Source organism: Podarcis bocagei, assembly GCF_964188305.1.
Source record: "Podarcis bocagei genome assembly, chromosome: 17".
In the NCBI taxonomy this organism is placed as follows: Eukaryota; Metazoa; Chordata; class Lepidosauria; order Squamata; family Lacertidae; genus Podarcis; species Podarcis bocagei.
This window is the reverse complement of record NC_138143.1, coordinates 6,904,196-7,189,961: the sequence shown is the minus strand read 5'-3', so window position 1 is coordinate 7,189,961 and position 285,766 is coordinate 6,904,196. Positions and strand designations below refer to the sequence as shown.

The window sequence follows — 285,766 nt, the reverse complement described above, 5'->3', positions numbered from 1 at the left end:
TCAAGATGTAGTTTGCATCTTCCACTTTCAACCTATTTAATTTGGTTTTCAGCACACAGGACTTTAACTCAAGCACATCCATACTCTAAATCTGAGGAGGTAGTAGATGGCAAATTTTGCCTATGAAGGCTTCCGCCACAATAAGTCATATTGTCTCTAAATCACCATGGGATTCACTAGACTTACTTTCTATCATTAACATTTGTAGGAGCCTTGGTGTTTGAAACAGCTGAGAATAAAGTACATTTCCACTTTGCCAAGTAAGATGTAGTTTTAGCAATAAATGTAGATCAGTAAAGCTATCTCTTTGGAATAGACGAAGAAGCAAAAAGCAGTTCATCTCAGTTTTTAGTCTGTTCAGTCCCACAAACTCTGAATGAGTTACAAACAAGATGCACCCCAGAAACCAAAGTAGGAGAATACAGAGTATTAACCCGTTTGCCTCTTCTGCTTTGGGGGCAGTGACATAATTTGCATGAGCGGGAGAGTTGGCTGTCAAGCCAGTTTGCATGACCAGGAAAAGGCCACACCAGCCAGGAGCATCATCATTTAAGTTTAAGAAGGATATTGATAAGCTGGAATGTGTGCCTGAGGAGGGCAACCAAGATGATCAAAGGACTGGAAACCAAGCCTTATGGGAAACTATTGAAGGAGTTGGGTATGCTTAGCCTGGAAAAGAGATGAAATAGAGTGGTACTATTACTTCCCTTGATCTGGGCACCATATTTCCGTTGATGCAGTCTATAATAACATTAGCTTGTTTTGCTGCTGCATCACTGTTGGCTCATGTTAAGCTTATGGCCTCCTAAGATCCCTAAGAGAATCACTATTTGTATATACTATGGGGGTGGGGGCAGAGATGGCAATGGGGAGGGAAGAGGAAAGCAAATTAAATTTGGGTACTTAAAGCTAAATCATTTGAAGGCAGCCCTGTACTGGGATGTTTTTAATGTCTGACGTTTTACTATGTTTTTATATGCGCTCTAAGGTGCCCAGAGGGTTGGGGAAACCCAGCCAGATGGGTATGGTACAGTGGTACCTCGGTTTACGAACTTAATCCGTTCCAGAAGTCCGTTCTTAAACCAAAACCGTTCTTAAACCAAGGCATGCTTTCCCTAATGAGGCCTCCCACCGCCGGTGTCCTTCCACTGTTCGGCTTCCGGTCTTAGACCAAGGTAAAGTTCACAAACCGGGACACTACTTCCGGTTTTGCAGAGTTCATAAACCAAATAGTTTGTAAACAGGGCTGTTCTTAAACCGAGGTACCACTGTATACGTAATAAAATTACTATTATTATTATTATTATTATTATTATTATTATTATTATCCCTAAAAGTGTGCATTTCCAAATGCAGACCTGAGGCTTATGTCTCTCAAATAAATCCTGAATGCATATCACGTTGGTTTGTGGGGAGGATTAGGTCTATAGAAATGAGAATTCCTCAGTAACAAGATCAGAGTTTGAAGCACATACGCTTTGGTGAGTGCATCATGTCCCTGAGAGCAGTCACACAGGCACGTTCAGCTCAAATGGCATGTGACTTCTGGTCTGTCTCTGACTACATCTGCATCTCTGGCCTTTGTGACTGCTGTGTGGTGCATGCTGCTTAAAGGGCCGTACTGCTCCCTCTGGATCCTGACTATCAGCCTGCCTTGGTCCCCATCATCTGACTGCCTGTGACAGAACCAGGCTTTGCCTCAGTTTCACCCTGAAATATATTCAGAGTTGAGTGTGAATTTCATGCTCTTTATTCAGCTCGTAGTAGCAATGAATGAAACTTTCCCCAAAACATCTAGCTATACAGTGGTACCTCAGGTTAAGAACTTAATTCATTCTGGAGGTCCCCATTAGCTAATGGGGCCTCCCACTGCTGCTGCGGCGCTGCCACCCAATTTCTGTTCTCATCCTGAAGCAAAGTTCTTAACCCGAGGTACTATTTCTGGGTTAGTGGAGTCTGTAACCTGAAGCGTCTGTAACCTGAAGTGTCTGTAACCCGAGGTACCACTGTATATACATTATTTACACAATGAACCCTGCGTGGTTGGCTAATTCTGGGCTGCTCCTGTAGGCCAATCAGGTTGCAGATTTACTTCCTCCAGAAGCCTGATTGGCTGCTCTGGCAGGCCAATCAGGTTGCTGATTCACTTCATCCAGTAACCTGATTGGCTGCTTCTGCAGGCCAATCAGGTCACTGATTCACTTCCACCTGGAGCTGGATTGGGTGGCTCCTGCGGACGAATCAGACTGCTGCATTCTGGATCCTATTGTTCTAGGATTCAGCTCAGTACATAACACACCCTATCCCAGTACAAAACCAAACCTGCCGCCGAGGCTGCCTAGTGTGCAGCACTGATAGCATATATACATACCCTCCAAATCCAGTGTGTGGAGGAGTCTTAACAAGTACAGGCAAGAGCTGCCTAAAAGTATACGCCTAGGTTTTGATACCAGAAATCAAGAGACCCACGTGTGTCAGGGTTGGGGAACCTGTGGTCCTCCAGAGGCTCCAGTCAGGCCCAGCCAGCATGGAGAATGGTCAGGGATGGTGGGAGTTGTGATCCAGCAACCAGTCCTGGTCTATGTGCTGGGCGCCGACTTGTTTGCTAGGGCACTGATGATCAGGAAAGTCCTGGTGCAATAAGGTGATGGGACAAATAGAAAAAGCTCCCAGTTCAGCACTGGAGAAACCTTCTCCACGGGATCTCCTTCTGCAAATCTCTTTCTCTGCTCTCCCTTTAAAGCCAAATAATCTGATGCCCAGCAGGCAGAACTCACAGTAATTGCATTTCTACTAAATGATGAACAAACTCATAAACTGTTTCCTGAAGGCAGGAAGGCAAAACTAGAGCCATTTAACAGCCAGGGAAACAACCAATGAGTCAAGGGAAATTAAATGTAGGAGGATAACTTGCTCCTGTTGCGAACGCTGCAGAGATTAGGTGGTGCTGTTGATGAGCTGCCTGCAAGGAGAAACTGAAGAATCTCCCTTAAGGGTGGTGGTGGTTGTTAAAATTTCTATACTGCCCTTCATCCAAAGATCACAGGGTGGTTATATAAAAACACAAAAAATGCATAACTTAGCAATTAACAGAAACAATAACCCCACCCCACCAAAGGCCTTTATAAGGTTCCCGGACAGTATGGTGGAAAATAAATGTAAACGTGGAAAATAAACAAATATTATTTTGGATATTTGTTCCACACCGTAACAGGGTCTTTCGGATATTCTGATGCACACGCCACAGAGACTTCATGGCCTGCAGTTCAGAGGATGGAGAGGAGCTGGCGATCCTTGTTCCAGACATACCACTTCTAGGTTGCCAGTGACAACTCAGGCACAGTGCTGAGCTTTGTAAAGCAGAGTGGCCAGCACCCTGGTCTGAGCACTGGGAAATATCAGCCCATCCAGGTTGAGGTGGGAAGTACTTGGAACAAAAGGGGCAGCAAACAGGCTTTCAGGCTATGTAGGATTTGATGTAATGTTTGATGTTTTATTGTGCTTAAATATGTTGGAAGCAAATCAGCAGCAACTAGGCCCCTGACAACCTTTGAAAACCTCCTCCTAACAACAAAGGGACACGGTAAAGGGATGGTATCCGCAATATACAGAATACTACTCCAAAATCCCACAACCCCCCTAAACACAATAAAAAAACAATGGGAGAATGACATAGGCTATGAGATTAACCCCACTCAATGGACCAGAATGTGGTCTAAACACCCCTTTAAATCCATATCAACAAAAAGAAAAGAACTTACTCTGAAACTCACCTACAGGTGGTACCTAAAACCAAGAAAACTAGCGCTAATATGCCCAGGAACCTCACAAAAATGCTGAAGAGGGTGCACCTCCACAGGCACATATCTCCACATGTGGTGGGAGTGCCCCAAAATCCAACTATTCTGGACAACAGCCATACGAGAAATATGTAAAATAACTAAGCAAATATTAGACATCACCCCAGAATTGGCCCTACTAAACATCTTCCAAGACAACAATGCCCATTTACACCACAAATAACTCATAACCCACCTACTTTCAGCAGCCAGAAACACCATAACCAGACACTGGAGAGACCTGTCAAGAGTAATGTGCTGGTCCTGGGGGGGGGGGGTTACCGTGCGGTGTGGTCTGAGTCCGGTCCTAGGTCGAGGGTATGGGGGCTCTCCGTCAAGGGCGAAGCAGGGTCCAAGGCAAGAAGCCAGGCATGGTCAGGAACTCTGGAAGAGCAGGACAGGGTGCTTGCAGGAACAGGTTACCAACGATGTTGCTCCCGCAACCTGGGACTGGGCTAACTGGCCTTTATCTCCTCTGAGGCATAGGGCGGTCCCAGCCCACAGGTGACTTGCCTCTCCTGGCCTTAAGGCGAGCACTCCTCCTGTGAGAACTTAGCTCCCTCCGCCTCTCTGCCCTGAGCCTCTGCAGCTCTGGAGAGACTGGAGAGTTACTGGGCCCAGAGGCAACCTCACCTTCCCCTGACAGGGCTGGGAAAGGAGCACCTGCAGGCAATGGGTCCTCCATCACCTCCGGAGCCAGAGCGGATTCAGCAGGTGTCTGCTCCTGAGGATCCAGCACAGGTGAGTGTTGGCTTTTTGCAGTATGGTAACGCTGCAGAGAGCTTGCTGGGGAGATCATGCATTAAAAAGAAAGGACTCAAAAATAACTTAAAGAAGGTTTTAATAAGAAAAACAAAAACTCCATTTACACTAAATATATTAACAAAGAAACATGACCCAACCACCAACCCATCCCCCAGGGTAATGGGAGAGCTAGGTGCTGCTCCTTATATACTACACCCAGATGCTGACACACCTTAATCAAATACAACTCAGCAGCACCTGCTATGTTTCACAGCTGTAAAGCTGGGTCTCGTTAGTTTGCTCTGGCCCTTGCTCTGGCCCCTTAAAGACATACACATGGAGTGGAACAATGATGAACCTTTACATTTAAAGAAACCATTCAACAGTGAGGGCCCTTCAGGTTCAAGCCCCTGCCCCAGCTCAGTCAGCCCTGGAGGCGGGGACTCCTGTGCAGGCTGGGACTCCTCAGGTTCAGCCTCTGAATCAGATTCCCAGGCCATCACAAGTAAGCATGGACCAATGGTACCAAATAGTATGGGAAACAGTCCTACTAGAAAAATTAACCAATAAACTGAAACTGACACGGGGACAAACAGAAGAAGACGCCTTCACCCCGGTATGGCTCCCCTTTATCACATACACAGCCCAACAAGACAATGACAAAAATCCACCAACAGCATACAAATCAATATGGCTAACCGGATCCAAAACACCCACCCACCTCACTCACACACGAAAACAAAGATCACCACAGCCAGCCACAGATGAACAGCCACACCCTAGGCCAACCCCAACCTCTCTCACCATCAAAGGAACACAAGTGAACAACACAAGCACGCTGACACCAAACCCTACATACATTAAGCATAATAGAAACAGCGCCACCCACCCCCCCCATCTTCCCCCCCACCCCTTTTTTTTTCTCCCCCTAATGTCTCAGCAAATGAAACGGATTTGTAAAAATGTTACATGGAAAAAATACGAGAGACGTTACACACACTTCTGTAAAACAAGAAAACCTTTAATAATAATTATAAAAAATATGTTGGAAGCCACCCAGAGTGGCTGGGGCAACCCAATCAGATGGGGAGCATAAAAATATATTGTTCTTGTTCTTGTTCTTGTTCTTGTTCTTGTTCTTGTTCTTGTTCTTGTTCTTGTTCTTGTTCTTGTTCTTGTTCTTGTTCTTGTTATTAAGCTGCTGACCCTGGAGAGAAGCTCCTGACCATGGAGAACTGGATTCAGATATGGTGGACTTATGGCCCTGATGGGATCCAAGAACTCAGAACCGCACTGGGTATAATTAGCCCATACAATCCAGATTTCGGGCACGTCCACACTTCCCTTTGTCCTGTGATTGCTTCCGTGACTTCTAGGCATGGGTTTGAGAGGATTTCCTGTTGTCCCACTGCTTTCCCCAAGAAAACCTGCTGCTAACTGCTGAACTGGAGCAAATGTCATCAATCTGCAAAAAACCTGATTCGTGTTTGATCTGATTCGGAAGTAAACTGCTGGTTTTCCCTGGGAAAGCAGAGGAACAGAAGAAAAACCTGCTTGGATGAGCCCTATATTGCATGTTACAGTAGTGAGCAGGAAGAAACAAGGTATTTTACACATTCTGTGGATCTGTACAGCATTATGTGCACAAGATCAATCCAAATCTGGAGCGTATTCTGATTAGGGCACTGTGTGACTGCTTTTGCTCCGAAATAAAAGTATCTGGGTTTTTTTTTGCATATCAACTTAAACAACTGACTACCATCACATGGTATTGGTGTGGGAGAAGTTCCAGAGTACCATCTGGTCCAGTTACAGTACAGTGGTATCTCGGGTTACAGACGCTTCAGGTTATAGATTCCGCTAACCCAGAAATAGTACCTCGGGTTAAGAACTTTGCTTCAGGATGAGAACAGAAATCGGGTGACGGCGGCGTGGCAGCAGCAGGAGGCCCCATTAGCTAAAGTGGTGCTTCAGGTTAAGAACAGTTTCAGGTTAAGAACGGACATCCGGAACGAATTAAGTACTTAACCCAAGGTACCACTGTATTTGGGATCATTTTAATTATAGTGGCCTGAAGACATAGACAAGCAGCTTGAGGGAGTCGAGCCTGCTACCTTGTTCCCTTGACCCTTGCCCATCTCAACTATTAAAAGACAGCTGGAAGGGACTGATTGGGTGGTGAATGCTTCCTTTTGGTATGAGATGGTGCCAACCACCTAGAACATGGGTAGGCAAACTAAGGCCTGGGGGCCGGATCCAGCCCAATCGCCTTCTAAATCCGGCCCGCGGACGGTCTGGGAATCAGCGTGTTTTTACATTATAATGTGTCCTTTTATTTAAGGGGGCCTGCCTGGTGTTTTTATATGAGTAGAATGTGTGCTTTTATTTAAAATGCATCTCTGGGGTATTTGTGGGGCATAGATATTCGTTCATTTCCCCCCCTTCAAAATATGGTCTGGCCCCCCACACGGTCTGAGGGACAGTGCACCGGCCCCCTGCTGAAAAAAGTTTGCTGACCCCTGACCTAGAAGGAGGTAGTGGTGCATCCCTTCCTCAAGATGTCCCCCCCCCCAATTATTTTGACCCATTTCAATCTGGCCCTGTCACATCACCAAAACTGCTTTTGACATTTTGGTTAAAAACTTTTGTCAAGGAGGCAGGCAGGGATTGAAACTGGAATCTCTCTTCAACTGAACCACTGCCCTTTCTATGGCATCTTGCTCCTCAATTCTAAATGTGTTCTGCCACCTAGGACCATTTTTTGTACTTGGACCTAGGCATTCTAGTTGAAAGTAAAGTATTACAAGCAAGCAATATATTTGCCCACCCCATTCTAGAGCACTGATCTATTGCTGATGGGTTAAGTCCACCAGTTGATCTAAATACACAGGTTCCTTGTTAGGAACCACTCTCCCTAACAAGGAACTGGCATGTCCATTTATGGCTGGAGACAGATCTGTGCAACTGCTGGATTTATGTTTCCAAAAGTGGAGGTCAGACATTGCTTCTTTGTCCCCAAATTCTGAGACCAACAACATCCAGCCACTGAAACGTGAGCATGGACACTGCCTTAAAGCACTTCTCAAATCACTGTTTGAAGCAGCCCCCTTCATTTAAAGGAGAAGGGGGATAGTATCCTCAATAAATGCTTTTGAGAAGCTCTTTAAGGCAACCCTCACAGTCCAACTGAAGCAGGACAGTGGGAGTTGTCTTACATTGCAAGTCTCCCCACACCCCTCTTTTAAAATCCCAAGATGGAGGGGTAAGATTGCCATGTTACGATATAGAAGCAATGCGGCCGCGAGCTGGTAGCTTGAAAGCAAAACATAATGGGAATGTTGGGACTGTTCCGTGGGAAACAGAGGGACAGTGTATTCACAGTGCGAAGCACCGGAATTAGCTCAGAGTGTAATATGAGCTGTACAGGAAGTACAGGAGGAGTTTGTCTCTTGGCTGTTGGAGTTTGATGAGAGCAGTCGTGTTTTCTGTAACGCTGCAAAGACAGAAATAAAGGCATGTAAATACGTTTCTGTCTATCTCTTTCCCCTGCCTGGGGGGGGGCAGGAAAGAGGGGGTGTGTTCTTCTCACGCCGAGAAGGATCGCCTATCGCGACCTAGCCTGTATCCTGCCGGGGAATGCAGACAGGGAGGTCAACCGGAGAGCAAGCCGGGTGCCTGGAGAGTGGCCAGTTTCTCCTGATACAGGCTTGATTCCCAACATGCCATGCATTTGCCATGCATTTGCCCAGTGAGACCCCCATTCACCTGTCAATCATGTCCACCCACCCATGAAAGCTGGCCCATGAGGGCAATCCTGATAAGCATCTGACTCGTTGAGCCAAAAAAATTCCCCTCTCTGATATGTGACAAGGCATACAGATACAACATAGATACTGCTTTAAAATCTACTTTTTTTGTTCTTTACTCAAGTTTGCTATCATCATTTGAAAGGTACGGTAGTACCTTGGTTCTCAAACTTAATCCATTCTGGAGGCCTGTTCCAAAACCAAAGTGTTCCAAAACCAAGGTGTGCCTTCCCATAGAAAGTAATGCAAAATGGATTAATCCATTCCAGACTTTTAAAAACAACCCCTAAAACAGCAATTTAACATTAATTTTACTATCTTACGACCATCAATCCATAAAATGAAAGCAATAAACAATGTACTGTACTATAATATAAATAAAACAGTATTGTAGATGATTAAAATTTAAGAAAAATTCTTACCTGCACTGATTATAGTCATTGTTTGGATGAGGGCTTTTATCCATTTCCGCAGTCACTCACTCACTCACTCAATCAGTAGCTGAACTGGGATCCACACAGTTACAAAAACAAATTAACTGAAAAAGCCTCAAAACAAAAAACGCAAAATAAATAGCAAAAACGAAAGCACCAAATATATGCTCCAAATATCACCTCAGTAAACTGCAGTAGGAAACGGAAGGCTTGAATTACAATGGGGGGGGGGGAATTAGCAGTGCAACAGGAAACACAAGGGGACTCAAAATAGAGCATGTTCCGCTTCCGAAAAAAAGTTCAAAAACCGGAACACCTACTTCCGGTTTTGCAGCGTTCGGGTTCCAAGTTGTTCGTGAACTAAGCTGGTCAAAAACCGAGGTACCACTGTAAATAAAAATAATCCTTTTATCTGACTCCACTATTCTTTCTGACTGCCAGTCTGAAATTTTCTTGTCTGTCAGTTATGTGTACCCATATAATCTGTTGTGGTGAATTTCATTTATTCACCTGTATACCTACTTTTGGGGACGCGGGTGGCGCTGTGGGCTAAAGCCTCAGCGCCTAGGGCTTGCCGATCGAAAGGTCGGCGGTTCGAATCCCCGCGGCGGGGTGCGCTCCCGCTGCTCAGTCCCAGCGCCTGCCAACCTAGCAGTTCGAAAGCACCTTCGGGTGCAAGTAGATGAATAGGTACCGCTTACCAGCGGGAAGGTAAACGGCGTTCCGTGTGCTGCGCTGGCTCGCCAGATGCAGCTTGTCACGCTGGCCACGTGACCCGGAAGTGTCTCCGGACAGCGCTGGCCCACGGCCAATAGATGTGAGATGGGCGCACAAACCCCAGAGTCTGTCAAGACTGGCCCGTTCGGGCAGGGGTACCTTTACCTTTACCTTTACCTATACCTACTTTTGAGCCACCCCCTACCCCCCACTTTGCCTCATTCAGCCTGAAGAAGAGTTCTGGAGAACTCAAAAGCTTCCCAGCCACTTTGTAATATTTTTGTTTGGTATTGTCCAGTTCTGCATGTTGAAATATTGCCACTGCTGTTCACAGAACTACCACATGGAGCTGTCCAAAGTGCTGGAGAACTTTGCAGCAGATCCGCGTGTGCTATTTTCTCTGAATACCAGCAGAAAGATAGCCCTACAGGGCCAATACTAAGTGTAAGTCTCTGTCTCAAATATGAACATTGCTGGGGAGAGTGGGCTGTTAGCCAATACAAAAGTTGTTCCTTCCCCTGAGGATCAGTTAAGTATTTGACTAATGTCAATCATAACATTATAACTTAAAGAACCACAGTTGATTTATCCCAGTCTTAAATAACTAATTAAATATGCATATAGGTGAAAAGTAGACAACATTCTGCAAAGGATACGATATTTGAAATTCACCCCAAACAGACCCTTGGTTGCCTAAATGTTTCATTATCCTGGCCTAGCAGGAAACATTTCAGGCGTAATTTTTTTTTTGTGTGTGGAAACAATCCCTTTAAAAAAAGGCAATTGGTCTAACATTTAGAATAATAGAATCGGAAGGGACCATGAGCGTCATTTAGTCCAACCTCCTGCAATGCAAGAATCTCAACTAACAAATCCACCTGCATCCAGGGCAGTGGTTTGATTGCCTGACTCATGAAAAGCCAGCTCATGCTGTAATGCAGAAATGGGGATCCTGGCATCCAACGTCTGGAGGGCTGCAGATTTCCCCGCAATTCTTTTTGTGCAGGTGAGTTGCCAGTTGAAAACTGTAATCCTCAGGGGCTTATGCTACTGCTTTTTTAAGGTAAGCCACATGATTTAGCAGGGAATAAGTACAGTGGACGCTTGGGTTGCGAACATGATCTGTGCGGGAGGCATGTTCGCAACCCTCAGCGCCGTGTTTGCACACGTGCGGGTCACAATTTGGTGCTTCGGCGCATGTGCAAAGTGCAATTTAACACTTCTGTGCATGCACGAGCGCCAAAACCCGGAAGTAACCAGTTCCGGTACTTCCGGGTTCGGTGCAGTGCGCAACCCGAAATCGTGCAACCTGAAGCATCTGTAACCCAAGGTATGACTGTACTCTAGATAATGGAGGAGGAATATAAACCCACAACAGGACTGTAGGCACCTTCAACATCAAGGCTCCCACCAAAGCCATCAAATTAGGTTTCAGTTATTCAGCTCTAAGCCCAATAAAGCACTGGGAAATATAACCAAGAACACCTTGCTTGGACTCCAGTTTGGCTGAGTTCTATAAATCAGAGCCTCTTTCCTATGTGTTACAGAAGCTGTGAAGATAAAAAGAACTCTCTATCACTTATGGTGGGATTGTACCAAGGTGGACACACTTAGTGGGCATTCATTTTTACTTGTATTAGTCAATTGTACAGCAACTTCACTCCTGAACCTCTGCTTGCTCTCCTGTCTATTTTGAGAAAAGGGGTTAAGGCAGAGTTTTCCAAGCTGTGAATGTCTATTGCATGAACACTCCCTGCACTCCTCCTGTGACTGGAAAGGGGTTAGTTTAACCTCTGGTTTGCTAGTAAAACTGAATTACTGTGTCGCAACATGATGCATGTCTAAAAAGTGTGCCACCAACATGAAAAGTTTGGAAAGCTCTGGGTTAAGGGGTCAATAAGCCTCTGGTCCACAGATATCTGGTACTGAAGCAACTGGCAGCTGCTCAATTAGAAACTGCATGCCTCTGGAGGGAATTGGGAATTTAGAATCACATAATCACTGGACTATAGAATTGGAAGGGACCCATAGGTCATCTAGTCTAACCCCCTTGGCAAGGCAGGAATCTCAACTAAAGCATCCACAACAATAGTCACCCAACCTCTGCTTAAAAACCTCCAAGGAAGAAGAGACCACCAAATAATTACTATCTGAAACTTCTTCCTGATGTTTAGTCAAAAGCTCCTTTCTTGTAATTTGAAGCCATCGGTTTGTGTCCTACCCTCCAGAGCAGGAGAAAACAAGCCTGCTCCATCTTCCATGTGACAACCCTTCAGATATTTGAAGATGGCTATCGTATCTCCTCTCCGTCTCTTTTCCAGGCTAAACATACCCAGCTCCTTCAAGCGCTCCTCATAAGGCTTAGTTTCCAGACCCTTGATCTTCTTGGTTGCCATCCTCTGCACACTTTCCAGCTTGTCAACATCCTTCTTAAATTGTGGTGCCCAGAACTGGACGCAGTATTCCAAGTGTGGTCTGAGTAAGGCAGAACAGACTGGGACCATTACTTCCCTTGATCTCGACACTATACTTCTGCTGATGCAGCCGAGAATAGCATTACCTTTTTTTTGCTGCTGCATCACACATAATGCATCATGCATAAACAATAACCACCAAACACTTGTCCAGCAGTACGTCTAAGGGTGCCTGTTTATCCACTGTCTGTTGACATACATCTACACGTTCAACATTCAAACATATTACTTAGCGTAACCTCTCCATTGAGAATATTGAACAGTTGTTATAACAAGGTCTTGATTTTGGTCATTAACAGAGTTAAAGAAAGGGGGCCTATGTGTCTTGGAAGGTGTCTCTATTCAGTATACCTTTAACTGCCCTCCTGTGTCTGGTGAGACGCTCAGACATTGCTGTATCCATATATTATTTTCCCATGTAGTCCAGGATATTTCACTCTGGTTCTTCCATTGGTGAGCTATCGCTAATCGTGCTGCGGTCATTAAGAAGTCTACTAGTTCTCTATGCTGCAGGGTGAAGCCTAAGTCAATATCTGAGGAAAGTAGGACTAAGCCAAGATTTGGAGAAAGGGGTTGGCCTGTAATTGGGGAATACTCTATTCCAGGCATAGGCAAACTCAGCCCTCCAGATGCTTTGGGACTACAACTCCCATCATCCCTGGCCACTGGTCCTGTTTGCTAGGGATGATGGGAGCTGTAGTCCAAAAACGTATGGAGGGCCGAGTTTGCCTATGCTTGCTCCATTCTAAAGGTTTTTAACATTGGGGCATTCCCACCAAACATTAATTAATGAACCAAGCTTTCTGCTCCCCTTCCAACATAAAGGTGAAAGGGAGGGTTCACACTGTTGACTTATGTTCAGCTTGTGGTCTGCTAAGACCCCTGGATCCTTTTCACATGTAATACTGGCATGCCAGGTGTCCCCCATCTCATATTTGTGCAGCTGGTTCTTCCTGCCTAAGTGTAGGATCTTACATTCGTCCCTATTAAATTTCAGTTCGTTAGTTTGGGCCCAATACACTCTCTCTCTCTCTCTCTCTCTCTCTCTCTCTCTATATATATATATCTCCCCCACCTCTTTATCTATGGTCTTAAATCATTCCTTTGTTGTCTTGTCACTGCATCCAGCCATTTATTAAATAAATACAATATAACGCTATTGCCAAAAGGCCAGGTCTTCTGAGGAGACGTGCTCTGTGCTAGGCAGACCTGCTTATTACTCAGCATTTGAATTATGAGTAAAGCTAGAAAACGACACATGAAAATTTGAAATTGTAAAAAAAGAGCCATGAAGGCATCTCCCGTGCCCACCTGGTAATACAATAGCCAGGTGGCAAAATACCATAGGCAAGATCTAGTGAACAAACAAGCTTTGATAACCAGGTATGGCTGTCTGATCATTATGACAAGTGTGGCTACAAAACCTGCCACAGAAGACAGGTCTGTTTCTTCCGAGCAAAGTTCACTGATGCTGCTTTGACAGCTGAGAGACTGGCCTACTTATTCAAAGGTTTCTCTCATAAAAAAAATAGTGACAGATTTGACTTAAGTTGTTTCGGTCTGTGCCAAACATACGTGGGCAACTCACCTTTGTTGCTGCCACCGCTGCCATGGCACTTGACACTGACAAGTGGGGAAAATGAACAATAGATGACAAAGCTTCTGTTGCAATTCTGAATTCAAAGTCTTCTTCAAGTCTTCACACTCTTCCTGAGAGTTTGCCCCTGCTCCACAGACCATAGCCAACTGGAGCTTGCCTCTGCCCATACAGGGGCTGCTGCCCTCTCTTCATGCCCGTTGATTGGCACCTGGCATGAACCAATTAACAGACAGGGTTTCCTTGACAGCACCAGTCCCAGGTAGCAGCCGTAGTTTGGGTTTTTCTTTTAAAACAAGCCCCTCCACACACACCTTTGCGCAAACCAAGCTACCTTTCTGTGCACCCTATAGCCATTGAAGAGGCTTTTGGCCTTTGTGGGGAGGGACCCGTCCAATTTAGAGAACCGGTCTAGTGTAATGGTTAGAGTGTTGGACTAGGACCTGGGAAACTGGAGTTTACCGTATTTTTCGCCCTATAGGATGCACTTTCCCCCCTCCAAAAATGAAGGGGAAATGTGTGTGCGTCCTATGGGGCGAATGCAGGCTTTCCCGGGCTTCCTGCAGCTCTGCACCACCCTCCAGATCCCAGCGCGAAGCCGCGCGGGGCTCCGGAGGGTAGCGCAGAGCTGCTTGCGCTCCCGGGCTTCCTGCAGCTCTGTGGCACCCTCCAGATCCCGGCGCGAAGCCGCGCGGGGCTCCGGAGGGTGGCGCAGAGCTGCCTGCATTCCAAAGCCTGGTGCGCGCTGAAGAGCGCGCCCGGGCTTTGCGCACCTCTCCGCAAGCCTGGGGAGCCCGGCACGTCTCCCTTGGCTTGCAGATAGCAGGCTGTTCTGGGGGCTGGGGTCGGGGGAAGCTCGGGCTTCCCCCGCGCCTGCCCCATGCCTGGGGGGGGGGAATAATTTTTTTCTTTATTTCCCCCCCAAAAAATTAGGTGCGTCCTATGGGGCGGTGCGTCCTATGGGGCGAAAAATACGGTAAATAGCTGCTCAGTCATGAAGCCCATGGTGTAACCTTGGGCCAGTCACTGTCTCTCTCTGTCTGACCTACCTCACTGGGTCATTGTAAAGATAAAAAGGGGACATGGAGTAGGAGTGCATAAACCGCCTTGAACTCCTTGGAGAAAATGTTGATATATAAATGTAATAATAAAACAACAACAACAATAAAATAAATTTTAGCATGGAGTACCAGAGTCAAATTCGCACTGTCAGACTTACGCTTATATCATGAAGCTGCATGTCTATGTTAGTTGAAGAAGTGGATACGGTTGAAGAACACTCAGCTGTTAGATTTAGAGGGGTATGATATTAAAGTTGGTTGGCATGCATGTCTATTGTGTAAGGATAATGCTCCATAATGCAAAGGCAAACCTTGCACAAAACATGCCACAGCATGTCTGGGAGCATCACACTTGCTTTCTCTGACCTTTTGCCTTCTTGGCTGAAAAACAGGGTTTTCCCCTTGACCTTTTGCAAACTGTTTGCTTAATGTTTCACATGGCTGGAGCGTGATGGGTGGATCAGACATTGTCTAATGTCAGGGGAAGCACCTGTTTGACACATGTATCACTCACGCTAGAAATGTGCCCTTCCTGGAAATATGTTAAGTTCAGGGTGGTTTACACTACTGTTTCCAATTGTTGACTTCTGCTAATAAAAAGAGGCTCTGCAAAGCTAGCCGGCAGCTTGCTTCTGCATAGCTCACTTGCATCCCAACTCCTGTGTTGTCTCCTTATTTATACATATTGTATGGTAAAGCCAACATATATAACAGCTTCTTGAATCATGTAGTTAGAAAGAATCTATAGAATATGGGAGAAATAAAAAAACCTGCTTGAAACTCTCACCCAAAGAAGCAATTTATTTGAAAAGATTGAACATGGACCAGCATTGGGGAACATACAGAGATCCTCTGGATTGTTTAGAGCAAGACGTAAAACTGAATAAATTAGAAGATGTTAGTAATATGGTGAATGACTGGCTACAATAACACCAACGAAATGTAATGTTTAGACTACATAAGCAGTATGGTTTTATGGATAAAATTTTCCAATTCAAAAGCGAATAGAAAATAGAGACCAACTGATCTCTAGGATGTACAAGTTATTATGAGAGTGGGAAACAAAAGATGAATCGGTAAAATTTGATACGATACATTGGGCAAGGGATATGGAACATGATATTGAATTTACTTTGTGGGAAAAACTGTGGAAAATGGATTTAAAATTTACAGCTTGTTATGCATTGAAAGAGAATTATATGAAAATGACATATAAGAGGAACCTGACACCGAGTAAGTTAGCAAAGATGTATGGCTCAGTGTTAAGTTGTGGGCGAACATATCAGACGACACAGCGATTCTTCCAAAGCAGCTCTTTATTTGTAAGCTGGAACAGAACTAACTGAGGAGCTCAGTCAGCCTGCTTATATAGAGCTCCAGAACAATGTAACTGTTGCCATTTTCTAAAATTATCCAATCACTGAACGTCACTTTTTGATCCTTCATTTGCATAGCTATCTACAGTATCCTCCTGCTGGCCCAGGGTGAGAACTTCAGTACATAACACTCAGAATCAGGTAATGGCAGGAAATATAACAAAAACCACCAGAAGTTACGTTTTACCTATGTGGTGGGTATGTAAACTAGCTAAAGGCTTATGGGAGATGATATATAATGTAATGGGGGGATGTTTAAAAGGTCTTTTATAAAAAGACCAGAAGCTTTTCTTTTAGGAATAATTGAGTCAGATGTCCCCAGAAATAATAATAATAAAAAAATTAATCTATGTAACTACAGCAGCCCAAATTTTATATGCTCAGACATGGAAAGAGGGGGCATTTCCGATGAGGGAGGAGTGGCAGATGAAGATGATGGAATATGCAGAACTAGCGAGTCTAACCAGCAGAATAAGAGATCAGGAAGGGTATTCAAGGAAAACTGGAAAAAGTTTGTAGAATATATGAAGAATCACTGTAAACAAGTTAAATCATTAATGAGAATAATAATTATTATGCCCCGCCCAATGTATAAGTGTGGGGTGGGATAATATTGTTTTTGTTTGTTACTGTGGTATGCACTTTTGTGTTTTTGTGCATTTTTGTGTTTTCCTAAACAACTTTTGTGTCCGGATTTTCACTTTTTGAAGTATGTATTTTTTCATTTGTATTTGCATTTTCAAAAACAGGAATGGGGAGCATATTTTAACCCCCCTCCCCTCACAACTTCATACCAAATACCGGTACAGTGGTACCTCGGGTTAAGTACTTAATCCGTTCCGGAGGTCCGTACTTAAACTGAAACTGTTCTTAACCTGAAGCACCACTTTAGCTATTGGGGCCTCCTGCTGCTGCCGCGCTGCCGCAGCACAATTTCTGTTCTCATCCTGAAGCAAAGTTCTTAACCCGAGGTACCATTTCTGGGTTAGCAGAGTCTGTAACCTGAAGCGTATGTAACCCGAGGTACCACTGTACATGCATACATATACCATGCCCTGGCTTTTGAAGTTCGGGTCACTGATTTACGGGGCACTGGCCGATGGAAGGAGACGTCCGAGCTGGGCTTGCCAGCTGGCCTCCCGGCCCCTCTGCAAGTCGACACTCCCATCATCCCTGACCACTCATCCCACTAGCTAGGGATGATGGAAGTTGTAGTCCAACAACAACCAGGGACTCAGGTTTGAGAAATATTGGTGTACTCTGATGGTCAGTGGCTGCCCAGGGTTTCCCATCTTGGCCCTACCTGGAGATGCCAGGGATGGAACCCAAGGCCTTCTACATGCCAAGCAGATGCTCCAAATAACAGGGGAAGAGCCCACTGTTCCTTCGCATGGAGAAGGTCCCAGGTTCAGTCCTGGGCAAAAAATCCTCTGCTTGAGACCCTGGAGAGCTGCCAGCCAGTGTAGCCAACACTGAACTAGATGGACCAATGATCTGGCTCCATAGAGGGCAGCGCCTTATAATCTTACGGTCCACTCTGCAGGTCACTGGGGCTTGTGGGCCTGTCTCCCTGCGTGTCTTCAATCTGCAATTCCCAGTGCAATCCCAGGCAAGCGGGAAACAACCAAAGAGGCAGAAGTCACAGCAACGGGCGAAAAAGAAAACTCGGCCAACCCCAGCCAGCAACGTTAGGCACGTAAGCAGTTGATAGGTTGGGCAACACCGGAAAACGAATCCCTGGATCCTTGTGGCTTCGCTGCCTTGGGCTGCAACCGAGAAATGAATGGTTGGAGATCCTGAAGCTGTAAGGAATGCACTTCTGAGCATGTGCAGAGTGCTTTCTTTGGGTAACACTGGACAACCTCCAGCCACTTCCACCCCTCTGGATTTAGGAGGCCCATTGAGCTTGTGCTTCCTACCAGACTTTAGCCCTGGTGGCATCTCCTTGAAATAATAATAATAAATATTTTTATTTATACCCCGCCATCCCCAGCCAGAGCTTGGCTCAGGGCGGCTAACACCAGTAAAATTACAGTAAAAACATAATAGGAAAAGAAAAAAAAACAATTTAAAATACAGGTTAAAATGCAATTTAAAATGCAGCCTCATTTTAAAAGTAGCCAATAAATCAAGACCATATGGGGAGGGAAACATAAGGGGCAGACTGAGTCCAAATCGAAGGGCAGGCGGAACAGCCCTGTCTTGCAGGCCCTGCGGAAAGATGTCAAGTCCCGCAGGACCCTAGTCTCTTGTGACAGAGCGTTCCACCAAGTCGGGGCCAATACTGAAAAGGCCCTGGCCCTAGTTGAGACCAGTCTAACCTCCTTGCGACCTGGAACCTCCAAAATGTTGCCATTTGTGGACCCTAAGGTCCTCCGTGGGAACATAATACAGTGGTGCCTTGGTTCTGAAACGCCTTGGTACTCAAACAACTCGGAACCCAAACACTGCTAACCCAGAAATAAGTGTTCTGATTTGTGAACCTTTTTCGGAAGTCAAACGTGCTCTGTTTTGAGTGTTACGCTTCCAATTTGAGTGCCACACTTCCTTTTTGAATATTACGCTGAGGTCTGTCTGTTTTTTGCTATTTATTTTGCGTTTTTGCTTCTGCGGCTCCTTTTTTGTTGTTTTTGTGACTGTGTGGAACCCAGTTCAGCTGCTGATTGATTGACTGTGTGACTGCAGTACATTGTTTATTGCTTTCATTTTATGGATCAATGGTCTCGTTAGATAGTAAAATAGTTAAATTGCTGTTTTAGAGGTTTTTTTAAAAAAGCCTGGAATGGATTAATCAGTTTTGCATCCCTTTCTATGGGAAAGCACACCTTGGTTTTGGAACGGATTAAGTTTGAGAACCAAGGTACCACTGTAAATGAAGGCAAGCCAACCATGGCCCCCAATCTCTCTCGCCACCAACGAAAACTAATTTTCTATTCGTTTATTGCCCTCTTGGGAGCTTTGAACAGATAGCTTTTTCTTTTCACTCTCTGTGCCTGTTTTCATGGATCTGCAAGAAGGAGCAGCTTGACTCCCGGCCAGCAGAAATCGCAATCACCATTGAGCAGGGGTAAGCGAGCTTCCTTCCAATTGGACAAAGACTTGATCTCTCTGCTGTACGGCCTTGGAGCCAAATCTGCTATGATTCTGACGGCTCCAACCCTGAGAGGCCAAAGAGGGCTGTGGGAGGAGACCTCTGACACTGCTGTGGAAGTGACCTTTTGAGGTCCTGTAAGTCCATAAAGATGCGAGTGGCACTGTGGTCTAAACCACTGAGCCTCTTGGGCTTCCTGATCAGAAGGCTGGTGGTTCAAATCCCCGCGACAGGGTGAGCTCCCGTTGGTTGGTCCCAGCTCCTGCCAACCTAGCAGTTTGAAAGTATACCAGTGCAAGTAGATAAACAGGTACCGCTCTGGTGGGAAGGTTATCGGTATTTCCATGCGCTGCTCTGGTTCGCCAGAAGCAGCTTAGTCATGCTGGCCACATGACCCAGAAGCTGTACGCCGGCTCCCTCGGCCAGTAAAGCGAAATGAGTGCCACAACCCCAGAGTCGTCCATGACTAGACCTAATGGTCAGGGGTCCCTTTACCTTTACCTTTAATGTAATATACTGTACAATAACAATAATGTAATATAGGGACTTGGGTGGCACTGTGGTCAAACCACTGAGCCTAGGGCTTGCCGATCAGAAGGTTGGCGGTTCAAATCCCCACGACGGGGTGAGTTCCCGTTGTTTGGTCCCAGCTCTTGCCAACCTAGCAGTTCGAAAGCATGTCAAGTGCAATTAGATAAATAGGTACCACTGCGGCGGGAAGGTTAACGGCATTTCTGTCCACTGTTCTGGTTCGCCAGAAGCAGCTTAGTCATGCTGGCCACATGACCTGGAAGCTTTCTGCGGACAAACGCCAGCTCCCTCAGCCTATAGAGCAAGATGAGCGCCGCAACCCCAGAGTCACCCCAGAGTCAGGGGTCCCTTCACCTAAGTCCATAAAGAATGCTGTATTATTTTACTGTTGTTAGCCACTCTGAGCCCGGCTTTGGCTGGGAGGGCAGAATATAAATAAAATATTATTATTATTTATTATTATTATTCAAAGAAGTGTCCCAACAACCAGATTTACGAATCTGAACCATTTGCTTCCTCCTCCAGATCCAGCCTACAAGAGCCTTCAATCATCTCCTGCCTCCCAACCCAGAAGCCCCCCAGACTCCCCGCCATATGGAACAGGACGGTGATGATCCTCAGCGCCATCGTGCTGCTGCTGCTGCTGTTCCTGGCCAGCCCCTTTCCTCTGTACCCGTCGGAGCTCTCGTCGGAGCTCTCCTACCTCTAGAAAAACAACTACGCCAGATCCTTCCATCTCATGCTCACGTACAGTGGGCCACCACCCACTTAGAAGGCAGGGAGTGCTGGTGCGGCGTGGACTTTTCATAATGCATGGAGAGAATAAAGTTGTCTCTTGGAGTTCCACAGGCTCTTCCTCCAGCGGGTTCCAGAATCTGTTCCTGCAGTGCAATGCCCGGCTGCATCTGGCCAGAGTTGGGCTGTAGGACCTGGTGAAAGGAGAGAGAATACCCCCCCAAGTGTTCAATTATTAGTTGTTAACACAAATATTCACTGTTAGGCCTATCCTCCTCCATTCATTTAACTGTTCTTAAAAAAGATGGAACTTGTACCCAACTACGTCTAGGAGTTCCGTAGATCGCAGGTGGCTGCATATGGAAACGCAGGACCTTAGGTGGTAATTCTGGCAACCTCTGCTCTTTGGTTGCTGTGTTCCACCGAGCCACGTTCCCTCGCTAGACGTGGCAACATCTGGAATTCCGGATGGCCTTTTCTGCAAAACATTTTGCTGCCACAGACTCTGCTTGAACATGAACAAGCCAGTGCCCAGCAGAAGGCCAGAGAAGATACACCTCCTGCCTTCAGAGATGCAGAGCCACCAGAACTGAGCATGTATATGACCCCTTCATTCCACTACCCCTTCTTTAATATATTTGGCATCAAAGGTTTTCTAATAAAGAGGAGAAAAAGAGGTCTGGTGTTTGCTTGCTGGACTTCCATTCCATCCCACCTTAGAATCGTCTCCTCCTAGCAATCCCCCCCTCCATTCCCACGTTCCTCCAAGACGCATGAATCCCCTTCCACCAGCGGCCAGGTCGCTGTGGAAATCGGTGGGGTGCCTGCGTGCCACTTAGCCCCTTCGTACAGGCCGTGAAGGAGAGAGCAGGCGGCACGGGGGTTCCGCCTGTGTGTCACGCGGGAACGTGAATTGCAGTTCCTGGGATTATTCAGGGGAGTCTGTGTGTTTTAAGTGCACTCTGTGTCTTACGCAGCCCTGAAGCTGCAGTTACAGAGCCTTCCTTGCCAGGTACTCATTTGATAGCTTGGGATTTGCCAGCCCTTTTATCTTAAAGGAGCAGAGATAGGCCAAAAATAACAAATGAGCGAACAAATGAGGCCTTTAGGAAGGATGGCCCACCCTTTCGAGGGGAGCCAGTAGCATAGCTGTCAATTTACAGATTTGAAAATAAGGGACCAGCAGCCAAAATAAGGGACCTGCAGCCTCACCTGTTCCAGGCACTCCAGTCTTCCTGTCCTCCTTCAGTCTGGTCAAACTCATGCTGGTAGCTTCAAGAGCACTGTCCAACCAACTTTGTAACCAGAGGTTCAACTGGCTAGAATCTGAATCACATGCACCACAAGGCCTTTGCAGCCTCAACTTAAGATGGCTCCCGGGCCTGGCTTTGAACTGCAAAGTTTGCAGCAGCACGTGCAACAAAATGGCGCCCAGCATTCAAAAAACCCCTCAGCTTGCATTAACTAGCCACACACACACAGCCTCCCCCCTCGCCACGAGATTGCCAGTCACCCACCATTTTAGTCAACCAGCTCCTTTCTTTTCTCCCATAAGTCAATCGAAGGAACCTCCAAAACAAATTCAAAAGCCCCCCTCCCACGAGATCTCCTTTCCTTTTCCTCCACCATGTGCCCCCGCTGCAGACAGACCTTTTCGCCAGCAAGGGTGAGTGGGTCGTCGATGAAGTATCCATCCGATTCCGATCCGAGCACTCAGCACAGGTATGTTCAACTTCTGAGCCCCTCTGAGCCAAAGGCAGAAAGCCCAGCCAGCAGCCAAACAAAGCCTCAAGGAAAACCACTGTCTTGCTCTCCGCTGGGAAGCGCTGAGCAAAGGCAAGTCCCCAGGCAACACAGCCGATTTGATTGACACAAGGCATGCAAGATCCACACCCCCCCTGGCGTTCTTAGACTCCTTATTGGGTGAGCAACACAGCCAAGCAACACAGTTGGAGCCTCCCTCCTCCCTGGCCGACAGGGAGGGAGGGAGAGGAGCTGCTTCCTTTGAAATTTAAGGGACATCACTGACGGGACATCCATCAATAAGGCGTTGGAATAAGGGACTGTCCCTCCAAATAAGGGACGCTTGACAGCTATGGCCAGCAGGAGAGAGAATGCGCCTTTGTTCTCTTCCCCACCACCACCACTGACACGTTTGTGTGAATTAACAACTTTTGAAGCCGCAGCAATCCAGGTCACCTTGTGTGTGTGTTTGTGCACGACAGAGAGGAACGGAAAGATGAGAACGGCTCGCTTAGAAATTCATAGCGCTCAAAGGAAGGCATCTTGACTGCCAGCCAGCAGGTTGAATTGCTAAAATGGAGTCGGTTCTGGGACTCACTTAATTTTGCAGTAGTGCGTTAATTGACATTGTACCATCACTTATGACGAACACAATTTGCACGGAAATGTTGCAGGCGCTGTGACTTTTGCTGTGGGTTACACATCTCTCCCCCTCGTTCTGTTTGTTCAGTATAGGCAATTTATAAAGCACCTATTATTTACTTACAGTATTTATTTTATAGGGACATCCATCAATAAGGAACAGCAGCGGGACATGGCGCTAGAATAAGGGACTGTCCCTCCAAATAAGGGACGCTTGACAGCTACGAAATGGGCTATGTCCATGTGCAGCCGCCAGGCCGCCCGAGGAGCCCTTCGGCCACAGCCCAGGCTGCCGAAGAGGCACTTCCCGGGGAAAGAGGTGTCACCTGGGCATTTTCGAAAACAGGCCTGGGGACGCGCGAGTGCCGGCTTAGTGGGGCACCTCTCATCTTTGCTTCGTATCTCTCTAGCTTCCCGGCGGCGCCGCGGAGGCGAGAAAGCGGTCGGCGCACGCGCCCCCATTGGGTAGGAGAAAGTAACGGCGCGGCGCGAGGTTCCGGAAGTGGCGTCGAAGCGGAAGCGGAAGTTCCCGAAGGCGGAGGAGGCAGCAGCAGCAGCAGCGGAGGCAGCAACGCCGGCAGGAGGGCGGCCATGGTGGACTACAGCGTCTGGGACCACATCGAGGTGTCCGACGATGAGGACGAGACTCACCCCAACATCGACACGCCCAGCCTCTTCCGATGGCGGCACCAGGTGAGGGGGAGAGGGAGCCCGCCCCGCCCCGCCTGCAGAAGCTCCTCAGGTGCAGCAGCTTCCCTTCCCGTCAGGCTCCTGCGCCGGCGGAGTGTCTTCCCTCCGCTTTCGGAAAGGCCGGCCTGCTCCCCCTCCTCTGTCTCCTTCAGGCTCCCCCCGCCCTGCCCTCTCCGCCGCAGCCTTTGCGAGCTGTCGAAACACGCCCGCCGCCACCCCGACCCCTTTCTCCGGCGAGCCTTCCTTTCGTGACCCCTCTGAGGCCTGGACCTTCTTGAGCGCGCGCGGCTGAACGGGACGCGCCACTTTCCCGTTATGCTCCTCCCTTCGCTTCTACCCCGAGCAGTGCCGGATTTACGTATAAGCTAAACAAGCTATAGCTGACGGCCCCGCTCTCTTGGGGCCCCCCAAAAAAAATTAAAGGGAAAAAACCCTGGATGTACATTTCCAAAATATAAGATAAAAAACAAATAAAATAAAGCCTAGATACAGCAACAGTGTTTTGTGTTGTGAAGGCTCCTGTGATGTAAGTAATGGGCCCCGCCTGCTCCCTAAAATATCACTGGTTTGCTCCTTTATGTATATAGGATGCCTACATTCTGCATGTGCACATGGATTTAGATATCTATTACGTCCATCGATTACCATATAGCATATATTCACAAAAACCAGCCACAATTTGTTGGTGACAAAGGACAGGTGGACATACAGTGGTACCTCGGGTTATAGATGCTTCAGGTTACAGACGCTTCAGGTTACAGACTCCGCTAACCCAGAAATAGTACCTCGGGTTAAGAACTTTGCTTCAGGATGAGAACAGAAATCATGTGGCGGCGGCAGGAGTCCCCATTAGCTAAAGTGGTACCTCAGGAACAGTTTCAGGTTAAGAACGGACCTCCAGAACAAATTAAGTTCTTAACCCAAGGTACCACTGTATCATCATTCATCATTTTTAATTTGTATACCCCCTTTCTATCTTACAATACTCAAGGCGGTTTACAAGCTGAAGAAACAAAAAATGTACATCTTGTAACAATCTAACGCAATACAAAAATGTGATAGTAAAACATCTTTAAAATAGGCAACCTCCATCAAAAAAGTAACATTCAACAATCATTAGAACAGTATAAAATAATAATAGCAACATATAAAAGTTAAACAGAAATCCACTCAACGGTTACAGTAATATCTAAACCATAATCAATAAAACAACGGCAAGCCACAGTACATAAAACAATACAATACACATTGAGAAGCAGAGGGTGGAGCAAGGCAGGTGGAAGGAGGCCTTGCCGGATGGAGTCTCTCCCCTATAAGCTAAACAAGCTATAGCTGAGGGTCCCGCTTTCTTTGGGGCCACCCAAAAATTTAAAGGGGGAAAAACTGGATGTACATTTCCAAAATATAAGATAAAAAACAAATAATATAAAACAGATACAGCAAGAGCGTTTTGTGTTGTGTAGGCTCCTATGGTGTAAGTAATGGGCCCTGCCTGCTAGCCTGCTCCCTAAAATATCACTGCTTTGCTCATTTCTGTATATAGGGTGTATTTAACACAAAAACCAGCCACAATTTGTTTTGCAATTTTGCTTTATGAACAAGATTGGTTTGCAGCCAAATAATGAATTGAAAAACCTTAGTTTGCAACTGCCCAAATGTTTAATAAGATTAGTGTTTACCATGTGGGAATGAATGCGTATGATGCACAGGAATAAAACTGATAAATGCAAAAAATTATGCTTGGTTTTCTCAGCAGCTCAAACTTTTTCCAGTTTCTAGCCTCACCTTATGTAGGTTCAGAAGACACACAGCCCTGCGTGTAATAAGTTTAATGTGTGTCTTGTCAGTTTCCAAGGAACAGCAAGTTAAAATGGCATGAGTGTAAAGGCAGCATAATGCCAAAAATGTCTAGATCCCAGCTTACACTTCACAGTGTGTGAGATCAGAGGAGATGATCATCTCTTCTGACCTCCTTCCATATAGGCTGGGGGATTAATCCTACTAGGCATATATTTTGCTGCACACAGGAGCCTCTGTCTAAAGCTTGCAAGCATGAGCTTGATGGAATGACAAATCAAGGAGAGGTTGCCAAAAAGAGTAATGATCTTGAAATTGCATATACAGTATGTGATGGCTATCCCTTTTGAAGGAAGAATTGGCTTTGCTGCTCCTATGCTTACATTTTATTTGCCCATTTTAGTTGTAACGCTTCTTACATTTGTAACGGCTTTATCCTGCCTGAGCTCCCTGTTAGGACTACTGGTCCCCATTCCCTTGCAGAGGCTAGAGGAATTTGTCAAATAACACAACGTTGCCTTGAAAACTCTGCTTGATTCTTGCTATTTTAACTTGCTGTGTTTAGAAACTAGAAAGTGTGTATAAAATGTTGGCAGAGCTTTTTGCCTTTGAAGCTTAAAACTAGCAGATTTATTTGTGGCATATGTTTCCATTAAGCCCATTATATGTTGTGCGAAGTGTCCTCAGTTGACAGATATAGAGATAAACACACATGAGTACACTGCAAAAGGTAGCAGCAGTAAGTCTGTAATTCTATTATACGGAGTCCAAATTTATGCAAGATATGAATGAGTGATCCATTCTCAATATGTGGAGTAAAGACATTGTAATATTATTGTTCTGTTAGTCTGAACTCCTGAAGTGAGACTGCTATTTTCTATGGAGTGAAAGACAAGCCAGGAATCTGAATTGAGCTATTCGGCTTTGCTGATAAATTCTAGTTCAGCAATCTCATTTTGGATATACTCCCTTTTGAAGTCTTGTAGTTGCTTTTGAAGTATTCTCCTACTGGTTGCTGAATATTTTGACTTGCGATACCAGATTTCTGCCAGGAAAGCTTTGCCCAGAAAGCAATGCCAGCCTTGTTTCCTGGGTTCCAAAACTCTCAGCGACCACCGCAGCAGCTACTCCACCCACCCACGCTGCTGTGTATGCAGGAGCCGAAAGATGTTTCTAGGTAGGAGGTATTCATGTGCGGAGCAGCTTCTTCTTCTTTGCTTGGCTGCTGTCTTTGTGCGGTATACATGCACTCCCTTTCTGCACATGTAAAGGTTTGTGTGTGTGAGTTTTTTATTAGTACAATAAAATCCCAACAAATCGGCAAGCAAAAAATATAAATATATAAAATTGTAAAATTCCAACATAGGAGGGCCAAAAGAAAGCCTTGTCACAAGGATGAAAATATGCTCTCATCAAGCTTTTTATATCCCTCATTTTTTGAAGCTAGAAGCCTGAACTGACATTGATAAATATTAAGGGTGGGATCCACCTAACAAGACCCATCAGTGGAAGCCTTGCGCAAGGTCTTCTGCTTGTGCAACACAGCTTTCACACCCCCCCCTCTCCTAAGACCTTAAATTTGCTGGGTGTAGGTGTCAGGCAGACTCCTTGAACAAGGAGAGGGGGCTTGTTCTGTCTGGTAGGCTGAAGAGCTTGCTCTGATGGAACAATCAACTTAATGCAATGTTGAATTCTCCTCTTTAAAAAGCTTAACGCAGCCAGAAGAGTTAAGGCTACTCTCACCACCACTCTGTTCTAACCATCCAATCTGTGTAATAACTGCTAAATAACTTTTTTAAAAAACTAAAATAAATTAAAATAAAATTACAAATACTTACAATGTTAATAGTTGCCATAAAAAGAAACAGTCCAGTACCCTACACCAGGCTCTCTAGCCAAGTACAGACCCCTAAAAGCTTAGAATAAGAAAGATTATATCTTTGCTTTATGCTGACTTCAGGCTAACCCATGGGGGCCTTCAGTAGCAATCTTCCCTGATGCCTTCCATGTGCCCTTGCACATGCTTACTAGTTAGTCTCCATGTGGTGGAAGTGGAAAGTTGTTCCTTGGGCTGCAGGCTACAGGCTATGAGTCAAAGGTTAAGAGCCCTTTAGCTCTTGTTCTTCAACTTGAGCTTCTGCCAGGAGCTTAATATTGCCTGGTTGGGAGGAGAAAACAGCTAGGATTTTATTTATTTTTAAAAAGATGAATACATCAGATGTCCACCAGCTGGTGGCAGGGGACTTTGTCCCACATTTCTCTGTCAACTGGAGGTTGTGTGTGTGTGTAAGGTCCTGGTCTCAGCTGACAGCACTAGTCTAAACTAGAAATGAACTAACCTTTTTGCGATAGAAGGTGCCAGATGGCTATATTTCATACAGGCAACTTGGTGTACCTCATTCTGGGTTGGAAGTGTCCCAGTATTAGCTTGAAGTAATAAAGAGGCTGCAGTCACTTGGACTATATTGACTGAATACAACCCATTTTTCAGGCCCGAGTCGAGAGAATGGAACAGTTCCACAAGGAGAAAGAAGAGGTGGACAAAGGGTGTCGGGATTGCAAGCGGAAACTAGCTGAGTGTCAGAAGAAGATAAAAGAGCTTGAATTGGCCAACGTAGATAGCACCAAAAGTGAGCTGCAAAGGCTGCAGGCTGAGGCACAGCAACTCAAGAAAGAAGAGAAGAGTTGGGAAGAGAAGGCAGACGATCTCAGGAAGAAGGAAAAGAACATGCCATGGAATGTGGACACACTCAGCAGAGATGGCTTCAGTAAGGTGGGTCTAGTTGCTATGCAGCTTTGATTGATATGTACTCATTTGCTATTGGGAACACTCAGTGTATGGCCTTAAACTAAATTATGTGAATTTCACATATCTGGGCCTTGGATGACTTTTTACATATATCAGAAAAGCCTTATGAAAGAAAATTAAAAATCTTGTTCAGTACCCTGGCCTATATAAATTGGGATCCAGTTACTTGAAGGAGTGCTTTCTCCCATGTCCACCTGCCCTTGCATTGTTAAGACCTGTGGCAGAGGACCTTTTGGTAGTGCTACAGCCACCTAAAATATTCCAGGCAGCAACTCAGTGGAGGGTCTTCTCAGTGTTAGCATTCCAGTTATGAAACGCCTTCTGAGTTGTGCCTGGCACTGACTATTAAGAGATTTAAGCGCCCGCTCAATAATTGCTTTTTCACTTGGGTGTTTGCTGTGCATTAGTGTCTGTTTTCTAATTACTGAGAGTGATATGCTACATTTATTTATGGCTTGTTGTGTATGTTGTCTCCTTTTTACTTATACTCATTTACTCTTATCAGTGATAAATAAGTAAGTAAAACATTTTGCAGGCAAATAACTTTTGGGGGCTTGATAATAAGGCTTCTGGAGGGATCAGAATTTTTAGCAAAGATTGTTGTTTGTCTCTCTTGTCGATGGAAAGTGAACTCTACAAATTTTTAAAAATACTTGTATGCCACAATTTAATTTTAAAAAATCAAAGCAGTTTTTACAGTAATTATATCTGTAAAATAACAAATGCAGTTGCTAACAATTAGGTTTTAGGATAGCATACCAAACACTGGTTTTATTCCTGAGTACTGAACTGAGGGAAGCAAGAATGGGAATCAAGCCTTAGAAATATTGTGGGATGAAGAAATGAAAGCCTCAGAAAGACTCCCTTAAACCCATTTGTTAAGGCTCAGAGTATTATGAGTTGAGTGACTCATCTTCAAGGGCAATGGAATTAGTTTTAGTTAAGTTTGCCAAGACCAAAATACTCCGACATTCCATTCCAACTTCAGCACAGTTTTGTTTACTAGATCTGTGGGATGATCATTTGAATAGTTTCAGCTCTCAGGAACTCTTGACATAGAGTCAGACTTGCCTAGAACCTCAGTTGCCCAGAAATGGAAAACCTTGCTGGATTTGTGGTGTTTGTTTTGGTATAAAAATATGTGGAGTTTTGCATTAGCTGAAAAAAGAATTCATAAATTATGTGTTGCCAAAGACTTGGAGGACCCTGAAAAATTATCTTATATACAAAAAATAAACACATAGGACTCATCACAATAAAATGTGAAATTCATCTTTCCTAATGGTCTTAAGTACTTTACCAACTTAAAATTAAGTCTCACTTGAATATACTGTGCTGCTTTTTAATTTATTTGATTTTTATTGTATTGATGATTTCCTTCAATAAAATGTTTAAAAAAGAAAAAAAGATGACTAAATTAATTCCAAGGCTGCCAAATATTTTACAGCAGTGATGGGAAACCTGTCACCTTCCAGATCATGTTACACTCCAACTCCCCCTTCCCCACCGACCACATAGTCAGAGATGATCTGAGTTGTAGTGCAACAACCTCTGTAGAGCTGCAGGTTGTTCATCCTGGGTTTTCTGGATTGTTTTATCTGTTCAGTTGCACTTGATCCTTTTGAAGCTGCTTCATCTCTTCATTCTTTTGCTGGTATTTTCCTTTTCTTACTGTATTCAGCCTAGGACTATCCTGGCCACCCTTTGTTGGTTTGGCCAACCTTGACTGCATTGTGGTAGCAATAGTGATTCTAACCATGCTTCCTTTGCTGTTGCAGAGTGTCTTCAATGTCAAGGCGGAGCAGGACGAGGAGTCAGAAGAACAGAAAGAGAAAAAGCACAAAACATACGTGGAGAAGTATGAGAAGCAAATTAAACACTTTGGTAAGGGAAAATCTGCACTGATCTGAGAGTACTTTGGGTTAAACATCTTCTTTTTCTGTGGCTAAGAGCACTTGAGATCAGTGTGGCAAATTGCAGATACAACTTTTGTGGACTGATATTCATTTGCTGGCTGCCTTGGTTCTACCAAGTTCAAATATATAAAAGGATGTCATATAGAGGAGGGAGAAAGGTTGTTTTCTGCTGCTCCAGAGAAGCGGACACGGAGCAATGGATCCAAACTACAAGAAAGAAGATTCCACCTAAACATTAGGAAGAACTTCCTGACAGTAAGAGCTGTTTGACAGTGGAATTTGCTGCCAAGGAGTGTGGTGGAGTCTCCTACTTTGGAGGTCTTTAAGCAGGGGCTTGACAACCATATGTCAGGAGTGCTCTGATGGTGTTTCCTGCTTGGCAGGGGGTTGGACTCGATGGCCCTTGTGGTCTATTCCAACTCTATGATTCTATGATTCTACCATCTGTCTGTCTGGTCATTTTAACTGTATCTAGTTTTGAAATTATTTTATGGTTTATGTTTTATGGGTCTTTGGTCCACAATAAAGTATTGATTGATATTCATTTGCAGTTAGATAGACTTGGTGTGGCTGGCTTGTAATTCTAGCTTAAATTTCTTTCAAAGAAGATCAGAAGAGAGGGACTCTGCAGTCATGAGTACCAGAAACCAATGAGTAGTTGTACTTAGTATGGTCTCTCTGTTTTCCCTACGTGCAGGGAAGCAGGGTGCTCTTGACCCCCTTCAGCAAAGTCAGATAGCTCTCACTGTAGTTAGGAGACTGTGTAGAAATCTGTCTGGTCACCCAGAGCTGAATAACAGGATGATATGTTCTGTACCCAACCTTGACTCATGTTCTACTGCAATCCCTTTTGGTTTACTTATATCAGGAGAACATGGGTATCTGTTTTTCCTGTTTACAAAATTGGGTTAGGTCCTATTCTGGGAGAGGGAATGGTATGGTAATCAACATAACCATGTGTCTGATCCTGTCAGGCTGCAGCTAAAGGTAACTGGAGCTTGCCTGGTCCAGCTGGCAGCATTGGTTGGATTGGAGACTGCCAATTTCCAGCGCCTACTCTGTAAATAATACATTGGAGAAATGCATCTAGAAAAATGAGGATGTGCAGATGTAATACTCCATGAGTTGCTTCCTTAACCTAACCCTAACCCCGACTCCAACCGTAACCCTAATCTCCAGACCAGCGTTGGGATATTGGAAGATATGCTTTGTTTTTCAATGACCAAATTGCTTTTTCTGTGCAAAACAAGACAGAGTCTCTTAGGTCTTAACCATGCTTTAGGAAGACACCAAAGTGAGCAATTCCTGGTCCCCATACAGTATGAAACTGTAGTTGGGGACGGACGGACCCAGAAGCAAAAGCTTCCAGTCTCCTTGTGGCTATAGTTGATAAAGTGAGAGGAGAGGAGCGTTTGATCCCAATACTTGGCAGCCTTGCTACTGTAGTTCTAGACTGGTTTATTGCTGCTTCTGAACCCTGCCATTGCAACAAGGACCAGCAATCACATTTTGCATTGAGGACTGTGTTCACAAAAAGGCAAGCCTTTTTAGCACTAGTGTGGAATAAGTTTCTTCTACTGTGTTTAAGAAAATAAAAGCAGCTCTGCTTGATCATTTAAAAATAAATAGCATTAACTTACATGAACATCAATGCATCTTACATGAACATTGATTCAGGTTATATAAAGTAGCTTTTAGAAACCAGTATCCTTCGCCCTTGTACTAATTGACCAATTGCAATTTTTCCTTTGTTTTAATAATCTTGTTACCATAAGGACTTAACTTCTTTAATATTATGCATGTTCCCAAGTCAAACTTCATCACTATTCTGGCTTCCCCAGTTGCTGCTTATGTGTTTCTTGTTATAGGACTGTAAAGTGCTAGCAGTTTTTTACAGTGCTGTCATCTGTGTGTTAAAAGTCCAAAAGCCTGGTTAGGAAATTACCCCCCCCCCCATCTGATTTTTATGCTCCTATTTTCTTGTTCCAAAAGGAATGCTGCGGCGCTGGGATGACAGCCAGAAATATCTGTCTGATAACCCGTATCTTGTGTGTGAAGAGACAGCCAATTATTTAGTCATTTGGTGTATCGATCTGGAAGTAGAAGAGGTGAGTAAAGCTGATGTAGCTTTTCCAGAAGCTGCAGTGGAAAAGACCGAGGACTGTCAGTGTATGACTCAAAACAAATGAGGACAGTGTGTTTGAGAAACTTTGGTGACTTCAAGGCAAGCCCTTAAGGGCCTCCTGCCTGTATTTACATGCAATCCCCATTTACACGGGGGTTATGTTCAAAGGCACCACACATTTAAGTGAAATCACATGTATTTGAAACACCATTGAAAAAGCCTTCAAGCACCCTGTTATGCCCCTTTTTATGATGTTTTAGGGTCACTTCCAGGTTCGGCATGATGTGCGTTTGCGCAGTTGCACATATTGAACGTTCGTAAATGGGGGTTGCCTGTATTTCTTTTTTTTTTAAGAATATTTTTTTATTAACCGACCAATCACATCAAATCAAACCAAATTACATAAATTCCAAATTACACAGCCGAATTTTAAATTTTTGTTGGGGGTACCCATATTTCAAGTTCCGAAGGGATCCAATCAACTTCTTGCTTCTTACTGCTGTTTTAATGTCCACAAATCTAACCTTATGATGTTCACAGTACTATCCAGTCCTTTCTTATTGTTTTTCCACATCTCTTGTTGTTATTTTCATATATTTTTCATTTCTCTTTGTGACCTCTGATAGTCTCCGCAAGCTGGTTAGAACAGTTTGTAATCCTGCGTGGATATTAATTTTTTTTATCCAGTAGCCATATCCAGACGTTTTCCATATAACATCACTTCCATACATCAAAACAGTCTTAGCGTCATTAATCTTCACCAATCTGCCTCCTTTCTCAAAACCTCTGAGGAGATTCACTAGGAATGCAGTCTGAAAACTAATCCGTTCTTCCTCCCGGCTATAAATCCTTTGGCAAGATGGCGACTCCGAATTAATTGCTGCGCCATTCCCAAAAGCTCTTATTGCTTCTCGGTCTCCATAAAGCATACTTTTGGTTATAGTTTATCTCCACACAGACCTTAATCATCCTGCTTGGGTCAGTTCAACCGACGGTTCTAATGAGGAGGGGTTCTTGTAAATCACATAGAAGGAAAGTAAAAAAGGTCCCTCCCCCATTCAGCCCCGTTGTCAACATACCCCGCCTTTGGTGTATCTTCATCGTAAAATATTCCTGTTTCTCCAGCCCGTCGTCTTCTTTCGCAGGGGGTTGCCTGTATTTCAGGTCTTATTATTAAGGTTCCAAATAAGTATTTAGATCTAGCAGTTGCTTCGGTACTAGGAGTTAATAGCAGAGTTTTCCGTGAACCTGCTTCAGTCACTTTGTGCAGTTTGATGGCTGGCTACCTCATAAGCAGCCAGTGTGGTTCTTCTGTCACATTTAACAGATTGCTTGAACCTGCTCTGCAGGATTTATTTCCTCTGACAGTGGAATTATTTCAAGTGTTGTTTTGTGTCTGGTACTGTAGCGGCTGGGTCTTGCTGAGTCAGCCACTGCTGTCTCACTGCCAGCTATATGCCCAGAAGAAAATTCCAATTTTAGAGATGGCCTCATGAATTTGCAAAAAAACCACACAAAACCACAGCATTGATTCTAGATACAGTGGTGCCCCGCAAGACGAATGCCTCGCAAGATGGAAAACTCGCTAGATGAAATAGTTTTCCGTTTTGGAGGTGCTTCGCAAAACGAATCTCCTATGGGCTTGCTTCGCAAGACGACAATGTCTTGCGAGTTCCTGTGGGTTTTTTCCCCTTTCCCCCCTTTTTCTAAGCCGCTAAGCCGCTTATCAGCTGATCCGATAAGCCGCTAATAGCGCTAATCCGCTAATCCGTCAATGGGCTTGCTTCGCAAGATGAAAAAACCGCTCAGAACGGATTCTTTTCGTCTTGCGAGGCACCACTGTACTATCCTGGGAAAATGAAGGGACCAGAAGGCAGAATTCTGTATGCTTGATGGACATGGTTCTGGGTCATCTGGTATCCTATGGTTGTAACCTTGGGAGCCTGAAGCTGAGATGGAGAGAGGGAGGATTGGGAGTGAGTTTTGAATGACGTTCTTAATGTAATCATTTGCATGCTGGGCCAGGCTCAGGTGACATATTGACAAGGGGAGTGTGAGTGTGTCTTTAAAAGTGCAACTGTTCTTTTCTCGCCTGTCTCAGAAACATGCCCTGATGGAACAAGTGGCTCATCAGACCATAGTGATGCAGTTCATCCTAGAGCTGGCCAAGAGCCTGAAGGTTGACCCTAGAGCTTGTTTCAGGCAGTTCTTTGCTAAAATCAAGGTGAGACTATTGCCCAGGTAATAGAGGAAAACCTTATCTTGGCTCTCCCCCACCCCCGGACCAACTTTGACAGGTGAGTTGAACCATTCACCTGTCAGTCACATGATGTCATAATGACGTCAGATGATTAATATATGAAAATTGAAAGCTGATTGGTGTCAGTTAGCTGATCAGTACCTACACAGCTTGGAAGAGGTTCTCTGTGACTACCAGTCAACTGATCATTGATTATACTGGGCCCCTTTGAAGTCTCTGCAGAGGGGGTAATGCTTCTAAAAACTCATTTCTTCTGGTAGTTCAGCAGAGTTCTGGCTTGAGTGTATTTATCAAATAGCATGATGTTTTTAGGTTTTGGCTGGCATTTTATGGACAAGATCAGCGTAACATCTTGTAAAGTTTGATTTGCTCCCCTGTTAAAGGGCAAGATATCTGCTCAGTACTGTGTTCTCATGTGTGACCTCCTCCACTTTCTTACCTGCCCCTTTTTCCAATTTCGTACAGACTGCTGACCAGCAGTACATGGAGGGTTTTAATGATGAACTGGAAGCCTTCAAAGAGCGGGTGCGGGGCCGGGCTAAGGCACGCATTGAGAGAGCCATGAAAGAGTATGAAGAAGAAGAGCGCCAGAAACGACTGGGGCCTGGTGGCCTTGATCCTGTAGAGGTGTATGAATCACTCCCACCCGTGAGTCACTAATGCTTCTAACTGAACAAATTGATTGTATGAGGTTAACCCTTTTGCTTCCCTCTGTGTGTGTGTGTGTGTGTGTGTGTGTGTGTGTGTGTGTATACGCACGTGCGCATGGTGGCTAACTTGCTTTTGTCCATTCACCCTTGGCCTATCCTTCGGAGTGGGGGGTGAGTGTGAAAGCAGACAGCGTGGCCGCAGAACATTTCCCACACAAGCACACAGCCTCTCCTCAGCCGATCCGTGTAGATTAGCTGAGGCTTCCCTCATTACCTTTTTTTAGCCTGTGAGATGTGTGATGACTGGGGAGGGGGCAATTTATATGCCTATCAAGGTTCTTGGCTGAACAGAGGTGCTGTGACTACCTGTATATTTTTTTCTCTGCTGCTGCTGCCACCTAAATCAATAGCGTCTTGTGAGCTCAGAAGAAAACATTTGGGGCAATGGGTCTGGCTCTCAGGCTGGAGGGATAGCCCCCCCTAGCTTATATTCAATTTTAACGTTATTTTAGCCCCAGGGTTCTAGCCATTTCTGTTCTTATCTATCTGCACCTTGGGGTGTATGGGGTGTTAGGGGAAGAGGAGTACTCCTGGCAGGGGACACATCATGCTCCCTCTAAGGTAGTTTGTCCAACTTTGATCTCCATCCTTCACTTTGCTCTCACCTGTGGCTCCTAGAAGCTTGTTGGAGTTCCTGCACTGCAGTGGGTTGAACTAGATGACCCTCAGGTTTCCTTCCAATGCTACACTTTTGTGACTCTAGAGAGTTTACTTTATTAATAGCCAATTTATTTGTAATTGAATCCAGGCCTTTCTGCTTGCACAGCATGTGCTCTGCCTCTGAGCTTTAGATAGTCTGTACTGTATACACTGGGGTGCGGGTGGTGCTGTGGTCTAAACCGCTGAGCCTTGGGCTTGCCGATCAAAAGGTCGGGAGTTCGAATCCCCGCAACGGGGTGAGCTCCCGTTGCTCGGTCCCAGCTCCTGCCAACCTAGCAGTTTGAAAGCACATCAAAGTGCAAGTAGATAAATAGGTACTGCTCCAGCAGGAAGGTAAACAGCATTTCCGTGCACTGCTCTGGTGTTGGGTTTTGTTGTGCCAGAAGTGGCTTAGTCATGCTGGCCACATGACCTGGAAAAACTGTCTGCAGAGCAGACAAACACCGGCTCCCTCAGCCTGTAAAGCAAGATGAGCGCCGCAACCCCAGAGTCGTCCGCGACTGGACTTAACTGTCTGGGGTCCCTTTACCTTTACTGTTTCTACAACTCAAGATTTCTGCAGCCCTTTCATCCCTTCCCCTCTATATACATGCATATTTCTTCTTTCCAGGAGCTCCAGAAATGCTTTGATGTGAAAGATGTACAGATGCTTCAGGATGCTATCAGCAAAATGGAACCTGCTGTGAGTATTCTCAAAGTTAGGATTAGACTCCTTCCTTTCAAGTTATGGGACTATGTGTCCAGATAGATATAGGAGATGTTAATTTATACATTCAAACATGTATGAGCACTCTTTGCCACTACTCTCCCCTCTGACACAAGGCTTGAAGACGTGCTCATATCTGCCACAGTCGATAATTAAACTTCTTCTGTGCCCTCCAAATCCATAAATTGTGTGATTTTTCGTGGCAGCCCATTTTGGGAAATTTGGCGTGTACAATTGCATGCTGAAGCACCCTAATCTACACAGGTACCATAAGCATTATTGACCTTCCACTACACAGCTTATTGGACCCATTAGCTGTGTTTGGTACCCTGCTTAAATTTCAGCATTGCATGCTGGCTCCAAACCTGATAAGCTACTGAAATAAGCACCTGTATACAGTGGTACCTCGGGTTACATACGCTTCAGGTTACAAACTAACCCAGTTCTAACCCAGAATTATTACCTCGGGTTAAGAACTTTGCTTCAGGATGAGATCAGAAATCGTGCGGCGGCGGTGCAGCAGCAGCGGGAGGCCCATTAGCTAAAGTGGTGCTTCAGGTTAAGAACAGTTTCAGGTTAAGAACGGACCTCCGGAACGAATTAAGTACTTAACCCGAGGTACCACTGTATTTTACATTAGGAATCAGACTTGCAGGGAGAAATCTCCCCTTCTAATCAAATTTCTTTCTTCTAACCAAAATTTTCCTTAAGCATAGAGCCACTTGAGGGAATTTTGTCACCATTTCTATAAGAAATGGATACATCCCAACAGAAGCTTCCCTTTTGCCTGTAAATACCTATGGTTTAGTGCAGTGATGGCCAAACTTGGCCCTCCGTCTGTTTTGGGACTAAAATTCCCATCATCCTTGACCACTGGTGCTGTTATCTAGGGATGATGGGAGTTGTAGTCCCAAAACAGTTGGAGGGCCAAGTTTGGCCATCACTAGTTTAGGGTAAGAGACTTTATGCCTCTTGCATACTTTGCTATAGCAGCTGCTGCTGCAGATTTGTTTAAACTACTTACCTTAAAGACTATTCTTGAAGTTCACAGTCTTGCTTTATTTTCTAACCTTTCATTTTAGGATAAAAGACATTCAAACTTAGTAATAGATGAGCTCCCCTTAGCTCGATTTGGAATTGGTATTTACTCACTTTCATTGCAAAAGTTTTTAAAGAGCTTACCTATTTTCCAAGAGATCTCTCCTAGTTTGTAATGTTAGCACATCTGCTGATGGAGTTGTGCAGGCAGCCTGCAGACTGCAGTGTTATGTTGCCTTCCTGGGAATTGCAGTTTTGGTTATATGCCACATATTGGTCAAATACTCCTCTAGTTCAGAGATCGTGAACCTTTGACTCCTATTAAAAAAGAACAACAATGTTTTCCAAGCATTTTTCAAAGCTTTAGGTTTTGTCAGTAGTTTCCATTGCTTAGAAGCCTAATGAATAAGAATTCCTTAGAGTTGTTAGGTCATGTAAAGTGTAACATGCATATGGCCCTTAAGCAGGATGTGTTTTGTGTCCCATTGTAGGAAGCGAAATACCACATGCAGCGTTGCATCAGTTCTGGCCTGTGGGTGCCAAATGCCCGAACAGCAGAGGGTGCAGAGAAGGATGACAAGCCAGATGTTGTCTATGAGGAATTTAAGAAGGAGACTTGTGAAGAAGACAAAGGAAGCCCCTGAACCTTTGGCGCAGATTTCTTTAAAGCAGACTTCTCCTGTCACCCTCTCTCCTTTCTTTCTTTTACACCAAACTATTCAGCGATGATGTGCTTTTACACACTTCATGAATTATATGAGCTGCTTCCTGACTAGCTCTTGCTCTTTCACCACATCAGAAGCCCCTCCCTGTAAGCCCTGCAGAATTGTAAGGAAACTGTCGGAAGGCCCTGTGTTCCATTTTAGGGGAGGGTCTGCCACACCGTGCAGGCTCATAGGGGCCTGGCAGGTCCACCTTCTCTGTCTTGTGGTAACGCCAGTTGGTGTCATAGCTACAAATGTGCTGTTATATCTTTTTGTTTGGCAACCAGTTAAAGGCTATTGAGCAAATAAAAAGATGGAACTAGCTGAGAGTGGAACGGAGTCAGTGAGCACGGTGTGTCTTTTCTCTTGGGAATCGAACCATTGATTTTGTTGTTGTTTAGTTCCAGATCAGGATTGACTGCGGGAACAGCCGGGGGTGCATAGTCCAGTGACGGAATACATGAAGGTGCGCAAGGTGCAAGATTTGATCCCTGGCATCTCCAGCTAATGCATATTGGGTAGGAGGGCTGGAACATGGAGAGAACTGCTGGGCAGTCCGATTAAGCAATAGGGGGCTAGATAGATAGTGATGTGACTCACTAATGGACAGCTTGTGGTATACCACCTGAGTTCCAGTGTGGGTCAGTAAAAGCTTGGTAGCAAATTTAGGGCTCATCCACTGACACATGATTTTTGATGCTTGGGCAAGATACCGGAACTACTGTGTCTACTTTCAAGTCTGTTAGAATTACCTGCCGGACCCTCGGAGCCTGCTTCACTTTGCACTGTGTGATGCCTTGTTGACGTCCCCACCACGGCTTATATAGATAGCCTGTATTTTTAAAGGCCAAAGCTGTAGAAAGAATGCTTCAAGCTCTGCAGGAGTGTTCAGGGGGCAGTTCCCTTACTGCATATTCCTGCAGGGCAAGGGGGCTGGACTAGAGGACCATAAGCATCCCTCCCAACTCTGCAATTCTACGTGTAAGAGCAAGAAAGACTCTCTGAGTATTACACCATAGGGAAGGACTTTACAATACATAGAGATTGCAGTGCATTATAATTAACAGACATTTCTCTTCGGTCTCCCACAGTAAACTGTAGCGTTAGACCAAGAGCCTCTCTCCAAAAGAGATCTGACTGTACATTTCCAAAGGTGGCTGGTGATTGACCCGTAGCCTCTGCAACCTCCCAGAACAATTCAATTGTTTCCTCAGAATCAGGGCCCCAGCTGAGGTGGTCCGCTGCTGTGGGGGGGGGACATTGTTCCTATGGCTTCCCCATCTGAGGAATCAGCAGAATAAAGAGAATTGGGTACCCTCTAAGAAAGCCTTTACTTCTATGTAGCTGGATGTCGAACTTCCACTTCCAAGCCAAGTAATTAGCCTTATGCCAGCCTCTCCTCAGGTCTATAGGGTGACAGAAAACTGTTGTCACCTGACTTGCACTGGGAGCTAAGTGGGAAAGAACTGGAGCATTCACCCTCCCATGTGAGGGCAAAAAGGCTTTAATTTATGTATGTCCTGCCTAGTGGGAGGGACAACTCATGCAAGGATATCCTCCATTCTCTGCAGAAAATGAACCTTTATGGCATGCCCAATGCCACCTTCTCTCAGATGTTGGTTTTATGTACAGTGGTACCTCTGGATGTGAACAGAATCCGTTCCGGAGCCCTGTTCGCATCCTGAAGCGAATGCAACCCGCGTCTGCGCGAGTCGCAATTTGCCGCTTCTGTACATGCGTGTGACATCATTTTGAGCGTCTGCACATGCGTGAGCAGCGAAACCCAGAAGTAATGTGCTGCGTTACTTCCGGGTCGCTGCAGAGCGCAACCCAAAAATGCTTAACCCAAAGCTACTTCAACCCAGGTATGACTGTATTCTTGCACCATAATGATAGCCTAGAGGGGATCACATCAGTATTTTACCTTTATTCTGAACTGATATTAGTGTTTTTGCTTTGCTTTTAGTTCTCTTTCAGGTATTGGTTCCAAGAACTTGGGCTAAAAAATAAAATATTCTGTCTGGTTCTTGGTAAAGGTTGAGTTCTGCTTGCCTGCCTACACCTAAGTCCGCATCATTCATTGGAATAAATTATATTCTTGCTTTGAAAAGTTTCAAATAACTGTTTAGCATTTCGCAAAATTTGCGGGGCAAAATAATCGGTTTGCAGCATTCCTATCTCACTGTCATGGAGAGTAGGACAAGTGCTGTAGGCCACTATAGATGCTGCAGTTTTAGCTACAGGGCATTAAGTAGACGTTTTGAAACAGGAATATTTAAAGTTGTCTTGGACATTTTGTGGGGAGATGGAGTATAAATCAAACTTGGATCATACTCTTAATTTCTCCTCCCCTACCTTTGCAGGCATGTTCTTAAAGAACCAATTTGCTGTGAGTACAGTCCAAGCATGGGCAGGGAGCGAATACCCTCAACAGGAGGGCAGAAAACCAAGGCCAGTCATGATTCAGGATGTTTAGCAAACATGTTCTCCAGATCCTGGGAGATGACCTGGAGCCAACCAGAAGCAATGTTAGGAGAGAACAAGCAGCTTCCCTAGGCCTGGGAAAGAGAGAGGTGGTTTGTACAGGAAATTCCAGGACCTATGCATCATATGCGCTCAACATCTACAAGTAGCAGACTTCTTAAATTCCTGTTCATACATCCTGTGCACAGGCATGAAGCTGCTGACTGGAAGCAGGAGGAAGATAAAACTCATAACCAGGGAACATAGAGATCTTGTTGACGGTGGGAGCTGGTGCTGATGAGATTGACCTACAGATCCCAAAACATGGGAGCAAATGTGACGGGGAGACATTAAATAGAACTTGACACTCTTGATGAATGGGAGTGTAGTGTCTGTAAGGTAGTGCATTTGTATATAGTCAGAATACATGCCATGTTATCTTGTGAACTGTCCTGAGATCTTTGGATGAAGGGTGGTACACAAATTTTAATAATAATAATAATAATACTGCATGTCTAGCTATAAATGTTTGGCAGCCAGAAATTTAGATTGAACAAAGGGAACGGAAGTTGAAAGACACTGCAGGTGAAAGCTAATCCTTCCCATCTGCTTCTGCACGAAAGCCATTGTGCATGGGCTGGGCATAACTGGGACTGAATGTTCTACTCTGTGCAGTCCTATGCTCAGGAAGACTGAATTATGTGGCTTTGCATAATTTCATTTTGCAGGTGCTAGGAGCCCAGGAAGTGACATTTTTGTTTCTGACAAAAATGTGATATTGATAGTGATATTGATGCAGTATTATAAGCTGGGAGTAAAATGATCAAGTATTTCCCCCCAACCCTCCTAAACTACAAGGTCTATACATAGACTGCACTCAGGTATTTGTGCCTGGCCATATTTAAAAAAGACCAATAATGCACTGAATATGAATGATTCAATATCTCCATTTAATAAAGTAAATTTGTAATTTCTTATAGAGGGGACATGCAAAACACTGCCATTCTCCTTGCCCAACAAGCTACCGGAGAGATCCAGCTCTCTCGCAGACTCGTAGAATCAAAGAATTGTAGGGTTGGAATGTACCTTGCAGGTCATCTAGTTCCTGCATTGCAGGAATCTTGACTAAAACATCCAGGACAGAAGGCCATCCAGCCTCTGCTTAAAAGTCTCCAATGAAGGAGAGTTCACCACCTTCCGAGGGAGTCTGTTCTTGTTTCAGACTTCCTATCCTCACTAAGAGTTTTTCCTATGCTGTCCTAATGAAGGCAAAGTTAATGCTCCACTGAGAAACCCTGAATTCTTGTGTGAGAATGCAGGAAGTTTCATACCTCAGATCCTCATCTGTCCCTGTTCTTTCTTTAATCTAAGCCATTGCATTGTGTCTCTCCAAGTGTCATCACCAGTGAAGTTTCTGGTCCTTTTTTGCCAGGGGTGGCAGTGAAAGAAGGTATTTGTTTTTTGAGAGAAACTCACAATATTAGTTTGAGGATCCCTGTTTTAGCCCAATAGCATTTGACTTGTTCTCTGTGTTCTTTTCCAAGGCAGGATAGAATAGCAGTGAGAACCAGCCCACCTTTCTCTACAATGATTCTGGTTGTTTGCTTGATCTTCAGAACACCTTGCAATTTGTCTGTATGTTTGATGGCTTCTCTTGGAGTCATGTCCATCTTTCAGCGTGACTGCCTCACGGCTTAGCAAGATAATTTAGCTGTGTAGGCGGATAACCCTGTTTTGAGCTTTGCTATATTTTGCGGTCATCTCCACTAAGTGCTTGATTATGCTCCCAGTGTTTTAACAAAGATACCCATGCAAATGCTCTCCATTGTCATTTCTGTGCTCCTTCCCCACCCACATACATTGTGTAGCACAGAAGCTGCAAGGCCATCAGACAAATGGGAGAAGAATGCAGAGACTTAGGTAATTATTTCAAAAGCTCCCTGGAATTATTTGCAAGATGTTTGTGAGATGAGGGAAGAATAACAGGGCAGAGATCAGAACATTCCTCACAAGGCTTTAGCTAGGCTAGAAACTTCAGAGAAGTGGGAGCAGGAGCAGCTAACTAAACACACATTTGACAGTAAATGACCCCTGGACGGTTAAGTGTTTGCAGACAGCTTTCTGGGTCATGTGGCCAGCACACTTCTAAACCACTTCTGGCGCAATGGGACGCCATGATGAGTGCCAGAGCGCACGGAAATGCCGTTTATCTTCCTGCCACAGTGGTACTTATTTATCTACTTGCAATGGTGTGCTTTCAAACTGCTAGGTTTGCAGAAGCTGGGACAGAGCAACAAGAGCCAACCCTGGATTCAAACTGCCAACCTTCCGATCAGCAAGCCCAAGAGGCTCAGTGGTTTAGACCACAGCGCAGTATTTGAGCTCATGTAGCTGAAGAGTATGAGCTTTAAGCGAAGAAATTCCCAAGTCTGTTCTTGCCCCTGCCATATTTCACTGCTCTCAGATCTTAACTGCAATATAGGAAGAACAATACTCTCATTTACACGTTTCTTTCTTCATAAGGACTATGGAGAAAACATACAAAGTACTCTGAACACTTGACTGCTAATATAAATGGTGTTGCTGATCAGTATAATGATGTTTCAAGTTGTCCCTGCACAGTGTTTTGTATGTACTGGGGGGGGGGGACTGTTTTGCTATTTATTTTTATGCTGTGAACTGCCCTGACATCATCAGACGAAGGGCAGTACTGTATACAAATTTAATAACAACTTTTTAAAAAGCTCAATTTCGATGGTTTCCTTTAAAAAAAAAAAGCTCAACAAGTTCGAGGTCTTCCTCAAAAAAGCTGCTCAACAACTTTCGGGGTGTCCTGATTTTTACTTTCTGCGTCTAGGAGTCTTGGTTGACCACAAACTTGACATGAGCCAACAGTGTGATGCGGCAGCTAAAAAAGCCAATGCAATTCTGGGCTGCATCAATAGGAGTATAGCATCTAGATCAAGGGAAGTAATAGTGCCACTGTATTCTGCTCTGGTCAGACCTCACCTGGAGTACTGTGTCCAGTTCTGGGCACCACAGTTCAAGAAGGACACTGACAAACTGGAACGTGTCCAGAAGAGGGCAACCAAAATGGTCAAAGGCCTGGAAACGATGCCTTATGAGGAACGGCTAAGGGAGCTGGGCATGTTTAGCCTGGAGAAGAGGAGGTTAAGGGGTGATATGATAGCCATGTTCAAATATATAAAAGGATGTCACATAGAGGAGGGAGAAAGGTTGTTTTCTGCTGCTCCAGAGAAGCGGACACGGAGCAATGGATCCAAACTACAAGAAAGAAGATTCCACCTAAACACTAGGAAGAACTTCCTGACAGTAAGAGCTGTTCAACAGTGGAATTTGCTGCCAAGGAGTGTGGTGGAGTCTCCTACTTTGGAGGTCTTTAAGCAGAGGCTTGACAACCAGATGTCAGGAGTGCTCTGATGGTGCTTCCTGCTTGGCAGGGGGTTGGACTCGATGGCCCTTGTGGTCTCTTCCAACTCTGATTCTATGAAATACGGCCACCCTACGCCCTGGCTGCATGAAGGCAGCCCGCCTCCCTCCGCTTCCGCAGCAACGACGCTAAGCAGTGCGCTCCTCACCAGGGAAGCGCCTGGTCAGAGCACCTTAGGGTAACAAGAAGTGCGCATGCGCCCCCGAGACCGCCAGCCCAAGTAGGTAAATCCCTTCACTTCGAGTCGCCAATAGAGAGGCGCGCGGGCCGGTGGGTGGGGTCCCGGCGAAGGGGGGCGGGGCGCCGCAAAGGGCGTGCCTGGAGGCGGAAGGCGAGCCAATGGGAGGCGGCGTCTCAAGGAGCCTATTGGGAGCTGCGTCTCTGTCCGAGCGGCGGGCGGGCGGGCCTTTTTTGGCTCCTTGAGGCAGAGGCAGAGGCAGCGGCGGCGGCAGGAGGGGGGGGCGCCGGTGTCGAGGAGCTCCCCTCCCCCAGGTCGCGAGGTAGGCGTGAGGTGGAGGAAAGTGCTCCCGGGGTGGGGTTTGGGGGGGAGTAGAGGACTCGGTTAAGGAAGGCAAACTCGGAAGCTAGGCGACCCTTCAGGAACGCCTTCTGAGCCCAAGCCCGTCGGTGTTTGTGCGAAGCCCGGCGGCCGGTGGAACCTCCACGCCCAGGGGCAGTCTACCTTTGGGAGAGCTGGGGCAGGCGGAGGCCAACCGCGAGAGGCGCTGGCGCCGACAGCCGCTTTCCGCAGCTTGAAAAGAAAAGAAAAAGTAAGATACTACGCGGTGTTTGGAGGATCGGTAGACCAGTCCCCCCAAGTCGTGTGGCTGCTTCTGCGGCCCCTGACTTCCGCTGGCGCTTCTCTCTAGCGGCGTGATCTCTTCCCAGAGAGCTGACGAGTGCAATGTGCGAACTAGATGTTTTGACAAAATGCGGAGCCTTGGAAATGAACACGAGGATGGCACCTGCAGCGAGAGGAAGGATGGCTGTTGGGAAAAGAGTCGTGGGAATAATGTGGTGGAAGTTAGTTCCTCTAGCTTTTGTGTTGTTGAGTGGAGCTGATTTTAATATGCGTCGAAATTGTATTTCTTCTTCTATTCATTTACACAGTTTATTATGTTTTGTTTACTTAAGAGAGCTGTGATGTATGCGTTGGGGAAGATTGCGTGTGTGGAAGATTAATGCCAAATCAATGAGTACAGAGAGATCTTTCAATGTTCCTGTTGACCATGCTTATCTGCATGCTTACCAGAAGCTAGATGTAGACTCCTGATTTGAAACAAGACCTGCTGGTGATGGTGGCATTTTCATGCTTCTAGCTGGCTGCTTTGGGGAACCGAGTAATGAAGCAGGTTTGATCCAGCAAAGTTATTATGGGGCTGTTGAGGAGGTACTTGTGATGGAGGCAGCGAAAGGTTTAGATTCAGGGTGAGGGGCATCTGGAGGCCAGAGAGAGGCTAGAAGAAGAAAGTTTTGAAAAGGTGGCAGTGGATTCACTATTTATGAAGGCTTGTAAAAATCACTGGTGCATAATACATATTACATAGGGTGCACTGCACAGAATATTATGTGTGCCTCAGAGCACTTATACATAATCTTAGTAATACCAATAATACCAGTGCAAGATAGCCTTAGACAGTGCAGATTCCCCCCCCCCCCCGTTTCTGCATCCACATTTGCAGTATGAAGATAATACTGCACACTCTCTGGTGTGCTCATGGTAGAGACGAGATCTGTCCTGAGGACTTCCTGACTCACCTTCTTAGCCAGTCTTCAACACCAGATCACTAAGTGTCATGGACAGGCTGGAAGCAGAGGAGCCTTGGGAGGCACCAGCTGGGGATCCCCCCCCCCCCCGGGAAGAAGGCTCAGAGCCAGGGGACTGGGGGTGGGATGACAATGAGTGGTCAGAGGGAGAAGAGGGAGCAGACTGAGAAGAGGTGTCAGAAGCTGAAGAGGCAACAAGGTTTATTGAGTGTGGAGAGCCTGTGGCAGAGAGCAGTCCAGAATCAGATGCCGAAGCAGAGGCTGGAAGGGGGGGGGCAAGAAGCAGAGATCATGCAGGCTACTGAAGAAGATGGGGGGTGTTTCCTCTCTTGATGCAACCAGCTTCCCTCCCCGCTGGTCTCACATTGCTTTGGAAGGACCCAGGGAAGGAGGCTTAGGCAACTGTGGGAAGGCGGGGGCCTTCAGTCCTTGCAGCTGCCTCATAAGGGGCAAGATCTACCAGGACAGCTTGCTGTTCTCACTAGCCTGGCCTCCCGAGCTAATTGTGTTTCCTTGAATAACGAGTTGACTTCGCTGATGCCATGTGATTTATTGCTGACCTGCTCCTGACATCTGCCCCTAACAGTGCTGCAGGCAGAGGGCAATAGAAGAAATGAAGAAAGTTTTTTTAAAAAATAAATTGTTGGTGTTCTTTACCTAAACAAGTTCACAAAGAAACTTACAACATGGTCTTAGAAGTCTGAGAGAGAGTGGGGGCTGGGAGCTTCTGGATCCAGTGGACCGTCTAATGTAATCTGCAGTTATATTGTCTGCAAACAAGAGTCTCTGTAGATGGTTGGTTGAGAGGGAGATTTGAAACCAGAGGAAGCCTGCCTTTGACTATTTATTTAGAGTCATGTATATCCCGCTCTTTGCCTTGCAGTCCCTGGGGGGGTTACATGTATGTAACATCTTCCACCCCCAAAGCCTTTGCAGAAGTGAGGGACACCTTGGAGGGGAAGCGATTCCACAATCTGAGGACCACCACAGAAAAAGCCCTCCTGTCCATTGCCATTTCACATGGTGGTGGAAATTCCAGTGTATTTCAACACATATTTGGGGCCCAATATGAGAGCACTGATTACTTACATTAGTGTTGATAAACCAATGAATCAGGAAGCCCTTAATTCAAATCTATCTTCTAGCATGAACTTACTCAGTGATCTATAGCAAGCAAATCTCTCAGACAACCTCATTTTCCCATCTGCAGTACAGAGATAGTAGTGCTGACCTGCCTTACAAGGTTATTGGGATTGCAACAAGATAATGTGAAGACTTGAACATTATAAAAGCATTAACTCAATGCTAGTTAGCATTATGGAAAGAAGGCAATTACTGGGCTGCATAGAGATTTGTGCAGGGAGTTAGTGGACTGTTTCTGGGGGGTGGGGAGTTCCAGGAAGATCATAGGATTTATAAACGTGTTCAAACCAGTATAGGTTGAATTGTGCTGTGAAAGGGGTAATACAGGATGTTTCTACCAGCTGACATAATGTGGTTTTCATTGGAAGAAATGATGTGTGCAGATTGGAGGAACCCTTGTGGGTCTTTCTAGGATTGCTGTATGTATATGAGAAGAAACTAGAGGGATGTGAAATGAATTGAGAAACATTACTGTGGGACAGGTATTACCCAAGGAAAGGAAATGATATGGTGGGCTGGACTCACTTGTCTTCTATATCAGGTCTTTAAGATTGTAATTTTTATTGCTTATGAAGGGGCTTGGCCAGCATAGTGTGATCTGATCTATAACTTGTGGAGGTGTTTATAGTTTTTGGTATCCTGGCAAGTGTTTTTCCACCTGGCCTTCTCCCTTGCCAAATGCTTTGCTCATGGGATTATAATATTTGCTGTGGTGTAATTTTGTATTCTTTGGTTAGCATGGAAGAGCACATCAGGTAAAATCTTAGCTTTAATTCTTAACTTGAAGTTGTTTTCATTGCCAAAGTATGAGCTAGCCAACTGCTTGACTGCTTGGGTTTATGCAATGGGTTTATCATATAATATAATAATACAAGTATTGTAATAGGAAAACATAGAAGGTAGTTTCTTAGTGTATCGCAGGTTTGACAGTTTAATGGGAGCCTAATAAAAAGAAGGGTCTAGGATGTAAAGTCTCTTGCTTATTATTCAAATGCCCTTCATAGATGCACAGTTCAACTAATCAGGGTTCTGAAGAGAACACTGTTGCACATATTGTTTTTGTTTCTCTAAGACTAAGCAATAAGGTAACTGTGGATGGATTCCTGTTTGTTTTGTCGTGCTTGTTCTGTCCATTCTTGTTCAGACTGAAATCACTTCTTATTTTATACATCCTCCCTTCCCCCAAAAGTAAAGAGAACTTGATTTGCCCATGGGCCACAGATCTGAGTCAGCAAGGATGGCAGCCTGGACCTCAATCTCCTTTTTTGTTTAACTATTCTCCCAAGTGATTAGTCTTGTATTATTTAGTACAGCAGATGTGCAGATACTGAATGTGGTCTGTTAACTTTAGTGCTTTGTAGCAAACTCTTTCCCATTCCTTCTAATTGTGGTGAAGAAGTTCTGAAGTTCAGGCCTTACTTCAAATGCAGCTGTGATGCTTTGTTAAATGGAAGATGCATATAGTGTATTTCTCTTGGAGTAGAAATGAGCACATGGTGTATCTCTCAGCATTGTACTATTGTACTGGATAGAGTGTGTTGGCTTTAATATTGGAGGCTTAGCTACAAGTTGCTGCACAATTATAAGACTTGCAAATGGCAGACAACATATATTAATGATTATTATTCATTAGTTTTATATCCATCTCCAATGGACACTAGGCAATGTACACTAGCTCCCAAAAAATCTGAGGGGTGGGATAGACTGACCAGCCTATGGCACCCAGTGGACTTCATGGCAGATCTTTGCTCCAGTCCTAACACCTATAACCACATCCTTCCCACACATAAGGGTACATAAAATATGCTGAATAAGAAGTGCCGTCAAAATACATGCCGATTCCTTGCTTTTCATTCCTTTGAGGAAAGGGTGGAGGCAACACTTATCCTCAAGCTTTGCTCAGAAATTGACACTGGGATGCAAGATCAGTACCTGAGACAACCCAGAGAGTTGGTAGATTATGTCAGATTTGAACTGAGGTTTTTCAAAGTCCAGGTTCAGGCATTTTTATCTGCTAGACAATGCTGACTCTTACTGCCCATAATACTTGGTTTGGAGCATAGGATGCTGCATGGAAATAAACTTGTTAGCTTTAAAGGAAAACCATTTGCTTATTTTTGCCGTTAATAGAATGTTTGTGCATGTGTGCCTCTGAAACCTGGCTTCCAGTTCCCTTTAAAGTGAAACTCTTGGAATTGAAAGATAGGTTCCAAGAGATAGAAGTTAAAAAAATCAATTCTGCATTGTTCTGCACCCTTCCTCTGGCTTGGCATTCCTTTCCATTTACCTCAGAAAATCTGGCCACACATGCAGTGTTAGAAACTCAGATATATATAAGGTAATTGCCAAATGGCACCTTAAACCTAGGTTATGGTTACCACAACAGAATGTCTAGGTGCCATTTCCCCCTGGGTGAGATTTATTATTGTTGTTATTATTATACATTTTATTTCTATACTACTTTATATTTTAAATGAAAAAAATTCAAAGTGGTTTACAACACATTAAAACATCAAATAAAGCAATCCAGAATAAAACAAATTCAAGCTTCAAGGAAAATATTTCACATCCTTCTCTAAGTGGCATTTTGCCTCCCCCATATTTATTTACCTATTTAATTTAGCTCATGGCATAGTAGAGGTACTCTAGGAAGCCGGTGTGGTGTAGTGGTTAGAGTATTGATCTAGGACCTGGAAGATCAGGGTTCAAATCCCCACTCAGTCATGAAACTAACTGGGTGGCCTTGGGCCAGGCACAACCTCTTAACCTCCCTCACAGGGTTGTTGTAGGGATTAACTGAGTAGTGGGGTGAACCATGTACTCGTTGGAGAAAAAGGTGGGATATAAATGCAATAAATAAGCTCTTCTGTTTACCTACTTAAGAAACCTGGGGGGGGGGGCAGCCAGATTGAGATGTCAGTCATCAGCCTGGCATCCACAGATCTCCATGGGGTCACAATTGGACCTGCCCCAGTTGCAAAGTGCACCTGGCTAATTTCAAACACTGCACACATGTGCTTCTCAAGTTAACTTTGACTTGGGGTCGTCCTCCCCAGCCCGTGTGTGTGTGTTAAAAAATGTTAGGATAAAACATACCAAATTCAGATAAAGAAACCTAGACTGCAGAACCAGTATAATTTGTAGAGATATATTTATTTTTAATTACTATAATAGGAATGCTCAAGGGGAGGAAAAAGCAGCATGTCCTTTGATCAAGTATGTGTCCTACATGAACTTGAGATGAACTCCTTAAACAACATACACATAGATTTCAGTAACAGGGATATAAATATATATTCCGTATAATTTGTGATGCTGAAGTGAATCAACCTCCTCTTTTTCAGAAGCCAAATAGTAGGTCTGATTTTATTTTTTTAATTTTATTTTAAATACCAGGAGTAGAGAGGAACAGCTGGGTGGCGGGACAGAATTCTGCTCTTCCTACTTGTTCTGCATAAACAACCAGCAAGAAATTGCATTCCTAGACTGGAATTTTACTGCTGCGTAGTATAACTGCCAGGAAGACCTGGCTGGTATTATGATCCTTTGGTCTCTATTGAAAGAAATGAGACCTCTGGTTTGACCAGATGTTTGAGTTAATGCTTGCTGCACCTACTTTGGTATGAAAGAACACTTCATTGTACATGAAGCAGGAAAGTGTGTTTTCATTTGGGATCACTAGTGCTTTGGAATCAACACAGTCTTAGATTTAGAGATGGGGAAATATTTCCTAATGTTGACCATGCCAGTTGTTTGTGAAGAAAAGAATAGTTCTTTCAGGAATGGCTTCAACCCAGTGGGTTGAACTGAATGATGCATGAGGTCCATTGTAGTTCTTGGATGAGACTCCTATATAATGCATCCCTCCCTACCAGCTAGAGCAGTGAGAAGATGAACTGAATAACACTTGGCTCCTGTGCCCATTTCTGCCTTATGTGATGATTTGTAATGTGCCTGCTTTCTCATGTGCTGGTGGGTAACTTCACTATCACCCATGAAGTGTGCTGAGGCAGTTGCCTCAGGTTGGCAGCCTCTGGGCAGCTGGGACGGGTGGTACCACCACTTACACCACTTTATGAGACATGGGTGGCACTGTGGTTTAAACCACTGAGCTTCTGGGCTTGTGGATCTAAAAGTCGGAGGTTTGAATCCGTGTGGCAATGGTGAGCTCCCGTTGCTCTGTCCCAGCTTCTGCCACCCTAGGAGTTCGAAAGCACACTGGTGCAAGTAGATAAATAGGTACCGCTGTGGTGGGAAGGTAAACAGTGTTTCCATGCACTCTGGCTACTGTCATGGTGTCCCATTGTGCCAGAAGCGATTTAGTCATGCTGGCCACATGACCCAGGAAGCTGTCTGTGGACAAATGCCAGCTCCTTTGGCCTGAAGCAAGATGGGTGCCGCACCCCATAGTCACTTTTGACTGGACTAAACCATCCAGTGGTCCTTTACTGCTGCTACAGCAATGCTGCCCCTCCCAGCTGCAGGGGCATCATTTTCAGTTTTGCCTGGAGTGGCAAAAGACCCTGGGCCAGCCCTGCTGTCACCTGTGCTTTAGAGCTGCTAGGAAGGATTGTTGTTTGGGTACTAGCGTATGTGGATTCTGGAAAAATTAAACAATCTGTGGATACTCCACATTATCCTTTTGCTTGAGCTGCCTTTCCTCTACAGCAAACTGACTGTAACCCTGTTTCTCTGTTTTAGACTTCATGTATTTGGAAGCTCTTCCTGATATTATCAAAAGGGAAGTGGTGTAGGGGTGTGAATCATTCACTATATATATTGCATTGTATTACACACTCTATGTTTCTGAGAGTATTCGTTGCTGAAGACTACGCTTCCTGAAAGTGTTTTAGGTGTCCTTAATGAGGTCTCTATTTCCTCCCACCTAGGGACTTGGAAGAATTGGCAGAATGCCACTGTGCCATTGTGCAGTGAAGCACAGTGAATCAGACATGGAGGGGTGTCGTTTTTCACCTTCTGGAGGGCTGAGGGTATATCTTCACTGGAAGGGTGAGCAGGAGGAACAGTACCAGACTTATCTGCAAGGGACTCCTTGTGCTGAAGAGATCTGCATCGATATTGCACAGAAGATTGGTAAGTGGCCCATAGGGCTTGTCTAGAGAGATGTGGGAAACATGTAGCCCTTCTTGGAGAAGTGCCTTATCGCCCATATTGTTCAATATCTATAGAAAACCATTGGAATATGACATCCAGAGGCTTGGGCTGCAGTGGAGCCTTGCAATTGGATTTGTATGGAGTTGTACTCCCCCTGAAGGAGCAGGTTCACTGTCTGAGAGCCCTCCTGGACTCAACATTTTACATGGAGGTATATGTGGTGGCAGTGGTGGCTTCTGCTAGCTTAGGGTTGTAGCTGGTGTACCAGTCCTAACTAGAGAAGGCAGACCTTGCCTTGGTGACATCCAGACAAGACTACTGTAATGATATATAGGCACTGCACTCTATGTGGGCAGCCTTTAAAGATGGCTTGATACAAAATGCAGCCACTCGGATGCCAGTGGGGGCAAGGCTGTGGGAACATGTGACATCATTCTTGTACTGGATGCACTGGTTGCTGGTGTATTTCTGAGCCCATTTAAGTGCTGCTGTTGATCATTGAAGCCCTAAATGACCAAGTTGTTAGAGCAGCTTCCATCACCTGTATGAACTTGCCTATGCTTTAAGAAAACTCCAGGGACCTTGCTAATGTGTTCACCGGTGAGACTAATTAGGTGGGCAGGCATGAGATATGGCCTCCTTGGTGTTGGCCTCATGTCTGTGAAACTCCCCTCCTGACCAAGTCGAGATTTCCTATTGCAACTGAAATCTCCACAGCACCACCTGCTTGAGCGGGAGAGCGAGGGCATCCTTCTTGACTGACCACAAATGCTGGTAAGCTGTTACCAACTATTGAGCTTCTGGCATTCCCTTTCAGTCTTGCTCCCCAGGAAGCCTTTTGATGTTCTGAGACTTTCAATTGTGGAACAATTTGCATACATAACAAACAAGCTGCTCTTTTACCACAGGCTTAGTCCTTCTGTGGTAGCAACCCCCCCCCCCTTTTCTGAAGGCTGTAGCAGCTGATTTTTCAGCCCACCCATTGCCACCTCTCCTTCAAAGCTCCTTTTAATGAGGAGCATTTTCAGCTCTGCTTTTGGATCCTGGTGAATAGGAGAGGGGTGCACTGGTGTCACTCCCCTTCTTCCTTCTCTTCCAGGCAATCATCTCCCCTACCCCCTTTTGCCACCTGATAGAGCATCTAGTTCAATTTAAGGGAGCAAGAGAGAGAGGCTTGCAACATGGCTGAGGTGGGAAGGGAATCAGGGAAGAGTGGAGTGGGTGCTTTGTTGTTCTCCTGTTTTGGGGCATTCCTTTCTTGCTTCCGTAATGCTGGAAGGTTGCTTTGGTGAGGTTTGGGACCTCCTTTCTTCCCCCAACCCCCATTATTTAGGAGGAATGCTCCTAGAACTATATTTCTACTGCCCCTCCCTCCTCTTCTCACAGCCCTTCTCCCAAATAATCTACTTTCCCATCACTATTCCGCAGTAGTTTCACATCTCTCCCTCCCTCCCTCTCTCTCAAATTTCTTTCAAGTTCAGCATCATGGTAGAACAAGTCAAACTGCTGGAATCTCCCCATTTAATTCTGCCTTCACATCCAGCACTTCCTTTCTCAGTAATTCTGCCAGTAGGTTAATAACTTTGGTTCTGATGTCTCCTCCTTCCTCTGGAATGACTCTGAGTCATAAGCAGAACTCATTTTTTCTCAGCTCCATTAATGCTGAATTATCCAAACATTTTTCCATCTCTCTATTTATCACTTCATTTTTTGTTTCTAAGGTCTCAACTTTATCATTTAATTGGCCTACTTCCCCAGTCAATTGTGTATAGGATGCCTCTATTTTATTGACTGATCCTTCTAATCTTCTCAATTTTCTAATTCTTCTTCTAAAGTCTCTATTGATCTCTTAAGAGACTTTGTTTGCTCTGTCGTCATCTGCATAAGAATATCCACAGTGAGCAGGGACCCTGAAGATCTCATTCTCTCCCCCCACTTCTCTTTCTTCTTTTCCTTTTCTTGTAAGCAGCATTCTGAATGTTGAAGTTTTTCTTGCTTCACTTTATTAGAATTTCTGTCTCTAAACAGCTTCTATCCCTTCAGCAATTTAACCTTGTTTTGGCAACAACATGAGATAGGGCAAATTCCATCCTCAGGAATACAGTGTTAGCTGGCAAAGTAGCTTTCAATTACTTAAAACACTTTAGTCAAAGAGTAAGAAAAAATAAAAAGCTTCGCATATGTCCCTTGTCCATTTAAAACTTTCTCATTTCACACCATAAATCCAGCTTTTTGTCACTTTTATGATGGCATGAACAGTAGCTTGCTTGCCTTCTCCTTCTTTATTATGGAAAGCAGTTCACTCACCAGGTGTTGGTTTTTGCTTTTTGCTAACAGACTCAGAAACTCTTTTAGGTTGTAAATTATCTCATTCCGAAGGCAATTAAGAAAGGGAGGTAATCTTGGTGCCCATAATAGGACTGCAGTGTAGTTTGAGCAAGTTGACAATTCTCAGCTTCCAGTCACTCAACTCACAGGGCAGGAGATGAGCCCCTCAGCAGTCCCCCTGTCCCACGAGGAGCAATCCCTTCTTTTCAGCTCCTTTTCAGAATTGAATAGGTGCAAGTAGATAAATAGGTACCACTTTGGCGGGAAGGTAAACGGCATTTCCGTGCACTGCTCTGGTTCACCAGAAGCGGCTTAGTCATGCTGGCCACATGACCCGGAAGCTGTACGCTGGCTCCCTCGGCCAGTAAAGCGAGATGAGCGCCGCAACCCCAGAGTCGTCCGCGACAGAACTTAATGGTCAGGGGTCCCTTTACTTTCACCTTTAACACCATGGAAACAAATGCTAATATGCCCAGGAACATCACCAAAATGCTGGAGAGGATGTACCTCCACAGGCACATACCTCCACATGTGGTGGGAATGTCCTAAAATCCAACTCTTCTGGACGTCAGTCATATAAGAAATATGCAAAATAATTAAGCAAGTATTAGAAGTCACCCCAGAACTGGCCCTACTAAACATCTTCCAAGACAGTAATGCCCACTCACAAAGAGCTCATAACCCTCCTACTCTCGGCAGCCAGAAACATCATAGCCAGACACTGGAAAGACCTGTCAGGAGTAAGCATAGACCAATGGTATCAAACAGTATGGGAAACAACCTTATTAGAAAAATTAACCAACAAACTGAAACTGACACAGGGACAAATAGAAGAAGATGCCTTCACCCTGATATGGTTACCCTTTATCACATACACAGCTCAACAAGACAATAACAAGAACCCACCAACAGCATTTGAATCAATCTGGCTAACCTGATCCAAACACACACACACACACACACACACACACACACACACATCCCACTCACACATGAAAAATAGGTTCACCACAGCCAATCACAAACAAACAACCACACCCTAGGCCAACTCCAACCTCTCTCACCACCAAAGGAATACAAGTGAATAGTAAAGAGAACCCAGACAAGTGACGCTGATACAAAACCCCATCTATACAGTAAGTAGAATAGAAGCATTGCCTCCTGACCCCACCCCACTCACCATTCCCCTTCCCCCTCTCCCCCCTTTTCTTCCTAATGTAACACTAATGTCTCAACAAATGAAACTGATCTGTAGAAAATGTAACTTGAAAAAAGAGACATTGCACATAAACCAATAAATCTTTAATAAAAATATATTAAAACAAAAAGAAAAGAAGTGAAGCTGGCAGCCAGACTTGTGTCTGGCTATCAGCAAACATCACACTGTTATCACCATTGGTAAAGAACTGACAAAATACCTTCAGTCTGCCCTGGAAGTCCCCAGGATAAAAGGATCTCTAATAAAAGGACTAGAAAAGTATTTTGCAGGGGGATGAGTGGTTTGTTTGATTTCCGGCAGATGCTTATCACATACAATTGTATACATCTGCAGTTACGGTACATAAAAGAAGTGTGGTAGATGACTGTGGACTGCAAATTGCTTTACAGTCTGAAGTTGTTCAGCTAGGCTTAAAGCCTTGAGCATTCTGCCTGTTTTTTTTAGCTTGGCAGGGCCTTAACGCTTGGATCCAAACCTAGGAGTACCTTCACATTCAATACATTTTGGGGTAGACTTGTGGCATGCTTTGACTTTATAGAACAGTGGGATTTTATGAGCTTTGTTGCCCCTTTTATATTTGTGAATGTACGTATTTGAGCTGAAGCCTAGTCTACACATTCAGTGGAACTTCTCCTGGAAAGAAGATCCTGAGATCCTAAAACCTGGTCCATTGGTCACCAGCTGTCAGGGACTAGAAGAGACCCCCCCTGCGACCATGCCAGCATATACCTAATTACATTATACCATTGTGTAGATAGTAGACCACTTCGGGAGCCAACCTTAGCTGGAAAACAGGTTATAGATAAATGTTTTGAGGTAGAATAGACTGTACCACTTCAGACTGTAGGCAAAGGACCACATTTCTAATGCTCTCTGCAGATAGCCTGCTCCCCATAGTGCTAGTTTTCTAAACTGAAATCTTTCTTGCTGGTGTGCTAGTTCTTAATGCTGAGAGCTTTTTAAATCGTCCTCATGATTTTTTAAAAAAGGCACCTCTCACCTGCACATGTAGACCATGGGCCCCAGGAGCAGAGGAGTAAAATTTTATGTGCCGCTGACTTCTGTTCTGCCCAGCACAGTAGCTGATGCAGCTCCGTATATAGTACTTTAAGTCAGGTTGGAGTGATGTTTGTGTGTGCCTAAAACCTCTTCAGTGGAAGTTCAGAGCAGGGGGTCATTTCTCTAAAAAGAAAAAAAGCATTTGTGTAAGCACCCTAATCCTGGGTATAGGAACCTCAGTTCTGCCTTTAGATGACATTGGGATGCAGTAAAGATAATGTTACAACTGACAAGGGTGCTTTCTTGGTTTCATTTAATATGCTATCTTATTTGTATTGATTGTTTCCCCAACCCTGGGCTCAGGGTTATCTCAGGGAAAGGGTCAGTTAGAAATTACTGCCTTTTAAGGAGTGACTGTTGAGCTGTGCCCAATATGATAATGTCCTTCAACATTTCCTACTAGATCTTTCTGTCTTCCACAGGAATCACGCCAATCTGCTTGAGCTTCTTTGCACTGTATGATCCACTGGCCAAATTATGGTTCCCTCCTAACCATGTGTTTGACATCGATAGTGACATTAAGTTGATTCTGCATTTTCGGTTGAGGTAAGAACATCCTTTCCCCATGTAGTTCACCTTCACTTCTGTAGTTTTGGGATTAAATATTTATTGGCTTTACAACTGGGTGCTTGTAGAGCCCCTTGCCTAGCACCCATGAGCCCATGAAGATGTTTGAGCTTTCATTTAGATAGAAAGTTATGGAGCAAAATGTGCAGGTACCCTTCTAAGTGATTTCTGTGAAATGAGCCAACCTAGCATCTCCTGCCTGTCAGTGATTTTAGCTGGTGAAGAAAGTCAGAACTGTGATTGGTAAGTGCAATAGAAATCCCCAGGCTCAGTGCTATTTTCCCTTCTTGTTTAGTACTTCACTTCTTCATCTTAAACATTTATATTCCCCTTGTGCGTTTAACTGCTGTATCTCCACAATCGGAAATAGCGGGACATAGCTTCCTATGGTAAACCTGAGATTGTGCAGGGGACGGGATGAGAAGCAGGAATGACTGCACTCCCTCTAATTCTGTGTTATGCCATGACCTCATGACAGCCATTTGTGACTGGTACCCATGGCGTCTCTGAAAATACAAAATGTGCCCATCAGTCTGGTAAGGTTGGTGGCCCCTGTTGTAGCAGGTACCAGGGAAAATGCTGGCCCCTGAATTATTAGGTCAATTGATCATAATTGGGTAGTGCTCAAAACTAATCAAGAAGCAGATTGATCTCCTCCTCTGTGATTCATGTAGTGATTTCATGTAGTGTTTGGTATATTGAGATGCTGCTTTGGGCATGTTGAATGACAAGGCATGAATGCAATACATCCTGCATTCATAAGTTTGCCCTTGTTCTGGAATCATTAAGTATGTCCACATTTGACAGTAGTAGTGTCTTCCACTTTGAATTCATAGTAGAATAATGGCACAGGACATAATACATTGATTTAATAATGGGAAAACACATGTGCCATTGCTGTTGGTGTCAAAATTAATCCCCCCCCCCCCCGCCTCAGCATACTTCCTCACTCAAGTTAGGTGAATCTGTGTCATGGCCAGTGTGGTTTGGCTACATAATTTAAAAGAGCTGGTTGTTTCTGCCAGAGAGCATGTGCTAGTATAAAAAGAGCATCCTGTCTGCTGTACCACAATACTGGGGTGTTTGAAAGTAGAGGGCGAGGTCTCAGCCTGGCCTCATTTCAACACTTCCCCAAATCTAATTTTCATATGTATCTGGAATGTTGATGCTCCTTGGGGCATCATATACACTTTTAGAAAAGTAACCTTAGTAGGCAATGGTGACTGGTGCCCATTGGAACTGGTAGGGTGACACCAGAGCAAATGACAGAAGTGGCCAATTCTAGTTTTGTCCCCATCCTCCCTGCTGAGTTCTACAAGGGTAATAACTGAGACTAAAGAGGGAGCTGGCAGTAAGAAAGCAGGCAGGTGGGGGCTGACTGAAGGAAGACTGGGCTTGGTTTAGCAGGGCCCTGCTTGCCCCCCAGTGAACCAGCTTCCATCACTAGTCAGGTATTCTTTCTTTCTCAGACTCCTTAACTGTGCAGTCCTAAGCATATTTACTCAGAAGTAGGTCCCTCTAAGTTTAGTGCCTTGGTCCAGTATATCTGAAGGAGCGTCTCCACCCCCATCGTTCTACCCGGACACTGAGGTCCAGCACCGAGGGCCTTCTGGCGGTTCCCACACTGCGAGAAGCCAAGTTACAGGGAACCAGGCAGAGGGCCTTCTCGGTAGTGGCGCCTTCCCTGTGGAACACCCTCCCACCAGATGTCAAAGAGAACAACAACTACCAGGCTTTTAGAAGACACCTGAAGGCAGCCCTGTTTCAGGAAGCTTTTAATGTTTGATGTATTATAGTATTTTAATATTCTTTTGGAAGCCGCCCAGGGGGGCTGGGGAGGCCCAGCCAGATGGGCGGGGTATAAATAATAAATTATTATTATTATTATTATTATTATTATTATTATTATTATTATTATTATTATTATTATTATTATAGTGAGACTTGCTTTCTAGTAAGTGCATCTAGGATTGTGATCTAGGTCTATTTGCTGTGTGTATTTTGGTACAAACTGTTGTAGATCCTTCAGGCAGATTTGCCTGTGTGCAACTGTGATCTGAGAAGGAAGTGGGTGGGAAGGAAGTGGGCAGGGTGCCTAGTAGTACATCAAGGAAGAGAACATCCTTCAGCTTCTGCGAATGCTGAGCTGAGCTTGGGCTTTAGTTTAGCTTGTGTGCGGTGAATAGAATGAACCAGATGACTAGAACCAGAGCACACTGCTTTAACATTGGAGCAGTATTACCTTTTGACCGAACCTTTTCAGGAGATATAGCCATGCTTATCAGTATTATAAGCTTGTTTCAATCTAATTTACCCTAGCAAGTTCATTTATCTTGAAACTTAGCGGTTTTCCTGTCTGGTGAATAAATTCCACTTCTTTACTACCCTGGAATCAATTTCATGAAGTCACACACACACACACGCTCATACTCATTCATATATTCAGCCTTTATTGGCGTAATATATATACAGTGGTACCTCGCAAGACGAATGCCTCGCAAGACGGAAAACTCGCAAGACGAAAGGGTTTTTTGAGCTACTTCGCAAGACGATTTTCCCTATGGGCTTGCTTCGCAAGACGGAAACGTCTTGCAAGTTTGTTTCCTTTTTCTTAACACCGTTAATACAGTTGCGACTTGACTTCGAGGAGCAACTCATAGCACGCGGTGTGGTAGCCTTTTTTGAGGTTTTTGAAGACTTTGGTGATTTTTGAAGCTTTTCCGAAACTTTTCTGACACCGTGCTTCGCAAGACGAAAAAAATCGCAAGGCGACAAAACTCGCGGAACGAATTAATTTCGTCTTGCGAGGCACCACTGTACATATTAGTGTATGTACTGTCTTTCCTGAACACAATTTGCTTGTACATACATCTACAGGCGGCATCTTTGTTTTAATGCTTAAGTCAGCCTAGTTAGGTGGCCTTAGTTAATCACTAGGAAAAGTGTCTAAATAGCTTCATAGTTCATGTACAATTTTACTTGCATCTACTGCTAGGATTTTAACTGTTTTTAATTGGCTTTAACTGTATTTATTAATGATTTTAATTCTTACAAACCGCTTGAGGTTTTATTGCAATCACATGGTATATGAATTTTGTTAAAGTAAGGATAGTTTTTATCATACTTGTTTAGAAAACATCACTGCCAGCTGAAGTATCCCAGAAGAACCTTGATATTGTTTGTCTCTAAAACATAAACAATAAAGAATTGCTTTAGCAATTGTAGCTAGCATTTATCCAGCACTGTTATTAAGTGTTGAAAACACTTTGCAGGCATGCTATCAGCAATCGTTGCATCAGCTATGTCAGGTGGGCCAGTATTATCTGTATACTGCTAATTAAGTCACAGTGGTTTGCCAAAAGTTGCCCAGTGATTTCATGGCTAGGATGAGTCCTGTTTTTTTATCACTCTGGTAAACCAGCTGCCACAAGATTATAGTAAGTTCAGTAAGTTAGAATTTCTAGAGGGGCAGGGTTCGAAATTAGCAGGTGCCAGGAGCATTTTGTGCCTAAAGTTTCTCCATTTGCGAGCACCTCAAAAAGTCTGGGTGCTTTTTTTGTGCTGGGCTGACACTCAAGTTTTACTGAAATTTATGTGCTTTGAAGCCTTGAAGTATATGTTAAGGATAGACAATATGTTAAGGAGTTTAACAATAAATAGTAGAGTGTTTTGAAAACTGAAGTATGGTACCAATATTTTTATTGTAAACACCAAATTAAACATGTATTAATAATTTCTGCTAAAAATGTGATATTAACAATGTGTCACTTATGTGAATTGCGTATTAATTCATGCTTATCAAAATAATAAAAAGTGTTTCCAATTCCCCCAGTGGCCACTAGATGTTCTGTTTTGGCACCCGCAACCCAGGCCCCAGGAGCCATATGGCTCCTAGCTTTTTAGCCTAGTTTCTAACACTGTAGAGGGGGTAGCTGTGTTAGTCTTGTTGTTTCTTAAAGACTAGCAAATTAATTGTGGCATAAGTGTTCATTGGTTGCGGTCTACTTCCTCAGATTAATTCATGCATCTGAAGAAGTGGACTGGAACTCACAAAAGCTTATGCCATAATAAATGTGTACTTAATGTGCCACAAACATTTTTTTTGTTAAGTTTAAAATATTTACAGTTGAACTGTGTTATGTGCTGTGACCTGTACAGATGGTTTCCTGGTTTGCACTGACTACTATTTTCTCACTGAACTATGGGACTTCTGTCTAGAACCATTGTTATTTCTTGCCATGGAACGTGTAAGAAAAATTCAAAAGTGGGCTTACCACTGGTGAACAGGTTGAGTGACTCATTTCCTCCACGTAATCAGAGAGAGAAGCGTTTGGAAAGAGTTCGACTCCCTTCCACACATTTCAAGCCACTTAATCTCAAATAGCCTGGATGGAAAAGTGGCCTAACAAATTGTGAGCTAGTAAGCTTCTGTGAGGGGACGCGGGTGGCGCTGTGGGTTAAACCACAGAGCCTAGGACTTGCCAATCAGAAGGTCGGCAGTTCGAATCCCCGTGACGGGGTGAGCTCCCGTTGCTCGGTCCCTGCTCCTGCCAACCTAGCAGTTCGAAAGCACGTCAAAGTGCAAGTAAATAAATAGGTACCGCTCCAGCGGGAAGGTAAACGGCGTTTCCGTGCGCTGCTCTGGTTCGCCAGAAGCGGCTTAGTCATGCTGGCCACATGACCTGGAAGCTGTACGCCGGCTCCCTCGGCCAATAAAGTGAGATGAGTGCCGCAACCCCAGAGTCGGCCACGACTGGACCTAATGGTCAGGGGTCCCCTTTACCTTTACCTTTTTAAGCTTCTGTGAGGGTGAGAAGGTACAAGGCATAGGTGCCATAGATTAGAGTTGGAAGAAGTAGAAGAGCACCTGTCTGACCTAGGCCCTGCGTTCCTTGAGGAATATGCACCTTGCCTGGGCAAAGTTTAATCATTCATGCCTCTCATACACCAAGTAAGATGTGCATATTCTCTCTCTCTCTCCCTCTCTCTCTCAGGTATTATTTCCGAAACTGGCATGGGACAAATGAGAAGGAGCCAGCTGTCTGTCGCAGCCTCCATCGCACAAGTGACTCTGAGGACAAGTCACAGCAATCAAGGGGCGAGCAAGGCAGTGCCCTGCTGGATAAACCATCATTTGAGTATCTCTTTGAGCAAGTATGAAGCTTTGTTGACGTTGTTCTGTTCAGATTAAGCCTGTTACGTATCTGCCATCCCACCCTCTTTGGACTGTCCAAAGAGGTTTCCATCCTTCTTCCTTAAAATTAAGTATTGTTGGGATTCCATGGCTTCATCTGGCAAACTTCAATATCTCTTCAGTTGCACTTTCAAAGCCATAAAGGCCAACTCCATGCTATACAGCTGTTTCATCCATCTCCCCTGACCAGCCTGTGCAATCCAGACTGCAGCATGCCTTGGCCAGGGAAGAGGTACACCATAGTGAAGCGCACACAGAAGAAATAACTCTATATGTCAGGCACTTGGAGCCTAAGTATCTGTCAAATAGCTTAGGGGGTAAATATCAATCCAGGAGGATGAAAGTACGTACACAAAAATTTTTAGTAAGGAAGCAGGAGTGGATAAAAGCTGTTGAGGTTACTGGTGACATCAACAGACTCTAAGCCAGCACAAGGGAAGTGATGAAATGGGGCATGCGGGGGTGGGAAGATTAGTAGACTTCTCAGCTTTCCCCCTCCCTTTGAGGAAATGTGATGCAGATAGTCAATTCTTATATTCTAGATCTGTCTTCAGAGAGGTGCAAGCCAGCCAAATGAGCCACATTCCACCAAGGAAGGAGAAACCCCTTTCTCATAGTTATTAGGCAGCCTGATTCCACCTCATATATGGTGTGCAGTCAAGCCCTAAATTTTGGAAGAACTGGATGAGATAAGATGGAAAAGTTTATTTCCCTCCTTTTTACACAACTGCTAGTAGTGTTGCCTACATGAGACTGCAGGTTGGATCCCTGACATCATTTGAGTTCAGATCTCCAGTAGCTCAACTTGAAGAGCCAAAGGAGAGACTGATTTGGGACCTGTTAGCTTGGGAATGTACCTCCATAATTTTTGATCTTTTTCTTCCCAGGGGAAATATGACTTCATTAACGACATTGCCTCTCTAAAATACCTACACACTGAGCAGGAGATTCACCAGTTTAAAAATGACAGCCTGGGGATGGCTGTCCTCCACCTGTCTCACATTGCACTTAAGAGAGGCATCTCCCTTGAAGAAGTGACAGAGAGAACCAGGTGAATTATTGTGGGGATGGGACAAGTAGTTGTGTTTATGGTGTGCTTCCCAATCCAGTAATCCCAAACTGCTTTGCAGAGGGTTGTTGGTATGTTCTCTCCCCCCCCCCCCATATCTTCACTTGAAGTGTGGCATTGATACACATGGGGTGGTCGTCCCGCTTACTGTGTTTGTTTCTCTTGCAGCTTCAAGGAATGCATCCCCCGTTCTTTTTGTCGGCAGATTCAGCAAAACAATTATCTGACTAAATTCCGCATGAGGAATGTTTTTAAGAAGTTCTTGCAACGTTTCCAGCGACATACAATGAGCTCTGGCAAGCTGACAGAACAGGACATCATGTATAAGTACCTGGTGACCTTGGAGAACCTGGCCCCACGTTTTGGGAGTGAGTTCTTCATGGTCCTCTCACTGGAAACTGTTTCAGAGGGTGAGAAGCTGCCACTTTACATCAATGGTGGGCACACGCATCTGGAGAACTTCCATTCCCCTCCTCCCTGTGACAGGCTTGCCACACATGAGGTTCTGGTCACGGGCACAGATGGCATTCAGTGGCGTCCCATCTCTGCTGAGGTATGTTCACTTGTGAGTTCATCACCAACTATTGTCATCAGTAACAAGCTCTCCATCCCTGGGCACTGGGACTCCACTTCCTGGATTGGAAAGCCATGTTGAGTACTTAACTTTATTTGGCACAATACATTAATTTTGCTCTGGCTTTTAGCTCACTTCTCAGGGGATCAGGGCAAGTAATAATCAGTTAATGAAAAGCCCAAGTTACCAATAGTTAAGTCAGGAAGTCGGGTCAACCCAAGCTGAATTACAGTTATATCTTTCCTGTACTAGAACAAGATGCACAAAAAGATGGGGGTTGGGAATCAGGTTACTGGTTCAAAATATAAGTCTGAATAAACTGAACCTGACATGGTTAGTAAACCCTAACCATGATGATGTAGATGTGAAACTTAAGTTTAGAAGGGTTTTGCACATTTTGAGTTTGTCTTGACTAATTTGTCCCTTTCGAGAAGCAATTTGCAGGGTGCAAAGCTGCACATTGTGGCTGTTATTCCTGCCATCACTCTAGCCTTTGCTTTGACTTTGGAGGCAGGGATCATCTCATCCTGACATGTGTTTCACTTCAGAGGCACTTCAAAAGAAACCTGAGGACCTTGGGCTGAACTTTTGATCTCTGACCTAAAATACGTGCTCACCAGTGGTGAACAAGTGCACTGTGGTTGACCAAATAGTTGAAAATAAGTAGGCTAGTTGACTAGTTGCCTCTGATTGGATAGCAGCCAGAAGCTTCAGTCTTCAAGCTGACTCAGCCTTCGGAGACACACTTTGAAGAGCAAGTTTTTCAGAAAAGTGAAGAGTTTGTCTTAGTAGCAATAAAAAATTCCACTCAATGCCACTGCAGTGCATGCCATTCTGTGGGTCTTTACACTGTTGATACCAAAGTCATGCCAGGTACATCTTAGATGTGGTAATTGTAGAGGCAAGTTCCTTAAGTCTGCTGGACCTGAGTCGTTTAGGGCTCTGGCACCATTAATAGAGTTTTAAAGTCACTACAGAATTGATGGAGATTATGGAGCACTGGCAAATGTGCTCCCAATGACCCAAGGTAAGCCACACTAGTTTGTAGCCACAGAAACTGCTTCTTGGGAACTTGAACCTCCTGCCAGAAACATCTCTAAATCAGAAACTCAGGGTGGTATCCAACGAAGTATTTCCACCAGTGCAAGGATTTCAGCTTGCGCAATTGAGTTTCTCCTTGCACAGTTCTGTTGTGTAGCCAGAAGTCCTTGCGTTAGTGAAAGTACTCTGTTGGATACCACCTCAATTATATTACAGCAAAAACAGCACATAAAATGGGGGGGGGGGGATGAATTCCTTCATGGGTATTATGCCACTGTTGCTATTCTGGACATCCTCACTCTCCAAACTATCCACCTAGCTATGTGCATGCTGCTTCTCAGCATTAGAACTTTAACAGTGGCCAAAAAGATTCAGAGGCTGGGAAATATTCAGCTTCTGGAAAATGCTGGTCAACTGTCACGGGAGCCAGCAGCAAGCACATTTGGCAAATAGCAGAGAGAAACAAGGTACACAGCTCACTTCAGCTAGCAGCTCTTTTATTAGTGTCAACACAGAAACACACCAAGATTCATAAAGTATACTCCCGCATCATGAGCTGTTGCCCAAAGTGGCTAGTTCCTCCCATCCTGTCTATTTTCTATGCCTCAGACCTCAAGGGACCCTCTTTGTTTCTGCCTGGTTTTCTGTTCTGTTATGTGGAGTAATAGTCTTGTTTCAGAGGTGAACAGTGGGTCTGGGAGGCTGTCAAGGGACAAGCTATTCTGTCCTTGCTCAGGGCTGAACTTCTGTGTGTTTCCTCCTGTTCCTCACCCTCCTGACTCCCAGCTTCCAGTATTTCCCAGTCCTTCTCCTCTGGGGGGGGGTGTCCTGTTTCCCACCACCATAAACCTGAGTCCAAACTGTCCTCTCCTGTACTTTCCCTGGAAGCCTCTTGGGCAGGCAGTCTCCGCCCCTCCTCTTCTAGCCCAGTCCCTGACATCAGCCAAACCTTGCATGTTCACTATGTGTATAGCATGACCTAGTGCCCTAAAATCCTCAAAGCTCATTAGTGGGATAATTTGTTTTTCTCCCTCTTTCAACCCTGAAACTGCCTTTGGAGTGTAGACACAGCTAGCTGTACGTTGGTTGGTGGGGCAAAGGATCCAGGCTTGCTCTTGCCACAGCCAGGCTGCAGTGCTGGTGTGCATATTGATGAGACGGTCCTGGAGCTTGGGCTCTTAGCTCTGTCTTTCTTTTGTAGAGATTGGAAAGCCATCCCCATAGAGGTTATTTGGGAAAGAAAGCCAGGACTAAAGACCACAAGCAGCCTTACCAGCCAATGGAACGACGCGAATCCAAATGGGTACACTTCTGTGACTTCCAGGAGATCACACACATTGTTATCAAAGACTGCAGAGTCAGCATCCACCGTCAAGACAATAAGTGCCTGGTAGGTGGGAATGTGTCCCTCTGCTACTCACCTCGATTCATTTACAATTACTTCTGTGAACTGCTGGTGACTGACCAAGAACGAGGCCTTCAGGTCACAGCAGGTAGCTGAATTATGCCAATTCAGTGTGTAGCAGCCATGGAAAAGGCAAATTCCATTACAGTGGACCCTCCGGATACAAACTTAATTTGTTCCGGGGATCCGTATGTACCCCGAAAAGTCCGCAACATGAGGCGCTGCTTCTGCGCACGCATGAGGCACAATAGAGCACTTCTGCACATGCGCGCGAGGCTAAACCCGGAAGTATACAGTTCCGGGTTTGCCATGTTCGCAACCCGAAAGTTACGTTACCTGAAGGTAAGGTAAGCTGAGGGTCCACTCTACTAGGGTTGTTAGGAAAGGGATTGAAAAATAAAACTTGCAATATCATGATGCTTTTATACAAATCTGTGGTGCAACTTCACTTGTAATATTGTGTAAAGTTCTGGTTGCCTCACCTCGAAAGGGATAGGTCCGAGTTGAAAAAGGTTCAGAAAAGGGCAATGAAAATGATCAAGGTATGAAAAAAGCAGATAGGGAGAAATTTTTCTCCCTCCCTCATAGCACTAGAACTCAGGGACATCGAATGAAGCTAAATGTTGGAAGATTGAGGACAGATGAAAGTAGTTCTTCATACAGTGCATAAAGAGGATCAGACAGATTCTTGGCGGATAAGGCTGTCAGTGACTACAAGCCACAGTGGTTATGTTATACCCCCAGTATGTTTCTAAATATCAGTGGCTGGGAATCACGTGTAGAGAGTGTTTTGTGCTCATGTCCTGTTTGTGAGCTTCCCATAGACATCTGGTTGGCCACTATGGGATCAGAGTACAAATTCTGTGCATATGGAATCTCAAAGGTGCACACTCTGGGCTGCTAGGCTAGAACTAGACATTAGGGATATGCACAATTTGGTTCACTTTCCCCATGTCCTGGTGTCACAACAGTATATTTATTCATGAAAATTATACACTACCTGATTGTAAAAAAAAAATCAAAGTAATTTACAATGGTACCTTGGTTGTCAAACTTAATCTGTTCCAGGAGTCCATTCGACTCCCGGAACCGTTCAAAAACCAAGGTGCAGCTTCCAATTGGCTGCAGGAGCTTCCTGCACTCAGCGGATGCTGCGGAAGCTGCATCGGGTGTACGACTTCCGGAAAATGTTCACAAACGAGAACACTCACTTCCAGGTTTGTGGCTTTTGGTAGCCGATTTGTTCAGGAGCCAAGCCGTTCAAGAACCAAGGTACCACTGTAAGACAAAACAATAAAATTACCACAAATAAAAATTAGCAATAATTTAATACTTTTGAAAAGTTAAAACAATAATAGTCTAAAACCAGATTAAAACACGTGGCAACTTTCTAAACTTTCAAATGCCAAAAAAGTACAGTGAAGGCACCTGCCTTATAGCAATAGGCAGGGAGTTAGTTCCAAAGTATAGGTGCTGCCACACGAAAAGATCAAGTTCCTACAAATGTGAAGCAGGTATGATGTGGTACCTGAAACAGTGCCAAAACACAGATCAGAGTGGCTGAGTAGGCACATATGGCATAAGGCATAAGGCAATCTCATAGGATTGCCATCTTTCTCCAATGGAAAATTCCCCAGAGCATTCAGGAACATAATGGGTTGCATCAGTTTCTGAGGGCGGGTTATCAGAATGGGCCCACCACCCTTACATGTGATGGATGGGTCTGTTCAGTGATGCCTTGTATGGCTGATCTGCAGCTTTTAGAGACCCTTTTAGAAACAACAAGTTCAGCTGGGTAGGTTGATTAGCTCTGTTCAGTTGTAGAGCACCTTCTTTGCATGTAGAAGGTCCCAGGTTCAGTGTCCAGCAACTCCAGGAAGGATTGGTGGAGACACTTGTCTGACAACCTAGAGAGCTGCTTGCCAGTCAGTGCATTCTATGGAATGCAATTTATAAGAAGAAGAAGAAAATAGAAATAAAATTTAAAAACCATCCAGCATCCAGCACAGCACATTGCTATTGCTACAGCAGGCAGTAAAATCATTAAGTGGTCTTTCAAGACCATCAGCAATTTTCAGGTGGTACATGGAAAAAACAGCCTGGAAAACACTGGCTTAAAGCACTGTAGCTTCCCAAGGGCCTTCAGCCCAGCATTGTGGCCCAGGACTAATGCTTAACGACTGTGCTTTCAAAAAAATTTCTATCTAGGATCTGACTCTTTCATCCTACGAAGCTGCCCTCTCCTTGATTTCACTGGTGGATGGTTATTTCAGATTGACAGCTGACTCTAACCATTACCTGTGCCATGAAGTAGCCCCGCCACGGTTGGTAATGAGCATTCAGAATGGTATCCACGGACCCATGCAGTAAGTGATTAAGCCATTCAACATTTTCTTCCCAAAACTTGGTTTGGGACAGGGGTCTCCACAGGCCATGTCTAAAATGTTTTCTTTTCCTAGTGAAGAATTTATTATGGCTAAACTGAAGCGAGAAGAACAGGAGGATGGCCTGTACGTCCTTCGCTGGAGCGTCCTTGATTATAATAGATTGATCTTGTCGGTATTGAGGAAAGGCCAGGTGAGATTTGTGGGAGTGGTTGTGGCCTGTTCTAATTCTATAGGGTTGTGTCAAGCAACTCCCCCCCCCCGACCCCTGTGCACCCCTTAAATAGTTTCTGAGTTTTCTCTCAAGCCTCGAGAGCAGATCTGGATACAGAGCAGGCAAGGAAGTTGTTTCACTTGCACATTTATTTTGTTGAATACAGCCCTTGTCCTTGACGCTTTGTGAATGAGCCTTTTCCAAGTATGAGTACGTAGCTCTTGATTCTGAGCAGGGTGATCAATCTGTGCTAGGCTACTGGCAGTATATTGTCCAACCAATTTCATACAAAGAAATAAAGATAGTGGAAAGCCACTGGGGAAACAGGACCTGAGGTTCTTGTGTCTGCTGTATGTCCATAAAGTGGAATTGAGCAGATGAAAAATGAAAGCTGATAAGCAGCTGTAAGCCATGGTTGCTCAGATTGGTTTTGTGTGAAGTCTGCATTGATTCAGAGTTCGCTTTATGGTTGCATTAATAAGTCAACAAAGATTGCTGACTCTAGTTTCCCACAATATAAATATGTTAGTCACTTGTTTCCAAAAAGGTTTGGAGGTTGTTGTTGGGAAACTCTGTAACATACCCGTGGCTCACCACTTCGGGACCATTCTTATTTACTGCAGGCAAACACCAGAGTTGTTATTTGCAAACCTCAGTTAGCACTTTTAATGAACTCTTAAGATCATTAATGCTATTGAACAAGCGGTTCTTTTAACAAATTGTAGTACTTTGTTATAATACAATCTGTACATTATTATATTTGATATAAGGCAAACTGAAAACCATTAAAAATAGATTGGGTTTGATTCAGAGTTAAGCACATGTAACAGGTGTAGCTGACTTTTGTGACTGCCTCCTCCCCAGTGCAGCCTGTAGGAATGAATCCACGACAGACGAGAGAGGCAGTTGTAACATGAGGCGTCTGTCAGGGCGGACCCCGGGAGCCTCTTTTTATTGAATATTACAAACATTGCCACAGGTGGGCCTGTGGCTGATTGGTTGATACATACACAAAGAAACTTGTTGCTGATTGGTTAACATAAGTACAAGGCGGGGATTACATGTGAGAGGTGGGAATTACATATGATCATTTATCACTAATAGATTAAAGGCTGAGAAACGGAGCTGGAACTAGACAGGCATGAAGCCTCCTAATTAAATTATAACTAGAGATTGATATGGCATAAACAATTACTAATGATTGATCATAACATGAAAGAATACAATAATCAAGTTCTGTAGATGTGGTCAGCTAGGCATAAAGAGCAGGTCATGTTGTTTTCCATGAACTTAGGATGACTGAACAAAGAAGGAATGTCTTGGTGTTTGGAACAGCTTTGTACAGTGTACAGTGTGTGCAGAGGCAGGAAAGATTATAAGCAAGACTTCCCAGAATGCAAGAGAAAAGGAGCAAGGCTTCCCCATAATGCAACAGTTATGGGCAGAAGGAAAACTTCCCTTTAGCAGCCTACCAAAAATGCTCATCAGAAGGTCGAGGGACCCTGCTGAATGGGGTGGGTTCATAGCAAGGGGCTTGAGGTGGCGGGGAGAGATCCCCAGAAATCAGGTAGATGCAGCTTTTGCAGCTGGAAGCTGTGCTTGTAGAAAGTGATTTGGTCTGAAACAGCCGTGCTCATGCTTTTCATGAAGATTGAAGGAGTAAGAAGCATGTTCCTGTGGTCTACTGACTTCTGATCATTGGGACAAATAGGGTGTGTGTGTAAAGTTTGAAATGCCTGTGAGTGGGACAGGCATTTGGGGAGAGATGTGTTCCATGGTCTGCATATTTCAAGCAAGGCTGCTGGCTGGGCATGTAGGCTAGTTCCAGCTCATACTCTCTCTCATGCTTCTTGTTTGCCACAGTCCTTCCAGAGCCAGGATGCCACAAGCTACAGACAGTTCCGAATCCAGAAGAAGGGGAATTCCTTTGTGCTAGAAGGCTGGGAGCAAGAGTTTCCAAGCGTCCAAGAACTGATGAATGCTCTCAAAGGCTGTACTCTGAGATCTGGAAATGAGACCTTCATTTTCCGCAGGGGGTCTCTCCCAAAGCCAGGAGGTATAAGCCAAGAATTGTAAATACTGTTCCTTTTACAGTGACCTAGTGATATTCTCCCAAAGATAATCTGGCTACATGAATATAATATAGAAAGAGAAGAGGTGAATCTGCTACACAGCATAGGGCCTTTTTCTTACCACAAGACCTTGTAATTGTTTAGCATTTTGCTGAACATCCAGCAGTTCAGGGGATTCAGATATTGGTCCAAGGCATAATTACTACTGAAGTTGCAGCTTTTTAAAACCACAGTCATGGATAATGTAGACCAGACTTTAAACAGAAGTATGTGGCCACATTAACATGGTGGTTTCTGGGTACTTAACCAGAATTAAGCACTATCTACACTGAGAGTACTATTGGATCTCAAGGGAAGCAGCATCCCTAATCAGCATTTTTTACTGTAGGTTAAGAATAAACTTGGACCTCCAATATACTTCGCTTGCCTGATCTAGGCATAAAATCAACATTTGTAATTGAAAGAACCAGCAGCCACAAACCTTGGGCTTGTGTTCTTCTCCAGCTCTAACAGGAGAATAGCTATAGCTTCTAGTCAGGGTTTCATGTTGATATGTTTTAATTGCATTTTCTCATTTCACACAAATACAGGAAGCTCTGGTTTGTACAAACTATAGCTAGTGAAGAAACTGGGGTATCAAACTAGGATTAACCTGTAGTTTAATACCATGGTTTATTAACTATGGTTTTAATAAACCACAATTTTCTGTATAGAGAGGAAACCGAGGCTTGTTTTTATGTCTGAATCAGGCCACTGTGTGAGAACATATCCAGGATAGCCTCTATTCTTTCTTGCCATGTTGTTTTCCAGAAGTAAAACCTCTCTGTTAGTTGTGTGAGCTAACTATTATTTCATGAACAAGAATCACCTGAGCTTTTCAAGTTCTTCACTTTAGCACCATCCCTTCCAGGGCACCCTGTTTGGGCGAGCTTTAAGAAATCCCATCAGCAGGGTTACACAGGGCTTCTGCTTGTGCTCTTGGGCTTCCTCTCCCCCTTCCCACCTTCTGAAATTGGCTCTGGGTGGGGGCAGGAGAACCCCCAGAACAGCATGCAGTGAAAGAGGGGATCTGGCAGGCTGCAGTGCTTCTGCAGTGGAACATTAAATTCCACCCAGTGTCTTGAAAGAGATGCTAATTTAGCAACAAGATGTTGACAGAAAGAAGCTGTATTCAGAGAGGAATGCTGATTAAACTCACTTAGGGAATTCTGTAAATTAAAACCTCTTAACTCATTGGGTTGCAGCATGCAGTTACTGATTATTATACCCTCCCATATACAAGTTTCTGTTTGTGAACAAAGTTGTGAAATACTTTCTTAGAAATGGTCTGCTTTTCTGTTCTGTTCTTGTTTTTTTTAGTGTGCTTTTGTAGATCTGATCTTTGGGACTAATCTCTCTCCTACAGAGATCTCAGACCTGCTGATCACACGAAAAGTGAAGGACAGCACCCGACAAATTCTGAACTTGACGCAGCTGAGCTTCCATCAGATCCGAAAGAATGAGATCACCCAGGTCAGCACTATTGTCTTGTGACTTTTGTGGGGGATGAAGGATTAGGATTATAAAGGTGTATCAACCTGGAAAGGACCTAACATTCTCTTTTCGTGCAAGAAACTTTAATCCCAAATCTTCTGACCATGCAGTATGCTAATTTTGATGTAATGCCAAACTAAGGCTTAGGAACCTATTGGACAAGTTGCTTAGATGTTGCTTATGTGTCTAGTCTCATGGCTTCCAGTATGAGTTTTATGCCTTCCAGGGGGTGGAAATTGACTTCACTGTGTGCCTAACAAGCATTGCTGGAAGACAGAAGTTGGTTTTACTGTTATATAACAGAGCTATGAATCCTGTCTTTAGTTCTAGTTGGAGTGAAAGATTCACAGGAAACCATGGTGGGTTATAGGTCTGGGACGTGGGTTGGTGGGGGGTTTTGTTGTTACTGTTATTGATATTATTTTTGTAGCTTTGTTTTTAGATCTTATAATGCGGAAATTGTTCAATTTGGTTGTGTACATTTTGATGTGTTATATTTATTATTTATGACTACTTTTGTTATGTTTGTAAATCTTTCCATCTTGTAAGCTCCCTTGAGCATGATCTTAACTATGGAAAGGTGGCATACAAATAAAATGATGACGATAACACATCCATGTCTTAAATCTCCTTCAGAGAGCTCACCTGGGACAAGGGACGTGCACCAACATTTATGATGGAGTGCTGCATGTCTGCGGTGCAGCTAATGGTGATGATGAGACGGAATACTACTCTACTGAGCAGAACAACAACAATCGTGAGATGCATGTAGTACTCAAAGTGCTTGACCCAAGCCACAGGGACATTGTCCTGGTGAGTTGTTATTGGCAGCTGTCTATCTCAAGAGACAATGGAGTATGCCTCTGAGCAGGGGAGGAAATCAAACCGCTGCATTAGTAGCACCAGAGTTACCTGCCTAAGGTGCAAGCCTCGGCGGTGTGTGTGGGGGTCCTGGGCTGCCCAGACAACAAGACTCCCCTTTCAACCTCACTGATGTGGTCTAAAGGAAAGCAGAGCAGTGCGTTTGGCACCAGCTTGTTTGCAGGAGTCGCCAGAAGGAGCCGTACAAGGCGCCATCCAACTGTCTTAGGGACTCCACTCTGGATTTGAGTAGAGTTTAAAGTAAAGGTAAAGGGACTTCTGACCATTAGGTCCAGTTGTGACCGACTCTGGGGTTACAGTGCTCATCTTGCTATATTGGCCGAGGGAGCTGGTGTACAGCTTCCGGGTCATGTGGCCAGCATGACTAAGCCGCTTCTGGCAAACCAGAGCAGCACACGGAAATGCCGTTTACCTTCCCGCCAGAGCGGTACCTATTTATCTGCTTTGACGTGCTTTCGAACTGCTAGGTTGGCAGGAACAGGGATTGAGCAACAGCAGCTCACCCTGTGGCAGGGATTCGAACCGCTGACCTTCTGATTGGCAAGTCCTAGGCTCTGTGGTTTAACCCACAGCGCCACCCACGTCCCATTGAGTAGGGTTTATTCCTTAGCATTTTCTTCTTCCAAAGATGTCCTGCAAGTCAGTAGAGTTTTCCTGCTCCTAGATGTGCTACCTTCCCAGGTTGACAAGCCCCATCTGTCATCTTTTTGACCATTAGATCCACATTGCTCTTGTTTGCTCAATCCACCGGAGCCTGTCTTTGCATTCAGGAGAAGTTCCTAACTCACTGAGGGTTTGAAACCCATAAGCTACTCTCACCTGGTTTAGCTGGCCAGTCAAAGCTGTTCTGAGAGTGTGGCTGCAGTCACATGCTTACAGCTTCTAGGAGCCACAGGTGAGAACTAAGTGTAGGATGGGGACCAAAGGTGGACAAACTACTCCAGAAAGAACACAATGTGTCCCCCACCAGAGATACTACCCCTCCCTATACACCCCATGCATCCCTTTCTAATAAGCAAATTGGAAAGAGAAAGGGAGTAGGCATCTTAAAACTGTAGCAGGGGAGCCAATAGGCATCCTAGCTGTCTACTTGTATGGAGTGTGTCTACATGTATGGAGTGGGTATAGGGGGTTAATGGCAGGTTAATGGCAGGAGGGTTGGTGAGTGGAGCAAATGGGTTCATCTTCCAATTTGTCTATATAGTCATTTAGATAATGAACTCTTAGGAGAAAACATTTTCTTGTCAAATGTGATGATCAGTGCACTGGCAACTAGTTTTTATTTTACTTATTTTATTATTTAGTTACATTTTTCCCTTTTGTTTCCAGAATTGCTACCTCCTTTTGCTAAAACAAATATAATTACAGCAGTGTGATTATAAAAAAGTAAATGCAAGATACATTTTGAACCAGAACAGATCTCTAGCTAGCTTTATTTTTTAGAAAATGTTTGTTTATGAAGTTTATTTGTCTTGATGGCAAATGCAGATGGTAGATAAGAAATTAACTGCACAACACTGGAAAAGATAGCAAGAGCTGCAGAATTGTTATTGGGCTGGGAATCCAATCAGTAGTTGCTGGAATCCTGGTCCTGTGCTAGGATTGAAGTGCCCCAGTTGCGTTCCTTGGATAACAGCTCTCATGTGATGGCCTCCCTTCTGTCCTCTGCAGGCATTCTTTGAAACAGCAAGTCTGATGAGCCAGGTTTCCCACATCCACTTGGCTTTTGTGCACGGGGTTTGTGTGAGGGGCTTAGAGAGTGAGTATTAACTGCTTTCTGTTGTGTGGCTTCTCCCTGTATAGCTCACTGAGATGTAATTGTCTTGTGTTCTCAGCTGCCCTGCATGTTTCACTATTTTATTCTTACGGTCCTGCAGTTTTTTATTATTTGAGAAATACCGTGTGTTTCATTTTGTATTTGGGGAAACAGTGTCAGACTGTCACCCACTTATCCATGTTTAATCATGTCTTGACAGGTTACTTTGGAAGACAGTTGCCTGTGGTTCATCTTCCTTTTGTGGTTGTCTTAGATCTATGAGAGCAACCAAAATAGCCCTTTCCCATTTCCATTCATGTTCTTCAGCCAATATGTTACCCACTGCTGAGAAGCAGCAATACTAAACCTATATTGTTTTGGGATTATCACATTTCTTCCTTTTCCTGCTTTCAGATATAATGGTGGAAGAGTACATTGAGCATGGGCCCCTGGATGTCTTCTTGCGGAAAAACAAAGGGCGGATAACGGTGGGCTGGAAATTCACTGTTGCTGCACAGTTAGCAAGTGCCCTGAGTTACTTGGTAAGTCTCCTTAGAAGGGTTTGGTGCCAACCTTCTGGAAGTGTCAGATCTTCACTATAGGTGTATACCACCTTATGCCATGTTAACTGCCAGGGCTTACCCCTGACACTGGGACGCGGGTGGCGCTGTGGGTTAAACCACAGAGCCTAGGACTTGCTGATCAGAAGGTCGGCGGTTCGAATCCCCGCAATGGGGTGAGCTCCCGTTGCTCGGTCCCTGCTCCTGCCGACCTAGCAGTTCGAAAGCACGTCGAGGTACAAGTAGATAAATAGGTACCACTCCAGCAGAAAGGTAAACCGCGTTTCCGTGCGCTGCTCTGGTTTGCCAGAAGCAGCTTAGTCATGCTGGCCACATGACCTGGAAGCTGTACTCCCGCTCCCTCGGCCAATAAAGCGAGATGAGCACTGCAACCCCAGAGTTGGCCATGACTGGACCTAATGGTCAGGGGTCCCTTTACCTTTACCCCTGACAGGGATGTGGCATCTTGATGAGAGTGTTGCTTAGACTGTGTTCCTTCCCTTACCTCCCAGAACTTCAGTTCTCTTGGGGAGAATAATAACTATGAATCTAAACCTACCTTGTAAACTATGACATTGGAAACCACCTTGCTTGGGAAAAGCAAGAGGGGCAGAACTGTCCACTAGCGATTATCTTAGAATCCCACAACCTGATCGATAAGGATAACAGAACAGGAGATGGTTATCCATTGTCAAACCATTTGGGGCTTTTCAGTTTTTGGGATCCTGCTTTGAAGCGAGAATTCAGAGTTTCATGCTTTTTTGACCCCTTCTGAGTCTGTGATTCTCAGGCTTGAAGTGCCTGAATCAGCCGGAGGCAGCAGCACTTGCAGTTGAAGGTTGCTTTCCCTGATGTTTGGGCAGGGCAGGGGCGGCAGCATAGAGACATGGACAGTAGACCAGTTGCTTAAAAGAACTTTTAAGGTTTGGCAAGGAGGCCCAGCTGACTACTGAACCAGTTAGCTTTCTGCTTTTTGCTTAGCGATCCCCTTGGGGAAACGGAGGCACAATGGATCAACGGCCGAGTTGCAAGTAGGCATTCTAAAGAGACAGGGCTTCTCACAGACTACCTTTCTGCATCTATTTAAACAGGAAGGCAAAAACCTGGTGCATGGCAGCGTATGTGCCAAGAACATCCTGTTGGCCAGGAAAGGTTTGGAAGATGGCTCGACGCCCTTCATTAAGCTCAGCGACCCTGGAGTCAGCTTTGCTGTGCTCTCCCAAGAAGGTAGACCCTCCTCTTCAGAGGGCTGTTTCCCTTTTCACATTCGCTTTCACAGGAGGTGCATGGTTTTGGAGTTGAGCAGAGGGAATTAATTTGGACTCAGCGTCCCTGTTTGCATATCGCAGGAGGTAGGTCATGGTGTATAGTTTGCTGTGAGTGAGCATTGTGCCTGACACCATTCTCTGGCAGCAGCTCCGCGTCCCATCTCCAAAACCAGCTTCTTCAGAAGTAGGTGGGTGCAGGTGTGGGTGGGTGTCTGTTTAAAGAAAGGGAATGTCTGCCTGCCTGTGATCTGCTTCCAGTGTCGGGCAGCTGCACTTCCGAGTATTACACCACATCTCTTGCTAACCATTTACTCATTTCATTTATAGAACTTCAAAGTCACTGTATATCATTCAGTGACACACAATAAGCCCACAACTTGCACACATTTCACTTGTGCTGATTCAGATTTACTCGTGCCATTTTTTAAAAAGAGTAAAAAAATGAAAAGTGGGTTCCGAGAAAATTGAATTTGGGAATCCCACTTTCCATTGAACCCAGTGGAATTTGACTCTATACAATTTTGGCTTTAGGTGCAATCCCTGCAACACAACCCCTGTGCAGGTTGCAGGCTTACTGTGTTACTCAAACATGTCGAAAAACAATATAGACAGCATAAAAGCCAGTGGCAGCATGATTCACTTTTTGTTTGCAGCATTGTTTCTAATATGTGAGGAATCTGCCCTCCATTTATTGGTCTATTCAACTTCTTCAGCTTGATATTATCGGTGCTCCCTTTGAAGTGTCCAAAGTACCGTATTGGCCTGAATATAAGCCTCACTTTCCCCCCAAATTTCGACCGTGAAAAGTTAAAGTGCGGCTTATATTCACGACCTCACAGTATGCAGCCAGGAGCATGGGGCAAACAGTTCCAGGAGTGTGGCAAAGCTGCGCCCGGCTCATGCATAGTTTTCCCATCCTCCCCGCTAGGCCAGGAAGGGAGAGAACGAGGAAGGGGAAAGGCCGCCATGTAGTGCGGCTCCCCCTCCCAAGTATGCAGCCAGGAGCAGTGAGGAATGGAGCAGCTTATATTCGGGTATTTCCCCCCCTTTTTTCCTCCCCCCCTCCAATTTTAAAGGTGTGACTTATATTCAGGTGCGGCATATATTCGGGTCAATACGGTAATAGTCTGCTGAGCCCCCTTTAATAGGTGGAAAATGCATCCCAGAGAAATTCCAGGAAAGATGTTTGCTTGGCTTTGTCAGAACTGAGAGTACGTAACCGAGTTGTGTCTTGTAGCAACCAAAACAAGCATCCAGTTAAGACTCTTAAGTGGAGAAGAATAGCTCTGTACTGAAGGAGCAGATTCCTCTAAGGCAGAGGCTTCCTGCACTGGCCCAGACTTCCCCAACCTTTGGTCCACAAGGGTTGCTGCACTACAACTCCTCTCTTCCCAGACCAATGGCTACAGATCATTGGGGAAAACTGTGCTTATCCCATACTTGTGAAAGTGTAGATCACACTTTTCACCTCCATATCTGAGGAAAAATAATTCCATGAGTCAAGTGGCTATATGTACAGGCCTTCATGTGGATTGTTCACATTGCGCATTACATCCTATGGCAATCCACATGAACACTGCCTAGGTGAGTGTCTGAGTGACCTTTCTGTCATACCTTCAGCAAAACTAGGACTAGTATTAAATATGTCAAATATTGCCTGCTACAGTGGTACCTCAGTTTTCAAGCGTCTCGAAAGCTGAACGTTTCAGTTTTCGAACGCTGAAAACGTGGAAGTAATTGCTACCGTTTTTGAACGCGCCTCGGAAGTCGAATGGCTCCCGCTGTGTGCTTTTCAATTTTTCCAGTTGAATTTGCAGTCAGCCCTTTGCGCCTCAGTTTTCAAATGTTTTGGAAATCGAACGGTGTTCCGGAATGGATTACGTTTGAGAACCGAGGTACCACTATATTTGTATTTATATGTTATCCATTGGGGGATTTCTAACTCTTGACTTACGGCGACGGCTTAGCAAGCAGGCTTCGGAGCTCCGCAGATAACAGGACTGTAATTAGCATTGACTGCCACCCAGGGAAGTAATTTTTCCTTTTTTACTTCTCTACTTTTTAACTTACTGAGATTCTAACAGCACCTTCTTGTCTATGCTATGAGAAACATCCTGGGCAAGTTCTGTGAAGCATCCTGGGCAGGCCGCCAGCTGCTAGCTATTAACCGCCAACTCCCTTCTATACCTTGTTCCTGAAACTCCTGGCAGCCTCCACACAGAGAAGCTATTAAATTGAACAAACTGAGCACTTTCTAACTCTTGACTTTCCTCCTTGCAAGAGCGAGTTGACAGGATCCCATGGATTGCTCCGGAGTGTGTCAAAGACGTAAACAACCTCAGTACAGCAGCTGACAAGTGGAGCTTTGGTACCACACTGCTGGAGATATGCTTTGATGCAGATGTGCCACTGAAAGAACGTACGCCCTCTGAGGTAGCATCTGCCTCTGCTCTCTTTTTTGCTCCTTTAGAACCTCCTCTTTTTAAATATTCTTTATTGAACTTTTACATTGATTATTTGTATACATACTCCTTTCGTTCTTCAAAATACGTTATCTTATACACAAGTGTAAACCAAAATAAATCAATACTACTTCGCATGTGACTTCCCTCCACCTCATTGCAGCTCCTTCTTCCTTATCTTTTTAACTGGGTCCCCCCCCCCCTAATTTCACTTCTCTTACATAATATATGTTATCTATCTGTTATTTAATTGGCAAAAAAATTAGTCGAAACACATCAAATATTGTTTGAGAACAATGTTTTTCCAAGTACCCTTTGAAACAGTAGGACCTACTCTGTCTTGCCCGCAGGACTTGGAACAGGGTGCCTGCAGAGAGTAGCTAACCTATTCCAGAGCATCATCAAATTCTGGGATGTATCTACTGGGCAGGATCTGAGCAGTAACTCTTCCTTAGGAAGGTTGTGCCAGTTTTTTGTTGCATTTGGCTTGCCCAGCTTACAGGTGCATACCGTACTTTTCTGTCTATAAGACACCCCCATGTATAAGACATTTGGGGGGGGGCTCAAATTTAAGAAAATGGGGAGATGGGACAGAGTTGTTCAGTGTTTTTGTGGAGGATTGCCCAGAGTTGTTCAGATTTTGGGGGGGAGAATTGACCTGAGTCCTGCCGAACCGAATATCACTCACCCAACTGGCAGACGCTAACAATCGCAAGCAACGAAAGCCAAATTGCCGAAGCGGCAGCCAATCAAAAGCAGCCCTTGCCACATCCGCTAATAACCCACCCATTTGACAAAGCAGCAGCCAATACAAAGCAGCCCTTGCAGCAGACACCATTCACCCAGCCAATCGCTAGATCCTGCTCATGGATGCAACCAATGGCCCTCACCCCTCAGCACTACCCATGTATAAGATGACCGCCACCCCATTTTTTGCTTTATTTTGGAGTAAATAACCCTTGTCTAATACATGGAAAAGTACAGTAACTTGGGGGAAGATCTTGATTTCTACACCCAAAAGCAAAGCATTTTCTGTGAGCAAAGCGCACACACTGAATTATTTAGCTGTGAGCTAAGAAGTTCCCCAGCTGTGAACTTGCCAAGTGGCTTGAGGCAAGCTGCTATTCTTCTATCCTAATCAGCAGTAGGGCGATAGTAATACCGTACAAGATTGCTGTGAGGATTAAAGTGCTTTACATGCAAATAACACTCTTAATTGTGCAGTCCTCTGCATGTATGTTCAGAGATTAGTCCCATTTAATTTAATGGTACTCTCAAGTTAAGTGGTTATAGGATTGCATAAGTGCTAAGTAATATTGGGTAGAGAAGTCTAAAATTGCTGAATTTACATTTTGTTTTGTGGTTGTAAATTTAGTTGGGAGTTGTGTGGCTTTTTATTATTATTTTCCATAACATGCTCGGGGGAGCAGGGGGGTTGGTCAGGAACCAGAATAATGGAAACTTATGGAGGACTAGTGTGCTTATAGCAATTTTCATGGCCATAGAAAGCAAGTTAATGGTTTTTCTCTTTCGTAGGAGAATATAGCGCCTATATTCTTGTCTGTAGTTTTTGTTATCATGATTGTATTTATGTGAGGGTTTTTTGCTTTGTATTTTTTCTGGTTTGGTATTATATGTTTATTTTATTTATTGTTTGTTTGTATGACACGTAAGTGTAAATAAAGTATTGGAAAAAAGCAAACAAGTTAATGGAACGCAGCTATGCTCTTCTGAGCCTTAGGTTCACATGTCCCAATTTAGACATATCTGTATGGCCCAGAAATGCAAGCACTTCCAACTTGTAAGCCTGGTGTTGCTTTGCAACAGACTCCTTTAATTCATAAATGTGCTCCTTTTTGCAGAAAGAGCGTTTTTATGAGAAGAAACATCGCCTTCCAGAACCATCTTTCAAAGAACTTGCTACCTTAATCAGCCAGTGCCTGAACTATGCTCCAGGGGAACGGCCTTCCTTTCGGACCATCTTACGAGACCTTACACAACTGCAGCCACATAGTAAGGATTCCAGAGGGCTCTAGGGTGCTGAAAGAGCAGCATTCAGACATCTGATATAGTGTGTCCTTACCCCACCCCTCTCCCTGGGAGTCTCACAGTGCCATAGAAGGGGTTGTCTGCAAACTGGGCCAGTTAATGTGTGAGAAGAACAAACAATCCCTTTGTTTGTGGCCTCATCACAGTTGATTCAATTGGAGTACTAGTGAAGACTGAGACTGTGCTAATTAAAGTGTAAAACTTTATTAACACAAACTACAGCATAAAATACTGAATTCGGAGCAAGATGTAAAACTCAAGAAAAGAAAATGTAAAAGTTAAATGTAGTGCAAAATCAAGGTGACTGCACCATACAAGTATGGTGTAAGTCAGCATGAGGAAACCTACAATGGTCTCTTCTCATGCAAAGGCACACCATGGCTCTATGGGCATAGCTGTCAACTTTTCCCTTTTCTTGTGAGGAATCCTATTCGGAATAAGGGAATTTCCCTTAAAAAAGGGAGACGTTGACAGCTATGTCCTATGGGTTACAGGACAGCAGACTGCAGACATTTTGCTCCTCCCAAGTCATTTTGGTGCTGTTCTGAGCTAAGCTATTGCTTCGCATTGTGTGTTGTCCAAACCTGGGCTCGTAGTTTAGTTCTCTCCAGACTAACCATGCGCTGTAATGTTTGTCCTGCAGTTTATGGCTCATGGTCTGGATGACGCATTAAGCTAAACTATGGCTTGGCTCAGCACAGCAGCAGAGAGACAGGCGGAGCAAAGTGGCTATAATCTCTCTGGTTGCCCATAGGTACAAGCCATGGTTTGGTTTGGTTTGGTTTGGCTTGGCTTGGCTTGGCTTATTATAATGTGTGAACCAGGGCAAAGATAACATAGGAAGTTGATGGTTTGCTTAAATGGGGAACAAAAAAAATTAAGACAGAACCAAAATCTAGCTCTGCTCAAATATATCTAAGATGATCCAGTGCATTTGTTTCCTTCCACTGGTCAGTGTACATCTTGCCTGGTGTTTTTCAGCTCCTTCCTCTTATTTTTTCAGACCTCCTTGACATCAGCTCTGTGTATACTGAATTCCCTGTACCTGACCCTACTGTCTTTCAGAAGCGCTATCTGAAGAAGATTCGAGATCTGGGTGAGGTAATTCACCTTTGTTAGTGAAGCATCATCACTAATTTCTTTACTTCAGTTCTCACCAAGTAAGAGCTGAAACAGATGAACAATGTCCTTTGTGGTGGATCTTCTCCAGCCTTCAAGAAATAGATCTTTGCAAACAAAACTAGTCGTCAGGGAAAAGTTAACACAAAGCCTCCTCTCTGACATAGGGTTGTATGTGAGACCTCTGGTTATAGAGCAGTATATAAGTTCAATAAATAATAATAATCATACATACATACATACATACATACACGTACAATAATACATACATACATACAGTGGTGCCTCGCAAGACGAAAAGAATCCGTTCTGTGATTCTCTTCGTCTAGCGGTTTCTTCGTCTTGCGAAGCAAGCCCATTGACGGATTAGCGGATTAGCGCTATTAGCGGCTTATCGGATCAGCTGATAAGCGGCTTAGCGGCTTAGAAAAAGGGGGGAGGAAAAAAACCCCGCAGGAACTCGCAAGACATTTTCGTCTTGCAAAGCAAGCCCATAGGAGATTCGTTTTGCGAAGCACCTCCAAAACGGAAAACTCTTTCGTTTAGTGAGTTTTCCGTCTTGCGAGGCATTCATCTTGCGGGGCACCACTGTACATAGAATAATAATACAATGCACGTATTTTTGTAAACTAAGAAATCTCATATATATATATGCAGGTTTTGGTGTCTTCGGGTGTCTTCCCGTGTAAGAGTTGGGGTGTCTAGGCGACGTTTCGACGAGGTCTCACTCGTCATCTTCAGGCTGGTGCTTTCGGCTTCTTGTTACTGGAACAGAGCAGGATCTCAGTGTTTGAGTTCCTATAAATACTGTTGAGGGGGTGTGGTGTATAGCCTCCAACGTTCTGGGTCATTAGGTGTGGACCCTCCTAAGTGGTACTCAGAATATCACTCAAGAAATCACTCAAGATATCCCTCAAGTAATTAATGAACAAAAGAAGAAAAGGCACACTAACCTGGAAACTTCCTCTCTGCCCAGAACGTTGGAGGCTATACACCACACCCCCTCAACAGTATTTATAGGAACTCAAACACTGAGATCCTGCTCTGTTCCAGTAACAAGAAGCCGAAAGCACCAGCCTGAAGATGACGAGTGAGACCTCGTCGAAACGTCGCCTAGACACCCCAACTCTTACACGGGAAGACACCCGAAGACACCAAAACCTGCATTCCTGTACCCGTGAAAATCTACGAAAGCAAATATATATATATATATATATATATATATATATAATGAATGATCCATTTCAGTTGTAGAAAAAATCTAAAGACAAAAAATGTTGCAAAAAACGTTGATTTCCAACACACTTTGAGATAACCTTTTCGCAAGGAAAATGTAGAATTCAGTAGACTCACAAATTGTGTGGCTGTTACTTTCTGGGGGAATACACATTAAACCAAATTACATATAGTCAAAACAACCAGCTTCTGAAAGGTAGGACTGCTGGCACGGGGGTGACTCCAGAAGCCATTCTTGTTACATAGTGGGATCCTTAGGAAATATTGAAAGGTTCAGATTGGTTTCTGAAATTCAGTACCGTATTGGCCTGAATATAAGCTGCACTCAAATATAAGCCAAACCTTTAAAATTAAAGGGAAATTTAAGCCGCACTTGAACTTTTAATGGCTGGAATTTGGAAAAAAAGGTGTGGCTTATATTCGGGCCAATACGGTATTTGTGTTATGTCAGCATAAAGATGGGAAGGCCTGGGGGGGGAAACAGAAAAATTGGGGTGGGGGACAACCAGGTTTTTTTCTGTTTTTTTCCAAAGCCTTTTTTTGTTGTTTGGGGAAAAATGGGGGGGAACCTGGGTCCCCCCTCCCAATTTTTCCATCCCCCACCCCCCAGCCTTCCCATCTCTCTGTCAGCAGAGCTTGATAGGGATACTGGGCAAAGGTGGATCTTGTTGTCAGATTAATCCCTGCACTGGTTTGTGGCAAGATACTGTTCTACCTGAGAGTGTTATTAGTCAGCCTTCTGGAAAAAGTGATGTTTGCCAGCCAGGTGCAGTGAAGGCTCTAACAGGATAGCAGCTAGAATGATTTGCCTTTTGAAATATCTCATTCTTGGCTTGTTTGTTTTTCCCCTCTTTTTCTACTAGGGTCACTTTGGCAAAGTGAGCTTATACTGCTATGATCCCACCAATGATGGTACTGGTGAGATGGTAGCTGTGAAATCATTGAAATCAGGCTGCAGCCAGCAGCTGCTGACAAGCTGGAAGAAAGAAATTGACATCTTGAAGACCCTGTACCATGAGAACATTGTTAAATACAAGGGCTGCTGCAGTGAGCAGGGTATGGCATCTACTGAGTTGGCACCTCGAGGGCTGGATGGCAGTTGATAGGAGTGCCTTGTGGGCAGGGGAAGAGAGGCAGGAGATGACAAAAGGGATCATGCTTTCATCTACCACATTCCTTTCTCACAGTTACCCTGAGAACTTCCATAGGTACATAGGAAGCTGCCTTATACTCAATCAGGTCCATCTAGCTCATTGTTACCTACACTGACTGGCAGCAACTCTCCATGGTTTCAGGCAGGAATCTCTACAAGCAGTACCTGGAGATGCCAGGGAGTGAACCTGGGACCTTTTGCATGCAGAGCAGATGCTCTATGGCTGAAGTATGGCCCTTCAGGCATAGAGCATAGATCTAAATTGAAACGTAAATTAGCTTCACTTTGAACCCCCCTCCTGGTCATCAGTATTCTAACACTTGATATTGATCCATTGATAGCATAAGAGGAAAAATGACTATTACTCAAACTTCGCTGCAAGAAGCCAAGTTACAGGGAACCAGGCAGGAGGGCCTTTTCGGTAGTGGCGCCCGCCCTGTGGAATGCCCTCCCACCAGATGTCAAAGAGAAAAACAACTACCAGACTTTTAGAAGACATCTGAAGGCAGCCCTGTTTAGGGAAGCTTTTAATGTTTAATAGATTATTGTATTTTAATATTCTGTTGGAAGCCGCCCAGAGTGGCTGGGGAAACCCAGCCAGATGGGCAGAGTATAAATAATAAATTATTATTATTATTATTAATTGAAGCACAACCACAAGGGCTCCTGATTAGGCATTTGTCTGTGTGATGTCAAATGTTATTCATTAACTCTGTTCTTTCCTGTTTCCTCTTTGTTATTGTCTAAACTTTAAACCAACTCATGGACCAAGAATTTAGCATTGTCCACTAATAATGAACCGTATGTTACTGATATTACTGCAAATTTATTATGCTAGTTTTGAGATAAACAAATGACGTGAGAAGCCTTGGTCTATTTAGTTGTATCATTTATTATTCTTACGATCTCTGTTTATCCAACTTATTTGTTTATCCGACTTATCCAACTTGTTTATCCAACTTTGTTTATCCAACTTATAAACTTATTTTTTTAAAAAAAGATCCCAGTCCAACCATGGTTACACATTGCGGCCTTGAATTGGTCTCCACCTGCTGTTTTCCTTCCCTATATGTGATACCTTCCATGCCCGGACTTCTATAGATAATGAAATGTGGGAAGTTAAAAACACTTCCTTTTGGAGTAATATCATTGTTGGATTTTTTTTCTCCCCAACTCCAGGGGAAAAGGTTGTGCAGCTTATCATGGAGTATGTGCCTTTGGGGAGCCTGAGAGATTATCTCCCCAAGCACAAAGTCAGCCTGGCCCACATTCTCCTCTTCGCCCAGCAGATTTGTGAGGTAAAGTCTATCAGTTTGGGGTGTTAATGTAGCTGCTGGTGCAGTGAATATTCCTTTGTTTTGGGATTATTGGTCGAGTTCTAGAAGAGGCATGGACTCCTGTGGTTGAAATAGGCTACGGGGTTTGTTTAAATGGCTGCTCCTTGGCTCTGGGAAGAGAAATGTGTACAGTTTTGATTGCCTTGCCTCAAAAAGGATATGACAGAGCTGGGAAAAGTTTGGGGGGGAGGAATGGGAACCAAAATGATTAAGGGTGTGGAACAACTCCCTTATGAGGAAAGGTTACAATATTTGGGGCTTTTCAGTTTACAGAAAATGTGGGTAAGAGCTAACATGATATAAATGTATAAAATTATGAACGGTGCAGAGAGAGTGGATAGAGAGAAGGGACCTCTAATGAAAATGAACGCTGGGAGATTCAAGGCAGGCAAAAGAAAGTACAGTCGTCCTTGGTTCTCGAACGCCCTGAGACTCGAACATTTCCGGACGCTGCAAACCCGGAAGTGAGTGTTCCGGTTTGCAAACGTTCTTTGGAACCCAAACATCCGACGCGGCTTCCAATTGAGTGCAGGAAGCTCCTGCAGCCAATCAGAAGCTGCGCCTTGGTTTTCGAACGTTTTCGGAAGTCGAAGATATGACTGTACTACTTCACACACCACATAGTTAAACTGTGGAATTTGCTGCCATAATGATGGCTTCCAAGCTGGATGGCTTTGAAAGAAGATAGACGAATTCATGGGGGATAACTAACTACAGTGGTACCTCGGGTTAAGTACTTAATTCGTTCCGGAGGTGCGTTCTTAACCTGAAACTGTTCTTAACCTGAAGCAGCACTTTAGCTAATGGGGCCTCCTGCTGCTGCTGTGCCGCCGAAGCACGATTTCTGTTCTCATCCTGAAGCAAAGTTCTTAACCTGAAGCACAATTTCTGGGTTAGTGGAGTCTGTAACCTGAAGCGTATATAACCTGAGGTACCACTGTACTGACTCTGAAAGAGATGTTTTTCCTCCACTGACAGAGGCAGAGATGCTTCTGAACACCAAGCAAAAGTGTTTGTGCTGCTTGTGGGCTTCCCATAAGCATCTGGTTGGCTGCTGTGAGAACAGCATGCTGGACCAGATGGCCACTCACCTGGTCTAGCAGGCACATAGGCTAAAATTCAAAATCCGGGCCTCTGATTCAGAGTCTAGTCCTGGGTGTTTGTCCTCCTTGCTTGCAAAGCTGGTGGGGAATAAAACCATATTTGCTCTTTGCAGGGAATGGCTTATTTGCACTCGTTACGCTACATCCACAGAGATCTGGCAGCCAGAAATGTGCTCTTGGAGAATGAGAATGTAGTGAAGATTGGAGACTTTGGTCTTGCCAAAGCTATCCCTGAAGGACATGACTATTACCGTGTCTGTGAAGATGGAGACAGCCCTGTTTTTTGGTAAGAAAGCATTCATAAAATGTCATGGCTCTCAGACATTACAGGGGTTTTGACTGCATTGTAACTCAAGATCAAGTCCTGAGGTGAGGCAAGATGTTATTCTGAATACTCCCATGAACATCCCAAGCTCTTGAACGGCAGTCTCTAAGAGAATTTGCTGTCTTTTTTCTTTACCCTTTCTTCTGGTTAATGTTGCAATATGTTTAGCTTTCCGTGAAATGGTTGACACTGGAGGAAATGGCAGCACTTGTGTGCTTCTTCAACTTCTATGGGAACACCAAAAGCATATCTGCAAAATAAGGGAAGAATGGGGATAAGTGAATGTCAAAAGTACATGCCCTCTTTGTGAGCTTTTAGAGGTATATGTCTGGCTGCTGCTGGAGACTGAGAAATGGAATAGATGCTCTGATTCAGCAAAGTGGCTCATGATACCTGCCTAGCTAGCTAGCTGGAAGCCATATCTAAATAGAACTTGCATGTTCAAGAGGTAATACTATCCACTGGGGATAAAAAGATAATCTTCATTCCCTTGTTGTGAGTTTTTCTAAAAGTATTGAACATGTTCCTGTTGGAAGATGGGTCGCGGGACTAGATGAACCTTTATTTGATACAGCAATGCAGTTTTACATTTTTTAAGAATTGCTGTTCATTGGCTCTGATTTCTTGTTTTTCCTTGTGCTGTAGGTATGCTGTGGAGTGCCTGAAGGACTGTAAATTCTACTGTGCTTCTGATGTTTGGTCCTTTGGAGTTACTTTATATGAACTGTTAACACACTGTGATTCTAGTCAAAGCCCCCCAGCGGTGAGTCTGATTGCTGGGCATACAAGGGAGGTGAAAACATTTGCTTAGCAGTGCTGCAATGTGCAGGGCTCTTAAGTCTACAAATATCTAATGTGTGTTGGAACACATTTAGATCACTGCACTTCAGGAGACTGACTATGCAGACTATGCAGTGCAGTAATCCAGGGTGCTTTGACCCACCCTGGCCCCGTGGCTAACTGCAGTTGGCACAGAGCCTGCGTACAGCAATGTTCTGACAATACTTGCCTTACCTTAGTTTGCTTCCTGATTGGACTTTACTGTGGGTGTCTGTTATAGACCCCTGTAGGGATGGCAGATGCAGGGTGCGGGGCACCCTGCCACAGCGTGTCTAGCTGCCATGACCTATCTTTCACCTTTTGTCTCCTTTGCAATGTGCCGTGCACTGTCCTTGACCTTTGCCTCCTCTGCAAAAGGGTTGCTCATTTCCCCCTCTGTTGGGAACATGACGTGGTGGAACAGGTTGCGCAAATAACAGGGCGACACCCAGAGAGCACATGACTAGAGAAGTTAAAGGGCAAAGTCTTGAATGTGTCCGGTGGATTTTGCATATGCTTGCTAATAAACAGAGCTCTGCGAAGCTCGTCAGTGTGTGGTACACAGCCCACCTGCACCAGCAACTCCTGTCTCACCTCCATTCCTTCAGACCCGTTCCCTGCACCCAACTGGTGGCATTGGCGGTGAGGGCTGGGTTGGCACAGTGGGTTTTGTTCATCCTCCACACCCCAGCCCCAGGCACTGATGGAGGATGCTATGTTGCCTTCTTCCTTGGAGATTTTTAAGCAGAGGTTGGATGGCCATTTGTCATGGATGCTTTAGTTTAGATTCTTGCATTGCAGGGGGTTTGTTCTAGATGACCCTGTGGGTCCCTTCCAACTCTACAATTCTGTGATTCTAGATGACCACAGTGGTCATCAAAAATCATAGATCATGGGAGAGAGTCTCATGCTCTTATCAAGCAGCTGGCTGGTCCACCCATTGGTAGAGCTGACCATGTGTGGTATGTGTATGTATCTCAATGGCATCTCGCTGTCTCTTTCTCAAAGTGCTCAATAACATATTTCTCCCTATTGTCTTAGAAATTCATTGAGATGATTGGAGCAACTCAGGGACAAATGACAGTGCTGAGGCTTATAGAGCTACTGGATAGAGGGAAGAGGCTGCCCAGCCCAAAGGACTGTCCTTGTGAGGCGAGTCTGGTTCTCCCTTTCTTTCTTCTCTTACTGTTTTTTCTCTTTTTATTCTGTGTGCTGTTCTAAACCTTTGCCATTTTCTACAGATTTACCGTCTAATGAAAAACTGTTGGGAATCAGAAGCTTCATTCCGCCCGGCCTTCACAAACCTTGTGCCTATCCTCAAAGCCTTCCATGAAAAGTACAGGGCCCAAGCCCCCTCCGTTTTCAGCGTGTGTTGAGCAGGATGCAGAGATTCTCGGCCAAAGACCACACTCTTCTCTGCACTCAGTGTCTCAGTTCTGTCGTTTTTGTGCCTGGAAAGCCGCAGTGCCATGGAAGCTGCTTCAGACTACTGGCACACCTTGAAACTCCGACTTCTGCTGTTTTGGTATCCAGAACCAGCGCAGAACATTTCTCCCTTTTGATCTCGCCAAATGTGATGTAATGAATGTGAAGTTTCTCTGCCCTGAACAAAGGCAGAGGCTATTTATGAAGCAGTGTAAATTGCTGTACGCAGCCTGTGCCTGGAAAGCCACGATACCTGGTCTGAGTGTGTGAGGTCACAGGTGCAGGAAAGGGAGTGAATCAGTTGACTTCCTCACAGTCCTTTTAACAGACTGCTGGGCCTGTTGGTCTGATGCAGAGAGAGAATGGGAAGGAGGCCTAAGCGATTCAAGCGCAGCGCTCCAGCTTGCTATAGAAAATAACCGTCTTGGACCAATATGTTAAGTGCTGCAGTTGCTTATGGAACAGAGGCGAGGTATCTGGCCCTTTCATGTTCCTTGCAAAAACTTTTGAAGGAAATGTGCTTTTTCTGAGACTTGCCTTTGGCCTTTCTTTTCAAAGTAAATGCTTTGGACTCCCAAAGATATATAAACTACCCTCCCCCCCCCCCTTCACCTGATTTCTAGGTGTTTCAGAACTGCAGGAGCTTTTAAATACCACCTCCACCCCTCTTCCTATAATATATTTGTATTTTCAATTTGGAGAAGGCCCTCTACCCTTTATAAGTCCAATGTGGAGCCAGATATGGTCTCAGCTGATTGGATACTGGAGAGGTGAATGTCTTTATCATACACAAGTGATTGTATTTGCGTATATAAAGGATTGCTCCCAAAGAGCTATCCTTACTTGCTCCCAAATAAAGAAAAGGTTGTTGTCCAGAAATATGGCTCCCCGCCCCCAGTGAGAACTTAACTAATGCAGTAGGTTCCTCGCTTGTTCTTTGAACTTCCTCAGAGGCTACCACCCAGGATATAAACAAGCCTGACTTTTCTGTTGTACCAAGACACATTCTCCTTATTATTGTTGGTTTAGAACCAACTACAGCCCTCTTCACGCACACCTATCCACTGATGTTGTCAGTCAGAAAATGTGAATTTGAAGTGGGAGGGGGGCAGAAAGGAAGCTTCAGGCCTTAAATTGTATGGAAATTGAAGAAGAGAAATGTGTTTTGGCCACTAACTTGGTTGCTGCTGCCCAAAAAAACATGCTTATGTAGCAACGTCGCAGTGGTCTCTGCTAGCAAGCCCACATTCTTAGTCTATCATAGAATCGTAGAGTTGGAAGAGGCCATGAGAGTCATCTAGTCCAAGCCCCCATAATGCATGAATCCTTTGCCCAATGTGGGACTTGAACTCACAACCCTGAGATTACAAGTCTCATTCTTTATGGACTGAGCTATGATGAAAACTAGCTGCCACCTACACATGAGAGCATAGCTTTCTGACATTTCTCTAGCTTGAGGCCCAAATTTCTGTTGTTGGCATCCATCTGACTTGAGAGATAATGGAGTGCACCTCTGAAGGTGAAGTCAAGTGTGTCAAGCACCGAAGTGACCTCCCTGGGATGCAAGCCTGGACAGTGTGTATGGAGGTCCTGTGCTACCCAGATGACAAGGCCCTTTCTCAGCCTCACTGATGTGATCCAAAAGAAAGCAGAGCAATATGATTGGCGGCCCCAGCTTGGCTGCAGGAGTTGCTGGAAGGAGGCTTACAGGGTGCCATCCAACCATCTTAGGGACTCCACTCTGGATTTGTGTAGGGTTTACTCCTTAGCCTTCTTCCGAAGATATCCCACAAGGCAGCAGAGGTTTAGGATCAGTCCTCCTCCTAGATGGGCTACCTTCCTAGGTTGGTGAGCCCCACCTGCCCCCTCATTTCCCTCTACAGCACATACAGAAACTGCTTTCTTGACACGTGGGCCCATTATTGGTCTTGTCCACTCAATCCGCTGTAGCCTGTCTTCACATGCAGGGGAAGTCCCTAACTCATCAGGGGTTGAGACCCATCAGTTACCCTCACCTGGTTTAGCCAGCCAGTTAAAGCCATTTCCTGGGGTGTGGCAACTGTTGCATGCTGCAGGTCCTAGGACAGCAGTTCTCAGCCTGTGGGTCCCCAGATGTTGTTGGACTACAAGTCCCATCATCCCTGAGCTCTGGCCTTGCTAGCTAGGGGTGATGGGAGTTGTAGTTCAGCAGCATCTGGGGACCCACAGGTTGAGAAAGGCTATCCTAGGAGTTGAGTACATGCTGAACAAACTACCCCAGAAGGAGCATGAGGTGTCTCCCACCAGAGGTGGTACCCCCTACCCTAACACGCCACACATGCCAGAATACTTCAGATACTGCAACTGGGGCACAGTTGGGGGGGTAGGTATAGGTAGGACTGGTCAAATGTTCTTATCATTGTCTCCTAGAAGGAATGTAAGAAACATTTAATTTCTGTTGTCTCTCACTCCTGGCAGACCTGAGTCAATCTCTAAAGAATTGTGAAACTAATTCTTGATGGCCAAGGGAAGTAAGGCCTGCTGAACTCAAAAGAGTTATTTAAAAACAAATGTGTATAGGATCACAGCCTTATATTTGTTTTTTATTGAATGGTATCCCTCCATATCCTTTAAAGTGTTTGTAGCATGAAGAGGTGGCGGTTATCCATTTGACTGTGATGTTACAAAGTTTGTAAAATGTAGGTTGAATGAGGTAACAGGTGGATTTGTAGCTGGTTGACTGACCGAACCCAAAGAGTACTCATTCATGGTTCCTCAACATCCTCGGAAAAAGTGACCAGTGGGTGCCGCAGGGTGCTGTTCTGGGTCCATTGTTGTTCAACGTCTTTACAAATGACTTGGATTAAGGAATTGAGGGGATGCTCATCAAATTTGCAGATGACACCCAACTGAGAGGGATAGCTAATGCCGCAGAAGACAGAATCAGAATTCAAAACGACCTTAACAGATTGGAGAACTGGGCCCAAGCTAACAAAATGAATTTCAATTGGAACAAATGTCAGGTTCTGCACTTACGCAGGAAGAACCAGATGTGCACAAATATAAGATGGAGGAGACCTGGCTTATTAGCAGTACATGTGAAAAGTATCTAGGGATTTTAGCGGACTACAAGCTTAACATGAGTCAACAGTGTGATGTAGCAGCAAAAAAACCAAGCCTTATGAAGAGTGGTTGAAGGAACTGGATATGTTTAGCCTGGAAAAAAGGAGACAGAGAGGAGATTTGGTAGCCAGTCTCCCTCAAGAGGTTATGGACTCCCCTTCCTTGGGGGCTTTTAAGCAAAGGCTGGATGGCCATCTGTCATGGATGCTTTAGGTGAGATTTCTGCATTGCAGGGGGTTGGACTAGATGACCCTTGGGGCACCTTCCAACTCTGTTATTCTTTATTACTTCTCAAGTGTATGGGACTACTTGATAGAAAAGGCAGACATTTGGTTTTAAACTCTATTTTTTTATTTTATAATTGCATACAAAACTGTCTATAAACTTAAATGGTTGTTTTTCAAAACTTGTCTTCTGTCCCCCAGTACATGTTATTAGTGGCAGCCCACCCACCTGTTTTGGCTGGCAAATTGTCTTTGGGCTACAATGCTAAGCTGGAAAACTTTGCATCTGAAACTGCGCTTGATTTGAGGCAAGGACTTCTCCCTCCACAGAAGCCTGGGCAGGTTTTAATTCCCCTCTCCTCCCCACTTTTTATGCATCCAAAACGGGTGTGGGTGTTGGTGTGTGCGTAGAAGGAGAGAGATTGAGAGCTCTCTACTGGAAACCCTGCTCTAATGTGAATGTATTCTGTACTACTCTAGCAGCAGCTAGAATCACCAACCACATGTAACAAGATCCTGGTGATGTCCTTTAAATTTTATTCAAATAAACACCATGTAACTTTTAATAGCTCAGTGGAGTATTGATTACTGTAGGCTGCTTTTATGAAAATTACCATTACTAGAAAACGGCAGTCCTAGAGTATATTCAAAGTGTGGTGTCGAAACCACACATTTCAACAGGTTGTGCTTATTGTTTACAGCACAATCCATTAATAATAAACAGTCTTGTGCCACCTTAAAAACTAGCAGTTTTATTGTGCATAAATTCTCAAGGACTAGAGTCCACTTCACTAAATGAAGTAGATTCTAGTCTACAAAATCTTATGCCATGATAAATCCATTAGTTTTTACAGTGCCACAATACTCCTTTTGTTTATGTACCCTTGACAACTATCTTAGCCTCCCTAAGAAGCCTAGTACAGTGGTACCTCGGGTTACAGATGCTTCAGGTTACAGATTCTTCGGGTTACAAACTCAGCTAACCAGAAAGTGGTTGCTCCAGGTTAAGAACTTTGCCCCAGGATAAGAACGGAAATCGCGCAGCAGCGGCAGCAGGAGGCCCTATTAGTGAAAGCGCACCTCAGGTTAAGAACTGTTTCAGGTTAAGAAAGGACCTCTGGGACGAATTAAGTTCTTAACCTAAGGTACCACTGTATTTACTTTTGGAACTGCTGCCCTTGATCTTTGCATACTGAAAGATGCCATTAACATGGAATGCCGATTCCACAGCTTCCTTGTGTAACTTTTGAAAAATATATACATAAAGAGTTTTCAGACAGACTGGGTACATCTGCATTCTACAATGATGCTCAAGTTTATTATTCTTGCAAGATTTAGGAGCTAACTTTAATGTGAAGGGAGAGGAGGAAACATTGTCTCAGTTCTCTTCCTGTTTCCGGCTAAAAATGAGGGGGAAGGAAATACTGGGTGGCAGTGAAGAAAATAAAGAACAGTAAAGAGCGTGGAAGAAGAAGATAAAGAGGAGACATGTGAAAAAGAATGCTAGGATCAGAAAGGTACAGAAATGTCAACGAAAAACCTGGATGGGGGAGGAAAGCTAAAAAATTGTGATCAGTGTGTCAGAGGAAGAAAGGTGAAGCATTAAAGTAGTTCAGGAACAAAAGAAGGCAAATGAGCAAAGGCTGAATTTTTAAGCAGTTGCTTTCTTAGGTCTAGCCGTTTCTCTTGAGCAATTCCTCTTGGAAGACTTCAAACTTCTAATTATAAAAGTAAATGGTGATGGATAAAGAAAGGAATAACAGAAGGCTTCATCCCCAAAGAAATCAGGGTGGCAGCAGGAAGGATGACACTTTAAATTAGAAACATTGCATGACACTTTTAAAGACAAAACCCATCCTGCCAGTTACAGAGCCATCCTCCTGGTAGGAGTTTACTTTAACAGTGTGAAAAGTGTTGAGAATGGCATAAACCAAGCAACTCTCAAGTGTGAATGGGGTGAGGAAGAGTAAGCAGGTCGCCAGATCCTATGCATATTAGAAAACCTAAGAGGAGAAACCTGCCTCCCACCCTATTTTTCAGCAACCCAAGTGCCAGTCACCAGGCCCACTTGCTGCGTCTGCTGCTGGCTGCTGCTGGTCATGATGAAAAGGTTCAGGGGCAGTAAGCTGGTGAGAGCCAGCTAATAGCTAAAGAAAGCAAATAGGAGATGGAAGCTATTGCCTTCCTGTCCTCATGGGCTTCCTCCAGGCAGCTGCTCAGCCACGGGGAAATGAGACAGTGGCTGCTTTGGTCTGATCCAGCAGGCCTCATGTTCTTAATGTCCCAATAGCAACTTGATTTTGTCTCTTTGCTTTAGCACATAATAATAATAATAATAATAATAATAATAATAATAATAATAATAATAATATTTTTTTATTTGTATCCCACCCTCCCCTGGGCTCAGAGCGGCTAACATATTATTAACACAATATACATAAAAACAAGCAATAAATTGATTAAAATGCATCCCAAAATTAATTCAAATAAAGCCTTTCCAGGTATCCCCTTTGCTAACAGACAGGCAGGTCCTGTAAGGTACACCTGTATTTCCAATCTAACACTAGAACTCAAAAACACCCACAACATGTTAGAAGATTCAGGACAGCTTAAAGAAAGTACCTTTTCATGCAGTGCATAGTGAAAACCATGGAACTCACTCCCAGTGATGGCCACAAACCTGGATGGCTTTAAAGGAGGACTAGAGCAGAGGGCTACGGATGGCTACTAGCCATGATGACTATGCTCTACCTCCATAGCTGGAAGTAGCAATGCCACAGAATACCAGCTGCTGGAAACCACAGAAGAGAAGGGTTGCTCTTGAGTTTGCATTCTGCTCCCTGATTTCCCACAAGAGGCATCTGGCTAGTCGCCGTGAGACCAGGATGCCTGATCCACGAGGATATGATTATGTTCTTAAATGTTAGCAGCGGTATCTACATTTAGAAACCTTGCACCTTAACCATGGGTACTGGCAGTACCGGGTTTAGGTATAAGCTAAACAAGCTATAGCTTTGGCCCCACTCTCTTGGGGGGCCCAAAAAAAATTTAAAGGAAAAAAAATGGATGTACATTTCCAAAATATGATAAAAAACAAATAAACCCTACATACAGAAACAGTGTTTCACTGTTTAATTGTATTTCAGTTCAACAATTAATTTGATAAAATACATATTTTGTTATGTGCAAATGGCTTTAGATACCTATTAGGTCCATAAATTACCATATAACATACTGTATATTCAACAAAAAAACCAGCGACAATTTGTGACAAAGGACAGTTGGACATATAAAGGGCCTCATTACCTTCAGTAGATTAGAGCCTCATTAAAACCTAAATCCGGCCCTGGGTCTTGGTGCATTCTGCAACAATAACGCAGGAAATACATCATATATATATAGGGAAAAGCCAACAGCTGGCAGTAGCCTGGGGGCGACTCAGGCTGCAACCGAGGCTGCGCGCGCGGTTTCCCCTCTCCGGAGCCCGACCGGGGTACCAGCCCGCGCGCTCGCTTCACTTTATTCGGCTCCGGCCGGGCTTTCGCACCGCGGCCTCGGGTCAAACTCCTCCCTCGAGCGCGCGGAACGAGCTACCGGAAGAAGAAGAGCCAGTAGCCGCCTCCCGCGCGGACCGCGAAGGGTTAACCAGTCCTCCCCGCCCCCCCCCGGCCCGGCCCTATCTCCTTGGCGCGCCCGACCAACGACTGCCCGGGAGGCGGGCCGAGTCCTTACCCAGGCCAATGAGCTGCCGGCGTGCCGCCACCGCCACTCTTTCCCAACCCTCGCTCTCGCTGATCTTAGCCTGAGGGCGGGAGAAGAGGACGGCTGGCTCCCAAGATGGCGGCGGCGGCGACGGCGGTTGTGGCGGGGGTTCCCGCGGCGGCGGCCGACTCTGCCTCGCCGGCCCCGGCCAGCGCCCGCGAAGAGGAGCTCCCTCGCCTGGAGCCGGCCGAGGTGAGGAGCCGCCTGGAGAGGAGCGCCCGGCAGTTCCGCAACCGGCGCAAGGTGCTCGTCCGGGGGCTGCCCGCCGACGTCGCTAACCAGGTGAGCCTTCTCCCCGCCCCCCTGGCGCCTTTCTCAGCCACCTTCTCCTGCCTGCGGAGGAGCTCTGCTGAACCCTCAAGCCTGCGCGCGCGCGCGGCGGAGGCCGCTTCGCTCTCGAAAAGCGGCAAACTAATCTGCCTCTGGTTGAGGGTGGACCCTCAGTTCCCAGCACCTGACCCTACCGCCTTTTCAGAAGCGCTATCTGAAAAAGTTTCGAGATCCGGGTGAGGTAGTTCGCCTTTGCTAGCGAAGCATCATCACTGCTTTTCTCACTTCAGTTCTGGCCAAGTAAGAGCTGATAAACAGATGAACGAAAAGCCCTTGGCGATTTTATCTGTTCCATTTCCTACAGCAAAGCGGTGGATCTTCTCCAGCCTTCAAGAAATGGATCTTTGCAAACAAAGCTATTCTGCCAAGGAAAAGTTAGCAACAGAACCTTCTCTCTGACATAGGGTTGTATAGGGAGTATGGGGGAATATTCAAACACTTCGCAAACTCACGCCCCATCTGCAACCCAGTACAGATGCAAATGGGAGTCTGACATGTTGTTCAGCTATTTTAAGGGGTGTTCACACACACACAGTGAACATATGAGAGATGGTTGGATGACACCTTGTAGATGGGCCCCTGCCAACATGGCAACGTATTTTCTGTTCACAGGTATAGTTGTACGCAAACAAGGCTCTTGTACATCCCTTTCACACAGACACTGAATGTGCAGCCTCCGGGGGAGGAAGAGTTGGTGTCTAGCAGGTATAGCTACCTTGGCCCCTCACATATTTGCTGAAGGAAGGCATGTTCTGAACATGCTGCTAGCGGGAAGAGATGTGTGTTCTGCAATACAGACACACAGACACCATGGTTCACAAACAGACTTCAGACCGTGGATTTTGTATCTGACTTCCTGCCCACTCACACACCATGACTTTGTCAGCTTGGACACCATACCACAAACTATAGTTAAGCCATAACCATAATTCAGCATGATGTCTGAATTGAGCCAGACACGTCATCAATCTTTTCTGTTTCTATGGCTGTTGTAGAAGAATGCACATAATCCTATGGGGCTAGAGGCGACCTCTTAGTTGTGCATTGTTTTGTCCTCAGCGATGTATCATCGATATATTTCACTGCACCTTTAGTTTGTATGCCATCTTTCTGTATTGTTGTACTCAAGGTGGCTTACAAACTGAAGAAACAACAGAATATACAGCAGGATCACATATCTTATAATGATCTGATCCAATGAAAATAAGTCATAATAAGAACAACAACTTTAATATAAACAGGTTCTATCAAATAAAGTAATAGTCAATAACCTGTTAGACAAAATATCATTCTCAAATTATCAGCAAATAATAATTAACCAAATTCACTGTCAACAACCAGTGAATCATTACTAAACTATCATAAAGTCAAGTCACCATGCATAATAATAGCACAATACATTCCCATAACCTACGCATTGTGTTTTTAAATGCAGGAACCAGAAGTTAGGGTTGTAAACTGTGAATCTAAAAGGTGAAGAAGTGCCAGGGGCATTAGTAGGTGTGGTATTTCTATGCAGAGTCCGAATGCATTCAAGATAATCACAATAGAAGTCACTGGTGATAACCATTTATGTTGGTGAAAAAATGCTTATTATTATCTTGTTTACATTTGGACTTTCTAAAGAACACTGACACATCTACTGCTGGTTTCTTGTATTGGATAGAATTGGACCCTAATGTTCAATCTTTTTTCTTCTATAACCCTGTCACCTGTCAAGTGAGTAACGTGATGTACCTGCTGAAGTGGCTTTTACTCTGAAACTTAAGCAGTAAGAAATACGTTGGCTTTTAAAGTGCCTGCGGGCTTCTTATGTTTTGCTGCGTACATTACTAGAAAGAGATTTTTGTTTTCTTGAGTTAGTTGGCATCCACTTAGTGAGGTTGATGAGCAGCAGTTTTAACACAGAAGGAAGATGACAAGTTATTCAGACAACACACCATTATACATTGCTGAAAACCTTTCTCTATGAACTGTAAATTAAACTGGCCATAGTTGTCTGCTTTTGAGGAAACAAATGAGCATGTTTTATTACAGAATAGTAGCACTCCAACAGAGTTGTTAAGGGAAATACAGTGATAAGGAAGCAGTGTGCTAACATTTTGTCTCTGTGTGTTTACATATTTGCATCTCTTTCAAGATGTGTCACAGAACATGTGATGCAGTAACTTTGCTGAAACTAATCAAGTGTGGGTTGTCTGGTCATTGCCCACCTTGAGTTGGATGAACGGTGGACTAGAAATGTAATGAATCTATGGCGTCTATGCACATTCTCAGATTTAGTTCATAGAGACCTGAGGGGAGAGTGCTGAAGCCGGAAGAACTCTGATTTCAACCTTGAGCAGTTGAAAGACGGTTGGTTGAAATGCCGCCAATTAATTGCATGCAAGGTGGAGAGCTTAAAAGCTCCTTTTGTGCTAGATTTCCTGGCACAGAAAGAGCTTTTAAGCTCTCCACTTTGCTTATTGGTCTCTGTGAGGTCCTTGTGGGAACTCGCCAGGCTCGCTGGCGTCTCCCGGAGCTCTGTAAGCAAAGCAGAGAGTTTTGGCCCACTATAGGTGGGCTGAAACTCCTAAATGGATAGATACCATTTATTAGAGATAAAGTGGTACCTCGGGTTAAGTACTTAATTCATTTCGGAGGTCCGTTCTTAACCTGAAACTGTTCTTAACCTGAAGCACCACTTTAGCTAATGGGGCCTCCAGCTGCCGCCGCGCCGCCAGAGCACAATTTCTGTTCTCATCCTGAAGCAAAGTTCTTAACCCGAGGTACTATTTCTGGGTTAGCGGAGTCTGTAACCCGAGGTACCACTGTACGTGTTTTATAAACAGGTTCTAAGATGCACCTCTGTATAAATGTCTCATTTAAAAAAAAAATATCTTGTGAGGATTACATTAGCATCCACATCCTGTAGTGGAGTGAATTGCCTGATCAGGAAGGGCAATTGAACTTTAGAAAGGACAGTAGAACTTCATAGGAAATCCTCGTTGTGTACATTTTACATTATTACATAGAAACAGTTGAACAGCCCACCAGGTGAAGGTTTGACCCTGTGACCTGTCCTCATTGTTTGGGTGAGATCACTTGATTCCCAAGCACTATTGATTGCTGCCAAAGTATCAGAGGCAGGCTTCTAGAATTGCCTTTAATTGGAATGTCTGCCTTTTCAAGGGCGTCAGTAACACCCTCTCCCTAGAGTTTGGCTAGGTTTATGTCGGAAGAGTACATTGGAGTGTTTCAAGCTGCCTCTGAGAGGCACATTTCAAACCAGAGTCTTGCTTATCTATCTATGCACTCTTGGTCTCATGGTCAGAATGGTGGAGCTAGCTGGCTTGGCGGGGTTTGACCTTGAGCGAGGTTGACTCCTTTCTGTGAAAAGATCACACATGCCTCAAATGAGGTAACCTGTTAAGCTTGCCTGCTTGCCAGAAGTGAAAAGTATCTTGAGCAATAAGCGAAAGTGTTGCCTCGGGCAGCATAAAGCACATGCTAAATATTGGCTTGCTGCTGTTCAGGAAGACTGCAGTCTGGAAAGGAAGCTGCTCTCCTGTGGTGCCAGCTGTTCTGGTTGATGATTTATGCTGATTATGCAATTCCCTCAGTAAATACAGAGCATAATGTCATCTTTAAGTGGAGGTATAGTGCCTTCTGGTTCTCTTTTATTAAAACATCTTTTTACTTGAAAAACATTTAATGCCATCAACACAAAGTCATTTGGCAACTAATCCTTATAATGGTGAATGTAGGCCAGTTTTGTTTGTGACTTGTACCTTGAGACAATATTTATTACTAGATTTCTATGCCGCCCTTCATCAAAAGATCTCGGGGCCATTCACAAGATAAAAGCACAAATAAATAGTTAAAACGGAAACAACAAAACAATACCCCCACATGCACATTTAAAAGGCTGTAGAATGTTGTTCAGCCAAAGGTCTGGTTGAAGAGGAACATTTTTGCCTGGAGCCTAAATATATATAATGAAGGCGCCAGATTAACCTCCCTGTGAAGAGCATTCCACAAACGGGGAGCCACTGCAGAAAACTCCTCACTGGGAGAAGTGAAGTTACAGGGAACCAGGCACAGGGCCTTTTCAGTAGTAGCACCCACCCTGTGGAACACCCTCCCATCAGATGTCCAGGTGATAAACAACCCTTTAAGTTTTAGAAGACATTTGAAGGCAGCCCTGTGTAGGGAAGTTTTAAATGTTTGATGTTTTATTACGCTTTTATGTTTGTTGGAAGCTGCCCAGAGTGGCTAGGACAACCCAGTCAGATGGGCAGATAATAATAATAATAATAATATAGCATATCCAAAACATATCCATTGAGCAGGTAAGTTTGTTCCTCGTTTATCTCAGAATGGATGAGTTCAGAATAAATTACAACATTTAAACATATTTTACTATTTCAGATACATCATGTGAAAAGGAAAAGACCCTATGTCAACCAAACCTTATTATAAACTGGCAACAGGGATTGTCAGACCACACCACAGTAAAGTTATTCTTAATGTGACTTAACAGAATCCTCAGCTTATTCAATAATTTTCTAATAATGTGTCCCATATAAAACAGAGAGGGACTTCTGTTTTCCATCACATTCAGTTTTGAAGTTACAAGCACTTTAACAAAGAATTATTTGTTTAAGAAGACTTCCCCAAACCATATTTGATTATGATAGGGCTTTTATGGACTTAGGATCAAAATGTGTATCTGATTACTTTATTTGAGGGGTGGCCAGTAATATTACTGAGTTTGAACCCAGAAAGGGGACTTTTAAGAGCAGAGCATATTTGCTATTTGGCTTTGTCAGTTCATACACACACACACAGTGTTGCCAAACTTTTACTCTTCTGCTCAACAAGAGAGAGCTTTTCAAACCAGTTCTGTGAAAACCTGAATTGTGTGGCATGTTTAGTTGGACTTTGTCCAAGCCTGCAAGATAAATCTTCAGATAAAAAATCCAGAACCAGGAAATGCTCAAAGCATTGATTAGGCTTTGCTGGAGTTGCTGCCAGTACGTGGATGCAGCTTTTACTATAAAATGAAATACTCATTTCATGCTCTACAGTTTAGCAGTGGGGTGTGACTGGCTTCAGGAATGAGGACTGGGTGTATTTTGCTGAAACTATCATCTGGGCAGATTTTGGCCTCTGTGGACTGGAGTGGGGGAAGTGGCTGGGATTCCTTTTGATGAAAGAGGTAATGTTTCCCACTCTGGCTCAAACTGGATTTCTTCTGTTGACTTTACACAGGAAGTTCATGATCTGCTGAGTGACTACGAACTAAAGTACTGTTTTGTGGATAAATACAAGGGAACTGGTAAGTAAACTAGCATTACAGAATTCTCCTTTCTGTCATAGGGTGGGTTGGCTCTGTTCAACTCTTGACAAATAAAAAATAATCTGCTGAACCTAGCTGAATGGACAGCCCCTTTCAATTAATCTCCATTGAATGCAGATTCATGGGTAACTAAAAGATTGGGTTGATGCACATAGTTTATGTGGGTGGAGGTCTTTTCTAATATTCTTCTTGCTTGCTCTCACTGGTGTGAACATGTTGTTTGTCTTGGTCTTACTGTCCTCTGGGTGTGATCATCCTTCAGTTTTGCACATTCAGCCATATGTGAGGTGGCTAGTGACTTCATTTGGAAAATTAGAAGCCCAGGAGCCCCATGAGGTCTTGTATGTGCCATATGGGGGTATCTGGTTTTTGTGCTGGAAATAACACCATTGGCTTTTTCTGTTCATTTCTGAATAGCCATAACTCACTCTCCACAGGTTGGACAAAGCTACACATATATTCTTCCTTGTTTAAACAGTATAGTATTGTTGTGCATTAGAAATTGTTCATGAAAAGGAAAAGCTTCTGGCATGCATGCCTGAAGGTTGGTGGTTCTACTAGTGGGCCATTCATCCCATCAGTCCTAACATAAATCAAGGGGCGCGGGTGGTGCTGTGGTCTAAACCACTGAGCCTCTTGGGTTTGCTGATCAGAAGGTCGGCGGTTCGAATCCCCACCACGGGGTGAGCTCCCATTGCTCTGTCCCAGCTTCTGCCAACCTAGCAGTTTGAAAGCACACCATTGCAAGTAGATAAATAGGTACCACTGCGGTAGGAAGGTAAATGGGGTTTCCGTGCGCTCTGGCATTCGTAATGGTGTCCCGTTGTGCCAGAAGCCCGGAAAGCTGTCTGTGACAAACGCTGGCTCCCTCAGCCTGAAAAGCTAGATGAGTGCCGCACCCCATAGTCGTCTTTGACTGGACTTAACCATCTCTTAATAAAATATTAATTTACAATGGAGTAAAACTGGGATTTAGATGTATGTGTAAATACATTAACGAAAAAAGAGGAAAGAAAGCAAACTTAGCAAGGGATGAATATCAACAAATTTAAGTCACTTGTATATTATTTGAACAGAGTAGTCACCAAGTTTATAAAAGGCACAAAATATATTTAGGGTGGGGAAACACCAAGAGTAACCACAGATGTGCTCTTAAACTGGACATGTAACTCACACTGTAAGCACCTAAAAGTCTTGGGGTAAACAATATTAATTTATCATGCGCCTGGCAGTTAGTTTTATTACAGCATCTTCCAGCTCTGAATGTCAGATGTTGGCAATGAAAAGAAAATAGTGGTCTGCGTCATGCTGTGCTTGATATCTGTTGTTTGGCCACAACTAAAGATAGTTTGCCGGACTGGGTAGATTTTCTGTCTAGTCCAGCATGATAATTCTGTTGTGTACAGACAACAACCAATTAATGTGCATCCGAATGACGTATGGTTGTGCATGCATGCACAGCACCGAACCCAGAAGTGACCCAAAAACATCACTAAACACGTCAGAGGCACAACAGGGCAGGGCATACCAATATGCAGTGGGCTGGGAACAGAACCTCTGTGCAAAATGGTGATTGACTGTATACACCTTGAAATCTATGCAGAGGTTTGTGGGCATTGACTTGTGTGTTGCTATATAACGTCTTGTCAATAGCTTTTACATAACCTCGATCTCTTGCAGCTTTCGTCACGTTACTGAATGGGGAACAGGCAGAATCGGCCATTAAGCAATTCCATCTGAGCAAGCTGCGAGACAAAGAGATCACAGTGCAGTTACAACCTACAGATGCCTTGCTGTGCATTGCCAACCTGCCCCAGCTTTACACGCAGCAACAGTTTGAGGACCTGGTTCGGCCCTTTGGAAACCTGGAACGCTGCTTCTTGGTGTATAGTGAGAAGACGGGGCACTCCAAAGGCTATGGCTTTGTGGAGTACATGAAAAAGGATTCAGCAGCCCGAGCAAAATCTGACCTGCTGGGCAAACAGTTGGGAACACGGACTCTGTATGTTCACTGGACAGATGTTAACCAGTTGACCCTGGACCTCATTCATTCAAAGTGCTTATGCATAGATAAACTTCCACACAATTACAATGACATAGAAGAACTGAGGCAGACCTTCTCTGCCATCTGCCCTCCAACATTCTGTCAGGTAAGCACCTTGGGCCACAGGGAAGAGGGCTGCCCTTCCTGTCCTTAGTGCAGCAATCAAAGCAGTTTCACACAACAGGCTTCTTGCACTTATTTTAGAATCCATTTACCAGGATATTTCTGAAGCAACAAAAGATCAGGCTGCCACCCCTTTCAGTTTGCTTCTGTGAATAGCACAACAGTGTTGTGTCACAAATTTATTCAATAATGAAATTTAGAAACTTCCTGCTGGTCCTAAGTGCTTGGTCACTCACTGCCAGGGGATTAACATTTGGCACAATTTCCAGCTCAAAGAAATTGGTTTGCTTGAATCACATAACCTATTCCAAAAGCAAAAAGTTTGTTTTTCTGTGTGCTCAACATAGAATACAGTGGTACCTCGGGTTACAGAAGCTTCAGGTTACAGACTCCACTAACCCAGAAATAGTACCTCGGGTTAAGAACTTTGCTTCAGGATGAGAACAGAAGTCGTGCGGCAGCAGCGGGAGGCCCCATTAGCTCAGGTGGTGCTTCAGGTTAAGAACAGTTTCAGGTTAAGAACGGACCTCCGGAACGAATTAAGTATGTAACCAGAGGTACCACTGTAATAGAAATGTAGAGTTGGAAGGGATCACAAGACTCATGTAGTCCATGTTGACTAGATTGCACTTCTGGCCAGGGTCAAGGAAATGTATAGAACATAGAAGCCTAATTCTGTGGCCACAGATAGTCTCTATTCAAATTCTATATAGTTTTGAAATATTGGCACCTGTCGTCTCCATATTTTTTGTGGTTTTCTATAAACGTGAGATGGGCGATATCCTTTTTGCCACCTGATAGCTGTAGCAACAGATGCAGCCACACTAGTAGACTGTTTGCCACACCAATTTAAGTAGTAGTATTAATCTGTTGGGTAGAAAATGTAAAAAACTCTGGCTCAGGCAGTTGCATATTTTAAAAGCTGCACAAGCCCCATCAGTGCAAATGGGATATACCGTATTTTTCGCTCTATAACACGCACCAGACCATAACACGCACATAGTTTTTAGAGGAGGAAAACAAGGAAAAAAATATTCTAAACGAAATAGTGGATATATGATTTTTGTGGTTCATGCTGTGGCCACAGACATGTGATCTGACAGTGAGTTTGGAGTAGCCCAATGCAAAAATCCTGAGGATCCATGTGGATCCGTGCTTTGTAACCATGGAGGAGGGAAGGAAGGGGAACCATGGATCCTCTGCTCACGACTGCAGCAGATCCCACCCGCCACCCGCAGGCATTCGCTCCATAACACGCACAGACATTTCCCCTTACTTTCTAGGAGGAAAAAAGTGAGTGTTATGGTGCAAAAAATACAGTAATTAGCCAAATTACCTGTTGTAACAGTCTGGTAATGAGACTCTCGTGGGGGGTTGCTGTAAGATTGTTCTGTCATTCGCCCCTAGCCTAGCAATTCTCTTGAAGTAGCTTGGTTCTCTTGACAAAATGAGGTGATACATGTCCCAGTAAGCCAGAGATAACCATTGTGGTGCTTTCCATATGTTGGACTACAGTTCTCATCATCCCTGACTACTTGCCATACTGGCTAGGGCTGATGGATGTTTGAATTCAACATCTGAAGGGTACGCATTGACTACTCCTGTCCTAAGCGCAGGAGGATTTACTGATGCAGAATCTTGCTGGGATTCCCTGAGGCTGTAGGTTCTTCAGCTTTGGTTGGCTCAAAGCGTATAAAGCAGCCATGTCCTCTTTCTTTTGTGCCGAATCACCTTCTTACTGCCTTCTCTTTCTTTTGCATAGTTGGCATGTGGTCAGGATGGGCAGCTAAAGGGCTTTGCAGTCCTCGAGTACGAGTCAGCTGAGATAGCAGAGATGGTCCAAGAGGCCACCAATGGCCTGCCACTTGCTGGAAACCACATCAGAGTGTCCTTCTGTGCTCCAGGCCCTCCTGGGAGAAGCATGCTAGCTGCTCTGATAGCGGCACAGGCAACAGTAAGGTTCAATTCACAATAATTACTGTATGGTTTTATGTTGTGAGCTGCACTGAGATTTTCTTCATAGCAAGTGGTATAAATATGTTAAATGATGTCTCTTCCTGTGGGTAGTTTGAAATCATCTCCTTGCCAATACTGCACCACCTTTTGTTCCTTTATCCACCTTTCTCCTCATGCCTGTATCTTTTTAAGAGGTTTATACTTTGGCCCAGAGTTGGGTGTTGCATCTCCAGGGACTGACACAATGCCTCCATTGTTTTGGTCTTGGACAGACTTCTGCTCATCAACAAGACTTCCTCCTGTAGCCATTATCTGTTCTATATGGGCATCCACTGTACAGTGGTGCCCCGCAAGACGAATGCCTCGCAAGACGGAAAACTCACTAGACGAAAGGGTTTTCCGTTTTGGAGGTGCTTCGCAAAATGAATTTCCTATGGGCTTGCTTCGCAAGACGACAATGTCTTGCGAGTTCCTGCTGGTTTTTTTCCCCTCCCCCCCTTTTTTCTAAGCCGCTAAGCTGCTTATCAGCTGATCCGATCAGCAGATAAGCCGCTAATAGCGCTAATCCGCTAATCCTTCAATGGGCTTGCTTCGCAAGACGAAAAAACCGCTAGACAAAGAGAATCACAGAACGGATTCTTTTCGTCTTGTGAGGCACCACTGTATTGTGCGGATGGTTTGATACTGATAGACTCATTAAGTAAAAAGGAGAGCAACTTAATTACATTTCAGCTCGCCTCATTACAAGGGTACACGTTTGAATCAAAACAAAATACAGCTCACAGAAGCCCAAAGGTCCCCCTCCAATGGCCCAATGTGGCAGGCTGTCTGTCTTAAGTGTTCTGTGTTGTAAACTGTTAATTACTTTGTGAGCTGAAACCTTAACTGTGCACTCGGATGCTCCCTTCCAGCGTGGTTAGAGTCATGATCATGAAAAGGTTCTTCTATCAGTTAGTGAGTCCGGGTGCCTCTTGATTTTTTTTGTTTTGTTTTCTTTGCTGCTGTTGCTTTTACAGGCACTTAACCGTGGAAAAGGGCTTCTTCCCGAGCCCAATCTTCTTCAGATTCTGAACAGCTTAGGGAATCCTACGTCAGTCCAGCTCTTATTCAACCCTCTCCTTCATGGAGCCATTGGAGGAAAGCAAGGCAAGTATGCGTAAGTGGCCATCAAATAGGATGTCTCTGAAAGCACCTTTGGTATTGAGCTATGTGATCTTGGGGTTTCCTCCCACTGTGAGCCCATTGAGTATGTTAGATCTCCTCAGCCCTAGTGGCATCTGCTAATGGCCAGATGTGTTGTCACTGACTTGATTGGAGCTGCAATCAGACAGGGATCGTTTGTATTCACAATACAGATATGAAAGTTGTTGTTTTTATCTTGGGCTGTAGAAGAACAGGTGCAAAAAGATGGGAAGCTTTCCTCAGATCAGAAAGAGCTTGAATTCTTACCAAATATTTGTGTTGGATACAAAATGGATAAGATGGCACTTTTGCAGATGTAGTAGGTGCTTTAGAGTTCTTCATGAGGCAACCAAAATGGTGTTCATTCTTACTTGTAGTTTACCTAATATGAGGATTTGTGCCTAACAAACTAGTGCTGTCAAGTAAGGGGGGGGGGACCTAACTTGGACTCATTCATCAAAAGCAAAAGTGAATAAGGTATTCTGATAACTTTAAAAGATGAAGGGTTTCACGGTTTGGGCTGTTCTTTTTGGTTCAGTTTGCATTACTGCAGTATTTTGAGAGGTTGCTAAGGGATTCCCCACCCCATTACACTGGAGAGTTTTGAAAACTTTCCTTTTCTTTTTCAGGAATCCTAGGAGCCCCTCCATCAGTGCACCTGCTAAGCAACCCTGCCCTGTCCACAGCGCTGCTTCAGCTAGCGCTTCAAAATCAAACACAAGCACAACAGGTAACTGCCGTTCAGTGTTGCAGGTAAAATAACATTGGTGTTAATCTTTGCCCTATCCATGGATGGGCTGGTGTTCCAGATTGTGAGAAGATAAAGAACAATCTCCTTGTCTCTCTCTCCCCCTCACTCCTAAAAAACCCCCTCTATATACAGATACATATCTCTGCAGGGGCAGCGACTGCTTTGGAAACAAGTACCTTGGGGTTATACCTGGGGATCATTCTCTTCCACTACTCACCAGCAGCCTAACTCACTTTAGCCTCACACTCAAAAGAATCTAGTTGCATCTATTCTTTAATTCTTCACTGGAGCTTCTCTGTGTACTGTTGCAATGCTGTGCCGAATGGCAGGGAGAATTTTATCAGCTGTGGTTTCATCTGGTTCCTACAGGGCAAGATCTAGTCTGCTTGATCTCTTGGTAATAGAAATGTCCTTGGGGTGGCTTGCAAACAGCAGGAGTTTGATGCAGGCTCTGACTTTCCAACTTCCTTCTCTGTTTTTTCTTGTCTGTTTTAATTCTCTTGGCTTTTAGTAACCCTGTCTCTGGTCTCTATTTGCTTTCTGCTCCAGAAGGCATTTCTTGGAAACTTGCTCTTAGTCCAAAACCAGGTCTGGACACAACTCCTGCAGAACAAGGAAAACCAGGCCATATTCCATGTGAGTGGTAGGCCAGACCTGTGTGTGAAAATCACGCTGCTTGTGTGTGGGTGTTTATTGTGTGTACGCTGCATGAAGGTGCACTGCAGGGACCATCCTCCAGCTTTAATCATATTCTAGTCTCACTGGGGAGGATGTGTTGTGCAAGACATCCCCCTAGATCTAGGACTTCACTCTGTTTAAGCCTTAAACCCCATAGTTTCAGGGGGGCTGGCTTGCGGTAGCATTTAGCATGACTAGTAGATGGCTTTCTGATAAAAAGAGGGTTCTTGGTTGATGAGGAGCGCTCAAGTCCTCTTCACTGCCTCTTCACTTCCTTACCGCTGAACGGGAACATATTTATTCCAGTGAGTGCTATGTGCCTATGCACCATCAAGTGAGCTGTACCATTGTGGAGCAAAATTAATTGTGCATGATGGAGCAATTCTGGTGGTCTGAAGTTTTCCAAATATCTAGAATTATTTGACAAGGAGCAGTGGAGTAGAGGGCAAAGAAATAGAGCTGCAAAAAAAATGAACAGGTCTGTTTTCCACATCTCCATCTCCTTCTGGAAGTATACCCAAATGGATTGACATAGGCCCTCTGAATTTGGATGGGGTAAACCTCCTCCTGATGCCTCCTTGTTGAAAACCATTGCTTAACAGACTTCAGACTTTTGTTCTCAACAAGTTGGGTTTCAGAGCATAGCTTTCTAGGCTTCTATTCTGCTTTGCTGCCTCCAACCATTGATGGAAGAGTCTGCCACAAACAACTATTAGAACTTGCCATGGTTGGGGTGGAGTTGCATTGGAATTAAATAGCCTTGAATGTTGTGGTTTTGCCTGCTGTTAATGTTGTCCCTGTTGCAGCTGAACAGCAAAATCCATCCCAACTATCACTTCTTTCAAATAATAGTAAGTCATATACTCAGAACAGTGATGCAAGGAAGTTAGCAGCCAGGGCTTTCTGTACTGAATTCTCTGAGGGTTGCTTTGAAATGGAAATGGAAAGCTGTAGAAGAACAGTTGGAGAATGGGAAAAGGCCATGAGTGAGCTGGAATTTAAGCTAACAGTTTGTGCTGTAGAATCCTGTTTGTGTTCCATTTGGGCCACTTGCAGCAGCTAAACTCACTCAGTCTTTACCACAAAGTCCTGTGAAGTCCATCTGAAAGACATTGGTGCACCTCTCTCCTATCTATAAAGCTCCATCTTTCTCAGGCTGTTCTGTATCTGAGCATAGCTTGCCAGGAGTGTCCGGTGGTACTCAGTTACCTGGGCACTGGTTTAGCAAAATGATCTGTCTGTAAGCTGCATTCAGGTGGTCTGCAGCATGTATGCATTAAATAGTAATACTGGTTTTCAATTGTATTCTTACTGCTGCTGTAGATTCTTATATTGTACTTTATTGTGTTACAGTCTGAATTTAATAGAATTCAAAATGTTAGAAATAAAAGAAACACTAAAAAATTAATTTAAAAGCCATACATCACCTAGCACAGCACAATTGCTGCAACAGGCAGAAAAATCATTAAGTGGTCCATCAGCAATTTTCAAGTGGTCCGTTGGGGGGGGGGGAGCTTGGGAACCACTGCTGCTGCTCTAGAGACATGAGTGATGTGGCTGTATGTAGTTGATCCCTTTTTCCTTAACCATTTGGATCAGTATGTCTTTGCCATTGCCTTGCTTGAGATTAGTGGCTTGTAGTGGGTTATTGGCTTGAGTGTGTTGGATTTTTATCACACACAGTCTTGTTTCCTGTCTTAATAGTGGGAACATATTGATTTGTTTGTAGAAACCAGGAATCTTGGGAGAGTCTCCACTGGGTTCCTTGCAGCATGCTTTGGGAATGCAAAACACACCAACTTCTCAGACAGGAAATCAGTTACTGAGTGAGATGTCCTCAGGTAAGTGCTTTGTGGTATAGGGTCATAACAACATCCTCTCCAGAATTTAATTTTTGAGTGCTGGTTTCTACTATAAGCTAGGGAAATTATGTTCTATAAAGTCAATACCTAGGCAGTGATAATATGGAAAAACTTACGGATCAAGGAAACTCCTGTTTCTTTCAGAAACTGACTGACCACAAAATATAGCTTATCTGTTCTTATTTTTCTCATTTAACTTACTTTGTAGATTTTTACTTTTAGTAAAAGGTGAAGATTTATACAATCTGAAGAGAAACCACCTTAATAACTGTTAATATATACTATTGTTATACTTTGTATTTTGGGTCTATGGACTGCAATAAAGCTGTGTGTGATTTTTACCTTGCTGATCCAAGTCCAGAATTCTTTCATCATAACAGAAGGGAGAGTATTTACTTGGGTTGCTGTATAGCAGACTCTTCTTTGAATAGGAGAAGGCTTTGGGATGTAGTGAGAAGGCAAAATATTTTTTTTGTTTGAAATCTTAGCATAATTGGTGCTGAACCTCACAGCAATTTCATCTCATCAAGATCTACTCCTACAGCAACTGCAGTAACTCTGTTGTTATTTTTGCGAGCTGCAGCAGTTGCTTCTTCAGCTATGTTCTGGCCCATGAGAAATCTTTCTGTGCATTTTATTTTTACTTCTCTTCACTTCAGAGTAGCTCCTGCAGCCCTGTGTGGAAATTAGGTAGGTGGCGCCACTCCTCACAGAAGTTGTGTAGGAAGATTGGCGGAGCAAAGAACTCTGCTAACAGATCAAACAAATATATCCTCAGGCCTGCAGTTGTTGATGAAGGGAGAGGTTTCAGGCTAGTTGCATATCAAGTTGTTCAGCAAGTCCTCATTCGGAGCAGGATAGCATGGAAGGGAGCAGATTAACTCTCCTTCCATGCAGTGAGTCCCGTAGTGTTTAATGAAGGGGTGTTTTGAGTCTTAGCTCCACATGAAGCCACCAACCTGAGCAACATAGAAGGAGAGTAGGGTTTGCTACCTTTCTTGCGTTGTCTGAAGGAGTCTCCCCACCCATGTCTTTGTTGAAGGTGGTAGGAAACTTTCACCGCACCCATTGTGCTCTTGCCCCCATTGGAGCTTTTCATTGTTCCTGTGGAAAGGACTCAGACCAGCAGGTTATGTATAAATCCCTACCAGGTTGGGTAGCCCCATTTTACTCCCTTACTCACTGGCAAAAGCCCAGCAAATCTACTCTTTAAGGTATTTTAACCACCATGAATTAAAGAAGTGGTTAGTTGACAACATTTGAACAGTAAATTGACTGTCCCAACCTGATGACTTGGGTTCCAAAACTACTTTATTTTAGGAAGTGGCTCTCACCTGGGTGCATGTTCCCTCCTTAGGTGGCTCCCTACCTTCTGATATGGCTCCAGGACCTGTGAAGTCTCCAATCTTGCCTTCAGGAAACCTGCCTTTGCCATCCTTTCTGGGACCATTGGGAATGGAGAGGGAGAACTCTGTGATAGGACCCCACCTGACCCAACCTGGGCTACAAGGCCTCACCACTTCTATCCTGGGGTCTGTGATCAGTGGGCTTCAGAAGCCAAAGCAGACAGAAAATGGGCCTCCATCATCTGGGGTATGTGAGGAATCTGGTACCTTGTGAAGGTTTACATTTGTGGAAATCTGAGTATATGTTATGTGGTGCTTTCCTGTCCTTCATCATTGTAGTTCAGAAACATGTGAGGGTCTTGATTGAAGTGCTTTTATATTGCACGACAGCTTCAGTTGTGCTTTTCCTTCCTGTACCTTTTCCCTTGCAGCTCTCCTCCTGCTTTTGAATTCTTCAGTTCTCATGCCCGCATTGAAACCCTGGGTTGAAACTGTTGCAACTGGATAGAAACGTAACCAGTTCCTAGACTTCTTGATACTATTATCACTAAATTTATTACCTGCCCTTCAGCAGCACGTCCCAGGGCTGGTTACAACAATTTAAAATTCAGAATTAAAAACAGTTAAAGCAAATTACAGTCACAGGAATAGGGGTGTGCCCTGAAAACACCTATCTTGGATAGCATAGGCCAGGGTAAAGAACATTTCCAAAACCTGTATAGTGAAGAAGCCAGATGCACATCTGTGGTGAAGAGATTCCTCATCTTCAGAGCTGCCACAGAGAAGGCCCTCTCCCCCTGGGCCACACACACCAAACTTCTGAGGGAGGTATAACCCTCAGGAGGTGGAACTACCAAGAGGAGCGAGCCCCTTATAGCATAACTGACTCCAGGGGTTTTCAAAATGGGACTGCAAGTGATCAGCTGGAAAATGTTCTGCATAGTGTAGGCACTGTGTTTAGCCTGTCCACACTTCTGTAATCAGTATGTCAAAAGCATGTATATCCTCTTGCACGTTTTATTAGAAGAAAAACTGCCAAGTGTTTGTTGCTGAGAATCTCTTTAAAACCAATAGATCACTGCACCAAGCGCCAACATTGGACTTAACTTTTAACTTTTTTTTTAATAGAGGATGCATCCACCTTTTCTTCAAAAAATAAAACTGTTCAACTTTTTTATCACACAATGTGTGATTCGCCTTTGTTAGGGGCACCAGCTGGAAACCTCTAGGAAATGGTGCTCACTGTTGCCTCTCTTACAGGTCTCTCTGCTAGGAGAGCCACCCAAAGACTTCAAGATTCCACTCAATCCTTACTTAAATCTGCAAAGTCTTCTCCCTACGAACAAGCCTGGAGGTAAGGTGGCCACATCTTAAGTGGTATTCGGCTAAAGTGGATCTGTTGAAATTAATGGGCCAAATTTAGACATGTTAATTTCAGTGGGTCTACACTGAATAAAGGTTATCTGAATGCCACCCTTATTTGGCACAAGGGGAAATGAAAGTACAAAACTGTGTCCTCTAGTACGTGCTAGAAAATCTAATTTCTGGTTTGCTTTGAGCTGTCTTATGGAGGCAGGATGGGTAAGAGACATGGCAGTTTTTAGTGCTCTTTCTGCCTGCAGCTACAGGCCTTGCATGATTAGACAATGAGGGTGTTTCCTGCAGCCCTGAGGTGAGTCTAGAGTGGGACAAAGCCTATCCCATCCCTGGTTCTTCTACCGTGCTGCCTGCATGCTGACAGACAGCTCTTTTGTCTTTGTAGGTGGGGCCAACAAAGCCTTCAGCTTGAAGACTGGTGTACTGGGCAATGTTTCAAATCCCAGAATTCCACAGGCCTCCCTATCTGATGGTGTGTTGCCTTCTTCTGGGCTGACAGGAGACGGCTGTACTTTTGACTACCAGCCAGTAAGTACTTGAAGATCCATTATGGCCATGGCTTCTGAATATAAACAGCAAGGTTAAAGCGCTGGAGTTGCTTTCATTTATCTTAATGCCCTTTAGGCTCTGCTTCTTCATTCTGTATTGTTATTCTGTGTGGCAGCATCTGCTAAAAACATTCTTGTTTAGACAAGCCTGCCCTGATGCTTAGGGTGTAATTTTAATCTCTTTTAGTACTTGACCTTTTGTATGTTTTAGGGTTGTAATTTTTTATTGAGTTTATTGCCTTATCTTTTTGTAAAGTGCTTTGAGGTTATTTTGCAATCAAGTGATGTTGATTTTATGAAATAAATGTTATGTTCCTGTATGCACAGATTTCTAGTTCTCATTGGTGACCATATGAATTCAAATGACATAGAATCATAGAATCAGAGTTGGAAGGGACCCTGAGGATCCATGCTTTAACCAACTCAGCTATGAAAAGTTTGGGGCATCATTATATCCAGTTTACACAACTCAGGATTAAAGAGTTCCTGCCTTTTCTCTTTTCTATCAAAAGGACTTGGGAACACGGATGTATCCGCAGGCCAGAGAGACAGGGCCCCAGCTAGGTGGATTTGCACACAACAAGCAGAAGGTAAACATCCATTGTTTTAAATGCCTCTACCTAGCTTGGAGGGGGTAGATCCAACATGGTGCCCTTGCTGAACTGCAGTTCCCATAATTGCTGGCCGTTGGCCATGCTGGTGTGAATTGATGGGAGTTGGGAGTCCAGCAGCATCTAGAGGGCACCCTGTTGGCTACCCCTGGGCTAGTCCCAAGGGAGCTGTCATATTTATATTCCTAAATACCGTGTTGGATTTGATATGGTGGCACTAAAAAATGTCGGCTCCTGGCCTCATCCACTGAAAGGCAGTAGGTTTAGAATGCTGCAGTGCCATAACTATGAGATCTGTCGTTATGAAATGTTGTGATTTGCGCTAGTTTAATGTACATGGAAGATGGTCTGGTAAGGAACACCCACAAACTTGGCGGTTAAGAGCAAGCCGTACTTGAAACGGTCGCTAACTGTGTAGCAGAATGCACAAGGAGGGCACAGAACTGTGGAAGGTTGTGGGCGGGAAACGGACTCTTTCTTCCAGCCATCCTGCAGTGCTGAATTGGTGACAAGTGCCTGCTGCCATCCTCCTTTCTCTCCCTCTCCAAGGCAAGTTGTCACTTAGAAGTGCTGCATAGGCTGGTGGGAGGGGCTCAGTCATTTTTAGTTGTTGCTGTCCTACAGTGTGGAGAGGGGTGTGAGAAGCTCTGCGTACAAGGAGCCGGTGTGAATCTTGTTCCCCTTTTCCAGGTGTCATCACCTGGGTTTGAACGGAACAGCCTTGGAGCCCCTCTGCCTCCATTCTATTCCGGATCCCCAAGCTCCTATTTCACCAGCGGCCTTCAGGCTGGGCTCAGACAGAGCCACCTAAACAAAGTAAGATTTCCCATAATGCCAGTTGTGCTTTGTGTTAGGATGCAAATTTGGATAGTTTTGGATGCTACACTGGCACACAAACAACTCCAGTCACTTGCTGCTGTGGTCTCATTTTTGTTTTGTTATTTGTTAAATTTGTATACCTCTCTTCACCCCAAGATCACAGGGCAGTTCACAACATAAAAATACAAGATGAGAACACAAAATACATAAAAAGCAAAACAAAGACAAACTCATTCATTGGCTGTCTGAAAGCATCCCCCCATGCTTTTCATTTGAGTTTGTGGCCACTAGTTTTCCCTATGATAACAGCTTTTGCACACAGCTGAAGATAGAAATGGCCAAACCTCAGTAGAATATGATCAAGGGAGATTGCAAACACTTTCAGATATAACCCACAAAGTGCATGAGTTGCAGATCTTGTAAAAGAAAAGGTGAACATGGAACTGCTTTGATTATTATAGTGGGAATAGAGAATCTATTTTGTTGTTGGATTCTAGCTCCCATCAGCCCCAGCCATCACGGCTGCTGGTCAGGGATCGCAAGAATTGTAGTCCCAACAATACCTGGAGGGCAAGAGCCTGGAATAAGAAGGAAAATATTAGTATAATTATCCAAGACTGGAAACATTGGCTGGGATCCAAATAACAAGAGAACTCGTTTATGTGCCTATACTGTGCTCTGAGCTTGCTTTGCCAACAGCAGACCCCATGATACATTGTAAACCTTTTGGAAACTGATGATGCTTTTTAAAAAGCATTCTGATCTTGCATTGATCTGTTTAAAGTGCAAGATCCTGCTGGACATGCCTTGGCAAGCGTAGTGATCTGTTCTTGTATTACTAGCAGTCTCAAAACCTGCAACTGCAGACCCTTCTGTAGATTGACCCCAAGATATAAACTAAATTAGTCTAATTTTATGCTGTTATTTTGCACAGAGGGTTTCTGGCTTCATTTGTTAGCGTGAAATTACTGAATGCTTTTCTTCAGGAACTTCAAAGAAAAAGTATTTGGAGGGAAATCTCACAGGACAGCCAGAGAGGTTGGGGGGGGCAGGTTTACAGCCAAGCTAAGCAAGCAAGCCAACTCACTCAGGCCACTTGTGAGACCTACCTTTGCCTCCATATCCCTGAAGGACTGACATCTTCCCTTTATCAGTATAGTGTTTTTCATAGTATCACGCTGGGTAGTGGAGGGGGGTGTCAGCCTCGCAATCAGAAATGATGTTAGTTCTACTCTTGCCTTTTCTTCCAGGCAGTTGGGATGCCACCTGTGAGTGCAGCAGATGGCATCATGGGTCTAGGACCAACAAGTCACTCACACAGCACCTACTCAAAGGTGGGTTGGCACCGCTTTGACCTTTGAAACCTTTAGCTCCTCCATGTCTTGTCATTTCCCTAATTCTGCCTCTCTTCCCCCTCATTGCTTTTGCAGACTCCGGTTGGTGGCCAGAAACGGGCCTTTTCCCACCTGCTCCCATCCCCAGAACCCAGCCCAGAAGGGAGCTATGTGGGTCAGCATTCTCAAGGCCTGGGAGGGCACTACGCAGACTCCTATATGAAGCGAAAGAGGATATTTTAATCAGTTTCCTATAGAAGCACTCACTTTTCTCCTTCCCCAAATATGTAAATTTTTGTAAAAATGTTTTTAATGTTTTGCTTAGACTTGGTTTTAAGACTCTGTGCAGAGGACTTGGCTTCTGAGCATGGGATCCAGTGCAAGCACATCCTGGGCTTTGAAGATGAACCCTTGGTGCTTTTTGCAGCAAATTCCCCTTTTCCCTAAGTGAGGCTATTTCGACAATCAGGAGAAGCACCACCAAACTGCAGACAGCTCCCTGCCGCCTCTCAGTCAGCTGGACCAAAAGGAAACTGGATGCCTTTTCCCTACTTGGGCTCCTTCCTGTTCTGTGCTCTTATTGCAGTATATTCTACTTGCATGGTCCTGTTGAGCAAGGGCCTTGTCTTCTAGAGATACGAGTGTCTTGCCTTAACACTTTTTCCAGCGAAGGAATGTACTTGCATTCTGTAGGCGCCTCTGGGTTGCTGCCGTGCGATAGAGCAAACTGCTAAAGAGGAAGAAGATGGCAACGGAGAACTCTTGTGTCACGTTGGAAAACACGGTCCTGGTCAGTTGCAGCCTCTCACCTTCACTATGCTCCTGCAGCCCCCAGGTAGAGACATGACTCTGCCTCCCCTGCAATCTGACTTTGCTTTTATTTTTTTAAACATTAAGTCTGTGTACTTATTTTGGTTATGATTAATTTGTAAATTACCTTTTTTAAAAAAAAAATCCATGCTTTTAGTTACTTCCTTTAAAAATACATAGTTTAGAAGTGTGTGATCTTGGTAAACTCTATGAACTTGATTTATTTGTTTTAAATTCTCTCCCTCCTTGGGTTGTTGCTGTTTTTTCATTGGTTTAGACCAATTCCCTCTTGGGTGCAAAGGTTTTTTGAGTGAGTGTGGTTTTGTCTTAATGCTGATCCTGCAGTCTGATAACACTTAAGCCAGGCTCCTGTGGCTGGGTCTGCCTTTGGGTGTTGTTCCCTGGGGTGACTTAGAATTTTGCTTAGTGTTTTTCCATCTTGGTGGCAACAGGAGTCCTCCATTTGGCTTTTTGAGAGGACCCAGCTTTGAAGCTACACCTGCACTTTTTGCAGAGCTACGATTTTTGAGTGGGTTCCACTGAACTGGCATTTTCAAGCTCCAGTCTGAACTTAATGGGCTGTGAATGATCCTCTTCCCCTTACACTGGGCTGAGGGTGAAAAGATGGAAAGCACAACCCTATTCTACCAGGACATTTTCTGAACAAGGTCCAGGTTTAGCTTGGTACAGAGATAAATAAATGGCCCTATAAGTTGCTTAAACATCTTAGGTTCACAGTAGTTCCATATTACCCATTCTCAGTGTGTGGAGTTTGCTTTGAGACAGAGAAGGGGTCTGTGGCCTTTTTCCTGGGGGATTTGTAGTTTAGCCTATATACACTTTCTGTTTTATAAACATGCTATGATGATTCTACTGTAGATACTGCTTGGTTAGCTGTATATGTCGTGGGATTTGAAATCCATTGGCAGCTGGATACCAACTTTCCAAAGTAAAGTTATATTTATATCAAACCTTGTCTCACTTTTCCATTCTTTGTGCATGGGGCTTTAAGAATAGTGAGCAGTGGAAGCAGATGTTTTTGAGCAAGTAATACTACTTGCTGGCTTAAATAGAAGATGGAGAGGTGAGTGTGTGGTTGGAACTGGCACTAAACTGCAGGCTGTGTTCAAAGACGAGTCACATCCATTGTTCTGCTTCCTTTTGCCTCTGGCATTGCCTGCCACAAGAATGCAGCACCTGGAAAGTTGTCCAGAAGAAAATATGACCCTCTGGCTGAGAACGGTTTACTCCCCCCCACCCCAACTTGTAACTACGAAACAGGTTGAATTATTATTCAAATAGTACCACATTAAAGTGCAAAGGTGCCAGACTACAGGTAAAGCATCTGTTTCAACAAAGGCTCCTCTAAATGAATACTACAACTTCTAATTTCTTTGGGAAAAGTTGGATTAAGTTTGAATGATATCCTTCCAGCATAGATTTGTGCCGTCTTTTATAAGAATTTTTTTCCAGTAAGGTATACTTAATTCCCTCCTCTGTGACATATTGTATAAAAACGAAACAATCTTGTATCGAAACAAAATTACACATACACTTGCTTTGCTTCAGTGTACAATGCAAGTTGTGCAAAGTGCTCTCACTCCACTGGGCCGAGGAAATAATTTCTTCGTTTATGAAAGGCTTGTTGGCCCTCAACCACTCTTGAAGGGATAGTATCTCCATTTGTGCCATAGATTTTAAACATAATACCTGTCAAAATATTCAAGATTAGATAAATGGACCTTGTTACAACAATGTTGATGAAGGGCTTATTTACACCTTTGGTGCTAACTAGTGTATAAATCCAATATGCACCAGAAGAGAATGAGAAGGCTACATAGTGATGTCCCAAAAGGAAAAACAGGCAAGATTTAATGGTGGACCATCCATAAGCTTATGTGAGACAAGATGGAATAGGGCTACCATTGGCTTCTGATTAAAATATTAAGATCTGCCATTTCCCAGAGAAACGGTTGCTACCGTTGCTAAGCAGTAGGCCTTCTTGCCTCATAGATCACTTTCTGTTTGCTTCCTCCATGGCTGCCATGCTCATCTGCTTTATTTTGGTATTGAATTTAAGTGAATTCAAGCACAGGGCCTTTTGGACTTAATCCTCCTATGTTTAAATATGCCTGACTGCTCTAGGTGTATCCCAGCCAAGACTGTCATTCACTGAAATACCTTGTACTTCCCTTGTCCATGAGGAACTAACAAAATGGTTATTTTAGTCCTTTCAGCATCTGCAAAGTTAGGGGATATCCTGCATTTCTAAGATGCTAAAACAGAAGCACTGAAAGTTCTCAAGTAGCGTTGTGCCCAAATGACTTCCAATAAAACAGATTTGATTGGGTCTTCTGACTTGTTACTTAAAAGCAGCTTAGGAAGGTGGAAAGGGTGGACTCTAAACATTATTAAAAGCAGCAATATTTGGAGGATTCTTATGGACAAACTGCTTTGATCAAAGTCCAGTTCCGCTTCACCCAAGCTACTTCTAAGAATGAAGAAGTCCTGTGGAACCACTCACAATTCTTTAATAAAAAGTATTAAAAATACAAACAAACAAACAATTTGTGTTTGATTTGCAGCTTTTTAAATTAAAAAAATGCATCTGATCTCTTCAGTCTCTTGCGTCTTATGTGATTCTGCTCTTGGCAAGTAACTTATCTCAGCCTTTTAGTATGATACGGCCAGGCGGACAGGTTTGGCAGGAAGTTTTTCTCTCTCCAGGCATAATATATCACGAAAAGATAGATGTCATAATGAGACAGGAGGGCACTGAAAGACACTTTTCTTTGGAGTACATCATCATCAGCGTCTTCATCATTTTATTTGTATGCCGCCTTTCCACAGTTAAAACAATGTTCAAGGCGGCTTGCAATATGAAAAGAAACATAATTACAATAGCAAAGTAGTTATTAAAAAAAGAAAACACATTAAAAATTACATAATGTGATAAGAATTTTAAGGTCTTAGATATATATTAAATGTTCATAAATGTACCAACCAAGCACATACATAGATCAGCACAGGAAGACCGACCTGAAACCATTTTTGATTCCCAAACTGACCAAATGTTTCCTCTGCAAGGAGGGAGGGGGTCAGGGAGCCTTCCCATTGTCTCAGGAATTGAGTAATCAGCATTTTAATGGGTGACAGCCTATCAGATAACCTGGCAGATGGGAAAAACAACATTCACATTTCTGTTGTAGACCACCTTTTCTGTGATGTAGGTATGTGGGGGGAGGTCTTGAGCTACACCCCTCCTGTGATGTATGTATGATGTTTCTGGGGGTGGTCTTGGGCTCCAGGGCTGGGAATTTAAAATGTCTATATAAGGGCAGGCACACCTTTGCTCTGGGTTCCTCCTCCTTTCCTGCCTGTGAAGGGAGGCCCCTGTTGCAACAGATAAATAAAGATCAGGCTTACTAGCTGCTTTGCTTCTCAATATTCTCTGGTTGGCTCCTGTTATTTTCTCCTACCAATAGGGAACCTATGTAAGGACTCTATATGGGCTCTTGGATACCCCATAAGGGAAAAAGGGCAGATTTTGTTTACAACAATAACCACATAAAAACTACAGTACTAATGCTTCTGCAGATAGGTAGCCGTGTTGGTCTGCCATAGTCAAAATAAAAAAAATCCTTCTAGTAGCACCTTAAAGACCAACTAAGTTAGTCAACTAACTTAGTTGGTCTTTAAGGTGCTACTAGAAGGAATTTTTTTATTTTGACTATGGCAGACCAACACGGCTACCTATCTGTAACTGGAACCATGGAAGGCACCACATTGAGCCGCATGAAATGGAAGTCCATCAACCTCACCAAGAAACTTGCACAGGTACAGACTGATATCTTCTTTCTTACTAAATGCAGGAACCTGGACATTATACCCAAGGGTCTTAGAATTAAGAACCCTCTACAATCCACGTATCCCACTGAATATGCAAGAAAACTATGCAACACTTTCTCTAAGAAGCTGCTCAAACATCTGATCAGCGTTCTCTACTCTAAACAGAAGCTAATAAAGGAGGAACTCCTTGTATTAGACAACTCTATCAGGAACCACCAAGCTTGGCAAGAGTTCCAAAAGGAAAAACAAAACATTTACCACTCTCAACTGGAGCTACTGAAAAAACAGAAAAACAAGAAACTCTCCAACCTTTCCAACCTACAGGCTACTAATCAAAACAAGATCAACAATATTGTCAATCTCTCACAACAAGCACTCAGCCCAGCCGAGGAATCAGTCCTTTCACGTGGACTGTCATTCTGCCCTGCCAAATCCCCACACATGATTCAGTTCTACGGGGACTTGAATGCTTCTGCAGTTTCTCCCCAAGGCCAGATAAGCGACCAGGCGACATTCCATCAACTGAGCAAGTTGATTTGTTGACATTATTTATCTTGCATTTGGTAATTCGAAACGCTTCTCAGCCCACACTTTCTAGCCTCCGCCCACAAATATTTCCAGCCGGAATACGCAAGGGAGACTCCCTTTGAAAGGGGCGGAGGAAGAATAAGACAACGCCGCTTTCCCGGAGTGGGGGAGATCCCCGCGCAACGAGCCAGGCTCCCCTTCCCCTCCGTTTCCACGGAAACAGCTGCCGCCCTCTGACCCCGGCGGTCACGTGGCGCCTGTCATGGCGGCCTCCTGGGCCGCGAAGGGCGGCGCTGGCGTCTCCCGGTGCCCGGGGCGCCGTCGGGTCCTGGCGGCGGCGGCCGGCCGGCTCCTGCCCCGGGGCTTCCGCACTGCAGGTGGGCGAGGAGAGAGCGGGGCTCCTTTCTCCCCAGGGGGTCAGGGGGGAGGCTGGTTGCTCTTTCTTCCCTCCCCTCCCCCTTCCCTGTAAACTGCCGTGAGTCCCTGTCAGGTGTGTCAATAAATGTGCAGCAACAACAACAGCAGCACAACTTGGTCACGAAGCGAGGGGCGCCTCGGATTCATCGGCGGTGTTTTTGTTCCAGCAGGATCCCTCTCCCCCTGTTGTGTAACCCGCAGCTCAGATTGTTCTTCGTCAGGAGTTCGATTTGGCGACCCAAACAAACTTGCTCCGAATTGGAGGAATTCAGAGGAGGATCACTCCCTCCCTTCCCCCAACCTGGTGCCCTCCAGAAGTTTGGGGGCTCTGGTCCATGCTTTAGTGTTACGCATGACGTGCCTTGTTGCTTTAAGCTATATAATAAATCATAATAAATTTTTATTTATACCCCCCTCCCGCCAGGGCTGGGCTCAGGGCGGCTAACACCAACATATGTACCCTGCCTTGAGATTGAATAGTAAAAGGCAAGGCTCTAAATGCACATAAATAAATAAAATGCTGTGTGTTTTTCCCCTCAGTGACTGTTCAAGCAGAAGATGAGAACTCTGCCACAGAAGTGTGAGTACCACAAAATGTAGCCGGGTTTAATTTTGGGGAGTGGGTTGAGTTAAACTAACCTTGGATCTTCTTTGGGCGGTTGATATATTTTGTGCTTTTGATAGCATCATCTCAATGAGAATTCGTGGTTTGAAATATTGCTTGTTAATTGTAAGTAGCGTACATAGTTAGGCTAGGTGGTTGCAAGAGTCCTAGCCGCCTAATTTCTGCAGAGGTGTGTCCAGGTGGCAGCTTCACAAATACCTGTGTGTGTTAACCAGAAATACAGGAAGCAAAACACACTAGGTACAATCGTTTGCTTAGTTAACAGTGCAACTCTTACTGGGGTGGTGGCTCATCCTATGCTGGGCTTGCAGTTACCACTTGTTACTTGTATCATGCGTTGGCAGGACCATGGGGGGGCTGCTTTAAGTGCAACTGGACTGCATACCAGATGTACATCTGTCTCCCTTCACAGCTGCTATGTTGATACACACCAGTGCTAAACTTTGAACACTTAAAACTCAATTGGCTAGAGGAGCTTTTTGCTCTGTTGAGTCTTCAGCACTTCCTGTTTGTTTCTTTTTAACTTTACTGGGGACTGGCTTACCAATTCTGCCTACCTGCTGCACCCCACACCCCCTTTGCCAACCTCCTTCTGCACTTTGCCCAACCCTGCCCCCATCCACCCCCTCAAAGTCCCCAGTCGCCATGCTCCCCATATTGTTTTTTCTCCTTCGCCCACTGCTGCTGCTGCTGGTGGTGAAGAGGGGAATGTCATTGTCCCACCACCACTGACAGAATGCAGGCTTCCTTCTACTGGCAATGTATCACAGCAGCAGGGGAAGAACAAAAGGGAGAAAGACTTTCCCCTCCTATTTCTGCCAGCTGTGGGGCCACCCACTCCTTCCTCCAGTCTACTCAGGTCCTAGGCTTTCCTTGTCCTGTTGGGCATGCACGCACCCTTGTATTTTTATTTTTATTTTATTTATACCCCACCCATCTGGCTGGGTTGCCCCAACCACTCTGGGCAGCTTCCAACACAAATCATCATCATCATCATCATCATCGAACATTGGCAACAATCAGATCCTATATAAAAAGTCACAATAACAATGTCAGCATGACAACAGATGAGTGCAAATATAGTATAGAGGGATGAAAATATTTGGAATTCCAAACCTAAGTCAGCTGTTATATGTTGCTTGGTAATCTGTGCCTTTATGCAGAAACACAGGAGACTTTCAACCATGCTTGTAGCTTTTCAGCACCTGACAATTATGGGAGGGTCATTGATTGAAGATGTGCCTATGCTTTTTATCCTGCCTCAGAGTGAATGTGGTGTTTATAGATCGGTCTGGGCAAAGGATCCCAGTGCAAGGCAGAATTGGGGATGATGTGCTGCGCTTGGCTCAGAAACATGGCATTGAGCTAGAAGGTAGGTCTTAAGTGCCCTGCTCTATCCGGCTATGTAGCAGTCCAGTCTAGCATCCTCTTTTCAATAGTGGCTAGCTGGATGCCATTGGGGAGTCCAAATATAGCCTCTCCTGCATACTTTGTTATCTGATATGTACTGTCTATGCACATGGAGGTAGTATTTAGCCATTTTGGCTAATGGTATGCACAATAATGTGCAAGTATGCTTTTTTGGTAGTGCCCCAGCACTGTAAAATCCCTTCCTATTGACTTGCAACTCATCCCATCTGTTTAGGCAAGTTCAATTGAGATTGTAAATAACTTGGGTGTTACAGAGCAGCTTCTTAATTATTCTGTGTGCTTGCCAATGTGGCTATTGTATAATGACTTGCTCCTGTCTGTTGCTTTATGAGGCAACATAGCTCTAAAAATACTTAGCCAATGTTACTTGTTTCACTTTGTGTGGCAATGGGTGCTTTTTCAAGTAACCTGGTCACAGTATCAAGTTCTAGTATTATAATGGAAGGAGTAAAACTCAACCCTTCCTCCAGACTGTTCATCAATGTATAAATATTACACTCTCCCTCCCCCCTATCTCTCTCCCCTTGTTGTATGGGGGAGGAGACGAAGTCCCAACAGCTCTGGTATTTCCTCATATCAAAGGTGCCACAACTCCTTGATCATTTTGGTTGCCCTTTTCTAGTTTTATGATACACTTTTTGAGAGGCCAGGTGATTGCAGTAGTGCACAGCCTGCAGAGTGCCTTCTCTTGACTTGGCAGCAAAATCTCTCTCATTGTCTTTGCCTCTTATCTGTACAGGTGCCTGTGAAGCTTCCTTAGCCTGTTCCACTTGTCATGTCTATGTGAGCCATGATGTTGTAGACAAGCTCCCCCAGCCTGATGAACGGTAAGGACCACCGTACGACCATAGAGTTGTAGAGTTGGAAGAGACCCTGAGGGTCATCTAGTCCAACCTCCTGCAATGTGGGAATCTTTTGCCCAATGTGGAGCTCAAACCCATGACCTCGAGATTAAGAGCCCCATGCTTTACCAACTGAGCCGTCCCTTGACACTCTCCTTGTAGCAGAAATGGCCTTTCTTAGCTCCCTGCTGATGGCATTCCACAACTTCCTCAGCATGGCTGGTAGGGCCCTGCTGTCCAAGCCTGAAGAAACTGGCAGGTTTCTGGTGCAAAAAAAAAAAAAAAAGGAGGCAGTGCCCCAGAGACAGAGAGAGATCTCTAGTGGGGTAGGAGAGCTGAACGTAATGCCAAAAATTTTCACATTGGGCAAACAATGCACCCCTTGGGTTTCAGATAGTACCTGGATAGAAGAGTCTAAAAAGCCTGGGACACACATTTTCATGGCCCTCTAGTGACTATGGTGGCTCATTTACAAGAAGTAATGAAAGGAAGACCTTTCATTGCCTACAGACAGCCACCAAATCTTAAACAACTCCTCACCCACAATAATACAGCAAGCAGACTTAACATGGACACTGGTACCAGAGCCTGCAATAAACCCAGATGCCAACTTTGCACATACACCCGGACAACACCGTTACTGGCCCCAACAACATCAAACATCAAACACACCATCTCAGGACTATTTAATTGCTCATCTTCTAACATTGTGTATGCCATCAAATGTCAACAGTGCCCTTCAGCTCTCTATATTGGACAAACAGACCAAACCCTACGCCAAAGAATAAATGGACATAAATCTGATATCAGGAATCACAAAACAGAGAAACCAGTAGGAGAACACTTCAATCTCCCAGGACATTCTAAACAAGATCTCAAAGAGCCTGTCTTATTACAAAAGAATTTCAGAAATAGACTGGAAAGAGAAGTTGCTGAATTGCAACTTATTACCAAACTTAAATCCATGGAGAGACTTGGTCTGAATAGAGACATTGGATTCTTATCTCATTATACATAATATAGCTAATTTTAGCCATCTCATCCCTTGCTTTTTCCTGTAAGACCAATTGCACTCGTTAACAGTCGTCAACAGGTTCACCACACCTATCAGCCAATCACCCATTCCCACCACCCTTCTGAGTAATACCCCTCCCCACCCTCTCACTATATATAAGGATCTGGGGACTTCTGTTTTAGTGTATCTGAAGAAGTGTGCATGCACATGAAAGCTCATACCAATAACAAACTTAGCTGGTCTCTAAGGTGCTACTCTAAGGTGCTAAGGGACGCAGGTGGCGTTGTGGGTTAAACCACAGAGCCTAGGACTTGCCGATCAGAAGGTCAGTGGTTTGAATCCCTGCGACGGGGTGAGCTCCCGTTGCTCAGTCCCTGCTCCTGCCAACCTAGCAGTTCGAAAGCACGTCAAAGTGCAAGTAGATAAATAGGTATCGCTCTGGTGGGAAGGTAAACGGCGTTTCCGTGCACTGCTCTGGTTCGCCAGAAGCAGCTTAGTCATGCTGGCCACATGACCCGGAAGCTGTACGCCGGCTCCCTCGGCCAATAAAGCCCAGAGTCGGTCACGACTGGACCTAATGGTCAGGGGTCCCTTTACTTTACTTTTTAAGGTGCTACTGGAAGGGATTTTTTAATTTTGTTTCGACTATGGCAGACCAACCCGGCTACCTACCTACAACAAGAAGTAATGTAGTTAGTGTTACCTCTGGAAGTGTATACTTGATTCTGACCAAACTAAGCCCCCTAGAGCACAATATATACATCAGGATGTATATTGATCAGAAGGGGAGAATGGGGATCGTTTCTTCTGGCATGTTGCACTGACGTGAACGTTCACCATAGTGCAGTGTTGAATTTCATCTGGTGACTTGATTCTTGTTTTTTGTTTAAAATGTGTTCAGATGAGCTATAATGTGGACTTGCTTGGTATTTTAGCACTGGTCATACCAACTCGTCTTCATCTTCTCATCCACCTTGGGGGTTATGGGCTGGAAGTCACTCTTCTTGTCTTCTCGTAGGGAGGAAGATATGTTAGACATGGCACCACTGCTTCAGGAGAATTCTCGCCTTGGCTGCCAGATTATCCTCGACAAAGAATTGGAAGGAGCAGAGTTCACCCTCCCCAAGATCACGAGGAACTTTTATGTGGACGGCCATGTCCCCAAACCCCACTGAGTGCCATGGAGCCAAAGGCTGGACCAAAGTGAGCCTGATCTCTTAAGCAACCACCAGAGAGCAAGACAGCGATGTGGTCAAAGCACGCATGATGCTTTAAAAAATAAAACTGTGTTCTATGAACAAAAGACTGATGCAAAGAAAAGAAACGTGTCTCTTCCAGAGAGCATTCTGAGTAAGGCCAAAGCTTTCTGCCTCTCTGAGCCTCCCTTAAGCTATTGCTTAACTGCATTCATGGCTTGAGAAGGATGTTGGGAGATGTACCTCGCCCAGCCTAGAAGCACTTTCCCAAGTCCTGTGGGAAATGTTTCAAGGGGAGAAGAGGCTCCTGCACACTAGCACCACTATTTTAAGGTGGGCACAGCAAGTACTGGCTTCATGGAGGGAAAGCGAGGGATGAGGGGAGTGGGTTACCCTCCACAAACACTTTGGTTGTGTCTCTCTGTTTCTGTGTTTTCTCTTGCTGCACAAGCAAGTGCATTAATTTTCATCGGGGACTTTTTGTCTCTCACCTGCGATTTGACTGCTGAGAAGATTGGTCGACAACATCATTCGTAGCACCAAATAAGCTGAGAGGAGGGAGGCACTCGCCCCACACCTTCTCTGGTTTTTATCAGTAAAAAAAATAAAAGCAGCCTCTTACTGTTGTTCTTGCATTTGTGTACAAATTGCAGTGGGACATTCAGTTTACATAATACTTTTATTATATACAGTTGTGTTTGATTGGTATACCATACAGCCAAGAACAATCCATCTACTCTTCAATAATATCTTCACATTAAAATTCATCGAAATAACCCCTCCCTCTTCTATTCTGACTTAACCCTAATGGCTAGGTATCCCAATGCTTTCAAAAATGTACAAGTTTGCATATTGGCAAGTCATTTGGGGAGGAAGGAAAATAATTCCATTATAGTGCAAGTGGTGATATACCATCGGAAACAGTTCCTTCTATATACTTAACCTGACTGAAGTTGATAATACCATTAGTAGTGGACACTGAATGGGAAAGGAGACAGCATTAAAGGTATGCTGAGCTTAAGCTACTGTTGAAATGATGAGAAGATCAAATCCAGAGATGAACATCTGTACATGAGTGGTGGATTTCACTCAAAATGTTTTCTGCGGTGCACTTATTTAAAAGTGCAGTTTATATAAAATTATTGCTACTGTCAGATAAAAAGGGCTCCAGTCCTGTGCACACTTACTTGGGAGTAAGCCAAACTGAATAGAGTGGGACATATAGCCGAGTTAAGCAGTGCAGCCCTCTTGGCTAGGGTCAATAGTTTTAAAAACTTGCTGCACTGTTCAGACACCATTTGTTGCCTTCCTGGTACTTCCTGAAGCTGGCTATTTCATCCTACTGCATAGCAATCCTGATTGCAAATATGTCTTTAAACTTTTGACAAAACTAGAAACTGACCAGCAGAAACACACAACTGTAGCTGCAGAATTAAGTACAGTGGTACCTCGGGTTACCTACGCTTCAGGTTACAGACTCCAGAAATAGAATCTCGGGTTAAGAACATTGCATCAGGATGAGAACAGAAATCGTGCTCCAGCGGTGCGGCAGCAGCAGGAGGCCCCCATTAGCTAAAGAGGTGCTTCAGGTTAAGAACAGTTTCAGGTTAAGAACGGACCTCCGGAACAAATTAAGTACTTCACCCGAGGTACCACTGTATTTGGAAGCAGATACTTTCAATATGGTACACAATATAGTTGGACCAGTGCAACTATCCATATGCCCAGATGCTTATCTCTTTACACAGGGAGCCCCCCAAGTAATCAATAGATTGAATGTGGCAGTTCCCACTTCTCTTTGCCTAAACTGCAGAGATAGGGAGGCGCTGAGCATAAGTTGTTGAACTGCAGCTGCCATCATGGGACTTGGTAGTCCAACCATATCTGGAGGATCACAGGTAGTAGTTATATTATTAACATTTGTTAATTGCTTTGCTCAAGGAAGTGACTCAAAGCGACTTATAGACACAGCCCTGGCCTTTTGTTGTCCAGGAGAAACATCTGATAAGGCAGGCATAGGCAAAGTCGGCCCTCCAGATGTTTTGGGACTACAATTCCCATCATCCCTGACCACTGGTCCTGTTAGCTAGGGATCATGGAAGTTGTAGGCCAAAAACATCTGGAGAGCCAAGTTTGCCTATTCCTGTGATAAGGGAAGAGAAGTGCACAAAAAGAAGTTTTAAAAGATTGAGAACATCTCCAGGGAGTGCTGCACGTATAATCTGCCTCCACCAGTGCTGGATGTCTTAAGCAAGAGTCCAGGTTGGTGAATAAATTCTCCATGCAGGGAGCCAAGTTGATAAGAACTGGGGTCAGTGTTTCCCAAAGCAAAACATCTGAGCAGAGTCCAAAGTGCCCTGCTTTTTGTGGTGGGTGGGAGAGGATTTCTGACGGGGAAAGAGCTTTGCTATGATGTGTTTATGAGGAGGGTTCTGGCCATTTCTAATGAAAGCATTTCTCCATCCATTCACCTGTTCCCAGGCTTGCAGTGCAGAGGACCTGTGGTTCTCCAGATGTTGGGACTCCAACTCTCAGGCATTATGGGAGTTGCAGTCCATCAGCAAGATCTGAAGGGCTACATGTTTCACCTCCTCCCCAATGTATGGATTTTCATAATTCAAGCCCAAGCATTATTTAACTCTGGAGACATGAATACAGAGCGTGGCTCTTTTGGGGTTCATTCATCCTTACAGCAGGAGCTGCAACGAGGCTGCTAGGAGCACAGTGCAAATGGGGCATTTGCCCATAATGGGGCAACTTGACATCAAACCTGACAAGCAGATGGTTCAGCTAATACAATACAGACGAAACATAAGAAGACTAATTGCTTGACACAAGCTTAGAGCACCAGAACTGGTTTTTACTGGTTGGTACACTGGTAGATTGGAATGAAGGGTAGATTGCTGGGTGATTTGTAGCATAGCATTCAACTTTGAATATGGTATTTAACAACAACAGCAACAACAACAAAAATATTGCCCTAAGTTAGGCTGTTGGAATATTTGATCTGTAGTAATTCAGATGTAGATTTGTAACAGGGTGGTGTAGTGAAAACCTGCTCAGATCTCAGCCAGTAAATTCAACTGGGAAATCTTGGAGTAGTTGCTCTCTCTCATCCGAACCTACCTTACAGGGATGTTGGTAGGATAAACTTGGGACCGTGGAACACATTGAGCTCCTTGGCAGGGAATGCATGCATGCATGAAATGAAATGAAACTTATACACGCAGGCAAGTCCTGTGTATGACTCATGTGAGGCAGTAGATAATTGCCTCTTCCCTCAATCCAGCATTCATAGAAGCCAGCTCCTAGGGGCTTTGCCCCACCCCTGAAATATTTGAAGTTGAGGGGCGTTGCCATTCAAATGGTGTGCATGCATGCACCATGTCATGTGATCGATTAAGTGGGGCAGGGTTCACCTGAGCCCCCCCCCAGTATTTTATTCAAGTTGGCACCCCTGCCAGAATTTTGCATCTAGCTCTGGTTGGTGGACCTCAAGTTTCAAGAACATAGATCCCACTAGTCTAAGATCTACCCATGTCTGCAAACTAGACCACACCTACCAACCAGGAAGTTCCTACAACAGTTGGTCTGCAAGTACTTAGAAAAGGATGCTGTGATCACTAAGACCCAGCATAGGTTTCTCAAAAACAAGTCATGCCAGACAAATCTCATTTCTTTTTTGACAATTACAAGCTTGGTGGATCAGAAGAATGCTTGGACATAGTGTATCTCGATTTCAGGTTTTGTCCTGGGCCCGCTGTTATTTAGAAATATGATAAACAACTTGCATGAAGGAATTGAGAGGTTGTTCATTCAATTTGCAGATGACACCAAACAGGGATGGGTAGCTAATACCACTGAAGACAGAATCGGGATTCAAGAAGACCTTAACAGATTGGAGAACTAACAAAAAGAATTTCAGCTAGGACAAACATTAAGTTTTTCATTTAGGCAGGAAAAAACAGCTGTACAGATATAAGGTGGGGGCCACCTGGCTTGCTAATAGTACATGTGAAAAGGATATGGGGGTCTTAGAAGACCACAAGATGAACGTCAACAGTGTGATGCAGAGGCAAAAAGAAGAGCAAGTGCTATTCTTGGCTGCATCAACAGACGTCTAGCATCCTGATCAAGGCAGGTAATAGCACTGCTCTGTTGTGCCTTGGTTGGACCCCACCTGGAATACTGTGTCCAATTCTGGGCACCACAATTTAAGAAGGACATTGACAAGCTGGAACATTTGTAGAAGAGGGCAATCAAGATGATCAAGGGTCTGAAAACCAAGTCTTATGAAGAAAAGAGGAGACAGAGGAGATATGATAGATCTTTAGCTGTTTGAAGAAGATAAAGCAAGCTTCTTTTATCTTGCTCTGGACCAACAGCTTCAAGTTACAAGAAGGGAGATTCCAACTAAACATACGGAAAAACTTTCTGACCGTAAGAGCTGTTTGACAGTGGAACAGTCTCCCTCAGAGGCTTGTGGACCCTCCTTCCTGGGAGACTTTTAAGCAGAGGCTGGTTAGCCATCCATCACAGATGCTTTAGGTGAGATTCCTGCATTGCAGGAGGTTGGCCCAGATAATCCTTGGGGGTGTGCAGAGAAAGAAAGTTGCTGGCTAGAAAACAGCACCAGAAAGGCCTTGGTTCAATTTTCTAGCTTTTGAGAGAGTTTTGCTGAACCAGATCCAACATCGGTTTCCAATACTGTCTCTGGAAAGCCATATGCAGGTGATGCCCCCAGTAGGTATACTGCAGTTGAACATGGAGGCTCTGTTTAGGTATGGCTACTAATAGCCCCATATGGAGTCACCCTTCCACTACATTACCTCATTCTTCTAAAAGGATTTCTTGCTCAATCACAAACACTGAGGACCCTCAGTTAATGCCTCTGCTGCCTCAGTTTCCCTCTCTGTAAAAGAAGGCATTAAGGTAATTTTAACTTTTGGGGTTTGCTATTCAGGTGCAATGTATGGAAGTGAGAGCTGGACCATAAAGAAGGCTGATCGCCAAAGAATTGATGCTTTTGAATTATGGTGCTGGAGGAGACTCTTGAGAGTCCCATGGACTGCAAGAAGATCAAACCTCTCCATTCTGAAGTAAATCAGCCCTGAGTGCTCACTGGAAGGACAGATCCTGAAGCTGAGGCTCCAATACTCTGGCCACCTCATGAGAAAGACCCTGGAAAAGACCCTGATGTTGGGAAAGATGAAGGGCACAAGGAGAAGGGGATGACAGAGGATGAGATGGTTGGACAGTGTTCTCGAAGCTACGAACATGAGTTTGACCAAACTGCGGGAGGCAGTGGAAGACAGGAGTGCCTGGCGTGCTCTGGTCCAGGGGGTCATGAAGAGTCGGACACGACTAAATGACTGAACATCAACAACAATTCAGGTGCAATGTGCTTTACACCAAAATGTGGTAAGCTAGCCCTGTGGCATTGCTGGCGGACAGAGACCCTGCTGCTCCTTCTGCTAAGTGGGGCACTGAGCATCTCTGCCTCTAAGTCCTACCTTGACGGCATCCCTCCTACCATGCCATGGGAGGGACACATCATTTGGCACTCTAAACGGGACTCCTCCTTTTTCAGGGATGCTAATCCTGCCTCCAACCTCTCTCCACACACCTCATCCCGCGACCCGGGCCCTTTTGTAGTCTTCCTAATGGTCCGCCCCCTTCCTCTTATGGCTGCCGGCGACTTAGGCTTTCAGCTGTATCCAATTAAACGCCCTCCCCGGCCCACTGCAAGCAATATCTGATGGGCTCGGGAGAGCCGCGCTTCCCCGCTCCGTCTGGACCCGCTAAGTATGGAGGGCGAGCTTTTCATGGAAGGGCAGCTCCCGGAATTCTCCGTCCTGCAGGATCTGCTCAGCCCGCCCTGGCTGGAATCCGAGGCAAGCAGCAGCCCCGGAGGGCCCAATCCGGCGGGCGCTGAGCCAGAAGCCGCCGCTCCCAGAGGATCCAGGTTAGCTCCTCTTGACACCTGCTCGTGAGAACGGGGCGAATCCAGATCAGTTGCCCCTAAAGGAGGGAGGATCCGAAGCGTTCCCTTCTTCTAGATCGGCCCCAGGGCACCGGTCCCTGACGGCAGGCAGGAGAATCCAATTTAACTTTAGGAGCCCATGGAGAACAAGCGAGGGCTGCAGCCTGCGGACGCTAAACTCCGCAGGGTTTACTTTCGAGTCAATGTCCATAAGATCGGACTGTGCGGGCTGATCTATGCGTATCGTCTTGCATGGGCGAAGTCATAGGGGTGCAGGGGAACAGTTGCACCCCCAAAGTCAAGTGAATAAATAAAATTTATTAATTAACTGACCGGTTGTCGCAGATAACTCGGTTCTACCAACCAACATAAAGTTGCCTCCCTAAAATAAATCCTGGCAACGCCCATGCTGCTAGGGAATAAATCCCCTTTATGGGAAGACTAAAAACTGGTTAGGATCGGCCTGCGAGACCGATTCTTCTCGCGCTTCCTCGAAAGCAAGCCCCCACCTGGGCGTGCCGATGCTTACTCCCAAGTAGCCGCGCGCTCAGGGGACCGGCTTCCAAGTCAGCAAGCATTGGATCCGGCCTTCGGCGCAGCTCCACGCGCCGGCGTCTGCTCCTTGATTCCGCTGCGGGTCAAACCGGCTAGCGGATCTGACCCGAACGCTGCTCCATTGCGCGCGCGCTGCCCCGGATCGCCAGCCCGCCAAGCGGCGCGAGCCTCCGCCCGGGCCGCCGCCATTGGCCGAGGACTCGGGCGTGGGAGGGGCGCCTGAGGAGGGGAGGGGCAGCAGGAGGGCGGCTCCGAGGAGGTCAGTCGGGGGGGAGAGGCGCCGCCTCGGCAGGGCTGGTGAGACAGGCGCCGGTCCTTGGCGCAGCCCCGCGAGGAGCGGCGGAGGGTCGCCCCAGCTGGGCGGGGCAGGGCGCCGTGGAGGGCCTCCGCCTGGGTCTTTCCCAGGGGCCAGCCCCCCAGGGCGCGGCCTCGCCTCGCCTCAAAACCCGTGGGAAAGGAGCGAACAGCTTGCACTGAAAGGACGAATCCCTTCCGCCTGAAGGGAAAACCGGCGCTGTGGGTTCGCCGCCTTCCCCAGGTGGTTGTGCTCCCAACTCAGCCGCCCAAATGACTCGAGGGATCCTCCTCAGGGTCGAGTTCCCCTTCCCTCTCACGCCCGCCTTCTGCTGAAGTGATCCTGGGCCGTCAAGGGTCGTCTAGTCCTGCCACTAGTGCAGGGCCGGATTGAGGTTTGACGAGGCCCTCAGCTAATGAAGGCAATGGGACCCTTGATATGTCCAGCTCTCCTTTGTCAACAACAAATTGTCGCTGTTTTTTGGGTTGAATACATGGTAATTTATGGACCTCATCGGTGTCTAAAGGCATTTGCACATAACACAGAATCGCTCCTCGTCCCGCCCCTTCAGCCGGTCTTGGAAGCGGGCATCTCGGGGCCCGGCTTTTTTAAGACCTTCACTTCTGTACCTCAGGAGTAACGAAAATCAATCCGTGGCTTCTCTCTCCTTATGCCACACCCGCCCGCCCGCCTCAGGGTCGGGATAACTTGGGGGAGCGCCTTGGTTTCAGGAAAGTGCTCATTACAAGGAATTCCTGAACTCAAAAGCAACTGCTCGGAGTTAGTGTTAAGTCCCTGCTTCCACAAGCCCAGGGCGCGCAAAGGCAGGTGGTGTGGGGGGATCTGGCCAACGGGATCTAGAAGTATCTGACAGGTCGCAGGGAAGGATCCGCTCTCGCTCTGAAAGTGTGTCCGCGCCCCTAACGGGGCTGGCCGACCCGGTCCCGAAGGATGCCGCGCTGACCTGGGGCGCCCCCGGGCTGCTTTTGGCTTTTCTGCTCGCCGCAACAGCCCTCGGGTTCCATCTGCTGGCTATCATTGGGAACCGTTAAAGAGCCCCGGGTGTTAACTGTGCGAACTTCGAGAAGGACACTGCTGCGAGTTAATCGGAGGCTTTGCTGTTGCTGCAGCTCTCGGAAAAAGCCGCGCTTGGTTTTGGCCACTAGCCCTTCCGTCCTGTCCTGGGGGGCTGAGGACAGAGCGGAGGGGGGCTTTTCTCTGGGTTCGTTCCCTCGTGGCCGCAACCCACCCAGACCCGCGTGGATGTCGACATGTGCTCACGATCTTGCCTTTCAAAGAGTTCGGGGAGGGGGGGACGCGATCGCCAAGCGCGAAAGTGGCTCGCTCGGACGCCGGGCGGCTCTCCCCCCCCCCCCAATTTTTAAAATTAGTTTTCACAATATTATAAACAAACAAACAGACACACAAGACAAACATAAATCATAGCCTTATTAAAAATTACACTTATTAACTTTGTTAAGTGACTTCCTCGCTTCCCCTTGGTTGAATTTCATTGCATGTCCTTTTAACGGTTTTCCAAATCCCAGTTCTTATGAAATTTAACTTAAACATTAACATCCTTAGATCTTCACCTTATGGAATTAAACATCTTCCCGGCTGACGCGCTGCCCTCTCCTTCTCCCTCCTCCGCAGGTGCCAGCCCCGCGGCGCCATGGCCTGCTGCCTCCAGCTCTCGGACCCCAGCGCGCTCAGCTTCCTGCAGGAGACCGCCCAGCTGCTCTCCCCGCCGGAGCCCATTGGCAGAAAGCCGGACAGGCCGGCGTCTCCAGGCGCCGCTCTCGAGCCCTTGGATGCCCTGAGCCTCATCAGCCTGCACTGCGCCAGCCTCGGCGCGAAGCCCGTGGATCGGGGCGAGCGCGCAGAGCCCGGCGCGGCTGCCCGGGAAAGAATCCCCGGCGCCCCCGCCAAAGGGCTCCCCGCCCGGCGCCGGCGCGCAGTGGGCGCGGAGGCGCAGCGCGGGACGGACGCCTTCCCTGCGGCCGAGTCGCCGCGGGCCGGGAGGCGAGTCTCCCGCAAGCAGCCCAGACCCCAGCGGAGCTGCGAGGCCAGGGACGCCGCCTTCCAGGGGGTCACGTTTCGGATGCAGCTGAGCTTCTGCCGAAAGAGCTCCGGGGGTTGTCGACTCCTCATTCGCCCGCGATACAGCAGGTACAGCCGCCACCCTGGGAAAGAGCAGGTTGCGTTTCTCTTCTGTTTGGATGCAAAAGCAAAGCCGGCATGAGATGTTTCATGGGATGCTTTGCTTTTCCCGCCTCGTCTTTAACTGCCCCTTAGATCCCCAAGAGGGCATAGATGTACCTCCTGTAGTCTGCTTCTATGGCAGTTCCCAGGCCATTCAATGGGAAGACAGGCAGACGTCTTGTGGTAAGGAGGAGGCCTAACGCTTCGCCTGATGGGGGAGTACTTGCAGGATAGCCAGACCTAAACACAGGCAGCCTAATATGTTTGAGGGACGTGGGTGGTGCTGTGGGTTAAACCACAGAGCCTAGGACTTGCCGATCAGAAGGTTGGCAGTTCAAATCCCCACGACGGGGTGAGCTCCCGTTGTTTGGTCCCTGCTCCTGCCAACCTAGCAGTTCGAAAGCACCTCAAAGTGCAAGTAGATAAATAGGTACCGCTCCAGCGGGAAGGTAAACGGTGTTTCTGTGCGCTGCTCTGGATTGCCAGAAGCGGCTTAGTCATGCTGGCCACATGACCAGGAAGCTGTACGCTGGCTCCCTTGGCCAATAAAGCGAGATGAGCGCCACAACCCAAGAGTCGGTCACGACTGGACCTAATGGTCAGGGGTCCTTTTACCTTTTTTAATATGTTTGAAGTTAATGAGTGACCTCCAACCGCATTCATACTCAAGAAGAGATCTAATGAAATCAATGAACTCCAGTCTTCTCTCAGTATGAATAACACTGGAGTCGAAAATGGATTTTTGTTAAATTAAAAAGCACCTAGTATAACAGCACTTTTGTATTTGTTGGTTGGATTTCTGAAAGGCAAGGGCAGATTTCCCGCTCAGTTAACAACCAAGGTGAATCTTCTTGGCACAGGATATGTTGACTTATCTTGTTATTAGTGCTTGCATGATGTAGTTTTGCAAAGGACTTAAATGTATTTAGAAGTCTTTTTTTAACAAAAAACAGCATGGCAGGGATTGGCCAAATTGGATTGAAAGCATAGCATGGAAGGAGGAGGTGTTTTGCCCCTTAACATCCTGAGAATAAAAGTTCAGAGGAGACAATTTCAACTAACAACTTATGTCTTCCTGAGTGAAAATATATTGCCTCTTTCTTAGAACACTGGATAAAACAAATTCTATTCAACATGCTGGAAGGGTGATTAATGCTGCTGTATTTTCAACCACACCTGTGATGTAATTTTGACATGTTCATTTAACACACTATTATACCACTTTAAGCAGCCATTGCTTCCCCACAACGAATCTTGGGAACTGTAATTTGTTAAGGGTGCTGAGAGTTGTTCTCCTCCCTTCTCCTCACAGAACTACAATTTCCAGAGTGGTTTAATAATCAATCCCTCTGCCCAGGGAACTGTAGCTCTGTGAGTGGAGTATCCCAATCTGGTGATAACAGAATGATGCAAGGAGTGAGCTGCAGCCCAATATAGGAAAAGAGGTGGTAAGAGAACCCCTAGCTACTTTAAATGAATTCAGATCTCCAGGGACTGATGAGATGCACCCAAGGGTACTAAAGGAGCTTGCAGATGTTATCTCAGAGCATCTGTCTATAATCTTTGAGAATTCTTGGAGAACAGGTGAGATCCCTGCAGACTGGAGGCAGGCAAATGTTGTCCCCACCTTCAAAAAGGAGAGAAAAGAAGATCCAGGTAACAACCGACTGGTGAGCTTGACCTCAATACCAGGAAAGGTCCTAGAAAAATATTTCAGCAGTTAGTCTGTGAGCACTTAGAAAATGATGCTGTGATTACTAAGACCCAGCATGGGTTTCTCAAAAACAAATCATGCCAGACAAGTCTGGTGTGTATGTGTGTGTGTGTGTGTGTGTGTATAGCTGGATGGATCAGGGGAATGTTGTGGATGTAGTGTATCTTGATTTCAATAAGGCTTTTCACAAATTCCCCACGATACGCTTGCAGAGAAGCTGGCAGAATGTGGGCTGAATGAGGTTACTGTTAGGAGGATATGTAGCTGGTTGACTGACTGAGCCCAAAGAGTACTCATTAATGGTTCCTCATCATCCTAGAAAAAGGGACAAGTAGGGTGCCACAGGGTTCTGTCCTGGGCACAATATCTTTATAAACAACTTGGATGAAGGAACTGAGGGGATGCTCATCCAATTTGCGGATGACACCTAACTGGGAGGGGTAGCTAATACCACAGAAGACAGAGTGGGGATTCATAATGACATTAACAGATTGGAGAACTGGGCCAAAACTAACAAAATTAATTTCAGTTAGAACAAATGTAAGTTTCTACGCTTAGGAAGGAAGAACCAGCTGCACAAATATAACATGGGGGACAGCTGGTTTACCAAGTGTGAAAGGGGTCTAGGGGACTCAGTATGAGTCAACAGTGTGATGCAGCAGCAAAAAAAGATAATGCCATTCTAGGCTGTATCAACAGAAGTATAGTGTTTAGATCAAGAGAAGTAATAGTCCCACTCTATTCTGCCGCTGTGGGGACGCGGGTGGCGCTGTGGGTAAAACCACAGTGCCTAGGACTTGCCGATCGTATGGTCGGTGGTTCGAATCCCCGTGGCGGGGTGAGCTCCCGTCTTTCGGTCCCAGCTCCTGCCCACCTATCAGTTCCAAAGCACCCTTAAGTGCAAGTAGATAAATAGGTACCGCTTTATAGCGGGAAGGTAAACAGCGTTTCGTGTGCTGCGCTGGTGCAGGCTCGCCAGAGCAGCGATGTCACGCTGGCCACGTGACCCAGAAGTGTCTGTGGACGGCGCCGGCTCCCAGCCTCTAGAGTGAGATGCGCACACAATCCTAGAGTCTGACAAGACTGGCCCGTACAGGCAGGGGTACCTTTACCTTTTTTATTCTGCCTTGGTCAGACCCCACCTGGAATACTGTGTCCAATTCTGGGCACCACAATTTAAGAAGGATATTGACAAGCTGAAACGTGTGTAGAGGAGGGCAGTCGAGATGATCAAGGGACTGAGATCTGATAGTCATCTTCAAGTATCTTAAGGACTGTCACATGGAAGATGGAGCAAGCTTGTTTTCTCCTGCTCTGTAGGGTAGGACCTTTACCAATGGATACAAGTTACAAGAAGGTAAAGGTAAAGGGACCCCTGACCAGTCGTGACCGACTCTGGGGTTGCGGCGCTCATCTCGCTTTATTGGCCGAGGGAGCCAGCATGACTAAGCCGCTTCTGGCAAACCAGAGTACCGCACGGAAACACCATTTACCTTCCCACCAGTGTGGTACCTATTTATCTACTTGCACTTTGATGTGCTTTCGAGCTGCTAGGTTGGCAGGAGCAGGGACCGAGCAACAGGAGCTCACCCTGTCATGGGGATTACAAACCAACGACCTTCTGATCAGCAAGTCCTAGGCTCTGTGGTTTAACCCACAGCGCCACCTGTGTCCAAGTTACAAGAAAGGAGATTCCAAATCAACATCAGGAAGAACTTTCTGACAGTAAGAGCTGTTTGACAGTGGACTAGACTCCTTCATTGGATGTTTTAAGCAACTGTAATGGATGCTTTAGTTGAGATTTGTCCATTACAGAGGGTAGGACTAAATTACCCTTGGGGTCCCTTCTAAGACTAAGATTCTGTGATTCTATGGGAAGGGTAGCTAATGCCACAGAATACAGAATCAGGATTCAATATGATTGTAACAGATTGGAGAACTGGGCCCAAACTAAAAAAATGAAATTCAACAGGGACAAATGTCAGGTTCTGCACTTAGGCAGGAAGAACCAGCTGCACAAATATAAGCTGAGGGACACCTGGCTTGCTAGTAGTACATGTGAAAAGGATCTAGGGGTCTTTGTAGACCACAAACTGAACGTGAGTCAACAGTGTGATGCAGCAGCAAAAAAAGCTCATGCTATTTTGCATCAACAGAAGTCTAGTTTCCCAATCAAAGGAACTAATAGTACCACTCTATTCTGCCTTGGTCAGACCACACCTGGAATATTGTGTCAAGTTCTGGGCACCTCGGTTTAAGGAGGATATTGACAGGCTGGAACATGTGCAGATGAGGGCAACCAAGATGATCAAGGGTCTGGAAACCAAGCCTTATGAGGAACAGTTGAGGGAGCCATCTTCAAACAGCTGAAGGGGTGTCTGTCACATGAAAGATGGAGTAAGTTTGTTTTTTTGCTTTGGGACCTGAACTATTGGATTCAATGGAAGGACTAAACATCAGGAAGAACTTTCTGATGGCAAGAGCTGTTTGACAGTGGAATGGGTGGACTCTCCTTTCTTGGAGGTTTTTGAGCACTGGTTGGATGGCCATCTGTCATGGATGCTTTAGTTAATATTACTTCATTGCAGGGCATTGGTCTAGATGACCCTTGGGGTTCTTTCCAAATCCACAATATATGATTCTATGAATAGGGGTACTCCAATAACTCTCAGCATCCTTTACAATTTTCTGGATTCTTTTGGGAGAAAAGACGCAGTGTGGTGTAATGGTTTGAGTCTTGGTCTAGGTCTTGTTGTGAAGATAAAATGGGGGGGGGTGCACGTACGTACATCACCTTGAGCTCCTTGGGGGAAAGTTGAAGTGCAAATGTAATATACAGTATACATATGCCATGATTACGGTATTTAAAGTGGTGTAATAGTGCTTTAAATGTATGGGGCAGAGGGGCCTTAACTCTGAAATATTTTCAGTCAGGGAAAGTAATTATAATTGTCGCTCCATTTCAGGGATGAGTTACATATAACTCTGGAAGCTGCCTATATGTACAACAGGCTTTAAATACCTGGGTTTGATTTTACTACTCCACAGGCTTTCACGTTCATTGATGTTTTCTTTTTAAGCATGTGTTGTATGGTATAAGTCTAGTAACCCTCGCTTATTTTGCTTCTGTCTGTAATGGAAGTGGATTAAGTGGCAAATGATGATTCTAGGAGATGTCACAGGTTTCAAATCCCTCACTCAGCAATAGATTATTTAGAATGATGTTTAGGTATCCTTGAATGCGTGACTCACCTCTCAGCCTCAGTTCCCCAATCATCAAAATGGGAATAAGGTGGCCTGTTCTGGAATGACTGAAGACACGTGAGATGAGGAAAAAAGTTGTTGGTTCTCTTGAGTCTCAGGAATCACTGCAGAGTGCAAAACTAAGTCAATTAGTTTAGAAATTAGATTTCCGAAGCAGATCTAAAATGCTATACATCTAATCTGTGTTCAGTGGAAAACTTGGGAAAAGAAGCCGAACCCCTTTAGCAAGAGAAGAATGCAGAGCTGGCAGTTCCAAGGAGGAAGAAGGATGTCCCTCTACCCACAGTATGTCAATAATTTAGGCAATAAATACTTGTAGTATCAGCTGGCAATATTTGGGATACTAAGGACAAAAGAAAAGCTTGTTGTGATAATTTTTTCTCCAGGAGAAGTACAGAGTGGGGAGGGTCTTGTTCCACTTGCCAAGCATGTGGTTTTTCTGTAGCAAACCAATGAACGTTGTTGTTTCACCTATTGGTAAGGCTAGTTTTTTAAAAAAACAGAAACAAGGGAGGGGGAGAGAAAGAGAGGAAGTAAATGGATGCCTCCCCTATTTCAATGTATGAAATTATTTTTTTAGAAAACCATCCATCCCAGAGTCGTTTCACGCCATTAGTGGTTTCTGCACCCACAAGCGTGAAAGGGGGGTTACCTCCCTAAATACTCAGTATGCCTTAACGGTGGGTTGTGCTGAACTAAGTGTAGCCATGTGCAACTTTCCGAAACACTGTGGGAAAAGCAAGTGAAGCTTGGCTGCTGTAACATCTGAGTCAGTTCTGACCTCTCAGTCTGATCACTACTCAGCTGAACAGAGTAACTTTTATTCACACTTTGAAATGCTGTTCTGGAATCTTTTGATGAAGTAATATTCCAAATAAGGTATGCCAGGCTGTTTGAAATTAATACTCATGAGGGAGGTGCTTTGAACATGCAATAAACATTAAGTATTGTTTATAATAAGATTTGTATTAATCCATTAAATACCACCCAGGGTTGTGGCTTATAAACTGCTATTTGACCCAGTTGCCCTTTGTCTTTAAGGGGATAAGTGCTGTGCTTCTTGCAAGACCAGGAAAACACCACTATGGAGAGATGCTGAAGATGGGACCCCCCTCTGTAATGCTTGTGGCATTAGGTACCTTATGACTGCTGAAATAGCATGGCGTATTTCTTGTTTGTTTCCTTAAAAGGTATGCCCAGCATATCTTCTGGCAGTGCAAAAAGTTTAAAAGATAATACACAACAGCACTGAGTACAACTTGCCATGTAGCCTGAAAAGGCTTTTCTCTGTTATCTGAAGCCTGTGGTGAGATCAACAGATTTAGAAGCAATTGCAGCTCTCCTAGCAACAGCTAGAATTTGCATCGCTAAATACTGGAAGTCTGAAGCAATTCATTAGTTGAAAGATGGGCTGGAGAAGACACAGCAAGTGTTAACATGCATTCAAATGACATGCTAAATCACATAAGCCAGAAACCAACATGAGCATAAGTTCTTAGAGTGCTGGGTGCTGTTCATACGTTTTTGGAATGAAGGAGTTGTGGACAATATCTACCCTTACAGCTTATCCTCAGTGATCTGACTCCTAGATACTCTTTCTTATTCTTCCCCTTTAAACACCTCTCATTTGTGGCATCTGCTAGCATTATTTTAATATTTCAATAGGCTAAGATACTTACCTGTGTATGATGTCTAATGAACTCTGCCATTCTTCTCTCCATTTATTTTTGATTTTTAACTATATAGGCACTCCCCTCAAAAAAAGCGATGATGAGACAAAAGCGATGATCTGAACTGCATGGCAATATTAAAATATTAATATCTGAGCTTTTTTTTTTTTAAAAAAAGAATAAAGTTATACCCAACTTTTCACCACAAATTTTTAAAAGCTACAATGGTCAAAATTTTATGCATTGAAGAGTAACACATTAGAACAGTATGTATTGTGCAAGGGCACCCTGAAATAAAACAATTTAACCTGTTTGTTCCAGGCTTATTCATCTAAAAGGGTCTAACAGTTACCACTGTACAGAAACAAGCTGTAACAAATTAAGGTCGTCAAACCTTAACAAACAAACAAAGGTCGGCAGTTCGAATCCCCGCGACGGGGTGAGCTCCCGTTGTTCGGTCCCAGCTCCTGCCCACCTAGCAGTTTGAAAGCACGTCAAGTGCAAGTAGATAAATAGGTACCATTCCAGGCGGGAAGGTAAATGGCATTTCCGTGCGCTGCTCTGGTTCGCCAGAAGCGGCTTAGTCATGCTGGCCACATGACCCGGAAGCTGTACGCCGGCTCCCTCAGCCAGTAAAGCGAGATGAGCGCCACAACCCCAGAGTCATCCGTGACTGGATCTGGGGTCCCTTTACCTTTACAGTATATAACAGGCCACAGCACCATTGCAGTTTGTGTGCCATGCTCAGTGAAGCCCCAACACTATGCTGATTGACCCTTATCATATGCCACCATCACCTTTCATTCCTATATCCTGGCATCTGGGATCCTAAGCCTGATGTTTCACCTGACACCCCTCTGAAAGATGATGGATCTCCGCTTTCATGCCATTTGGAATTAACTGGGAGATTAAGTTGCGCCGGGGGGGGGGGAGAGAAGGTTACTACAGTCAGACCTAAATGAATGGAATGACCTGCCACATTACTTAAATCAACTCTGTTTTTGACCTTCAGGTACAAAAAGTACAGAATCCGGTGTTTTCAGTGCTGGAATATTCCAAAGCATGGTGGGAATCCCTTTTCTCATTGTTCCAGTTGTGGACGCAGGCTGCATTTAGTTGCTGCCCAGGAGAAATCTCGGAAAAGGTAAAGGGGGTGGTGGTTAAGGGGCAGGCGGTGGGAGAAACAGCTTCTAAAACACACCAGCCCTTCACCGGCAGGAAGAAAACACAGCTGCTGCCAACCTAAGGGCTCTCTTTTCTTTCCATTTCTAGATGTGGAAGCTTTCTAAGGGTTTGCAGTTAGCTGGATATCAAAACAGCTCTTGGGAAATCTGGCTGACTTGTTGGAAGGGTCTGGCTGAACAGCCTGGTAGATTGGTCATTAGGAGGTTCAGTGGATGAAGGGCTCTTCTTTGTTTGTCTTGGTCTTTTGTTTGTTTGTTTGAATGCTTCTTTTGTTTTTGAAGTCAGTGCTATGTAGTATGTTGGGTGTTTGTTTGCAGTGTGTGGGAGGAGGCGGGAAAGAAGGGGATGTTTTTTGCAAGGAAAAAAGTGTTTGTTTCCATTAACTTCCATAAGCAATTGGGGCTACATGCTGGAACAGAATGCAACGTTCCCATTGAGGATGGACACATTGAAATTGCTTTCAGGCAGTGATTCCCACCCAACCTTTTAGCACTTTGGGTTGCTGCCTTCTTGTTAATAGTTCTTTGTAGTGATGGACTGGAAAGTACAAAGAAACATTTCCACAAACTACAAACTTTGGGAACAGCAGTCATTGAGCAGTTGTGGTGGGGGAGGGAGTTTGTTTAAAAGACATGAAGCTCTTTCGTGAATTCCTGATGATTTTCTATTGCACTAAATATGGCAAGTGTAAATATATAATATTTATGATACAAAATATTTATATACTTGATTCAAATAATTTTTTTGGGATGCTGAAGAATATCCTTTGTTAGTACAACATACAGCATTGCTGAATGTGTCTCAGAAAGTGTGTCCAACCAGGATTGTGCCATGGGGCACTTTTCTTTTCAAAGTGGTATTTATTTTTGTAGATAGTGTTTATATTTGAAGTATTTGTTTTCTGTATTCTCCCTTACATAGCACAGCCAAAAGAAAATGAAAATAAAAAATGTTGTGAAATTGAAAGCAATTACTCTGATTTTCCTGTAATTTTCTGCTTACTATCCCAAGTCAAGGTTTTGTTCAAGAGTACTGAGCTTCTTGATGGTTATTTTGCTGGTTATAAGCTTCTGCAATAAATATTATTTATTGTAACTAAGTGTAGGAAATTCTTTTAATTCCTAATTTTTCAAGTCAAACTTGGAATAAAGCTTTGAGGGGCAGGGAAGCAGGAAAAGTAGTCTGAGAAATACACAATTGAATTTAGGTGTGGTTAGGCAATTACTGTACTACTTTGTAGTCCTTATTATAACAGTAGAGGAAACCTACAAAATAGGAGCTCATGATGTGCTTAGGATTTTGATGGTGGCTAGCTGTTTTCTAAGCCGAGACCTTGGCCTCTAGTAAAACGGTAGAAAATTCCACAAGAGACCTTGGGAAACGATCTGGACCCAACAAGCCTTACAGGGGCAAACCCCTGAAAGTGATCCATGCTACTCCTCCCCACACCCGCAAGTGCCCTAAAGGTCCAACTGAATTGGATAACAAGCTGCTTCTGACAACAGAGGCATCATTAATTCCCTTCTCTTTCCACCTCCCTACCCCAGTACAGAAAGCCAGATCCAGTACACTGGTACCTCAGGTTAAATACTTAATTCGTTCTGGAGGTCTGTACTTAACCTGAAACTGTTCTTAACCTGAAGCACCACTTTAGCTAATTGGGCCTCCTCCTGCTGCTGCGCTGCGGGAGCACGATTTCTGTTCTCAACCTGAAGCAAAGTTCTTAACCTGAAGCACCCTTTCTGGGTTAGCGGAGTCTGTAACCTGAAGCGTATGTAACCCGAGGTACCACTGTATGTGTCCTGCCAGATGCATTTTGGCCTGATGTAGTTTGACAGAGAACCATGGTTGTCATAGCAGAGATAAGAAGCCAAGCTGCCACAGACAAGACTAACTTGGCAGAAAACTCACTCCAAATCTGACCGGACACAGGTTAGAGCTCAACGTCGAGCCTACCAAGTGGCGATAGCGACGGCGAAGAAGACTTTCTTCACCGCCTCTATTGCATCTGCAGAAAATAGTAGCAGGAGACTCTTTCAGGTGGTCCGCAATTTAACAGAACCACCTTTACCACTGGGGCCTTGTAAAGACCCCAAGATCTCCTGCAACGATTTTGCAAAAAAAAATTTGCAGATAAAATCACTCATATTTGGAAGGAGTTAGACACCACCGTGGGAGCAGGGCTGGGGCGGGAGAGTGGTAGAGCCCTCTATGGTCAAGTTGCATGGAATCAATTTCAATCCGTTACCCCCAAGGATGTGGACAGGCTGCTTGGATGCGTGAAACCAACCACCTGTCTCCTTGATCCTTGCCCATCCTGGCTAATAAAAGCAAGCCAGGAAGGGCTGGGCGATGGGCTCTGCGGGGTGGTGAATGCTTCCCTCTGTGAGGGAACATTCCCAGATCCGCTGAAAGAGGTGGTCATTAAACCGCTTCTTAAAAAACCATCTTTAGACCCGGCCAGTATGGCCAACTATCGCCCAGTCTCAAATCTTCCATTCTTGGGCAAGGTGATTGAGCGTGTGGTTGCTGAACAACTCCAGGCACGCCTGGAGGATGCGGACCATTTGGATCCCTTCCAATCAGGATTCAGGCCTCATCATGGGACTGAAGCTGCCTTGGCCACGCTGGTTGATGATCTCCGGCAAGCTAGGGACAAAGGTGAGAGTTGTTTCCTAGTTCTGCTGGATCTCTCAGTGGCCTTTGATACAATCGACCATAACATCCTTCTGGATCGTCTAGAGGGGCTGGGAGCTGGGGGCACTGTTATACAGTGGTTTCGCTGCTTCCTCCTGGGCCGTGTTCAGAAAGTGGTGGTGGGGGATGAGTGTTCAGACCCCTGGGCTCTCACTTGTGGGGTGCCTCAGGGTTCCGTCCTCTCCCCCATGCTTTTTAACATCTATATGAAGCCGCTGGGAGAGATCATCAGGGGGTTTGGACTGGGTGTCCATCAATATACAGATGATACCCAGCTCTACCTCAATCCCTTCCCCAGCAATCCCTAAAATGGAATTTGCCTTTTTCGTGGCTGCCACACACTTGGTCATTGTCTTTGAGCTACATCAAGATAAACATGTTGAATACCGTATCTTCCAGTTGTTCCAATTGTTCATCAGCATGCGGATGATACCCAGCTCTACCTCTCTTTCAAATTAGAACCAGTGAAGGTGGTAAAGGTCCTGCGTGAGTGTATGGAGGCAGTTGGAGGATGGATGGCAGCTAACAGATTGAGATTGAATCCTGACAAGACAGAAGTACTGTTTTTGGGGGACAGGGGGCGGGCTGGTGTGGAGGACTCCCTGGTCCTGAATAGGGTAACTGTGCCCCTGAAGGACCAGGTGCGCAGCCTGGGAGTCATTTTGGACTCACAGCTGTCCATGGAGGCACAGGTCAATTCTGTATCCAGGGCAGTTGTCTACCAACTCCACCTGGTACGCAGGCTGAGACCCTACCTGCCCGCGGACTGTCTCGCCAGAGTGGTGCATGTTCTAGTTATCTCCCGCTTGGACTACTGCAATGCGCTCTACGTGGGGCTACCTTTGAAGGTGACTCGGAAACTACAACTAATCCAGAATGCGGCAGCTAGACTGGTGACTGGGGGCGGCCGCCGAGACCACATAACACCGGTCTTGAAAGACCTACATTGGCTCTCAGTACGGTTCCGAGCACAATTCAAAGTGCTGGTGTTGACCTTTAAAGCCCTAAACGGCCTCGGCCCAGTATACCTGAAGGAGCGTCTCCACCCCCATCGTTCTGGCGGGACGCTGAGGTCCAGCACCGAGGGCCTTCTGGTGATTCCCTCATTGCGAGAAGCAAAGCTACAGGGAACCAGGCAGAGGGCCATCTCGGTAGTGGCGCCCGCCCTGTGGAACGCCCTCCCATCAGATGTCAAAGCGATAAACAACTACCTGACATTCAGAAGACATCTTAAGGCAGCCCTGTTCAGGGAAGTTTTTAATGTGTGATATTTTAGTGTATTTTTGGTTTCTATGGAAGCCGCCCAGAGTGGCTGGGGAAACCCAGCCAGATGGGTGTGGTACAAATAATAAATTATTATTATTATTATTATTATTATTATTATTATTATTATTATTATTATTATTAGTGAGGATGTACAAGTTACCCAATACAGTGGTATCTCGGGTTAAGAACTTAATTCGTTCCGGAGGTCCGTTCTTAACCTGAAACTGTTCTTAACCTGAGGTACCACTTTAGCCAATGGGGCCTCCCACTGCTGCCGCCGCACGGTTTCTGTTCTCATCCTGAAGCAAAGTTCTTAACCCGAAGTACTATTTCTGGGTTAGTAGAGTCTGTAACCTGAAGTGTCTGTAACCCGAGGTACCACTGTACCAAAGGCCTTTTAAGGTCTTCTGTGCCACATCTGAGGCATGGATTAATATTTCCCCCCATTGATTCATATATATAGCTTCCAACCCTTTGATAAATGCTATCCCAAAGTGCATAATTTCCATAGTTCTCTTCATAAATGCCCAAGAAGCATTGTCAAATGCTTTTTCAGTATCCAGAAATATTAAGATAGCCTCTTTTTCATTCTTCTTTTCTAAGAGTTTGATAATATTCAATACATTTTGAGTGTTATTTCTTAATTGTTTTGTCGGTAAGCAGCCTATCTGCTCTTCTTGTATATAAATTTTAAAAATCATTCTCTGTTCAATCCAGTTTGTCCTTATCTCCTGCCTCTTTCATTCAAAGTTTCCTGGGAATTTCCTCTGTGGCCCCCTTCTTTGCTGCCATCACTATCTGTTTTAATTGGTTTTCTTCTACACCTTTATTGTTACTGTTTTTTTGGGTTTTATTCAGAGATCCTTTCTTCCACCTCGCTTTGACCTGCAGCTGTTTTCTTCACTCTGCTGTACACCTACTATAATCAGGCTCAAGGGTATTTGGATATTCCTTAGATCTGCTGGCATTATAATACCTTCTCCCCCCCCCCCCTTTCCCACTTGCCATGTTCGCACTTTACAGTCTGTTCTTCCTTCGCTTGTTTTTTCAAGTTTCACCACTCACATTATCGTTGTCGTTCTTGTTCTTGTTATTTATTAATTTGTGTACTGTAGCTGGTTCTTCTGTAGATCTAAGGGTTGTTTGCAACATAAAAATACAAGATAAAAACCACACACAATACATAATAAAAACAAGGACAAAAACAAACCAATAATTGCTCCCCCAAACACATTTGAAAGGGTGCATCACACTGTTGACTCTTGTTAAGCTTGTGGTCTACTAAGACCCCAAAATCATTTTCACAGGTACTGCCAATAAGCCAGGTGTTCCCCATCTTATATTTGTGCAGCTGGTTCTTCTTTCCTAAGTGTAGAACCTTTTAGCCTTGTTGGAGTTCAGCATGGGCTCTTAAACTTATCTCCTTGAAATCTATGGAAGTAAGAAATGCTTAACTTTGGCTGATGTCAGTTTTTTTGTTGTACAGTGGATGTGAAAGAGTGAGTTAGTGTCTGTGAGGTACAGTGGAACCTCGGTTTTCGAGTGTCTCGGAAGCAGAACATTTCAGTTTTCGAATGCCGAAAACCCGGAAGTAAATGCTTCCATTTTTGAACACACCTCAGAAGTTGAACAGCTTCTGCTGCGTGTTTTTCAATTTTCTTAATTGAACCTGCAGCCAGCCCTTTGCACCTCAGTTTTTGAACATTTCAGAAGTCGAACAGTCTTCCAAAATGGATTACGTTCGAAAACCGAGGTACCACTATATTTAGTTTAGGCTGGGATAGTCAACACGGTGCCTTCAAAACTCCCACTAGACCCAGCCAGCACAGCCAATGCTCAGGGATGATGGGAGCTGGATTTCAACAACATCTGGAGGGCACCATCTTGGCTGTTCCTAGTTCAGGGGAATTTAGATTATTGTTGTCTGCTGCCTTCTAGGAAACTGCTTTATATTAAGTCGGACTATTAGCCCACAATGCTCACTAATTATATTCACTGCCTGACAGCTGCTCTCTAGCATTTCAGAGTGGAATCTTTCCTCTTATATTTGCAGCTGTCAGGAATGGAATCTGGAACATTTTGCATGCAAAATATATGCTTTATCGCTGCATGACAGCTGTTCCTTCAGTATTGTCCCAGAGAGGTAGAATATAATCTTCCACAAGTGGTGGACATGTAAAAAGGTAAAAGTGTATTGGGAAATGATTTATGATGAATTGGAAAAAATGTTCAAAACTACTATCCCACAAAAACCAGAGTCCTTTTTGTTGGGGATAATACAGGCTGAAATTCCCAGGTGTTGGAAAAAGGTTATTTATGTGTGCAACAACTACGGTCTGTGTTTTATTAGCCCCCAAATGGAAAGTGAACAAGGTCCCAACTAATGAGGATTGGCAACTTAAATCTGCAAGTTGTGCATATTCTGTCAACTTAACATATAGAATAAGAGAGCAAGAAGAACATATGTTTCAAGAAGACTGGAAAACATTTATTGAATATATGGAAAATAACTGTATACAGCTGAAAACGCTGGCAGCATGAAGATAAATTCAACAGAGTAAATAATTTTTGATGGATGTAAAAGTGGAAAACTGATCTGAATGGTTACAGTAAAATATGCCAGGATGTAGGATACATAGAATGAACCATGGAAAGAGAAGAAGGGAAATCACTGGATATTTTAAAGTTTGTAAGATGTTTATTTGAAATTGAAAAATTGAAAATTTAATAAAAATTATTATAAAAGAAGAAGAGAGGTGGAAAACAAATATTTGAATGAATGTGCGTACGTTGAACAAGGTCCCATTATTCCCTTTAGCCATCCACGTCTGAATCGGATTCAGTACATCATAGCTGATACAGTGGCAACATGAGATGCCTGTTAACCAACCTCTCACGATTACTGTTGAAAAAAGACCCTCTTCCCCAGGAGACCCCACAGAGCTTCCTTGACATCTTTGTTCCTGAGGCTGTAGATGTAAGGGTTGGACATTGGGGTGATGACAGTGTACACCACAGCAAAGACAGCCCCTCGATGCGATGAATAGCTGGATGTTGGCAGAAAGTAGGCAGCAATGATAGCTCCATAGAAGAGGGTCACCATGGTGAGGTGGGAGCCACAGGTGGAGATAGCTTTGCGCCTCCCCGAAGATAACTTCATCACAGCTACCACAATGCGGACGTAGGTGAGGAAGATTAATACACAAGGTCCAAGAAGGACGACGGAACCTTCAAAGAAGATGAGGGCTTCATTGACGCTGGTGTCTGAGCAGGACAGCTGCAGGAGGGGCTGATGGTCACAAAAGTAATGGAACAAGTGGTTGTCCCCATGATAACTGAGACGCAGGAGGAGGCTGGCATGGAGCATGGAGTGGAGGGTAGAAACAATCCAGCAGCCAGCTACCAGGTGTCCACAGACCTTCTGGTTCATTACCGTAGTGTAGTGTAGTGGATTGCAAATTGCAACATAGCGATCCAGAGCCATGACGCTCACTATCAGAAGGTCAGTCACGCCAAACACGCAGAAGAAGAAGAACTGAGCCATGCAGCAGTAGAAAGGGATAGTCTTGGAAGTGGAGATGATGTGAGCCAACATCTGAGGCACGGTGACTGATAGGAAGCCCACATCCACCACAGAGAGGCTCCGAAGCAAGAAATACATGGGAGTCTGGAGTCGGGCATCCAGAGAAATGAGAATGATCATCATGAAGTTGCCCAGAAGTCCTGCTCCATACATCAGCAGAAAGATTAGGAACAAGAGTGGCTGCTCTTTAGGCTGGGCGGAAAAACCCAGAAGGACAAACTCGACGATGTCTGTGCCATTCTCACAGTCCATGGGACCTGCAGAGAGAAACACACCACACAGCTGGTATGAGCCAAAGGGCTTCATAGCATAACTACCTGTGTAGTAATTGCACGGGCTATCCACCCCCCCAACCAGTCCTCCAAACACTCTCAGGACCTGGTAGGGAGAGGGAGAGGGAGAGGTTGTGAGGTGTTGCAAACCACAAGCCAAACGGTAAGCTGCCACCACCTCCTTTCCTGGGCACCCTCGAATGGGGTCCAAGGAGGAGAACCCCCCTTTGATATTTACCAGGTTGCCCAGTCCTGTGTCACTGTACTGTGACGCAGACAGAAATCCAACAGATAGATGTACCAAGGGGTCAGGCACCAGTTTAGCTTCTCTGGGCAAAAGACACAAAAGGTAAAAGTCCTTTCCCAAGTTTATTGAAAAAGCCACTCAGAAAGTAAAAGCTTGCACATTTCTTGGAAGGTTACAAACAGAAAATAAAAAACATTATAAAATATAGCTAACTAAAACATACTCACAAAATCCAATAGTTCAAAGCACAGCGAGTAGTCAAAATCTCTTTGCTGGTCAAACGCCTTCAGGCAACAAACGCCAGGGCAAGATGTTCTGCAGTTTTCATCTGAATTCCCCAAAGCTTTATCCTTGAGAATCCCACGTGGAGAAGGGGTTTAGGGACCAATCATTTCTTTAGGTTAATTACCAATTACCAATGGCTGATATGATTATCAGGAGACCAACACAGCTGAACTTTGTTTATGCTCAAAGGACCTTGAGATGAAAACACTGCTTCTTTGTTCCCAGACTTTTCTGACATGTATCAGGCTCTTAAGCTGTAAAGGGCTGAACTCCTCAATGCCTTCTTTGCCTCAGTCTTCTCCGATAAAGAAAACAATGCCCGACCTGAAGAATTTGGAGCAAATGATTCAGCAGAGGAAAGACAGCCCAGAATAACTAAGGAGATAGTAAAAGAATACTTGGCTAGTTTAGATGTATTCAAGTCTCCAGGGCCAGATGAACTGCATCCAAGAGTATTAAAAGAACTGGCAGATGTAATCTCAGAACCACTGGCAGTCATCTTTGAGAATTCCTAGAGAACAGGCGAAGTCCCGGCAGACTGGAGGAGGGCAAATGTTGTCCCTATTTTCAAAAAGGGGGAAAGAGAGGACCCAAATAATTATCGCCCAGTCAGTCTGACATCAATACCAGGGAAGATTCTGGAGCAGATCATTAAGCAAACAATCTGTGAGCACCTAGAAAGGAATGCTGTGATCACCAATAGTCAGCATGGATTTCTGAAAAATAAGTCATGTCAGACTAATCTGATCTTGTTTTTTGACAGAATTACAAGCCTGGTAGATGAAGGGAACGCAGTGGATGTAGCCTACCTTGATTTCAGCAAGGCATTTGACAAGGTGCCCCATGATATTCTTGTAAAGAAGCTGGTAAAATGCGGTCTTGACTATGCTACCACTCAGTGGATTTGTAACTGGCTGACTGACCGAACCCAAAGGGTGCTCATCAATGGTTCCTCTTCATCCTGGAGAAGAGTGACTAGTGGGGTGCCACAGGGTTCTGTCTTGGGCCCGGTCTTATTCAACATCTTTATCAACGATTTGGATGATGGACTCAAGGGCATCCTGATCAAATTTGCAGATGACACCAAACTGGGAGGGGTGGCTAACACCCCAGAGGACAGGATCACACTTCAAAACGACCTTGACAGATTAGAGAACTGGGCCAAAACAAACAAGATGAACTTTAACAGGGAGAAATGTAAAGTATTGCACTTGGGCAAACAAAATGAGAGGCACAAATACAAGATGGGTGACACCTGTCTTGAGAGCAGTACATGTGAAAAGGATCTAGGAGTCTTGGTTGACCACAAACTTGACATGAGCCAACAGTGTGATGCGGCAGCTAAAAAAGCCAATGCACTTCTGGGCTGCATCAATAGGAGTATATCATCTAGATCAAGGGAAGTAATAGTGCCACTGTATTCTGCTCTGGTCAGACCTCACCTGGAGTACTGTGTCCAGTTCTGGGCACCACAGTTCAAGAAGGACACTGACAAACTGGAACGTGTCCAGAGGAGGGCAACCAAAATGGTCAAAGGCCTGGAAACGATGCCTTATGAGGAACGGCTAAGGGAGCTGGGCATGTTTAGCCTGGAGAAGAGGAGGTTAAGGGGTGATATGATAGCCATGTTCAAATATATAAAAGGATCTCATATAGAGGAGGGAGAAAGGTTGTTTTCTGCTGCTCCAGTGAAGCGGACACGGAGCAATGGATCCAAACTACAAGAAAGAAGATTCCACCTAAACATTAGGAAGAACTTCCTGACAGTAAGAGCTGTTCAACAGTGGAATTTGCTGCCAAGGAGTGTGGTGGAGTCTCCTACTTTGGAGGTCTTTAAGCAGAGGCTTGACAACCATATGTCAGGAGTGCTCTGATGGTGTTTCCTGCTTGGCAGGGGGTTGGACTCGATTCCAACTCTATGATTCTATGATTCTATGAATTGCCTGATAGCCTTTTCACACCCAGTCCACATCCGAGCCCCTAGCTGCCAGGATTTACAAATCAGATAGCATCTCTTTCCTGCTGTGACGGTAACATATGAGAGTGCTGGAGGTGAAATAGTTAAACAGGTTACCCAATCAGAACCCAGGTGGGTGGAGTCAGAGGGACCATAAAACCAGCTCTGGGAGGGGCGAAGGGAGAGTCTGTCGGGAGGTTGGTTGGAGTGGGAGTGAATTGGGATTAGAGTCTGTGGGTAGGTTGAGTTAGTGTAGCAAAATAAGCTGAGTCAGGAACAGATAGGAGCTAGGAAGACAAGTAAATATCTGAGAGGTGGTTTAGTGAGGTGGTTTAGTGGTTTAGTGGTTTAGTGAGTGACAGCAGGTAGCGAATAGGCACCCCATGGTTGTAATTGACTGAGACCGTTTAAGAAACCACACGCTTGTTAAACTGCAATAAATAAACAGAAGTTATGTTCCAATTTAATCCTGACTGGACTCCGTATTGTACCAGGTAGGGCCTGGGTGGTGGCAGCGAGAAATAAAGTGATGGCACAGGGATCAATAAATGGTGAAATGTCCAGGGACCCTGTGTGATCGCCACAGAAAAGTGGCGGCAGCGGCGGGATTCAATAAGTCTAAGAGTCTGTGAGGGGAAGCAATACACCTGGAGAGGGGAAGGGTAAATCGGTGAAGTGATTACCTGGCCTGAGGGTGTGATTGAGGTAAACCCCAGATTGCCACGAAGCCGAGATCACAATAAGAGCAAGAGATCTCAGAAGACTGTTCTGGCAGAGGCTTAGGCTCAGGGTCAGTGGAAGTAAGCTTGAAAGGTTAGAGGCAAAAACCTAAAGCTATACTTTGGGGACCAGGGTCTTGAAAAGCCAAGCCGGGAGGAACAGTGTTGAGAGTAAAATTCTCTTATTTAATTAATTAGTGCAAAATACTAACTCACACATAATGCCCCCCCCCCCAAGAAGACCCAGCACCCTGTGAGAGAAAACCCATACGAAAGCTCTGGGGAAGAGAATGGGAATCCCTAGGGGGAGGAAACAAGAAAAGAAGAGATGACTAAAAACCCACCTGAAGTAGAAGTTCCACAGTTCTCAGAGGATTTTGAAAAGTGGAAATTTGTACAAGAATATAACTTGAAATTAGAGCTTGAGAAAACTAGAACTGAACAAGAATTGGAAAAAGAAAAATTGAGGGCTGAGCAGGAAAGGGAACAGCAGCGGTTTCAGTTAGAGATGAGATGGTTGGAATTAACGGTATGACTGGAAAATCAAAATAATAGTAATAACACCGATGGGCAGAATCAAATGAAGATAGATTTAAAACGCTTTCCTGAGTTTAGGCATAAGGATAGCCCAGAAGCATTTTTAGTATCCTTTGAGAGAGCCTGTCACAATTTTCAAGTGAGAGAGGAAGATAAAATGATGATCTTGAGAGCTAGAATAAGTGGTCCTCTAGCTGAAATATATGCACAAATGACTGAGGAACAATCCCGAAATTTTGAGGTGTACAAGCAGTTAATATACACCCACTTTGGGATGACCTCAGAGCAGTTGAGAAAATTTTTTAGAAGTGTGACAAAGGTGAGGGAGGAAACCTATGCGCAGCTGGGTGCAAAGAAAAAAACTTACCTCACAAGATGGTAAGAGCAAGAGAATGCAGACACAGTACCTAAGATTAGGGAAGTGATAGCGTTGGAGCAATTTTACTGTTGTGTATTGAGTCAAAGGTTTTTATATCTGTATTATTATTGTCTGTATTTGCATTAGGGTAAAGTAACTGCCTTTTGGTTCCAGAGGGTACAGCTACTATTGGTTCATTTAAGCTGCTGTATTTGGATCCTCTGTCTTATTGGTTCCCTCCAAAAGGCAGGACTGTGATTGCCTGATATTGTTCCCTCCAAAATGTATCCTTTCTTGCTAGTCCCCTGTCCCTATAAATGTAGCTTTCCTCTCCCCAGACCTTAGTCTTGTTGCTTTAATAAAGAAGTGTTACTAGAGAACTGTCTCCAGCATGTTGTATCAAGAGAGCTGAAATCACAAACCCCACGTCACAACAACTGGCGACGAGGATGGGATCCGGAATGCTGAGGAGCGGTTAAACGCAGCCCTGCCTCAGAGTCCGGATTGCAGCTAAGAACAAGACTCACTGGCCAGCTGAGAAGACGACCCTGCCCACAGGACAATGGAGAGTCCAAGGGTATTGGAGCCCTTCCAGCCATCAGAGCCCCACACGTGGGAAGACTACGTCGAACGCTTTGAGTTCTTCGCAGAGGCTCAAGGGATCACCGATGCCAGCAAAAGAAGGGCCACATTCCTGAGATACTGTGGGCCTGAGACCTTCAAGCTGGCCAAGGCATTGCTTGCTCCAGCGAAGCTAAGTGAGACATCTCTCAAAGATATTCTTGCCTGCCTAACAAGCCACTTGGCGCCTACTGAGACCAAGATGGCCCGGCGGATGGAGTTTCATAAGAGGCAGCAGCGTACTGGGGAGTCTGTATCTGCATTTCTAGCTGAACTGCGGAAGCTCGCTCAGCACTGCGACTTCCAAAATCTGGAAGAGACTCTCCTGGATCGGTTTGTCGGTGGTCTGAGCAGCAAGAAAGCCAGAAGACGCATTGTGGCTAAAGAAGAGGTTACCCTTGCTTCAGCCTTGAAGGAGGCCACCGCCACGGAGAATTATGAAAGAGAGGAGCTTGATGCCAGTCGCAAGGCCCCTAAGCCACAGATAGAAGTTGCGCATGCCATGGATGAGCTAGAGGCTACTCCGAGCCAGAGCCCAGTCCGTGGGGTCGAGTCAGTGCGTCAGGCCTGCACAGTGCACAAAGATCACCGAGGCAGGTGCCCAGGTTGTGGCGGAAACCATGAGCGGAAGAGTTGTCGTTTCCGGGATGCTATGTGCCGGACGTGCGGGAAGACAGGTTACATCACCAGGGTCTGTAGATCGGCGGCGTTGGGAGCGACAGGAGCACCTAGACTGGAGCATCGCAGACCGCCCACAGCAACCCATTTTCTAAAGGACTGCCACTATGTAACGGAGATCAACGGGAGGGTCATGCAGTTCCCAGCGCAAGGCAAGGCACACGTCAAGGTGAAGATTGAGGGTCAGCAGTGCGACATGGAGGTGGACTCCGGATCTGGATTCACTATCGTGTCGGACCAGACCGCGAGGACATTCTTCCCCAGGGGTAAGTTGCCCCCTCTGGAGCCCTTCCCGGCAACCTTGCAGTCATACTCAGCGGGCCGCATCCATGTTATGGGAATGTGTGCCGTGAGAGTACAGTTCCGGGACAAACAGGCTGTACTCAAACTGGTGATTGCGAAGGGCAGTCGCCCCAGTCTCCTGGGCACTGACTGGTTCCCCGCCCTGGGACTGAGTATATCAGGGCTTAATTCAATCCAAACCTGCCCTGAGATGAGCGAGGCATTATGCAAAGAATTTGCTGGTCTCTTTAATGGAAAACTGGGTTGTTATAAAGGGCCCCCAGTTGACTTCGAGTTGGACCCTGGGGTGGCCCCAATCCGACTCAAACCAAGGTGAGTGTCATTTGCACTGCAACCCAAGATCGAAGCAGAGCTGGATAAATTGGTCAATCAGGGAGTTCTCTCACCCGTGGACTCTGCTAAGTGGGAGACTCCAATCGTCACGCCCCTTAAAGCAAATGGGGAAGTCAGGATCTGTGCAGATCCTGACTCAATAAGGCACTCAGGGGAAACTCATACCCCATTCCAGTCGTATCACATCTTTTGGCTAAACTGGCTGGGGGCAAGGTGTTCGCCAAAATTGACCTGGCACAAGCTTACCAACAGCTGCCAGTAACCCCACAATCAGCGGAAGCACAGACTATTGTCACACATAAAGGGGCGTTCAGAGTTAACAGATTACAATTTGGAGTTTGTGTGGCCCCAGGGATTTTTCAAGGGCTCATGGAACGCCTGTTAAGAGGTCTGCCGGGGTTCTTGCCATTTTTTGATGACGTTTTGATTGCTGGAAAAGACCCACAGGAACTGGTTGCGCGTGTTCGTGCAGTGTTGCTCAAGTTCAAGGAGGTGGGGTTGCAACTGAAAAAGGAAAAATGCAGTTTTGGGGTGCCAACTGTGGATTTCTTGGGGTTTAAAATTGATGCATCAGGCATCCACCCCACAGATGCTAAGATTAAGGCCATCATCGAGGCACCACGACCACAGAACAAGACGGAGTTGCAGTCATTCCTGGGACTTATTAACTTTTATCATTCGTTCTTACCCCAGAAAGCTTCGGTAACTGAACCATTACATAGACTGTTGCAGAAAAAGAATGTGTGGCGATGGGGGCAGGGGCAGCAGAAGGCTTTTGACTCCTTGCGAGGAATGCTGAGTAGCAGGAGCGTCCTTGCTCATTATGATGAGTCAAAGCCTCTGGTCCTGGCATGTGATGCCTCTCAATACGGCCTGGGGGCTGTGCTGAGTCATAGGGAACCGGATGGGTTGGAAAAGCCCATCTCTTTCTATTCTCGTACGTTGTCGCCCACGGAGCGCAACTATGCTCAAATTGACAAAGAGGCGCTTGCAATTGTGGCAGGAATCAAAAAGTTCCATGATTATGTGTACGGTCGCCATTTCTACATTGAAACGGACCATAAGCCACTGTTAGGGTTGTTCAACCCGAACAAACAAACGCCAAAATTCTCTCCCCCAGAATGTTACGTTAGTCTATATTCCTGAACGGGTTCCAGTACACCTTGACCCATGTGCCGGGGAAACGGTTGTGCCACACTGATGCGCTGAGTCGATTGCCCCTTCCTGGCGGGAGCACTGAGGATCCTGCTCCAGCGGAGCACATAATGATGCTGGAAACACTTCCGGGGGCTCCTGTAACGGCTAATGATATAGCTGAGAAAACGAGGAAAGATGCTGTTCTCTCCCGTGTGCTCACTTGGGTGGGGAGGGGGTGGCCAGGTGGTCCGCATGAAGACAAATTCAGGCCTTATGCGACTAGGCAGCACGAGTTGTCCATGCATAAGGGTTGTCTCCTGTGGGGAGATAGGGTGATCATCCCAGCACCACTGAGAAACAGGGTTCTTGAGACGCTTCACATGGGACACCCGGGAATGGTCAGGATGAAGTCGCTAGCCCGATGTTATGTGTGGTGGCCTGGAATGGACCAGAACATAGAACAATGGGTACGAACATGCAAGGCATGCCAAGAGGTGCGGCCAGAAGTGGCCAGAGCACCAGTCCACTGGTGGGAGCAGTCCAGATCTCCCTGGAGCCGGCTGCACTTAGATTTTGCTGGGCTATTCCAGGGGAAGGTCTTTTTGGTTATCGTCGATGCATATTCCAAATGGTTAGAAGTGGCGATGGTCCCTAGCATGGCATCAGCTGCCGTAATCAAGGTGTTGAGGCAGCTGTTTGCAACCCACGGGTTACCTGAGACCATTGTATCAGATAATGGGGCAGCTTTTGTATCCCAAGAATTCAGGGCATTCTTGGCTGATAACTTCATAAGAGGGGTCACAGCCGCGCCCTTTCACCCATCCTCCAATGGGCAGGCTGAGCGCATGGTAAGAACAGCCAAAGAATCCATTGTGCGCTTAATGGAGGGTAACTGGTCAGCTCGCATCGCGCGAATGTTATTTTTGCAGCATGTGACGCCGTGTACCGCGACGGGCAAGTCGCCAGCTGAGCTGCTCTTGGGTAGGAGACTGGTAACGGTGCTGGATTATGTCCACCCGGATAAAATGCCAAACCGTAATTCAAGAGCAACCCCCCAGGCTGAGACTGACACAACAAGGTATCTCGCCCCTGAAGATCTGGTCTGGGTGAGGAACTATTCACGAGGTTTGCGGTGGGTGGCTGGTGTGGTCACCCGGGCTAGTGGACCTGTGTCCTATTATGTGACGTTGGAAAATGGGCAAGTGTGGAAGAGACATATAGATCAGCTGAGGCGCCGGGCGCTCAGCAGGGAGGAGCCAGATAATTCATCCCTGGCTAACGACGCAGAGCTGCAAGACCAGAGTGAAAATGGCCCAGAGGTGCAGTCACCAGGGGCTTTAACAAATGAACCAGGGTCTGCTACTCCTCACGATGACGAGGTACAGATAGGGGGCCCTGAGATGTCTGGGACTCCATCTGTTCCTGACGAAACCCCTAGAGCAGCCCCTCTACCACAGGTAACACCCAATCCAGAACCTGCAACACCTGTTGTCAGGAGATCAAGTAGAAGTTGTAGGCCCCCACAGTACCTGAGAGATTACGTCTGCTGTGCTCACTGGGGGGGAGGGGTGTTGTGTATTGAGTCAAAGGATTTTATATCTGTATTATTATTGTCTGTATTTGCATTAGGGTAAAGTAACTGCCTTTTGGTTCCAGAGGGTACAGCTACTATTGGTTCATTTAAGCTGCTGTATTTGGATCCTCTGTCTTATTGGTTCCCTCCAAAAGGCAGGACTGTGATTGCCTGATATTGTTCCCTCCAAAATGTATCCTTTCTTGCTAGTCCCCTGTCCCTATAAATGTAGCTTTCCTCTCCCCAGACCTTAGTCTTGTTGCTTTAATAAAGAAGTGTTACTAGAGAACTGTCTCCAGCATGTTATATCAAGAGAGCTGAAATCACAAACCCCACGTCACAACATTTACGGCACAAAAAAATGGCCAATTGAAGTACCTGATAAAAGAAAGGAACCGCAAGACAATAGTGGAAGCAGCTGGTTTAGCTGATAAAATTAATGAAATGGCCCACGGATTTGATGGGCCAAAATTTGGTGGGAGATATTGGAGGGAGAGGAAGAAGAGGAAGAATTATAAGGAATTTAACCAAAGAAATAGGTATTCTCATTAATTGAAAAAATAAAAAATAAAAAATATGGCATTAAAATTATGGAGCTGGAATAGAAATGGACTGAATGATAAAAAAAAGGAATAAGGTGGAACAATTCTTAAGGAAAAAAAATTTAGATATCATTTGTCTGCAAGAAACACACGTGGCAAAAAGGCATAGGAGGATTTTGATAAATAAAAGACTTGGAAATGAATTTATATCTTCAGACAAAGGAAAGAAAAGAGGAGTAATCTTATATATAAAAAACAAAATAGAAGCCCACCAAATCTTTAAGGACGAAGAAGGAAGAATTATTGCTGTCCAAATTAATTGGCAAGGTGAAAAAATAATAATTGTTGGAATCTATGCACCTAATGGGAATAAAGCTGATTTTTATAAAAACCTGGAGGAAAAATTGATGGAATATGTGGATCAAAAAATAATTATGATGGGAGATATGAATGGGGTGGTCTCAATTGAAATGGATAGACTGAGGGAGAGCGGATCAAAAGAAGGTAAATTACCCAAATCATTTTTCGAAATGATCCAAAACTGCAATTTGGTAGATATACGGAGATTAAGACACCCACAGGAGAAACAATTCACATATCATTCAGAGCCAAACCAATCTATGTCGAGAATCGATCAAATTTGGATCTCGAACGAGTTAACCCTAAGAATCCTCCAGGTAGAAATAGAACCAAGAGTAATTTCAGATCACAGTCCGATTAAATTGGAGATTAAAGGCTTTGAAGAAAGAATGTTTAGATGGAGGATGAATGATAGCCTTTTTGATGATCAAAAATTTGTACAGCAGGCACAGAAGAAAATGAAGGAATACTTTATGGATAACTGTAACAAGGGTACAAAAATGAGCATAGTTTGGGATGCAAGCAAGGCAGTGATGCGAGGACTTTATATACAACAAAATTCAATTAAAAGGAAGAATAGAGAGAAAGAAAAGAAAGAAATCCTAAAACAAATTATGGAATATGAGCAAAAATTAATTGAAAACCCGAAGAACATGAAAGTTAGACAAAGTATCAAGGCCTTGCAAACTCAGTTTGCTATGATAATAAACAAGGAGGTGGAATGGAATATTAAAAGACTAAGACAAAGGGACTTTGAATTTGCGAATAAATCAGGAAAATGGTTGGCCTGGCAGACTAAGAAAAGAAAAGAACAGAGTACAATAAATAAAATTAGAGTGAAGGATGAGGAGATAACTAGCCCCAAAGGAATTAGGAAAGGATTTTTGGACTTTTATAGTCAATTGTATAGAAAAAAGGAAAAGAATAATATAAGGAAAATAGAGAGATATCTAAAAGAGAAAAAGGTGCAAAAGATCCCAACAGAAGCAAGAGATAGGCTGAATGCCCCGATAGAGGAAGAGGAAATCAAGGCGGTTATATCAGAGTTGAAAAATGGGAAGGCCCCAGGACCAGATGGCTTTACAGCAAGGTACTACAAAGAATTGAAATTAATTTTGATAACACCGTTGAAAGAAACAATGAATAATATCTTAAAAGAGAGGGAGATTCCAGAGACCTGGAAGGAAGCATATATAACTTTTATTCCAAAAGAAGGTATGGATTTAACACAAGTAAAGAACTACAGACCAATTTCTTTGCTAAACACCGATTACAAAATTTTCGCAGGAATAATAGCAAAGAGATTGAAAAAGGTTTTGCAAGGAATCATTCATGAAGATCAAACGGGTTTCCTTCCATGAAGACAGATGAGAGATAATGTGAGAAATATAATAAATATCTTGGAGTACCTGACAGCTAGCAATGAGAGAAGAGCAATGCTAATGTTTGTTGATGCCGAAAAGGCGTTCGACAATATATCATGGGACTTTATGTTAAAAAGTATGGAATACATGGAGATGGGGAATGAGTTCTTTAATGGAATAAGGGCAATATATACGGAACAAAGGGCAAAACTGTTAGTAAACAATGTGACAACAGAAGAAATTAAAATTTCAAAAGGTACCAGACAGGGCTGCCCACTTTCGCCACTGCTGTTCATTATGGTTCTGGAGACTCTCCTGAATTCAATTAGAGAAAATAAAAAGATAAGGGGGGTGATGGTAGGCCGCAATGAATATAAAGTTAGAGCATTCGCGGACGATTTGGTTATAATGGTGGAGGACCCGATGGATAATGCAACCGAGGTGATAGAGGAAATTGAAAAATTTGGTGAGGTGGCCGGTTTTATGTTAAATAGGGGGAAGACAAAGATCTTAACAGAAAATATGGATCAAATAATGCGGGAGAGGTTACAACAACAAATAGGTATCGAAATTGTCAAAAAGGTTAAATACTTGGGCATATGGATAACAACTAAAAATATCGACCTATTTCAAAATAATTATGTACCGGTATGGCATGGAATTAAGAAAGCCCTGGAGAGTTGGGGAAGGCTAAAACTATCCTTTTGGGGCAGAATAGCAATGATCAAAATGAACGTGTTGCCAAAAATGATATTCTTATTTCAGATGATCCCAGTATTAAGAGGAGTGAAGATCTTTAAGGAATGGCAAAGACTGATATCAAGATATATCTGGCAGGGCAAAAAACCAAGAATCAAATATAAATTGCTGACGGATGTAAAGGAAAGAGGAGGTTTTGCCCTGCCAGATTTGAGGTTGTACTATGAGGCATCATGTCTTTGCTGGGTGAAAGAATGGATAAAACTGAAAGACACGAAACTATTGGACTTAGAGGGATTTGATAATAGATTCGGGTGGCACGTGTACTTATGGAAAGAGAAGAAAAAGGGTCACAAATCGTTTGAAAATCATATCTTCCGGAAATCGCTAATTGAAGTATGGGACAGATATAAAAACATATTAGAAAGGGGAGTCCCACATTGGTTTTCTCCAGTAGAGGCCATAGCAATTAAGAAAATTAACATGGGGAGCAATTGGGTAACGTACGGTGATTTGGTCATGAAAGAAGGGGACAAATGGAAAATAAAACCATATGAGCAAGTAAAAGAATACGTTTATGATTGGTTGCAATATCTTCAGATAAGTGATATTTTTTTTAGATAAATTTATTGTCATTGTCCGTATATACACAGTATACACAACAACGAAAATCAAACACCCACCCAAAGACCGGGTTCACATATACATTTGCACGTATCTCCGACACTCTCATCCTATTCAAACATAATCTATAAAAACATAAAATCCAGAATATAACATGACCTATTAAGGCATAACATAACCTAAAACCTGAAACATAACCTAAAACCTATCTCATTCCTTCCTACTCTTCTTGCTAAACCTTGCAACTGGCCCTGAGATCATTATTTAGTGCAGTCAGAGCTCTTGGATAGAAACTATTCAGAAGGCGTGTGGTTCGTGTTTTCATTGTCCTATATCTTCTGCCCGAAGGCAATAGTTCAAAGAAGTTGTGAGCAGGGTGGGTGGGATCTCTCAGGATATTATGTGACTTCTTCAAAATGCGAGACGTGAAGATCTCATCCAGGGTTGGTAGTCGGAGCCCAATAACATTCTGGGCAATTTTAATTGTTCTCTGTAAAGCTTTTTTATCCGTTTCAGAGCTGCTCCCATACCACGATAATATACTATAGGTTAAGACACTCTCAATGGTACTATGATAATAGGACAGAAGTAGGTGCTGGGATAGATTCAGTCCCCTGAGCATTCTCAGGAAATACAACCTCCCCTGCACCTTCCTCACAACCATATTAATATTTGCAGTCCATGAGAGGTCCTCCGAGATATAAATGCCCAGGTATTTAAAACTACCAACCCTCTCCACTTCCTCGCCATTTATGTGCAATGGTAAAAATACACTTTTCTTTCTTCTAAAGTCAATTATGAGTTCTTTGGGTTTTTTGGTGTTAAGCATGAGATTATTTTCTTTACACCATTGAATTAACCCCTGTACTTCTTTCCTATAAGCAGTCTCATCGTTCTCACTGATGAGCCCCACCACTGTTGTATCATCCGCAAATTTGATGATTGTGTTGGACTTATACAGTGGGGTGCAATCAAATGTGTACAGGGAATAGAGAAAGGGACTTAGCACACATCCCTGGGGGACTCCTGTGCTTAATACTAGAGTAGAAGAATAGTAAGGTCCCATTCTCACTGTCTGCGGCCTATCAGTCAGGAAATTCCTTACCCACAGACAGATCTTCTGAGGTATACCCAAATTGGTCATTTTAAGAAATAACCTGTCTGGCAGAATTGTATTGAAGGCAGAACTGTAGTCCACAAACAACAGCCTTGCGTAGGTTCCCTGTCGTTCTAGATGACTCAGTACAGTATGGACAGCGATGGAAATAGCATCATCAGTAGATCTGTTTCTTCTGTATGCAAACTGGAACGGGTCTAAAGTGGATGGAAGACCAGCCTTAATATGATCTAGCAATTAATCTCTCAAAACATTTCATAACGACAGATGTTAGGGCTATTGGTCTATAGTCATTGAGAGATACCACCACTGACTGCTTGGGGACTGGCACTATAATCGATGTCTTCAGGCAGGTAGGGACATAACCCTGCAACAGGGATAGGTTAAAAATGTCCGTAAATACGCCAGCTAATTCTGCAGCGCAGTCCCTAATAACCCGTCCCATGATTCCATCTGGTCCAGCTGCCTTCCTAATGTTAACGCTCCGGAAGGCACGTTGTACGTCACAGGTCTGTAATAAAAATGGTTGTCTATCAGTAGTAGTTTCTGATGATGTGCTGGTGGCCAATGCTGTAGTGACGGTAGTTCCAGTTCCCTCCTCAAAGCGGCTAAAAAATTGATTCAGTTGATCAGCCAGGTGCGCACTGCTGCTAGCCAATTCGTTTTTAATATTTTGCCCTGTAATTTGTCGCAAGCCTTGCCATACTCGACGAGGGTCGGAGCTCTCAAAATGTTTTTCGATCCTCCGGCAGTACATATGTTCAAAAAGGAGATAAAAGAGAGAAGATATAAGGAAAAAGACTCGAAATTTCAAATAGAAATTATTAATAATGATTACAAGATAATATCTAAAATGTACAAAATTTTATTGGAATGGCAAACGATGGATGAAGAGGTGAAAGAGGTGATGATTCACTGGGCCAGGGATTTGGGGTATAGTATAGAGTTAGAGGAATGGCAAAAAATATGGATTGAAAATTTGAATTTCACGGCATGTATCGCGTTGAAAGAAAACACTATGAAGATGGTATACAGATGGTATAAGACACCGGCGAGGCTTGCAAAAATGTACAAAACTTGTAATAAATGTTGGAAGTGTGAAGAGAAGGAGGGCACATTTATGCACATGTGGTGGGAATGTAAAAAGGTAAAGGGGTTTTGGGAAACAATATATAGTGAGTTAAAGAAAATGCTGAAGTATAATTTTGTAAAGAGACCAGAGTCTTTTTTGCTGGGAGTAACCAGGAATGCAATAAATAAGAGGGACAAAAAACTTTTTCAGTATGCAATAACGGCAGCGAGAACCCTACTGGCCCAGAGATGGAAACAAGAAGAGGCACCGACTTTGGAAGAATGGAGAGCAAAACTAACGGACTATGAGGAACTGGACAAATTAACGGGAAAGATCAGATTTCAAAGAGATCAAAAGTTTTTGGAGGACTGGGGAAAATTCAGGGAGTATTTGGAAATTCTATGTGAAGATCATACAACGCTAGTGTGTTTCAAAGAAGCTTTGTGAAAAAATTAGAAATATTGCAAGAAAGAAAATGTAGATAGGAAATTTATTTAAAGGTGATATAATAATTAAGAAATGCGTAGGTAGAGAAATAACCACGGAAGATTACCAGGGGAATTGTGGGAGGTCCATTAAGTGAACTATGTGATGTGTAACCTGAATGTTTGGAGATTATAAGGAAAACCCTTAATAAAAAATATTTGGAAAAAAAAAGAGATATTGGGAAACAAACAATAATAAATTTCAGCAAACCAAAGGAAAGATTACCTCAGGAACTGATAAGAGAAGTAGCTCCTCTTCAAAAAGCCAACATGAGAAGGCACACACCCATACGAAGTTTACTGAGGGAAAAGTCAATAAAACAAGTTATGTAGGACCCAAAGACATGCTGGAGATGTGGAAAATAGGTCATAAAAGTTTTGATTGTAAAACAGGAAAAGAAACGTCTATTGGTAGCACCACACAAAAACAGACATATTGTATCCGGCCTGTGGATCAGGGCCAGACTAGTCAGGTTGTCAAGGGAACCGACATGCCAGCTAGGCCCGAGTCTGCTGAGGTAGTAGATGCCAAAGTCCTGGACTGTTATGCAATTCAACAAGATAATCTCTTGTTAAAGAAAGCTGGAGAGTATATCTGGATCGATGGAAAAAGATAGCTCAGGGTAAAGGACATGGGTTCACAAGTCACTATAGTCCACCTGGAGATAATTAGGGATGAAGCCATAATTCCAGGAAAATTAATAAAATTAAAAGGCATTTCGAAACAAGCAGAGATCCTAAAGGTGGCGGAAATAGATGTCAGGTTCAAAAACTGTGCAGGGAAGTGGCAGGTAGCCCTTTTGGAAGAAATTCCCACCCCTGTGCTCATTGGTTGGGACATTTTAGAACATGTGCAGAGTACTTTCACAGTTACCAGAGCAAAAGGGAGCCTACAGCCACCTAATCCTGAGGGGGTGGATACAGTAGCAGAGGCAGACAACGCTGAAGGACAGTGAGGGGATAATCTGTGTGAGGAAAGAAAAGACACCTTTTTTTTTTTGCAAGTAAATTTTTATTCAGAATTTGTAAAAGAAAAAGAAAGAAAAAAAGGGCAAACAGATACAAAAATAAACATTTTAACATACATTATTCATCCTATTTTCATGCTATACAAAAAGTATAGTATACTTTTTGTATAAGAAAAGACACCTTTTTGTTTCCTTTGACTAAAAGTCAAACCCCAAGTTTTGCCAAAAAGCAAAAAGAAGATACTGAGTTACAAATGTACTTTGAGGCAGCCGAGTCGGAGAGGCCGTTAACTCCTGAGTGCCCAGAACGTTTTTGTTTGAGCAAGGACTTTTTATATCGAGAAGTCCTTGCCCCACCATCTGGGGGTGTGTGTGTGTGTGTGAAGAAGTGAGAAGACAGTTAGTAATTCCACATGAATACTGGGGCATAATACTGCAGCACGTTCACAATAGAGTATTTGGAGTGCATGTGGGTATTACACGTACAAAACAGAGAGTGGCTCAAAATTTTTATTGGCCAGGCATGGGGAAACCAATAAAACAATACTGTCAAGCCTGTGACATATGTCAGAGAAGAGGCACCGGTCAAGACAAAACAAAAGCCAAATTGTGCCCCTTGCCTATCATATCAACCCCTTTTCAACGGTTAGGGCTGGACCTGATAGGGCCATTTCCTAGAGCCAGGCGGGAAACCAGATACATCCTCACCATAGTGGATTATGCAAACAAATATCCAGAAACCATTCCGTTGCGAAACATTGAAACAGAAACGGTGGCAACCGCTTTAATTAACTATATGAGTAGATTGGGCTTTGCCAGTGAAATAGTCACTGACTTGGGTTCTTCTTTCACATCAAGACTAACGAAAAGACTATGGGAAGTGTGTGGTATTAAGCATTTAACATCAACACCTTACCACCCTGAAACTAATGGATTAGTTGAAAGATTTAATGGAACCCTAATGAGAATGATTAAAGCCTATACCGCAGAAAATCCCAATGATTGGGATGATAAGATACAACCACTACTGTATGCATCTAGGGATGTACCCCAAGAAAGTACCAGGTTTAGCCCATTTGAATTATTGTGCTGGAGGCCCCATTAGCTAAAGTGGTACCTCAGGTTAAGAACAGTTTCAGGTTAAGAATGGACCTTCAGAACGAATTAAGTTCTTAACCCGAGGTACCACTGTATTTAGTTAGGCTGGGATAGTCAACACGGTGCCTTCAAAACTCCCACTAGACCCAGCCAGCACAGCCAATGCTCAGGGATGATGGGAGCTGGATTCCAACAACATCTGGAGGGCACCATCATAGCTATTCCTAGTTCAGGGGAATTTAGATTATTGTTGTCTGCTGCCTTCTATGAAACTGCTTTATATTAAGTCGGACTATTAGCCCACAATGCTCACTAATTATATTCACTGCCTGACAGCTGCTCTCTAGCATTTCAGAGTGGAGTCTTTCCTCGTTATATTTGGAGTTGTCAGGAATGGAATCTGGAACATTTTGCATGCAAAATATATGCTTTATCACTGCATGACAGCTGTTCCTTCAGTATTGTCCCAGGCTAGAAGAGAGGCGGAATAAATTTTTCCACATGAGGTGGGCATGTAAAAAGGTAAAAGTGTATTCGGAAATGATTTATAATGAATTGGAAAAAAATGTTCAAAAGTATTTTACCCCACAAAATCAGAGTCCTTTTTGTTGGGGATAATCCAGACTGAAATTCCCAGGTGTCGAAAAAAGGTTATTTATGTGTGCAACAACTACAACCCGTGTTTTATTAGCCCCCAAATGGAAAGTGAGCGAGGTCCCAACTAAAGAGGATTGGCAACTTAAATTTGACAGAATATGCACAACTTGCAGATTTAACGTATAGAATAAGAGAGCAAGAAGAACATATGTTTCAAGAAGACTGGAAAACATTTATTGAATATATGGAAAATAACTGTATACAGCTGAAAACGCTGGCAGCATGAAGATAAATTCAACAGAGTAAATAATTTTTGATGGATGTAAAAGTGGAAAACTGATCTGAATGGTTACAGTAAAATATGCCAGGATGTAGGATACGTAGAATGAACCATGGAAAGAGAAGAAGGGAAATCACTGGATATTTTAAAGTTTGTAAGATGTTTATTTGAAATCGAAAAACTGAAACTTTAATAAAAATTATTATAAAAGAAGAAGAGAGGTGAAATACAAATATTTGAATGAACAAATGAACGTACATTGAACAAGGTTCCATTATTCCCTTTAGCCATCCACATCTGAATCGGATTCAGTACATCATAGCCTGTTAACCAACCTCTCACTATGACTGTTGAAGAAAGACCCTCTTCCCCAGGAGACCCCACAGAGCTTCCTTGACATCTTTGTTCCTGAGGCTGTAGATGTAAGGGTTGGACATTGGGGTGATGACAGTGTACACCACAGCAAAGACGGCCCCTCGCTGGGATGAGTAGCTGGATGTTGGCAAAAAGTAGACAGCAATGATAGCTCCATAGAAGAGGGTCACCATGGTGAGGTGGGAGCCACAGGTGGAGAAAGCTTTGCGCCTCCCCGATGAAGATAACTTCATCACAGTTACCACAATGCGGACGTAGGTGAGGATGACTAACAGAAAAGGTCCAAGAACGACGATGACACCTTCAAAGAAGATGACGGCTTCATTGACACTGGTGTCTGAGCAGGACAGCTGCAGGAGGGGCTGATGGTCACAAAAGTAATGGAACAAGTGGTTGTCCCCACGATAACTGAGACGCAGGAGGAGGCTGGCATGGAGCATGGAGTGGAGAGTAGAAACAATCCAGCAGCCAGCTACCAGGTGTCCACAGACCTTCTGATTCATTACCGTAGTGTAGTGTAGTGGATTGCAAATTGCAACATAGCGATCCAGAGCCATGACGCTCACTATCAGAAGGTCAGTCACGCCAAACACGTAGAAGAAGAAGAACTGAGCCATGCAGCAGTAGAAAGGGATAGTCTTGGAAGTGGAGATGATGTGAGCCAACATCTGAGGCACAGTGACTGATAGGAAGCCCACATCCACCACTGAGAGGCTCCGAAGCAAGAAATACATGGGAGTCTGGAGTCGGGCATCCAGAGAGATAAGAATGATCATCATGATGTTGCCCAGAAGTCCTGCTCCATACATCAGCAGAAAGATTAGGAACAAGAGTGGCTGCTCTTTAGGTTGGGCAGAAAAACCCAGAAGGACAAACTCGACGATGTCTGTGCCATTCTCACAGTCCATGGGACCTGCAGAGAGAAACACACCACACAGCTGGCATGAGCCAAAGGGCTTCATAGCATAGTTTCCTGCCTAGAGGAAGACCCATCTAACACAACACTGAAAGGGATGGTTCAGTGGTTAAGATTGCAAATTTTGGAACGCAGATTCTGAAGTTGAACTCTCAGTATGTGAATTTTGGCCTTTTTACACTTGTTGAGCAGTCTTTTTGTTTTGTGTTTTTATCAGGTGGAAAATGAGGAATGCCATTAACAAACTGTCAGCTACCAAATACTATCAAATCCTTTGGATACTGTCCATCATTACATATCAAGAATAAAGTACTGTCAACATTTCTAAATACGATACCATATAGAGAATCAAATATTTTTGCTTGATAAATATTCTGGCATAGCTACCGTTAAATACTAGGTGGTCATTTCCCCCCTCATTCAGTTGTTTGGATATTGATAAAGGTCATCTCCTCCTAAACCAGAGATGGGGGACTTGTCATCTTCCAACTGTTGTTGGACCTCAACTCTCACCTGCTCCAGGTAGCACAGCCAACAGTCAGGGATGATGGAGGTTGAAGTTCAACATCTGAAGGACACAGGTTATCCACTCCTACTCTGAACTATCCTTTCCTGCTTACAATGATTCTCCAGTTTTGTTGCATTATATCTGGCTAATGACCACCAGTCACATTCATTGTTTCAACACACTTATTCGTTCGTGGCTCCACCTTGACAGTTTTCATAGGATGGAACAAGAAACAACACGCGACAAGCATGTGATGACCTGGTGCATTTCCCAATTCTTAAAATTATTTTATAATTATTAAAAAATGAAAAAATTCTTCAGGGCTGCCTTTAATGTGCTTTCAACACATAATGATGCATTATATTGTGTAAAGCCATTGGTTTACCTTGCCCAGTCATCTCTACTGTGACTGGCAGCAGTGTCCCAAGATCTCGGGCCGAGATTGCCCCCAATGAGTCAATTTAAGAGTATTTGTCGTGATCGTGAATCTGCGGAACAAAGTAACATATTCACATGGCATGCATTAACTTTTGCAACCTGATGATGCCATGGAAAACCAAGGCAATAACTGATCAAAGAAGAATCTGACAGATTCAGGGACCACAGGGCACATGTGAATGAAGTATAGAGAGGGAATGACTGAGTGGGGGAAAGTGGATAGTCATTTAGCCCTCTGCATCTTACTAGACAGTCAAGTGCAGCAGCAGATATATAGACAGAAGATGGGGAGGGAGAGAGAGAGGGAGACACAGAACATATTTTTTGGGGGTGGTGAGCCATGTTTTAAAATATGGGTTTGCTGTTATCACGTCTAGTAAGATCACATCATAGTCTGATCACAAAGTTTCATGGATATTGAACTGGGTGTAGGGATGTGTGAACATGTCCATTTTGGTTCCTTTGGTTCCTATAATCTTAAATTCAATTCTCTACATTCCTACATCAGTGTGCTTTTTATTTTATGTCTGTGTGATAATTCACCAGGATTTTAGTGCAATTTCCCCCCAGTTTGCATATTTTACATGCATGCTTTTACAAAGCAAATTGTAATGCAATTTTGTATGCTCTTTTTGGTAATATATGCATTTTTTATGAGCACTTGCCTAGTAAATTCATTTTTGTACACATTACTTGACTGAAGAGCCACAATGCAAAGTTCAGAGAAGCATGAAATTTGAAGGATGGCTGTGTTTCAGTTTTCAGGTGGCTTCTGAAAGTGTGGATTAAGTAGCCCACCCTCTTCCCGCAATAACTCTCGCTCTCACTCCCTAATCTCCCATGGACCCACTCTCTGCCTGCACAAGCTCCCATTAAAATTCTTGCTCTCCTGCTCCCACCAGACCAACCCTTTGCCCATGCAATTTTGAGGAGGAGCCTGAATATGTGAAGCCCAAACAGGACAGGGGACACTTTTCTCAAAAAAGAAAAGAAAAAGACACTCACATTTTTTTAGGGATGGGTGGCAACCCTAGCTAACACTTGCTTTGAAGTATCATTTGAAGTATCATGCAGTATCTCTGCACACAAATCAGAATGAATGCTAATTAAATGCCCATTATCATCTAATCTCCCTGCAAATTAATAAACAGGTTTTCTGGAAGCAGTCTATTAGTCTGCTCCAGTGCAAACAATGACGGGGGCTTCCTGATGACTGTTTATTGTAGGATCAGCGTTCCTCATGCATGCAAAAGTTTGGGGGTTTTTTTGTAGAGGACACACCACATTGTTGTGATATTTCAATGTCCCATTTGCAAGTTAAGCCCTCATTTGAAAGCACCCAAAGAGGTGGAAGACTGTGGTAAGCACTTGCAGCCCCCCAAATGGGGCAGTATAATTCACAATAACAAGCTTAGGATGTGAAGGTGAGCAATCAAGCTGAAACTACAGCACATATTAGAGGTCTTCTACTGTCCCACAATCACTTTACCTATTTTGTGCTCCCATATATCAAATGTCCACATTTTACATCCTTGTGCACAACATATCCACAGGCTTTCCATTCACAGATCTCTGTTGCTCATGCCTATAGGAATATACACAAGAGCATTTTCTCTCCAAACTATTGCTGGGCTGATCTTGCATCAGAAGGGCTGCCTTGCCTTGCCTTGGTCTGGGCCAGACAAATTCAGTCCCACCACAGACTCGCATTCTGTCTCATCTAGCTGATGAAGGTCTAAATAAAGGGTGCCTAGCACACTGTTACAGACATTGTGTTAAAAGTTAATGGGGCATCAGAGACTGTGGCATGCCTCAAGATAGTAACTAAATCCATCCTTACCTGCCTCTGTTTGGATGCTCTTAACTCCTCGCCCACTTGATCTTCAGGCTTGAACAAAAGCACTGGGTAAAATGGAACAAAACCCAACAGAACTGCTTTGCTTAAGTATCTCTAAGTTCTGATAAGAAACAGGAAGGGTCTTGTTAAAGGATTTGCATTGGGAGCCTGTAGAGATCTCTCACAAGCCACTTGAGAATAGCTGCTCTTCAACTCTAAAAAGAAAACTTAGCAATCGTGTTCTATATATCAAGTATAAAAATTCCACCCTTTCCCCAGCTTATGTTTCCCCCCATAAACTGGATTGTATCATATCTGTTTACATGAAATCAGGCCACCAAAGATTGCAACAGACTACAACCGACCTTGCTTTTTAACCTCTATGGATTCAGCTAGACTGGTAACGAAAAGCAATTTATATGTGTTGTATGTGCGATATGAAAGGAACATTTCGTACAAAGATTACCATAATAAAGGAAAAAAGTGGTAAGGACCTAACAGAAGCAGAAGGCATCAAGAAGAGGTGGCAAGAATACACAGAGGAATTATACCAGAAAGATATGGATGGCTCGTACACCCCAGGTAGTGTGGTTGCTGACCTTGAGCCAGACATCCTGGAGAGTGAAGTCAAATGGGCCTTAGAAAGCACTGCAAATAACAAGGCCAGTGGAAGTGATGGTATTCCAGCTGAACTATTTAAAATTTTAAAAGATGATGCTGTTAAGGTGCTACACTCAATATGCCAGCAAGTTTGGAAAACTCAGCAGTGGCCAGAGGATTGGAGAAGATCAGTCTACACCCCAATCCCAAAGAAGGGCAGTGCCAAAGAATGCTCCAACTACCGCACAATTGCACTCATTTCACACGCTAGCAAGGTTATGCTTAAAATTCTACAAGGAAGGCTCAAGCAGTATGTGGGCCGAGAACTCCCAGAAGTGCAAGCTGGATTTCGAAGGGGCAGAGGAACCAGAGACCAAATTGCAAACATGCGCTGGATTATGGAGAAAGCTAGAGAGTTCCAGAAAGACATCTACTTCTGCTTCATTGACTATGCAAAAGCCTTTGACTGTGTCAACCACAGCAAACTATGGCAAGTTCTTAAAGAAATGGGAGTGCCTGATCACCTCATCTGTCTCTTGAGAAATCTCTATGTGGGACAAGAAGCTACAGTTAGAACTGGATATGGAACAACTGATTGGTTCAAAATTGGGAAAGGTGTACGACAAGGCTGTATATTGTCTCCCTGCTTATTTAATTTATATGCAGAATTCATCATGCGAAAGGCTGGGCTAGATGAATCCCTAGCCAGAATTAAGATTGCCAGAAGAAATATTAACAACCTCAGATATGCAGATGACACAACCTTGATGGCAGAAAGTGAGGAGGAATTAAAGAACCTTTTATTGAGGGTGAAAGAGGAGAGCGCAAAATATGGTCTGAAGCTCAACATCAAAAAAACAAAGATCATGGCCACTGGTCCCATCACCTCCTGGCAAATAGAAGGGGAAGAAATGGAGGCAGTGAGAGATTTTCCTTTCTTAGGCTCCATGATCACTGCAGATGGTGACAGCAGCCACGAAATTAAAAGACGCCTGCTTCTTGGGAGAAAAGCAATGACAAACCTAGACAGCATCTTAAAAAGTAGAGACATCACCTTGCCAACAAAGGTCTGTATAGTAAAAGCTATGGTTTTCCCAGTAGTGATGTATGGAAGTGAGAGCTGGACCATAAAGAAGGCTGATCGCTGAAGAATTGATGCTTTTGAATTATGGTGCTGGAGGAGACTCTTGAGAGTCCCATGGACTGCAAGAAGATCAAACCACTCCATTCTTAAGGAAATCAGCCCCGAGTGCTCACTGGAAGGACAAATTGTGAAGCTGAGGCTCTAATACTTTGGCCACCTCATGAGAAGAGAAGACTCCCTGGAAAAGACCCTGATGCTGGGAAAGATGGAGGGCACAAGGAGAAGGGGACGACAGAGGACGAGATGGTTGGATAGTGTTCTCGAAGCTACCAGCATGAGTTTGACCAAACTGCGGGAGGCAGTGGAAGACAGAAGTGCCTGGCGTGCTTTGGTCCATGGGGTCATGGAGAGTCGGATATGACTAAACGACTAAACAACAACAACAACATGTGTGAAATAACATTGTGCCACCAGATGGTGATGTGGAGTCCCGTTTTTCTCTGCCTTTTTTCCTGTTTAAATTTACAACACTTTATACTGAAACACTTCTGCCTATGTCAGGCAGGGCAGGGCTAAGACATTTTGGCACCTGAGCTGAACCATGAAATGCCCCCACTGCAGGGAGGGGTATGAAGATCTACATCAGGAACAAGGTGGGGGGGATATATATGGGGGGCAAGGGAGAAGTGAAGAGCTACATTTGGAATAAGGGTGGGAATCAAATCAGCCTTACCCAGTGGATGAACTGGGCATCAAAGGCCGCTGCAGTGGGAGTGGGGCCTTCTCTGAATCACACCAGAGGGGTGCAGATCCCAGGAGACTCCAGAGGGCAGCTCCCACCATTTCCTCCCTGGGGGTGGGAAGAGGCCAGCAGCACCTCCTATTAAAACAGTAAAAGTGTGTTATATTAGGGAATGGGAATGTTGCTTTGCAAATGTGTTTATTAGTAAATTTTCCATATTAAAATGTATATATGGGATACCATTGCACTAAAATACTGCAGACATTCATTTTTCAATACAATGCAACCAGGTGCAGAAATATCACGTGACATCATGATGTCAGGATGAAGCATTTGCCTTTGCATACTAGCTTGCATCAAATGATTCACTTCCTGCTTCTTGCTTTCAGCAAGTATTGGCTGCCCTTGGATGCTCTGAGCAAAAGGCACCAAATGCAATTCCCACTTGCTAAGGAACCCCCAGGAGTGTTCTTAAAGTGCACTTGAGAGCCAGCGTGGTGTAGTGGTTAAGAGCGGTAGTCACGTAATCTGGGAAACCGGGTTCGCGTCTCTGCTCCTCCACATGCAGCTGCTGGGTGACCTTGGGCTAGTCACACTTCTTTGAAGTCTCTCAGCCCCACTCACCTCACAGAGTGTTTATTGTGGCGGAGGAAGGGAAAGGAGAATGTTAGCCGCTTTGAGACTCCTTAAAGGGAGTGAAAGGCAGGATATCAAATCCAAGCTGCTCCTCCTCCTCCTCCTCCTCCTCCTCCTCCTCCTCCTCCTCCTCTTCTTCTTCTTCTTCTTCTTCTTCTTCTTCTTCTTCTTCTTCCTTTGCAACCAGGCCTTTGTGGGTGTGATTGGGGCGAGGTGGCCTCACGGGCTGAATTGGAACCTCTGGTGAGCCCAGTCTGAGGTTCCTCATCTCTGGTCTACATGAAGCCACTAGGAGACATCATCCTGAGGTTTAGGCTGAGACTCCATCAGTCCATGACACCCAGCTCTCCAAAAAAGAGGATTTGCATAACAGTTGTACGTGTTAATTTATATGTATAGGTGTAAACTTGGATATAGTTACTATCGTTTAAACAGAAGACAACAAATCTCCCCAGCCATTGCAGGTGACCTGATCTGCTGTCTAGGTGCTAGTCGTGGGTAGGCAGCTTCAAGGGCCATCTACTTGCTCTCCCCTTTGGGGTTAAAAGCTAAAGGTAAAGGGACCCCTGACAATTAAGTCCAGTCATGAATGACTCTGGGGTTGCGGTGCTCATCTTGCTTTACAGGCTGAGTGAGCCAGTGTTTGTCTACTTATGCAGACAGTTTTTCCAGGTCATGTGGCCAGCATGACTAAGCCACTTCTGGCAAAACCAGAGCAGTGCACGGAAATGCCATGTACCTTCCTGCCGGAAGGGTACCTATTTATCTTTTTTTTTTATGATATTTATTGGAGGTTTAAAAATTACAGAAAAAAGAAGGGAACGAAAACAATAAAAAGTTAAACAAAACAGAACAATACCTTACAACACATCAAAAAGAAAAAGAAAAAACAAAAAGCAATACAGGAAAACAACAAGAAAAACAAAAACATTTAAAAAAACACATCCAATATTTCCGTATCTTTACCTTTCATTTACTAGTTTCATCGACCTCCTCACACCTCCCTTTTTGTATTCTAGTTCAATTATCTATTTCAGCAAATCCTTTCCATCTTTCTCAATTTTTGTTCTATAATTTATCTTAACACAATCTAACCTTAAATTTTCCACTTTAGTCCATTAACAATCTATTTTTACTTAATTCTTTATAACATTTCTGCTAAAGCCATATAGCTTCATTCCAGCATCCTTCTAACATTCATTAATTTTGCAATATTTCTGTAAATATTTTATACTTAACTCCTTATAACATTTCTACTAAAGCCGTATAATTTCATTCCAACAATTTTTCTAACATTCATTAATTTTACAATATTTCTCTAAATAAATTTTTTAAAAAACTTTTTCCCAATCTTCTTCCACCGTCTCTTCTCCCTGGTCTCGGATTCTGTCAGTCCTTTCTATCAATGCCATATGGTCCTATTTATCTACTTTAAGGTTACCTGACTTTTTTCAAAGATTCTGGGGATACTTCTTTTTTTTGAAAAGAGAAAAAAAAGTTATTAAAAAAGGTGTTTTGTAAAAAAATACGAAGTAATATCTTCTCTTCTGTGGTCTCTTCTGGCCTTCCTCTGCGGCCTTCCTCTGGGCCCTGGCCTGCTCTTTTGGAGTGCTAGCCGCCATGGAGTGGGCTCGGGTCAGGCCTGGGCTCAGCCATGTGTCCTTGCCCTCCCGGTGCTCTTCTACCTCTTCTCCTCAGTGGCGGCAGTGGCGCAGCAAGGTCGGGGCTCCCCTCTTTTTTCTCCTTCCTCTTCCTCTCTCTTCCTTCTCCCTGCGTTGGCTCCGGGGTTTTCCTGGCCCCGGAGCACTGCTGGGCAATAGGCTGGGTGCTCTCACTCCCAGCTCGATTTAGGTCAAGGGGGGGGATCAGCGGGTTTCCCAGTTGACGCACCGGGCATCCCTGGTTCCCCCTTGGCAGTGGCACTGGCAGCAGCAGTCTCAGCAGCCCGGAGCCAGCCTGGTAGCGCAGTTGGCTCTGGCTGGCTTCAGGAGCTGTTCGCTGCCATGGCACCTGCCATTTTGCCTTGCCAGAAGTCCCCATATGATGTGTCTTGTGCCGCTGAACCAATCACGAAACATTAATTCCCTACCAATAAGTCTATAACACTTAAAATATAAATCCGGGGACATTCCGGGGATGGATTTTGTCCAGGGACAGATTTGTAAATCGGGGGACTGTCTCTGGGAAACGGGGATATCTGGTAACCACAATCTACTTGCACTGCGTGCTTTTGAACTGCTAGGTTGGCAGGAGCTGGGACCGAATAATGGGGGCTCACCCTGTCATGGGGATTTGAACTGCTGACCTTTCGATCAGCAAGCCCAAGTGGCACAGTGGTTACTTATCTTTAAAATGGACTTGGAGCCAGACAGCCTTTCACACAGAGAATGCCTTTCAACAGAGGACTTTAAAGGAGGACACAGTAAAGGAGGACCACTTATGTACATCCTAGGCAGATGGTAGAGATTATGATGTTTCTGAACTAGTATCAAGGAGTAGCCTGAACAAGTGGAAAATTACAGTGGTGCCTCGCAAGACGAAAATAATCCGTTCTGCGAGTCTCTTCGTCTAGCGGTTTTTTCGTCTTGCGAAGCAACCCTATTAGCGGCTTAGCGGATTAGCGCTATTAGCGGTTTAGCGGCTATTAAAGGCTTAGCGGCTTAGCGGCTAAAAGGCTATTAGCGGCTTAGAAAAAGGGGGGGGAGCGAAAAAAAGCGCAAGACTTGCAAGACGTTTTTGTCTTGCGAAGCAAGCCCATAGGGAAATTCGTCTTGCGAAGCGCATCGAAAAACGGAAAACCCTTTCGTCTAGCGGGTTTTTCGTCTTGCGAGGCATTCGTCTTGCGGGGCACCACTGTTATCCAGCAGGACAGACATACTATTTACTGGAGAGTCACGAGTCCTGGAGAATGTGTATGATGGGGTTGCACTTTGCTTTATTGCTTATGGGTACTCCAGCACTGCCTGAGATTGCCCAGGTGTTTGGGATGGCTTCTTAAACACTTTTGGTTGGTGTAGCTGTTCTGTCCTTTTCCTGGAGAAGTCAGACTTGGCCACAGTCATTCATGTGTTGCACACCAACCCAATCTCCCACTGGTGCAAGATTCCAGGAGTTCTAGGCACTTACTCAGGGTTCACATTCCTCGGAATGAGGGACAGATGAGACTGTGGTGTCTTTGTGATATATGGTTTTTTTACACATGCTTCTCCCATAGTCACAGCCTTGGATTCCAGCAGAAATCAAGCATGTCTCTCCCTCACAAGCTTCAGCCTGCAGCCTGCTTCTAGCTTCCAGTTCACACACACACACAACAAACTCTGGCTTTTGTCTTTATAACCAACAGCAAGTTGAGGGAGAGGGCCCACCCATTTGTCTTCTGACACAGAGCCACTTCCTTTGTTACCTTAATGACCCATACTTGGGGAACCATTACCTCATCAGGAAGCTGGCCTGGCTATTCCAGCAACTGAAACCTTGCTGGATCCATGAATTAAGAGAGTCTCAGGCATGCACCCTGCCCCCAACTCACAGCACATGTATTTATGATATGCAAATTAGACTAATTAGACTACAATAATACAACGAAAGTCAAGTGCATTTAAAGAGTGTTTAGAGATTTCAATTGGTTCAAAATGTGGCTGCCAGAATATTAACTGGAGTTAGTCGCACATAATATATAACTGTTATGTTGCTTTTTAGAATTGTAGAGTTGGAAGGGACCCTGAGTGCAGGGGCGTCTAACAGGTTGATTATGATCTACCTATCAATTGTGGGATGTACCTGGTCGATCCTGGTCGATTGCGGGACCCTGATGCCCCCCAACCCCCCCAAAAGGCTCAACAACTTTGGCTGACCCTTCTCCCAAAAAAACTCAACAATTTCGGTCAATTCAATGGGTAGATCACTGCTAGTTTATTTATACTGGGAATAGATCACAGTCTCTTGGAAATTGGACACCCCTAGTGCAACCCCTGCCATGCAGGAATATGCAGCTGTCCCATACTGAGCTCCATCATAGAGAGGAGAGGTGGACTTACAGAGAAGGAAATTGCCATATCATCCATAACTGGCAAACACCACTCTGCTGTGTGATGATGAGTCATCTTCCCTTGGAGTAATTTCAAAGCTACTCCATTGTCCTACAAAAAGTTGGATTTTCTGAGTGGGGAAGAAGGCTAAACAGGGAAGGCATACCTGATATCAAGGAGGTTCCTTGTCAAAAGTAGTTGAGCAAAATGTGTCTTTCCCAAGTGTGGAAAAGTCAATACAGTGGTACCTCGGGTTACATACGCTTCAGGTTACATATGCTTCAGGTTACATACGCTTCAGGTTACATACGCTTCAGGTTACAGACTCCGTTAACCCAGAAATAGTACCTCGGGTTAAGAACTTTGCTTCAGGTTGAGAACAGAAATCTTGCTCTGGCAGCACAGCAGCAGGAGGAGGCCCCATTAGCTGAAGTGCTTCAGGTTAAGAACAGTTTCAGGTTAAGAATGGACCTACGGAACGAATTAAGTTCTTAACCCGAGGTACCACTGTACCAAGTGTGGTTGCAACTCTAACTATTTCTAAGATTGCTGCTGGTTTGTTTAGCAGCCGTAGTTGGTGTGCAACATTAATCTTTAAATTGTTTGGCGTTTTTTATTGATTTTTCTAGCCGCCTTGATTATTCTTTTTATGGACAGAATTTTTTAATATATCAACATCACCACCATCAGCAACACACTCAATAGATTCATGAAAAAGACACTGTGCCTTTTCCAGGTGCCTGCTTCCTCAGAAAATCTCTGATCCTGCCAAGAAGCCTCCGTGCAGCTGCCTTTATGTCCTGATTCCTCAGGCTGTAGATGAAGGGGTTTAGCATGGGTGTGATCACTGCATACAAGAGAGAAATGACTGTTCCTTTCTGGGCTGCGTAAGCAGAGGCAGGCTGGAAGTAGAGGGAGCTGATGGTGCCGTAGAACAAGACCACTGCAACCAAGTGGGAGCCACAGGTGGAGAAGGCTTTGCGCTTCCTAGCGGTAGGTGGGACTCTCATGATAGCACAGAAGATGTGGATGTAGGAGATGAAGATGAGAACAAAAGGCCCTAGGATATCCACAACTCCCTCTGTCTGCACCAGAATTTTTATGAGCCCTGTGTCAGAGCAGGAGAGTTCCAAAAGAGGATAGACGTCACAGAAGAGGTAGGGGATCTCCCTAGAGGCACAGAAAGACAGGCGGGATACCAGAAGCGTGTAGAGCAAGGAGTGGAGAGCGGAAATGATCCAGGACCCAGAAGCCAAAATGAGGCAGCACTTGTGGCTCATCAGGGTGGTGTAATGTAAAGGGTGGCAGATGGCCACATAGCGGTCATAAGCCATGCAGGCCAAGAGGAAATTATCAGTGTTGCCAAATGTCAAGAAGAAATACATCTGGATCAAGCAGCCATTGAAGGAGATGGTCTTGGTTTCGGACATCAAACTCATCAATATCTTAGGAACAGTGGTGGAAGCAAACATGGCATCTGCCAGCGAGAGGTAGCTGAGGAAGAAGTACATTGGGGTGCGACGGAGGTGGTCATCAAAGCGGATCAGCAGGATTATCAAAAGGTTCCCTAGTAGGGTTAACAGGTAGATGAAGAGAAAAAGAAAGAAGAGGAGACTCTGGTGTTCTGCTAGGGCAGAGATACCCAAAAGGACCATTTCAGAGATGCTTGTCTGGTTCTTTCTGGCCATTTTACATCTGTAAAAGGGAATGAGAGACCAAGATACCGTTTAACTGCTGCTGTGCAACCTTGCAACTTATCCACACAACGAGAAGGGTTCGGTTGGGTCTTGCTTACCTGCAGCAGTTCACAGATTTCCTTTTGGAGAATGTGGCAGCTGAGCTCACAAAAGAAACACACACAAAAAATTTGAATCAAGACTACAAGCTACTTCACATGTCTGTGTGGCAAAATGTGTGAGCCACTTTACTGAGATAGGGTTGTATTTATTGAGTACATTTATGTCCCATGGTGTGTGTGTGTGTGTGCCAGGAAGGCCGTTGCCCTGGGCGCACATTGGGTGCCCCCCTGGCACATGAGCACCCGCCCATCAGCAACAGGCGCTGGGGAGCACAGAAGATGCTCTTCGATCTCTGTGCCCAGCCCCAGCCTGGTGTACAAATGCCCACCTGGCAGCAGTGAAGGCTGGGGGCACAGAGGATGAAAATCACCCTCTGTGCCCTGTGCCTGCCCATCAGCATCGGCAGGGTGCACCCACTCCAGGCGCTGGCAGATGGTGCTATGCCCTTCCTTATATGCCCCTATTTATTTTCTTCCATCCTGGTTCTTAAGGAGATGTAGGCTACATTCATGCCATACATGTAAAGCATGACTTCCCCTGAAGAATCCTGGGAATTGCATTTTACCTTTCACAGAACTACAGTTCCCAGCATCCTTTGCAGTTCTCAGGTTTCTTTGGGGGAAGTCACTTTATTTTACATGGCCCAAAATGCCCCCATTCTCCTATAACATCAGGGCTGCTTCCTTCCTGTTCCTTTCCTCCCTATATTCTGGGCTTTCCCACACCTCTTTTTATGTAGTTTCAGAATACAACAACAACAACAACAACAACAACAACAACAACAACAACAACAACAACAGCAGCAACTTACTATTTATACCCCGCCCATCTGGCTGGGTTTTCCCAGCCACTCTGGGCGGCTTCCAACAAAATATTAAAATACAATAGTCTGTCAAACATTAAAAACTTCCCTAAACAGGGCTGCCTTCAGATGTCTTCAAAAAGTCTGGTAGTTGTTCTCTTTGACATCTGGGCATTCCACAGGGCGGGTGCCACTACTGAGAAGGCCCTCTGCCTGGTTCCCTGCAACTTGGCTTCTCGCAGCGAGGGAACCGCCAGAAGGCCCTCGGCACTTGACCTCAGTGTCCAGGTAGAATGATGCTCCTTCAGGTATACTGGACCGAGGCTGTTTAGGGCTTTAAAGGTCAGCACAAACACTTTGAATTGCGCCCAGAAACATACTGGGAGCCAATGTAGGTCTTTCAAGACTGGTGTTATGTGGTCTCGGCAGCCACTCCCAGTCACCAGTCTAGCTGCCGCATTCTGGATTAGTTGTAGTTTCTGGGTCACCTTCAAAGGTAGCCCCACATAGAACACATTGCAGTAGTCCAAGTGAGAACATGCACCACTCTGGCATGACGGTCCTCAGGCAGGTAGGGTCTCAGCCTGCATACCAGATGGAGCTGGTTAACAGCTGCCCTGGATACAGAATTGACCTGCACCTCCATGGACAGCTGTGATTCCAAAATGACTCCCAGGCTGCACACCTGGTCCTTCAGGGGCACAGTTGCCCCATTCAGGACCAGAGAGTCCTCCACAACTGCCTGCCTCCTGTCCCCCCAAAACAGCACTTCTGTCTTGTCAGGATTCAACCTCAATCTGTTAGCTGCCATCCATCCTCCAACTGCCTCCAGACACTCACACAGGACCTTCACCGCCTTCACTGGTTCTGATTTGAAAGAGAGGTAGAGCTGGATATCATCTGCATAGTGATGAACAATTGGAACAATTGGAAGATACGGTATTCAACATATTTGTCTTGATGTAGCTCAAAGACAATGACCAAGTGTGTGGCAGCCACGAAAAAGGCATATCCATTTTAGGGATTGTTGGGGAAGGGATTGAAAAATCAAACTGCCCTATCATAATGCCAACATACAACATACAAATATGTGACTTGGAACGCTGTGTGTTCTCACCTCCCTCATAATACTAGGAATCAGTACCATCCAAAAAAGCTGGACACTGCAAGATTCAGCATGGACCAATGAAAGTGATTCATTGATTCATCAAAGAGTGCTTACTTAAACTATGGAATGTTCTCCACAGGATGACCGCCAGTTTGGATGACTTTAAAAGAGGATTATTATTATTATTTTATTATCTATTCCATTTCTATACCGCCCATCATCTGAGAATCTCATGGTGGACCAATGGTCTGATTGGGCAATATGAGGCCATTTCCTAGGTACCTCCCTGGAATTTGTAATTTAATTTACTTTAAACTGCATAAAAAGAACCATGTGATGAAGACTTGCTAGAAGTAAATAAATGTCCAATGTTCAAAATGTCTGGATTTGGCTTCCATGTTTCTCATACCTTCAGTCCTCCTCACTCAATTCCAGCTCCCATCAGCCCCAGCCACCAAGACGGAGAGAATTGAAGTTCAACATCTGGACCATCAATTCTCTGTTCCTGACTTATGGGAGCAGGAGATGGTGATGCACACCGGTTATATGACTCTTAAATAAAGTGACTGGGACTCACCTGATAAGGAGGTGCTAGTTCCACAAAGTTGGAGCACCCGCCTGTTGACAAAACAGGAATCTGTGTGTGGTAGAAAATATATCCATTCAGGAAATAAAGCATGATAGCCAGCTTGGAAACTGGCTGAGAGAGATTCTTTTTTCCTTCCTGCAGGCTCAATAAGATCTCTTTTATTTGGATGATAGATAAAAACATTACAAAGTGTAAGGCAGCAGTTGTTTAAAATCAACAGGATGCCTTCTCTATCTTGGATGTACAAGTTCCACTGCACCTTGTAATCCTGAATGGAGCATATATTTCATTTCATGGAAGTTGTGCAATCTCCAAGGAGGAAAGAGGCCTCTTGACGGTTGAAATTTTGCTGGGCTGCAGCAATGAACACCTCCTTGACCATTAGGATCTGTCAGAAATCACGACTGGGAGAAATGTGTGATATGAATAAAATAGATACATAAATAAACTGTTTAGTTCAGCTGAGAAATAGTCCCCAGGAGTATTGATAGCAGTGGAGAACTGTGCCAGAGAGAGCTTATTAATTGGCACAGTTCTCCACTGTTCCATCCACATCAACATGTAAGGTCAAGACCATCTGTTCCTTAGGGAGCAAAGTAGTGGAATAATGTAAAGCCTCCAGGAATGGGGCAATGTTTGCAGAGATTTCTTTCACGGTGTTTTCGTGATCATAGGGAATGTAAGAAATGAAATGGATGGGATGGAATGAAAGTAGCAGCTGGCAATCTACCTCTTACAAACTAAACAACTCTGTACAGTGGTACCTTGGGTTACAAACTTAATTCGTTCTGGAAGTCCGTTCTTAACCCGAAGCGTTCTTAACCCGAGGCACGCATTCCCTACATAGGCCTCTTGTGGCCCTGGAAGCGGATTGTGTTCGTATCCCAGGGCAAAGTTCGCAACCCGGAACACCTACTTGTGGGTTTGTGGAGTTCGTAACCCAAAGCGTTCGTAAGCAGGACTGTTTGTAACTCGAGGTACCACTGTATGTAGTTTACAAAAACTCATTAACAATAATGTACAGCATTTCAACAGCTTCTGTTACACGAAACCTTAAATAATATATATACAATGCCAAATACTTGGTATCTCAAAGCCAAGCTGTCCAAACACCTGGACTTTGCTCTTTTTTGAAAGATGAGCAAAGTGCCGTTCCAAGGATGAAGCTGATCTATTTGGTGGAGCATTGAACTGCCATTGTATAGTTCCTTTTTGGGCCATCCAGAAGAAGATTCGCGAAACAGAGAATGAAATCTGGGTATCTTGCTGTAGGAGTTCCACTGGGACTGCACCAGCACAAGTATACGCATAGAGAGTTTCTCTTATGGACTTATTTCAGAAATATTTGGACTGCTTGGCTTTGTAATTAATGAGTTTTTGTAAACTACATACAGAGTTGTTTAGTTTGCAATTTATCGCTCTGTATTCCTTGGGTGTAGTCTGGCACTCTACCTGTTAGCTTCCAAATTAAGAGACAAGTATCTATGAAATCTCCAGAAACTCTCTGCTATTTATGGGGAGTGATCTCTTCTTGACTGCCGGTTTTATACTTGAGGCATTCAAGCATATTCTGGAAAATGTAAGTTTGTGCAATTAAAGTGGATTGCTCTATCACCCTTGCACAACAAATCCACTTTATGGGGGGAAAACTACTTCTTGTGGTCATTAAAGTGATAGGAAAATGCACTGAAAAGTGTGGATTAAGAAGAGAGAAGATACATAAACACCAAGCAAGGAAATCAGATCTGCTCACTGTCCTATAACAGTGAGAAGACAAACCAACCCAGATTAATTCACAATAAAGACCAGGTGTAGTCTAACCTGTGTGGAAGCTTTGTGCAAGTAAGTCAGGATGAGCTCATTATATAATCATATATTTTTCAAACTTATTTTTATTAGTTTTCATATTGTTATGGAACCACAGAGACAAGTAAACAACGACAGAAATTCCTTAATATAGCCAACTAAAGGCAGGGCATACAAAATGTAAACATATAATAACAGAATCTAAAATCATGAGAACCATTTTTCTCATGAGTAGAAATGCTAGTAAATCTGAAATTGTATGAAATAAAATATCACATACTGAATATAAATGATCAGGATCTTCCTTTCCCTTAGATTCCAATTAACTCGCATTATTTTTTTGTAATAATTAAATTCCAGAGATTTTTATACCATTAGAATACTGTAAAAAAATAACAACAATAGTTTCTACTGTTGTGTTATAGGACGGTTGTGGGACGCAGGTGGCGCTGTGGTCTAAACCACAGAGCCTAGGGCTTGCCGATCAGAAGGTTGGTGGTTCGAATCCCCGCGATGGGGTAAGCTCCCGTTGCTCAGTCCCTGCTCCTGCCCACCAAGCAGTTTGAAGGCATGTCGAAGCGCAAGTAGATAAATAGGTACCGCTCCGGTGGGAAGCTAAACGGCGTTTCCGTGCGCTGCTCTGGTTCACCAGAAGCGACTTAGTCCTGCTGGCTACATGACCCAGAAGCTGTCTGCAGACAAACGCCGGCTCCCTCGGCCAGTAAAGCGAGATGAGCGCTGCAACCCCAGAGTCATTTGCGACTGGACATAACAGTCAGGGGTCCTTTCCCCCCAATTTTTTTTATTGATTTTCCAAATAATGTTTTAAACAAACAAACAAACAAACAAACAAACAAACAAACAAACATCATTACCTTATTTGAACCTATCTTAGTATCATTGTTCAGTGACTTCCTTGTACAGTGGTGCCTCGCAAGATGAAATTAATTCGTTCCGCGAGTTTTTTCTTCTAGCGAATTTTTCGTCTTGTGAAGCACGGTGTCGGAAAAGTTTTGGAAAAGCTTCAAAAATCACCAAAAACCTCAAAAAAGGCTACCACACCGCGTTCTATGAGTTGCTCCTCGAAGTCAAGTCGCAACTGTATTAACGGTTTCAAGAAAAAGGAAACAAACTTGCAAGACGTTTTCGTCTTGCGAAGCAAGCCCATAGGGAAATTCGTCTTGCGAAGCAGCTCAAAAACCGCAAAACCCTTTCGTCTAGCGCGTTTTTCGTCTTGCGAGGCATTTGTCTTGTGGGGCACCACTGTATCCCCCTGGTTGAATTTCAATATATATATTTTTTAACGATTTTCCAAAACAAATCTTCTCTTAAAATTAACTTAATCACTTAACCTCTTTCTTTCTACCCAATTCTGTATTTAAACATATTAATTCATCACATTACATATTTAAATCATAAGCCTATCTGGTATTTGCAGGCTTTCCAATTTAAATTATCTTAACATATTTAGCTAAGTAGTCTTTAAATTTCCTCCATTCCTCCTGATAGTCCTCCTCCTTCTGGTCACGGACTCTTCCCGTTAGGTCGGCTAGCTCCAAAAAAACAGTCAGGGGTCCTTTAACCCTTTACCTTTACTGTTGTGTTATAGAGATTCTGGGAGCTGCTAGAATTCATCTCAAAAGTTCATTTTGACAAACTTTTGGATGGAATCTTGGGGAGGTTTCAAGTGAATGAGGGAGGCAAAATTGTCTCTGCATTTTGGGATCAGGGTTGGTGAATTTCAACTTGGACCACTTCTCCCAGCCTAATCTTCCACACAGGAGTGTCGCAAGGAGGCAAGGAGGAGTAATGTAAACTACCCTGAGCTCCATTGAAAAAGATTGGGATAAATGTGTATTAATCATAATAAATCACACCCCATCACTCAGTATTTTATTAAGCAGAAAAATCTGGTGAAAATCAGCTGTAATTAATAAACAGCTATACTAAATTGATTTTACATACCAGTTCTAATTTCTCCCTAAGAATTCTGGAATTTAAGTTTGGTGATGATGCTGAGGACTTACAGAGATCTCTCACCCCCACACTTAAATATGGTTTTTGACAGAGAAGGAATGACCATGAAGCCTGTTTAAATCTTCCCTGGTGTCCTTTGTCTTCTAACATCCTTGAACCATTTTCATCTTGATGATCAGTCTTCTCAAAGCAGCTTTCATCTCCTTATTCCTGAGGGTGTAAATGAAGGGGTTCAGCATGGGGGTCACCACAGTGTACATGAGAGAAGCGACAATGCTATTCTGGTCAGACTTCCTGGAGGAGGTCGGCTGCAAGTAGACCCAACAGAGGGTGCCATAGAAGAGGACTACCACAGCCAGATGAGAACCACACGTGGAGAAGGCCTTGCGCTTCCCATTGGTGGATGGGACGTTTAGAATGGTGTAAAAAATGTAGACGTAGGAAATCACAATGAGGAAGAATGGGCCCAAAACATCCAAAAAGCCCTCAATTTGAGCTGTGGTCTTCACAGTGCTTGTGTCTGAGCATGCAAGTCCCAGCAATGGGTAGATCTCACAGAAGAATTGGGGGATCTCCTGAGAGGAGCAGAAGGTCAGATGGGACATTAACAGCGTATACAGAAGGGAATGGAGAGATGCCAGGAGCCAACAACCAACCACCAGTAGGAGGCAACGTTTGTGGTTCATGCGTGTGGCATAGTGTAATGGGTGGCAGATGGCCACGTAGCGATCATAAGCCATGGAAGCCAAGATGAAGCTGTCTGTGTTGCCAAACGCCATGTAGAAATACATCTGCAAAAAGCAACCACCATAGGAGATGGTCTTGACCTGAAAGAGGAGGTTCTGCAGCATCTTGGGGACAATCACAGAAGCAAAGCCCACGTCTGCCAAAGAAAGGTGGCTAAGGAAAAAATACATTGGTGTGTGGAGGAGGTGAGCATCAGAGTAGACCAGCAGGACAATCAGCAGGTTCCCCAGAAGGATCAACAGGTACATGGTGAGAAAGAGTAAGGCAAAGAGATGCTGATGCTCTGGCTGGGCAGAGACATCCAGGAGAATGAACTGCAATGGGCCCGTGTGGTTCTCTTCTCCCATGGCTCAGCTGTGAAAAGTAAGGGCAGAGAGACAGGCATGTATAACTTCTTGACACACCCACTAAAAGGACCAAGGTGAATGTCTTAGGCTGGTGGGGGAAGGGAAGAGAGGCTTGCTCATCCATATGAGTGTCTGGAGGTGGCTGGGGGATGGGTGGCGGCTAATGTATTGAAGTTGAATTCCAACAAGGCAAAAGTATTGTTTCTGGGGGACGGGGTGGGCAGGTGTGGAGAACTCCCTGGTCCTCAATGGGGTAACTGTGCCCTGAAGGACCAGGTGCACAGCCTGGGAGTCTTTTGGACTAACAGCTATCCAGGTTAATTCTGTGTCCAGGGCGGCTGTCTACCAGCTCCATCTGCTATGCAGGCTGAGACCCTATCTGCCTGTCCATGTCTTACCAGAGTGGTCTATGCTCTGGTTATCTCCCACTTGGACTATTGCAATGTGCTCTATATAAATGTGTGTGTGTGTGTGTGTGTGTGTGTGTGAGAGAGAGAGAGAGAGAGAGAGAGAGAGAGAGAGAGAGAGATATCATGTTAATTTTTTGAAGCATTTGCTATTATTATTTTATGCCTCTTAATAACCAGAGATACAGATGCCTTTGAGGAGGAGTTACATGTGACTGGAAACAGAGTGTGCTTATGGGAGGTGGGGAGTAAATGCATCCCTTTGCCATCACTAAATGACAACTGCAATCTGCATGAGATGCTCTCAGTTGTCACACCATGGATTTTCTAAACTACATGGTACCTGCTCTTGGAGAAATTATTCCTTCCCTTCAGGGTTTGTGCTAAAGCATGGAAGTGGACACATGAGGAGCTCTCAAATTAAGAGAGTGAGAGAATAAATCAGACTAAAAAAGGAAGGAGAGAAGAGTAGATGGTCTACCTCATTCATCCCTTCATCTCAGGAAATGTTTCTTTTAAACCTCCTGCCATTAAGAATCACATCCATAACAGCAGAGTCCTCAAGATATCACTCTGTCTGTCTGTAAACCTAGAAGGATCCTCTTGAGTACCTCTGAAATTTGTTGCAAGTCACCTTGTGGAAAATCTTTTAGAAATGAGACACGTGAATATGATGATAAATAAATAATCTTGGATGCTGACTGCTGCCTACCTAACAGATTCCTTCCCCTTCTTTACTTACTGTAGTTGCTATTAGAACACATTCTCTAAGGAAACACTGGGGAATATTTGGCATTTACATTCACAGAAGGTATTTGTGTTTGTGTGTGAAAGTAAATTCATTTCTGCTCTACACCATAAGCCTTCTTGTTTGATCCATGTTGAGTTGATCTGCCGTTGCTCTTGTTAATATCTCAAAACGGCTGAATTACATCCTCTCTCTGCAATGGAAGACTAGTTGGGAGAGAGCAGATAGGATAAGCAAATCAATATTGTGTGGAAAGAGTTTGCAATGGAACCAAACGAAATGGATGCCTTTATAGAAAGCAGGAGAGCTCTGAGCCCCCAGCTAGAGAGGTCCAGGGCAACTACAGGGCCCAATCCCAGGTTAGCAAAGATTCCTGGCTCCAGGCAACCCAGATTTTATACAGTGCAGGTGCTCACCAGGTAAGGAATGTCCAACTTGCTCAGCAGGTTGTCATCTCAATGTGGAAGAAGTCATCAGATTCCAGCAGGAAGTGAGCAAATGAAATGAGGTCCAGTGGTTGAAAGGGAATTGGGGCAAGCAGGGGAAAGTCGTGGCATGACAATCCATTAGCACTGTGACTCAGCCAGAAATGTCGAGTTAGCGAAGCTCTCTGCTGCAGAAAAATGTCCGTCTATCGCGCAGTGTCACTGCTGGTCTTGCAGTCCCTACGTTACAAAAGAGATTTATCTTCCTTTCTTGAGTCCTAGCTGGGTTGTTGCAGCATGGAAGAGCACACATCTGCATGGCATTGGGGTATTTTTCAGTTGAGAAGATGTTTTATGTCTCTGAGGGACATGTTTTATTTCCCTGTGTCAGTGGTGTTTGGCACTGTGTATCCCACAAGGAACTTGTTAACTTCGAAACAGCTCCCTTCACTTGGGAATCCTCCAGTGCCACCACTCCTTCCACTTGAAGAATGGCCATAGGGTGTTTCAAGTGGTGTTTGCAAGCACAGATGTGGCAGACTTAAGGCTTGTTGGATCTACTTTGTTTGTTGCTAGGATGCCCCCTGTCCGCCCCTGAGTATCTACCACCCAGAGACAAGAACAGAAGATAATACTAAATAAAAAAATTCCTTCCAGTAGCACCTTAAAGACCAACTAAGTTAGTTCTTGGTATGAGCTTTCGTGTGCATGCACACTTCTTCTGATAAGTGTGCTACTGGAAGGTGCTACTGGAAGGAATTTTTTTATTTTGACTATGGCAGACCAACACGGCTAGCTATCTGTAAGAAGATAATACTGTTAGACTTAAAGAGCAAGGGGCTTCTGGGCACATTCTGAGCCCTAAGAGTTGGCTTTCAGAACCAGAATTAAACTGAGCTTATGGTCTTTGACTCAAAAGTCCACCCCTGATTAGCTATCTTCATTTCAACTGTCTAATTTAGGTGGGGAAAGTGGTTGTAGCCAGGGCTTTTTTTTCAACCAGAACTTACCGGAACTCAGTTCTGGCACCTCTCAGGTGGGCACCATTGCCATTTTAGGAGAACAAGGGAGGGGAGTTCTGGCACCTCTTTTTCTAGAAAAATAGCATTGATTGTAGCACTGCTGTCATTGATAAACAACTGGAAATAAGAAACACTTATTGATCTGCTACAAGTCACCCAGATAGATTTACCAGTAGATCCCAGTATACCTTCTGTCCACCTCTGCACCAAAGAAGCAGGCAGCAGTTATATAAAAGAAAATCCTTTATTTTTATTGTTGCACTGTTTACGGCATCTGCCGAAAACACTTTTGCTTAGGCAGATTGACTCACATATGTAGCTGACATGTATCTTAATGTGTAGTTTTATCTTATGATGTATATTTCCCTCTGAATTTCTCTAATCTTTTATTACTATTTTTATTATTTCCATCCAACAGAAAAGATACCATATCAACAGAAGAGAAATATTACACTAATAATCTCCAGTTATCTTCCGCATCAGAACTTTAAGAATCCATCATTAACACTCAGAAATACTCCATGTAACCTACAGCAATCCAAACATTTATTCCATCTTTACATGAAAATATTTTGTCAATAATGATGATGATGATATGATTTATACCTCAGCCATCTGGCTTATATAATATTTTTTAAACATTATATAAAGTTTATGGGACTATATAAAAGGTAAAGGTACCCCTGAACGTTAGGTCCAATCGCAAACGACTCTGGGGTTGTGGCGCTCATCTCGCTTTACTGGTCAAAGGAGCCAACATTTGTCTGCAAACAGTTTTTCCGGGTCATGTGGCCAGCATGACTAAGCCGCTTCTGGCGAAACCAGAGCAGCGCACAGAAATGACATTTACCTTCCCGCTGGAGTGGTACCTATTTATCTACTTGCACTTTGACGTGCTTTTGAACTGCTAGGTGGGCAGGAGCTGGGACCGAACAATGGGAGCTCACCCCGTTGCGGGGATTCAAACCGCTGACCTTCCGATCGGCAAGCCCTAGGCTCAGTGGTTTAGATCACAGCACCACCCGCATCCTATGGGACTATATAGTAATAGCAAATTTAACATATCATATGGTATTGGGGTTATACATTGTCCCCCTTTCAATACTGTTAGTTTCTGCAAAAGTTTTGGGGCAGGCATACTGCTTCATTTCCATTTCCATGCCACAAATTTTCCAGGAATATTTTTGTTCTGCTTTTGTATTGCTGTATTGCAAGAGTGACCCTCTGGATGGCAATAATGCAGTAACACTGGGGGAGCGTGTTGTGTGGAGGGTTCAGTATCTATCCACTACTTATGCACTATTCCTGCCTCAGGGATATTTTGCAGAATGCATATGCAGCCTCCCTCCCCACCTAAAGCTTCTTGGTACCAGGCTATAGAGTTGGGAGTATCCTATACCTGGGGCTAGGAGGATGTGCATCATGGATTAGGTCCCTTTGAGAGACTGTGGAAGTTCAGTTGTGAGTTCATTTTCTTTCTGGCCTGTATCTGTGTAGTTCAGAGTGAAGAGGAAAATGTGGATTCTGTTCCCATATCAGGGCCTTCTGCTTGCTAGAGGCTACACTCACTGAGCTATCCGCAAACACATTGAGTTCCTCTGTGGTGGATGTCCTTTCTCAGTGGAGAAGCACCTCCACTTCTCTCTAGTCTAGGCCTCTCCCCACTGCCAGTAGACCTGAGGGTTAGGATTGCTCTGCCATGTGTTTTAATATTACTGTAAGTCACCCTGTGAATGTAAATAAAGAACTAATTATATTATGAATTCATTTATTATAACAGTTTTTATATATCAGCCTTTAATACAATTCACAACAAAATAAGAGGTTCCCCGGAAGCCCAAGGAGAGGAAAATGGGGAAGAGGAGTCCCTGGAAGTCCGGTGCAGATGAGAGACCCAGCAGGATGAATCGAGTAAGGTCAGTTTGTTCCATGGCTCTAATGAGAATGTGAATGCATTCTTATTCATATCTCAGTCCTGCATTTCATCTAGATGCATAGATCCATTTGGGGGTGGATAAGAAGAAATACATTTCTTTACTTTAAACATCTGATATGCCAGCCTTCTGTTGAAAGGAATCTTGCAACCTAACTATTAAAAATAGTTAAATATTATATTATTAATTAAATAATTAAAAATAATCAGCACACAGCACTGGAATGCCTGTATCTTTAAGAAGATTTTAAAGGTATATTAAAAGACCTGGGGGAATTTTAAAAGTTCTTCATCTGGCAGTGAAGAACAGAGGCACACTGAAAGCTGCCTGATACCATCTCGGCTCAATCGTCCAGAGAACTCAGTCCTGCTGACATGGACTGACAGCAGCCCTACCTGGAGGTGCCTGGGATTGAATTTGGGACTGTTTGCAAGCAAAGCAGTTGCTCTACCTCCAAGCTAAGGCGCCTCCCCTGAATATTTGTCAACAGGCAAGTCTCTCTTTGAAGAGAAGTGTGTGGCCACCACAGAAAAGGCTCATTCCTGAGTTGTTACATGTCTAACGTCTGAAAGTGAGGGCACAGAAAATGACCTCAGTATTCAGGAAAGTTCCCATGGAGCAAGCAGCCTTTCTTTTAGACACCTCTAAATAGGGCTTTGAAGGTTACACTTTGAATTGTACTCAGAAGCAGTTCAGCAACTACAGCAAAAATTTAGCTGGAGCAAATATTGTGGTTTTATATATGTAGCAAATGGTTGAAAAGCTAGATAAAAGTTGGCATCTTCCCACTGATTGCCCTCTTTGTTGGTTTTCCAAACTGGTGCATGGCTGAGTCTTTAATCATCTCATATCCTCTATGCCTCTTGTCCTCTGAAACCAAAGCCTTAGTAGCCTTCTCATTGCCTCGTGCATCTCAGTGTTCCTCAGGCTATATATGAAAGGATTGAGCATCGGCGTCACCACCGTATAGAATATAGATGCCACTTTCAATCTGGAGCCAGAGTAGGTGGACGAGGGGCGGATGTAGGTGCCCATCAGGCTGCCATAGAATATGGCCACAGTGGTGAGGTGGGCGCCGCAAGTGGAGAAGGCCTTATACTTCCCAGAAGCTGATGGAACCTTCAAAACCATCGATAAAATGAAGAGGTAGGAGAGGAGAATGAGTATGAGAGGTCCAAGCATTGTTGCTGTGCCTTCAATCATGAGCAGTGTTTCAGCTGATGAGGTGTCTGAGCAGGAGAGCTTGAGCAAAGGGTGCATGTCGCAGAAGAAATGGGGGATTTCTCGGGAGCCACAGAAGGAAAGTTTAGAGATCGTAGATATATACAGTATTCCCTGGGAAAAAGACAGGAGCCAAGACCCAGAAGCCAACAGCAGGCAGCGCTTGTAGCTCATGATGGTCGTGTAATGTAGCGGGTGGCAGATGGCCACGTAGCGGTCATATGCCATGGAGGCCAAGAGGAAGTTATCTGTGGTGCAGAAGACCACAAAGAAATACAGTTGGGCCAGGCAGCCGTTGTAGGAGATGGTGTTTGATTGAGAAACCAAGATGTGCAACATCTTGGGCACAGTGTTGGAGCTGAATCCTAGGTCAGCCAAGGACAGGTGGCTGAGGAAGAAGTACATGGGGGCATAGAAGAGAGAGCTGTTGGAGAAGATCAGGATGATGATCAAGAGGTTCCCCAGAAGGCTAATTAGGTACATAAAGAGGAAGATGGGAAAGAGGAGCCCCCCAAACTCTGGCGCAGAGGAGAGGCCCAGGAGGATGAATCCAGCAAAGCTGGTTTGGTTGTCTTGTCCCTTTTCCATGGCTCTGCTGAGAATGGAAATAAAAGAAATGGAATCATGTTCTTATTTACACCCAGGTTCTATACTTCATCCTATGCAATAATAAAATAAATACATCTAGTTTCAAAGATGATAGATGCAGGGAAGGGGAAACAGTGACCATCTTATTATAATCAAGCAGACAAATTGGGCTTCCTCTCTACCTTGGTGCCCTTTGGATAATTATGGCCTTTTAAACAGGGAGGGTATTGCTTTTGTTTATTACTGTGTTGTGCGTTTTTGTGTTTCTATACTGTAAACTGCCCTGTGATCCTTGGCTGAAGGGAGGCACAGAAATTTAATAAATGAATAAAAGAATAGGCTGGCTTTATTCAAGATCTGCTGGTTTTGCACTGACTCCCTAACTACGAACATTCTGCTCCTTCCTCACAAGAATTCCAATGCTGCAATCCTGTACCTACTTACCTGGGAGTAAACTCCATTAAATACAAAGAGCCTTACTTCTGAATAGGCATGCAGACCATTGTAATGTAGGGACTCAGCTGTACAGCTGCAAATAAACATTTTAAGTGTGTTTTAAGTGCAACATACAATGTGACACTAGATGCCGATGGTGAGCCTTATGGGAAATTCAATGTATTTTAAAAAAATGCTTAAAGAAACATTTCCAAACCAGTTTTTATATTTGTCTAGATTCCACCTAGGTTAACTATAGACTGAATTCTTAATGACTGCTTGGATTTCAGCTTCTTACTGTGTGGTAGCATTTGAAGAAAACAGTATGTAGGGAGTACCTTCTCTCAGATTAAACTACCAGAGGAAAGATAAGTCTTGTTGTTAGGATGAAAGGGAGGGGGGAAGTGGGGAAGTTAGTAGGTTTTCAGAATTACAGAGACTCCAAGTACAAGAAAGAAAGAAAGAAAGAAAGAAAGAAAGAAAGAAAGAAAGAAAGAAAGAAAGAAAGAAAGAAAAGTTCACTAAAGGGGAGGGGGAAACAGCAGCTCTTTAGGATACCAGAGATTTCTCTAGCCTGGTGTCCAAATAACTGAATCATCAATCACAGTTCTGATTTCACTCACGGCTAAAAAATTCTGAAAGTTGGCCTCTTCCCCCGCTTTTTATATGCATCCCTTTACATTTATATGGCTGTTGCCTTTGTCCATGGAGTTTTCTTGGCAGGGATACTGGAGTGGCTTGCCGGTTCCTGCTCCAGGTGGATCACGTTTGGTCAAAACTCTCCACTATGACCTGTCCATCTTGGGTGGCCCTGCACCGCATAGCTCATAGCTTCTCTGAGTTATTCAAGCCCCTTCGCCATGGCAAGGCAGTGATCCATGAAGGGGTACATTTACTTTTACTTTACATTTACTTACGTTGAACTGCATTTGCCACTTTGTTGCTCATCTGCCAGTCAGCCTCCCTGAGTTTGAAAATGGAATTCATTATTTACCTCTGCACTCACCCAAAATAATGGTTGTTTCCTGCAAACAGTGCTGCTGGGGTCAAATACAGTACCAGGGAGATTAATGTTGGGGAAATAGTGTCCAGATCAGAAAAACTTTCTGGATTAGGCTCTGTGCAGCTGTTCTCTCTTTTTTTTTTTTTTATAAAATTTTTATTGGGTTTTCACATTTTAATAGACATACAAACATAGAAAGACACAATAAAACACGTATAATTTCATAAATTTAGTTTCATTCCCTTCTTTCCTTGACTTCCCCACACCCCCCTTTCCACCTTCCAATTTCCTTAATTGTCTCAGCAAATTATTTTCTCCCGTCTCTTAAATGTTATTCTTATCTTTTCTTAAAGTTTATTACTTTTTCTTGGCCCAATTTTGCTTATCCAGCTTTATACATTAAGTACTTTCTCTAGAGTCGGCCTAAATTCTCTCCCACAAATTCCCTCCTTAAAATGTTAAACCAAAAGTCATATATTCCCATTCTAAATCTCAGATTTTCACTACTCTACTCTCCCCTCCCCCCTTCCCCGGTTTCCGTCCCTTCCCAAACCAATGTCCTTAAAGAAAAGAAACCATTTTAGCCCGGATTTCTCACGTCCGAGGCCCTTAAGCCCCAGTTGGTCTCTCTCCACCAGTTTTGTTGGCAGTCCATTTTGTTGACCTTCTCTTCTTCTACCATCCACCCCTCATATTTCCCTCTTTCCAGGTCAACCAAGAGCAATTTCTGGCCAGGATCAATCAATCTCCCAAACTCCAACCTAAAGAAGAAGTCCCGATCATAAATGTCTGTTTTTTTATAATCCAATATTCGAATTATTCCAGGGGCTTCTTCCTTTATCTTTCTCTCCTTCTGCAGATTTGTAATCCACTGGTCATCTTCTTTACTTCCCTTGTTTCCAAAGGTTGCAGGCTCTTGGTTGGTTTTTTCCACTTGCTTTTCCTCTCCTCTCTCTTCTTCTTTTTCCCCCAGCTCCAAGGTTATCTTTTCTTCTGCAGCTGCTGGGTTTTTTCCCATCCCCTTTGTGTCATCGACAGAGTTGTTTAGTTCAAGATTGAAGGTCATCAATTGTTCACTCATAAGAGTACTGTGCTCTTGTAGAATTCCCACAAGGTAAAGCATTCTTTCTATCTCCGCCCATACTTTTCCTTCTGCAGCCATTGCAATGTCTTTAGTTCCCTCCAGGGGGATTTCCATCAATTCCTTTCCAACAGTCCGTTACTTTGTTGTTCACAGTCACCTTGTTTCCAATCAGTTCACTTTTAATGTAGCACTTTTAATCCAAAAAGATATTGTTAACACAGTTCCAATCTTTAGTCTCCCGTTTGATAGCTCTTTTGACAGCTATCAAACTCCTTGTTCTTTTTCTCGGGCTCACACACAGGGCACTTCCCGGGTCTAGGGGGGGGGGTCGACCCAAAAAGAAGACCTCTGAAATTCCTCTCTCTTCCTCTCCAGCGCAAATACTTCTTAGTCCAATTTATGAAAGTTATCTATTTAAACACCAGCGTCTTTTCCGACCTAGTGATCTCTCTTTGCTTTAGATCTTTTAGTGGGGGGGGGGAGTGTGGACTTCCTTTTTAACACGTCCCCCCGATCGTACTTAAATTCAAAAATAAAGTCTTTTAGTGCCGAAATTTCCTTCTACTCACGGGTTTCATTTTCCAGTCCAATTTCAGGAAGAAAGATAGCGCTCTTCGGTCCTGGCTCGCGGCTTCGCTCCGCCGAGGTAGCGATGGACTCTCAGCACCACGCCACCCCCCAGTCCACTCCGCAGCCTTTAAAAAGGCTCTTCGCGGGTCGGGGAGGGCGCTTAAGGTGCCCACCGAGTCACGAAGTCCGCAGGCTTCCGCGCCTGCGGTTTTTAAGGGTCCCCGTGTCGCCGGCACGGCAAGACCCGTCCTCGACGGAGCCGATTCCCTCCGGAGCTCGGAGGAAATCCGCCATTACCCGTTCGCGCTATCCCGCAGCTGTTCTCTCCCCGCCCCCGGCCACTTTTTCCCAAAATGAAAATGGCCAGATTATGAACACATATTTAAAAGAATACACAATATCTAATTTTCTCCAGAGACAACGGCAAAATGACATTCAGAGGGATACCTGGGCATCTTGAAAAAGGCATTTATGAAAATGCTCAGCAGTTTCTAAAATAAGATGCAGTTTCCTGCATCTATCCTGTTCCTTTTGGAGCTGTATAGCAGGGATGAGGGGCCTGTGACTCTCCAGACGCTGTTGGACGTCATCTCCCGTTAGCCCCAGACAGTATGCCCAAGCATGAGAGATGATGGCAGTCCAGAAACACCTGGAGGACCACAGTGTCACCATCTCTGCTGTATCGTGTCACCTGTGCAGCATCAATCACCACCCTGGAAACATAGCAGAATATTACCTACAAGGTTCAGACTCACCTTGTTGAATCTTGGTAGTTTGACAAAGGGATAGTAATGACGACGACGATAAAATGTTTTCTGCTTTCCTATATGGAAGGAAAGCAATTGGAGATTGTGCAACTAGCTTAAGGCGGCAATCAGCATAAAACAGGACCTTTAGATTTCAATGTGAAATTAATGAACCGATGGGAAGCAGGAATTCCGGTGAGAAAATAAGTCAGAGAGCAGAGGATAAATGTAATCAACTGTCGATCATGCTAAATGGTAATGAAAATCCCAGCTATGGTTGCAAAGTTGAAAGGGCAAGAACGGCCTGCATACCTGGACATTGGTTTCACTGAAGTAAATAAACTGAAGCAGCAGCAAAGAAGAGCATATAAACGTTGTATCAAACTGGAGAGCATTTCAGTGGCGTGGGCTTTGGTTGCCAAGGACAAAAGCAGCAGGAGAGCATAACTCCACAGGGAAGTTGTTAATCAAAATTAGAGCACCGCACTGCAGGTTCTGTGGTATGAAATTTCCAAGTCCCTCCATACAGCCAACGGGATTTTCCAACCAAACGTTTACTCACTTTTGCACTTTAGTGAAAGATAACTTATGACACAGGTCCTCAACCTGAGAGCATAGCTGGAAATCTAAGAAACTGTTATGGGCACCAGAAAATACCCTTTTCACAGAAGAGAAACTGGCAAGTCTCAGAACAGCCCCCTCCAAATAGGCAAAACAACCCCCCAAACAAACAAAAAGTAGAAAACATCCTCCCACGAAAAAAACCAGACTCGTAATCTGGGGAACCGGGTTCGCGTCTCTGCTCCTCCACATGTAGTTGCTGGGTGACCTTGGGCCAGTCACACTTCTTTGAAGTCTCTCAGCCCCACTCACCTCACAGAGTGTTTGTTGTGGGGGAGGAAGGGAAAGGAGAATGTTAGCCGCTTTGAGACTCCTTCGGGTAGTGATAAAGCGGGATATCAAATCCAAATCCAAACTTCTCCGTATCAACTAACTCCCATCCAAAAAACCCTCCTCAATTTATTTTTAAAAAACATGGGAGGGGCATGGGGCCTTGTTTGTGAGGGTACTATGATGCCCACAGCCACATTGGGGACCCCAGACATACGCCATATCTAAGGATGAGCTTTCGGAGGAAATGTCAGAAAATAATACAATGCATGATCTTCAAAGTCATCTTTACAACAAACCTATAAGTAGGTCAGTTTTATTATTACTCCCCTGTTTGCAGATCAGGGACTGAGACAAAGGCCAGTCATGCACATTCCAATCTTTGCCTGTCAGGTAGATTTGTTTGTGCAATGTTTTCTTCAGTTTGGGGTTGGTGTGTTTTACCAACATGGAGGATATAGGGTGGTGAGCTGTGTGAAACCTCTGCTTAATCAATGGGAGTTGCTATAAAATTATGGACATTGGGATGCAGAAAGGGGGGGTATGGGGAAGTCCCAGAAAAGAGGTTTATGAAAATATGATATGAAATTATACGTGTATGTTTGTCTTTTTAAGTGTTTGTTTGTTCTATAAAATTTTGTAAAACCAATAAAAATTTTATTAAAAAAAAAAGAAACCTCTGCTTAATCTGTAAGGCTTGACAGGGTAGAACTGATTGACAAGGTGGAAGTACTGGGAACCTCGGGAGGAAGTCAGCTTGCTGTTGATGCCTGGAAAGGTCCCAGAACAAATAATTAAACAGTCGGTCTGTGAGCACTTAGAAAAAGAGGCAGTGATTACTAAGATCTAACATGGGTTTCTCAAAAACAAATCATGCTACATGAATCTCATTTCTTCTTCTTTTTGATAGTGCTGCAGGGTTGATGGAATGCTGTTGACACAGTGTACCTTGATTTCAGTAAGGCTGAAATTTCTGTGTAAAATAGCAATAAAAAATAAGGAAAAGCTGTAAAAAAAAGATAATATAAAAAGAATAAAGTAATAATTATAAGTACATTCGATAACAGAAATGGTAAATACATTGGGAGCTGACGGGAAGTCTTTTTTTTTAAAAAATGAACATTTTATTAGTTTTTCACAATAGACAAGCATACATAAACAAAGAAAATACAAAATCACAAAAAACAATACAATACAAAGAAGAAGAAAAAAATACAAACATTAAACACATCAAGAAAAAAGAAAAAAGATAAAAACACATATAGTAACAAAAAACAAAAATTCCCTCTTTCTTAATTTCTCATTTTCAATTAGCTTATTTTCCCGACTTCCTCACGTCTCCCGTTCTTGTATCCCTTTTTAAAAAATTAATTCAGCAAATTCATATCCTATTAATTTATCTGTTGTTGGTCCAATCTTACATTTTACTTTGTTGCTAAAGCCCCTGCGATTCATTTCAATGTCCTTAACATTCATAAATTTTACAGTATTTTTGCAAATAAATTTTAAATTTCTTCCAATCTTCCTCCACCGTCTCCTCTCCCTGGTCTTGGATTCTGCCAGTCATTTCCGCCATCTCCATGTAGTCCATTAGTTGCATCTGCCAATCTTCCAAGGTGGGTAGATCTTGTGTCTTCCAATGCTTTGCGATGAGAATTCTTGCTGCTGCTGTAGCATACATAAAAAAAGTTCTATCCTTCTTTAACACCGATTGGTCTACTATGCCCAGGAGGAAGGCCTCTGGTTTCTTCGGGAAAGTATATTTAAATACCTTTTTCAGTTCATTATATATCATTTCCCAGAAGGCCTTGATCCTTGGGCACGTCCATCAAAGGTGAAAGAATGTACCTTCAATCTCTTTGCATTTCCAACATTTGTTATCGGGCAAATGATATATCTTTGCAAGCTTGACTGGGGTCATGTACCACCTATACATCATTTTCATTATATTTTCTCTTAAGGCATTACATGCCGTAAACTTAATCCCGGTGGTCCACAACTTCTCCCAGTCAGCAAACATGATATTATGACCTATGTCTTGTGCCCATTTTATCATTGCCGATTTTACTGTTTCTTCCTCAGTATTCCATTTCAACAGCAGGTTATACATTCTCGAAAGTATCTTTACATTGGGTTCTAACAGTTCTGTTTCCAACTTTGATTTTTCCACCTGGAAACCATTTTTTTTATCCAAGTTATAAACCTCTCTTATCTGAAAATAATGTAGCCAGTCCCGCACCTTCTCCTTAAGCTTGTCATAACTCTGCAATTTCAATTTGTCACCCTCCTGTTCTAAAATTTCCCAATATTTTGGCCATTTGTCTTCCATGTTGAGTTTTTTCAAAGCTTTCGCCTCCATAGGTGATAGCCACCTTGGAGTTTTGGTCTCCAAAAAGTCTTTGTACCTTATCCAGACATTAAACAGTGATTTCCTGACAATATGGTTTCTAAATGCCTTATGAGCTTTAACCTTGCCATACCAAAGATATGCATGCCACCCAAATACATTATCACTTCCTTCAAGATCCAAAACATCTGTATTTTCCAGAAGTAGCCATTCTTTCAGCCAGCAGAAAGCTGCGGCCTCATAATAGAGTTTTAAGTCTGGCAGGGCAAACCCCCCTCTGTCTTTAGCATCAGTAAGTATTTTAAATTTTATTCTGGGCTTTTTGCCCTCCCAGACAAATCTAGATATATCTCTTTGCCACTTCTTGAAACAGTCCATCTTATCAATAATTTGCAATGATTGGAATAAAAATAACATTCTAGGCAATACATTCGTCTTAATAACAGCAATTCGACCCAGCAAGGAAAGCTTTAAGTTCGTCCACATTTCCAAATCTTTTTTCACCTCTGACCAACATTTTTCATAATTATCTTTAAAAAGATTTACATTCTTAGATGTCATGTTCACCCCCAAGTATTTTACCTTCTTTACTATTGTTAGATCTGTCTCATTCTGAAACCCTTCTCTTTCTGTGTTAAGTTTTTCTCCAAAACCTTGGTTTTCAATTTGTTCAATTTAAAACCTGCCACTTGACCAAATTCCTGGATTACTTCTAGGGCCCTCTTAGTACTAGGTATCGGCTCCTGTAGTGTCATAACAAGGTCATCTGCAAAGGCTTTAAGTTTGTATTGTTTAACTCCGACCTGAATACCCTTGATCAGCTGGTCCCTTCTGATCATATTTAAGAGAACCTCCAGGACTGAAATAAAGAGCAATGGGGAAATTGGGCAACCTTGTCGTGTCCCTTTCTCTATTTTAAACTCTTCAGTAACCATGTTGTTAACTATCAATTTAGCTTTTTGTTCAGAATATATTGCACCTATACCATTTCCAAATTTCTGTCCAACCCCCATCCCCTGAAGATTTTTCTTCATAAAACTCCAAGAAATGTTGTCAAAGGCTTTCTCCGCATCTACAAAGATCAAAACTGCTTTAGTATTGATGTTCAGCTGTAACTTTTCTAGAATATTAATAATATTCCTCGTGTTGCCCGATAAGTGCCTTCCAGAGAGAAAGCCAGCCTGGTCTTTATGTATTATCTCTGCCAAAACTTTTTTCAATCTTCTGGCCAAAATATCAGCAAAAATTTTATAATCCACATTAAGCAGGGATATGGGGCGGTAGTTCTTAAGTTGTGTCTTCTCAGACTCAATTTTCGGTATAAGTGTGATATAAGCTTCTTTCCACGTCTCAGGTGCCTTTTTCCCTTCCATAATTTCGTTACAAACCTCCTTCAAAGGTTGAATTAACCAGTCTTTCAGAGTTCTATAGTATTTGGAGGTAAGTCCATCAGGTCCTGGAGATTTACCCAGTTGCATATTTTGGATTGCGCCTTCCACCTCTTGTTCAGATATTTTATGATTCAGAAAGTCTTTATTTTCTTGAGAAATTTTTTGTAATCCATTGGTGTTCAAAAATTGGTCAATTTTCGATTCCATCTGTGGCCCTTGTGTGTAGAGCTCTTTAAAATATCTCTGAAAGCAGCTTCTAATCTCCTGTGGCTTCTGAATGTTTTTTCCATCTACTTCAAGGTTAGTTACAGTATTTAATTTTTGTCTCTTCTTCAATTGCCAAGCTAACAATTTTCCACATTTGTTAGCTGATTCGAAGGTTTTTTGTCTCATCTGCTTAACTTTCCATTCAATGTCCTGGTTTATCAATTTCATATATTGTACTTGATGTAGCTTAATTTCTCTCAAGATCTCTTGGGATTTTGGTTTAGTCCTAAGTTTTTTCTCTCCTTCTTTTATTTTCTCCAAAATCTTCTCTTTTTTCTCATTTTGAATTTTCCTTTTTATTGAATTTTGTTGTATCAAAAACCCTCTCATTACAGCTTTACTTGCGTCCCAGATTGTTCTTTTTTCCACTGTAGTCTGCAAATTTATCTCGAAGTAGTCCTTTATTGTTTTTTTGGCCTTCTTAATAATTTCTGAATCTCTAAACAAGGCGTCATTCATCCTCCATCTGAAGGATCCAGTCGATATTTGTTTCATTTCCATCTTCACAGGGTTGTGGTCGGAGCAGGTTTTTGGGCAGATTTCTACTTTTTGAATTTTGGGAGCCATTCCTCTAGTTATCCAGATTTGGTCAATCCTTGTCCATGTCTTTTGGGCTTCAGAGAAGAATGTCCCTTCTTTATCTAGGGGGTTCTTTGTTCTCCAAATGTCAATTAGGTCCATATTGTCCGTCAGTTCAAAAAAAGTTTTCGGTAGTGTTCCATCTTTTGTCACCACTTGTCTTTCTGACTTGTCCATATTTGTCGACACCACACCATTCATGTCTCCAAGCATAATAATGTTTAAGTCCATAAAGTCCAACAATGTCTCATGCAATTTCTTGTAAAATTCTGATTTCCCCTCGTTTGGTGCATATATCCCTACTATCAAAAATTTCTCACCTTGATATTGTATTTCAATAGCCACAAATCTTCCTTGTTCATCCTTGAAGATAAATTTAGGTAGTAGGCTTTCTTTTGCATAGATCACAACTCCTCTCTTTTTAACTTTATCTGATGAGATAAATTCTTGTCCTAATCTTTTGTTAATTAAAACTTTCCTGTGTGTTCTAGTTACGTGGGTTTCTTGCAAACATATCAAGCCCAGTTTTTCCTTTTTCAGCAAATGAAAAATTTGTTTCCTCTTGTTCGGGGAATTCAAACCTCGAATATTCCAACTTAATACTTGCAGAGACATTGTGAAGTTATTCTGCTTCTCCTCCAGTTGCTCCCAATGTTTGTTCTTGGTCTGTGGGCGGCGTCGCTTTTGGTTTGTCCTCCAGTATTGACTTTGTTAGGTCTAGAATTCCTGGTCTTGGCCTTTGTTCTCTACTGTCCACTTCCTTATACAAATCTTCCTCATGCACCTTCAAGAACTTCTCTTTATCCTCTTCCGATTTTATTTTCACTTTTTTCCCTTTGTAGGTGAAGGACAGTCCCTGTGTGAAACTCCCACCGTAAGACAATGCTGTTTCTTCTTAGTAGGGTCACCAAGTCGCTATATTTCGCTCTAAGATCCAGCAGGTGTTTTGGGATATCTTTGTAAATCTCAGTCCTTGAACCCTCTATTTCAAGTGGTTTCTGATAGTGTAGGCCTAGTATTTTATCTCTCTCTTCTTTGGATCCAAGTGTTATTAAACAGTCTCTTACCTTGTTCTTTCTTCCCTCTTTGTTCCCTCTGCCAAGTCTGAAGGCTGTCACTATCTTAAAGTCTTTATCTGGATCAAGGTCCCAGAAATTTCCAAATTCCTGTGTAAGAAATTCAGAAAGATTACCTTCTTCTGATTCCGGTACCGCCCTGATCCGCAGGTTAGCCTGTTTATCTCTCAGTTCCAGTAGGGACAGTTGTGCCTTGTTCTCTTGTATTTGCTTGTTGATTGGTTGCAATTTTCCTTCAACCACGAGCACCTTCTCTCTAGCTTCTTCAGCGATTTTCTTTGTTAATTTAGATTCCTGTACCAATCTGTCGATAGCTTGCGTATTGGAGTTAATAGTTGTAGTGTTTAAGTCGATTTTAGTTGACAGTTTTTCTAAAGCTCCAAATATTCTATCCAATGATGCACTTAGATTTTCTTCAGCACCTAAACTTTTTGCAGAAGTTTGTCCAGTATCCTCCTTTTCCACAGCAGGCGGTGCTGCTACTGATTGTCTTCTTTGTTGTTGTAATTTAGTTTTACTTCTTGTTGACTGCAGCTGGGGCTTATCCTGATCCATTGCTTTGTTGTTCGACATCAAGGTCACTTGCGCAGTTGAAATTCCTTTCCGATGGGAAGAATTTCAGACCTTGGAGTGGAAAGTCCCCAGCTATATTCCAAACCTCCTCTAGGGGAGTACTTTTGCAACAATGTTACTTTCAAAAACAGTTTTCCAAAGGCAGTCCTGTCCTACATTCACTTTCCAAATAAAGGCAACAATTACAGAGAGTTTTTCCAATTCCAACTCCCACTGTTACAAAGAGTCCCCTCCAGTTCAATAGCAGTTACTTCAGACAGTTACAAATGTTTATAAACGGTGCAACACTTTCTTAATGTCTCTGGCAGTCCAAAATCAGGGGTTAGGCAGTGGTTTCTTTTCCCCCCTTTTTATCAATCTCAAGCTCAAGTCCACCAAGATCCCCTTTCCCCTCACTCCGAGGGGGGGGGGTTCTTACTTCAGACGTTGAAATCCGAGCCTTTTCAATTTGATTTCTATGGCTCTAGCTTTAAAAGGTCTTTGCTTTGTTTCTATCTACATGAGCGGAAGACGGACTTCCTTTTTACGTCTTTCCCGCTTCAGTGCCAAGTTCAAAATCTTTTTTTCCGATCAAAGGTAATCCAATCCTTTGATCTCTTGATTTAAAAGTCTTACTCACGGGTTGAAGTTTGTAATCCAAATTTCAAAGGAAAGAGTACAGCGCTCTCCGGCAACAGCTGCGCGGCTCACTCCAAGGAAGTAGCGATCGTCCCTCAGCGCCGCGCTACCCCCGCTCGGCTCCGGAGCCCCTCGCGGGGTTCCCTCGCTAAAAGGGGGAGCGCTTCTGGTGCCCGCTGGGTCCCACGGCTGCAGGCTTCTCCCGCCTGCAGTTTTTTCGGGTCTCCGCTGCGCCGTAGCGGCGAGACCCCTTTAATTCCTCGGAGCTTCTCCTCCTACTCAGAAGGAGACCGCCATTGCCGTTGGCGCCGCCTCCGGAAGTCCTGACGGGAAGTCTTTTGTACCATAAGAATGTATGGTGAAAGGGATTGTATAGGATTAAATTAGTTTTTATTTGTATATTCAATACACAAGATTGTTTTTGTTATTAATCAGTTTCAATAAAGCATTAAAAAAAATGATATGCTTGTGGATTTTGTAGCTGATTGACTGACCCAACCCAAAGGATACTCATTAATGGTTTCTTGTTTTCCTGGGGAAAAAGTGGCAAGTGGGATGCTCCAGGATTCTGTCCTGGTCCTGCTGTTGTTCAACATCTTTATCAATGACTTGGATGAAGGAATTGAGGGGATGCTCATCACATTCGCAGATGATACAAACTGGGAAGGGTAGCTAATGTTGCAGAAGACAGAATCAGGATTCAAGATGGCCTTAACAGTTTTGGAAAATGTGAGATTCTACACTTAGGTGGGAATAACCAGCTGCACAATTATAAAATTTGGACATATAAGGACACCTGGCATGTGTCTAACTCTGGCTAATGTGCCAACATTCCTTTTACGTATTTGCTCATGTGCAAATTGAATAAGCTCCACCCCACCCCCGGTACAGACACAAGAGCTATCCAGAATCACATCTGATCAGCCTGGACACCAGAGCCGTCTTTCCTATTGGGCTTACTGGCGTGTTGTGCCAGGGCGCTGGCCTCTCAGGGGTGCCCCAGCGAGTGGGGGAGCTGTGTGGCTTTGCCAACGGCCTCCCCTTTCCCTGCATACCTACCAGCTGTGCCCCGTCAACCATATGGCTGGCGGGCATGCAGCTTCCTTCCCAAGCCTCCGCAGGAGGAGAGCAACTCTGGAAAACGGGGGGGGGGGGGAGAGGCACCAGAGGGATCTTTGAACCACGGTGCCAGGTATGCTTAAGACAGCCCTGCCAGACACTGAGGTCCAGCTCCGAGGGCCTTCTGGCGGTTCCCTCATTGTGAGAAGTGAAGTTACAGGGAACCTAGCAGAGGGCCTTCTGAGTAGTGGTGCCGACCTTGTGGAACTCCTGTCAGATGTCAAAAAGATAAATAATTCTACAACAGAAGGCAGCCTTGTATCGGGAAGCATTTAATGTGTGATGTTCTGATATTCAAAACTTGCTACACACACTCCAGGTGGCAAGACGTTCACACTAGGGCTGGCCCACCCATGAAGCAAGGTGAGGCAATTGCCTCAGGCAGCAGGATCCAAGGGGAGGCAGATCTGGCCTCCAATGAATGAATTGACCACTGCTGCTCCTTCCTGATCTAGATCTTCACTCATTCCTTCTTCCCCAAGGGGGACACCATTTTGTGGTTCACGTCACAAGCCCAAAGGTCTTGCACTGGCCCTGGCTCACGCATTACAAATATTTTAATTGTACAACTCTGAGAGGATTGGAAACTTTCCTGTGAAGTCACTGCATGCATCCATTTAAAATGGGTGTGTACTTTTACCCTTATGCCCAACAAAGAATTTGCACACAAGGAAATAGAAGAAGATTGGTTTATTACAGAGAAATGAAAGCAGTGCCCATCAGTGCAAGGAGGGAGTTGAAGAACAAAATAGGAATATGGTAAGGGAACACCCAGCTACTTGAAATGAATTCAAATCTCCAGGGAATGATGAGCTGCACCAAGGGTCCTAGAAGGAGCTTGAGGATGTAATCTCAGAACCTCTGTCTATAATCTTTGAGAATTCTTGGAGAACAAGTGAGGTCCCTGCTGTGTGGAGGCGAGCAATTTTTGCCCCCATCTTCAAAGTGGGATGGGAGCAAGACCAGTCAGGTTGACACTGATACCAGAAAAGGTCCTAGAACAAAGAATTATCGTACTTGATCAGTCTGTGAGCAATTAGAAAACGATACTGTGATTACTAAGACCCAGCATGGCTTTCTCAAAAACAAGTCATGCCAGACAAATCTCATTTTTTATTTTATTTTATTTTATAGCGTTACAAGTGGATTAGGGGAATGCTGTGGATGCAGAGAGTCTTGATTTCAGTAAGGCTTTTGACAAAGTCCCCCTTTAGAGGAGACATGACAGTCATCTTCAAATACCTAAAGGGCTATCACATGGAAGATGGATCAAGCTTGTTTTATCCTACTCCAGGGCGTACCATCTGAACCAATGGCTTCAAGTTACAAGAGATTCCAGCTAAACATCTGGAAAAACTTTCTGAAGACAGTGGGACAAACTTCCTTGGACGTGGGTGGCCTCTCCTTCTTTGGAGGTTCTTAAGCATTTTTTAGATAGCCATCTGCCATGAATGCTTTAGTTGAGATTCCTGCATTGCAAGGGGTTGAACTAGATGACCCTCAGGGTCCCTTCCAACTCTACATTTCAGCAATTGTATGATTCTATGATTCTAAATGGGTGCTGTCTTGAGCAGCAAGATTACACATATATGGGCAGCAATGCAATCATTAAGTCAGTGTTTCTCAAACTTAGGTCCCCAGCTGTTGTTGAACTAGAATTCCCATCACCACTGACCACTGGTCCTGCAAGCTAAGGATTGTGGGAGTTGTAGTTCAACAATAGCTGGAAACCCAAATTTGAGAAACACACTGTGTGAGTGAATAATGCAAAGACCATTTGGTTGCCTTTACTATTCCTGAATCATAAATCTACTCTTGGAAGATTTAATTATCTATTTGAAGTCTGGTTACTACTTACAGGGGAGTGATTTTTAATATAAGGCAAATGTAAGATTATGATGCTGATCTTTACTTTTTTTGTCAATCAATCCTTTATTAGGCATATCAAACCCCACATTATAAAACAAACATCGTATACAGATTGTGGAAAATACGAATTCAGCATAACAATTTGCATAAATAATACAGTATAACACTACCACATCACTGACCAATCAAGAACTACTAAATCTCTCTATAATGGCCCAGTCTTTCCACATGGACAGCACACACAAATTTAGCCACTATTAAAGTAATTTGATCATTCCTGTCCGAGAGCAGGTCCTGAACCGTTGGTGGCATAGAACCGAGCCTGTTAAGTTGTAAGGCCTCTAATAATTGTCTTCTGGCATAAATGCCAAAATCACAAGAAAAGAAAATATGCTCCAATGTATCAGGTTCCTGCCTACCACATTTGCAGAGATGCTCTGCTTCTGGGAGAGCTAAATGTCTTCCTCTTACTATCATCAAAGGAAACATATTAAATCTGGCTAGCATAAACAGCCTGCACAGTTCACGATTCTTCAGATTTGTCATGTAACCCTTTTGAAAATCTCTACACAAAGGGAGATTTAAATAGAGAGGAGAGCAAGTGCTGTGCTTTGCAACCTCAAGAGTGGAGAGAACACTTTTTCCTGTAAAATTCTTCCTGATAATTTCCCAGGTATCTTTGGCGTCAGAATTTTCAAAGTCAATTAGATGAAGCCCTATTGAGTTCAATTTTCTCCTACAAATCAATGATAAATTGTAAATTACATTATCGCTTAAGAGGTCGTAAAGGAGAGAGTTAGGAGATAGGGCTCTATAATGCAGGAAGAGCCAATATTCCAAGGTTCTCAGCCATACTCTTACTGATAAAGGAAGTATTCCCAACTCACAACATATTGATTCATATTTAATAGAATTTGCAAGTCCTAATAATGACCTCAGAAGGAATGCATGAAATTTATCCAACCTCTTAAGGTCACCTGAAATCCACACTGGGGTGCCATATAAAAGTTGGGCACAAAGTTTTGGACTGGACTGCCCAGAGAAGGTGATACCACCGACAGAGCAGGAACAGGCACTTGGCGCAGTTGGAGGAAAAGTAAAGTAACGACATCATGGCTCTGCAACTATTAAGCTGGAATACCAATGGTCTCAACTCCCCCCAGAAAAGGAAAAGAGTTTTTCATTTATTAAAAAAGGAACAATTGGACTTGATTTGTCTACAGGAAACACATGTGATAAGGCTACATAGAAAAGTATTGATCAACAAAAAACTGGGTCAGGAGTTTATCCCAACTCACAACATATTGATTCATATCTAATAGAATTTGCAAGTCCTAATAATGACCTCAGAAGGAATGCATGAAATTTATCCAACCTCTTAAGGTCACCTGAAATCCACACTGGGGTGCCATATAAAAGTTGGGCACAAAGTTTCATATCAGTCACTTGCAATACAGCTGGAATATATCTATTTCCTATAGGAGGGGGGGGGAAAGGATTTAATATGGATATGGTGAGCTGTCACTTTAGCCTTAGCTATTGCAGCACAGATATGTGTGGAGAAAAAAAATAGGATTTAATATGGTGAGCTGTCACTTTAGCCTTAGCCATTGCAGCACAGATATGTGTGTTCCAATTCATGTTGTTTTTAAATACAATTCCCAGATAATTGAAATGCTTAATTTCTTGTATTAGATGTCCATTGATTATCCAATTTTTTGGGTTCCCTCTCTTTGTAAATTGCATAATTTTTGTCTTATCATAGTTAATTTTGAGGTTATTAAGAGAGCAAAAGTTTGAAAAGCTCTTAAATATTTTTTTTTAAGCCTAAAGAGGAAAGTGAGATAATTACCGCATCATCTGCATAAAGTAATTAAAAAACTGGGATATTATTTAAATAAGGAATATGAGTGGTTACATTTTGAAGAAATAATGAAAGGTCAGATAAATAGAGATTAAATAGGGTAGGGGCCAGGATACAGCCTTGCCTAACTCCTCGGTTATTCAGAATTGGTCCTACAAATCTACCAACTTTTGAAACTTTAACATATATTTGGTTATTGGAGTGTAAACTTTGAATCAATGTAAGCAGGTATGGGACAATACCAAGGTGTTCTAATTTGGTACACAGTTTATTACGATCGACCGAATCAAAGGCACTTTTTAAATCTACAAATGCCACAAAAAGTCTTCGTTTGTTTCTCAAGACATATTTGTCTACAAGATGACTTAACACTAGACACTGGTCAAGAGTTGAAGAACCTGTCTTGAAACCAGCTTGTTCCTTACCTTTTGTAAGCATCGATTCTTCCAGTTTAATAAGCAGGAATTTGGCATAGATTTTACTTATGCATGGTAACAAACTAATAGGCCTGTAATTCTCTTGGCAATTCCTATCACCTTTTTAAAAATCGGCACCACTATTGAGTTATTCCACGATTTAGGTACAAGGCCTAAATGATTAATAGAGTTAAAGAGCCGGACAAGATTAGTGGCCCACTATTCCACATTTAATCTCAGCAGATCTATTGAGATGCCGTCCATACCAGGGGATTTTCCTTGCTTCAACGAAAGAAATATCTCTTTCATCTCCTCAACATTAATTTGAAATTGTGTGGTTATTGCTGAAGAAGATTTAAAATTTTCCATCTTAAAAACTTGGGAATAATAAAAAACAGCGGTAAAATGCGTAATCCAAGCTTCATCACTTATATTAGGAAAGTCAGTGGTAGCTTTTATTGAAAGGAGTGACCAAAAGGTTTTGGTATCTTTAATTTCTAATGCAGTGACAATTTTAGACCATTTGGCTTGTGAAAACACAGATTTTTTTCCCAGGAGCATGTTCTTAAAAGCGTTTTTCATTTCAAAATAGGTCTTCCAGAGACCTTGGGAGTTAGTGATAAAGGCTTCTTTTAGACAAGCTCTGAGTTCTTTATTATGGTTGATACATTCTTTATCAAACCAATTATACTTATTTGAAGGTGTTTTTTTTTGCTGAACTGGAGATTTCAAAAGGAAGAAAATAATTCCTGAATTAGTATTAGGGTGAATATATTTGTTCTGCTATCCAAGTGATGTTGGCTCCCACTCCTGCTACTATAAGGTGTGACAGCAAAAGCCACTAATGAAAATGGCGCCTAATGATCCTCTTCAAGGCTGCTTTCATTTCACTGTTCCTGAGACTGTAGATGAAGGGATTCAGCATAGGGGTCACCATGGTATACATGACAGCGGCTACAGTGTCCTTGCGATCCGAGTTGTTGGAACGTGGCTTGAAATAAATCCAGCTCACAGTGCCATAAAACAAGACAACCACAGCAATGTGGGACCCACACGTGGAGAAAGCCTTTTTCTTTCCAGAGTTGGATGGAATCTTGAGGATGGTGTAGAAAATGCCCATATAGGAGATGACGATCAGCAAAAACGGCCCCAGAACCTCCACCGACCCTTCAGTCAGAATCAGCATTTCTATGACACTGCGGTCTGAGCAAGAGATCTCCAACACAGGGTAAAGATCGCAGAAGAAATGTGGGATCTCTCTAGAGTTACAGAAAGACATGTGGGACATCAAAATGGTATAAAGCAGAGAGTGGGCAATAGGGATAACCCAGGACACTGTTGCAAGGAGAAGGCAACGCTTACGGCTCATCAGGGCAGAATAACGCAGAGGGAAGCAGATGGCCACATAACGGTCGTAGGCCATGGAAGCCAACAGGAAGCTGTCTGAGTTGCCAAAACACACATAAAAGTACATCTGGACCAGGCAGCCATGATAGGAGATGGTCTTTTTCTGAGACAACAAGTTTTCTAGCACTTTGGGGATGGTGGTGGAGGTGAAGCCCAAGTCAGCTAAGGCAAGGTGGCTGAGGAAGAAATACATAGGAGCCTGGAGGAGCCGTAAATCAGAATGGATCAAGAAGATGATTGTTGCATTCCCCAGAAAGGCCAGCAGGTACATGGAGAGGAATAGCAGGAAGAGGAGCCCTTGGAACTCTGGCTGGATTGGGAAGCCATGGAGGAATAACTCAGAGAAGTCTGTTGCATTCCCAGGACTCATTAGGCTAAATCTGCCGTAGGGGCAAGAAGAAGAAATGTTTAGGCTAGCAAATTCTCCACCCTCTGCTTGCTAGCTGCCCAAACTGAACTATGCGGAAATCCCTCTTTCCTCTCCTCATATCATATTCTCCATGTCTGTTTTTGAGATACTGCCAGACATTGACATAGCAAGGGACTTTAAGACTCTGGATTAGAAGCTGAAGTGCCTTAGGGTACAGGTGGTTTTTTCATCACTGTGGGCTAAAGGTCACATCCACACCAAGCATTTAAAGCACACCTGAAAACATAGTAAGTCTCTCCCCCCCCCCCAAGAATTCTGTGAACCATACTTTGTTAAGGGTGTTGCGAATTGCTTCTCTGTGAGTGGTAAAATACAGTTCCCAGAAGTCTTTGGGGATAGGCATGTGCTTTAATTGTACTGAGTGAATTCAGCAGATACTGATTAGTAACCATTAAAAAAATCCTCAATAGGTTTCTTGGATGTTAGAAGCTTTTAAGTGGGTAACGCATTGTTTCACCAATCTATGAGCAGTGAGAGATTCCAGAGGTACCAGTGTGATAGGAATTTTGAGGTCTTAGATATATGGTAATGTTTATAAGTGTACCAACCAAGCATGTACATAGATCAGCACAGGAAGACCAACCTGAAACCATTTTGATTCCCAAACTGACCAAATGTTTTCTCTGCAAGGTCAAAGGAAAATGGAAAAGCCTCCCCATTGTCTTTTCCTTCACAAATCCTGTCTTAAGGGTATGTCTGTGTTTGAATAGGATGTGAGCCTGTGACATGGCCCAGGAACTAAGTATTTATCATTACAAAAGACTGGCCAGGCTCCCCAGGCAATCCAATCTAGTAAGCAGGTATCCAATCAAGTAATCTGCCAGACAGGAGAAAAACAACATTCACATTTCTGTTTTAGACCGCCTTTTCTGTGATGTAGGTATGATGTATCTGAGGGGTGGTCTTAGGTTACACCCCTTCTGTGATGTATGTATGATGTTTCTGGGGGTGGTCTTGATCTACAGGGTGGCAATTTCAAAAGTCCATATAAGGCCTTGCGTGCCATTGTTCTGGGTTCCTCCTCCCTCCTTTGTGTGGTGAGTAAGGACCCTGTTGCAACAGATCAATAAAGATCAGGCTTACTAGCTGCTTTGCTTCTCAATATTCTCTGGTTGGCCTCTGTTATTTTCTCCTACCAATAGGGAACCTACGTAAGGACACCAGGCATGTTTAACAGGGTCTGTGTTTACTTTTGGAACAATGAGGCCAAGTGGAGTCCGTGATCTCTTTAAGATACAGGGTTTATTTACATATCTATGCAACCTGTGTCTAGATGGAGAGAGATCAGAGCATTCACATCCCAAGAGGGTCCTGTTTCTTCCATTGCTGCAGCCTCAGATTCCAAGAGACTCCAAATATCATGTCTGACCTCTGCTGCAGCTTGAAACAGACTGCCTGCTTCATGCTTTGCCCCCCACGCCCCAGCTTCAAAAAGGGACAATTCTTTCCTGTTTGCTTCCTAATTGCCCACTGCAGTTCTGCTCCACCCTCCTGAAACTCTGTCCTTTTGTCTCTGCTAATCATCTCTTACCTCAGCGAGGGCTTTCCCCATTTTCTGTCCAGCCCAGAAAGAAAATGGCCTTTTTAATGGGTGTTTCCTGGACATGGAAAAACCACTTTAAACTCAAGCCCCCATTAGGCCCGGGAATTTAGGAGCTTCCTTACATTCTACCCCTTCACTGAATCCAGACATTTTAGAGGAGTCTTGCTCCCACCCCAAAAACATAAGAATATTCACACTTACTTAAGTAAAGGCACTTCCTGTTTGCTCTCTTGCTCCTGTCAATGTGAAGAACAAAGGAAGTGGACTTGTTCTGCATAGGACGAAACTGGCCTCCTTCATCTGCTGAGGAGATTAGCTCTGTGTTTTCTGATGCAAGGGAAGCTTTTGTTCATCTCTGCTTAAGGGTGGTGATCTCCAGGGTCCAAGGAAGACTCAACCAGGTTCCCCCTCCAGAATTAATAGAATGCAATAGCATAAACTCTGGAGAATCATTATTCAGAGACCCAACCCATCATTCAGCTTAACAAATTAGCTCGTCCTCATTAATAAGTGTTAGAAAAGTTTTTCCCCTTGAGTGTGGATGTTGGAGGATTCTGGTTTGCTCCACAATTGGGAACAAGTATGAAATATACTCAGAGTTGAGTGTGAATTTCCTGCGCTTTATTCAACTCATAGTAGCGATGAATGAAACTTTCCCCAAAACGTCTAGCTATATATACAGTGTTAGAAAAGTTTTTCTTTTTCTTTTTATAAATATTTTATTAAGTTTTCACAATAAAAAAGCGTACAAAGACAAAGAAAATACAAAATCACAAAAAACAATACAATACAAAAATGTTAACATTAAACACATCAAAAGAGAAAGAAAAAAAGATAAAAACATATATAGTAACAAAAATTTCCCTCTTTCTTAATTTCTCATCTTCAATTAACTTATTTTCCCGACCTCCTCACGTCTCCCATTCTTGTATCCCTTTTTAAAAATTAATTCAGCAAATTCATATCCTATTAATTTATCTGTTGTTAATCCAATCTTACATTTTACTTTGTTGCTAAAGCCCCTGCAATTCATTTCAATGTCCTTAACATTCATAAATTTTACAATATTTCTGCAAATACGTTTTAAATTTCTTCCAATCTTCCTCCACCGTCTCCTCTCCCTGGTCTCGGATTCTGCCAGTCATTTCCGCCATCTCCATATAATCCATTAGTTGCATCTGCCAGTCTTCCAAGGTGGGTAGATCTTGTGTCTTCCAGTGCTTTGCGATGAGAATTCTTGCTGCTGCTGTAGCATACATAAAAAAAGTTCTATCCTTCTTTAACACCGATTGGTCCACTATGCCCAGGAGGAAGGCCTCTGGTTTCTTCGGGAAAGTATATTTAAATACCTTTTTCAGTTCATTATATATCATTTCCCAGAAAGCCTTGATCCTTGGGCACGTCCACCAAAGGTGAAAGAATGTACCTTCAATCTCTTTGCATTTCCAACATTTGTTATCGGGCAAATGATATATTTTTGCAAGCTTGACTGGGGTCATGTACCACCTATACATCATTTTCATAATATTTTCTCTTAAGGCATTACATGCCATAAATTTAATCCTGGTGGTCCACAACTTCTCCCAGTCAGCAAACATAATGTTATGGCCTATGTCTTGTGCCCATTTTATCATTGCCGATTTTACTGTTTCTTCCTCAGTGTTCCATTTCAACAGCAGATTATACATTCTCGAAAGTGTCTTTACATTGGGTTCTAACAGTTCTGTTTCTAACTTTGATTTTTCCACTTGGAAACCAATTTTTTTTATCCAAATTGTAGACCTCTCTTATTTGAAAATAGTGTAACCAGTCTCGCACCTTCTCTTTAAGTTTGTCATAACTGTGCAGTTTCAATTTGTCACCTTCCTGTTCTAAAATTTCCCAGTATTTTGGCCATTTAGCTTCCATGTTGAGTTTTTTCAAGGCTTTCGCCTCCATAGGTGATAGTCACCTTGGAGTTTTACTCTCCAAAAAGTCTTTATACCTTATCCAGACATTAAACAATGCTTTTCTGACAATATGGTTTTTAAATGCCTTATGTGCTTTTATCTTGCCGTACCATAGATATGCATGCCACCCAAATACATTGTCATACCCTTCAAGATCCAAAACATCTGTGTTCTCAAGAAGCAGCCATTCCTTCAGCCAGCAAAAAGCTGCTGACTCATAATAAAGTTTTAAGTCTGGCAGGACAAACCCCCCTCTATCTTTAGCATCAGTAAGAATTTTAAGTTTTATTCTGGGCTTTTTGCCCTGCCAGACAAATCTAGATATATCTCTTTGCCACTTCTTGAAACAGTCCATCTTATCAATAATTTGCAATGATTGGAATAAAAATAACATCCTCGGCAATACATTCATCTTAATGACAACAATTCAACCCAGCAAGGAAAGCTTCAGGTTCGTCCAAATTTCTAAATCTTTTTTCACCTCTGACCAGCATTTCTCATAGTTATCTTTAAATAGATTTACATTCTTAGATGTCATGTTCACCCCCAGGTATTTTACCTTCTTTGCTAATGTTAGATCTGTTTCACTCTGAAACCTCTCTCTTTCTATCGGTGTCAAGTTTTTCTCCAAAACCTTAGTTTTCATTTTGTTCAACTTAAAACCTGTAATCCATTGGTATTCAAAAATTGATCAATTTTCGACTCCATCTGCGGCCCTTGTGTATAGAGTTCTTTAAAGTATCTCTGGAAGCAGCTTATGATCTCCTGTGGCTTCTGAATGTTTTTTCCATCCACTTCAAGATTAGGGACTGTATTTAGTTTTTGTCTTTTCTTCAACTGCCATGCTAACAGTTTTCCACATTTATTAGCTGATTCGAAGGTTGTCTCATCTGTTTAACTTTCCATTCAATGTCCTGATTTATCAATTTCATGTATTGTATTTGATATAACTTAATTTCTCTCAAGATCTCTTGGGATTTTGGTTTAACTCTAAGTTTTTTCTCTCCTTCTCTTATTTTCTCCAAAATCTTCTCCTTTTTTCATTTTGGATTTTCCTCTTTATTGCATTTTGTTGTATCAAAAACCCTCTCATCACAGCTTTGCTTGCGTCCCAGATTGTTCTTTTTTCCACTGTAGTCTTTAAATTTATCTCAAAATAGTCTTTTATGGTTTTTTTGGGCCTTCTTAATAGTTTCTGGATCTCTAAACAAGGCGTCATTCATCCTCCATCTGAAGGGTCCAGTCACTGTTGGTTTCATTTCCATCTTTACAGGGTTATGGTCGGAGCATGTTTTTGGGCAGATTTCCATTTTGCGAATCTTGGGAGCCATTCCTCTAGTTATCCAGATTTGGTCAATCCTTGTCCAGGTCTTTTGGGCTTCAGAAAATAGTCCCTTCTTTTCCTAGGGGGTTCTTAGTTCTCCAAATGTCAATTAAGTCCATATTGTCTGTCATTTCAAAAAAAGTTTTCGGTAGTCTTCCGTCTTTTGTCACCACTTGTCTTTCTGACTTATCCATATTTGTCGATACCACTCCATTCATATCTCCAAGCATAATGATGTTTAAGTCCATATAGTCCAGCAATGTCCCGTGCAATTTCTTGTAAAATTCCGATTTCCCCTCATTTGGTGCATATATCCCTATTATCAAAAATTTCTCACCTTGGAATTGTACTTCAATAGCTACATATCTTCCTAGATCATCTTTAAAAACAAATTTGGGTGTTAGATTTTCCTTTGCATAAATCACCACTCCTCTCTTTTTGACTTTGTCAGATGAAATAAATTCTTGTCCTAGTCTTTTGTTAATTAACACTTTCCTGTGTGTTCTGGTCACGTGGGTTTCTTGTAGACATCAAATCCAATTTTTCCTTTTTCAACAAATGAAATTTTTTTCCCCTCTTGTCTGGGGAATTCAAACCTCGAATGTTCCAACTTAATACTTGCAGAGACATTGTGAAGTTATTCTGCTTCTCCTCCAACTGCTCCCAATGTTTGTTCTTGGTCTGTGGGTGGTGTCGCTTTTGGTTTATCCTCCAGTGTTGGCTTTGTTGGGTCTAAAATTCCTGGTCTCGGCCTTTGTTCTCTACTGTCCGCTTCCTTATATAAGTCTTCCTCGTGCACCTTCAAAAACTTCTCTTTATCCTCTTCCGATTTTATTTTGACTTTTTTCCCTTTGTATGTAAAGGACAGCCCCTGGGGGAATTCCCACCGGAAGACAATACTGTTTCTTCTTAACAGGGTCATCAAGTCTCCCTATTTCGCTCTAAGATCCAGTAGATGTTTTGGGATATCTTTGTAGATTTCTATCCTTGAACCCTCTATTTCGAGTGATTTCTGATAGTGTAGGCCCAGTATTTTATCTCTCTCTTCTTTAGATCCAAGTGTAATTAAACAGTCTCTTACCTTGTTCTTTCTTCCCTCTTTATTCCCTCTGCCAAGTCTGAAGGCTGTCACTATCTTAAAGTCTTTCTCCGGATCGAGGCCCCAGAAATCTTCAAATTCCTGCGTAAGAAATTCAGACAAATTACCTTCTTCTGATTCCGGTACTGCCCTAATCCTCAGATTGGCCTGTTTATCTTTCAATTCCAATAAGGACAATTGTGCCTTGTGCTCTTCTATTTGCTTGTTGATTGGTTGCAGTTTTCCTTCTACCACCAGCACCTTTTCTCTAGCTTCCTCAGCAATTTTCTTTGTCAGTTTAGATTCCTGTACCAATCTGTCAATAGCCTGCGTATTGGAGCTAATGGTTGTGGTGTTTAAATCAATTTTAGCTGACAGTTTTTCCAAAGCTCCAAATATTTTGTCTAATGATGCACTTAAATTTTCCTCAGCACCTGTACTTTTTGCAACAGTCTGTCCAATGTCCTCTTTTTCTACAACAGGAGGTGCTGCTACTGATTGTCTTCTTTGTTGTTGTCTGGTTTTAATTCTTGTTGGCTGTGGCTGGGGCTTATCCTGATCCATTGCTTTGTTATTCAACAGTTCAAGGTTGCTTACGCGGTTCAAATTCCTTTCCGATGGGAAAATTTCTAGACCTTGTAATGGAAAGTCCCCAGCTATATTCCAGGCCTCCTCTAGGGGAGTACTTTTGCAACAGTATTACTTTCAAGGCAATTTTCCAAAGGCAGTCCTGTCCTACTTTCACTTTTCAATAAAAGGCAACAATTACAGAAAGTTCTTCCAATTCCAACTGCTACAAAGAGTCCCTTCCAGTTCAAAAGCAGAGTAATCTCAAACAGTTACAAATCTTTATAAACGGTGCAACACTTTCTTATTGTCTCTGGCAGACCAATATCAGGGATTAGGCAGTGGTCTCTCTTTTTCTTCTTCTCCAGCTCCTTAAATCTCCTTAAATCTCAAGAATTACAAGCCTGGTAGATGAAGGGAACTCAGTGGATATAGCCTACCTTGATTTCAGTAAGGCATTTGACAAGGTGCCCCATGATATTCTTGTAAAGAAGCTGGTAAAATGCGGTCTTGACTCTGCTACCACTCAGTGGATTTGTAACTGGCTGACTGACCGAACCCAAAGGGTGCTCATCAATGGTTCCTCTTCATCCTGGAGAAGAGTGACTAGTGGGGTGCCACAGGGTTCTGTCTTGGGCCCGGTCTTATTTAACATCTTTATCAACGACTTGGATGATGGACTCAAGGGCATCCTGATCAAATTTGCAGATGACACCAAACTGGGAGGGGTGGCTAACACCCCAGAGGACAGGATCACACTTCAAAACGACCTTGACAGATTAGAGAACTGGGCAAAAACAAACAAAATGAATTTTAACAGGGAGAAATGTAAAGTGTTGCACTTGGGCAAAAAAAATGAGAGGCACAAATACAAGATGGGTGACACCTGGCTTGAGAGCAGTACATGTGAAAAGGATCTAGGAGTCTTGGTTGACCACAAACTTGACATGAGCCAACAGTGTGACGCGGCAGCTAAAAAAGCCAATGCAATTCTGGGCTGCATCAATAGGAGTATAGCATCTAGATCAAGGGAAGTAATAGTGCCACTGTATTCTGCTCTGGTCAGACCACACCTGGAGTACTGTGTCCAGTTCTGGGCACCACAATTCAAGAAGGACACTGACAAACTGGAACGTGTCCAGAGGAGGGCAACCAAAATGGTCAAAGGCCTGGAAACGATGCCTTATGAGGAACGGCTAAGGGAGCTGGGCATGTTTAGCCTGGAGAAGAGGAGGTTAAGGGGTGATATGATAGCCATGTTCAAATATATAAAAGGATGTCACATAGAGGAGGGAGAAAGGTTGTTTTCTGCTGCTCCAGAGAAGCGAACACGGAGCAATGGATCCAAACTACAAGAAAGAAGATTCCACCTAAACATTAGGAAGAACTTCCTGACAGTAAGAGCTGTTCGACAGTGGAATTTGCTGCCAAGGAGTGTGGTGGAGTCTCCTACTTTGGAGGTCTTTAAGCAGAGGCTTGACAACCATATGTCAGGAGTGCTCTGATGGTGTTTCCTGCTTGGCAGGGGGTTGGACTCGATGGCCCTTGTGGTCTCTTCCAACTCTATGATTCTATGATTCTATGATTCTAAGTTCAAAGGCTTTCCTCTCCCCCTCACTTCAGGGTTTTTTTTTCTTACATCAGGCATTAAAGTCTGAGTCTTTTTGATTTAATTTCTGTAGCTCTAGCTTTAAAGGTCTTTGCTTTGCTTCTTTCTACAAGAGCGGAAGACGGACTTCCTTTTTGCGTCTTTCCCGCTTCAGAGCCAAGTTCAATGTCTTTTTTTCGATCAGAGGTAATCCAATCCTCTGATCTCCCGATTTAGAGATCTTACTCACGGGTTGTAGTTTGTAATCCGAATTTCAAAGGAAAGAGTACAGCGCTCTCCGGCAACAGCTTTGCGGCTTCACTCCACGGAAGTAGCGATCGACCCTCAGCGCCGCGCCGCCCCCACTCCACTCCGGAGCCCCTCGCGGGGTTCCCTTGCTAAATAGGGGGCGCTTCTGGCACCCGCCGGGTCCCACGGCCGCAGGCTTCTCCCGCCTGCGTTTTTTTCCGGGTCTCCGCTGCGCCGTAGCGGTAAGACCCCCAGGTTCCGCGGAGCTTCTCCTCCCGTTCAGAAGGAGACCACCATTGCCGTTGGCGCCGCCTCCGGAAGTCTAGAAAAGTTTTTCCCTTTGAGTATGGATGTTGGAGGATTCTGGTTTGCTCCACAACTGGGAACAAGCTTGAAATATACTCGGAGTTGAGTGTGAACTTCCTGCGCTTTATTCAGCTCATAGTAGCAATGAATGAAACTTTCCCCAAAATGGCTAGGTACCTCAGTGGTACCTTGGGATGCGAACAGGATCCGTTCCGGAGCCCCGTTTGCATCTTGATTAGAACGTAAGACGTGACGGCGCATCTGTGCGTGCATGGGTCATGTTTTGCCGCTTCCGCGCATGCGCGTGACGTCATTTTGAGCGTTTGCACATACGCGAGCGGTGAAACCCGAAAGTAATGAGCTGTTACTTCCGGGTTGCCGCGGAACGCAACCTGGAGGCGTTCAACCTGAAGCAATTTCAACCCGAGGTATGACTACATTATTTACACAATGGGCCCCGTGTGATTGGCTAATTCCAGGCTGCTCCTGTAGGCCAATCAGGTTGCGGAGTCACCTCCTCCAGAAGCCTGATTGGCTGCTCCTGCAGGCCAATAAGGTTGCTGATTCACTTCATCCAGGAGCCTGATTGCGGTGCTCTGAAGGGTCTTAGAGCCCTCCCACCACCTTCCCAAAGCCCACCTAGCTGTAGTAAGGAGGCAGCAGAGCTCCAGCATCCTGTTAGAAGCCTGGTGCCTCATTCCCAAAGCCCGGGAAGCTTCTGCCCAGCTTAGGGAAGTAGGCGCAATGCTCACGGGCACAACATCAACACCCCCCCATCGCCCTGGCAAGCTGGTGCCCCTACGTAAAAATTAACCGCACGCCACTGCTCTTACCCCAAGTGTAATTGGATGCTTGGGCTTCTGCCCGCTCCATATTTTTGAGGGTTTTTTGAGCACTAAGTATTTTCCCAGTCACCTTGGTTTCATTTCACAGGGGCAATAATGTCCTTGCAATTTTTCGGACATCGAAAACCACAGATTCTGGATCTACCCTGAGATGTCTTTCTAACAATGCAGTCTGACTTGGAAATGTGAGAACCATCCCCATATGGGAGCTCCCCATAGTCTTGACTTCTGAAGCATATCTCCACATCTCAGTCCTGCCTCTCATTGTTTCCATATTTTCCACATCCCGATTTTAACGCTTTAAAATTCTCCGTCCCTGGTTCCACAATTCTCAATCATGTCAAACATCATATAGCCTTTCATCCATCGAATACAGCTTTATTTGTATGTATATATTTTCCCAACTGCCTTTTTACCAGCACAGCTTCCTCTGACTCCATTCCAATCCGGGATGTTATCCAAGTCTGTTATCTGAAGTTTAATGCCGCAGCAACTCCCAGTCATTAATCCTTCCGATCCAGGCTGTTGTCCAAACCTTCCTTTTGAGCTTTAATGAATCAGTACCTTCCACATTAAATTGTTGGGCAAAACTGTTTGCAATATTGCATTGTAAATAAACTGTATTCCACAAATATCAGTCATTTGGTGATCGATCAGCCTCTGGAGACCGCACACTCCCCCCTCCAGGCCCTAGAGGGGGGCCTGCTAGACATCCATTTAGCCTCCTCTCTCATTCATAATGAAAAACCTTTGCAAACAGCTGCACTGTATATTGTCCCAAGTTGTTATCTCAAATCATTGCAAAGTCAGCCAGCAAATAGCTCCTGCTTCCCACGAAGAAAGGGAGAGAATCATATTTTTCCATGCTGCGTCATATTAACAAGCACCATCTTGCCTCCTCTTCCATCTTTGTCAAGTAAAGCTGCGGAATTAAATACCTAATTATAAATAGAAATCCATCTGTACTCTTAAAAAAAAAAGTTCTTAATGAGGCTTGGCATAGAAAACCAATTGTAGATGTTAAGGGGGGGGAACCATACCAAACACCTCCATAATTCAAACGCCATGATGAGAATCTCTTTGAAGTCTGAGCTTAAACCCCCAGGGACTGTACAATTCTGCAGGTTTTTCTTAGGCTTCTTCGGTCCAGACCATGTCTGTTTGTTGTCCAAATCTATTCATTTTTGCAAACAGATATTCCCGGCTATGAGAATGACATCGGAGAGTGCCAGCCATATTGTGCTCTGCGACCCAGTGTCTTGCCGCTTGCACCTTGATGCAAGTCGGCAGTCTCGGACAATCTACGAGACAGTCCTCCCCCACCTTGGGGAGTCTGCCAGGGCTAATTACCCCCATATCAGCCCTGAATTACCAGCACGGCTTGTTGGGATCCACAGAATGCTGTGTGAGATAGTAAGTCTGCAGGCTTGAGGTTGAGAGCTGATGCAACGGGCTGATGCAATTATCCTGCAATACTTTCTGTGGAGGTGCTGGTTCAGAATGACAGTTGATTGGCTATCATCGGTTTAAAAGGGAAACCTGTCCAGCAGTAAGGTGGTGGGGTAGAGGAGTGTGGTCAGAGAGAAAGAGTCTTCGATATTTGCCTTAAGGTGCAGCCAGGTGTATGTGTAATCATGTCCTGCACAGGCGTCTGGCTCATGCTAGCTTTAAGGTGCAGCCAGGTACTCTGTCTGACTGTATGAACTGCTTCTGTAGATATTTGTATATAAAGCTCACAATAAATAACACTGTACTGAAGAACCTGGAACTCTGAGCATTTCTGCTAAAGTGCCGCGAAGAATTCGCGACAGGGTTACGGACCCAGCACACTTTCACTGCGCAAGAGTACAGGTGACAGTTATCTAGCCGTGGGTGCTGGAGGTGAGCTGCAGGTATGGAGCAGTCCAGAGCTGGCATGTTGCTGGAGAAGCTGACGGTCACAAACTACAGTATCTGGTTGGTCTGCATGCAACACTTCCTGAAGCGTGAGGGCCTGTGGAAAGTGGTGGAAGATTCACCGCAGCCCCCTGAGGAGGATGAGAAGGATGAGAAAGCCTTGGCTACGATCATCCTTGGAGTGGACGACAGCCAGCTGGTCTACGTAGCAGATAAGGTGACGGCAAGTGAGGCATGGAATGCGCTCAAGGCTGTCCATGTGCAAGAGACAGCTGGCTCACTGATAACACTGACCAGGAGAATGTACCGGTGTCGGAAGAAACCGGGGGACTCCCTGGTAAACCACCTAAAGTTCCTAACAGGCTGTTTCCAGAAGCTAGCCTTAAGAGGGAGTCCTGTGGGGGAAGTGGACAAGTCTTTATAGTCCTGAGTTCCCTTGACGACAGCTATGATATGCTAGTCAATTCCCTCGAGTCGGTATAGACTGATAAACTGACTCTGGAATATGTTACCGGACGGTTGTATGCAGAGGAGGACAGGCGTGCAGAGAGAAAGACGACCTCAGCCCAGCTGTCGGAGCATCCCAGAGGGAACAACAGCCGGGAAGAGCAGAGGTGTTGGGAGCTGGAGAAACAGCCAGGAGGAGTTGCTGCAGACCAGCCGGTGGTCAACAAAGTAAAAAGGTGGTTTTGCTGCAAGTCCAGTGGTCATCTGCTTCGGAGCTGTCCGAGAAAACAACAAAACCAGCAGAAGCACAGGAGGCAGCAGAGAGAGTCTACCACTTGGCTGTCTGCAGATGGCCAAGAAAATGAAGAGCTGTGGGTTCTGGACAGCGGAGCTTCTCAAACTTTTTGTAAAAGAAAAGCATTGCTGACTGATGCTAGGGCTTCAGACAAAAAGCATGTAAGTCTTGCTACAGGCCAGAAAGCTAATGTGGTCTGTGAGTGGGAGATTGTGTTCCCACAGCTGGGACACACATTCAGGAATGTGTTGTGTGTGCCTGGTATGCAAAACAATCTCCTGCATATTCCTGACTTGGCAAAAGCAGGCTTTGAAGTAAACTTCATGGGAGATCAGTGCCAGATAAAGCAAAATTGGGCAGTGTTGGCAACTGCTAACCTTAGAACTAATATGTATGTACTATGGTGTAAGTCTAAGGTTGCGAATGTGCAAAATGTCCCAACCCACGATATGTGTAATCATGTCCTGCACAGGCGTCTGGCTCATGCTAGCTTTAAGGTGCAGCCAGGTACTCTGTCTGACTGTATGAACTGCTTCTGTAGATATTTGTATATAAAGCTCACAATAAATAACACTGTAGTGAAGAACCTGGAACTCTGAGCATTTCTGCTAAAGTGCCGCGAAGAATTTGCGAAAGGCTGGGATCCAATCGTACAGGAGTCAGTCATTTCCCACTGCCGGAAACAGGAAGCTCAGTTTGAGTGTCTTCAAAGCCCATGACACCTTTGGTAAAGGCTGTTCTCCAACTGGAGCACTCACAGGCCAGTGTTTCCCAGTTTTCAGTGTATATACTACATTTTTAAAGATTTGCCTTGAGACAGTCTTTAAACCTCTTCTGTTGACCACCAGCATTACACTTTCCATTTTTAAGTTTGGAATAGAGTAGTTGCTTCCATAGACCTCTGAAGGCAGACTTGTATCGGGAAGCATTTAAAGTGTGGTGTTCTGATATTCAAAATTTGCTACACACTCTCTAGCTGGCAAGATGTTCACACTAGGGCTGGCCCACCCATGAAGCAAGGTGAGGCATGGAAGATGGAGCAAGCTTGTTTTATCCTACTCCAGGGGGTACAATCTGAATCAATGGCTTCAAGTTACAAGAGATTCCAGTTACAGATAGGTAGCCGTGTTGGTCTGCCATAGTCAAAATAAAAAAATTCCTTCCAGTAGCACCTTAAAGACCAACTAAGTTAGTTCTTGGTATGAGCTTTCGTGTGCATGCACACTTCTTCAGATACACAGAAACAGAAGAGATTCCAGCTAAACATCTGGAAAAACTTTCTGAAGACAGTGGAACGAACTTCCTTGGACGTGGGTGGCCTCTCCTTCTTTGGAGGTTCTTAAGCAGAGGTTAGATAGCCATCAACCATGAATGCTTTAGTTGAGATTCCTTCATTGCAAGGGGTTGAACTAGATGACCCTCAGGGTCCCTTCCAACTCTACATTTCAGCAATTGTATGATTCTATGATTCTAAATGGGTGCTGTCTTGGGCAGGAAGATTACACATATATGGGCAGCTATGCAATCATTAAGTCAGTGTTTCTCAAACTTAGGTCTTCAGTTGTTGTTGAACTAGAATTCCCATCACCACTGACCACTGGTCCTGCAAGCTAAGGATTGTGGGAGTTGTAGTTCAACAATAGCTGGAAACCCAAGTTTGAGAAACACTGCATACAGCACATATACACAACTTATATCTAAAGGGTAAAATAAGTCCCCAGTGAACCAACCCCCCCCCCTAAAGCGTTGGTGTAACAATATACCACAGTCACATGCTAAAAAAAGAGAGAACAAGGGAGACGGTTATTTTGAATCCAGCTATACCCTATAGAGAAGGGGGAAACTTCCTGTGTGAGTGAATAATGCAAAGACCATTTGGTTGCCTATACTATTCCTGAATCATATATCTACTCTTGGAAGATTTAATTATCTATTTGAAGTCTGATTACTACTTACAGGGGAGTGATAGTTAATATAAGGCAAATATAAGATTATGATGCTGATCTTTACTGTAAGTATTAGGATTAAGATATCTGCTTATGGTAGTTCAGCTAATCCTAGCAGATGCTGGCCCCAAATACCTGAAAGACAGATTGCAGTCCGTTTCTCCATTACAGATACCCAACATTTGGGCCCAAGTTTAAAACAGACCCGAAAGCACACACACCATCTGTGTGCTCTGCTATCCAAGTGATGTTGGCTCCCACTCCTGCTACTATAAGGTGTGACAGAAAAGACACTAATGAAAATGGTGCCCAATGATCCTCTTCATGGCTGCTTTCATTTCACTATTCCTGAGACTGTAGATGAAGGGATTCAGCATAGGGGTCACCATGGTAAACATGACAGCGGCCACAGTTTTCTTGGGATCTGTGCTGTTGGAACGTGGCTTGTAATAAACCCAGGTCACAGAGCCATAAAACAAGACAACCACAGCAATGTGGGACCCACACGTGGAGAAAGCCTTTTTCTTTCCAGAATTGGATGGAATCTTCAGGATGGTGTAGAAAATGCCCATATAGGAGATAATGACCAGCACAAACGGCCCCAGGATCTCCACCACCCCTTCAGTTGGAATCAGCATTTCTATGACACTGCGGTCAGAGCACGTGATCTCCAACACAGAAGGAAGATCGCAGAAGAAATGTGGGATCTCTCTAGAGTCACAGAAAGACATGTGGGACATCAAAATGGTGTAAAGCAGAGAGTGGGCAATAGGGATAACCCAGGACACTGCTGCGAGGAAGTGGCAACGCTTACGGTTCATCAGGGCAGAATAACGCAGGGGGAAGCAGATGGCCACGTAACGGTCGTAGGCCATGGAAGCCAACAGGAAGCTGTCTGAGTTGCCAAAACACATAAAAAAGAACATCTGGACCAGGCAGCCATGATAGGAGATGGTCCTTTTCTGAGACAACAAGTTTTCTAGCACTTTAGGGATGGTGGTGGAGATGAAGACCAAGTCAGCAAAGGCAAGGTGGCTGAGGAAGAAATACATAGGAGCCTGGAGGAGCCGTAAATCAGAACGGATCAAGAAGATGATTGTTGCGTTCCCCAGAAAGGCCAGCAGGTACATGGAGAGGAATAGCAGGAAGAGGAGCCTTGGAACTCTGGCTGGATTGGGAAGCCACGGAGGAATAATTCAGAGACGTCTGTTGCATTCCCAGGACTCATTAGGCTAAAGAAGAAGAAGAAGAAATGTTTAGGCTAGTAAATTCTCCACCCTCTGCTTGCTAGCTGCCCAAACTGAACTATGCGGAAATCCCTCTTTCCTCTCCTCATATCATATTCTCCATGTCTGTTTTTGAGATACTGCCAGACATTGACATAGCAAGGGACTTTAAGACTCTGGATTAGAAGCTGAAGGGCCTTAGGGTACAGGTGGTTTTTTTCATCCCTGCTTCCTGTTGAAGGTTGTGGCCCAGGAAGAGAGGGGAAGATACTGGGGGTAAATCAGTGGCTGCTCTGGTGTTGTTGTCAGGAATGATTTGGCTTCTTGCACCATGGTTTCTGCTTCCTTGAGGATGGACGTCTGGCAAGAGATAGGTTATACCTCACAGTGGTCAGCAAGAATGTGTTTACTCATCAGGAGAGCTTTAAACTAAATCCTGAGGAGGAGGGAGACAATATTACAGACAAAAGGGAAACAGCTGTTAGTGGGCTTAATAGCTTTGTTGATGCACAGGAAACCGAGGTGGTGATACAGAAAGCTGCCAAAGGGCTAAATGTCACATCCACACCAAGCATTTAAAGCACATCTGGACTTCCGGTTGGCTCGCCCGATTATGGCGGACAGGAGCTCTTTCGTGGAAAGGGCACCGGCATTTTGAAGATAGGGGAGAACCGCCAGAGTGCATCAGTACCCCAAAAAACCCTCAGATCAAGTGTTCTGAGGACCCGGAGTTCCTGTGGGTGCTGGAAATGACTCCCCCACTCCCCGGTAAGCTCTAAAAAGAGCACTGAGTGCGAGCGGGATTGGAGACAGTGGCACTTGGGAATCAATTCGCTTCCTTCAAAGTGCAAAGCTCTGATTCCAGCGATCGTGAGCGGCCAATTCCTCCAAAGAAAATTGGATCTAAATCTTCTGAAATTCATGAGTAAAGCGACTTAAATTGGAATTACAAATTGGGAAGGAAAGGGATTTTAAAATGGAGGTCGATCCCTTCTGCTGAAGCAAAAGTGAAAGCAGCTAACGTTACCAAAATCCGCTACTTTAATTTAATTTTTCTTAGAAAATCTTCAAGTGTATTATATTACCCCTTTCTAGCAGAGGGAAGGGGGCAAAAAAAGACTAAAAGTAATTTCCCTGCAGAAGAATTTGTGAATTGTTTGAACTGTTATATCTTCTTTGTGGAAGCAGACCTCCCAGGTGAGGGAAGGCTAGACTCCATTGTGACGTAACAAAGGAATCGGATACTTTCAACTTTCGTTTTCCGCTTTGGAAAATACAAAGTCATTACAGCTGCCAGAACTCTAAAATATTTGGAACTGTATCTGTACCCTCTGGTTACTAAGTTAAAGGCTGGAAATAAATTTTTGGGGACTCAGTTAGAGGGGTAAAAAAAAGATTGGCACAGATTAAAAGACTGTGGGGGGGGGAGACTCTTATTTTGGAGTGGGGATTTTTGAAATGTGGGAACCTAGCTTGTTTCTTCGCTATCTCCCCCTCGTGACTGTAGTTGACCTGGGGGGGGAGTATGGATGGGGGAGCCAAAGGAGACAAGACAGAGAAGCCAGAGAGACCAGAGAAAGCAAAAATTAAGCCAAGAAGAGACTCTAGAACACCAACATTTGAAGACTCTGTAATGCAACTTCTTCAGGAAATTAAAACAGAAGTAAGAGGGAATCAAAAGACTATTCAATATTTGAGGAATGATTTTGTGGAACTCAAGCAGGAACTGAAAGCAGTGAAATCAGATGTAACTACATGAGGCAAGATTTGCACAATTGGAAACTGTAAGGGTCCGGGATTTAGAAACAATTCAGCAGGAAACGCAAAATTCAATTGCGTTTCTTCAAATGAAGGAGAGGGAGACCCATTTGAGATTGAGAGGGGTAGCCCAGAAGGAGCAGGACAATCTAAGGGGCTGGCTCATTGAAGAATTTTCAACTTACTGGTAGATTTCAAAAGAAGAATTAAATTTGTGGATTGACAAAGCATATAGATTTGGCCCTAAAAAAGACTCTAAAATCACACATGACTGTATGGTGATTTTTAAAACAAAAGAACAAAGAGATATTATATTAGGACACCATTAGAAAAAAGTTTAAAGATAGACAGAAAGGCCGTGATTCTGTTCAAAGAAGTCCCAAGACATTTCTTAACCCTGAGAAATAACTACACAGACAAGGCAACTGCTCTAAGGAAGAAAAACATTTTCTTCAGGTGGGAATTCCCAGAGGGTCTCTCCTTTAAATTTCAAGGGAGGAAACAAAAAAATCAGAACTGTGGGAGAGAAAGAGAGATTTCTGGAGAAAAACGCAAAGGAACTTGGCTTGGAAAGTTCTCCTCCTTTGGATGCCGGGGCAGAAGGCCCCTAAAAAATCAAGATGTCCTTAAAAATTTACTCCTGGAATGTTAATGGTTTAAATTCTCAAAAAAAAAAAAAAGACACCAAGTTTTTCATGTTTTGGCGAAACACAATTTGGATATAATTTGCCTACAAGAAACACATGTTACCAGACTGCATAGAAAAATCTTACAGAATAAAAAACTTGGACAGGATTTCATCTCATCTAAAAAAAAGAGGAGTGGTTTTTTATATTAAAGAAAAATGGAACCCCAAGTTGTTGTTTAAGGATGAGGAAGGGAGATACATTGTTGTAGAAATTACAGCACAAGGCGATAAACATTGGGAATTTATGCACCAAATGATGGAAAAGTGGAATTTTTTAGAAACTTGGATTTAAAGCTCAATGAATATCTGGATTATAAAATAATACTAATGGGGGATTTGAATGGAGTAGTCTCTACACTTATGGATAAATCACAAGAGCAAAAAGTACAAAATGCAGGCAGACTTCCAAAATTGTTTTTTGATATGGGGACAAATATGATCTGTCAGATATATGGAGACTACGAAATCCTACAGAGAAAGATTACACTTTCCCCCCAAATTCGTCCCAAACATTTTCGAGAACCGATTACTTATGGATTACCAGAGATTTAGCTTCAAGGGTATCAGAAATTCAAATATGCCCTAGGACATGCTCTGACCATAATGCAGTGTTATTGAAAATGAAAGTGTATCTGCAGGGTTCCTTCAGATGGAGGATGAATGATGGGTTGTTGAGGAATGAACAGGTGGTGGGAAAGGCCCAAAAGACTCTAAAAGATTATTTTGAACTAAACATAAATACAGAGGTAGAAACAAGAGTCATGGGGGATGCTAGTAAAGCCGTTATGAGAGGTTTCCTCATACAACAGAATGCCAGAAAGAAAAAGATACAAAAGGGGGAAAAGGGAAAAAATCTATCTCAAATAAAAGAGAAAGAAAAGAATTTAAGATCAAAGCCTAAAAGCCAACAGATACAAAAAGACATCAAAGCTTTGCAGACTCAATTTTCTCAAATTATAAATCAAGAAATAGAATGGAAAATAAAATTAATGAAACAGAGAAATTTTGAATCTGCAAATAAATGTGGGAAATTGTTAGCTTGGCAATTAAAAAAGAGACAGAAACAAAATACGATTACAAATATTGTATCGGAGGGAAAATCTGTGGAAAACCCTGGGTATATTAGAAAATGTTTTCCGAAATATTTCAAACAGCTGTATAAAGAAGATAAAGATAAAATTGAGCAATTTCTTAGGATAAATGAATTGCAAAAAATTCCCGGAGACAAAAGATCACTACTCAATGATATGATTACAAGGCAAGAGGTTGAAATAGCAATAAACCAGATGCAATTGGGCAAAGCCCCAGGACCGGATGGATTATATGCTAAATATTATAAAACTTTTAAAAACTAGGTAATTCAACCATTAGCAGAGGTTTGTAATAAGATATTGAGAGGGGAGAAGGCACCTGAAACCTGGAGACAAGCATATATAACTCTGATACCTAAACCTGACCAAGATAGATCAGATGTAAAGAATTACAGACCAATCTCACTACTAAATGTAGATTATAAAACATTTGCAAATATTCTGGCAAATAGACTGAAAAAGGTTTTAACAGAATATATACATAAAGACTAGGCAGGCTTCCTGCCTGGAAGACATATGAAAGATAACATCAGAAATATGGTTGACATTTTGGAAAGATTAGAGGCTAAAAGAGATCGCAAAGCATTATTAATGTTTATTGATGCAGAGAAAGCCTTTGACAATATTTCTTGGTTATTCATTAAAAAAAATCTGGAAAGTATAGAGGTTGGCCAAATTTTTTTAAAATAGTATTAAGGCGATCTATTCTGAACAAAATGCTAAAACTATTGTTAATAATGTGGTATTGGAGGAAATTAAAATTGCAAAAGGAACCAGGCAAGGATGCCCACTTCCCCCTCTATTCTTTATTTTGGTCCTGGAGGTATTGCTGAATATGTTGAGGAAAGAAGAGAAAGTAAAGGGCATTTTAGTAGGATCCAAGAAATATAAATTAAAAGCCTTTGCTGATGATTTGGTTATAACCTTACAGGATCCAGAGACCAGTGCATTGAAAGCACTGGAGATGATTCAGGATAATTTACCCATTATTGATAATGTCAAATGTTTCAAAGACTGGCAGAAGGCCTTGTCCAAATTTATTTGGCAAGGGGAAAAACCGAGAATTAAGTATAAATTACTTACGGCTATAAAAGAAAGAAGGGAGTTTTCCCTGCCTGATTTAAAGATATATTTTGAAGCTGCGGCCTTCTGCTGGATTAAAGATTGGATTAATTTAGAAAATGAAGATATTTTGGATTTAGAGGGATTGGACAATAGGTTTGGTTGGCATGCATATCTTTGGTATGACAAAATAAAGGCCCATAGTGGTTTTAAGAACCATATAATTAGGAAGGCGCTTTATAATGTGTGGAGTAGATATCAGGATCTTTTGGTAAGAAAAACACCCAAATGGATTTCACCAATGGAAGCGCAGGCACAAAAAAAGCTAAATACGGAAAATAAGTGGTTGAGATATTCTGATTTACTGATAGAAGATGGTGAGGGATTTAAATTAAAACCATTTGAACAAATCAAAGATAAAGTGAATTGGCTTCAATATTACCAAATTAATGAACTATTTAAGATTGACAAGAAAATAGGTTTTGCAACTGAAAAAACCAAATTGGAGTTGTTAGATACTAATGTTAAGAACATGTCTAAGATGTATAGTTTGTTACTGGAGTGGCATACAAAAGATGAGCAGGTAAAGTCAGTTATGATTGATTGGGCACAAGATGTGGGACATAATATAATGATGGAGGACTGGGAGAGACTTTGGAAGAAAGGGGTTAGGTTTACTGCATGCACAATGTTAAAGGAAAATATTATGAAAATGATGTATAGATGGTACTTAAACTCTGTTAAACTGGCGAAGATCTACCATAACTGTGATAATTTATGCTGGAAATGTAAAGAAAAGGAAGGTACTTTTTATCATATGTGGTGGACTTGCTCCAAGGCAAAAGACTTCTAGGAAAAAATTATAATGAATTTTAAAAAATGATGAAATATACATTTATGAAAAAACCAGAAGCCTTTCTTCTTGGAATAACAGGTTCTGAATTGCCCAAAAAAGATGTACAAGTATTTTTGTATGCCACAACTGCTGCACGGATTTTACTAGCCAAAAAATGGAAAACACAAGAACTACCAATGGTAGAAGAATGGCAGATGAAGATGATGGAGTTTATGGAGCTGGCTGATCTCACCGGGAGAATCCACGACCAGAAAGAAGAGGAACACCAAGAAGATTGGAAGAAATTTAAAGACTATTTGAATAAATATTGTAATATTAAAGATATGTAACCACTTGAAAGAACTAATTAGGCCTAAGATTAAATTAGGATTAAATAAATAAATAAGAAAATGTACGATAGAAAAGTAAGGAAATTTGACTGACTGTAATACGGTTTTATGAAATAATGATATTGGAAACTGCTACATTGAATTACAAGGAAATTCAGATGGAAGAGATTAGAGGAAGTCAATTAATATGTTTAGGAAGATGGATTTTAATGTAAATCTTAGTTTATGTGGTGATATATGGGGACTTTGAAGTATTTTATGTTTCATGTTCTTTCTTTTTTATTCTTTTTCTCTTATTATTGTTTCTTCTCTTTTTTGTTATGCTTTTGTATGAAAAATAATAAATTTTATTGTGGGGGGGGAAAGCATTTAAAGCACACCTGAAAAACATAGTAAGTCTCCCCCCCCCCCCAAGAATTCTGCGAACCATACTTTGCTAAGGGTGTTGCGAATTGCTTCTCTATGACTGGTAAAATACAGTTCCCAGAAGTCTTTGGGGATAGGCATGTGCTTTAATTGTACTGAGTGAATTCAGCAGATACTGATTAGTAACCATTAAAAAAATCCTCAATAGGTTTCTTGGATGTTAGAAGCTTTTAAGTGGGTAACGCATTGTTTCACCAATCTATGAGCAGTGAGAGATTCCAGAGGTACCAGTGTGATAGGAATTTTGAGGTCTTAGATATATGGTAATGTTCATAAGTGTACCAACCAAGCATGTACATAGATCAGCACAGGAAGACCGACCTGGAACCATTTTGATTCCCAAACTGACCAAATGTTTTCTCTGCAAGGTCAAAGGAAAATGGAAAAGCCTCCCCATTGTCTTTTCCTTCACAAATCCTGTCTTAAGGGTATGTCTGTGTTTGAATAGGATGTGAGCCTGTGACATGGCCCAGGAACTAAGTATTTATCATTACAAAAGACTGGCCAGGCTCCCCAGGCAATCCAATCTAGTAAGCAGGTATCCAATCAAGTAATCTGCCAGACAGGAGAAAAACAACATTCACATTTCTGTTTTAGACCGCCTTTTCTGTGATGTAGGTATGATGTATCTGAGGGGTGGTCTTAGGTTACACCCCTTCTGTGATGTATGTATGATGTTTCTGGGGGTGGTCTTGATCTACAGGGTGGCAATTTCAAAAGTCCATATAAGGCCTTGCGTGCCATTGTTCTGGGTTCCTCCTCCCTCCTTTGTGTGGTGAGTAAGGACCCTGTTGCAACAGATCAATAAAGATCAGGCTTACTAGCTGCTTTGCTTATCAATATTCTCTGGTTGGTCTCTGTTACTTTCTCCTACCAATAGGGAACCTATGTAAGGACTCTATATGGGCTCTTGGATACCCCATAAGGGAAAAGGGCAATTTTTGTTTACAACACCAGGCATGTTTAACAGGGTCTGTGTTTACTTTTGGAACAATGAGGCCAAGTGTAGTCCGTGATCTCTTAATGATACAGGGTTTATTTACATATCTATGCAACCTGTGTCTAGATGGAGAGAGATCAGAGCATTCACATCCCAAGAGGGTCCTGTTTCTTCCATTGCTGCAGCCTCAGATTCCAAGAGACTCCAAATATCATGTCTGACCTCTGCTGCAGCTTGAAACAGACTGGCTGCTTCATGCTTTGCCCCCCCACGCCCCAGCTTCAAAAAGGGACAATTCTTTCCTGTTTGCTTCCTAATTGCCCACTGCAGTTCTGCTCCACCCTCCTGAAACTCTGTCCTTTTGTCTCTGCTAATCATCTCTTACCTCAGCGAGGGCTTTCCCCATTTTCTGTCCAGCCCAGACAGAAAATGGCCTTCTTAATGGGTGTTTCCTGGACATGGAAAAACCACTTTAAACTCAAGCCCCCATTAGGCCCAGGAATTTAGGAGCTTCCTTACATTCTACCCCTTCACTGAATCCAGACATTTTAGAGGAGTCTTGCTTCCACCCCAAAAACATAAGAATATTCACACTTACTTAAGTAAAGGCACTTCCTGTTTGCTCTCTTGCTCCTGTGAAGAACAAAGGAAGTGGACTTGTTCTGCATAGGACAAAACTGGCCTCCTTCATCTGCTGAGGAGATTAGCTCTGTGTTTTCTGACGCAAGGGAAGCTTTTGTTCATCTCTGCTTAAGGGTGGTGATCTCCAGGGTCCAAGGAAGACTCAACCAGGTTCCCCCTCCAGAATTAATAGAATGCAATAGCATAAACTCTGGAGAATCATCATTCAGAGACCCAACCCATCATTCAGCTTCACAAATTAGCTCGTCCTCATTAATAAGTGTTAGAAAAGTTTTTCCCTTTGAGTGTGGATGTTGGAGGATTCTGGTTTGCTCCACAACTGGGAACAAGCTTGAAATATACTCAGAGTCGAGTGTGAATTTCATGCTCTTTATTCAACTCATAGTAGCGATGAACGAAACTTTCCCCATAATATCTAGCTATATATACAGTGGTACCTCGGGATGCAAACAGGATCCGTTCCGGGGCCCCGTTTGCATCCTGAATCGAACATAAGACGCGATGGTGCATCTGTGCGTGCGCGGGTCGCGTTTTGCTGCTTCCGCGCATGCGCGTGACGTCACTTTGAGCGTCTGAGCATGCGTGAGCGGCCAAACCCAGAAGTAACATGCTCCGTTACTTACGGGTTGCCGCAGAGTGCAACCCGAAGGCGCTCAACCTGAAGCAAATTCAACCCGAAGGTAAAGGTTGTTCTCCAACTGGAGCGCTCACCTCTTTTGCTGACCACCAGCATTATGCTTTCCATTTTTAAGTTTGGAATAGAGTAGTTGCTTCCATAGACATCTGAAGGCAGCCTTGTATCAGGAAGCATTTAATGTGTGATGCTCTGATATTCAAAACTTGCCACACACACTCCAGGTGCAAGATGTTCACACTAGGGCTCGTGAGGCGATTGCCTCAGGCAGTAGGATCCACGGGGCAGCAGATCTGGCCTCCAATGAATGAATTGGCCACTGCCGCCGCCGCTGCCACAATTGTTGGCAGTTGTGGCACACACCTTAAGAGACCAGATCTGCTGCCTCCCCCCCCCCCCCGCTTCTACATTGGCCAATACATATATTTATTCCCTCTCCTTCCTGGTCTAAATCTTCACTCATTCCTTCTTCCCCAGAGGGGGACACCATTGTGTGGTTCATTTCACATGCCCAAAGGTCTTGCACTGGCCTTGGCTCACGCATTACAAATATTTTAATTGTACAACTCTGAGAGGATTGGAATCTTTTCTGTGAAGTCACTGCATGCATCCATTTAAAATGGGTGTATACCTTTACCCTTATGCCCAGCAAAGAATTTGCACACCAGGAAATAGAGGAAGATTGTTTTATTACAGAGAAATGAAAGCAGTGCCCAGCAAAGCAAGGAGGGAGCTGAAGAACAAAATAGGAAAAGGTAAGGGAACACCCAGCTACTTGAAATGAATTCAAATCTCCAGGGAATGATGAGCTGCACCAAGGGTCCTAGAAGCAGCTCGAGGATGTAATCTCAGAACCTCTGTCTATAATCTTTGAGGATTCTTGGAGAACAAGTGAGGTCCCTGCTGTGTGGAGGCGAGCAATTTTTGCCCCCATCTTCAAAGGCGGGTGGGAGGAAGACCAGTCAGCTTGACACTGATACCAGAAAAGGTCCTAGAACAAAGAATTATCGTACTTGATCAGTCTGTGAGCAATTAGAAAAGGATGCTGTGATTACTAAGATCAGCAACTAGTGAAGATCCCAAAGCGCTGCATCATAATCTGCTGAAAGAGACAAGGTTTCATAACTTTTATAGACCTTATAACCCATTACTGGAATAGCATTCCTGCTGCCTCTGGAAGAGTAACATCTAGAGAGAACTTAATAGTACATAATATTATTGCATTGTACATTATTAATTGAAAATACTCCCCAGCTCTTCTCCTATTATTTATATATACTTTTCGTATTTTCTTTCTCCTTTATTCCTTTACAAATTATAAATAGCATTATTATTATTACTTTCTCTTGCTTTATTTTTCTTTTACCCTCCCATCTTTTCTTTGTTTCTTTCTTTTGTAATTTTCTTTTTGGGTTGTTTTTTTTTTTGCTTTGTTTGTTTTGTTTCTCTGTTTCATTTTTGTTGTTTTTCTGGTCATGTTTTTGTGTGGTCTTTGACTTGTGTGGTTTTGTCTTGTCCCCCCCCCGTTTTTTGTTTTTGTCTTTTGTTGCTGTTTTTCTGTTTTTGTTTGTTTTTCCTTTCACTATCTATTGGTAGCTATTGCAGCTGATATTAGCATCAGATGTCATTAGTTTTGTTGCAAGGTGCTGATTAATTGAGCCGCTAACCTGTTTAAAGATTTATATATATGATCTATCACCCTGAATGAGCAAGTGAACACAAGGATTGCAATCATTTATTATATTTATTTGATCTGTGATATTGCTGTATCGATGCTAGGCTGTAACTAATTAGACAATTGTTCATAATCAATTTTAAATATACTTAGTGAAACTGGTGAATATAAAGAATTAGTGAATACATAGGCCGGAGATTATTATCAGATTGGTAAAATTGTCGTGATTGTATTAAGAAAGATTGAATTTAATTGATATCCAGTCTGTAAGACAGAAAGAAAGAAAACAAATTACCTTGTGAGATAATTGAATTTCATAGTGATGTTTGGTAAAAAAACAACTGTGTCAGGTTCTGCGGCAGTTTCAGCCTCACAAATCAGGAGAACGTCAGTAATTGACATGGATCAACTGCTAGATACGAGAGAATTAATTTTAAGTTTGAAGAAAGATATCAAAGATTTAACAAAACAATGTAAATGAAAAGGCAAAAGCAACAGAAGAAAAACTTATTTCAATGGGAGTTAAAATAGATGAAAATGTGAAAATAACAGCTGAGTTATCAACTTAGGTCAACAATTTAGTACAAAAAAATTCAGAACTGACGAAAATAGTGCTAGACCTTAAAGGTAAAACACAGACTACAGGAAGCTCAGAAAAAATTACAAAATGAAAATAGAGAGCTGAAAAGGGAATGCGATAAGTTAAGGAAAGAAACAGCAGTTCTGAAAGCGCAGCAGGATTCAACTCTGGATGCTGTTGCAATGTTGCAAATGCAGAGAAGGGAGAATACCCTAAGATTCAGAGGATTAACAGTGGACGCAGAGGAAATAACTGGGGAGGAAATCTCAAAAGAGCTAGCAGCTTGGTTAGACCTAGAAGAAGCAGAAGTAGCACAAAAATAGAAAAAGCATTCAAAGTCAAATCTAATGTAGCAAAAGCAAATAACTGGCCGGCTGATTGTTTAGTCTCTTTTAACTCTATGGATTTCAGAAACAGAATTTTACAAGCTAGTAACAAGAAGAAATTCCAGTCGGAAGGAAATGATATTATTGTCCACAAGATTATCCCAAATCGATTGATAAAAAAGAGAGAAGCTTACAAACCTCTGGCTGATGCACTAAAGGCAAAGGCAGTGGACTATAGGTGGGAGTACCCTGAAGGCATCTCCTTTTTCTTTAAAGGGAAACGTAGAAAGTGCTTGTCGGCATTAGATGCGGACAAGTTCTGGAGAAAGTACCAGAAAGAGCTCGGAGGAAAAAGACAATTGTTGGGAGAATCAGAGGAAATTGAACAAACAGTTGAGAGTTAGGAGTCAGATCTAAGACGGGAATTTATTAAAAGTATATTGAGACCTTTAATGTGTAATTTTTTTATTTTATTTTTTTAACCTGTTGACTTATCATAAGAAATAAAGTATGAATTAAAAATCTATTACTTGGAACGTAAATGGTTTAAATGAAAAATCAAAAAGGAATAAGGTGGAACATATTCTGGTTAAAAATGCTTGCTAAAAATGTAGCCACAAAAGAAAAGGACAACTTAGAAAAATCTCCTGAAAATCTCCTCAAAAGCGAAATACCTGGGTATTTGAGCAACCCCCAAGAATATAAACTTATTTCTGGATAATTACACCAAAACTTGGTTAGAGATTAGAAAAAACTTTGAAACCTGGAGTAAATTAAAATTAACATTTCTGGGTAGGATTTCCATTATAAAGATGAACGTGCTTCCAAAATTAATCTTTTTATTTCAAATGATTTCAATACTGGGTGAAGCGGGTTGTCTCAAGATATGGCAAAGAGAAATTTCCAAATTCCTGTGGGAAGGGAAGAAACCTCGGATTAAACACCTGATCTTAATAGACATAAAAGAGAGAGGAGGCTTTTCTCTACCCGACCTAAAACTTTACTACGAGGCAGCCTGTTTCACCTGGCTAAAAGATTGGTGCACGTTGCAGGATCTGGACCTCCTGGACCTGGAAGGTTTTGACAACCGTTGGGGATGGCAGGCCTACCTGATATATGGAAAAGCGAAAATTCACAAAAAAATTACCAACCATATAATAAGAAAGTCACTCTTTGCTGTATGGGAAAAATATAAAGACCTGATGGAGCCTAAAGTCCCGTGGTGGACTTCTCCAATAGAAGCCATAGCAGTAAAACAGAAAAATACCCAAGAAAGCTGGTCAACATATAAAACACTTCTAAAAAATGAAGATAACAGACACAAATTCCAGTTTCTGGCCGATTGCCTCAACCCATAGATCGATTTAGGCAATCGCCAAACGATGACTTGCCCATTGGCCTCGAACCCTGGAGGAGGAAGCATGTACAAATCCTCCTGGAGGTCTGAGTTCAAGTAGGCTACATCCACATCAAAGTGATGCACCTTCCAACCTCTTTGTGCAGCTATGGCTAAGAGCATGCACAGTTTCACTTCTGGAAGTAGAAGCATACACCTCAGTGTAATGCAGCCCCTTCCGCTGCTTGAACCCTCTGGCTACTAACCTAGCCTTGTACTGCTGTTCTCCAGATTCTGTGGGTTTAAGGCGATAAACCCACCTGCTGCTCACAGCCTGTTTGCCAGCCGGCAATGTTGTGAGGGAAAACACACCTAGAGACTCCATTGAGCTCATCTCCTTCTGCATTGCCTCTTGCCATTTACTGGCTTCTTCTTGAGGCAACTTCTGAACATCCTCAAAACTTTCAGGTTCACACTGAACCACCCCAATCCACAAACTTGTGGCCTCAAACCTGTCAGGCGGTTTACCCTTCGTGGTTCGGGTTGATCTCCTCAGCATGAGCTCCGGTACCCGCTCTGTCCCACTAGGGCCAGCTAGACCATCCCCAGCATTAGAGAGCTCCCCCTCTGACCTGCTGTGTCTTTTTAACCTTACAGCTGGACCTGTGGGCGAGGACGGTTCACTCTTTGGCTCTGTCTTGACAGCCTTTGGAGAGGTTCTAGGATGCACCTGCTCTGGACTCTTTTCCTCAGCAACAGGATCAGGCTCCACCTCATCATCATCTGTGTCAAGAAAACTCTCCGAAACAACATCTGGGTTACCATGTATGCGTGTCCACTCACTTTGCTCACAAAACTCAGCACTGCTGCTCACTAGCAGCCCGGATTGATTACCTTCTGGATAGGCAAATCTCCACCCCTTGGTACCTGGTTCATACCCAAGGAAGATCGTCTTCCTGGACCTTGGTCCACCCTTTCTGCGTTTGGCCTTTGGTATAAGTACCCAAGCCTCGCAGCCAAAAACACAGAAGAAATGCACCTTGGGCTTCTTGCCATGCAGCAGAAAATAGGGCGTGTCCCCTACAACAGAAGAAAATGAGCGATTCTGAGAAAGCGACGCACAGCACCAGGCTTCAGCCCAAAAGCACTGTGGGAGCCCAGAATCAAACAGCATAGCAGCCATGGCCTCTTGCAATGTTCTATTCTTGCGTTTAGCAACACCATACTGTTGAGGACTGTGTGGTGCTGTCAACCTGTGACCAATACCCTTCTGGCGGAAGAAATTCTGCAGCGCAGACCCAGTAAACTCCGCCCCTCTATCACTCTGAATGTTGCGGACCTTTGTAGAGAATTGCAATTCTACAGCAGAGATCCAGTCTTTCACCAATGCAGCAGCTTCCCCTTGGTGTTTAATCGAGAAGACCCAAGAGTTCCTAGAAAAATCATCCAAAAGAAGCAAAATACATTTTGCCCCACCCAGACTGGCTACTGGCATAGGGCCACACAAGTCTGCATGCAACAGCTCAAAAGGCTTGGCTGTTTCTCTGCTAGACTTGGGATATGTGCACATTTTTACCTTGGACTGATTACAAGCTCTGCAATCTAAAAACTTATCACATGCCTTCATTTTACACCCCTCTGTACACCCCGGGGCCCTCGTGACATAATTCCAATTCGTATGTGCCATCCTGCGATGCCATAGGTGGGAACAGCCATCATATGTTGGGACATTTGCACACTGCACCTGTGCTACCTCAGTGGGACTGTTATTTGCAATAGGCATTTCCACCACGAACAGCCTGTTCTTGCATTCAACACTGAACAGTTGTCTCCCACCCCTGGAAAAAGAACACATGTTATTCTCAAAACAAACGCTGAAGCCATCAGTGACTAATGCAGAGACAGACAAAAGACAGCTGGACATTTCTGGAACCACATAGGCTTGAATCTTGTGCTCCAAGAACGGACAATAAAGAGTCCCAGCATTGACAGTTTGACCATTCTTAACAGCCTTGCAATCCCAAAGAAGCCCAGCAGATGGAACCAAAGAATGCGTTGCTCCACTGCCAATGACGAAGGTCAGCCCAGCTTCCTGTTTACAGCCTTTAACCGTTGCCATGGAAGCTGCAAGGTGATACTGAGAAGACTTATCTTTGCTTTCACCTCGGTTGGAACTTTTGGACATCTTCCCACGCCTCGCTGCCGTGGAAGAGCCCCTTATCTGCATCTGTTGCTTGACCTTGCATTCCTGAGCCTCTGCCGGACAGTCTCTCACGAGATGGGAGGGGGACCCACATCTGTAGCAGTGTCTCGAAGCAAAGGCTTTTACAGACTCCTCATTGCTTCTTGCTGCACCCCACTCCTCCTTGGGGCACATCCTGCATCTGCTCACCCAGCTCTCAGTCTCTTCTCCTGTTCATCAACTAATCTCCCAGTAATATACTCCAGAGAAAGCTGGTCCAATGGCATAGTCTCCATCGTCAGAACCAGGTTCTCATAACTCCTGTCCAAAGAGCTCAGCAGGGTGTATGCCTTGAGCTCATCAGGGAAAGGTACATCCAGCTGACGCAGCTTAGTGAAAATGGACAGCAACTGTGTGATGTGATCACGTACCGATTCCCCTGGAGACAGCCTCTTCTCAAAAAGAGAGCGTATCACATGGATCTTGGCACCAGCTGTGGTTCTTTGATGCACTCTGACCAAAGCCATCCAAATCCCATGGCAAGACAATAACCCATCAATGTGAGGCAATTGAAACGCCTCAAGAGCCATTACAATATGGGACATAGCTTTCTGGTCCTTCTTAATTGCGGCGTTAACTCTCTCAATCTCAGCAGCATTTGCCCCAGCAGCTGCCACTGGTGACTCATTTTGGGTGCACTCCCAGTGTTGTTTGCCCAACAGCCAATATTTGATCTGCCTCGACCAGTCCTCCCAATTGCGGTCATTCAATTGCTCAAAAGGAACATTGAAAGTCTCATGCGATTGAGATGGATTTTGCTGCGCCATCTTCCCGAGGCTATAAGCTTACTCATGCTTTCTGCTGGCCGGTTGCTTCAAAGATGCTTCCTGCAGCAAGCTCCACTTTCACCAGCGACATCACAGCTGCCTCTGCCCCCTTCCCAACAGCAGGCAGGATCTCAGAGCTGGACTCTGCTTTGTCTCATCCTCACACTCAGCACAAACGTGGCCTGGGTCCTTCCATAACCTGTTGGACAGCTGACTGGGTCCGGTACGTTTCCACTGCTCCAGAATTCCTAGCCAGTAGCAGAGCGGCGGCGTGTGCTTGATGTGTAAGTGAAGAGAGAGTCCATACGCTGTTTCTTTCTAATCTAAACAGCTTTATTTACACAGACAGATAAAATAACAAACACCGTCCGAGACAACAGACATTGTGTGTGTCTCTCTTTCTTCTCCGTTGAGAAGTGAAAGTAACTCACAGACAAAGAACTCAGCTCCCGGATGTAGGAAGCTCCTCCCCAGATGCAGGACACATAGAGGTTAACCCTATAAGCACCAAACCTCACACAAAGACCATTTGGTTGCCTATACTATTCCTGAATCATAAATCTACTCTTGGAAGATTTAATTATCTAATTGAAGTCTGGTTACTACTTACAGGGGAGTGATAGTTAATATAAGGCAAATATAAGATTATGATGCTGATCTTTACTGTAAGTATTAGGGTTAAGATATTTGCTTATGGTAGTTCAGCTAATCCTAGCACATGCAGGCCCCAAATACCTGAAAGACAGATTGCAGTCCATTTCCCCATTACAGATACCTAACATTTTGGCCCAAGTTTAAAACAGACCCGAAAGCGCACACACCATCTGTGTGCTCTGCTATCCAAGTGATGTTGGCTTCCACTCCTGCTACTATAAGGAGTGACAGCAAAAGCCACTAATGAAAATGGCGCCTAATGATCCTCTTCAAGGCTGCTTTCATCTCACTATTCCTGAGACTGTAGATGAAGGGATTCAGCATAGGGGTCACCATGGTATACATGACAGCAGCCACAGTGTCCTTGCGATCCGAGTTGTTGGAACGTGGCTTGAAATAAACCCAGCTCACAGTACCATAAAACAAGACCACTACAGCAATGTGGGACCCACACGTGGAGAAAGCCTTTTTCTTTCCAGAGTTGGATGGAATCTTCAGGATGGTGTAGAAAATGCCCATATAGGAGATGACGATCAGCACAAACGGCCCCAGGATCTCCACCACCCCTTCAGTCTGAAGCAGCATTTCTATGACACTGCTGTCTGAGCAAGAGATCTCCAACACAGGGTAAAGATCGCAGAAGAAATGTGGGATCTCTCTAGAGTCACAGAAAGACATGTGGGACATCAAAATGGTATAAAGCAGAGAGTGGGCAATAGGGATAACCCAGGACACTGTTGCTAGGAGGAGGCAACGCTTACGGCTCATCAGGGCAGAATAACGCAGGGGGAAGCAGATGGCCACGTAACGGTCGTAGGCCATGGAAGCCAACAGGAAGCTGTCTGAGTTGCCAAAAGACATATAAAAGTACATCTGGACCAGGCAGGCATGATAGGAGATGGTCTTTTTCTGAGACAATAAGTTTTCTAGCACTTTGGGGATGGTGGTGGAGGTGAAGCCCAAGTCAGCTAAGGCAAGGTGGCTGAGGAAGAAATACATAGGAGCCTGGAGGAGCCGTAAATCAGAATGGATCAAGAAGATGATTGTAGCGTTCCCCAGTATGGTCAGCAGGTACATTGAGAAGAAAAGCAGGAAGAGGAGCCCTTGAAACTCTGGCTGGGTTGGGAAGCCACGGAGGAATAATTCAGAGAAGTCTGTTGCATTCCCAGGACTCATTAGGCTAAAGAAGAAGAAGAAATGTTTAGGCTAATAAATTCCCCACCCTCTGCTTGCTAGCTGCCCAAACTGAACTATGCGGAAATCCCTCTTTCCTCTCCTCATATCATATTCTCCATGTCTGTTTTTGAGATACTGCCAGACATTGATATAGCAAGGGACTTTAAGACTCTGGATTAGAAGCTGAAGGGCCGTAGGGTACAGGTGGTTTTTTTCATCACTGCTTCCTGTTGAAGGTTGTGACCCAGGAAGAGAGGGGAAGATACTGGGGGTAAATCAGTGGCTGCTCAGGTGTTGTCAGGAATGATTTGGCTTCTTGGACCATGGTTTCTGCTTCCTTGAGGATGGACCTCTGGCAAGAGATAGGCTATACCTCACAGTGGTCAGCAAGAATGTGTTTGTTCATCAGGAGAGCTTTAAACTAAATCCTGAGGAGGAGGAAGACAATATTACAGATGAAAGGAAAACACCTGGTAGTGGGGTTAATGGCTTTGTTGATGCACGGGAAACTGAGGTGGTGCTACAGAAACCTGCTAAAGGGCAGGAAACTACAAGAAGGAAGCAGCTGGATGGAACATCTTGTGGTTTCAGTTGTCTCTATACAAATGCACAGAGCATGGGAAAAAATGAAGGCGAATCTGAATTCTTAATACAGGGTGGTGGCAGATATGACCTAATAGACACTACTGAAACCTGGTGGGATAAGACACATGATTGGAATGTAGAAATTGAGGGGTACCACCTATTCAAATGGAACGGACCAAACAGAAAGAGTGGAGGGGAGGAGTATTATATGATGTGTACACTTGTGAAGAGATCCATGACCTGGAGCATGGAAGGCAAGTTGAGAATATATGGGAGGAAATAGTAGGAGAGAGGAACAACAGTGACCTTACTTTGGGTGTCTGTTATAGACCTCCAAGCCAGAGACTTGGATGATGCAGTCAGCAGTATGTTTAAGGAGAGATATCTGCACAAAACATCCAGCCCCTGGCATTTATTTCTTTTTGCTATGAAAGTTTTAGCAAGCTATCTCCATCATCAGATATGCCAAGAGGTCACATCCACACCAATGTGGATTTAAAGCACATCTGAAAAACATAGTAAGTCTCCCCCCCCCACCCCAAGAATTCTGAGAACCGTAGTTTGTTAAGGGTGCTGGGAATTGCTTCTCTGTGAGTGGCAAAATACAGTTCCCAGAATTCTTTGGGGCTAGTCATGTGCTTTAATTGTATTGGGTGAATTTAGCAGATACTGAATAGTAACCATTAAATAATCCTCAATAGGTTTCTTGGATGTTAGAAGCTTTTAAGTGGATAACACATTGTTTCACCAATCTATGAGCAGTGAGAGATTCCAGAGGTACCAGGCATGCTTAACAGGGTCTGTGTTTACTTTTGGAACAATGAGGCCAAGTGGAGTCCGTGATCTCTTTATGAATTCACATCCCAAGAAGGTCCTGTTTCTTCCATTGCTGCAGCCTCAGATTCCAAGAGACTCCAAATATCATGTCTGACCTCTGCTGCAGCTTGAAACAGACTGGCTGCTTCATGCTTTGCCCACCACACTCCAGCTTCAAAAAGGGACAATTCTTTCCTGTTTGCTTACCTCCTTGCCCACTGCAGTTCTGCTCCCCCCTCCTGAAACTCTGTCCTTTTGTCTCTGCTAATCATCTCTTACCTCAGCGAGGGCTTTCCCCGTTTTCTGTCCAGCCCAGACAGAAAATGGCCTTCTTAATGGGTTTTTCCTGGACATGGAAAAACCACTTTAAACTCAAGCCCCCATTAGGCCTGGGAATTTAGGGGTTTCCTTACATTCTAACCCTTCCTTACATTCTAATCCAGACATTTTAGGGAAGTCTTGCTCCCACCCCAAAAACATAACAATATTCAAACTTACTTAAGTAAAGGCACTTCCTGTTTGCTCTCTTGCTCCTGTCAACGTGAAGAACAAAGGAAGTGGACTTGTTCTGCATAGGACGAAACTGGCCTCCTTCATCTGCTGAGGAGATTAGCTCTGTGTTTTCTGACTCAAGGGAAGCTTTTGTTCATCTCTGCTTAAGGGTGGTGATCTCCAGGGTCCAAGGAAGACTCAACCAGGTTCCCCCTCCAGAATTAATAGAATGCAATAGCATAAACTCTGGAGAATCATCATTCAGAGACCCAACAGATCATTCAGCTTAACAAATTAGCTCGTCCTCATTAGTAAGTGTTAGAAAAGTTTTTCCCTTTGAGTATGGATGTTGGAGGATTCTGGTTTGCTCCACAACTGGGAACAAGTATGAAATATACTCGGAGTCGAGTGTGAATTTCATGCTCTTTATTCAGCTCATACTAGCAATGAATGAAATTATCCCCAAAACGTCTAGCTATATATACAGTGGTACCTCTGGATGCGAACGGGATCTGTTCCGGAGCCCTGTTCACATCCTGAATAGAACGTAAGATGCAATGGCGCGTCTGCGTGTGTGCGGGTCGCGTTTTGCCACTTCCGCGCATGCGAGTGATGTCATTTTGAGCGTGTGCGATGCGCGAGCGGCGGAACCCGGAAGTAACGCACTCCGTTACTTCCGGGTTGCCGTGGAGCACAACCCAAAAGCACTCAACCTGAAGCACATCCAGCATGAGGTATGACTGTACATTATTTACACAATGGGCCCCGCGTGATTGGCTAATTCCGGGCCGCTCCTGTAGGCCAATCAGGTCACTGATTCACTTCCACCTGGAGCTGGATTGGGTGGCTCCTGCGGACCAATCAGACTGCTGTATTCTTGATCCTAATGTTCTAGGACTCAACTCAGTACATAACAAAGCATAATCTCCAGGGGCTGGGGGCGGTCTTTGCAAAGATCAGAACAGATGTGAGGGATAATCTACAAATTGATACCCAAAGGAGATTGACAGCACAACAGTACACAATGGTCTAAGGGCTGCCTCCTTTCTAAACATTTTACATTGGCAAGATTTTGATTTGGAACAGGAGATGGGATGGACTGGGATGGACTGGGCCAAAGAAAGGAGATTCTCCATGTACCAGAGAGGAAGCAACTGGGATCCTGGAATTGTGTTTGAAGCAGCTACAGAAATCGTCAGCAGGGGTTAAGCTTCTGCACCACTCAGTGAGTTTTGAGGGATACAATGGAGATCTCTTCCATGACTTGCATAAAGGAAGGAGTGGGGAAATGAGCAGAAAAGACTGGGGGATATATCACCCTCCCTCTTACCCAGTGGTGTGGGGTCATTGAAATAGGGGAACTAGGCTAGTTCCCTAAACGTTTCCCTTGCACCTCATTCCTAAAGCCTGGGAAGCTTCTGCCTGGCTTAGGAAGAGAGGTGCGATGCTCTGAAGGGTCCAAGAGCCCTCCCACCACCTGCCCAAAGCCCACCTAGCTGTAGGAAGGAGGCAGCAGAGCTCCAGCATCCTGTTAGAAGCCTGGTGCCTCATTCCCAAAGCCCGGGAAGCTTCTGCCCAGCTTAGGGAAGGAGGCGCAATGCTCACGGGCACAACATCAACACCCCCTCATCTCCCTGGCTAGCTGGTGCCCCTATGAAAAAATTCACCGCACGCCACTGCTCTTACCCCAAGTATAATTGGAGCCACATTTTTCACCAGCTGCAGCCTCTGGACCATCTTCAAGGTCAGCCCCACTTAGAGGGCATTAGAGTAGTCCAAACAGAATTTTCCATTAGATAAATTTTGTGCCCAGCTCCATTTTTTACAAGACTTGAAATAAATATCTCCATTCTACTCTATCAAACACTTTTTCTGCATCTATAAATAACAGTCCATATGGATTGCATTGTTTTCTAATTATATAATTAATATTCAGCTAATATTCAGTTAGATGCCATTTTGCTGTTCATAAGAAATGCTGTTTGATCATTCTTTATAGAGTTGTCAAAAAATGTAAATCTTGCCACCAAATTACCTGCCTAGTGTTTAAAATATTGGTTAAGTAATATGATAGGCTGTAAGACTAAGCTTAACTGCACATATCCCTGGTCTGGCAATCTTTGCTTTGCTTCCCCCTCCCCCTTGACAGTATTGAGAGATTTTAATAGATGATTAATAAAATTATCTGGGAAATTCTCATAATACTCAGCTTTATTTTTTTTTATATATATAAAATTTTTTATTGCGTTTCTTTCCATAGGTTAACAGATTTGTTTACATAGCAACATGCAAGAAACATTTTTTTTATATATGAAGAAAAATAAGAAAAAGAAGAAAAAGTTAAGTAACTTTCACAACGTCCTTCAACAGTTCGCTTTCTTTTTGGACCTCCTCACATCCTCTCAACATTGCATTCATTATTCTAGCCAGTTCAGCAATTTGTTATCTTGTTTCACATCTTATTGTACCTTTGAATTTATTATGTTACCAATTTCGGAAATTTGTAATTTAGTTTTAACACTCTTAATAAACATAATATTTTGTTTCTAATTTATCTCGTTTTTTCATCAATACTTACTTTATCATTTACTTAGATAAATTGCAGAAGCATAACGTTTCTTAATCGTGCACAATCTTAACATTCAAACAACTTATAATATTTTTGCAAATAGTCCTTAAATTTTTTCCAGTCCTCCTCCATTGTTTCTTCGCTCAGATCTCGAATAATACTCAGCTTTAAAGTCATCTGGGCCTCAGCCAGGAGTTTTGCTGCCCCTTTGTCTTTTAATCAACTGAGTTAATTCTGCTATTGTAATTAGGTTTTAAAGGTTTTAAAGAATTTTTCTTTCATCAAAAAAGATTTTAGGTAAAACATTTTCTTTACACATAATATCCATTCTTTCATAATTGATATCAAAAAGTACTGCTTCATCAAATCTGCATTAATTCCAGCACAAAATAAATGAAGTCCAGTTTTGCTATTAAAAAACTTGGGTTCTTTTCTCTTGTAATTGTCATATCTAGTAATTTTATTCAGTAGGATGGTGTTCCAGTTCCTTCTCAACCACTGATAACATTTTGTTGTATCATTACATGTACAATACAAATTTTCAAAAGCACACACCTGAAAACCAACCGATGCAACATTGGTCCATGATTGTCAAAGATTGACTTCTACCGTTTTTTCTTCTTATTTCTGAAATCACATGTCATGGTCTAAATCTGAATGCACTTTTAACTTCTGATGGACTCAGAAAAAGTCACATTCCTGCAGGTGTTCTAAAGGAAGGGATAGATGTCTCTTGGGCTTCTGAAATTAAATTTGCTTGGACTGCCGTGCTAAAACTATTGATAATTAACATCTTTTGGGTTGAGTTTTAAAGAAATCTGGGGATTTCAAAGCTCATCTTCCACCTTTAATCCCTAGATACTTCCTCAGAGACTGCTGAATCTCAGAATTCCTCAGGCTGTAAATGAAGGGGTTCAGCATGGGAGTCACAACTGTGTAGGCCACAGACATCACTCGGACCTTGGAGCCAGAATAGGTGGAGGACGGGCGGACATACACAGCTATAACAGTTCCAAAGAACAAAACGACTGTGGTGAGGTGAGCGCTGCAGGTGGAAAAGGCCTTTCGCTTCCCAGCAGCTGATGGGATCTTGAGAACCTTGGAGAAAATGAGGATGTAGGACAGAAGAGTGACCATGAAAGGTCCCACCATGGTCACAGTGCCCTCAGTGAGGGTCATCATCTGGATTGCTGAGGTGTCTGAGCAGGAGAGCTTGATCAAGGGATGGAGGTCACAGAAGAAATGGGGGATCTCCCCGGAGGCACAGAAGGAAAGGAAAGACATCATCAGGGTGTAGAGCAACGAGTGGAGAAAGCCTAGGACCCAACAGCCTGTAGCCATCAAGAGGCAGTGTTTTGCGTTCATCAGCACAGCATAGCGAAGTGGGTGGCAAATGGCCACAAAGCGATCATAAGCCATGGAGGCCAGGAGAAAACTTTCAGTGTTTCCAAACCCCAGGAAGAAAAACATCTGTGTCAGGCACCCTCGATAGGAGATGTGCTTGGTATGAGTCAATAAGTTCTGCAGCATCTTAGGGACAGTGGTGGAGGAAAACCCCATATCGGCTAATGAGAGATGACTGAGGAAGAAATACATGGGGGAGCAGGAGAGCCGGACATCGCGGTAGATGAGCAGGACAATCACTGAGTTGCCCAGTAGGGTCAGCAGGTACATGAAGAGGAAGCCAGGGATGAGGAGACACTCGTATCCTGACTGGTTTGAGACAAGACCCTGCAGGATGAATCCATCGGGATACGTCATGTTGCCCTGAGGCTGAGAAAGAGTGAGGGAAACAGAACTGACGCCATGTTCCCCTTGTACACTTGATAGTAACAAGAATACAAGAGGACACTCCACAGAAGGAATGACAAAGCAAACACATTTCCTTTCCCCATGCTTCCAATGCCAGCAGTGGTGAGGAGGCAGGTGAGTTCCCCTGGTGTGTTTGCATCTCCCAACTGCAAAAGCCTGGGGACAAGAAATGTAAAATCATTTGTGTTTTCCTCTCTCAATTTTTCTGGGGATCACACCTAAATCCGGAGGTTATCACTTGGCTCTCCTAGTCCCAATTGTGGAAAAGGTATATATTTATCAAATGGCACACTTGTAGGTGTGCATGGTAGTGCGCATGGGAGATCACACTCGGTATGTGCACACTAGCAGGAAATGTGGTGATGGGGCCCTTCAGTGATTCTGTGGCCCAGAATCATTGATACTAGGGCCATTCTATAGATTCTGGGGGCCAGAAAATGTCCAGCCTTGCCCACTGCTGGTGCCGGTCACTTCTGAAGTTGTGTTGGGGGGAAACTGGTAGAAAACAGGTGGGGACAGGATGGCTAATAAACAGGTATGATGGGGTTTGTAGTGTAACAGCATCTGGAGAACCACAGGCTAGCCGCCACCCCCTGCTTTATAGCAAAGTGGGTTTGGGGGGTTACTTTTTACCACAAATGGACCACACAGGTAAGGCAAGCAGAGGCTTTCCCACCCCCCATTTTCTCTCACCGTGCACTCCATTGCATGCAGCACTTTTTGACCCCATCCTGCATCAATTTCTGGGAGGGTTGGGACTTGGGAGTCTGCAGCAAAGGAATGTATGGGGGTGGGGGAGATCCTAAGCAACCCTGTTGAGGTCAAGCGTCAGCCTCCTTCCTATTTTAGACGTGAATGGGGAGTGGGAATATGAGAATAGCAAGAATGGCTTCCGCCATCTGTCTCAGGTAAGCGATTCAGAGCTTTCCCATATTCCAACAGAATATTAAAATACAATAGTCTGTTAAGCATTAAAAGCTTCCCTAAACAGGGCTGCCTTCAGATGTCTTCTAAAAGTCTGGTAGTTGTTGTTCTCCTCTGGTGGGAGGGCGTTCCACAGGGCGGGTGCCACTACTGAGAAGGACCTCTGCCTGGTTCCCTGTAACTTGGCTTCTCGCAGCGGGGGAACCACCAGAAGGCCCTCGGCGCTGGACCTCAGTGTCCGGGCAGAACAATGGGGGTGGAGACGCTCCTTCAGGTATACTGGACCTGAGTAATAATATTTTACACCAGCAGTTCTATGGAGTTGTTTCTTTAGTAGCCAGCCAATTTAATGATTGCTCTGTATTGCTTTTAATGGCTTTTTAAAAGATTCCACATTGCTGAGGACTCCCCTCAGCATAGATTATAGATTCCCTCTCATGGATCATTCTATGAGAGGAAGGTATATAAATATTTTAAGCAGACAAACAATTTTTCAGTTGAAGTTAAAGTGTTACAAAAATCAGAATTATTAATAATTTATGTTTATGAGAATTAATTAATCATGCTTGATTTGCTTTTGTACTAATTGCTTGCTTCTAAGTATATTTTTTCTAAAGCACAGGACAGTCAGAGAGGGAATGAAATGCAGGCTATGTGTAAGCAGATAATACCAAGAACAGAGCTGGCAGAACCAGCTAGCAGAACAAGGGTTTGCAACAAATTTGGCTGGCAGAGAGGAATTGGCAGTGCAGTGCAGTGCAGTGCAGGATAGATAACATGGCAAATACTCCTTTGTTTAACACTGTTTCACTGGAATGCATTTTTTATATATAAACTGTGATTTCTTTCTGTACCACGCAGACCCTTTTTCTGACCTGAGAAGTCAGTGGTCTGTCCCTTCTTTAGGTAAAGGTAAAGGGACCCCTGACCATTAGGTCCAGTCGTGGCCGACTCTGGGGTTGCGGCGCTCATCTCGCTTTATTGACCGAGGGAGCTGTCGTACAGCTTCTGGGTCATGTGGCCAGCATGACTAAGCCACTTCTGGCAAACCAGAGCAGTGCACGGAAACGGAAACACCGTTTACCTTCCCGCTGGAGCGGTACCTATTTATCTACTTGCACTTTGACATGCTTTCGAACTGCTAGGTTGGCAGAAGCAGGGACCGAGCAACTGGAGCTCACCCCATCGCCGGGATTCGAACCGCCAACCTTCTGATTGGCAAGTCCTAGGCTCTGTGGTTTAACCCACAGCGACACCCGCGTCCCTTCTTTATTCAGCTGAATAAACCTGAGTTCTGCCTCTAAGAAGTCTGATTCCCTTTCATTGAGTGGAAAATCTGGAACACCTATCCAAGGGAAGAACAGCATAGATTTCTGCAACAAAGGATTTATAGTGTGATCCTAATCTCCCAAATATACCAGCTGGGAGAGTTTAGAGTGTGGGGTGAAATCTCCCTTGATCCTGGCCACCTTTACTTGCAGAGGAGATCTGTTGGTGGATGCAACCCCTGACATAGCTGCCTCCTTAGGTTTGTTCTGCAATGAAACATTTTGGGGAGGTTAAGATAATGGGACTCACCAGGGCAGGAGACGTTGACATGGTCAAATGAGTAGTTCCATCACATCCCGATGTTGTGATCTGTGCAAAGAACAGAATTTTTTGGGGGAAAAAACTAGGTTGAGGCAAACCGTTGACAGTGGCAAGAAATGAGGATTCCTTTGCTGGCTGTAATTTTTGATGCTTTAATTTATAGTGAATTGCCCTGAGACCCCTGGGTATAGGGTGGTATATAAATTCAATAATAATAATAATGGAAACCTGTTAACTTTTAAAAACTAACCATTTCAGAGGTTTCATAAGTGAGGAATTCCTATAATAATGATATTCCCAACTGATAGAGGAAACACCTCAAAGTTAATATATTCAATGTCTATTGCAAGAAGTGATCATTTCATGGCAAGATCACCCAGTTTCCCTGTTCTAATGAATCAGTGGCTGCAGCATGTCTTTCTCCTCCTTAGTTCTCTGGTCAGCAGACTCTTTTTACCCTCTCGAGTCCCAGGTGGATTAGAACATGACCAGAGCCCTGCTGGATCAAGCCAAAGCTCTTTCGAGTCCAGCATCCTGTTCTTAAAACATCCTATCAGATGGCTGGGGAAGACAACAAAGAGCAGGCTCTGAATGTAACTGCACTCTCCGCACCAGTAATCTCCGGCAACTGGTATCCAGAGATACATGACTGGTATTCTGAGCCAGACCATTAATCCATCTGGTTCAGTATTGTCTACACTGACTGGGTGCAGCTTTCCAGAGTTCGAAACAGAGAATTTCCCCAGTCCTACCTGGAGATGCTGGGAACTGAACCTGGGATCTTCTGCATGCAAAAGAGATGTTCCTCCACTGAGCTATGGCCCTTCCCTTAATTGTGTGAACCCATCGCTATTTCAATAGATTGGGAGGTTTCCTCCAGAGGCAGCAGCAGGTGCCAGCTGGGTGCATGTGAGGCTTGTTAATCAAACCACTTCTCCCCTCTAGAGAGCTGTACTTTCTTAGCTAAACTCAAGAGAGGGCCCAGACATAGCTGTCAACTTACAGATTTGAAAATAAGGGATCAGCAGCCAAAATAAGGGGTTTTGCTTATACATAAATCCGCCACTGATGGAGCCATGCTGCTTTTGCTGCAACTGACTGTGTTTTGCAGGGGGTTGCACTAGATCAGTGTTTCCCAACCTTTTTTGGGCAAAGGCACACTTGTTTGATGAAAAAATTCTCGAGGCACACCACCATTACAGCCCCGTGACGTCAGCGCGCAGCGTCACGCCGGGAGGGACGCACGAAAGTGTAAGTTTCAATTTTCCCCCCTCCCCCTTGCCGGGGAACCTCCAAGCTTTGGGGGTGGGAGGAGGCAGCAAAGCGAGGCAGGAAGGAGAGCGCGGCTTGGCTGGGTGAGCTTTGGCAGGGGCAGGGAATGAGAGCCGCGAGGCGGGCGCTGCGGACGGAGGCGCTGCCCGCCGAGCTCGCAGGCAGCCAGGCAGGCAGACGGCGAGAGCCCCGCGCTGGGCGGCCTCTCCTCGCCGCCGCCGCCCCGCCTCTCGCCGCCCGACTCGCCCGCCTCCCTCCAGGCAACATCTCGCGGCACACCAGGCAACATCTCGCGGCACACTAGTGTGCCGCGGAACAGTGGTTGGGAAACACTGCACTAGATGATCCGAAGGGTCTACAACTCCGACCAAAGAAGAAAGGCACACAAAACTGATGAACGACGTCGAGATGGCAAAGCTTACAGGCAGAATTAGAAACCAGGAAGAGGACCTTTTTAATAAAGAATGGGGAAAGTTTATAATTTATTTGAAAAGCTATTGTAAAGAGTTTCATACACTGGTAGGATTGACAGAAAACTTGTAGTAAAAATTTGAACTATGGATGGACAAATGATTTATAAAAATAGAGTTATGAAAGGGATGCAGAGGGGGAAATCACTACATTAAGATGCTGCACTGGTTGGAGGGGATGCTAAGCAGCACGTTGGGGCTGCCGTCGTCCTGGCACGAGGAGTTCCATCGGCCCTTCCCCGCCCGAGAGAGAGGGAGGGAGGGAGACTTGCCCATGCTGCCCGTGAGCCCGGCATGAGGCAGCTTCGGTGCTGCGGCGGCCGCTGAAGTGCCGCCCTTCTGCGTCCCTCCCCATCCCCATCCCCTCCTCTTCCTCCTTCCTCAGGCTGCTTCCTCAGCCACCGCCGCCACTTCCGGCTTCCCCTGGCACTGCGGCAGAAGTCTCGCAAGAGAGGGGCTGCCTGCCTGCCCGCCGCCACCTGTCTCCTCACAACGTGCCCCTGAGGGGGAAAAGGGAGAGACGGAGACGCGGCAGCCAGTGCGCTCTCTCTCTCACTCTCTCTCGCGGCGTAGCCTCCCGAGCTGGGCAAGCATGAAACCTGGGAAATTTAAGGGACATCATCAATCCAGGACAGCAGTGGGAAACTGGGCTGGGATAAGGGAGTTTCCCACCAAATAAGGGGCGGTTGACAGCTACAGGCCCAGATCAGAAGGTTTGTAATCACCAGTGATGCTTTGCATGGAACCTCCTCTCTCAGGGCAGCCTCTGAGCTATTGCTGAGGGCACCCCCCCCCCCACAATTTATTTAACTGCTCTTAATTTGAACAATCCTGTTTCCTGCTTGGCAGGGGGTTGGACTCGATGGCCCTTGTGGTCTCTTCCAACTCTATGATTCTATGATTCTATGATTCTATCTTCATTGTTGCCTTTCCTAGCCTATTCACATGCAACAAGTGCTCAAGGTTGCTGGCTTATGGGAATTTCCTGGAACATTAACGCCAGCTTTTCCTTTACTTAGTTCCAAGGTGAATTTTTTAAAACCACGTTATTCAGTCCTCCCACATTGATTGACATCTAGTCTGATTCAGCTCGAGTTGTCAGATCCTGTGTGTTGTAGTTGCTAGTGTTGAATGAGAAGCTGGGAGAGCAGACAATAGAACACACATGGCCAAAAAACAGATAGTCAAACACAGTTACAGCTTTAAGCCAACACAAGGGCAGTAACAGCTTGTTCCTTTCAAGCAGGTTTTCAAGCCACCTGGATCTCTTCAGGCATTGCTCCTCTTCCTTGTTGGGCACTCCCAGTCACTGTCCTGTATCCAAGATGCTGACCCCATCCTTGGCATGCCCAAGATGAGCTTCCAACACACTAAGCCTAGATGTAAGCCTAGGAATTCTAATCTAGGAATTAAAATGGAGCTCAGGCTTACAGCCTTACCCCCACCCCAAATTCATAATATATTTACCGTATTTTTCACACTATAGGACGCACCGGACAATAGGACGCACTTTGTTTTAGAGGGGGGAGAACAAGAGAAAAAAATTCTCCCCCTCTCTGCCCAGCGCCCCTTCAGCGAAGCGGCAGGAGGCGCTGCGCAGAGGGGGAGAATTTTCCCACTCTTGTTTTCCCGCTCTAAAACAAGGTGCCGTTCAGGCGGCTACCTTGGAAGCCTGGAGAGTGAGAGGGGTTGGTGTGCACTGACCCCTCTCGCTCTCCAGGCTTCAGGTTCCTTTCGACCTGCTCTTTGGGGCTGGCGGGGGGAAGCCCACCACCAGCCCCAAAGAGCAGGTCAGGGAGCAGCGGAAAGGCGCAGCAGAGAGGCTCCTGCCATAGCTGCGCGTCACCTCTCCAGCCGGGAGAGGGTCGCGGGGCTATGGCTTCTTTAGCCCCGCGTGTGCTCTCCCGGCTGCAGAGGTGACACGCGGCTATAGAGGCTCCTGCCATAGCCACGCGTCACCTCTCCAGCCAGGAGAGGGTCGCGGGGGGCTGCTTTAGCCCCGCGAGTGCTCTCCCGGCTGGAGAGGTGACACGGGGCTGTAGAGGTTCCTGCAATAGCCGCGCGTCACCTCTCCAGCCGGGAGAGGGTCGCGGGGCTATGGCGTCTTCGCTCCATAGGACGCACACACATTTCCCCTTCATTTTTGAAGGGGAAAAAGTGCGTCCTATAGAGCGAAAAATACGGTATTCTGAGACCATCCGGTTAATGTGAGTATTCCATAATGTTACCTGATCCAACAGGGGTCATAAGAAGTGTTCGTTAATGTTAATATGTTATAAATGACCACTGTGCTATGTCAAATTTGTATTTCTTCTTCTTCTTCTTCTTCTTCTTCTTCTTCTTCTTCTTCTTCTTCTTCTTCTTCTTCTTCTTCTTTTCCAAGACCCCTAACCACTCAGTTGTGATATGTTCTGAAAGTGCTACATACTGTATTCTAACACACCAAACCTTCATGATGAATCCTTTAGATCAGGGGTGGGCAACCTAAGGCCCAGGGGCCGGATGCAGCCCAATCACCTTCTCAATCCGGCCCGTGGACGATCCAGGAATCAGCGTGCTTTTACATGAGTAGAATGTGTCCTTTTATTTAAAATGCATCTCTGGGTTATTCGTGTGGCATAGGAATTCGTTCACACACACCCCCCCCAATATAGTGCAGCCCACCACAAAGTCTGAGGGACAGTGGATCAGCCCCCTGCTGAAAAAGTTTGCTGACCCCTGGAATAGAGCCTTACTGCGAAGACTGTGTGTTGGTCAGCATGCACTGATCTACACACATAAAACAAATTCACTCACAAATTCACTCATGCCATTGGAATAGAGCATGGGTAGGCAAACTAAGGCCTGGGGGCTGGATCCGGCCCAATCGCCTTCTAAATCCGGCCCACGGACGGTCCGGGAATCAGCGTGTTTTTACATGAGTAGAATGTGTGCTTTTATTTAAAATGCGTCTCTGGGTTATTTGTGGGGCAAAGGAATTCGTTCCTTCCTCCCCCCCCAAAAAAATATATAGTCCTGCCCACCACATGGTCGGAGGGACGGTGGACCGGCCCACGGCTGAAAAAGGTTGCTGACCCCTGCTTTAGATAGAACACCTTTTAAAACCATGTCTGAAGCACAGTGTGTTTGAAGTGCATGCTCTCCTTTCTTTTTGAAACGCAAACGTACTAGCCAATGTATTTATTTTTAGGGTTAAAGGATTTGTGCCTTTGGCATGCATGTCTACTGCAGATGACCATCTAATTGTTTATAGCACTAGTGAGTCATATGAATGAACCAGCAAGTTGGTCAAAAACAGAATAAACTGAAGTGGTCTGAAATATAACACCCACCCACAAATTTTGCCCCTGGTGGCTTTTGTAGAGCTCTGTATGTACGGTACCCCTTTTATGATTTCTATTTATTTAAACATTGCTGTCCACACAGACACCACCAGGGGAGATTCTGCTTCCATGGGCTGTGATTTGAATGAAGAAGAAGAAGAAGAAGAAGAAGAAGAAGAAGAAGAAGAAGAGGAGGAGTTTGGATTTGATATCCCATTTTTATCACTACCCGAAGGAGTCTCAAAGCGGCTAACAATCTCCTTTCCCTTCCTCCCCCACAACAAACACTCTGTGAGGTGAGTGAGGCTGAGAGACTTCAAAGAAGTGTGACCAGCCCAGAGTCACCCAGCAGCTGCATGTGGAGGAGCGGGGAAGCGAACCCAGTTCACCAGATTACGAGTCTATCGCTCTTAACCACTACACCACACTGGCTCTCATGAACAGATAGATCCTGGGGATAGGAGAGATAGCTTCTAGAATGAAGAGATGGATCCTGGGGAGATCCTTTAGAAGACTCACATAGAAACAGTCACTGTGCTCTGAAGCCCAAATTGAGTATTTATGAAGTGGACAAAGGGCTACTCTGATTTTTTTCTCTCTTGCTTTTAACACTAGAAAGCTCCCTGGACATTGACTTCAAAGGGTGGGATCTCTGCTACTCAGGGTGAATGCTTTTTAAAAAATGAGAACAGCCGTAATTTAGTATGTAGAGCAGACTAACATTGATGAACACCCCTGATACCTCCATATTCATCCCAATTTCTTCCCTTTCCTGATTTGATAGCTATGTAGCTTATTCTTTATATATGTCTGCTCATTATAAATGACCCAGCTGCTAGATGAGCACCTTTTTACTTGATTTCCAATATTGCCTTATTCTTTATATATTTCTATTTTTATTTTCATATATAAATTCATTGCTAGATAAACAAAATATAATTACATTTTTCAAGTTAAAGCAACTGGCAAGTTCCACTGTAAACATTTTTATGTTTAAATAGAGTAACTTAATTTAATCTAATTAAATTAAATTAGAGCAATACAAACTATAGTAAACTCACACTGTGGAAGCAATGAGGTTGCTCTAGAATAACCTTACACTTATTCCTAAAAAACATATGTTGGGGCAAAAAGTAAACACTACTTTCATCAATAGTCTCTGACTTGCCTTATTCAATGGAGGGAACCCCTAGACCCCTCAGTGACGCCATGGATACCCATAGCGATTTGAAATGTTCATTTCTTTCTCCCGCTCCACAAAATATTTCACCCTCCCTATGGAAGTCCAGTGAGATGCCTCCTCCCGCTCTCTCTGAGCTTGCCTTTTCATTGCCTCTCGGATGGGCCGTTGTTCTTCGGTTATCGGCAAGGACTCCTCAAGGTCGTCTGGAGGTGTCCTCCAGGGAATAAAAGTATCCCCTCGGTACGGCGGAGAGGCTGGTGGTTGCAAGGGCTGAGCTCTTGTTGCAGATGGTCGGATGTTGCTCAGGAACCTGGAGCTTTGACGTGGCACAGCTGGTGGGTGAGGTCGGGTGGGCAGCCTCCCAGCATTGGTGGGATGTGGTCTTAACCAGCTGGCGTGGGAAAGCTGTGAGGTGGGCGGCCATCCTTCATATGTAGCTGGTGGCTTTGGCCATGGTTTTGGCAATGGATGTTCACAATGGGTGGGCAATCTCTGGGAAGAAGAAGAAGATTGCTGCCTAGGCACGGAGAAGGGTGCCAGCCTCCGCGCCAAGTGGGGTGCTGGCCTTGGCAGGGAGGGGGGCTGGGTAGTGGGCACTGGCTTATGCAGGGACTTCAGGAGAGGTACCTCCTGTGGAGCCTGTGAGTTCCCAGAACTACTGCTGGTGGCAGTTAGTGGAGGGAGATTTCTGGCCGCCATGGATGTACTCTTCTTCTTCCCAAGGGGATGGAAGACTTGCACAGACTCCATCATGTGCCAAGCCAGATTGGTCCTTGGGATTGGCACCAAGGGGCGCTCTTCCAATTTGATCTTTTTCCCTTTAATGCCTGGTGTGCTCCCTTTCACTGTGGCCTTCTCTTTGGTTTCAGGTCCCATCTCATTTTTCTCCAATCCTGTCTGGCAGTGTTTGGAGTTTCCTCTATCCAGATTGTCCTCTTCGTTTTTTAAACTTCCCTCCTCTTGAAATGGAAGCTTTCTCTTTTCCTTACATTTTTTCTCCTGACTAGGATGACTTTCCTTAGAGCCCGTTATGCTTGTTCCCTCTATGCTCAGAATACACTTGGGAAACTTGGGTGAAACTTCTGCCTTTGTCGAAATGCCTTTCCTTTTCCCCTTAATCTCTGGTAATGTCTTTGGCATCATGGACTTTTCATGGGTGGGCTGGCATTTTCTAGAGCCCTTTGGGATAGGTTCCAGAGTGATTCTGGGGAGCTTGATTAACGTCTGGGACTCAGCAACACCCCACTTTCTTCTCCCTGTCATGCTGATGGGTTTGCCTTCAATTTTCCCGTTCCCCTCGCGTTTGCCTTTGCTTTGGGTGGAGTCACATTTTGACTTCTGGGTTTTCTTCAAGGATTTGGGTCTCAGAGGATCTGGTGGAAATGGAAACCCGATATCTTTTAAGATGTAAACTGGGCGCTGGATCAGTGGATTACCCGAGGGCTTATTCAGTTTTGTATCCTGCTCATCTGTTGGAGGAAGTGATGCCCGTCCCTGTGTTGCTGAGCCCTTTCTGAGTATGGCCACCTCTGTGCCCTTGATGTTTAGATCTTTCACAAAGGAATGTGGGTGCAGGGCTTTTGGCACCTCTTTGCATGGCTCAGGGGCATCTGGGATTGACTTTGCCTCTACTCTGAAAGACCTTGTGGACACTGGTGCTGATGACTGGTGGCTCCCCAGGGCTTCCTCTGGAAGGCAGGCCTCCACCAGCATTCCTTCACTGCCTTTGGTTGTCTCACTGGAAGCAAGAGGTGGAAAGAGGCCTTCTGGAATAAGCGGCTCCAGTGAAGCAATCAGGGTCTCTATCTCGGGATACTTGGAGAGGAGGTCCTCTGGCAGCTGGAACTCGTCTCGGAGGAGACTTTCTTCATCGGCTGGTTGGGGAGGTGGTGGCGGATGTTCCACCACTGAAAGAAAACAAATGAAAAGCACAGCACTGAGTGCCTGAAGACAAAGAATCTACTCCAGTTGGCTGAGACAAACTTGAGGAAGTCCAAGACTCCCATGACTATCTGTTAGAGCATCTCCATATTAAATAAAGTTTAAAAGTGGCATATGGTTCTGGCTCCATGTTTATCATGTGTAGATTCTTAGCTGACCTATCAGAAGTGCTAGATTAGGCCATGACATCTAGTCCGGAAGGCACACTTGGAAAGCACATGGTCTCAGTCACCCACTTACCATTCAGCGCAGCATTGTTGGCCTGGGTTCCTTCCAGTTTTTCTTGTGCTATAGATGCACCTAGGACATCTGTCACTTGGGCACTGACTGCTCCTGTCCCCTGAAGTCCATGTGGGACTTGTACAACTGAAAGAAATTAATCAGGAGGGATCAGTGATTCTACAGCCAAGGAAGACCATTAATTAATTAATTCAGTTACTCTTTCTTCTGTCCAGAGGAAGGTAAGTGAAGGCCTTGTTCTCTGTCCTAGGGAGGCTCAGCAGCCATAGACATTCCAACTAGATAATGCACAAAACTGTCTAAAGGTGGGCAGGCTGGCTGCCTGAAGGTGGGATCAGGGGCTAAAGTGGCCTAGTTGCACTACTGGGCTCAGTGTGTTATCAGTGATATAAACTGGGGACCATTTTTATATACCTCAGTGTTCAGTGATGAGGTGACAGCGGGGAAACTGAATAGTATAAGGTACCCTGAATCCAACATTGTCCCAGAGGATTATGGGTGGTAGTATATGGTGTGTGGTATGCTCACATGACATGCTGTTTTGGATTAAGAACATAAGCCTATGAGAAGAGCCCTGGCTAAAGGCCCATCGCGTCCAACATCCTGTTCTCAGATGATACAAGGAGGACCTGCGTACGACAGTGCTTTCCCCACTTGTGATTCTCAGCAACTGAGAATAGGGAAGGTAGAATATGGCTGTTGTGGCCAGTAGCCATGAATAACTTCAGCTATGAAATTGGATTGTTTTTCTAAACAAACTTGTCTCTCCGCTGCGATGAGAGGTTGTCCCTTGCTATCATAATCTTGCCAGAATTGTGCACTGTACAGTATTCCAAATGTGGTTGCACTGTAGATTAGGATAACAGCTTTTGGTTATTGGAACTTACTCTGTTCCATAAGAATATACCCAACGCTCACCCACATTGCCGATGCAGGTGGTGCCGTGGGTTAAACCACAGAACCTAGGGCTTGTTGATCAGACGGTTGGCGGTTCGAATCCCCGCGACGGGGTGAGCTCCCGTTGCTCAGTCCCAGCTCCTCCCTACCTAGCAGTTCGAAAGCACGTCAAAGTGCAAGTAGATAAATAGGTACCACTCTGGTGGGAAGGTAAACGGCATTTCCGTGCGCTGCTCTGGTTTGCCAGAAGTAGCTTAGTCATGCTGGCCACATGACCCAGAAGCTGTATGCCAGCTCCCTTGGCCAATAAAGCAAGATGAGTGCAGCAACCCCAGCAATCCACGACTGGACCTAATGGTCAGGGGTCCCTTTACCACCCACATTGCAGGGCCATGTGGAAATGGTACTAGGAAATGGTACCTACTGAGGTTAGGTTAATTGCCTGATGGGTTAGAGGGTCCCAGACACCCATTAGAAAGCAAATGATTCCTTTACAAAGATGAGCACAAACCTTGTGAGGCTGCAAAGTACCCAGTGGCTGGGGCAGGATCCAGGGTGGACTGAGGTTCCACCTGCTGGAGGACCAGGAGCATTTCATTGTTCGCAGCTGGTGGCATAGGGACAGCGCTACCAATCCGGACGATCGGGTTCCTCTGCTCCAGTGGGATGGGAGCTAATGTTCCATGGTGGTAGAGGCCCACCCCGTCCTGGAAGGTGGCTGGGCGAATGGGTCCAAGACCAGGAGGCTGCACCTGAACCAGCTGGAGGTGAGGTTGTCTATATAATTGATTCACAGGTCTGGCTGTTGCAAAGCCCCTGTGCTGTGTTTGCAGTGGTGCATACAAAGGCACTGAGAGATGTCCACTTGTGCCCCACCCATGGAAAGAAGGACGGAGAGCTACTGGGGTGAAGAGCTGCTGCTGATCATTCGGTACACCCTGTAAGAGAGGTATTTCACCATGAAGGTATCCCTGGGTGGTGGTGCTGCCTTGGTTTGGTTGGAAGGGCAGAGCTGATCCTTGAGCCTGCAGCCAACCGCAGTTCTCACATGGTGCTGATGAGTGGGAGATGCTGTGTTGACATTCTCCCACCGTGGAGCTGGTAGTCACTGTGGTGCTCTGAGGCTGGCTGTTGCCCCCTTCGGTCCGCCTGCTGTTCGGAGCCTGATCTGCAATGCAAACAAAGTGAGCAGGAGTGTAAAGATCCCTGCAGTTTTTGATCAGCCTTCGCAAGAATGGGCCCTTCCTTAGCAAAGTGGTTTTCTTATTGTTAGGTCAGCCTCTTTACCACTTCTAATTGTTAGGTATTTTAGAGACCCTTTTCTTCAGTTCCCTCTCTACTCTTCAGTGCTGCTCTCCATCCCTCCTTCCTTTGGGCCTTAACCCCTCATGAATGTATGCTGTTTCTCAGCAATGCCCACCTTGTTTGACTTTTCCCCAACTCCTGTTGCTGGAGGTTCTAAACTACTGGATCTTTGAAAAGGGTTGTGTAAAAATGCTGATGAATGGCCTTCTTTTGCTGCCTTGAGGTCTTCCTGCTATTTTATTATCCCCTAGTATCTGGTTGCTTATGATCCCATTGGGGAGGAATCTTTTCCCCATCCTATCTCCCTCCCTCTCTCTTCCATGGAGAAATAGCGCCACCCTGCTGATGTTGCCATAACACATTCTGTCTTTCATGATGCTCTGCTATGTCCCCCCCTCCCCCGGGTAAACATGAGGGTGAATTTTCCCCCAGTGTTCCTCACCCATGCTCAGTGTCAATTCTAGTCAGCATCCCTTAGGGTGAACCTATGGATCTGGGATCATATGAACCTGTTTACTGCTGTCACCACAGTAACCAGCAAGATTCTAACTGGCCAGAGAATGTTATGATGCAAAAGGCAGTGCAGAGTCATGGGCAGTTGGCCTGAACTGAAGGTGCCAGGAAAACAAAGATGTCTCTTAGTGGAACTGAAGAGTAACTGAAGTTATGGCCAGTTTGAGTCATAACAAGCCCTACCACACTCTCCACCCATTGTAGGCATCCCCCCAGTGTGACCGGGTTAATCTAGATACCTAGTGAAGTGATGGGCACCAGCTACCGTAAATCTTACACCTTTTAAAGCCACCTGTTTATATAACTTGGCGAGAAAGGGGTCACAACAGCAACAAAGAGCATCATTCATCTAAGGACACCACTCCTCTCAAAGAACAATTGCTGTTTCTGGCTCTCAGATGAGAGCAGAATCAAACCAAACTTCATTTGGCTCTGGATCAGTGGATAATTTATGGATATGTACTTATTGATCTATAAAAACCCGTAAAAGAAATGGAGTGGCCCTCATAGTCAACAAAAGAGTGGTGAAAGGTGTACTGGGATGCAATCCCAAAAATGATAGAATGATCTCGATATGAATCCAAGGCAGACCTTTTAACATCACAGTAATCCAAATTTATGCACCTACTGGTGCTGAAGAAACGGAAATTGACCAATTCTATGAAGACTTACAACACTTTATAGAAGTGACACCAAAGAAGGATGTTCTTCTCATTATAGGGGATTGGAATGCTAAAGTAGGGAATCAAGAGATAAAAGGAACAACTGGCAAGTTTGGCCTTGGAGATCAAAACAAAGCAGGGCAAAGGCTAATAGAGTTCTGTCAAGAGAATAAGCTGGTCATCACAAACACACTTTTCCAACAACACAAGAGACGACTCTATACATGGACATCACCAGATGGGCAGCATCGAAATCAGATTGATTATATTCTCTGCAGACAAAGATGGAGAAGCTCTATACAGTCAGCAAAAACAAGACCTGGAGCTGACTGTGGCTCAGATCATCAGCTTCTTATAGCAAAATTCAAGCTTAAACTGAAGAAAGTAGGAAAAACCACTGGGCCGGTAAGATACAATCTAAATCAAATCCCTTATGAATTCACAGTGGAAGTGAGGAACAGGTTTAAGGATTTAGATTTGGTGGACAGAGTGCCTGAAGAACTATGGGTGGAGGCTCGCAACATTATACAGGAGGCAGCAACGAAAACCATCCCAATGAAAAGGAAATGCAAGAAAGCAAAGTGGCTGTCCAACAAGGCCTTACATATAGCGGGGGGGGGGGGGGAGAAGGCAAGCAAAATGTGAGGTAGATAGTGAAAGATATAGGAAATTGAATGCAGATTTCCAAAAAATAGCAAGGAGAGACAAGAAGGCCTTCTTAAACGAGCAATGCAAAGAAATAGAGGAAAACAACAGAATGGGAAGAACCAGAGATCTGTTCAAGAAAATCAGAGAAATGAAAGGAAAATTTTGTACAAAGATTACCATAATAAAGGAAAAAAGTGGTAAGGACCTAACAGAAGCAGAAGGCATCAAGAAGAGGTGGCAAGAATACACAGAGGAATTATACCAGAAAGATATGGATGGCTTGTACACCCCAGGTAGTGTGGTTGCTGACCTTGAGCCAGACATCCTGGAGAGTGAAGTCAAATGTGCCTTAGAAAGCATTGCAAATAACAAGGCCAGTGGAAGTGATGCTATTCCAGCTGAACTATTTAAAATTTGAAAAGATGATGCTGTTAAGGTGCTACACTCAATATGCCAGCAAGTTTGGAAAACTCAGCAATGGCCAGAGGATTGGAGAAGATCATTTTACATCCCAATCCCAAAGAAGGGCAGTGCCAAAGAATGCTCTAACTACCGCACAATTGCATTCATTTCACACACTAGCAAGGTTATGCTTAAAATTCTATAAGGAAGGCTCAAGCAGTATGTGGACTGAGAACTCCCAGAAGTGCAAGCTGGATTTCGAAGAGGCAGAGGAACCAGAGACCAAATTGCAAACATGCACTGGATTATGGAGAAAGCTAGAGAGTTCCAGAAAGACATCTACTTCTGCTTCATTGACTATGCAAAAACCTTTGACTGTGTCGACCACAGCAAACTATGGCAAGTTCTTAAAGAAATGGGAGTGCCTGATCACCTCATCTGTCTCCTGAGAAATCTCTACGTGGGACAAGAAGCTACACTTAGAACTGGATATGGAACAACTGATTGGTTCAAAATTGGGAAAGGAGTACGGCAAGGCTGTATATTGTCTCCCTGCTTATTTAACTTATATGCAGAATTCATCATGCAAAAGGCTGGGCTAGATGAATCCCTAGCCAGAATTAAGATTGCCAGAAGAAATATCAACAACCTCAGATATGCAGATGACACAACCTTGATGGCAGAAAGTGAGGAGGAATTAAAGAACCTTTTATTGAGGGTGAAAGAAGAGAGCTCAAAATATGGTCTGAAGCGCAACATCAAAAAAACGAAGATCATGGCCACTGGTCCCATCACCTCCTGGCAAATAGAAGGGGAAGAAATGGAGGCAGTGAGAGATTTTACTTTCTTGGGCTCCATGATCACTACAGATGGTGACAGCACCCACAAAATTAAAAGACGCCTGCTTCTTGGAAGAAAAGCAATGCCAAACCTAGACAGCACCTTAAAAAGTAGAGACATCACCTTACCAACAAAGGTCCGTATAGTAAAAGCTATGGTCTTCCCAGTAGTGATGTATGGAAGTGAGAGCTGGACCATAAAGAAGGCTGATTGCCAAAGAATTGATGCTTTTGAATTATGGTGCTGGAGGAGACTCTTGAGAGTCCCATGGACTGCAAGAAGAACAAACCTCTCCATTCTTAAGGAAATCAGCCCTGAGTGCTCACTGGAAGGACAGATCGTGAAGCTGAGGCTCCAATACTTTGGCCACCTCATGAGAAGAGAAGATTCCCTGGAAAAGACCCTGATGTTGGGAAAGATGGAGGGCACAAGGAGAAGGGGATGACAGAGGATGAGATGGTCGGATAGTGTTCTCGAAGCTACCAGCATGAATCTGACCAAACTGCAGGAGGCAGCGGAAGACAGAAGTGCCTGGCGTGCTCTAGTCCATGGGGTCACGAAGAGTCGGACACGACTAAATGACTAAACAACAACAACAACACTTATTGATCTACTGCTTTTTCTCCCAATGTTCTGTGTTGTTGCTCCCTGGAAACTCTTGGCTTGTGAGCTGCTTTGGACAAAGTGCAGTGGACCTTATTCTACAAAGTGCGATGTAGGTTGACAGTGGTTCCAAAATAATTCTGTGATTTTGAAGGCGCCTCAGTCTTGATTGGCACATCTCGTGAAAGTTGTATTGAAGACTAAGTCCCATTGAAGAACACTGAATAGGACTTAGTCGTGGCTTATCTAAACACCATGGGTGGTACTGGGACTCTGACTACCTGGAGTGGACTGTGCCTGGTAACTTTTGAAAGGAATCCCCCTTTCTCCCTATTCTCTTGCTTACACTTCCACGTATGTTGCCTTCTTTAAGTTGTTGAAAGATCTGCACCATTTCCCTGCTATAATCCCTTAACTTCTCAGATGGCTTCTCTGTCTGCTTCATGGGACAATGAAGCAGAACATCTGAACATTAAATGGAACCATTTCCTACCTGCCATGCCGATAGGAGCGCTCAAATAGCACGAACATAAAACCAACCAATGGAGAGCAGTGCTTGCACTTCTCATGGATCCAGTGTCCAGTAAGAAGTGGGCAACGGAATGGTGATGGTACAAAGCTGTTCATTAGTGTCTCTATGGTAACCCTGCAGAATGTGAGGAAGGGGCTAGGAGAATATTAGAATCAGAATCAGATGATGTCATCATGGAAGGTGGAAGAGCAGCCCAGAGGTGAGAAAAGGGTGATCCGTTCACACTACCTGGTTGACAATTCACAGGCTCCTTTCAAATTTTTTAACATGGGCATCTAAATTTTCCTTGGGGGTGGTATTTTTGAATGGAAGACCAATGTATTCTTATTTTTCCTTATTAAATGCTAGCTCCACATCCTGTTAAGGTCAACGCACCTGTAGCTGTGTCCTATCATGTTAAGTATAATGGTTTAATGGAGATTGAAATGGAAAATGCTTGTATATATGTTGCCAAAGGTTTACGGTAACTGGGAAATTCCATTGGGCTATATGGAAGCTAAGAAGAGCTATCTGAGCACTGAGATGGGTTGATAATTAACTGTTGATGTTCTCTGCTAGCTCTCACATGGTGAGAGAGGGATTCAATTGCAAGTGCAGGGATCTCAACTCAAGCATCCATGACAGATGGACATCCAACCTCTGCTTCAAAACCTCCAAGGAAGGAGAGTCCACCACCTTCTGAGATAGTTTGCTTCACTGTCAAACAGCTCTTATCATCAGAAAGTTCTTCCTGAAGTTTAGTTGGAATCTGCTTTCCTGTAACTTGAAGTCATTGGTTTGGGTCCTAGCCTTCAGAGCAGGAGAAAACAAGCTTCGTCTTCCACGTGGCAGCCCTTTAGATTATTTGAAGATGGCTAGCATATCTCCTCTCAGTCTGCTTTTTTCCAGGCTAAACATACACAATTCCCTCCACCGTTCCTCATAAGTTTGGGCAAGGAACAAGGTGACTAGAATGAGATGTGAGACCGATTGTAATGTCAGTGGAAAATATTAATGTTCACCCCAAGGTGAAAGACAGAAACCTGTAATTCACAGGACATTTTGATGGACAAGTGACATGATGGGCACTACAATTTATCTTCAACGCCTCCTCTTCCTGTGACATGGCATGACAGGTTATTGTTGTCACTCTTTTTCATGGGGTGGGATTGCTGTAACGGTTTTGCAAAAACAATCCCATTATGCTCTTTATTTGGGGCTGCTTCTTCCTCTAGCCTTTGGGAGTGAAAACCTTGTTGCAACAAAATAATAGTCACTTTGCTTCTTGTCTGGCTGGTTGCAACTTCTGATTATTTTCTCTGACTGACAAGAAGGACTTGTGGCATCATGGTGAGTCCCTTGAGCCCTAGGGGTGGGCAGTACATAGTGACCCCATATTTCTTAAAACACAGGTTATATTGAAAGCCCCCCTAAACCTTAAAAGCCCCCTGAACCCTGGAACAGACCCCACACCTCTCGAAATCAGGACAATCAAAATTCCTCTTCCTAATTCAGCTTTCCCTATCAGCACTTGCCACCGTGGTCAGCATACCAGTGTACTGGAAGAAGCAAAGATCACCAGTGTTGAAGCAATGCTTCTTCAACATCAACTTCGTTGGACTGGTCATGTTGTGCGGATGCCTGATGATCGTCTTCCAAACCAATATTCCAAACTTAAAAATGGAAAGCGTAATGCTGGTGGTCAACAAAGGAGGTTTAAAGACTCTCTCAAGGCAAATCTTAAAAAAAGTAGTATAAACACCAACAATTGGGAAACACTTGCCTGCAAGCGCTCCAGTTGGAGAACAGCCTTTACCAAAGGTGTTGTGGGCTTGGAAAACGCTCAAACTCAGGACACAAAGGAGAAACGTCCTAAGAGGAAGGCACACTTGGCAAATCCACACCGTGATCAACTCCCACCCGAAAACCAATGTCCCCACTGTCGAAGGACATGTGGATCCAGAATTGGCCTCCACAGTCACTTATGGACTCATTATTAGAACCATGTTTATGGAAGACAATCTTACTTGGCTATGAGTGATCGCCAAAGAAGAAGAAGAAGATGGCAGGGGCTGAGGGGAGTTGCAGTTCAGAGCCCCCAGGGGCCACCAGGTTGAGGGGAGCTGCACCAATTCATTATCAATGCATTTATCCTTGCCCTCCCTTCCCCACACAGAAAGCTGATGAAGACTGCAATTTGAAGAGGACAGCTCGCTATATTGCCCTCATATTAAGGTTCCTCTTTCTTTTTTATTTGCATTTCCCTGTGTTTTGTTTTTTTTATTTCATAAAAGTTATATACCAGAGTTCAGTGGCATACTGTGGAGGGGCCAGGGCGGCCATGGCCCCAGATGCAAAATTCTGAGGGGGCAATGATTTACAGATGGTATTTAACTCTGAGTAGGCTTGCTAAGATGTATAAGACTGAATCAGATAAGTCCTGGGGATGCAAAGAGGTGGAGGAAACGTTCATGGTGGAATAATGGGTGGTACGCCAGGGGGATTAGTGGGGATGGGGTTGGGGATAGTTTGCCTATTTCTGTTTTCCATGCTTTGAGCATGGTCTGTGTGTACCTGTTAAGTGTTGTGGGAATTTTTTTTAGTTTGTTTGGGAGGAGTGAGAATGCTGTGGTGCAGGTATTTTCAATTCTGTCCCTCTCTAGGTGTACCCATTGTTTTGTCTCATCTTCTAGTATATATGGGATTATATGGTGTATTTGGTTGGCATTGTAATATGCTTCTATGTTGGGGATTCCCCATCCTCCCTCTGAGGTGGGGAGGTGCAGGTATTTGGGGCTTATTCTTGGTTTTTTATGTGAGAAGATAAAAGAGTGTAGTTTTCTCTGTCAACTGCGGAGTTGGGTTGGGGGGATCCAGATTGGGAGGGTTTGGAATAGGTAGGTTAGTTTTGGGAGGGTGATCATTTTGATCATGGCTATGTTGAAGCCCAAGTGTTCAAGAAGAGATGGGGACAGCCCAGTTGAGTAGGTTTTTGGGTGTTGTGCTTGGACCATCGAGTGACGGACTCTTCCTGAGCTAGATATTGGAGCAGTCCTGTGCCCAGTTTGAAAACATTTACCTTATGCCAGTATTTTAAGGCTGCTCACCAGGCCCTGGTCAGTAGAAGGCATTCCCCAGTTTCCAAGAAAATGTCTGAGTTAGGCATACATCTGGGGATCTGGAGGAGAGCCCTCAATTATTTAGCCTGGAGATTATCCAACTAAGATGCTAATCTTCCACTCCAGGTATTAGAGGCATATAGTAATTGGGCCGCTGTCATTTCTCTCTTTTTTTTTGGAAATGATTTTTATTGGTTTTACAAAATAAATCTCACATTTAACACATTTAGATTTTAAAAGGGAACAAGATTCTTCCAAACCTTTGGACTCCTCTCCTCTCCTCTCCTCTCCTCTCCTCTGTGGGTCCTTCATATATCTACGTCAACTGCATATTATAATTCATCCGCATTACAGAGGATACCTCAGGTTATGGACGCTTCAGGTTACAGACTCCACTAACCCAGAAATAGTACCTCGGGTTAAGAATTTTGTTTCAGGATGAGAATAGAAATCGTGCAGCAGCGGGGGTCCCCATTAGCTAAAGTGGTACCTCAGGTTAAGAACAGTTTCAGGTTAAGAACGGACCTCCAAAATGAATTAAGTTCTTTTTTAAAAAAAATAATTATTGGAATTATATTTACAACATAACAAATAGCCCCCCCCCATACACAAATCCACCCTCATTAAATGTCAACATAACATACAATGAGCATAACATAAAACAATACAAACAGCCAAATAAAAGACTTCCTTTATCCTGTATCTGGCCTCCTTATTTACTTCTAATAAACTGTTTCCTTTATGAATAATTATTAAGATTTTTCTAATTATAAATATCCACAAAGTCTCCTGCAGACATTAATTGAAACAAGTCCAGGTATGTCAGAACAAATTAAGTTTTTAACCTGAGGTACCACTGTATAGTCCTCCAAAGTACCGTATTTTTTGCTCTATAAGACTCACTTTTTCCCTCCTAAAAAGTAAGGGGAAATTTGTGTGCGTCTTATGGAGCGAATGCAGGCTGCGCAGCTATCCCAGAAGCCAGAACAGCAAGAGGGATTGCTGCTTTCACTGCGCAGCGATCCCTCTTGCTGTTCTGGCTTCTGAGATTCAGAATATTCTTTTTCTTGTTTTACTCCTCCAAAAACTAGGTGCGTCTTGTGGTCTAGCGCGTCTTATAGAGCGAAAAATACGGTAGCCAAAGTCTTTGTAACATTGCAAGAGTTATTGAAGATCTGCCAGAGAGCCCAAGTGAGTACCAGTGGCCAAGCTGCATGCTCCGGCACTGGGGGCGGAGAGCAGGCGGGGGCCTGGCTGGCGTGCATTCCGGGGGGCATGGCGCCCGGTGTGGTGGTGGGGTGTGTGGCACGTTTCCGGGGGGGCAGCCGCGATGGTACCGCCCCTCCCCGATGGTGCCGGGGGCGGTGTGCTCCCCCCGCCCCCATTCTTCCACCAGTGTTCTTTTAGGTACAATCCGTATTTGTCCCATTCCTTATTGAAGTTTTGATCCTCATGATTTCTCATCTTCCCTGTCAGCCTCGCCATCTCTGCATACTCTAGTAGTTTCATCTGCCAGTCGGCTTTTGTCGGCGTCTTCTCCCCTTTCCATCGCTGGGCAAACAGCATCCTTGCAGCTGTTGTCGCGTTCATGAATAGTCTTCTCAAATCCTTCGGTATGTCTGCTCCTAAAATTCCCAACTAAAAGGCTTCTGGTCTTTTAACAAATGTATTTTAAACTTTTTTTTATTTCATTATATATCATTTCCCATAATTCTTTATTTACAATTCCACCACGTACGATAAAAGGTGTCCTCTTTTTCCTTACATTTCCAGCATACATTTGAGTTAGTTCTATACATTTTTGCTAACTAACTGCGTGTTAAATACCAACGGTACATCATCTTCATATAATTTTCTTTCAGCATGTAACACGCTGTAAATTTTAAGTCTTCTTTCCATAATTTTTCCCATGCTGTCAACTGTATACAGGATTATATCCAAAATCTCTTGCCCATTGAATCATTACAAATTTGACTTCATCTTTAACAAACCATTCCAACAACTATTTATACATTTTTGAAAGAAGTTTCACCTTATTTTGTAACAATACCCTCTCAAAACTCCATAATTCAGTAGTGAAACGCTTTCTTTTATCCATTTTAAAAACATCGTTCAGCTGATGGTATTGTAACCAATCTGTTAATGGGTCTCTTGTATGTCATCATTTTCTTTTTTCAATTTTAGCTGATTTTCCTCCTCTCTATGCAATTCTTTATATGTTCCCCAGTCTTTTCTTAGATTCAGTTTTTCCACAGAAATTGCTTCTAGTGACGATAACCACCATGGTGTTTTTTGTTCTAACAGATTTTTATATTCATCCCATACCGCATATAGGGACTTCCTTATTACATGGTTCAGGATTCCTGTGTACCTTAACTTTTTCATACCATAAATACTCATTGGGCAGCTGTTTTGGCATTGAATACTTTGATGGCAGGTGGAATATATTGACCTCCTTTAGTAAAGAAGTAGCACAGTGGCCAACTGACAACCTGTGCTTTCTGGAGGACCGCAGATCTATGGGTGGGTCCATGTCATTGTGTGATGGAATGTCAGCCCCAGGTATTGGAAGCTTCTAATCTATTGTGACTATTTGCACTGGGGAAATGTCTTCTCAAAAACCAAGATTTTAGATACCCCAAAGTTTATTTTTAGATCATTCTGAATGTCATAAGACATGAACCTCCTCTAATTGGTAATGTAGACGTGGTCTGGAACATGAGAGAATGGCTGTGTCGTTAGCATACAATGGAGTCCTCCTGACCCCAAGTCTGGGCAGGTGGCCAAGTGGGTTCATTAGGGCACCCTCAAGGTCTTTTAAAAATATGCTAAAGAAGGAGGGTGCAAGGATACAGCCCTGTCTGACTCCTCAAGACATATTTCACTCAAAAGCTGTCCCTGGGTACCCCATCTGACTAACAAGGGCCTTGATGAGGCAGAAAAGTATTTTGACAACCAGAACCTGGTCCAACTTTCCCCATAACATGGCTCTGGAGATGAAATCAAAGACTGATTTTAGTTCCATAAAAGCTAAATGCAATTTGCCTTGTAGAGGTTTTGAATATATCTTGGCAAGGTGGAATAGAACTAAACAGTGATCAGAAGTTGAGTACAGTGGTACCCCAGGTTACATACGCTTCAGGTTACAGACTCCGCTAACCCAGAAATATTGCCTCGGGTGAAGAACTTTGCTTCAGGATGAGAACAGAAATCATGCTCCGGCAGCGCAGCAGCAGGAGGAGACCCCATTAGCTAAAGTGGTGCTTCAGGTTAAGAACAGTTTCAGGTTAAGAACGGACCTCCGGAACGAATTAAGTACGTAACCCATGCTACCACTGTAGTTCTCTCTAAATGCAGCTTGTGCCTCAGTAAGGAAGCTATTCACATTCAGAAAGGCAGTCAGTCTATTGCAGAGGTAGTGGGCATACTTTTCTCCCATTATTGGTAACAAGCTAATGGGTCTATAGCAGGGGTTGGCAAGGTTTACCTCTCCTGGGCCAGGACACTTCCATGGAGATCGCTTTGTGGGCGTTCTGCACAGAGACAATTTCCAGCACCACAGAAGTGAATTCCTGCTCTGTGCTGCGCCGGTTTAGCGCAGTGTGCGGGGACTTGCCGAGCGGGCGGCTCGGTTTGGGGGCAGCTTGTGGGCCATTTAAACGATCCCCATGCGCCACAGGTTGCTGACCCCTGGTGTATAGTTCTCAGGGTCACTGGGTTGGCATTTCTTGGAGTTTGGGACCATTTGTGTGGCATGGAAAGGTGAACTCAAGGAAGAGGATCTTTAGTCACATGATAATGAGTTTATTGGGGTAACAATAGGGTTGGAGATGGGATGAGAGTTCTTTCTTTGCAGGACATGGAGGAAGTGGATCAGATCAGCCATGTCTGGCACCCTTGAAGAAGGAGTGGGGTGATTAAGGCCAAAATGTCTTTAAACAGCAAGTTGCAGCTATACTGGTGACTGGGAGCATGGCTGTCAACTTTTCCCTTTTCTTGCGAGGAATCCTATTCAAAATAAGGGAATTTCCCTTAAAAAAGGGAAATGTTGACAGCTATGACTGGGAGTGACTGCCAGGACCTAAAGGATCTTCACTGGCTCCCAGTATGCTTCCGAGCACAATTCAGTGTTGGTGCTGACCTTCAAAGCCCTAAATGGCCTCGGCCCAGTGTACCTGAAGGAGTGTCTCTACCCCCATTGTTCTGCCCGGACACTGAAGTCCAGCGCCGAGGGCCTTCTGGTGGTTCCCTCCCTCTGAGAAGTGAAGTTACAGGGAACCAGGCAGAGGGCCTTCTCGGTAGTGGCACCCACCCTGTGGAATGCCCTCCCATCAGATGTCAAAGAAATAAACAACTATTGGACTTTTAGAAGACATCTGAAGGCAGTCCTGTTTAGGGAAGTTTTTAATGTTTGATGTTTCAATATGATTTTATGCTGTAAGCCACCCAGAGTGGCTGGGGAAACCCCACCAGATGGGCAGGAAATAATAATAAAATCTACTACTACTACTACTACTACTACTACTACTACTACTACTACTAAATAAAAGAATATAAGCTTTACCACACAACCCCTTGCCCCTCTTTTTCTTCCCAATCCTATGCAGCATATAACACTAATATCTTACATCAAATGTAATTGATCTGTAGAAATCACAACCTAAAAAAAGAAACAATGCACTTACTTTTTAAACTAAGAAAATCTTTAATAAAAACAAACTCTTCAACTATAATACTCTTTAAAGGCTATGAGACTATTAAAAGATAATAAATATAATAAAACAATAAAAGCAATTCTTGCAAGCAGCATTACAACAACCTCGGCTATAAAATTGGAGGCTTCAACAAAGCTATTGCTGCCAACGCCATTTTCAACACCTCGCTTGGCATGCTATGTGACCCGGACAGCGGTATCAGCAGCCTATGCCAATGGTGAGCAGGCAAGGACTCACCTTAGTCAATGGAGGGAACCCCTAGACCCCTCAGTAACACCATGGATACCCATAGCGATTTGAAATGTTCATGTCCTTCTCACGCTCCACAAAACATTTCACCCTCCCTACGGAAGTCCAGTGTGATACCTCCTCCCTCCATCTCTGAGCTTGCCTTTTCTTTGCCTCTCGGATGGGCCGTTGTTCTTCAGTTATTGGCAAGGATTCCTCAAGGTCATCTGGAGGTGTCCTCCAGGGAATAAAAGTATCCCCTCTGTATGGTGGAGAGGTTGGTGGTTGTACTTGCAAGGGCTGAGCTCTTGTTGCAGATGATTGGATGTTGCTTAGGAACCTGGAGGTTTGACCTGGCACAGCTGGCCGGTGAGGTCTGGTGGGCACCATCCTAGCAATGGTGGCCAGTGGTCTCCAACGTCTGGTGAGGAAAGCTGAGAGCTGGAAAGCTGAGAGCTGGATGGCCATCCTTCATGTGGATGTGAGCCTGGTGGCTTTGGCGATGATTTTGGCAATGGGTGTTCCACATGGGTTGGCAGTCTTTGGGCAGAAGAAGAAGATTGTTTCCTAGGCAGCGAGAGAGGTGTCAGCCTTCGCACAAAGTGGGGTGCTGGCCTCAGCAAGGAGGGGCGATCGGAAGGGGGATCTTCATTAATTCCTCGGACTCTGGAACACCCTAGTTTCTTCTCCATTTCCCTTCCCATTTGCTTTGGGTGAAGTCTGGAAGAAAAAGAAGAAGGTGAAATCATTATTTTAGATGCACCTAGTTTGTCCATAATGGAAAGTCTTAATTTATTCCATTGTATTATATCCATATTTATACCTTTCCAAGATGACTACAATTAAACTGACCCAACTTGTTCAAATTTTGTGTAATTTGTACCCCCAGATGTCTAAAACTTTTCCTAGCTTTTGGAATCTTCAACATTGCTGTAAAAGTCTGCTATATATGTGGTGATGTATGAAAAAATGTTACCTCTGCTTTCTTAAAAGTAACTTGTAATCCTGAGACCCCGGAGGAACTGTTCCAGTTCTGTGCATAATATTTTGCCTGCTCTGATAGAGTCAGAGGTGCATAAAATTATATCATCTGCAAAGAGGTCTGATTTTTGTCCATTTCTGTTTATAACCACTCCTGTACCTTTGTGTGTGTGGGGGGGGGGGAGTTTTCTTTTAAGTATAATTGGTAGAGTAGAGAGAGAAAAATGCTTATGTATGCTACCATTGTTGCTTAAATGATTTATGCCCAAAGATGGAAGAAGGAAACAGTTCTGACAGAAGAAGATTGGCAATATGGAATATGTAGAAATAGCAAAACTAACCAGAGGAATAAGAAATCAAGAAGAGAGACTTTTTAAAACAGAATGGAGAAAATTTATTGACTATTTGAAGATACATTGTAAGCAAATCAAAACATTACTGGGACCAATATAAACACATGCAGTAAGAGTTAAGAAATGGGGGGAGGAGGAAAATAAGAGGGAAATAGTAAATATATTTGAATTGGACATGCCTTAATAAAAAAATATAAAATAACCGCAGAAAGGAGAGGAGGGAAGTTGAGCGGAAGGTACATGAGATCTGTAAAGACTTTGGGTTTTTTGTTAACATATTTATAAAAATTGGAAATGGAAAATAAATATTTATAAAACAAAAATGTTTGTAACCATTCCTGGGCAAGAGAGGGCATTGCATACTTTGATTGCAAATGGTTCTAAAATTAATACAACCAACAGGGGTGACAGAGAACATCCTTCCTTCTGAACTAAAAGGCCCCAAGCTTTAGCTCAACTAAAAGGCCCCACATGAGGAAGTTACTCCAACCCCTGGATAATTTTAATTGTTTATGATCCCATTGGGGAGGAATCTTTTCCCCATCCTATCTCCCTCCCTCATTCTTCCATGGAGAAATAGCGCCACCCTGCTGCTGTTGCCATAACACATTCTGTCTTTCAGGATGCTCTGCTATGTCCCCCCCTCCCCCCCCCCCGGGTAAACATGAGGGTGAATTTTTCCCCAGTGTTCCTCACCCATGCTCAGTGTCAATTCTAGTCAGCATCCCTTAGGGTGAACCTATGGATCTGGGATCATATGAACCTGTTTACTGCTGTCACCACAGTAACCAGCAAGATTCTAACTGGCCAGAGAATGTTATGATGCAAAAGGCAGTGCAGAGTCATGGGCAGTTGGCCTGAACTGAAGGTGCCAGGAAAACAAAGATGTCTCTTAGTGGAACTGAAGAGTAACTGAAGTTATGGCCAGTTTGAGCCATAACAAGCCCTACCACACTCTCCACCCATTGTAGGCATCCCCCCAGTGTGACTGGGTTAATCTGGATACCTAGTGAAGTGACAGGCACCAGCTAAATCTTACACCTTTTAAAGTCACCTGTTTATATAATTTGGTGAGAGCAACAAAGAGCATCAAAGGACGCCACTCCTCTCAAAGAACAATTGCTGTTTCCGGTTCTCAGATGAGAGCAAAATCAAACCAACTTGCTTTTGGCTCTGGATCAATGTGGATAATTTATGGATATGTACTTATTGATCTACTGCTTTTCCTCCCAAAGTGAATGTTTTGTGTTGTTGCTCCCTGGAAACTCTTGGCTAGTAAGTTGCATTGGACAAAGTGCAGTGGACCTTATTCTACAAAGTGCAATGTAGGTTGACCGTGGTTCTGAAACAATTCTGTGATTTTGAAGGTGCCTCAGACTTGATCGGCACATCTCGTGAAAGTTATATTCAAGACTAAGTCCCATTGAAGAAAACTGAATAGGACTTAGTTGTGGCTTATCTATACCCCATGGGTGGTACTGGGACTCTGACTACCTGGAGTGGACTGTGCCTGGTAACTTTTGAAAGGAATCCCCCTTTCTCCCTATTCTGTTGCTTCCACTTCCATGTATGTTGCCTTCTCTAAGTTGTTGAAAGATCTACTCCATTCCCCTGCTATAATCCCTTAACTTCTCAGATGGCTTCTCTGTCTGCTTCATGGGACAATGAAGCAGAACATCTGAACATTTAGATGGCACCATTTCCTACCTGCCATGCCGATAGGAGCGCTGAAATAGCACGAACATAAAATGAACCAATGGAGAGCAGTCCTTTCACTTCTCATGGATCCAGTGTCCGGTAAGAAGTGGGCAATGGAATGGTGATGGCATAAAATTGTTTATTGCTGTCTCTATTGAGGCTGACCAGATTGGTCCTGGAGACTGGACCCCATAAGGGAAAAGGGCATAATTTTATTTACAACAGAGGCTTGAAAGGGCGTTCTTCCAGTTTGATCTTTTTCCATCCTTTGTGTTGATGTGAGCCTGATGGCTTTGGCAATGGATTTCCCACATGGGCTGGAAGTCTCTGAGACAAAGAAGAAGATGGTTGCTTAGGCAGCGAGAGAGGTGCCAGCCTTTGCACAAAATGGGGTTCTGGCCTCAGCAGGGAGGAGGGATCAGAAGGGGGCACCAACTTAGGTAGTGTCAGAGAGGACCTGGGATAGGCTTCAGAGGCCATTCTTCAAATTTATTCTTGTTCCTTCTAGTACCTCGTATTCTCTCTTTGCTTTCAGCTCCATTTGCTTTTTCACCACACCTTACTGCTGTCACCACAGTAACCACCAAGATTCTAACTGACCAGAGAATGTTATGATGCAAAAGGCACTGTGGAGTCATGGGCAGTTGGCCTGAATTAAAGGTGCCAGGAAAACAAAGATGTCTGTTAGGGGAACTGAAGAGTAATTGAAGTTTTGGCAAGTTCATTGAACTATTTCCAACCTGCCATGCCGATAGGAGCGCTGAAATACAACGAACATAAAACCAACCAATGGAGAGCAGTGCTTGCACTTCTCATGGATCCAGCGTCCGGTAAGAAGTGGACGACGGAATGGCGATGGTACAAAGTTGTTCATTGCTGCCTCTACGGTAAACTTGCAGAGTGTGAGGAAGGGGCTGGAGAATATTCGAATCAGAATCAGATGATGTCATCATGGAAGGTGGAAGAGCAGCCCAGGGGTGAGAAAAGGGCCATCAGTTCACCATACCTGGTTAACAATTCATCTTCACAGGCTCCTCACCATTTTTTAAACATGGTCATCTGAATTTTCCTTTGGGGGTTTGTTTGAATGGAAGACCAATGTATTATTATTATTTCCTTATTAAGTGCTTGCTCCACATCCTGTTAGAATCAAGGCACTTGTAGCTGAGTCCCATCATGTTAAGTATTTGTCCCTTCCAATCCACTCTTGTACACAGGTGTACTTGCACCCACAAAGATCTCATACATTCACTCAGTTGACACTCTGTTTGTTGTTAAGGCAGTCTAAGAAAGCAAATTGAGGGAGTCTGAGTCAAACAGTCTGAGAAGAACAGGAGGTAAAGGAAGAGAAGCCTCCTCATTTCCTGTATTGTTTTGTTTTTTGCTTTCTTGCTTCCTGCTTCCACCAGGGTAATTCCACCTGTCAAACACTGTAGGAATTTCAGCCTTTTAGCTCTTGTGATTCTGGAGGTACTGTATTAAGATGCAGCACTGCTCTTTTTGTAACCTGGGAAATAAGATACTGCAAGGAAGAGGCACATACAGTATGAGCTCCTAAGAATCAATGAAACAGCTAGAGGCATGGAACACAACAGATTGTTGTTGTTGTTGTTGTTGCTGCTGCTGCTTTTTTATAGAGTACATCACTGGTCCACACTCTCTTCGTATGTTAGTCTCCATGGTCACAGATGATGGGGGATGTAGCACAATGACATCTGGGTGGCACCATGTTGACAACCCCTGCTTTACCTTCTGCACTGTCTTCAAAACATTAAATGGTAAAGTAAAGCAAGCTGGTTGTCAATTCTTCCAGCAGCAACTGATCGCTAAATTCTGCTGGTATTCCGGGGCCACAACTAGTAGCAACTCCAGCTTCTAATAGTAAAGCGGTGGTAAAATCACCAGGGCAAATCCCCGCTCCCGCCCCAGCCTCCGAGTCCATTTTAAACAACTTCTTTGACATTTAGTTTTTCCTTGTAGAGTTGGAAGAGGGAGCTTCATTGTCCAAACGTGAATGCCTGGTTGGAAGAGGTCATATCCAGCAATGTTAAGGAAGAATCACTCTATTGTAACCTTTTCCCATTCCCTATCCAGAGGTCACTTAAGGGATTTAAGAGCCCATTGTCACTTGGGAAATAGACAATCTGAGTTAATCATCAATGCTTAGAACTCCAAGGAGGCCATTTCCTATATTTGGTTTTAGATTTAAATATCAGAAGGAGTG

At 44.1% G+C, this 285,766-nt stretch overlaps 14 protein-coding genes and 1 pseudogene across 29 annotated transcripts; 5 read left to right on the top strand and 10 right to left on the bottom strand.

Moving 5' to 3' along the window:
- Positions 1–23,300: 23,300 nt before the first annotated feature.
- CDC37 (cell division cycle 37, HSP90 cochaperone) lies at positions 23,301–38,544 on the top strand. Its single transcript, XM_081175759.1, has 8 exons — positions 23,301–23,483; positions 27,769–28,050; positions 29,865–29,970; positions 31,995–32,110; positions 34,229–34,351; positions 34,853–35,035; positions 36,368–36,439; positions 37,993–38,544. The coding sequence occupies exons 1-8, from the start codon at positions 23,382–23,384 to the stop codon at positions 38,143–38,145; spliced, it is 1,137 nt and encodes a 378-aa protein (XP_081031885.1). The 5' UTR covers positions 23,301–23,381; the 3' UTR covers positions 38,146–38,544.
- Positions 38,545–44,556: 6,012 nt separating this feature from the next.
- On the top strand, positions 44,557–94,189 carry TYK2 (tyrosine kinase 2). Of its 4 annotated transcripts, none has more exons than XM_081175678.1 (24): positions 44,557–44,619; positions 51,919–52,123; positions 57,173–57,296; positions 62,312–62,471; positions 63,399–63,562; positions 63,749–64,133; positions 66,397–66,585; positions 68,809–68,966; positions 69,060–69,177; positions 71,062–71,254; positions 72,676–72,782; positions 73,440–73,616; positions 75,357–75,444; positions 75,856–75,983; positions 77,093–77,228; positions 79,551–79,702; positions 81,594–81,744; positions 82,784–82,881; positions 84,999–85,191; positions 86,468–86,586; positions 87,842–88,014; positions 88,699–88,816; positions 89,914–90,024; positions 90,114–94,189. In XM_081175678.1, exons 2-24 carry the CDS (start codon positions 51,940–51,942, stop codon positions 90,246–90,248), a joined length of 3,561 nt encoding a protein of 1,186 aa, XP_081031804.1. In that variant the 5' UTR covers positions 44,557–44,619; positions 51,919–51,939; the 3' UTR covers positions 90,249–94,189. The 4 variants fall into 4 exon arrangements, with proteins under 4 accessions (XP_081031804.1, XP_081031805.1, XP_081031802.1 ...); XM_081175679.1 differs by lacking the exon at positions 44,557–44,619 and adding an exon at positions 44,655–44,889; XM_081175676.1 differs by lacking the exon at positions 44,557–44,619 and adding an exon at positions 45,035–45,142.
- Positions 94,190–97,445: 3,256 nt separating this feature from the next.
- On the top strand, positions 97,446–119,468 carry RAVER1 (ribonucleoprotein, PTB binding 1). Of its 3 annotated transcripts, none has more exons than XM_081175703.1 (15): positions 97,446–97,667; positions 102,969–103,035; positions 104,737–105,206; positions 106,986–107,177; positions 108,196–108,325; positions 108,991–109,091; positions 109,665–109,748; positions 111,520–111,631; positions 113,010–113,245; positions 114,259–114,352; positions 114,761–114,903; positions 115,436–115,513; positions 116,225–116,350; positions 117,604–117,687; positions 117,784–119,468. In XM_081175703.1, the coding sequence occupies exons 1-15, from the start codon at positions 97,461–97,463 to the stop codon at positions 117,928–117,930; spliced, it is 2,271 nt and encodes a 756-aa protein (XP_081031829.1). In that variant the 5' UTR covers positions 97,446–97,460; the 3' UTR covers positions 117,931–119,468. The 3 variants fall into 3 exon arrangements, with proteins under 3 accessions (XP_081031829.1, XP_081031828.1, XP_081031830.1); XM_081175702.1 differs by having other exon boundaries at positions 109,662–109,748; XM_081175704.1 differs by lacking the exon at positions 109,665–109,748.
- Positions 119,469–123,100: 3,632 nt separating this feature from the next.
- On the top strand, positions 123,101–129,035 carry FDX2 (ferredoxin 2). Its single transcript, XM_081177167.1, has 5 exons — positions 123,101–123,251; positions 123,832–123,871; positions 125,182–125,288; positions 126,087–126,174; positions 128,223–129,035. The coding sequence occupies exons 1-5, from the start codon at positions 123,137–123,139 to the stop codon at positions 128,377–128,379; spliced, it is 507 nt and encodes a 168-aa protein (XP_081033293.1). The 5' UTR covers positions 123,101–123,136; the 3' UTR covers positions 128,380–129,035.
- Positions 129,036–135,213: 6,178 nt separating this feature from the next.
- ZGLP1 (zinc finger GATA like protein 1) lies at positions 135,214–146,363 on the top strand. Its single transcript, XM_081175816.1, has 6 exons — positions 135,214–135,235; positions 136,887–137,402; positions 142,604–142,698; positions 143,455–143,548; positions 145,096–145,227; positions 145,356–146,363. Exons 2-6 carry the CDS (start codon positions 136,906–136,908, stop codon positions 145,384–145,386), a joined length of 849 nt encoding a protein of 282 aa, XP_081031942.1. The 5' UTR covers positions 135,214–135,235; positions 136,887–136,905; the 3' UTR covers positions 145,387–146,363.
- A 3,495-nt stretch (positions 146,364–149,858) lies between these two features.
- On the bottom strand, positions 149,859–168,435 carry LOC308577251 (olfactory receptor 1B1-like). 8 transcript variants are annotated; one of them, XM_081177290.1, is made up of 3 exons: positions 156,639–157,270; positions 153,325–153,415; positions 151,685–153,071 (listed from the first exon to the last, which is right to left on the bottom strand). In XM_081177290.1, exon 3 carries the CDS (start codon positions 153,064–153,066, stop codon positions 152,131–152,133), a length of 936 nt encoding a protein of 311 aa, XP_081033416.1. In that variant the 5' UTR covers positions 153,067–153,071; positions 153,325–153,415; positions 156,639–157,270; the 3' UTR covers positions 151,685–152,130. The 8 variants fall into 8 exon arrangements, 5 of the variants coding, with proteins under 5 accessions (XP_081033416.1, XP_081033415.1, XP_081033419.1 ...); XM_081177289.1 differs by lacking the exon at positions 156,639–157,270 and adding an exon at positions 153,561–153,752; XR_014003544.1 differs by lacking the exons at positions 151,685–153,071; positions 153,325–153,415; positions 156,639–157,270 and adding exons at positions 149,859–150,355; positions 153,557–153,752.
- Positions 168,436–171,275: 2,840 nt separating this feature from the next.
- Positions 171,276–173,176, bottom strand: LOC308576423 (olfactory receptor 1B1-like). The gene has a single exon (XM_081175791.1). It carries the CDS (start codon positions 172,375–172,377, stop codon positions 171,382–171,384), a length of 996 nt encoding a protein of 331 aa, XP_081031917.1. The 5' UTR covers positions 172,378–173,176; the 3' UTR covers positions 171,276–171,381.
- Positions 173,177–182,911: 9,735 nt separating this feature from the next.
- Positions 182,912–183,892, bottom strand: LOC308576554 (olfactory receptor 1f45-like; the record flags this gene model as incomplete). Its single annotated transcript, XM_081175960.1, has 1 exon — positions 182,912–183,892. One exon carries the CDS (start codon positions 183,890–183,892, stop codon positions 182,912–182,914), a length of 981 nt encoding a protein of 326 aa, XP_081032086.1.
- Positions 183,893–190,428: 6,536 nt separating this feature from the next.
- Positions 190,429–191,379, bottom strand: LOC308576553 (olfactory receptor 1468-like; the record flags this gene model as incomplete). Its single annotated transcript, XM_081175959.1, has 1 exon — positions 190,429–191,379. The coding sequence occupies one exon, from the start codon at positions 191,377–191,379 to the stop codon at positions 190,429–190,431; it is 951 nt and encodes a 316-aa protein (XP_081032085.1).
- Positions 191,380–196,755: 5,376 nt separating this feature from the next.
- Positions 196,756–197,724, bottom strand: LOC308576427 (olfactory receptor 1f45-like; the record flags this gene model as incomplete). Its single annotated transcript, XM_081175811.1, has 1 exon — positions 196,756–197,724. The coding sequence occupies one exon, from the start codon at positions 197,722–197,724 to the stop codon at positions 196,756–196,758; it is 969 nt and encodes a 322-aa protein (XP_081031937.1).
- A 17,689-nt stretch (positions 197,725–215,413) lies between these two features.
- Positions 215,414–216,349, bottom strand: LOC308576507 (olfactory receptor 1468-like; the record flags this gene model as incomplete). Its single annotated transcript, XM_081175890.1, has 1 exon — positions 215,414–216,349. The coding sequence occupies one exon, from the start codon at positions 216,347–216,349 to the stop codon at positions 215,414–215,416; it is 936 nt and encodes a 311-aa protein (XP_081032016.1).
- A 14,384-nt stretch (positions 216,350–230,733) lies between these two features.
- LOC308577262 (olfactory receptor 1E5-like) lies at positions 230,734–231,670 on the bottom strand (annotated as a pseudogene). The gene has a single exon. The product of its transcript is annotated as an olfactory receptor 1E5-like (transcript).
- A 16,244-nt stretch (positions 231,671–247,914) lies between these two features.
- Positions 247,915–248,850, bottom strand: LOC308576506 (olfactory receptor 1468-like; the record flags this gene model as incomplete). The annotated part of the gene is made up of 1 exon (XM_081175889.1): positions 247,915–248,850. The coding sequence occupies one exon, from the start codon at positions 248,848–248,850 to the stop codon at positions 247,915–247,917; it is 936 nt and encodes a 311-aa protein (XP_081032015.1).
- A 5,099-nt stretch (positions 248,851–253,949) lies between these two features.
- LOC308576505 (olfactory receptor 1L4-like) lies at positions 253,950–257,683 on the bottom strand. Its single transcript, XM_081175888.1, has 2 exons — positions 257,627–257,683; positions 253,950–255,085 (listed from the first exon to the last, which is right to left on the bottom strand). Exons 1-2 carry the CDS (start codon positions 257,645–257,647, stop codon positions 254,147–254,149), a joined length of 960 nt encoding a protein of 319 aa, XP_081032014.1. The 5' UTR covers positions 257,648–257,683; the 3' UTR covers positions 253,950–254,146.
- Positions 257,684–263,645: 5,962 nt separating this feature from the next.
- On the bottom strand, positions 263,646–283,722 carry LOC308576381 (uncharacterized protein). Of its 3 annotated transcripts, XM_081175687.1 has the most exons (5): positions 283,006–283,722; positions 268,712–269,202; positions 267,476–268,132; positions 266,068–266,193; positions 263,646–265,793 (listed from the first exon to the last, which is right to left on the bottom strand). In XM_081175687.1, the coding sequence occupies exons 2-5, from the start codon at positions 268,713–268,715 to the stop codon at positions 263,902–263,904; spliced, it is 2,679 nt and encodes an 892-aa protein (XP_081031813.1). In that variant the 5' UTR covers positions 268,716–269,202; positions 283,006–283,722; the 3' UTR covers positions 263,646–263,901. The 3 variants fall into 3 exon arrangements, with proteins under 3 accessions (XP_081031813.1, XP_081031812.1, XP_081031814.1); XM_081175686.1 differs by lacking the exons at positions 268,712–269,202; positions 283,006–283,722 and adding an exon at positions 272,431–272,510; XM_081175688.1 differs by lacking the exons at positions 266,068–266,193; positions 268,712–269,202; positions 283,006–283,722 and adding an exon at positions 272,431–272,511.
- Between the last annotated feature and the right edge of the window lie 2,044 nt (positions 283,723–285,766).

Bases quoted from the DNA above. Each gene is read 5' to 3' on its own strand.
- CDC37 (XM_081175759.1), top strand. From the start codon at position 23,382: ATGGTGGACTACAGCGTCTGGGACCACATCGAGGTGTCCGACGATGAG. The intron at 34,352-34,852 runs GTGAGACTATTG...AATTTCGTACAG, and splicing joins AGTTCTTTGCTAAAATCAAG to ACTGCTGACCAGCAGTACAT. The intron at 36,440-37,992 runs GTGAGTATTCTC...GTCCCATTGTAG, and splicing joins TCAGCAAAATGGAACCTGCT to GAAGCGAAATACCACATGCA.
- TYK2 (XM_081175676.1), top strand. From the start codon at position 45,050: ATGCGGAGCCTTGGAAATGAACACGAGGATGGCACCTGCAGCGAGAGG. The intron at 75,984-77,092 runs GTAAGTCTCCTT...CTATTTAAACAG, and splicing joins CAAGTGCCCTGAGTTACTTG to GAAGGCAAAAACCTGGTGCA. The intron at 88,817-89,913 runs GTGAGTCTGATT...CTATTGTCTTAG, and splicing joins CTAGTCAAAGCCCCCCAGCG to AAATTCATTGAGATGATTGG.
- RAVER1 (XM_081175702.1), top strand. From the start codon at position 97,461: ATGGCGGCGGCGGCGACGGCGGTTGTGGCGGGGGTTCCCGCGGCGGCG. The intron at 97,668-102,968 runs GTGAGCCTTCTC...GACTTTACACAG, and splicing joins CCGCCGACGTCGCTAACCAG to GAAGTTCATGATCTGCTGAG. The intron at 116,351-117,603 runs GTAAGATTTCCC...CTTTTCTTCCAG, and splicing joins GACAGAGCCACCTAAACAAA to GCAGTTGGGATGCCACCTGT.
- LOC308576381 (XM_081175686.1), bottom strand. From the start codon at position 272,506: ATGAGAAGTGCAAGCACTGCTCTCCATTGGTTGGTTTTATGTTCGTGC. The intron at 268,133-272,430 runs GTAGGAAATGGT...TTTGCATTGCAG, and splicing joins CGCTCCTATCGGCATGGCAG to ATCAGGCTCCGAACAGCAGG. The intron at 265,794-266,067 runs GTAAGTGGGTGA...GTTTTCTTTCAG, and splicing joins CAACAATGCTGCGCTGAATG to TGGTGGAACATCCGCCACCA.
- ZGLP1 (XM_081175816.1), top strand. From the start codon at position 136,906: ATGGCCTGCTGCCTCCAGCTCTCGGACCCCAGCGCGCTCAGCTTCCTG. The intron at 143,549-145,095 runs GTACCTTATGAC...TTTGACCTTCAG, and splicing joins TGTAATGCTTGTGGCATTAG to GTACAAAAAGTACAGAATCC. The intron at 145,228-145,355 runs GTAAAGGGGGTG...TTCCATTTCTAG, and splicing joins CAGGAGAAATCTCGGAAAAG to ATGTGGAAGCTTTCTAAGGG.
- FDX2 (XM_081177167.1), top strand. From the start codon at position 123,137: ATGGCGGCCTCCTGGGCCGCGAAGGGCGGCGCTGGCGTCTCCCGGTGC. The intron at 123,872-125,181 runs GTGAGTACCACA...ATCCTGCCTCAG, and splicing joins GAGAACTCTGCCACAGAAGT to AGTGAATGTGGTGTTTATAG. The intron at 126,175-128,222 runs GTAAGGACCACC...GTCTTCTCGTAG, and splicing joins CTCCCCCAGCCTGATGAACG to GGAGGAAGATATGTTAGACA.
- LOC308576423 (XM_081175791.1), bottom strand. From the start codon at position 172,377: ATGAAGCCCTTTGGCTCATGCCAGCTGTGTGGTGTGTTTCTCTCTGCA.
- LOC308576505 (XM_081175888.1), bottom strand. From the start codon at position 257,647: ATGTCAACGTCTCCTGCCCTG. The intron at 255,086-257,626 runs GTGAGTCCCATT...ACTCTTTCTCAG, and splicing joins TGTCAACGTCTCCTGCCCTG to CCTCAGGGCAACATGACGTA.
- LOC308577251 (XM_081177293.1), bottom strand. From the start codon at position 153,066: ATGGACTGTGAGAATGGCACAGACATCGTCGAGTTTGTCCTTCTGGGT.